The 236,288-nt window shown below is 45.3% G+C and overlaps 6 protein-coding genes across 6 annotated transcripts; 1 reads left to right on the top strand and 5 right to left on the bottom strand.

The window, feature by feature from the left end:
- Nucleotides 1-7,382: 7,382 nt before the first annotated feature.
- LOC146176570 (phospholipid-transporting ATPase ABCA3-like) lies at nucleotides 7,383-67,117 on the top strand. Its single transcript, XM_084581328.1, has 23 exons — nucleotides 7,383-7,631; nucleotides 8,524-8,712; nucleotides 11,423-11,607; nucleotides 13,990-14,115; nucleotides 15,266-15,383; nucleotides 18,774-18,928; nucleotides 21,026-21,181; nucleotides 23,382-23,554; nucleotides 31,315-31,525; nucleotides 35,274-35,445; nucleotides 35,830-36,089; nucleotides 39,555-39,754; nucleotides 41,732-42,026; nucleotides 43,746-43,899; nucleotides 45,377-45,502; nucleotides 47,345-47,602; nucleotides 50,075-50,358; nucleotides 51,663-51,809; nucleotides 55,718-55,876; nucleotides 56,992-57,173; nucleotides 57,993-58,166; nucleotides 62,623-62,845; nucleotides 66,851-67,117. The coding sequence occupies exons 1-23, from the start codon at nucleotides 7,394-7,396 to the stop codon at nucleotides 67,091-67,093; spliced, it is 4,428 nt and encodes a 1,475-aa protein (XP_084437454.1). The 5' UTR covers nucleotides 7,383-7,393; the 3' UTR covers nucleotides 67,094-67,117.
- A 3,290-nt stretch (nucleotides 67,118-70,407) lies between these two features.
- LOC146176569 (sulfotransferase 1B1-like) lies at nucleotides 70,408-76,179 on the bottom strand. The gene is made up of 5 exons (XM_084581327.1): nucleotides 76,141-76,179; nucleotides 74,639-74,643; nucleotides 72,960-73,062; nucleotides 72,249-72,649; nucleotides 70,408-70,966 (listed from the first exon to the last, which is right to left on the bottom strand). The coding sequence occupies exons 1-5, from the start codon at nucleotides 76,177-76,179 to the stop codon at nucleotides 70,408-70,410; spliced, it is 1,107 nt and encodes a 368-aa protein (XP_084437453.1).
- A 3,333-nt stretch (nucleotides 76,180-79,512) lies between these two features.
- Nucleotides 79,513-144,709, bottom strand: LOC146176568 (phospholipid-transporting ATPase ABCA3-like). The gene is made up of 24 exons (XM_084581326.1): nucleotides 144,461-144,709; nucleotides 141,897-142,085; nucleotides 139,405-139,589; nucleotides 137,332-137,457; nucleotides 133,681-133,798; nucleotides 130,190-130,344; nucleotides 125,370-125,525; nucleotides 120,586-120,758; nucleotides 116,675-116,885; nucleotides 115,795-115,966; nucleotides 115,181-115,440; nucleotides 107,863-108,069; nucleotides 106,657-106,763; nucleotides 104,605-104,899; nucleotides 102,632-102,785; nucleotides 101,107-101,232; nucleotides 100,101-100,358; nucleotides 97,093-97,318; nucleotides 93,819-94,017; nucleotides 90,593-90,751; nucleotides 89,326-89,507; nucleotides 88,344-88,517; nucleotides 82,527-82,749; nucleotides 79,513-79,793 (listed from the first exon to the last, which is right to left on the bottom strand). Exons 1-24 carry the CDS (start codon nucleotides 144,696-144,698, stop codon nucleotides 79,551-79,553), a joined length of 4,536 nt encoding a protein of 1,511 aa, XP_084437452.1. The 5' UTR covers nucleotides 144,699-144,709; the 3' UTR covers nucleotides 79,513-79,550.
- A 24,913-nt stretch (nucleotides 144,710-169,622) lies between these two features.
- Nucleotides 169,623-171,539, bottom strand: LOC146176567 (neprilysin-2-like). Its single transcript, XM_084581325.1, has one exon. The coding sequence runs from the start codon at nucleotides 171,537-171,539 to the stop codon at nucleotides 169,623-169,625; it is 1,917 nt and encodes a 638-aa protein (XP_084437451.1).
- Nucleotides 171,540-182,300: 10,761 nt separating this feature from the next.
- On the bottom strand, nucleotides 182,301-184,070 carry LOC146176566 (sulfotransferase ssu-1-like). The gene is made up of 2 exons (XM_084581324.1): nucleotides 183,670-184,070; nucleotides 182,301-182,859 (listed from the first exon to the last, which is right to left on the bottom strand). The coding sequence occupies exons 1-2, from the start codon at nucleotides 184,068-184,070 to the stop codon at nucleotides 182,301-182,303; spliced, it is 960 nt and encodes a 319-aa protein (XP_084437450.1).
- A 13,144-nt stretch (nucleotides 184,071-197,214) lies between these two features.
- On the bottom strand, nucleotides 197,215-199,517 carry LOC146176565 (sulfotransferase ssu-1-like). The gene is made up of 3 exons (XM_084581012.1): nucleotides 199,428-199,517; nucleotides 198,499-198,890; nucleotides 197,215-197,852 (listed from the first exon to the last, which is right to left on the bottom strand). Exons 1-3 carry the CDS (start codon nucleotides 199,479-199,481, stop codon nucleotides 197,294-197,296), a joined length of 1,005 nt encoding a protein of 334 aa, XP_084437138.1. The 5' UTR covers nucleotides 199,482-199,517; the 3' UTR covers nucleotides 197,215-197,293.
- Nucleotides 199,518-236,288: the final 36,771 nt, after the last annotated feature.

Raw genomic sequence — 236,288 nt, 5'->3', positions numbered from 1 at the left:
TTGCGCTCAAAATTATGATTGGAAGGCAACAATCACCGAACTCAACAAAAGCACTTCTTAGTGTTGATCAATTGGAAATTATTCACATAAAATAAAAAATATCAACTGCTATACGACCTCAAGGACAGTCCTCCGGTCTTTGTCTTCGAGTTATTCTCATGGCATCACGATTAATTGCCTCACGCCCCCTATATGACAGATGAAATATGAAAAAGAATTAAAGAGGAAGGGTGTGACAGATAAAGAGGATTTGCCAACCGCTTACATTACTCGCGGCTTCATGACATTGGCGTCATGACGCTCTTTTCACGTTTTGGTGGTGGTGGTGAAAAACGTTATGCAATGTTGGGAGCCTTAAGTGATTACATCCTAATGACGAGCCGGCTCTTGGCTGCGTCTTGTGGCCGGAAGCTAGTGCTTCCCAGCGACTCCCAAAGCCCAGTCCGTCAGCCGCTTTTGAACGGCCGTGTCAGAGCTGGACACCGCAGCCTCCCATCGCTCGAGCTCGGAGAGTTGCCAAGTGCCTGTGTGAGGCACCTAAGGTTGATTTCGAACAAATTATGATCAAATGCTCGGAATTTCCACGCGGTGGACACCTGTCAACGCGAACACGAACCTAAACGAATGTTCGCAAAACTGGAAAGGCGCCGAGCTATCTCTTCCCGGCTAAAACCACACGCCGCCAGAGCAGACAAGTGCAGCCCTACCGCGGTGGCGCAGTGGTTAAGATGCCCGACTATTGTTTCGGAGTACTCACTTTTGAACCCAACCGCCAGTGGCTGCGTTTAGATGCCTATATCGCACCCCCCCTCTCCTTTCTCATAAGAGTTACCTGGTGCAGCCCCAACCAGCCCCGCCGGGGTGGTGCAGTGGTAAGACGCCCGACTACTGTGCCGGAGTTCCCGGGATCGAATCCCGGCCTCGGCGGCTGCGTTTCGATGGAGGCGAAACGAAGAGGCGTCGTGTGCTGTGCGATGTCAGCGCACGTTAAAGATCCCCAGGTGGTCGAAATTACTCCGTAGCCCTCCACTACGGCCCCCTTTCTCTCTATCCACTTTCACTCCCACCTTCATCCCTTCCCTTACGGCGCGGTTCAGGTGTCCACAGAGCAAGTGTGACAGATACTGCGCCTTTCCCTTCCTATGAACCAACCCCAACCAACTCTGCGTGTGCTGTGCGATGTCAGCGCACTTTAAAGATCCCCAGGTGGTCGAAATTACTCCGTAGCCCTCCACTACGTCTCCTCTTTTTCTCTTTCCACTTTCACTCCCACCTTCCTACCTTCTCTTAGGTGTCTACAGTAAACAAGTGAGACAGTTACCGCGCCTTTCTCTTCCTATAAATCAATCAATCAATCAGCAACTCTGCACTTTTATGTGATTTCATGATGTTAAAGAACCCACCGGCCAATCAGCACCCACAATGTACCACTTTCCAACTGCTGTGTACCCGAAGCACGCACGAGGTTTGTCCCCAACAACGCCGCCAATGACGACGCCAATTTTTTGCAGAACACCGATTCATTCATGCGTATGTCAACGTTTTTAGATTGGCGTATCTTCATTCGTCCATTTGTTCATTCGCTTTTCTCCTACTGTCCACTGCAGGTGTACTACTTTCCCTCGAAGAACAAGTACCTGAACCGGCTGACTCATGAAAGTTTCGCCACGCTCGGCGTCAGCAGGCTGGTGCCGGTGCGCACCATGCGCCAGCTGATGCAAATCGAGGAGAAACGCGCCCATCCATCGAAGGAAAAGACGGTACAGCGATCGCTACGGCTCCTGTACCGCGGTGAAGGTCTGAACGACACCGCCTCGCAGCCTGTCAACCTGCACGTCTCGTTCCTGTCGGGACGCCTGCCTTTCGACCTGCAGGTATAGCCCATGCACCTCCCCACCCTTGTCCGCAGCGATTGATGGAGAAACTTCATTTGTCCCAGTAGCCTGGTTGGTTTACGTTCTGAAATGGGCCGCATTGTTTTTCTATGCAGGCAGGCGTTGGGGGTTACAGCTGGTTATTACGTCTTCGAAAGAAAATGTGATTTTAACTGTATTCCATATCTGGAATGGCTCGTTTTGCGTCGTTAACCAGTTAACGAAAAGCAGGACTATGTCAAAAATACAATACACTGTTCTATAGTTCTATTATAATGTCTTAAGTCTTTTCTATAATATCTTTCCTATAATGTTTTTTATATAGTGTTATAACTTTTCTGTAGTCGTGAAGTACTTTTCTGTATAGTGCACGTGTAGTTGTTTTTTCTGTAGTAGCAGTTTTATCTAGTGCCGTAGTTTTTCTGTGGTACTGTAGTTTGTCTGTAAGGCGTTTCTATATTCTGAAGTTTTCTAGTACGTTTCTGTTTACAGAATTTTGATGTTGCTGCAGAAATGTCTGTTGTGACAACAAAATCATTGCCAGAAACCGCACAGAAATTCGGTTGTAACGACAGAAAAGGTTCTCTAGCGTTTTCCGACTTGGTACAGTTATTCGAGTGCGCATTCACAACCGGACCAAACAGTAACAATCGCAGAAGTGAAACTTAACCGCACCAGAATGCACTGGACGCGCGCCGATGTTGCCACGATTGCCTCAGAAGAAACACGCTTTCCTCTCCTCTGCTACTCGCCTCTAATTCTGTCGCTAACGCGCCTTTCTGCGCTTATTTGCTTTTCTTTGGTTCTTTCCTCTTTACACGGTTATCAGAATGAAAGGTTTGCGATACGCCACCTATTAGCAATGCTGCCAAACAATGCATATGGCGAGCACCTGGAAAGGGAGGTGGAAACGTACACCAGGCAGTGTAATTGGGTCACTACGCTAACGCATGCACTGTACCAGTGGTCTCAGCATCCGCTTTCTATACAGGAATGCGGGGTTCGGTACCCACCGCGGCCTCATGCCTATCAGCTTTCGAATATGTACATTATTTCCCTCGGCCTGATGTTCGGCGTTATTGTGACGAAACGCTTGAGAAGGGGTTCTTCGATTAAACTTCTGATAACTGTCCAGGATCAAAACGAAGCACTAGATTGGGTTACTACCATCAGGGTCGTCTCTCATCTCTTATGTTCCCTTATCTGACGGTGAAGGAGTGCAGGATTCCGATTGGTCTTCATTCTTTTTCCGCGTTATCCTTTGACCAGGTGGGCTACCGACAGCGGCTCATCGCTCAGCCTGAAGGTCCCGTGGCAGAGCAGAGCTTCCCAGAGATCCATACCTTGCTCCCAGTGATCGGGGCTCTCCAGCAGCGCCACTTGGAACTGCAGGCCGAACAATATCATTACGAGTATCCGGTGGAGGAGTTGCGGCTGCAGCGATTCCCCTTTCCCGCCTACATCGAGCACCGAGACCTAAAGAACTACGCCCTGGTCCTGACCCGCTTCTGCTTTGGCGTGCTCATCCCCTTCACCGTCCTCGTCGCAAAAATCACCGACGAGAAGGCCACCGGTGAGGACAGAGGATTCACAGATAAGGAGCCAATCGGTCACTGGATATAGGCAAATTGTCATGCGGCCGCACTTTCTTGTTTTTCTAGCGGGACTCACTCCTGTGCCGAGGCGACAGCCACCATGCAGCTAGCTGCCCCTTTGTTAGCGAAGACTGCTGTAACCATTGCTTAGTAATGGTTGTGCGGATACCAAAAGAGCACTAACTTACCCCTCACGCGGACACCCTAGCCATGTCCTAAATATGTCAGTTGCATTTCACTTCAACCCAAATACGGCCGACATGGTTAGGATTCGATCCCCCGACCTCGATCTCAAGATTCGAAAGCCCTACCCAGTGGAAATGTGTGGAGAGTCACGGTGGCAATCTTGTATGGTGTCGCATGCGGCGGCAGCGAGCGGCGATATAGGCGGCGATATAGGCGGCGATAAAAGTATTCGAAATAATCTCGACCATGCAGGTTTCTATACCCTAACGCTTCAAGTTTGCGCAGATTCTTCAAACGTCAGGACTATTTTATGTCCGTTTTTGAAGCATGCGACCAGGTTAGGCGCCCATACTCTTGTTCGTCCTATAGTTGCCAGCGACGCATGTCTAATTTCTTGGTATCAGTTTCTTTTTGAGAACAAGGCATTTTTGCTTTCAACTCAATGAGTGCGATAAATCTATCATTATGAACATGTGTATTGGTTAAAATAATTTATTTCCCTAAGGAATAGTTAGGGCAGAAAGCTTCAAGGACGACTGCGTGGAAACTTGTTTGACATTCGCAACTGACAAGACGAGTTCGTGCTCTACATCGACGTCGTGTGCGATAACAGTAAAAAATAGAAATAAATAAAAATAGCTTAGAACTTTCTTTTAATGGGATTGATCACATTATACTACGGAATTCTGCGCAAAACACGCTTAACTGAAAAGATAAATACTGCGACGCAAATGTGGTGTTCTAAGGCATTCACCTAAAATATATTCTTCGCCATTTGACAATTACCAAAGATTACCGTCACATTCACTCCCGCATGGGGCAGTGTGAAAAGTGGTTCTGAAGATGAAGTCTGAAAAATATTCAGACACATTAAACATTCATCACCGGACGTGTTCGTTTCCAGATACTATTTTCTCCCATCCTAAACACACGTCCGCTTAGAGCGTGCCCACTCCGCAAACAGTTCTAGAAGTGGTTTAAGGAAGTAATAATAACTCGTTCACAGCAAGGGTAAGGCGCAGTATCTGTCACATTTGCTCTGTGGACACCTAACACCTAAGGGAAGGTTTGGTTTGTGGGGTTTAACGTCGCAAACCGACTCAGACTATGAGAGACGCCTTAGTGGAGGACTCCGGAAATTTCGACCACCTGTGGTTCTTTGACGTGCACTGACATCGCACAGCACACGGGCGCCTTGCCTTTCGCCTCCGTCGAAAAGCGGCCGCCGAGGCGGGGATTCGATCTCGCATCCTTGTGAACAGTAGTCGGGCGCCGTAACCACTGCGCCACACCGACGGGTCCATAAGGGAAAGCAGGAAGGTTGGAGTGAAAGTGGAAAAAGAGAAAACCGTAGTAGAGGGCTTTGGAGTAATTTCGACCACCTGGGGATTTTTAACGGACACTGACATCGCACAACACACGGCCTCCCCGTTTCGCCTTCATCGAAACGTAGCCGCCGGTGGTCGGGATCGAAAGCAGGAAGCCTATTTGGGTTTGCTCGGTACGGTGGCTCCGCAAAAGACAAAACGACAGAAGAGACGAAGAAAACGGGCTGGTGTGGGCCGGCAACGTCAACGTAATACACGTGTTGTTGGTGACCATAGTGTCGCTCCAACGCTTCCGCGCGCGCCTGGCGACGACCGCTGTAGTCTTTGGACATGTTGCGGGGAAGGGGTCGGACCCAGAGGGCGCGTCTCCAGGGTTCTGGTACTCTCACCCTTTCCTCAATGTTGTATTCGTGTTTGATATGTAGCCGGTTCAAGAGGCGGCGACCGGACGTGGCCTGTGTAAGACTCGTGTATTGGTTGAATAAGTGGGCTTCTCGAAGCTCCCGAAGGTCGAGAGCCCGCTTGATGACTTTCCGGTGGATAACCTCCAATTGGTCATCATCGTGTTTGCGCAGGTACAAGTAGGGGGTCGAGTAGAGGATTCTACTCGTTATGAAAGCATGGGCAAGCCGCAGTGCATCCTTGCTTCGTAATCCACCCCGCTTGTTGGAGACCCGGCGGACCATATGGCCCACCTGGTCTCCCACCGTGCGAAATTTGACCAGGGTGGTGTCAGCCCTGCGTTGATAGTGTATGAAGAGGCCAAGGACGCGGTTCATTTTGGCCCCTCGGATCCGTCGCAAGTGCAGACTTATGCGAAGCTGAGTTGCGCCTCGAGGGGAGGGACGTACATGTAAAAAATCAGATTTAGCTGGGGCGCACTGCAGTCGGCCGTAGGTTGCGTAGTCGTCGACTACGGTCGCCGCGGCTTGCAGGCAAGACTCTATGTGGCCCATTTGACCGTAACCTTGTCGCACCCGGGTGTAGTTCCGCGCTTCATCTTGCCTAATGCCGCCCGCAGGTCGTGCTGCTGGAACGGTGTGTCCAGCTCCGTGTACTCTTTGCCTGCATACGAGTACATAACCACCTTGGGGTCCTTGGTGGTGCACAGGTATCGGTCCCTTAGCGTGTGTGCTAGCTATGGTGTCGTTCCTGTGAAGTTGCGCATGACCTTATGTAAGTGGCGCTGAGTTTTCGTGCGTGTTTGTGTTGGCAACCCGGATTCAATCCCAGCCCTGGCGGCCGCGTTTCGTTTCTGTGTAGAAGAAAAGGAAGATTCCTCAGTCGCTTTGGTGTGTTAAACCCCATTAACCCTAAGCACACCGAAACACCTTGTATACACTTTGGATGCGAAACCCTTGTGCATCGTATTTTTTTTTTTTCGTAAAAGGTCTCTTGGAGCATATTAACAATAGAAATAAACAGCATAAACTGGAAAACGAATTATTGTCCGTTTTTACTGCCAGCGTTGCTTACCGTCCCTGAGCAACCGCTCCGGGGCGTCGTATATGTAACACTCCGTGACAAGTGTTGGTTGACGACTTAGGCGCGAGTTTCTGTTCCTCGCTCTTAGGTCAGTCCCTGCGCAGCAAGTGATCGCGCAGGCAGGTGTTTACTCAGGTGTTACAATTTGCAGAGGGTGCCTAATTTTTTAAGGAAAGAGGGAGGGGCATGGAAACTACAGAGAAGACGCTCCCGCCAGTTTTGGCAGTCATTACTGTTTAAAAGCAGTTTTCGCAAATTAAGACTGTGCCTTAAAAAAAAAAAAAAAAAGATGCTTGCACACCTCGTACATAGTGTTTGTATGGAAATCACTGCCCTCAGGTTAGATGTCGATGATTTACATATGATCGCAACGACTGCAGAGTAGTGCGCTCCCTTTGGAGGGCACATTATCTCTATTTCCTCTAGAGGCATCGTAGATACCTAGCACATAAAATGCGTGATTCGTCGCGACGTTATTGAACTCGCCAGCACCATGGGTCGGAAACCCTCCATTGGGAAGGACTGCGCCGCTGTAGCTCAGTGGTTAGTGCACTCTACTGCTGATCGTAAGGAAGGGAGTTCAGACCAATCCGAGGCGGACGCATTTGGACAGCAGCGAAAATCAAGGCGCCCTGTACAGTGCGATATCAGCGCGTGTTGAAAAAGAAGACGTGGTCGATGTTTCCGGAGCCCACCACTACGGCTTTAGCCATAGCCTGAGCTGCTTTGAGACGGAAACCTTGTAAAACAAACCGAACCAACACTGCAACGTATTTTATTGCGTTATACAGTTGCATCCGATTACCAATGCTTTCAACTTCTGACATTGGATCTTCAAGTATATAGGAACCAACTGACATGGTGCAGAGTCAGTGCAACACTCCATAGACACGGTCGATGATTTTCTTCCGCAGGCATAAGGGAGATGATGCGTGCATTGGGGGTCAAAGACTGGGTGTACTGGGCGAGCCACTACCTGACCTCTTTCTTCATGCACCTCATCATCGTGACCCTAATGCTGCTCTTCGTGTGCGTGAAGCGGAACAGTGAGGGCCGCGCCTTCATACAGTACAGTGACCCTACACTGGTCTACGTAATACTGATGTTCTTCTGCAGCCAGTGCATGGTGCACGGTATGTTCTTCTCCACCTTCTTCGCCAACCGTGAGTACATGAGTCCTCTTTTTAAGTTCAGCCGCTCATTAATGCTAGTCAGAGCTACCCTCAGAGCATGCAGTTGGGTTAGTTTTTCTTAACTAAAATTCTTCGTAAAATTGCCCGTCCTTAGAGTTAAATATAGTTATGCAAGTTACTTTCTACAAGAAACAAAACTACCGCCACTCACTTGCCGCTGGTCCAGCTTACATGTATGATTGTCCTGAACAATTGTAAACCATTGTCGTGGACATGCTAATTTGAAATGTCATAGCAGCAGTTAACAGATGATGGAGGCGTACGCATTTCTTGAACCTATAGTTGTACGAGCGCAAGCTCTGTTAAACCTGGTGCTGCGTGGTTTATCAAGGTTGATCACGGCTTGGCGGTTTGAATTAGGGAGTGCTCTAGCTTCGGCTTATGAGTACGCCTTTAACGCCACCTTTTCCCGCGATTTTTGGATATTTGTTTGGTTTTGTTTGGTATGGTTTGGTCGGTTTATAGAGGTCAACGTCCTAAACCGACTCAGGCTATTATAGACTTTGCACTACTAGAAGATATAAGGCTACGAAACTTTCGACCAGCTGCGTTTTCTTTTTGCCCTGCATTGGCATCGCACAGCATACGGGCGCCTAGCTCCTCGCCTCCACCGAAAAGCGGCTGCCGTGGCCGGAATTCGATCCCGCATTCTTGGGCAAAAAGGTGCCGCAGGTGCTTTCCAATGACAAAATGAAAAGGTGCTTTCCAATGACAAGTGCATTGTGCGACCACATCACATCTCGCAAGGTTGTGCTCGTGCAAGATCTAACGCACAGTGGGGTGCTTTCGATGCAGATAAGAATAAGATCAGATAGGGATCCAAATCTGCTTGCAACGCCCCCTTCCCGGTGTTTTCTCGCAGCGCATTCAGCAATGGCGGGAGCCATGTTGTACTGGATGTGCAGCTGCGTCATGCCCTTCCTCATGCTCGAGCACGCCGGAGGCCAGGGCTACTACTACATCGAGCGCAAACACAAGCTTATGACCGCCATCTTCCCTGGCATGAGCCTCCACTGGAGCTTCCGCGTACTCGAGCGCTTTGAAAAGTTTGGTGAGTGAGAAAAGAGGCGATATTGAGCGGAGCTGGCATGGCGCAAGCAGGCTTCACAGTGTACATTTTACGTCATTTTTATATTGAAAAACTTTTAGTAAAATGCGACTGTAGCAACATTAGCGCGCACTCATCGACTTAAATTTAGTTGCCCTAATTTTGGTCGCTTACCAATGTAAACATGGCGGAAATTCTGCCAGCGAATCAAGAACGCCAAAATATTAAAGCAAAACGCTCCGCATTCGTGCTTTGTCTATTGCATTCTCCAAAGGGCGTCCTCGCGGTCAAAGTTCACAGCGGTTGGTAGCACTGCGGCCTAACTAAAATTTCGTCATAACTAGATTGTTGCGTTAACCAGCCGAAAGCTGGCTTCCTTTTGAGAAATAGGTTCTTCCTTGCACTTTGAATCACTTAGGAATTTCAGTTTTTATAACCAAACGTTACGTTCCCCTTATCAGCAGAAACGACGTCAGTATTTCTGGAAGCTTTATAAACAATGTATATCCAGGACAGTTTTATTCGATATATATTTACCATTATATGAGTGTTACGCAACGGTCCGCATGTTTGTACCCCGAGTGGTAGAGCTATCGCTTTAGAAGTGGGCTTTTGCGTGGTTTCCTCATATTCAGTTTCGAGTGGCGGCCGAACAAGGGATACTCGACCTTGAATTCGCCACTGCATGCAAATGACATAATATATTTAACCTAGACTTGCACTAACGCGTTTCTGTTGCAACGGTATAACGACATCCAGTACGTGTTTCGCTCGCGCGTTTTCTTTTAATTATTTTTTGAATAATGCTTTAGACGTTATAAAGTAAGGATCACACAGAGGTGTTCTCTTCATGAAACATAAATTTTATAACCGAATTTCTTCCCAATGCTGTCCCAGGCTCGGTTCTCACAATTTAACAATCCTTGTGATTTATAAAATGAAATGTTTTCATTACGTTATGAATGAAAAAGGATGCAGCGTAATTCCTGATACGTTGTTTTTAATTACCTAAACAGCAATTAGTAGCAGCAGTAGCTGTTGTTGTAGTAGTAATCTTTACAGGTAGCACTGTTAAGCGGTCATGCAGGTTCGCGGCTCCCGACTGGGCTAACTTACTCTGCCCAACCTGCGAAAAGGGCTTGAATCTTATCAGATTCGACGATTTAATCGTTCCATGCATCTCATGGGTTCTATTTAAGCTGAGAACAAAGCAGAGGGCTATGGAACGGAAAATCGTGGGTGCACCGTCAAGAGATAGCGTGCGCACAGAGTGGGTCAGGGAAATACCTCGAGTGAACGACATTCTAGTGGAAATCAAGAAGGCTAAATGGGCATGGGTGTGGTATGCACTGCAAAAACTGCATAACTGTGGATCGGTTAAGATAACGAATCGTTTTCCAAGCGATGGCAATTAAGTGTAGCAGGGGGCGGCTGAAAAGTTAGGTGGACGGATGAAGTTAAGTTTTTAGCGGCCAACCGGGTGCAGATAGCACAGGACCCGGTAAATTGGAGGAATATGGGCGAGTCCTTCGCCTTGCAGGAGTGTAATCTGCCTGATGATGATGACGATGATACTACTTCTCGGGAGAGGGAGATGGCGGGAGTTATTAGGGCGGGGGTTTATTATATCGCCGTTTTGTTAACACCTCAAGTGATCTAAACACCTCTTACTTGCGACAGTCAGCGTCCGGCTGATAAAACCGAGGCAGCATAAGTGAATAAGTTTAGTTAAAGCTAATTAGCGGTCGTTGGCTAATACCGGGGATCGTTGCATCCCTGTTTTAAGGCGATAGCTTTGAATGGCTCATGAATGGCTCAGTGGGGGGGGGGGGGGGGGGGGGGGGGGGGAAGGGGTTATATCAAAATCAGCCTGCCAAGACCCTTGCATTCACGTTATCCCTAGGCCACGCAGGCACGTTCATACGGTTCGGTTAAAGCGGGGCTTTATATGCTGGCTGGTAGCTTACGCCATCGCGTCATCGCGAAGGTGGGAGTGAAACCAGAGAAAAAGAGGTGCCGTAGTGGAGGGCTTCGGACCACCTCGCGATAGATGCTTTCGCCTCATCGCACTTTAGTGATCCAAAGTGCCCCCTAGAATTTTCGTTATTACAGAGAACGAAACGTGCAACAAAAATTCAGCGCTTATAGTCCTTCAAAACCTCTATCGAAAAAGTAACAGTAGAATAAAATACCTTACTTTCCATTATACTGTCAGAGTCGGATTAAGATGATAATTTTTCGAATTTTAAATGCATTTCACTCAGCTCCAACATCTTCGCATCACCTTGTCACCTTAGATTCAACTGTAATGACACATTCCATTTTTCTATGTGATTCAATGCATTTGGCGCAGAACAGTTCTGAGAAGAACATCATGCCTTCAAAAACATTACCTGGCTGGTAGCCCTGTACACTTTTATCTCACATTCTGAGCCTTCGTTTGAATTCTTCAGAGGCGTACATCCATAGTTATGGGCCAATATACAAGTTCCCCATGCTACAACTCTAGTTTCACCAGCAGCTTGAAGTTTTGATGTTAGGATCGAGGTTCACATTTAATTAACTTCATAAAAGAAGCCCGCCGTCCGCTTGGCAGATAATACAAATTGGGCTGCATCTCACGGTAGCGTTAATCGGGGAGATTGGTATTGATGGTAATGTTTTCTGTCAATTCTTTCTTTTCTCATTCTTTAATGTGTATGCGCTCCCACAGTGCCACACGGAGCGAACTGGGGCAACTTTTACGACGCTGCCGCAACTCCGGATAACGTCACGCTCGCGGAGATCGTCGGCGTCGCCTTCATGTTCGACTGTGTCCTGGCTGCACTCCTGTGGTACTTGGACAACGTGTTTGCTATGGGACCCGGCATACACAAGCCATTTTATTACCCACTTATGGTACGTGATTATAAAACTTTATGTATACATGGCGACACAGTAGGGGCAGTTGGTCGCTCTACGGAGATATTTCGGGCTAAGATTCCCTTTCTTTGCCCATGATTTCAGCACGGCCATGTGCAAGCCGTATAGGAAGCGGCAATCTCAAAATAGCTAAAGGGATTACGAGCTGAAGTCTAAATATAGTAGAACGTTCTTGCTCAGTGACCTGAAACCGTGGATGCTGAAGTTGACCTCTTTGCGTGTTGGGTTTGAAATGCACTGGTGGCGAGTTTTTTTTTTTTTTTCTTTAGTAACTCCTGCAAATCTCTGTACGGGCGAATACTTGCCCAGAGGCGTGGATGAGCAGAAGTGCCCTCACAAATTTCTGCAGTAAGTCATTCGCTGCACGTTATTTTATGCTAGCGCTAACTGAGACATTTTCTAGTGACCTTTAAATTTTAAATTGTAGTGTTTATTATCCGAAAGTGAAATTTTGCTCGGGCAGTGAGAAGCGCCGCAATCGAGGGCTGCAAATTAATCCAGACCACATGGGGCTTTTAAACATGTTTTGAGGTCACATAGCACATGCGCACTGTTTCTGTACTTCGCCTCCATCGAAATGCAGTCTCCCTGGCTAGCATCTAAACCACAACCTTGGGCCTGCTAGCCGAAAGGCAAAGTAATTGGCCATCGTGGTCGCTAGCTCCACTTCACGTGGTAGTAGTTACGCACACTGAATTAAAATTATGACCTATAAGTATATGTCGCTATTCGTGGTCTCTTTAACGCAGTGCCGTGCAAAAGTGGGAAATTTGTACAGAACAAAATTTCTCCAATATATCTTATACACTCGACAATATATGCAGTTTTTTTTTTGTAGCTTTTGTGGAGGGATGCCCATACACAAAAGAAGCTGGTTTAATTTATTTTTCATCTATAGTTTAGGCATTTGCTCAATTTCTAGCATTCAGCTTGACGTTACCAGGCACCCACTCATGGGGCCCGACGCTTCATCACCGCATTAAATGAAAATATATCCGGCTCCATTCTTGACATAAGAAATCAATTTAGCTTAGCGCACTTAAACTACGATGATCTAGACACTGCGTGGCCGCGAATTCAAAATCGGCATGAAGTGGAGCTAAAGTGATGTTCTTCATATCGACTTCTTGTCAGTAGCATCTCTTTGCCCAGCATTAAGGTCCTCTCGGTGTAAACGCGTCCGAGATCCGTTGCGCAGCAGTCTGGGCTGAATTATCGTACTGACAGCAGCAGGCAACTGTCACGTGAAAGCATCCAGACGCAGCACGCAAAATATTTATATATACGCAAAATGCCGTTGCTCTTCGCAGATTTTATTGCGATAGCAATACTACGCCAGGTTTCGGCCCGTCGCGTCGGCCCGGGATGGGCCACGTTTGACCTTGAACAGCCGAGAAGACGAAGACGAAGAAGACGAAGAAGACAAAGACGAAGACAAAGAAAAAAACGAAAACGAAAAAGACGACGAAGAAGAAGACGAAGAACGCTCGGTCACCTGCAGCTAATGCTTTCTCTCCACATTCGGTTGAGCAGCATTGAACCCTTCTCATTTATATATGAGCTGGTAGCCTACACTCTCGCGTCATACCCTTAAATGATGAGCTTAAGTGTCCCCAATAATGTAGCACTTTACACTGATTGGGCGCGATAGCAGGCAAAAGAAGCTTCCGCCGTTGCTATCGCAATTCAACTAAGGTTAACCAGAGTTAAACCACATCAAATGTTTGTCTTTGTTTTACTGTACCAGCTCTCAAATAGCATACTTCAGTGCATAAGGTAGTTAACGTTAGAATACTTGAATGATCTTGTTCATACGTGGACGATAAAAATCTTTTAGAAACATGAATGATCATTCGGTTAATAACCTGTCATTTTAGAATAAAAAAGGTTTTGCGCTAATCTCCGCTTATGACTATATTTTGTACTCATAAAGAAGCTCAGCAACCTCGTGCTTGGCGCATGATGGCCTTAGTTGCCCATGTGCCAAAAAAAAACCAAACAAACACAACAATTTAACTTTACGGCCTTTCTGCACTTTTAGAAGCTGGCGCGCTGATGCCCGTGTTTTGAAATTTGCTGAAAACAGCCGTTCTTTTATTTGCATTGACAATGCATGTAGCTTTGTAGAAGTAATTCACATGTTCACACTCTGTATTGGAACTGGTGCAGGCACATTGCATATTTTTTTCGGCCTTCTATCATAATGCGCTATTGGTTATTTGTAGTTTAATCTTCGTCAGTCATATTCGTTTCAACCTGCGACGCTTGAAAAAGCACACCTTTTTTTTTCTACTGGCTGTGTAAATTACTCTAATTTTTATCCTTATGCCTCGTTTTTCGTAATTTTTTCCTCCACAGATCCGCTACTGGTTCCCCAGCAAGACTTACGCTCGGGCACCAAAGAGAACCACTGATGAGCTGCCCAACTTCGAAAATGAGCCCGTTGATCAACGGGTGACCGTTGACCTCGTGCATGTTTCTAAGGTACTGTTTTAGATTCGGTACACTAACTTATTGTTACGGTGCTTTCACCTTTTGTGTTCAATATTTACCCTCTTCAGGTTTGTGCTGCGCCAAATATAGTGTCGTTTACGCCAGACACGCTCTTTATGGATCGCTTCAAAAAGCTTAGTTAATTTTTCCTTAACCGATTTGCAGGTCTATGCCGTTTCACTTCCTGCTTTAAGACCAGCAGTATTTTGTTTTGGGACAAACAAGAATGTTTGGTATTTGGAATTTTTGTGAGCTGAGCAGAATTTTGCAAAACGCGGGCGCAAATTTTGTTGGACGAACACATTCCGTTCCTTGCACTTCAAAACTGCTGAATGCAGAGCGTGTTACCGCACTCGCTTCATACTGTACCTTGTATTTTTTGGTCTTGGTTTGAGAACACGTTGAAAAAAAAGTCAGGCGTGGTGAAGACAATGTATTTGACGTTTCGGCCGCGGGACCGGCCCGGGAATATAATAATTATATCTTAGTTTGCCTTGTTTACGGCAAACTATGGTTGCCATAAATACCGCCGCCGCTGACATCATGGCGCATCTTAGCAACAACATGACGTGATGGAATATGGGGGCGACTCAATGACGTCATGGAGAGAGAGTGGTGGTGCGATTAGAAAAATCTAGCAAGTTTGTGAGCGTCGAATTTACTTCAGGTTCTTCCGGTTATGTCATAATGACACGTGGCTATGAGAACGTCGCTCGATAGGACCGACATTGCACCGCCAATCCCACACTTAATGAACCCTGAAACGAACGCGCGCCAAGGAACGCCAAGGCCTTCATAGGTTCATGAGTATGCGTCCTTGTGCAGAAAGTGCTACATGCACGAAAAAACGTTAAAACCTCTAATGTCAAACTTTGCTAAATCAATTAACAAGCTTTTAAGAGTCAGTAAGCAGTCAGCCACAGGTCAATAAAGATCACCGGACTTTATATAAAGGCTTTCCTCCCATCACCTCATTGAACCTGTTTGCCAAATATATGCTCATGATTCTTCGTTCAGCACTGCGACGCCGATGCCAAGCTTTCCGCTGAAGGGAAGCCTTAACACTGCTTCTTTAGTACCACCTCCTCATGATGTTGAGGAATTCTAACGAGCCCTGCTCAAGCTTCTCACACTTGCGCAGGATTATGATGGCGTTGTGGCTGTCGACGACGTCAACCTACGGATCTTCGACAAACAGATTACCGTCCTTCTAGGACACAACGGCGCCGGTAAAACGACGCTGCTCAAAATGATCGCCGGTAAGACGTCAGGTGACAGACTCGACTATTCCTTGTCACTACAGGCGAGAATCTAGGCTCATAAGACGTCTATGTAGAATACAAAGGCTACAACGTTAAGTTCCGCTATTCCGTCTTAGTCGTCGCCATTTCGGCTTCTTAGCTATCTTAAGAGCAGGTTGAAAAGCATCGCATATTTCTAGTTCAGGTACAAGGGTGAGAATGTAGTATATGGAGCCAGTTGAGGCATAATAAGGGACAATGCTTTGGTGGGCGGCGCTGCGAGTACTAGCGAACGACGCCCTCAGTTATACAAGTCAGCATTTTCATTGTGCAACGTTGGAAGCATGACCTTATAAATAACGGTATGCAGTACACCTTCCGACGCCGTTCTTTCTGACCGAGAGACAAGTTAATGCTCTATAAAAACCAAAAGTTCTAAGTGGCAATAACATCATAGAATCTCATCGAATCGCATAGGCTCTCATACGGTTCACATCATTATCATAAAATGTCGTACATAATTTATGATAATGCTTAAAAAGCTATGAGACTGTATGCAATTATATCAGACCTGTATGTGATTTCTTACGTGAATTGCGTGAGATTGTGTGAGAAAATGTGAGGTTATTGCCTCACACAATTTTTCAGTAGGTGTCCCCAGCGGGGACGTAAAAGGCTTGCGAACCTCTGCAGCAATTTCTACGACCCAAACATGCAGAAAGGGGCGGTCGTTTCAGCAGCACTGTTGCTGTAGCACCTATAGGTTGTTGCCAGCTAGCACATTTCTAGTGAATAAATGCGTGGTACATAAAGTGAAAATTCTAATATAAGTGCACATTTCTCGAACGTCTTCACAAACACGAATGTGCTTTGTGGATTTATTTATTTATATTAATGTCGCTCGGCTTCCTTAGTTTTCTTCATGGTCTGTGATATCTCACTTCCCGCGTACTTTCAAAATCTGGAAAAATGCATTTCTCGCGTTCACGAGGTGCGTTCGCGAGATTCCGCGAGATGTGTTCGCCCGACGTCGCACGTAGTTCTGACGTGGACATAATTTCTCTAGTCATGACGTTGCAATAATTTTTGACGTCTACAGGATTTCCCCTTTCGGGTAATTAGGCTTCCTTCCTTGCCAAGCAACGAAAGTGAAGAAACGAAATTATAGCAAGTACAGAAACACGCAAGATATATGTAGAAGGGAAGTGGTACACAGAAGAGGTAGAGCGAAGAGGTAGAAGAGGAGGAGAAGGAAAGGCTTTCGCCAATGAGCTCTTAAGCGGAGCGAAGTGCAATCTTGCAATTTCTGGTTCTTTCCACACCATTTCATCAATTTGGAGTTGGGCCACTGGTCTAAAGGTCGCAGGGTAGAATCTCACAACATTTCGATTTGGAAGACATACGAAATCTCCGTGGCACTGCTGCGCGCAATTCAATCCCGCGTGGTTGAATATCCGGGCACAGGGTTTTTGCATTTCCAGATGGCGTGTATTGCCAATTGTGTAAATTGCCGTTTTGACCACTGAACTGTGCGTGCCTACAGCCGCTACCAGCCTACTGTTACAGTAATCGTAGTTAGGGCGTTTACCACGTGATGTGTTCTCAAATGACCCGGAACTCTGCATTACGGCTTTGCTACCACGACAAAGCTTTACGGCTCTTCGGGGGGTATCGCTGTTCGCCGGCATTCCCGGGGCCTGCAAAAGATTTAGACTACGCAGATACAGCGTGTCGTCACACAAGACACACTGATGTACACTGCGGCGCGTGCAGTATATTACACATGCTTTGAATTTGCATAGTGCCGGTAAGTTCGCCTGTATCAGCACGCTGGCTCTCTCTCTCTCTCTCCTGTCGCTGCAGGAGATGGACCATTCCTGCTGCTCTAATACCTACCGAAGTGCCGTATCTTACATGAACCGCTCGCTATCTCGCCTGCATTACGCGATTCCTGCCACTTGCCTAAGATTTCTATTAACGACACACACGCCGTGAGCCAATGCACTAAGTGAAGTAAGCGCAGGACACAAGTAAGATGCTTCCCCACCTTGATCCACCAGCGGCGTCATTTAGCCATCGCTAAAAGTGATGTCTGATGATCATCGTCGGCAAACGTTAGTGTCTCCGGCCATCTGCTGATGGTCATCGCGCCCATGAGAAAACTAGCCAAGAGGGCGCGATCAGCACGCTGGCAAGGAAGGCGCGAGCAGCATACCAGCCAGGTCAGCCAAGGCACCGCTGCAGCTTCCTGTCCGATGAACACCGAAGGTTTACACTGCTAAAGGGAGAGCACGGCACTGGTTCCACGCAACAAAATATTAGCCTCGCTTTCATGTTTTAAGACGACAGCCTTAGTCGCACCTTCTGTAAAAAGTGCGACGACCTTGTGGTGGTCGCCGTTGCCGGCTTCGGCGTTGTGAGAGAAAATCACTGGTAGTTCTCACGGCTACCACAGCTGTTTTTAGGCACTGGCCACTCAAATTCAGCGTGAGAATTACGAATGTTTGGTACATCCCATATTTACTTTTGATTCCGGGACTGGTTGCTCGCAATGTTTGCATACCATCACTGGGGACGTTCTAGTTTTCCCAAAATTCGTAGCTAAATGTCCCAACTCACCTACGCGATGTTTGCTTCTAGTTGGCAGCAGATGACGTCAGCTGTTTAGTACAGGAGCACAGCTGAAAGGGCTTTGAAGCCTCTTTTGAAGCGGAAGTTTCACTACCATGTGCGTAAGCCAAAACAACCTGGCACGCTGCTTCAGAGGTCATAGTGTGGCTATATAGCTCAACCATGGTAGCCGTTATGGTACACCAGAACTCAACCCTTCGCCTTAAAATTTGACCTGTGATGAGAGATACAGCGTCACATGTTTCCCCTTGTAATGCATGGAGACCTCGACTCCATATGCAAAGCTATGTTTGCCCGTGTCTAAAACTAAGGCTAACAAAGCAAAACCAAACAAAATAGCGCTTTCGCTTCGCCTATTAGCTTTAGCAGGGTTAAGCCTCAACCATTTTATAAAATTATTTCGTTGGACCCTGCTGCTCTGATGGTACTATTTCTACACAGACTGTGAACTAGGAATACACAACAGAAAAAAAGAAAAGGCTTTTGTCTTGAGCACAGGGAAAGCATGGGTTTGGGCGGTGCTCCACTTCGGGCGTTCTGGAACGTCGTTCTAAGCCGAAGCTTGGGAAACTTCAATCTTGCAGTTCGCGCCTTTATTTGCGTCTCCTGCTGTCTGAGCATGCAGGGGGCGGGGGGAGTATATTTGTCACTTTTGCCCCTCCGAAGCTTACATCTTCCAGAGGCTGCCAGAGAGGCCCAATTAAAGCTGAACAAGAAACACCCGCGTTAGCTGGATGTTCGATAAGGGCTGTATTTTTGCGTGTTTTTCCGGTGCAGGCTTCTTAGACCCCAGTTCCGGCGTGGTGTTGATTGGCGGCTACGACATCGGGATCTGCACGCGCGAAGCCCGTCAAAGCATCGGCTACTGTCCCCAGAATAACGTGCTCTTCGATGGCCTTACCGTCGAGGAGCACCTCATGTTCTTCACCATCGTACGAACTCCATGTCACTCTCTTCAAATAACAGCTGCGATGCAGCACAGCTGGCGGAAGTGACCCAAAAACGCAAGCACGTCTTTAACGATTAATGGTATTGTCGCTGTATTAATGTCGCTGTCATGACAGTTATCGCTATATAAATCTGGTTCTCTGTGGACGCCATTATTACCTTTCGTGCTGTGTGTTTCTTTGGCCAGGTGCGTTTACGAAAATGATCATACGCACGTACGTTAAGAATCGCAGCAGAATCCACAGCTACCAATACCTCTATTGTCAACTTTCTCTTAGCGCCATTGTAATGAGTGCACACTCCGCGCTAATTTCTGCTTCGTCATCGCTGATTGTACTACGTCACAAATAATCAGTTTGCTTCAACTCTCCAACATGCTGTATGTACGAAATGCGACCTACAGTACAAACGAAACAAAAGTTTGAGAAGGATCAGCAAGCTATGAGCTGTTTTGAGGCGCTCTGTGCTCGCAGTGGTGTTTTGGGGGTGTCTCCTGCTAGTCCGCTAGAAGCCATTTACGGGCGATGACGAAAATGCGTCTACCCTCTACTCAATTTTACGGTTTCCGGCACTTTGCACTAGAGCAAGTAGCGAAAATATTATGATCGTTATGAACCCTGCTTAAAATGCGTGTGAAACTCACTGCTGCACAAATGGACAATAAGCATTTTACATTAGCCGGCATAATAGTGCAAAAGCATTTATTATCTCCTGAGTGGTGCCATCTGAGCGTGTCACCACGAACTGTGGACAGGATGTGTGTAAAGAGCATGTCCGCATTACGCTGACAATCATAGACAAAAAAACAAACAAACAAGAAAAACCGTCTTCACGCCAGGACTGTAACCGCATTCCTTCCGAGTCCCAACCGACCGTGCTAACCATTACCCTACGCCGATTTGCTGGGAACACATCCGTAATTATCATTGTTAGCGTAAGGACTCTGAAAGCGTTTAGGGAAAGGAAGAAAGATGGCTGCTAATAAACGTAAAGTAAGAACTCAAGTAAAAATTTTAACGAACACACTAAATTTGATATAAAATCAAAGACCGAAAACTAAAATTTTAAAAGAACAAAGAGTAAGCAAAAAAGCAAAAAGAAAAAAAATTAGAAACACTGAGCTAGAAAGTAAAGTAACTAAAGGAAAGAAAAGTAAACTTGCACACGTTGGAAGAGAAATGAAACACCGAAACTCATAACGGAACCTGACCCGTACTCTCAATGCTTTCTCATCTCCACACTAAGGAGAATTAAGTCCACACATGAGCTTTTTAACCATGACAGCACGTATCTATTTCAGGGTTCGCGTACAGGAGATTAGGATTTTCACGTTGAGGTCATCGCTTTGTTGGCGTAAGTAGCTTTACGGCGATAACAGCTTCGTCCCTAATCCCTCGACGTGATATCGTGTCATAAACTGTGGCATTCGCCTTCAATTTTCCCAATCTTACTATCCCGTAAAGGTTGAAGTAACGAAAAGGTTTTTTTTTTTTTTTTTTTTATAAAAGGGCGACTTTGCAGCTGTTAAGCTTGAGGAAGAAGCCTTTGTCGTCGTCGCAATGATCTCGCCAGATCACGCGAGACCAGAGTGGCTGCGGCTGTGTCTGTATCGAACTATACCTACAGGCTAGGAAGGAACCGGTAGGTGACCTGCTTTTGTCCCCATATCATGCAGATTACACTACCTCTTTCAAGTCACCCAACTCTTGACATCAGTCTCCGCGGCATAGTGACAGACGCATGCCTCCTTCCCTTTCCTATGTGTAGCTTCCACTGCAGGGCAACTAAAAGCTGTCCGCTTTTGGCACTGTAGAAGCAATGCGCGGCATGCGTCGCGTACGTCTGACTATAACACTTTCAAACGACATTCGCGTAGGCTACATTGGGATTTTACGTTTGCGCACATGAACTCTCTACGTACGTGAAACAGGCTATTTTTCTATGAAATAATTGCTATGAATTATGAATTGCCTAAATAAGGGTTTGGCGATGACCCAGTTATTATAGCAGCTTTAGAGAGGAAAAGCTTTTGTGTTTCGCATGAACAATACGCCCCGCCCTATTCGCCACACCCCGCGCAGGTCAAAGGCGTGCCGCTCGACAAAGCCCGCTACGAGGTGGTGAACATGCTGCATGAGACCAGCCTCATTGAGCACCGGTCTGTGCTCTCCGAGAACCTCGCGTTGGCTATCCAACGCAGGCTGTGCACGGCAATCGCTATTTTGGCTGCACCCAAGGTAAGATAACACGTTATCTGCCACTGGTGCACTGGTCCTTAAAATACATATTCCTTCTGCACAATCCTATGGAGGTCAAACTGTATCTTAGTTTCCACTTAAAGCAGCCAGGCTCTGGCGCTACAGCTCCAGAACGTGGAGCCGCCGGAGTACCACACCTCACTAATCCTGCTAGGCATTGCGTAGACGTCTGCTATATTGATGTTAATATTTAAGATTGTTTTAACATTTCGTTTACATCTTGTACAATGCCAATGTTATAACACAGTATGAAGTCCATTTCATTTTTATACTTCCTGTTAGGGCTTTTCCATGTCCATTTCCGGTTCTTTAGTTTGCTGAAGAAGGTATTCAAGATTATAATAACTCCTCCCTGTTATTCCTGGTACCAATGCGATAATCACCTACTGCCTGGTCTCCAGCTTGCTTTTTGCCTACCTTAGGATTGAAATCACCCATCAGTATGGTATTCTGCATTTCTACATTGCTCATTGACAGGTGAAAGATGTGATAAAGAGATAACACGCTATTAAAGCCTCCAACCAAACAGACGGGATAGAACGGGCAGCGCTATCAAAGGTAATCAATAGGTGCAAAGAGTTCGACCTGAGGAAGTATAACATGAAGAATATCGAGCATGCTGTAAAGAACGGCGGTAGCCTTAAAGCTGTGAAGAGGAAATTAGACATAGGCAAAAAACGGGCATGCGATAAGGAATAAAGCCGGCAGTGTCGAAACAACCAGACAGTTCTATACTGGCCTATACAGTAGCCGAAGTACTGAGGACAATAATCAGATAGGCAGTCGTGAAGAGCAGGGAGGCGTTCCGCCAGTTACAAAGGATAAGGCTAAAGCTTTAGCAGCTAAGAAAAGCTCACTACAGATTCGTTGAAGAAGACCGCTAACATCATCTTAATTCGTAAGAAAGGGAAGCTAAGGACTTGAAAAATTACAGACCAATCAGCTTACTACCTGTTGCGTACCGCGCATTTACTAAGGTAATCATTAATGTAGTAAGGATAACTTTAGGTCTCAATTAACCAAATGATCAAGCAGCTTTTCGGCAAAGGCAAAGAGAAGTTGAGATTATCGCATATTTATAAACTAATTTTCCGCTGAAGCATAGAACACCCTTCAGCAGAAGGGTGTTCCATGAAAAGTTCGAAAAGTACATTTTACGATGGCCAAGCCAGAATGCAGGGGCATTACAGGTGCCTAAACAACTCAATATTTAGAGCTTTACCCACTCTAATCCCGAGCTCTTCGGCGATGCCGGGACGAACAAGTGGGAAACATCTCTTTATTGAAGCCTTAATCAGCCAAAATCAAATAGCTGAGACCTCGGTCAATCCCCCCATTGGTCGATGACGTCGTGGTGGCCTTGTCACAGCCATTCCTGTCGTCCAGCATCGCGGAGCAAAGTGGTCTCCCACTGCACAGGGTCTCAGTCCCTGAACTTAAAGTCCTGAAGCTACGATTTGGTCTACCAGAGATACAATTTTACGTCCACCATTGTCTCTCGTAGGTTGCGTATTCACCAGCTGCGGATTTAAAGCCACATGAATGGAGGTGATATTAGGTAATCACGCCGGGCCATACGTATCCTAATGTCTGACCAAATATGAATAACGTACCTAAAACAGAATTTATTTTAAATAACCAAGACAAAATTTGAGCTCAAAATCCACAAACATGTTTGAAACTGTGTGTCCAGTTAGTATTGTAAGACTTCAGAAAGCGCTGACATGGAAATTTGCTTGTAGACGTTTCAAAGAATAAAACATTTCGACCTTATCTCTAAACGCAAAAGCACCCGCAAGTGTTCTAGTTAAATGGGAAAAGGAGAGAGCTTCACCGCCAGAAGGAGGACCTAGAATGCCAATGGCTGCACTGAAAACATAGTGTTTCATTATACCAACCTTACGCATTCTTTGTCCTCAGCTCTGACACGAAAGCCTCTCATCTGTTAATATTAACTAAGTTTTTTTTTTTTTTTCTGCGTGCTTTCTGACACTGGGCAGTGCGGTCCGCACTGGTGGTGCCTAACTAGTGCTCACTAGGCGAACACCATTGCCACTGAGACTAACGAAAGGACTAATGCTAATGTTAAATGAAAAAATAGCGTCCAGTCACTGGGTCGTGGCACAGCGTCTAATAACAGCGTGTCGTGAATCCCGCTAACCTCATTCTTTGACTTCAGCTGGTGATATTGGACGAGCCCACGACCAACATGGACCCCGAGGGCCGCCGCGAAATGTGGGATGTCCTGCTGAAGCTAAGGCGCACAACGTGCGTCCTGCTCACAACACAGAACATGGACGAGGCGGATGTTGTGGCAGACCGGATCGCCATTATGGCTAACGGACGCATAAGGTACTCGTTGCTCTCATTCATCTGCCAACAGCTGCCTCCTGCATTGCATGTATCTAGCTCGAGCTGACTCAAAAATGTTGAAAAATGTTTGCTTACCTAAAGGTTCAGTAGCTATTACAATTATATTAACGAACGTTGGATAAGGTATAAACTAGGCGCCCACAGTAAAACCCTGCCCGACTGTAGTCGGAACGGGCGATCCACGTTGGTCTGCCGTCGATCTGTAGAGGCCTCTGACACTCGTTGGTACTATATCTACTCTATCTAACCAATCCGACAAACCATTAGGCCTGCTGGTACCCAACAAAAAGAACCAGTAGGCGAACCCCGTCTGCGGTCGCTTCAAAGGGCTAAAGCTGTTCGGCAACGAATGATACTAGGCGGACGCTGCCTATCATCACTGTGTGAGCAACTTTCGCAGTTAGAGGTGATAGGTTCTGGACACAATATCTTATAAGCGAAAATGCTAATAGTCGTGTGAGCGTGCAGGAACAGAAGCACTGCAACACGTGGCGAGACACTTTAAGCCTGCTTATTCGTGAGGTTGCTTTTCATGGCTTTGTAAAAGTGACGAGTCATGTTTCATTGCATACTGTAAGTTACGCCTACGTGTAATATTAAGGCGAAAGCCTTTAATGGCACATCTTTGTCGTCAGTAAAAGTGTCACGCTTTCGCGTCGCTATGATTGGATGAGGCGGGGATGACGTCATAGAGGTCTCGACCAATCACAGGGCACTATCGTTTAGCAGTCGCTGCCATCTCGGGCCTCTCTTTTCACATGGGAGGATGATATCAGAATCAGCCTGCTAAGGCTCTTGCATTCACGTCATCCCCAGGCCACGCAGACACGCTCATACGGCTTGGTTAAAGCGAGCCTTTATATGTTGGCTGGTAGCTTACGCTATCGCGTCATAGCGATTCAGGCGTCCGTGTGGCGCCTTTCATTTGGCGCTTCCTCGAACGCCGCATCACACAGCCTATAGAAGCAGATGCAGTAAAACCAGGAATCAGCGAAGTTTCAAACAAAGGCTTTCGCCTTATCGCATTTTAGTGGTTCAAAGTGCCACAGAAATTTGGGATACAAGCTATGCACCTTGCAATACTTCTCTTTCTAAAGTGCGACGTCATGCTACGGCCTACCAATCAAAGACTGGACGTTCAAAATGCCAACTACCGCCTGCCAGGAGCATTCTCGTAAATTTCGTGTCATGTGTACGTGTCGCTGTCTTTATGCTTTCAATGGCTTTATGCCATTTGGTACATATGGATCTTTCGCATTAATAACATTGCACCCGGACAGTAGCACGGTTGTTCACCGCGATCACTGGTCGAGGACTACTGGCTGATGTACTGCAGCCGAGCCGCTACTCTGTCGTGTTAAAGCTGCTGATAATGGCCTGTAGCCCGCGCTGTTGAAAGTGTTTCGCATGCGATCACTCTAAACACGGTAATCGTTGGGCAACCTTTGTAAATGTACGCATTTTCAAGTTCATGTGCACCTATAAATTAAGAGTTACAAAATGTACCTTTTGCAATATTAACCTTTGTAAAGGTCACAAATAGTAAAGGTTACTTCTGTTTTATACATAGGTTACATGTATTTGAAGCGGTGTACCCTTTTCAAAAGTATACAGCATCCAAATAGGCATAGATTATTTGCTACAACACGTGTACCCTTGTACGCTGTAATGGTTGGCTTAGAAAGTTCATCTATCAGAAATGTCTTTTGAGCGTGCTAAGAGTTATGAACACGGTGTTTGAAGTATAGAAACTACTTCTAAAATCGTCGTTATGGAATCCAGAACTGCTGGGTATCGATTTCAATGGTAAAAAAAAAAGTGATTAACCAGGTTTATGGGGTAGAAAGGCAACAAACGAGAAAAAATCAGTGTGATGGCCAAATATTCATTGACCCAACAGTGCAGACATAAATGCAAAAAAAAATCTTCTTTTGTGTTGGGTGCATCAAATAAAGCCTAAGTGATTATTATAGCATATTGCGTGCTTCCGAACAGTTATCACAGCAAGAATGTAAAGAAAGGCGCGGAACGGAGCTTGAATATGATCCCATATTGTACCACTAATTGCAAGCTTGAGAAAACCAAGCCAAACATGCAGCAAAATAATTCAACTTTCACATTTCTCCTTTTATAATATAAAGGAAAAATAAGCATATAAGTATGGTTCAATAAAAAGAAATATTAAAATCACTATAATGTAAAACCAAGTCAGCTTGAAGGTTGTATAAGGAACACAAAGAACACAAACTTCAAGTGGCATGGAACACAGCAAACGCAAAATAAAAGCGGTGTAATTTAAGAGAATGAAATATTGTGAACACAAAACTTATCACCTATTTGAAGAGGCATTCAAGTGACCGAAATAGCGGCCTAAAAGAGGTGATATAATAAGCAGCAGAGAGAAGACGGGTACCTTCGAATCATGCCGCAATGCATATTTTAAAACAGCATGCTTATGATGCACATATACCTAGAAGCCTTCAGAGTGTACAAATTTAGAGAACACAGTACAAATCGCCTTGAATATATCAACAAATATCCTTCACTAAAAATTAAGTAGTGATATGATGACACCTCCAAATATTACGATTATATTATAATCGCATTGTGCATCGCATCGCAAAATGCGATGAAGAAGAACTTGTCATTCAAACAACACTCTTAAGGTTGACAACATTCACAGCAATACTTCAAGCGAGTGTGCTACGTTTCAGAAAAAAAAAAATATCAGCGAATTTATCTCAATGAAAGCTACTTCAGCATCCTAGAAAGCGAACTATTTGATCAAAAGATTTCCTTTTATAAAATTTTCTGAAATTTGTCTTTTTCAAGAGGATTATCTGGCTCTTCTGGCGATTCTTAGGAAGTCTTTGAGGCAATGTAGTTCCTGGCAGAGCAATCAAGTTGCAGAATGTGGGACGAGCATCGGTGAAAATGCGGGTGGATACTTTATTTCCTCATGTTGTCAGCAGGCGCATTGTGAAGACTCGCTCTAGGTTTTCGCTGATGATCCAGATCATTAATCGAGTACTTCCCTCATAAACAAAAGTGCGTGCGATGGAGGTATATGCATGAAGCGCCGTCTTTTGTATGTCTTTGTAACTGTGGAATGTCACATTAGAGCATTAGGCAACCTTTCATATACAATGCATAGCTGATATTCTCAGCAAAGTGAAATTTGATTGAATGAGAGAATAACGCTATTGTAATTTAAATTGAAACTGAACCTTGAGTCGAGAAAATCGCGAAATGGGGAATGAGTGGGCCCACAATAGCTTTATACTGCGGAATGGTGGGCAGAGGCCTAGCGGGAATGCAACAGTTAATCAAGCAAAGGTCGGACAGCAGCTGATCGCACAATTTGAGGAAGCTCGCCAAGCTCGTGTATAAGGCTGTTCTGGCATCTGAGCCGTCAGATGTGAAAGAAGAACCTGATACAAACAGTCGACCTCCAAATGCTACATCCACATCTCTCGTGGTTTTTACGAGTTCAATACTTCCAGCGGAGGCTGGTTACACGAAGCGGAACACCTGCGTAGCAACAAAGAACCAGCGAAGTGTACTCGCTGGCATTTTATGCCAGCTCCCAGTCGGAAAAAAACTACAGAAAATTTTTAGACAGAATTTTTGAGCGGTTTTTGATGCGAAACCTGTTGTGACAACAGAACATTCTGTAGTAACATCAGAAATTTCTGCAGTTACAACAGAAAAGTGCTACAGAACTACAGACTGCAAAAATTTACTGCAGAAAAATACAAAACTACAGAAATGTACTACAGAACTACAGAAAAATCTGACATTTACGACAGAACTGTAGAATAGTTTGTCGTATTTTTGACGCGGTTCTGTAGTTTTTTCGAGTGGGGCTGATACGGCCCGATCTTCCGAGCACTATATGCAGCGATTATTGTTTTGGTGTCTTGCTTTTAGCTTTTTACAAGGTAACTGTTGTTGCTTTAGAAATACAACGAATCAGCGTCGAAAGAATGTAAGTGAGCCTTCAGATATCCAGGGACGACCGCTAACGCGAAGTCGAACAAGTGCAGAACAACTACGGTAGAACTGAAAGAAAAAATTATCACTTCTGGGCATGAGTGACAGCGTGCTCTCCGTTGTAACTGGTACCACTTACTTGGCTCTGCCCAAGCTTGCCTCAGGGTATACGCGTGCCTGGTTGCGTTACACTTGCAGCTTTTCTTTTTCTTTTTGGTAACGTTTTGCAGCTTTTTTGTAACGATCTGAGCCTCCGACTCTAACTAATATCACATAACTAGGCTCATAAACACAGTCTCACGTGATAAGTCAGTAGCACTGGTAGAACCCTATTGAACCTGATATAGGCTCCCAGTGCAGTTACAAAACGAACTATAAGAATTTGCAGAGAAAATACATGTTTTGACAAGCAAAGAAAAATGAAGGCTACACCAGTCGTTAGTGTGTTTTAGAGGCAAAAAAAAAAAAAAAAAAAAACAAGCAACAATCACCCAAATCCATCAATCTGCCGTCAACGGCTGCACATTTGCTGTAGCAGTAAAAAAAAAAAATAATCGTGCTTTCTGCGGAGCCGTCCGATGAGCAGGCAATGAGTACGGCCGAAAGTCACATAAAGGTTCGTTGCAGCCGCCGCGATGCACACCTCACCGAAGAGATAGCACCAACTGACATATGCCCTTGAGTCAACACCCCCTAAGTGGCGCCTTGTATTGTATCCTCCTCTCTCTTTTCAAGTGTTTCCTTCTTTCTCTCAAGATATCTTTGTCTGGTTTGCGCCTTGTTTAAAAACTACCAGATGGCGCTGTGTGCCTGACGTCAGTTTCATTATGTCTAGCATCTGTGGGAAGATTTTTCATGCCAGAATAGTAATTTTCCGAAATTTAGCCAGATTTAAGCTAGATTTCACCAAAATAGCTATATTTGTAGCTAGATTTTGCAAAAGGGAGCTAAAACAGCTACTCGTAGCTAAACTAAGTTTCTTGGCAGCTAGTTGAGTCCAAAAGTCGCTAAATCTAGCTACAAAGTAGCTAAATTGGCAACACTGCCCCTGGCGCCGCTAGCGAGTCAAATCAACGTGGCTCTGCTAAAGCACGGAGCGGCCGTGGCTAAAGCTGGGTTGCTCAGGAGCGAGCCGGATCTTTTGATTGGCTCTTTCAAAAGAGCGGATGAGCGGCAGCTCACTAAAAGTGAGCGGCGGTTCTTTTCATAAGTCGGGCTCTCTCGTTCAGTGATCCGATTCGTGCCCCTCGATCCCTTTGGACTTTCTTGGTGCGACTTTAGCGCAATCTATTAGCGATGCGAGAAAGCATATGCTCTTCCGCATAGCCTCCAAGAAACGTGCGGGCGAAGGTAATCTCGGAGGCGATGCCTCCCGTCCTTCCTCACAAGAGACGCAAACATCCCATCGCATCCACTCGCCTTCGGTTGTCTTTTGAACCGCTCTTTCAAGAGAGCGAGAATGAGCGGCGGCTCATTGAGCGGCGGCACTTTTGGAGAGCCGCCTGTTCAGTGAGCTGTTAGGAACTGTTCCGCCAGAGTCGGGTCTTCTGCTTGCTCCGACATCAGCGCATCTCTTAGCAGTGAAAGAAAGCAACTTTAGTGGGCAGGCAGGGGTGGATCGAGCCGGAACAAAGAAAAGAAAAAAGTCTGCCGTCTGCATGATCCTCCGCATGCCGTCGTTCGGCGCACGGTCGGCTGCTTCGCCGCCGTGTCGTCGAGGATGTGCGCCGGCGACCTGGCAGCCGAAATGGCGTGCATGCTGCGTGCATGCGCGTGCATGTGCGTGATTGCAGGGAGGTCACCGCCAGCTGTGTGCGTCTTTCGTTTTGCTTTACATGCTTACTAAGCTTAGTTTTCTCAAGCTTCATTACAAGGCGAATGTCGAATGCATAGCCTTTCCCGCACCCAGCCCCGCAGAAAAAATCATCTGGTTCGGTCACGTACAAACTGCACCGACTACAGCGCGTCGTGTGCTCTAAACGGGAAATAGATGCCTTGAAAAATTAAAACCACCCCTCACAGCATGAATGATGAGACTTCCAAATGAATGAGTCAGTGAACAAAATATGGTCGGTGTGTTTATGTGGCGGCGAAAACATGAAAGTCTATATGTTTGAGGTAGGGGACAGGGAAAAAAACCGGTCGCCAGGTATAAAAGAAACAACTGGAGAAGTCGGGGGGCTCAGAGCCGTGGGCCTTGAGAAAAACTGCCTTAACGTTGAATAAAATGGTTATAATAATATATGAAAAACGAATCAAGAGAGGGCAGGGCCAAAAAAGCGCAATTTAGAGAAGAGAAAAAGGACTAACGCAGACTTGAGCTACAAAGCGAACACTGCTTTAAAAAATGATGCACTTACACTATACTTCAGGCCCACCTGAATTCACTGTCTCCGGAAATATAGGAGCGATTTCAAATCAGTTAATATGCTTTCTCTATCTATTCACTATCTATATCTGTCGATATCATCCCTATCTATATTGATTAATAGTCAGCCCACATGAGATTTTGGGCTATTTTTAGAGATTGATTGCACCAAGTATTTATTAGGGATAATCATCAGTGTGGTGTATGATGCTCAATATTGTTCAGATGATTTTGGAACGATAGGTAAAGAAATGAACGAAATCCTTCATGGGAATAAGTGCACCTTCAGTAAATATGGCGGAAAAAAAGAAAAAGGATCATACTTAAAAAAAAGCGGATATTGCTGTTTGCTGGGATTTTGTAGTCACCATGAAGGTAAATAGAATGGCGACACAATTACTTCCTCATTTTTTTTTTTTTTGAGGACGGGGCTTCTTTTCAGCTTGACTTGAGTAGTCACTCGAGGCCCCCGCCCCCCTCAAGCCAAATATTTCACCCCCCCCCCCCCCCCGCCATATTTTACTCATGCATAACAGAGTTTTAAGAAACATGTATGAATTCCTTATTTACCGTGTTATATGTATTTTCACTGATACCGTTTAACGATCAGTGAAAAGGCTCACTGAACGAGAGGGCGAACCGGCTCTCCAAAGTAAAAAAGAACCACCGCTCACTTTTAGTAAACTTCTGCTCATTCGCTCTTTAATAAGAGCGGTTGAAAAAACAGTTGAAGGTAGGGGGGTACAGTGCTCTAGCGATAGATTGCTTGCGACTCTTAGGGGGAAGGGCAGGAGAGCAGTTGCTTTGTCCACCTCCCATCGCTAACAGAAGCGCGGAAGTCGTGCCCGGCCATCCGGCTATAACGGAATGGTTCGGGAGGTCAAACGGGCTCAGATCAGTGCACGAGAGAGAAAAGAGAGACAGAGCCGGCTTTCTCTTTCCAATAGAACCACTACTCGCTCCTGAGCGACCTATAGTTAAGTGACCGGTGAGCCGTTCAAATGAGCCGGCTCACTTCTGTCTCTAGGCTCTACGTTTCAGCTTGGGATGCACGCACCGGGATCCGCTGATGCCTAGCCGGCGCTTCGGCAAGTGGAGAACACCGTCGCCGTCACGTCACGCAAGAAGAAGAGGGACGGGGGGGGGGGGAGGGGGAGGGGCTACAGGCAACGGCGAACGGTGGCGGCAGGAGCGCGCGCTGTCCCGGCTGCGGAGCTGGTTACGAGGAACTACGGCTACGCCGAAGATGACGGTGACGACAACGCGAAACCCAGGAACGGGCGCCAAAAAGCTGCGCTCTAATTAAAACGGGTCTAAGCGCTCGGTGTAAAATTGACATACAACGGTTATGGGCATATTCATCACTCCGTGCTCGCAGGTGCTGCGGCTCACCGGCATTCCTGAAGCAGCGGTTCGACACTGGCTACCGCATGCGCATCAATAAGCTCAGGCGGACAAACGTGGCAGGCATCCAGACCCTGCTGCGAAAATACTCCCCCAACGCCCGCCTCGAGAACGACTCACACAGAGAGGCTATCTTCCTGTTAGGACAGATCATCGCCACCAACGTGATCATCGACATGTTCAAGGTGAGAATTGGTTGTAACACCCGAATGACTTCCTTTTATACAAACATACACAAAAGACTTGAATCTCCAAAACTTTTCTGTCAGGAAGAAATTCGACAACTCCCTCCGACGCCTGCTGTGAGCTACCCTGCAATAGATGTCATCATCATCCTCATCAGCCTGACTATACCCACTGCAGGGCGAAGGCCTCTCCCATATTTCTCCACTTAACCCGGTTCTGTGCTAGCTGCATCCACTTGACCCCTGCGAACTTCTTAATCTCATCCGCCCACCTAACTTTCTGCCGCCCCCTGCTACGCTTTCCTTCCCTTGGAAGGAAAGCGTAGATGTCACGCAGCACAAAGCAATAGATGTCACGCAGTACAAATGTCTATTCTTCTTGACGCAGCAACTACTTTCCGATCGTGCTTCCCTATAGCTGCCCTTTTCCGGAAATACCGATTGCCCTGGGCCCTTTGCCCACATGGATGCCACGCCCAAACTCTGTTTGAGCGGTTAACGACCTCCACATGACCACTAATGCTGATTTCCCAATTTATCGGTTGTGTAATCTCTAGGGGTGTGCGAATATTCGAAATTTTCGAATATCGAATCGAATATCATAATATTCGATTCGTTAAACGAATCAAATAGTGGAAATTGAAAATTATTCGAAATTGTTCGATAATCTTCGCAAATTTTCGAATAATTTCCGAATAATTTTCGAATAATTCTTTTCGAATAACTGGCACGAATTAACGTCTCGGTTACCTCCGACCATTCTCGCGAAGGCAGCATCAGCTCCGAGCAGGTACAGCTTGCTGCCGCAATAAACCTACGCGAGAAGCAGAGATCACCGTTTTAGGGAGCCTACATGCTTCAGCGTGGCCGCGACACGGTCCATTCGCATGGAAACATTGTTAAAGATTGGACATATCCCGAATCGCGAAGGCAACTTCTCGTAGTCGTGTCATATTTCACACGTCTCTAATCTGCCGAGAAGTAACGCTACATGTTTATTCCCTGAAAATTTAATTCACTTTCATCATCAATAGTTGAGGTTAAGTTTATTATGCGAGTGGCGCATGACATGAGAGTTGCATGAATGTTGTCAGCTCATGCTCATACATCTCTCCACTATATATCTCAGGTCGCGCCAGTTGTGATCGCCTAGCGCCAGCTAGATGGGAGCACGCGAGCTAATTGAGAAAGAACGAAAGCAACGAAAGTCACTGAAAAGAAGAGGACGATGAGGAGATCGCGCGCTCGGCGATAACTAGTTCGAAGAGCCAACAGCAGGGGAAGCGCAACTCTATGGCCTCGGGTTACGCGGACGCAAGTCGGACGAAAGCGTCGCTCAGCCATTCGTAATCTCTGATATATTGTATCATGCAATCTAGTTCACTAAATAAACTCGTTGAAACGTAATTGTTGTAGATAAAAACAACCAGCAACTGACAATGTGCGTAGAGATTATGAGTTGCGCCCCCTAGAGGAGATCACCGTTTTCCCGTCAGATCTATTACTCCACGAGTTATAGCGCTCTACCACAGCGCCGCCGCTACCACCACTACCGCTCCGCTGCTCCTGCGCGCACGCCACAAGAAAAACGGAACTATTATAACGAAACTATACTGCTGATCTGTTTCTGCCTGCTGCTTTCTGCGCGCCGATTGACGCCGCTGCTCCGACGCCTCTTGCTGCCTCGTCATGAATGAAGATGAAACAGCGACTTCGGCATGCCGAAAGAAACGCAGTGGTGTTTGGGCTTTTTACGAACGTGTAGAGGCAGGCTCGTCCAAGTGCGTCTTGTGCGGAGCGGTTCTCAAAACGCCAGCTAACACAACGACGCCTTTGATCAACCACCTCAGACGGCATCCGGGAGCCCGCAAAGAGTATGAGAGCGGAGCATCTGCTGCTCAGCAGGTCCCTCTTGTATTCAGTACTTCAGGAACAGGAAGAGTCAAGGCTGTGACAGTTGGGCTCGCAAGAAACTTCTGCACAGCAGCAGATGGATTGGAGAGGAGAGCAGTCATCCGTTTGGGGAGTGTTTAATACTTTGGTGGTATCATCAAAACACAATGAAAACCCTTGCTCTTTGATGCAAGAAATGTCCAACTATCTTCAGGCCCCTGTGTTGTCTTGTGATAGCAGTCCATTTCAGTGGTGGCAAACAGAAGGAAAAATCAAGTATGGAGCTCTTGCAACCATGGCCAGAAAGTACCTTGCCATTCCGGCTACTCAGGTGGCAAGCGAGAGACTCTTCTCAACTTGCTCCAACACAGTAACATGTCGGCGGGAATCACTTTCATCGGACAGTGTGGAGCACCTTGTTTTCTTGCACAGCAACTCAGTGCGGTCGAAGCTTCCACAACATTTCCCAACAGACCTGCTGTGCAATTTTACAGTCCCGAACCATTTGTGGGTGAATATCCCTAGTTACATTATGATGCACAAGACTGCCTTTATTTTGTTCCCATAGTTAAAACACTTTTTTTTTGCGTATAGTGCTGCCATTGCAACATGCCCAGTGTTCCATATACTCATTTAAATCTTTGTGAAATGCGCTTTGTTTCACTGCATCTGCACTACTTCTAAATGTTCCATCTTTTGGGATATCAAATTTTATCTTTGTGAATGGTCGTTTCTCATAACTGTTGCAACAAGTTTCAGTCCTAGTCATTAAAAGCTCAAATAAAAATAAAAAAATAAAAAATAAAAGCAGATTAATCTAGACATGTATCTGCATTTTCTGTGTGATTTCCCCGCAGTGTTAGAGCCTTAATCTAGTCAAGCATTTTTAAAATTTCTGATGACTAGTATGAGAAAGTCTTATTTTAGTTGATGTGATGTTGGATTGATGCCATGTTGACAGTACTGAATTTCTAGTTGTGCATTCTAGTAGTGCCAGAATGTACTTCTAGCCAAGTTGCATCTAGTAATTTTATTAACTCCTGCCAACTCCACTTGACTTTACTGAGTGCTATTTTCTTTTGCTTATGGCTCTGTGCAATCTTTTTGCTTTTAAATATTTACACTTTATCTCGCCTGTAGTCAAGGTTGACGCAGCTGTACATTGTTGTGAACTATATATCAAACAGCATTTTGAATAAAATTGAATTTCAGACACTTTATAATGTTTTGTAATCAACGTACAAATGATATGAATATAACTTGCAAAGTATTCGATTCGTATTCGATTTGCTGCTTTCACTATTCGATTCGTATTCGATTCGCTGCTTTCACTATTCGATTCGTATTCGATTTGCTGCTTTCACTATTCGATTGGTATTCGATTCGCTTTTTAGCTACATTATTCGTATTCGATTCGATGGCAAGAGTGCACTATTCGTATTCGATTCGGTTTGGAAAAAGTACTATTCGTACACCCCTAATCTCCAATCTTGTAATTCTTTCTTATAATTTTAAATATGCGCCTTTTTTAAAAAAGAAAGAGTTCTCTTTTTCAGCTCTCTGATCATCTTTTTTATTTTTTATTTTTTAAATTCCTAGCATTTAAATACTCCCTTTTTAGTGAAAGAAATTATCCAGTTTGACGTGCCGCACAAGGAGGCATGGAATCATGTTGCGGGACAGGTTAAAAGGATCTCGCTGTCAGGTCTACTGAGAATGTGTTATTGAAGTTCACCGTTACCGTAGAGAAATATTGGGAGATGCTGGCATATCTGAAATATCATGGTGGAGCCACTCAAACCTTCCGTGCGGTTCTATAGTGCTAAATAATACGCTGAACTCTAAAAATACACAGGACCTTGAGGATAAAACCAAGGAGCTGGGCATAGAGTCGGTGGGTCTGACCATCACCTCTCTGGAAGACGTGATGGTCCGGGTCGGTGAGCAATATCACGTCCACCGCGGCCGGAACCAACCGGAGAACGTCAAGGGCGGCCAAGATGATGCCATGGTCATCAACGCCAAGGGTGAGCATAACCTCCCGTTACTGCGCCCACATCAGAGGCTATTTTGTTTTCGGTGTCTGTTCACTTCGCTTCAACTGAGACGACTACGCGCTTCACACACATCTGTATGAAAGGCGCATGCGCGCGCACGCCTGTGTATGCATGAACGTGAAAGGGTGCGCTCACACGTTTGCAGCGCAAAACAAATTGAACGAATCGCACTCGTTTGCTTTCATAGGCCGAGGCCACAGAACAATGTGGGGTGTAGAGTGGGACCGTCAACGCGCCATTGCACTCCCATGATATACGTTTGTATGTTTTGCACGTTGTTACCTCATATATGTTCATATGCCCGTAGATACGTGGTGAGACCCAGTGTTGTGTGCGCTCATGTTTCTGCCGCAGTGCCGGTGGTTAAAATGGTGGCCCAGACTGTGGGCTCGGAGGCGTCGCTGCTTGCCCGCTTCTGGGCCATCCTCGTCAAACGCGCCATTCACGTGTGGCGCGAGCGGAGGATGCCGCTCTTCAGCTGGATCCTGCCTCCAGCCCTGCTCTCCGTGCTCTTCCTGCTCGAGTACGTGGGACTGCGAGGCAGCAGCCCGGATGTGTTACACGCGGGAGACACGCTCAGCTACTCGTTCCCCGAAGTCATCGGATACGCGGAGGTGAGAGAAGTCATTTCTCCCCGTCCTTGCTGTGAACAGTGCAGAGGCTAAGGAGACGTTAATGGACGGGAGAAGCGCTTCTTTTGTTCACTTACGCTTGTCCTCTGTACATCGCGGTGTGGCTGTCTCATAATTTTCAATGGGGTACCAATAGCTTGATTTCCTGTTCGACTTGGACATAGCAGGTAATTTAGACTTTTATTCTGAACAGAAATCGTTGCCCGACTGCTGGTGGCAGCGCTGAAATTTCTCTTGAAGCGAATTTAGGCAGGTTTGTTGATGAAAAGTTGAATTAAGAAATGGCCAATTGTTCTTCAGCATAATATTGGAGCTTGTGACGTCGAGAGCAAAAAAGACTTAAGATCACGTATCGGAGCAAAACGGCGCTTAAAAATTTGGCCTGGTCATATTGCCGCACCTTACCCGCGAGAACGACCGTTGGTAAAAATACCAACGTTTCCTTTATAAACTATGCTTTTAGTTCAGCACTGCCTTGTTTTCTGAAATCACACTGTGTTCTCTACAATTCGCCGATATGCTAAGACAGTAAGACGGCAATTTTTTTTTTTTTCAAGTCCCTCGATGATCCGTATTTGCTGAGCGAGTTATTTTTGAGTGGCAATAGGCACGCGCTGTTGCACTAGTAAGGTTCAAAAAATGCATTTCATCCATGAAACAAGCAACTAATATAGAGTATGTCCTGCTTTATTTCTTATCCGCATAAATCCACTCAGTTACATTGCCAGACCAGTGTGCACATTTGTAGTCATTATTCTTATTTGTCTAGTGGTGGTCTTGCCGCACCTTTCAACATTCAACCTGGAGAGGAAGAAGTGAGTTATAAAATTGTGTACGACATTTATATGCTTCGTGAAGTGGTACTGCATTTTTCCAGAAGAACAGAGAAACTAACCAATTACTATATGTAGGAAACAAAACGAAGAAATAAAGAACGTAACTTGCGAGGTACAAAAAGCACAAGTGTAAACTGGATTAGTTTAAAGGGAAATGAAGCGCACTTTGCACCTATAGAAAAAAAAAAAAATTCTGGAGTCCTCCATTGCGGTGTTTCTCAATCTGATTTACGTTCGGGCATTAAATATCATAAGCCCCGCCGGGGTGGCGCAGTGGTTACGGCGCTCGACTACTGTTCCCAAGGATGCGGGATCGAATCTCGGCCTCGCCGGCCGCATTTCGATGGAGGCAAAAGGCGTGTGATGTCAGCGCACGTTAAAGAACCCCAGGTAGTCGAAATTTCCGGAGTCCTCCACTACGGCGTCTCTCATAGCCTGAGTCGCTTTGGGACGTTAAACCCCACAAACCAAACCAAACGAAACCTGATAAACCAAACCCAGCAAAATTAAAAAGAAGGCTTCTGTGACAACTCAAGTGGCAGAGGCCTCCTCTGTGAAGATACACGAGGATCTCATAGAATGCGAAGACACAAAAAGGAAGGTAACCAAAGAAATCAAATCTATGCACTCTCGGGTATATGCAGAACAACGAAGATTACATATTCTAGAATGTGGCGGTATATATCCATCCAGGTGTCGATGCGTTCACACTCACTGCCACCGAAGCTATCGGGTTTAAAGATAATAAAAGAAAAAGAAGTGACTTAGCAGTAGAAATTAGGAAAGTGCATTTCGAAGATTGCCGGCTAATCGGCAGTATGGGGATGTATGCATAATAAATTATGAATTAAAAGTAATATATATATGTCGCCTTAATATAGCAAGTTAGTGGAAGCTCATAGATTGCTTAAATAAATATAAATAGAAGGGTTGAGCACAGTGGCAACTCATTATCTTGCTTCAAAAGGGACGCTCCTAACATCCATCCATCCCTCGGTGTCGCCTAATACAACCAGTAATAGGATACGTCATTGTAGAAGACAGTTCACCAGCAAATTTCTCACGCCCATGATGACACGTTCACTAAATGCTTGCTCACGCATTGACTTGGGCCGGTTCAAAGGGGAGAAATGGAGTTTCGATTCACATGTGTCCCACAATGCCCTGCGGCGTCCAGAGACTGAATCTTTTCACCGTTGGCGCCATTTTATTGCGTTAGCGTCAAAAGCCCTGTTTGCCTAAATATCCTGGTATACGGTATCGTCGGGGCCGGCATTGTGATAGAAAAATCACAGACATCGCTTTGGTAGCCATATTTAGTTAGCAGGTGATATAGCCGAGGTGAAGTGATGAGATTCCGTGACATGGCCGAACGGGCAGGCGATGCCACCTCGACCTTCGCTTTTGAGATGTACAGGTGAGATCAGAATACAGTCCACCAGGACCCTTGATCCCCTATCCAGACACGCTACCCCTAGGCCACGCCGAGGTGGCACAGTTGTCGGTGTGATGGTCATTCGCTGATCTTATGTTGGCAGGACACTGTCATCACAGCACCAAAATTGTGCCAATGATATGTGCTGCCCAGGACGCAGGCACGTTCGTATGGCTTGGATAACGTGGAGATTCATATCTATGACTAGTAATATTCGTTGTATGTTATGACCTAGGGTACGTCCTGAATAATCGAGACAAAAAAGAAACGATTACTTATAAGGCTGGTAGTAAAGTTCACGTACGTTCTTAGTCAAACGTTTAACCCCTGTAGTGACGCTTCTTAGCATAGATGAAATTCCTTCCTATTTTAGAGGTTAGGTAAAAAATGTCTTGTTTGGATAGAATTTGAAACTCTAAGAATGAATTACAAACCACACGGAGTGGCTGAAAAACAAACACCCTGGGCTGTAACTAGGGTTCTCAAAGGAAGTAGACAAATGGGAACCATAAACGTTCTCACTTCATAACCTTACAGGCGGAGCTTATTCGTCCCTGCAATTTTTAACTTTGCGGCCCGCAGCACATTTTTTTTTTTTTCAATTCTAGGTTAGGAAACTTGGGGAAAAATTTTAATCCGACCTTTTCCCCTGCTTCTAGTTGAATCCACTTCGCAGTCAGTGTGCACTAAACTTCATCGTTTCTGCAATTCCCCCTCAATTTTTTTCAACACTAAATCAAAACTACCTTGGGTTCCTTTTTCTACTGAAACATAGCCAAGTCCCCTTTTGTAAGAGAAAGTTCTGGTTTCGTGGTCTAGCCTTAAAAAAACAAAACATGAAATGTATAGTTACCGGTGTACTGGGTGCAGCCGTTGCTACCTGCTGTTTTTATTCATACATTCATTTGATGTTGAAGTTTATTCTTAGTTTCGTTATACAGAAACTAAAGGACCCCGAACAAAAGGTGCGTACTTGCACCTGACCAGGTTTCAGAGCCCCATACAATTTCTACATTTACTGGGTGCTATCATAGAATACAAACGGCAATATTAAGATGAACGATTCAAACCTTCCGGCGGCGGCTAATACCAGTTAAGTCACACTGCCCGACGCGCTAAGCTACGAAGAGTGGCTCTAGAAATATATTTTTTTTCTGCATTCTTATTTTCTTACAGGGATTCCAGCAGGCCGACACAGAGGAGAGGTTCCTGAACAATTATCTGAAACCGATGTACGCCAACCCGGCCCAGTACAAACTGACACACCTCGCGCCTACTGTCAATCTCTCTGATGTCTTCCTGAAGTTCGCCAGAGAGCATCTATTCGAATACGTCTTCAACTTCCACTTCGGCTACCAACTCACAAAAACGGCAGGGTATGTTGTTCTTATTTTCCAGAATTATTATTATTTTAAATATCCTTACGGTACCTTTCATTTAACCATTCAGGTGCCTTTTTTTTTGCCTAAATACATTTTTCTGCGTAAAAAGAGTATATCCAGACCTAATTTAGTTTTCTGGCGCAGAAGACCAGCGCTTGAGGTTTCCTGCGGTGGGGAAACATTTCGCACTAAGTGGAAAGAAAACGTAAATAGCAGCATTGAAATGCTACGACTTGCCAGCTGTACAGCCCAAAAATAGTAAACATATTGTTATGACCCAAGGAGTCGCAGACATGCGAGTAGGCTTTCGCGGACGTACAGGAACGCCGTAGGCCAACCCACGAAGCCTTCCGCAAGTCTTAGAACCAGGTGTAGCCCGAGTGTTCACCATGCGCCTCGTCGTCGTTGCGGCCCAGCGCGGAGGCCGCGCGGTGCTAGGCATCATCATCATCATCATCATCATCATCATCAACAACAACAACATCAGCCTGATTATACACACTGCAGGGCGAAGGCCTCTCCCATATTTCTCCATTTAACCCGGTTCTGTGCTAGCTGCATCCACTTGACCTTTGCGAACTTCTTAACCTCATCCGCCCACCTAACTTTCTGCCGCCCCTGCTACGCTTTCCTTCCCTTGGAATCTAGCTTGCTGCTCTAAGCGACCATCGGTTATCCTCTCTTCGCACTACATGTCCTGCCCATGCCCATTTCTTCTTATTATTAGGAAGAAATGGTGCTAGGCATGGGACATTATTTTTCATTTTGATGGTGCGCATCATAAGCTTAAAACAGTGAAAACCTCACAAGTATACGGAAAATCCCCCTAAAAACGATGAATCACGTGTTCATCCAGCGTACTGTGCAACCAATTATAGGCTGCGTTCATTACGTGCCATAAAAAGAGCATCTTATTTGCCGAACTAAGCATTCCAAACTCAAATGAAACAATCAACAAAAAACACTGCCCGGTGCACTCGCTCTCAAAATTAAGAAGCTGCGAGTTCGGCCTCTACACAATATTTTTTGCCCAAATATTCCTACAATGCATATAGAGAAATAAACGAATTTGAACTTGAATCATGTATACGCCGTCTTCAAGGGTTAAAACGGCGTTCCATAAAACTGGAGTCTGCGTTACCCATACGACGTAGCTATTTTTTGCTGCGCCATCGAAATCCTCCCTTATATATAGCCACTTGTGGTGGCGAAAAGCGGAAATTTACCCATAGGAAAGACAAACTTGCGCGCCCGGCTGACGGCGTTGATCGGTTTGGTACTCCCGATGTTACTGGGCCGTAGTGAAGCACACTTCAGTGAGATTAAACAAAGCATGGATGCTTGTGCCTCCACTTGCTCCTTGGCATGCACACCAATGATATGTTCTTTCAATGCTGAATATAATTTAAGTCAGCACATTGGAATCAGCATTGTGCCATGCAGTCGTGGCGGCGGACCGGGAGTGAGCGATGCGACAAAAATGAAATTTACCGCACTAGCTTGCTCCTTCAAAGAAAGGAACGTTTCGGCGGCGGAAATAACGGTATTCGTGCTACGCGGTTGTCAAGAAACAAAATGGCCGCTGCTTCTTGACAGCCGTAGACGAGAGCCATTAAACATGTCTCGTCATACCCTAAAGGCGGAGCTTACGTGCGTCCCAATTTTTCAGGCACTTTTTCTGTTTTGTTATTACTCTCATGCTGTTCGTAACATGCAGTTGTTAATGCTGTTATCTGTGCTACCTTTGCGTAGATAGTGCTGAATTTATTATTGCCGCCATTGTTAATGTTGTTTCCTGAGCTACACTTCCTGTGCACATTTTGCTGCATGCTCGCATTATTTCATGTGCTTTTTGTTGTCATCGTTGTACATCGAAAATGTTGCATCTTTTCTACGATAATCTCTAAGGGGAATGGCAATCTTTCTAAATAAGCAGGAATACCGTCTCTTCGCACGCTTCTCGGTTTACAGCAACGTGCTGTGGTACAACGGTCAAATCCAGCACTGTGCCTTGCTGACCGTGACGACCTATAACGACGCCCGACTCCGCAACGTCACCGGGTTGGAGGGCGCCCAGTTCACCTTCGACGTGACGGACAGTGGCCACGGTGCGGGCTCCGCCAAGGAAGAGGGCGATGTGGTGGAGCGCCAGAACACGTACCGAGAGATGTTGCCCAAGGTGTTGCGCTCCATGTTCTTCCCTCTCGTCTCGAGTCTCATGTGCAGCAACTTCATCCTCTTCCCCATCGCAGAGAGGGCGCTGCTGGTGCGTAGTCCGAGTTGGCGTCTGTTTCTGACGTCAGGTCGGGTTGCCATAGAGTTAGGAGTAGCGTAAATATGTAGAGGTAAGAATAGGCAGCAAGCTGATATATACGTATTGGCTTCTTCTGCAGTGCAGACGGAGTTCTAAACATGCTCAGTTAAGTTAGTCTATAATGTTCTACACTCGGATATCAATGACGACACGGTCGGATTCCCTCAAGATCTGTTTTTTGGGATTAGTTGTGCATACTGACAAACTCACGACACAGAAATTAAGGCTGCAGCCCTAGTCGCATAAATTTATAATGCAAAAATTGCATGAGCTGGGACGAAAATTAAAATAATGTAGCGTATAACAAACGGATGAAATAACTTACAATGGGAAATAACTAGAAAACGGTTGCGGTTTAAGAAACACGGAATAAATTACATCAGAAATGGCTCACATCTGTAACAAAAATAGTCTGGGATACGACAAAACTGGGAAACGTTACTCGATGCAGTAAATATATGCTTTGGCGAATATTATGTATAAATTTCGATTTTGTACCTTCTCACACAGACAGAGGCAACTGATTTCGACATTCGGAATTTTAATTCGGCATTCTAGTTTGCCATCAGGGTGGCTTAAATGTGGTCGCCAATTAAAAATTATTCTTGTAATAATACTATCTCTCCATGAAGGCATACAGTTATATAGTTATATAGATTATAGCAGCGACAATCTGTCATCACGTTCCAGCAACTACATTTATTGGATTCGCGATCCAAAAAAGGCCACAGTAATGGCTGGTGGGGCAGTGAATTATTCAATGCTGTTGTGTCCCTTTGCAATGCTACTTATAACAGAAACCTACCAGCTCTTTGTTAAATGAGATGAAAACGAAAATCATGGCTCCAAAACGAAAACTATTTGCACTCGTTTAGAGGAATCCTAGTGTGATGCAAATTCCGGTATAAAACCTATTCCACTTTCTCCGAGCGCCTCCTTACCGCATCATCTTTCCCAATGCTGCTTGCGAGTGCCCACGATAAGCTTCAAAACTTGTTGGTGAGTATACGCCACCAAACAAAGAAAACGTTCTGCGTCTATATTGTAATCAATTGTCTCTTCTTCTTTGCTCTTCTTTTGCTCGTGCTATCTTATTCGTGCTATCTTGCTCGTGCTACCTTGCTCGTGCTATCTCTTCTTTTGCGCGTTATATCTTGTTTTGCTCCTGCTATCGACTGCGTCATTGCCCGTTTTTGTGTTTTCGCTTAAGTCTGAAGAATGACTGAGCCATCGGCACCCTTGTGATGGATCAGATGCTATATTTTCTCCCCCTTAGGTATTTCCCTTAGGGATCAGATGCCATATTTTCTCCCCCTTAGGGCCCCTATTTCAAGGGGCCCTCCTCAGTTCCTGCTTTTCATTAAAACCACATCACTGCATCCTTTTTGAAAAACACGTCACCCTCTTTCACACTCTCACAACGCACATATACATAAGATATGGGACAAAATATAATTGACATCCTTTGTATGTACATCAGACATGGGACAAATTATAGCTGACATCACTGGATGGTTTTAAAGATTTTGTATGAAGGATTAGAATTTAAAACAAACAAAAATACACTGAATGACTATAATGCATTCGTAGCCACCACAATGCCTCGAAAAAGAGCCCTGATCGAAGTGCAAGGGTCAGTTATTAAACCCGAGCTGCGGTCGTTGCCCCCAGGTAAAGCACCTTCAGCTACTGACCGGTCTGAGCCTAGACCTCTACTGGACGCTTAACTATGGGTTCGACTTCCTCTTCTACTTGGGCACTTCTTTGTTTGTGCTTCCACCGCTCGCCCTGTTCCAGTGGGGTACCCTCTCCGCGACTGACATCGGTGAGTCCGTAACTATTGATGTTTTTTTTTTTTTTTTTTTGGGGGGGGGGGGGGGGGAGGGGAGGACATAGATTAGGGATGCACTATAGATTATATCTATATAGGACCAGATGAAGTCAGTCTTGGCAACAGAGCACGATTTGACAAAAATAATTGTCTCGGGTACCAATTGTACAAGCAAGATCCATTTACTTCACGCGCTTCTTCTCCTTAACCGCAATAGCATGTGGCATAACATGTGCATCTATTTCTATTATTTGCCGACGATGCCACTTAACGTCAGTGTTCTTCCGCAAGACATCCACGCATTGGTGTGAAGTGCAAAGCTCGAATGAACGAGGCACGGAGAAAGCTGGACGTCCAGGAGTAACCAAAACTGAACAGGAGGCTTTCCAGTTTCATAAAAGGAAACAGAGCGCTTAAAATTACAACAGGCAAAAAATAACTCAATTTGAAGACTATTTATGATAAGTACTGGGTTTTTTTTCGTTGTTTATCCCGGTGGCGTTGTTGGTGCATGACACACCTTGCGGCAACGCTATCGCTAGAGGTGGGCATATCGTTCAGATTCTTGTGATTCATCTTTGAGGCTGTTGCTTGCTAGGCGCATTCTACCTTTGTATTGCCCTTCCACAGCCTATAGGAACTATTCCTACTCTCCCCCTTTCTCAGCACGAGGGCAGCGTCTAACAAGGCCACTGTGTACCATGCTCACAGAGCTCGAAATTGCGGTAGCGTCGATATATAACGGGAATGAATTAGGGTCCGCCAGCACGCTAGCATTACGACGGTTTAACACGCTGCGGCTGCCGTTTTTGTAGGAAAATAATTCCAGTACCAGAACATTTTTTTGTGGAGATTAAAGACGTAAACAATATTACGAGCTCATGCCAAACATTGATACTACTGGCTGATAGCAGCACTTTGTTTTAGTTCAAGAAAAGCCAGCTTATTGATGTAAGCTTTGAATAGAGAAATGAAATGCTTCACAGACCTTTTAAGACAATATACAGTTGTTGCATAATGGCGGTTTAACAGCGCAACACATACGCAGACGAAGAAAGTGACGAGACACACGAACCAGCTCTAGTTCGTGTTTCTCGCCTCTTTATTGGTCTGTGTATGTTTTGCGCTGTCAAACCGCAATTATTAAACAACTATATATTGTCTTGGAAAACCTGTGAAGCATTTCATTTCTCTATTCAAAGCTTACATCAATATTATGAAGCAACACCAACTAACCCAATCTACAGTTCTTATACAGTTGTTTGTTTCTTCAATGTTTGGTGAAATGCAAAGCAGGAAGTAACAATCTAGTTCCGCATCTTATCTTTGGAATGCTACTACCGATGTTTTCACCGGTTGTTACTTGATAACGGTCCCCGATTTACGTCGTTCAAAACCAACCAAGGCCGAAGTGAAACAACCGCAGAGTCGAATATTTAACTCATGTATCCACTTGTGATCTCCTTCGCAGCCCTCATCTTTTCGCTCAACCTGCTTCACGGATACGCCGCTCTGCCCTGCGTCTACATCATCTCCTTCCTCTTCGACAACCCGGGCCACGGCTTCGCCATGCTCGCTATCCTGACGTTCATCATCTGTACGTTACCTGCTCCCAACACATCTCGGGCGCGCCATTGGCAACATATACTCATGCCCAGCGTGAGACCGCGCGCCACCAGCAGCCCCAGCATGACCGCACGTTTGAAGCAGCGTGTATTTTCAAGCAGAGCACATCCGGACATAGCTGTCCAGATCTGCGCGGATCAAAATGGCACCATTTATGCTACATTTTTACTTGCATACATTCAAAAACTATTAAAAAGACGCAGATACATATAGGATTATGGCTTGCACACATAGAATATAGGCTGCAACTGCAGAGAGGCAACGTTCGCTGAAAACGGGGCTTTTGTATTACTGGAAAGGTAAAAAGGAGCATAAATGCGGGTGCCGCATTTGCTAGCTGTTTTCAAATGCAAGCTTTCGGTACGTCATTAAGGGAAATGCCGCTGATATCTCTGGTTGAACTACGTGGCCATTCACTTTCAAGCAGGGATCACGGTGTCCCTTTGTTATTGCGGCATCACAAGGTTTGATTCAGCTGCTTCAGTTCAGCGGATTCAGGTATAAGTGGATTTTGTTTTCATTGATACACTGATCTTTCGCAGCCGGAAAGCATCACCGTATACACACATCGAACGACTCAAGACAAAGAGCGAAACTTTCATGGGGTTTTTCTGATTGTCCCTGTATGCTTCGCTATATACCTGCTGCCCCATCCACCACAGGTGTAATTTTCTTTTGTGTTACTGGAGAGAATGACAAATTTATGCAGATTATGATGCCATCAAACATGTGCGATATTATTTGGTCTAGCTCCCGGCGGCACAGGTGCAGGTGAACGGAAAAGGGAAATTGAAACATTCCGAAATTACTACTAGATTTCGAGCTGTCAAAGGTAAGAGAATGGGCGACTATAGTTGCGATATACGTGTAAAAGAAGCCGACATCCACGGAAACCAAGGAAAGCACAGTAGAATGATTTTATGCGTGGCGCTGATAATGAAAAATCAGCTGCGTAATATTTTATTTTGCCGGGAAGATGGTTGATTAGAAAGTAGAATACAAGACAACCGCATGCCACTGCTGCATTTTGATGCCCTCATCCTCATTACCTCGATATGTAGCCTTCTATGCTCTACCGACTGAGCCACGTACAGCCACGATGCAGGCCCAACCGCCCACTTTGGTGTTCATGCTGCTGGCATATATACTGCAGTGTTCACCACCGTCACGTTCCTCCATAGAGGCGAGAATAGGGCGTCCCATATTGCCATAAGTGTCGCATGGAACTTGGCCGAAAGGGAGTGCAGTCGGTCGCCCTGCAGGTACCTACTCTCCTATGCTACAAACTATATCCCCGCTTACTGAACCGAGGTCCTCGTTAAGTTAGTATGCCAACAAGGATAAGAAAATGAGGGACTGGTTATTACATACGTACGTAGAAAGCCAACAGTCATCCGAAGCAAGAAAAGCATAAAATTGTTTTTATATCTACTTATGTTATGTGGGGAATACCGTTGAACGTGTTTAACAGACAACCTCAACCATAGGAGTGGGCACATGCATTCTTAGACGGACGCATGTATACGTGGGTCCGGATGTGGTGAACTAGCTTCTATTTTCCAATCAGTTGGCTTTTCAGAAATAAATAACTCCACCACTAATGTCCCCCTGACCAAAACTGAGAACGCTCTCCGTGATTTCCACGATATTCTTGACCCCCTTCATATGCACTTCATGTGATTGGTGAATACACTTTCTGGCCATCATTGAGTCGCGGCTGTAAGAAATTTGCTTTGTACACAGATGGCAGCACAGGGCAAGGCTATGTGATTGTCGCATTTCTTGAGGCGGTATTATCTCTTCTTGGCTGCAGCTACCCTTGGCTGCTTGGGCGAGGTGTTCATGGAGCACTACGCGGCCGACGTGGACAGCGAGATCGTCTCCGCCGTCATCGGCACAGCGCGACAAGTGATGCGACTGCTGCCTTCCTGCTCCTACTCCCGTGCCATGACCAAGGTGCTGCAGCTAGCCGCCGAGAGCACCGTGTGCCGGCTCGGAGGTGTGCAGCTCCAGATCCAGTGCAGGACAAAGGTCACCCAGGCCAAGCTGTCACTGAAGCAGTGTTGCGAGCGTGAGTTATTACCCATTCAATTTTGCCTCAGTGGCTCAGTCGTCGGGGCGCACTCGAGTACTGAAAACATGGATGCTGGATGGAATCTTGGCCACGTCGGCAGCTTTTCGATAGAGGCAAAAAGAAAGGCGCCCATGTGCTATGCGATCTCGGCACACATTAAATAACCCCAGGTGATCAAAATTTCTGGGCTGTGCTCTACGGCGTCCGTCATAGCCTAAGCCGCCTTGGGACGTTAAACCCTTGAAGCAAGCCAAACCTCACCGTTCAAGGTCCAGGGCTGCAGCTAATGTAGCGATGGGAAGCAAGCATAAAATAACGATTAGTTCAGAACTGCGGTGAATGGTCACTACAGGGTGCCATATGGCACACGGTGGCGCTCCCTGTCGACATCGTTCACGTGATGCACTAAGTGGATAACACGCTTACAAAACTGCCGCTGTAAAACTTAGACAAGTCCACTTGTCGAAACGTTGGCTCGACCAACTGAGACTTCCCCCCTCTACCCTTGTTCAGGGCTCTTTTATATCGTGTTATCCATCTTCTTCCTCTCCTTCTACCTTCCCTTTTCTAAGTACTTTAGTTGCGCGTTGTCACTGAATTCATTTACGTGTTTATTTAATGAACAATTCAGTATGGGTCTGTTTTGTAAGCCTAAGTTCAGGTATTAGGCCCATTCACTCGGTAAGAAAGGACTTCACCGAGTCAGCAGGCCGTCGAAGTGCAGCATGGCGAGCTTTAATTCCGACTACTACATGCATCAGCTACAATGTTGTTGTTGCTGTTATGAAAATAACTGAAGCTGACACACATCTAGCGAGAGGTAAGCTGTCACTTATCACAGTGATAAGATGTCTTTGTTAGACAGGCGGTGCTATCTAATGTCAGAGAAATGCGGAGCGCCTTCGGATGCTGCCGCTGCCGGACTGCCCAGTTGTATGTAGCAGAGTATTCAATGTGAATAGTGGGGACGACGCAGGGAAATATTTTAATCAAACTGGGCGAAGCTGAGTTCCAAGTAGCAAATCGTCACTCGGGCTTAGAGTGGGAGTTCGTTATTCTAGCACAGAGGTAGTTCTGTTGACCCTTAATCAGTAGACAGCAACCTGTAATGTTCTTGGTTATGCTTATTTTCATTTCCGTTGATTTGAAATTAGTGCTTCTGTACCGCTGAAGCTGCCTAAGACGACTCATCATGCGTGCCAATGCGCGTGGTGACAGAATTGATTAATTCGTTTTAGCGAAACTTTCATTGATGGGCTTCAACGCCCTCAATGGGAAAAGCTGAGACGTCCGGACTTTCGGAGGAAACTTCATTGCTCATGGGAGCGTAATGTTTTCTGAAGAAGCGAACATATTTCCCATCCTGCCGGCAATTAGTCTTCGGTACCTTTACACCTTCACAAGAGATAAGCTTAAGAAGGTAAACGCAAGTGCCGGGCCTTCGGCCGGCACTCACCGAACTGTTTAGAGCCAACTCCACTGACAATTTTTTACTCGTTGAAATGCTTGCTGCACACATGACGAGGATCACTCTCTTCTTCGCCTATTAGCGTCTTGGCTAATCAAAGTTTTGCTGAGCTCATTGTTCGGGCAGTAACTGGAGCTTACACAGTGTTCTGCCGCTTAACGAACGAGCAGTAACGAACAATAGCAACAAATTAGAGAAACTGCAACAGCCTCAGCAATGACTAAAGATGAAAATGTCCAACGTTGACACTTTCTAACAAGCAAAACTACGGAGCAGTAAAAACTAGAGTAGTAAGGTGACCCAGCTTGCTCCTCTAGCTCGCGCCAAATGTATACGCCATGCTTTCATCACACGTTTATTGCGTTTCGGCCTTAGTTGGCCATTCAAAAATTGTACCCCACGTAAAGAGTGACAATATTCTGCCGAGAAAAAGAAATTCTTTTTTATATCAAGAAGGGCTGATGAACTCGAGTGGAATTCTATGTCTGGCCACTGCATCGCACTTTTTCAATAACATCCACATCCTGCGCAATGCCAGGCGTTAAGCACAATAAGAATTTTATTTCATTTTAGTCTCCCCAGTGGGGCATTTCCATGTCCTTTCCCGGTTACTCCATTTTCTGAAGACCTTATTTATTATTTCTAATTACCTCTGAGAACTCTAGCAATAGCTCCCTCTTTCTAATTCTAGATCATGCGCCATGTCCACTCAATACCTAGTCCTCCCCCTGCTTGCTATTTACTTTGGCATTGAAGTCGCATATCAGATTATACTTTACACCTAGTCATCACGATTAAATGCAGGCGCACAGCATATTTTCTACCTCTACACCACCACACCTCTGTGGCAATATCCACCTTCAAAACCGCATGCAAATGGTTGTGTGTGTACTACCCTCCGAAAATCTGAGATATTTCCGCTTGCCTATTCACACTGAATATTATCCTATGAACGATTTGAGTGTTGGCGTATTACTCAAGTCCTCATCCTTAACTCGAAGACATGGAAAGCCCGGACCCGACGCTCTACCTGATCCAGCCGTTCGACGTGCACCCGTATTCGGCGTTCTACGAGGTCGCGACTCTCTCTGTTGAGGGCGCCGTCGTGTTCCTGATACTCCTCATCCTCGACCGTTGGCTTCGGAGGGCTGATCAGGCGCTCAGCTCGGTTTCAACGGTCTCCTACAGCGACGACGACACGGGAGTTACGTACACCAAGAAACGGGCGTTCGCATCGCGGAGACGCGTCGGGAGCAAGAAGGTAGCGTTTAAGAAAACCAGACATGTGGTTCGATTCAGGTCGTTGGCGCTCTTCTACAGGTAATGATAACCCCATAGGGCAACTCCCATAGTGCCTTTGCTGTTTAGAAAAAAAAAAAAAAGCTCATGTGTATCTATTTCCACTCTATGCAAAGAGGTTACCTCAAGGCTAATCGGCATAGGAATTCCTATCGGCAAAGATCACCTGATTCCACTTCCTCGCTGGCGGTAATTCTATCCACCTGATCAAATCCACCTGATCCGACGAATAGGCGCAATCCTGTTGATGAGGGCAAACGGGAAATTTCTGTTGGTTTTGCTAGCGCGTTTGCCCGGATGTATCGCGCGTGTAGTTGTAACTTGGTTTCTTTTTTTTTTTTCTTTTTTGTCGACGCTAATAAGAAAGAAGTGATGACAAATGGGGTGAAAATGCTTCACATCACCACTGCAAACGCAAGAAAGGGCAGAAACAGCTGGAAACGCACCGCAGAATTCTGCCTTTACTATAACAGTTATTTATACGTATGCAAAGCAGCGCGTAAGCGGAGCACAAGGAAACTTTGACGCTGCTCGCGGCAGCAAGATCGTTCGCGTCAGCATTTTGGGATGTGTTAATATTCGTCCCTTTCCGTTTTTCTGGACCAAGCTGAGGTGATTTAATTATGGCGTTGGTTACCAGTAATGACTGTACTCTCAAGACCTGATGGTTCCTAATTTTCAACAAAAGTGGAGAAACGGCTTTGGCGATCAAATATTTTGGCGTCTGTACTAGCAAAGCTTCGTAAATCAAACTTGAGGATACATACCTCAACGTTACGTATTGCTGCAGTGTACTACCTCGGTGAGTTCTCAATGACGCAGATGTAAGTGAATTCACTCACCGTTCTCTTGAGAATATCTAACAGAGTCCCTAATCCATATTCTATGTTTGCAAAGAAACGTTCGCACGACGCCGATTTCTGGGGGCCCTGACATGGTACCTAAGACTCAAAACTGGCTTAGTAATGCGGCATATCATGATATGCACGCTATAATTGAATCGAGCGGGAATGGTCTGCATGCATTCTACACTGAGCGCATTTCATTCGCGCGTCTAAAATTGTGAATTCTGGGGCACTGTATGCATCATCCTATCTTATTAGAGTGGCCCTTGTGTGCCATTTTTTGGCATTCCGCACAAAAGGCAACGACACCGTATCCACTGAATTATCACACTAAAAGCTGTGCTTTGATGACAGTGCTATGATGCATTCACTATGCTGTGAATATGAAGCAAAACCACGAGGGCAAACAAAGAATCTGTTGACTGCGCAGCGCTCCAATTGGGAGGATACAGACGTCATGTCGGAGGCCGAGCTCGTGAAGGGCCTGGTAAGCGGACAGTTGGGCATCACGGATGCAACCTCCAGGCCCGTTATGATCGTGCACCGCCTGCACAAAGCGTACGGCTACATCCAAAGCAACGTCGTCCTCAAGGCAAGTCGATATACACCACAGCTGTAGCTGTGTATATCAGAATACCTACAGAGGGCAGCACCGTCGCCGTAAATGTAATATGCAGCAAAACTAAATTTCTACCTTCCGTTGTAGACTTAAAAGAAAGCTTCAGCATAGCGGAGACGAATTAGCGTGGATGTATACTACCGGATTACCGGACACCCACTACGCACGCACGGAATAGCCCACTGACCCCAGCGTGTGCCATTAGGTGAGTGCAGGTAGCATCCGCTAATTTAAATATGTTTGCGCTAATACGTATACTCTATGCCATTATAATCGCATCCAGCACAATGAAACGTACCGCATGATAATTCCTATAATATCATATCTATTCCGCATGGAGTATGGAAGCCTCATGGAGTAAGCCGACTTCTTGCGGGCACCACGGACAAGAAGAAATTCATAGCGAGTTCGTATGGCAGCCTACATATGCAGAACATGGGGAGTACTGAAATAAACGAATTTGTGGATACGTGGAAAACAGAAGATGAAAAGGTTGTTTCCATACATGTGTTATGAGCACAGTGTTTCCTTAGTTTTGTGGGAACCAGCCCAACCGTGGTGGATCAGTAATTAGTACGCTTGACTGCTAATTCTGAGAACATTGGGTGCAATCTCTGCTCTACCTACCACGTTCTGCCGCAGGTGAAGCGCAAGGCGCCCATGTACTGGGCCATATCAGTGCACATTAAAGAGCCCTATAGTTTGGCTCAATCTATTCTGAATTGTTACAATTTGACGACCTCCATGGCTGTGGTGTATTTCCTACCTTCAGCGCCATACACCCGATATCTTCCATGTAATCCTACAAGCGGAAAAATTTCGGACAAAAGTGTACCGGCTATTGAGATTTCGATGTGGATAATTAGCTTTTTTTTTTGCAGGCACCAGTTATCTATTTGGCCATTAGGGAGGCTAATTACCTGTAGATTTTTTTCTGGAAGGCTGCATTTAGCCTTGAAAAAAGTCGCAATAATCAGCTCATTTGTGTAGACTCTTGTTTTACCGTTCTTATGACGATGCATGTCTGAAATTTCATTTGCTGTAGTTAACCCTCCAACTATCAGAACGCCTTATTAACATCTGCAAATATTTCATCGAAACTAACAGAGGTGCCTAATTTTATTGAGTGTTGCTTACTCCATATCATTAGGAGCTTTTGACACTTTTTACAAATGGAGCTTTGTGTCATGCTTTCATGCCTTTGTTAGCGACAGGTCCCCAATGCATGATGATGATAATACTTGAGGCCAAACCGTCTTGACAGGCGATCTACCACAGTGATAGTCAGGTACTCGGTTTCCTTCGAATTGGGAGTTGCGTGCGCCGCCAGAACTCTAGCTGCCGCTTCGCAGCCTCAATGGCATCCACCGTGGCGGTTTTTTGTCCGACTGGAAGCCCAGTGCTTTTGGCGGAGGTCGGCAACGGAGAAGTCCACCACAGCTTAAGGGGACGGTTCCAGGGCTGGGCATACCAAAATAACGTGGCGGATGGCTTCCGAATCGGATTTGCATCGCGGACAGGTTACGTCCAGTCTGTCCATGTACTTGGCTCGGAACATTCGTGTCCGGAGCACTCCACTACGATATTCGCACAGTAGGCTGCTACCTCTCGAGGGTTCGTAGAAACTCTCTTGGTCAATGATGGTTCGGTTGGACGCGTATGAAACCGTTGCCGTCTTCCCCTGGCCAGCAATCTTCCACCGGTCGATCTCCCTCTTCTTGGCGAGTTCGGGTACCTTTCGGCGATGGTCATGTTGAGGTGGGGCATAAAAGCTGACAGCGGGGACACTACCTCTCGCCGAGGCATCTTGTCCTCATAACAAATTTGGTTTTAGTGAGCGAAGGTGTATGTACCCGTACACCTCCCGATCCTAGCGACCATCCGGCATCTCGCTTAGTCGCCAATCGAAAGTAGGAGGCATTTATTGGGGGCGGAGCCGTGGACCCCCAAGAGGAACGCACCCAGTTGGTCTTTGTCATGCGTCGGGCGCCAGCCGAGTAGATGATGACAGGTGCACCACAGCGTTTCTGAAAGTAGAGCTTAGAACTGCTACGCACTTTCACAACGCCCGATTCGCTTCATATCGACTGAAGGACCATATAGCACGGGATTCGAGGAAAGCCCGGCGTCTTCTCGCCTTTGCCCAGAGCCCTTCCTCGTACTTTGTACATAGTTGGGTGATGTCGTTATTACCACTCCCAGATATATATAGGTCGATGACAACATTATCAGCTTGCTTTGTAGTGTGGGGTTTGGGTTGTCCCCTACGTCGGTTCCAGCTCCAAAATACAAGGCTGCAGATTTCCCCGCATTGAAGGGCAGCCCAAGAGCATAGCCCTCGGCGGAGCATATGTCTAGTAGGGTTTAGAGCTCTGCCAGGCTGCCTGCTAGCAAGGCAGTATCATCAGCATAGAACAGCGCTGGTAGTCGCCGATCTCTAATGCCTCATTCTGTGATATAGCTAAGATCAAACCCGATTTGGCTCCCAGTGAGTTTTTATATGCTCCAGACTTGCAATGTACAGCATGAAGAGTAGCGGGGACATTGAGCAGCCCTCTCGCAAGGCCCTAGAGACTTCAAAAGGGTCAGCATTTCCCCAATGCAAAAACTGCCCTTGTTCCTGTACAAATAGTCTTTAGAAGGTATAGCATGTTTCCGTGAAGGCCAAGTGTGTCGAATACTTTCCACAGGCTAGCATGCTACACAGAATCGTAAGCCATGACAATGTCCAGGAAAGCAAACAGTAGCGGGCGATGTTCCTTTGCTGCAATCTCCATAGCTTGGGTGGTTATGAAATGTTGTCCTCTAGGCAGCGGCGTTGCCTAAAATCATTTTGTAGCTCGCCGAGAACATTGCCCTCTGCCCACCTCTGTAGTATCATCCTTAGGGTATGCGCAAACAGCTGGCACGAGGTAGATGGTCACTGTGATGGGTCGGTAACTTTCAGGAAGACATTTGTCAGCACCTATCTTTGGTACCATTCTGATCCGATTCTGTCTCCAATACATGTCCGGATGTGTCCTGATGTCATGACCGCATTCAAGGCAACCACCAGGAGATATCTTCCGGCTTTGAATTCTCTTTAGTAGGAGCGGTGGCACACCATCTAGCCCTGCTGCCGACTGCCCTGACATTTTTTGTGTTACTTCCAGTTCCCCGCCTGTAATCGAGTCACAGGGCATTGAGGATGTGGTAATGGTGGTTGTGTCGTCTGCGGATCGGAACGCAGTTTGCAGACCATATATTCATCTATGAACTAGACGCAGTTTTCCTCTTCATATTCTATACCGTGTATTTCGTCACATAATTAAGGAGGTGGAGGTGATAGTCAGCTGTTCTCCTTTTATATGTCTCCAAAATTTCTTTCCTGCATTTCTTCCAGCCTGCTTGATTTTGTTTGAGAAAGTTTTGATTCACGGTCCGATTGCGTTTCTTGAGCCATAGTCGTTTTCGCATCCAGACATAGATCCTAGCTCTTTTTGAGGGTTCTTTCATCCGCGCATTGGCTAAACACTCGTCGGTTCCCACTGTCTGCACACAAGATGGCAACACGGACGCAGTGCAGATACATTGAAGCGTATAGTTGTCGCAACCGGTTTGGTGGTGTCAGTTCCAGTCTTGGGAATTACGTGACCGACGCTGCATTTTCCTTTGCGATGTGGCTTATAACTTTGGGGAATTAACCATGTCACGTTAGGAACGCGTTGCAGCTGTGAGACTGTAAGAACATAGTTTTTTTTCCGGCGTGGCAGCTGAGGTGCCACTGTGTGTTTCTCCCCACTTTAGGCTGACTCAGAAAGGTGAAAAATACTTCTTGCACCTCATGGAAGTTGGTTGCCCTTTATGCTCCGCCATTGTATCTGGTATCTGCTGTAATGCAGGGCTTAAGCTTCACGCTTCGAGCGGGTGAGTGCTTCGGGCTGCTCGGTGCCAACGGCGTCGGCAAGACCACGACTTTTCGAATCCTCACTGGAGAGATACTGCCACACACCGGCGATGCCTACATTCGGCCGTTCTCGGTCGTAAAGGACACGCGGCAGGTGAGCGCGTTTTCTAAATTGGCCATCACATAGTGTAGGCTGCTAAGTCTTGCAAATGTGCGCATCTGTACTTTTACTGGCGAAAAAAAAAAAACGCCTGCGGAAGCAGCTGCACAAATGAGCCATAAACAACCTAATCGCTCTTTGCTTCAACCAGTACAATGTTTTTGAAATGTTGGCTGGACTAAGGGAGCGCGTGAATACTGCTAAGTTTAGTCCAACGGCTAGCTGTTTCTCTTACCAGCGAGGCTGCGCTTGCGAGCTACAACTGAGGCCCATGGGAAAAGGAACGCTGAGCCTCAAGCGCATCCACATCTCGGAGACCAGCCGCGGCGTCTCTGTAACCAGGGCGCCGTCCAAATACTGAGCCAGACGATCCATATTCGATCCAAATAACAGTGGTCACATTCCGATGGAGGCAAAAAACAAGGCTTCTGTGTACTGTGTGATGTCATTGCACGTTAAGGAACTTGGTCGAAATATGGCGCCCGCCACAGCAGTGCCCATTGCAGAGCCCATTGACCAGTCATGTGTCCATAACACTGCTGAACAAGTGTGGATACAGGCATCTGCGTAAACCACTCACCTTCTCGCATAAACCATTGAGAACTTAAGAGAAAAGAACACTAGAAAACTTAACCTTTGGATCCACATCATTGGGGGCGCACTGCGGGACAAGTCTTTGGAACAACAAAGAATGGTGGCATGTTAATGGAGGAGGATCGCTTTCGCACTTAAAACAACATTTGCATTTCTAATAGCTAAAATCACTAGGCAAACTGCTTTCTTGGTATTATGGGGCAGTCTTGTTGCTAGCAGTTGAACGCTGTTTGTGGAAAAGTTATGGGAATTGCTGATGTCACAAATAAATAGTTGGCTGAGGAACGCATCGTTCCAACGTGTGTTCGAAAATGTTGTTTCTTTTCGATTAGGCCAAAAACGTTTGCTTAAAATTTGATACTCACAAGACAGGGTGGGTTTATGAGAATGCGGCTTGCACTGTCCCGTATTTTGGTTGCCTTACTTGTTTTACTTTTCTAATTGAAGACTAACTTCGCTGTCTATTCCGACAACTCAACTTGCTGAGATATCCTTGTGCCGCCTTTCCACAACAGTTCCAGCGATACCTGGGCTATTGTCCCCAGAAGGATGGCCTCTTGGACATGCTCACCGGAGTAGAGACGCTGTTGCTGTTCATGCGCCTCAGGGGCGTCCCGGTGACGCAACAATACCTGGACGCGCTACTCGACATTTTCCTCCTCGAGGAGATCGCGGACCAACTCGTTAGCACGTACAGGTAGGAAAAAATCTGTGAGCATTACGGACAATACAGAACCTGCGCTAGAGAACTGCGAAGGCATGTAGAGTTGCCGCTGTAGGTGCTGCAAATGTATACGTGGCGTGAGTTTATTTTTTTACTCATTATTCTTTCTGTCTTTTATATCATTTAGGCTTAAACTTCTTTAGTTTTATTTTTAATGTTTTATTTGTTTATTTGCCTCAATGCTGCCCAGATTCTTTGCACTAAACAAGGACGATTATGGACACGTTCGCAGGAAGTCAGTGTAGAGTAGTGGTTAGCGCACTATACTGGTACGTGGAAGGATGGTGGTTGATTTCGGCCGTTGCCACGATTTTGTTTCTTAGTCAGTTCATGAGAACACGCTCTGGTGACACGCTTTGGTGGCAGGCTCTTGTGACGCTATCTATGAGACAAGAAACACTTTCCCAGTAAAACACATGCCGACCAATGGGGAAGAGAGCTTTCCTCGGAGTTGCATTGAGGCAGACTAAATCTTATGCACAAATAATCATCGCGCAGTGCACTAAGCTGCTGTTTCTTTTATGATAATGCAGTTCTAAAATCTTGAGTTGAGTCTCGTTTCTAATAACCAACGGCCCGCGCTTGTGATGTAATTGTTATTATCGATAGCATATCTGCCTTCATCAATTGCGTAACTTTATTTGTACTTCTATTATTACACAAACACCGCAAATTTAGTGATATGAATGGTGCGCTTTGGTTCGAACGTCGCCGCAACTCAAATTATTTATAAGGAACACCCACTCTACGCCTGCGCCTGGTTCGAGATGAGCCTGCTTCTGCGGTGCGCAGTGCTGGCAATCGCCGCAAGCTGTCGCTGTGTGTGTCCATGCTGGGGATGCCACGGGTGCTACTTCTGGACGAGCCCTACGTAGGCGTTGGTGCCGCGGGTCGCCGACGCGTCGTCAAATACATCAGTGCTCTGCAACACATCGCGAAAATGTCTATTGTGCTGACGTCTCACAGGTACGTAACCGAGGACAATAACGATACACCTCAGTCACAAGTCATTATATCTGTAAAGGGATAAAGTTCGCCACCTGTACGAAATCGCTGCAAGTGTCACATTCTCACTCCGTCACCTCTGTGTCCTTTCTGGGGTAAGAGAAGGACGCCCACTCCAGCTCTCATCTATGTATTCTACCCACATGGACAATGCTGCCTTGGCATCTGGCATCCAGCTTCTGCTCTCCTCTTCCTTTCGATTCGAGTTTTGAAATACATCCCTTGGCTCGTCTGTGGCATCTTTCGCTGCCCTTCTTACAGAAAAATCTAGGTCGATAAACCACCTCTCGACATTGCTTCTGAATGAAATTCATCTGAGAACGCCTTCAAGAAAAGCGGGAATATTGTACCAGGGCCTCTGATAAAGTCATGGCGACCCCTACGGCAAAGCTTCATTCCATGAAGCAGTACTTCGAGTGCTGTTAAGAATAGTGTACGCTCTCCTGTTTCCTTTAGTGTATTCCTAGGGAACACCTTGTGAACACTGTCACGCGGGTGCAAGTGGGAGCAGTAGTAAAAATTGAGGGGATACTCAAGCTTCGTCCTTACGTATGCGCTGCGGCATGGACGGATATCGTGGCCAATCCACATATCAGATTCTAGTTCATGTAGATTCATGCTATTCGTGCGTCAACAAGTTTTCAAGTTTTCAGTATTGCCCCACACATCCTGCATACAGGCGCAATCTACAAAACTCGATCAGACACCTCGACGTAGATATATGTCCGCACTTAATTCGAGTCGTCCAAACCTCTCTGCATGCTTAGCGGCAGTGTGTGCAGCTTGAGATTCAAGGGTCTTGGAAGTCTGCCTTCCCATCTAGCCTTCCTGTCTCAAAAGCTAAGCCAGGGAGGGCAGTGTCAGCAGAGTCAGTAGAGTCAGCCATGTCATGTCTCATAACGTCACATAACCCAATGACATTTCTGTGCCCGAATCTTTTACCTGGCGTCTGCCACCTGTCAAGGCCATGCCTTTGATCATTCGCTCACATTGTCGATGCCGGATGGTGTGGAGAACGAGGCATAGAAAGCATTGAATGGTGTTTTATTAGTTGACGTTATGAACGAAAAATCATAATATGCATAGCCCTGGCAAGTGATAATTGGCATGTGATATCGCCGCACGTATATTGGTTGGTTGTAGCGTGATGTCAAGACCACACGTGACATTGCTGAGTTAATATTAGTTGGCAAAATATGAGAATTAAACTCTGAACCCTTGGATCTTACTGGTAGACCGCCCTGATATGAAGGTGCGGCATGATACTTTATTTCGCATAAGGGAATATAACTTAAAGCGGCAAACTAAAAGTATTTGTAAGCTTAGGGGAATAGTAATTAAGCGAGTTCCCAACTGAATTTTTGCTCACCAAAATCCGCTAGGAGAGTCAGACGCAAGCCATTTGGGAGCTAAGGGGAGCCATGTCGAGCCTTACACCTTAAGGTTTCGATTAGTTTTGTTCCAGACTTATTGCATAACTAACTATAGCCTTTTGAAGAGACGAAATGTTTAGTCGCAAAAACAGTTTTCGAAGGCACTTGCAGACTGTCAGTCGGTGCCGCTCTGAAAGACAATGGCGACAAACTGAAGTTGGTCAGTTTACACGCATTACCTCCTTATGGAGGCTAAAGGGTTGCTTAACTATTTAAAGCCAGAGAAGAGGAAGGAACAGTAAGGTATCGCCCAATATTGGATTTCACAAACTTCGCCTATGCTAAGGGCCTAAGGCACCTCTTTGCGGGCAGAAGTTTGAAGCTAGGCAACACCATCGTTTACTTTCAAGCGATATCATTGAGCTTTGACGCCACGAATTTGGTTCCCGTAGCGGAATATTATTTTCATATGTAATACAATTTTATAAGAATTAAATATATGTACTGATGTCGAACCAAAACAATTGAGCCTGATAATATGGCAGAAGTTACTTTTGTCAAGACAAAAACTGAAACGTGCTGTCATTTATTGTGCCCCTTTCAACACAGAAAGACACCCATGCATATAGCCACAGGTTTAGACCAGGTACTTCGCTATAATCACAAGCAAGTGTCACCTCAAAAGAGGTGCTTTTATAAGCCACAGAAAAAGAACTGGCTGTCTAATCAGCGCTAGGCTACCCACATGAAGTCACTGCCTAAAGTGCATATGGTATTGATTACATCTTTTCACTTTACGTCGATGTAACCAGCATGAACAATGAGGGGCATTTCGTTATCGCATGTCGCTGCTCGCTGGCCTGCGCGACAGCACAGGAGCACACACGAGACTATAAAGCTAAGTTTCTTCACAAGCTGTGCTTTGTTTATGCCAATAGAAGGGCCAGCACACATGCATTCCTGCAGTGGCCACTGCAGGAATGCATGCGTGCTGGCCCTTCTTCTATATGGCCACTGCAGGAATGCATGCGTGCTGGCCTTTCTTCTATCGTCATAAACAAAGCACAGCTTGTGAAGAAACGTAGCTTTAGCCACGTGTGTACTCCTGTGCTGTCGGGACAATTGGACCTGACAAGCGTAGTATATGGCTACTTTCAGAACATATACCGCCATCTAGGCCTTTGTAATGCCATTCCAGTAAAACTGCAGTGCAGTTCAGCTGCGCCAGACGGCGCAACAAGTCCAATAAATGGCGCAAGTGCACACCAGCAGCCATCCTTAGCACCGGGGTGGAATTTAGCATTCTTGTACCTTCGAAATCTTGTCATTGGATGTGGTAAATTGAAAATGATATTCACAGTAAGTACTTCTTCACGTGACAATATTTTGAACGAACACTTGCTACAAAAACATGCGAAAACTCATCTATAGTAGCTGCTCATTGTCGGGATGGCTATGAGTATCGGTGGACGGAACAATGACGGATAATAGGTGATGAAAATGTGTTAAATGCATTCTTGCAATAAAGATAAACGAAATATGGGGTTTGACATAAACCGGCTAATTTTGCGAGTGAAATGCAAGCGCCGCCACGATAGGCTACTGCGGCTTTAATTCTTTAATTTTTTTCGAATGATTACATCGTGTTGGGCGCTTAGAAACTAAATTAATGTACACATCCTTATCTATTCCCAGCATATCATGATATAGTAGGTACATATATTTCAGTCTGCCCCTATACCGTCTCAATTTTAATGGCTCTAAGTTTGCGTTCTTTAGAAGAACCGTCGGAGATACTTGCCAGCTATAACAGTTGAATATAAATCTAACCGATTTGCTTTGAATGCTTTCTAACTGTGTTATGTTTTTCTGGGTATACGGGTCCCATACTACTGAGGCGTACTCAAGAATTGGTCTAATGTACGTTTTGTACGCTAAAAGACAGATTTCTTGTGTTGATTGTCGAAGCGACCTCCTCAAGTAACCAAGCTTGCGCATTGCTTTTTTTTTTGAAATATATGACATATGCTCGTTCCATCTGAGGTCAGATGTAATTACGAGACCCAAGTATTTGTAGCTGCTGACCGTGGAGAGAATATTACCGCCAGTGCTGTAAGAAAATTTTAAAGGGTTTCGTTTTCGCGTGATTGACATAGCGACCGTTTTCTTTGCATTCATAGTCATTTGCCATGTGGCGCACCATGCTTCTACACTGGCCAATGATGAATTCAAACAAACAAGTTCATAACGATGACAGCCGCCCCAGTGGTAAGGATGCAACGAGTATAAACTTTCGCGAATGTTTAGTATCCGATTGATTGGAGATAAATAGTTCTTTAGCTCCCCCCCCCCCCCCCCCCCCCTCCCAAAAACGTTTTCATCAATTGCTGACATTCTAAATCTAATTTTCGCCTCTTTTTTTTTTTTTTCGGACAACTTGCAGATAATTCCTCAATATTACCTGCGGGGAAAGTTAGCACCACACAGTACCGTCTACGCAGAATTCAGCGAAAATTAGGTTTCATGCAAGGGTAGGCTGGTGGTGGGCCAAAAGCGTTGATTTTGCACCGAAATCGGCTGCTTCGCGGGGAGTGCTGTCCTCCGTTTGCTAATTTCATTATTTATTGCAATTCGGTAAATCTAATGTAAGCGTTAGGCTGGCATTAAAGCTTTCACAGCATTTCGCCGAGGCTTTCAGTGAGGAAAGTCGCATCGTTACTGCTGAATCCACGTGTTATGCTTAACAGCAGACAATCCAACTATCGTTCCTTGTCTTCCAGGCATGCTTGTACATCTCCGTGATTTATAGGGTGCCTCGATGTGCGCGCCCTCGACATATGCGCGCGGAGTAGTGGAGAGGGGCGCGCGCATCTAGGCACCCTAATGATGAACGAAGCGCAGCGCCTTTATTAGTATTTAAAGACTTCATGGGATAAACATCAACACACACAGAAGAAGCTAGAGAATCAGGTCTTAGCAGAGGGCGCTAACTGGCTCGAGTTGTATACGCAGTTAAGTTCCCGCTGTGTATTAACCACTCGCAGTCTGTCGGATGTCGAGTTTCTGTGCAACCGCATCGCCATCCTCGCTGATGGCACGCTGCAGTGCCTCGGCTCGCTGCCTCATCTCAAGGAGAAGTTCGGCAAGGGTTTCACCATCACGGTGAAGACGTACGCGGACCGCAAGGACGATGTGCACTACCAGCGCGAGGTGGCCATCGCCGTCTGCGCGCATTTCCCGCAGGCAGAGCTGGTGCACTCTTACGAGGTGCGTTGATTGCGTGCATGCCTCTTTAAATGAGACTTATACCCCGCTGAAATTTTTGTCAGCCAATCATAGGGAGTTATAAAAATTTGGAGCTAATCTGATATGGAAAACATATATGCAAAAATCCTTGTTGCCATATCTTCTCCATATATTTTCCTATATAATTTGTGCAAAATTTTTATTTGGCAATACGGAGTCCGTATATTTTCATAGGCATAGTCCATATATTACGTCTAATTACATTTGTTCCATATGCTGTTCATAGAACCCATATTAAAAATGTGTAAATTATGGGACTCATCATATGAAAAGTATTCCAGGTAGGCGCGCCAATAGTCCCAGGGGCCATATATGTAACGATTCACTTTGTTTTGATGTCATTTTGATTAATAGTCGCTATAGTGGTAAAGAGATTAAAAGCAGTCAAGTAATCTCAACTACTGCACGGTATAGTACTGTAAATCTGGTCGCAGCGTCGCCGCAGTTCACACTGCTGCCGCTAAATGCCGATGCCGCTGGGCGGCATCGGGCGCCCAGTGTGGCATGGTGATGACCGTGTTTACGAAACAAAAGGGGTGTCACAAGCATGTTTCTGTCATCAGGAGCTTTATTGAGGAGTTACCAATGGGAGAGGGTAAAATGGAATGAAAACGAAATTAGTTGTTGTGCGGTTACCCAAAGATCATAAAAACGTCATGGCCGTGCATATAGCTATCTGGTCAGCCATATAGAACGGCGCGAGGACAGCCACGACACGAGAAGGTCACGTGATATGTTTGCAGCGGATAGGTGCAACGCGGCTTTCGAACTGGTTGATGAATGGTAAACATTTTCTTGCCGAAAGCGACGAAGATAATCGCATTTTGTAATTCCATAAGCGAATATTATAAGCGCTGAACTAAAAGTTTCTATCGCAAATAGGCATCCGTTCGTAAAGGCATAAATGTCTGCATTAAAATTTAGGCAACCATCTTAGTAGCTGACGTGATTCGCTTGTTTTGGGATGAACGTCAACACTGGTAGATTATTTTTCCTAAACGCCTGCATCCACTTGACCCCTGCGAACTTCTTAACCTCATCCGCCCACCTAACTTTCTGCCGTCCCCTGCTACGCTTTCCTTCCCTTGGAATTCAGTTTTCAATGGAAAGAAAACGTAGCAGGGGGAACGAGTCTTACATATATATATATATATATATATATATATATATATATATATATATATATATATATATATATATATATATATATATATATATATATATATATATATATATATATATATATATATATATATATATATACATACGGTGAAAGTTCTCGCAACGCGCGAAATTTCACCTCCTTCATCTGTTTAGATCCATGATCATCATCATCGCTGACTGCTGCTAGGAGCGTCGCGCGCGGTGTGCTAACTGGTTCTAGAAAAGAACAGACGTTCGTGCAAGTGCTTGCTACCTTACAATATATTTGTGTATGTATACATATAGCTGGAAACTGGTCGCAATATTACTCCTCAAAAGTGACAATTGTTTGCATTGGGTAGAGTTCTACTCATGCATAACCATAATAGAGCGCAACTAATGCCATACAGTGTAGAAGTGACAGAATCGTATAAAGGAATTAAGTTAACTGAAATTCAAGATTCCACCGCATCACTCTACTACATGTCTCATTCTAATTCATTCCTGTGACTAGCTCGACGACTGCCTTCTTTCAACTTCTGCATGCAAAAGAAGGGTGAGAATAGCAGGCACTATGCAAATTTAGAAAAACACTTATATTCTTCCACAGAAGTGCCCCTGAGAACTAAGTTATTCTTACACATGCTCGTTCCAAGACTAATTTGTTTGCAAAGTGATTTTATTTATGATTGGAGCGGCGCTACTTCGTTGGAGCGGCGCTACATAGTGGCCTAATACATATCTCGCCCTATCGGGTTCCGTGCCGCAACCGAAACTTCTCTTCCCTTTATTCAAAAAGCCCATTATAAGCACTTTTTGGCGCTTTGAAAAGAAACTCTACCTTCATTGCCTCTTTACTTTACCGGTAATTCTTTTCATTATACCTACTTCTTGAACGAATTACTGAAGAGCATTGTGCAAGTTTTTTTTCGAGTAGTTCTTGTCACACCTGTTCGTCTTTGCTTTTCCGTGTTTCACCACGGATCTCAAGCAAGCACGACTGATCAGAAAGAAAACCACTCATCATCAACTCTTAAGACGTGCTAACGCACTTCAAATTTCTTGAAATGATTGTCTTCACTAGAATGTGTGGAAGAAAAGTTTCAATTCGCAAATACTTGCCCCCTAAAATTAAAAGTTAGAAAAGGCATGAAACTTTCATGAAAATTTTGCATCCTTTCTTCTAGACCCTATATAGTCCCAAGGCTAAAATAAATCTAAAGGAATTTATCTTTCGTTTTAAATTTTCGTGGCCTGTAAAATAACGCTCAACCTGTATATATTTCAAGGAACGTTCGTAGTGGAATAACACTGGCCGAGTCGAAAGTTCTGAACCTGGACCCACTTATCTGGGCCATCACTCTCCCAGCCAAGAAATCTAGAACAGATCGCGCCTGCTAGAGCGAAGCGAAGCCCATTAGAATAGATAACAAAAATAGCAGGGGTTCACGTCTTTAAGTGGCCCGATGCGAAAGCATTACTCTTCTGCAGAATATGCTGCGGCAACTTCGTTTCTTTAGGCGTTGGCCGGTTGACCATTTGATTCAATTGAGCAGTGTTTGTGTGGACAGAGCCTATCATCAAAGCGTGTCCGCGAGAACTCTCAATCATCCATTACATGACTAATTGTTATCATGGTTAATTCAGCAATGATACATCTAGCAAGAATAATTAATAAAACCCACACAGAATTGCAATTTCTTATGAGTAATTTTATTATTGAGGCATATTAGCCAAATAGCCACGCTTCTGAATTATATTGAATTAGTGCGTTATTAGAAAGTGGTGGGTCACTCTGCTTAACAAATAAGAACACATTCTCAATTAAAATTAGTAATTATTTGGTAAGCATAGTGACCCACCACTTTCTAATAGCGCACTAATTCAAATATAATTGAAATGCGCGGCTATTTAGCTAATGTCTAATGAAATGACCCAAAACAAATTGAACTTTTGTGTGGTTTGATTAAATTTTCTTCCTATATGTACCCTTGTTGAATTAACCATTATAATAATTATTCATGTAATGGATGATTGACAGTTCTCGCGCACTCGTTTGATGACAGCCTCTGTTCACACACGCACTGCTGACACATTCAGGTGACAGTACTCATGAAAGAAGAAACGCTTTCTCATTATTACTGCAAATACAGATAACGAAGGGCCAGTGTTTTGAGCAGTAATAGGGAGTGCAATTCTTGGCGAATAATTTTGTTCCCGCCTCTAAGGCTTCGCTACTGCTTATTTTGATTTCCTACAAGAGAAAATCGAAAGGTCAATCAATAAATTTGGCATGTTTTTCTGAATTGTTTGAAGACGACTACAAAGACACAATGAGCAAATATTAATGCATTTTTATTTTGCAAAACCATCTATCGTAGGTCTCGTTTCTTTATTTGGTTTGTTTCGCGTGAAATTTAGATTAGGCGCAGCAATTTTATATAATTTGAATATTTTTCTCACTTTTCAAAAACAAAACTCGTAACGTCACGACAGCAATGGCTGTGCGATGCAGTTATCGCAGTGTGAGCTGATCTTAGGAATGTTCGCCAGGGAACTACAATTACTTGATATATTGTTTTCCGCAAATGGAGGGAGTGGCCTTCATCACTCTTACACTTCTGACCTTTTCTTGAGGAAAGGTTTCCTCTTGAGTGAAAGTGACACCGCTGCATTTGGAACACGGTAAACTATTACTACAGGTCCCCTATCAATCTATGCTGAAGGTCCTCAATCATGTTTAGAATGATTTGAATGACTAGCGAAATGTTCACCTCTTTTACATCGGTCATCGCTTAACGCTACACAATTCCTTTCTTGCAGGGCGTGCTGGAGTTCCGTATGTCTAGGGTGCGCATGCCGTGGAGCCATATGTTCGCCCGCATGGCGCGCATCAAGCGGAACTTCAAGCTGCAGGAGTTCTTCATCGCGGACACCTCTCTGGAGCAGATATTCCGCAGCGTGACGCAAAAAGAGGCCAGCGAGGCAGCAGCCGCGGCCGCGAAGAAGCAACAGGAACAGCCTGTTGCGCCGGGACGCCTCATGGCCTCCACGCTGGGCTTCTAGAAGACTCATTTGGCTAGGATATGTCCCCCTTAGGACCAATACACCATGCTTGGAATCCAGTGTCTGTATATGTGTCGTTTCTGTGCTTCAGATATATATTTATTAGTCCCGCCTTTACTCTGCCGACTTGCCTCTGTTTACAATGGTAACGTTCCTTATGTAACTTTTACTTGATGCAAAGTCTTTGCCCGATGCTTTTTTTTTCAGCCCTAATTAGTTCAGTCCTGATGCAGTCAGTCATTGCCAGTGGTACAAGCAGCCTGCCTTTAGGGATGAAATCGCTAAGCCACGATTTGTACCCAGAACCCCCGCCCTACTTTATCGGTAAGGCTTGTGTTTAGCAGGGTTCCTGTGAGTGCAAGTTTTTTAATTGTATTTGTCCCCTTTCACTGATTTCAAATTCCTCATTCACGAAACCACTATGAAGCCTTCTGCAGAACGACTACTCAAAACATTACGATCTCTGCGTTAAGTGCACGCCATTAGGTATTTTGGCGAAGCTCTCCTTACGTTATTAAACTTTTACACTATGCCGAGAAGAAGCAATGAGCGCGATGCGATACTTCCTACAAGAGTGTCGTTGCCATGTTGTCAACAGCCGACCCCACTAGTGTCGAAGCTGTCACGTCAAGCTCGCACATTTCATTCAGCTACCATTTGAAGTAAGCTTGCGCACCATAGTGTGCGAAGCCAGCACGCGGCGCGAAGTCCATGCTCTGACCTCCAAGCCGTAGCGGCCCATGAGCATTCCTGACAAGTCACCACTCGACGGCGTGACTAAACTCCGTGAAGCGGCGTGAAGAGACGCGCTCTCCGCTCTACTACGCCAGAAATTGACTAATTTTATTCTTGCATTTACTGTAGATTACGCATTGTTTGGTTTGTATGAATGAATTCCTCGTACTTTCGCACAAGAGCTGCGTTTGTATAGACCAACACCATGTTTACAAAGAAAGCGCTCGCGACGCCGCAGCAGACTGGAGGTGATAGCGTCTAAAGGAATACGCGGGAGAGAAAGTCTTCAAAGCAGTTTTCATATATCATAGTACACCTATGATGTCGTATTTTGGCGCAGATTAATTGATAAACTTTACTGGGAAAATGGGGAATTTTGAATAGTGGGTTAGCAAAGAGCAATGGTCGGCAGTCCTTGCTAAAGGCATCCGTTGGCCTCAGCAGCGGCTCTGGCTCGCTGCATCAGCATGAGCTGATGCTGAGCGTCCGAGTCTACTAGAAGATCCTCCCACTGCTCATGACTAGAGCAGACTATTTTAGGCATTATGGGTCTAGCCCTACATCCCCATGTTGTGTGGTAAAGTGGAGCAGTGTCTCCGCAACAGATATTCGCTTTTGCATCGTGTTGCCTATATCTTGGGGTACATGGTTATGTTTGGAAATATATTTGTTTATAGGCACCTCTCGGCTTAGTGTGTCATGTGGAAGTGCGTACTTCCTACGCCTCTCCATACATGCTCATATTGTTTCCCCGTATGTTTTATGCTGTTGTGAAAGGCTCTACCAATGGCTTCGCCGCCCGGCAAGGGACACCTCAGACGACGGCATATACCCTTTACTCCAGCGTCGGGGACCCAAACAATCGTGCGTTGCCTGCCAGGGCCTGTTCAGCCGGCCGGCTAGGAACTTGTTTGCTATGCGACTAATCATGGTGTTTTGGAAGGCTCAACAGACGGCTTGTGAGTCCGAGATTATCCAATAATTGTGTTGTCTTCAGTTTGCTTCCGAGATTGCTAGGGCTATTGTCACCTCTTCTGACCTCCAAATGCATTTGGTTATAGTTATTCATATTTGAATATATTCGTAGTATTCGCGAGTCAGTGACTGCGGCTGCTTTTGCCTCTGTGGCTCTGTACCTCACTGCGTTGACGTGCATCACAAAATGTTTTTCGTTCAGGTGCTTGTCAAGGGTTTGACTGGCGTTCCTTCTGCCATGCTGGGTCCATATTCCTGGGCAGCGGTTTAACAATGAACGTCTCCCTGATTTCCGGCGCAATGTTGATTTTGAGCAACCATGAACGCCCTAGAACAGATCGTGAAAATATAAAACGCCATTTCAAAGACGCCGTACATTTATAACACTGCGAGAGGCTTGTTGGGGTGCAAGTCTGGAGGGCGACCATTAGAATCACATGTAAACATAACATACAGCAATATTTTCCTCGTTCCGCAGAGCACCAACTGAGGCGGTCGGATATTAAGCATTGGCGAGCGCCATGACCTGGCGGAAGCTATCCAGTTAAAGCTGGGAAAGGTGGTTGCAGCAATGCTTACGGCGTATCCTTTCCTACTGACTGTCAGAAATGCTGTCGCATGAAGGCTTGAGTACCATGCCTCGTTCTCATTAGAATGGATAATAAAGGTTGCCGGAATGTTCACCTGTTACGTTATTCAAAGACTAGGTTGAGATGTATCCACTCTAGTAGAACACGTCTCCCGGCAGTGTACCGCAACATGGGCCGACAACAGCTTATGGACCGCTTTGTCAACCTGTTTTATAACCATCCATAAACCTTTCCACTGTATTTGCTCTAAAAGGGCCCACCAAACTCGCACTAGTTTTTACTATAGTAAGAACTAGTGCGAGTTTGGTGGGCACTGTCTATGAAAAAAATGGTTACATATAGTCTCAGTTCCCCTTTAATTATAATGGATAAAGAGGAAAATGTCGCCTTCAAGTACTCCGAAATCCCGTAATACGTACGATCCTTTCACGAACGAACCTATAAGGTAGTAGGTATCCGGTTATCGATACTGAAAACCAGCGAGTATCTACTACTACTTGCGCACACATGGTAAGCACATGCTTATAGATATAATTACCTATAGTACATAAAATCCAGCTATAGAGTACCAGGTGCGGAGCCCAACAGTCTGGCGTTTCTCGAAGCACATGTCGCTTCTGGACTTAAACCACACAATCCGCAGTTAGAACGCGGGAGCTGGATGCGTAACAGAAAGACGTATTAATACCGGTGAAACTGGCCCATAGTTGCGATCCTCACATAAGCAGCCTCCCGGACGGTTTACATGGTCACATTTAGTTCGCATGATGCAATCACGGGAACTAAAAGACAGGTTTTACTTCCTCAACTGCACAAAGGTTTTAGAACTTATTCGTGTGTATTTTTTATGTCGGTAAATAAACAATAACAGTCATGCTTAGACTTCTCACTCAGCCCCACGTGTAAAGCAGTTGGGTGCCTTCTTCCTCAAGCTTACCAGATGAGTGATACAACTGTAGGAATGGCAAAAAGTGCAACTTTTATTTCAACGAAAATACTGGCAGGAGTACAGTATCAAGGAAGGCCCACGTCCTTCCACAAGTGCATGACGTCGCTCCCACGTGTTTTAAGCCCAATCAAGGCCTTCATTATATCTATCTGCTTCGGCGTAAAGTGACTTTTCCAGTCCCCCACCACGCCTTTGCGCACGAATTCTCCCTTTCCCTTTTTCTCCCAGACGTCGCCAAAGTTTTCCTTCGCCGACTTGATGTACCGCTCCTTGACCTCCGCGGGAACGTGTTGCATGACCTCCGTCCAGTTCATCAACTTCGAATTTATGGACTTCATGCTGTTTAAGCTGGTCGCTAGCAGTATCCTTTCCAGCCGCTCGGGGTGCTTACGAAGGTTGTCACCGTACTCCTCCTTTCCAAAGAAGTCGGCTAACTTGAGAATCCAACCAGCAGTGTCCTTTTTGAGCTCCTCGTAGGTGACAAAAAGCACATTCGGGTCGTCGCGGTGCGCGTACCAGGACAGCAGGTGGTCGAAGTAGTCCCCGAAGTCGACCTTGCCTTCCACAAACATATCGAAGAACTGATCGAACGTGCCATCTTCAAAATGATACGTCGGAAGCCGGCTGCAAAATAAAAACGATCAATCAAGTATGCTGCAGATGTGCTTATACTCTCTGCTTTGTTGCTCAAAATCTCGATGTCTCTAGATGGAGGCTTCCACCTCCCAGTGTACACGTAGAAGCCTATCGCTCTATATCTCACTGCAGTAATTGTCACAGTACTTACACGCTGTCACAAGTATCGTCAAAAATATATATGAACATGTTTCAGGCTGAGTACGTACTAGCCCATTCTATCCTGTCTCCATTTTCTGTTTTGTTATACCCACCCGAACTAGAGCACATTCGCTCAATTGCTTCAGAAGCACGTTGTCGATCAGAAGTTTTCGTGACAAAGCAACACACCGAGAATTGGTTATGTTCGTGGCCGAATGGTCGCAGTAACTCAAATAGGCTTCTGGGTAGCAAACGTTTAAGTATCTGACTACAAAATCTATCAATGAAAGCTTACAACAGCTGATTGCCTAGCAGGTGTGGGCCAGCCGTGAGAGGCAAGAAATCAAAAGCGCAAGCAGCCTCTAATGAGAATCCAAATGTGCATGCTCCTTATCGGCTCTTTGCTTATTCGTTGCAGGAGCTTACCTGAAACTACGCTTCCTGAAAATACTGGGAGAATCTTTTTTATTGGTGCACCATTATTGTTCGACCGCCTCTGCTTGTGCAGCACTTCCAACAGAAAACCACTGGGCTTAGATAAGCCAGCCAGTGCGTTTTTATTTAAACTTTTAGAGATTTTAATGCGCGAAACTTTGCCATAAAGCCAGGTCCCAACAAATTATACCTGTCGGCCTGTCTCACGGCAACGCAAATGGGATGGCGTCGTGTAGCTAATAAGGGACTTGAAGATGTCGGGCAGAAAATGTTTTTTCTCAAAGAAACTGCGCCTGCGGTAATCGAGCTGTATTATTTATGATAGCCGACAATGCAGAGATCAGCAGCCATAATGATATATTGTCAATTATAGGTGAATAAGGTTTTCTTGAATATGCATATCCGAGGGCTTCAAAACACAAGCAAACTGTCATGTGCAGTCTTTTCTCAAAACATCCAGCAGACAGTGTTCCGTCATTGAAAGGGTTAGGGAGATGCTCGTGTCTCCGTCGTTGAACGGTGCATGATAATACCCGTTTCTCACGAACCCGGCTGCTTTACAGAGATGAGAACTAAGAGCAGTCCTTTAAAATGTTCTAGGCGCCTTTAGCAAAGGCTATGCTCCCATCTCAGTTAATTTATTGACACTAAAACTGCACTGCACTGAAAATTAAAGCAGTGGGGTGTCGCCTACCTGGTGTGGTAGTAGAAGGACACGCAGCAGTCGTACGGGTTGCGTGCCACGTACACGTACTTGGCTTTGGCTGAATATGGCTGCTTGTCGAATGGCAGGTGCGTTTTGATGACCCCCGGTCGGGCCATGGCCCGAGCTCCTTCGGCGCCCGAGATTTCGAGGAACGGCATGGCTTTCCACCGCTCCTCGCCCATGGTGTCTTGCTCGGCTCCGCTCGTCAGCACTGCATAGGCGATGTGGTGCATCCACGTGCTGCCGCACTTCGGGTAGCTGTTGACGAAGACGTCACCGTCCGGTGGTTGGTACGAGAGCGCCGACTGAATGACCCACTCATTGAAGACGCGGTTCAAGTGGAGGCCTTTGACCTCGTGATAGACTGAATGGGGGTCTCCAGCCACCACCTGCAAATAACATTTTTGTGCAGTAATATACTCTCGGAATCAAAAGTATACATCTAGATCATGCGTGCTCCACTTCAAAGGTGCGCGTATCACTGTTTTCATAATGACATGTTACAGTCTTGTATATTGAAGAGAGCATCTTGGCGGGCAAGTTGGTGCATAATAGAGGTGAAGAAAAACAGCGCGAAAACCAAAACGAGACCACACAACACAGGCGCAGTGTTGTGTGGTCTCGTCTTCGTTTCCGCGCTGTTTTTCTTCACCTCTTGTATATTACTTAGTACCTATTTGACAATGAACTTATGCTTACGATTCTGAGGATCTTGGCTGCGAGAGATTCTTTGGAAATTCCGATCACCGAAACAGGCTTGATGCTAACGTTCTCGCTTAAGTCGCACACTTTGCATCGCTGCCTGATGAAGATAAAACAAAAACATAGTAAAAAAAAAGTACAACTTGGTACAAAGTGCTTAGTAACTCAAGGAATGATACAACATGGCGTTGCACAGACACGCGCCTATCTGCTTTCCTAACACACATAATATTCATCCAGGCGTACGTCTGCACTCATGCTGGTGTTAATCAAGTTGTCGTTTTAAGTTGCCTTGGTAGCAAGGGGCCAGTAGTAGGCTTTGGTCGACTCTTCGCGGATTCAGGTTGACTTGTCAATGACTGCGGCTGAAGGGTGTTTTACATACGCTCTCAGGCTTCAGCAGGCTTCACAAGGCCAATGGGCTACCCTCTAATGCTGTTCGCAGTGCAATTGTTCAAGCATAATCCTCTATCTCTAACACGCACTATCTGGCAGTGGTCTCTGTCGAGCAGAGACCGAACCCACCAGCTAACCAAATTCCCAGTTCCCATTATTCTTCCTTCTCTTGGGAGGCAGCCCGGTCTGGCTCAGACACGAGCTCTTAGTAATCGCTGATTCAGCGAACGAATCAGATCGCGTCACCCATCAGGATCCTGAAACCTAGGATTCTGTCTATAATTTGGACAGCCATAACTCGACCTCCATTTTAGGCTAAATAAATGTTTTACTGCTACTACTATACCTATTACAAACGCGGGTATGCGTCGAAGCTGTGGTCGCTGTCTTTACCCAGATTTTATTGAAACAGCCGGGGAAAATTAATGCAAATGACTTCGGTATAGCTTGAACAATACCGCTGTAACAGAACATGTACAATTGTCTTTCTGTTTTCGATTACTATACAGCTTTTATTGCGCGTAAAGACAGCAGATACCTGCATCGTCGAAATTTACCTCCTACCACACTCCAGAAATAATAGGTTGAAATGTTAAGTTGCACAACATACTGCCGCAGAAGCCTGTAGAACTAAGTAGGCATGTGTACTAGTACCAACACACAAGCACCGGCGAAAGAAGGCATGGCTGGCTAATCGCTCGGAGAACTCGCTCGCTCTCCGAGCGATGAAGGCGGGCGCGTGCCAGTCTCCCGAGCTCCACCACATGATGGCGCCAGTAAGTGACTTTGCGGCAGTATACTGCATCCTAGTCGCAATACTTCTACAGCTGTACGTAAAGATGCATGCAGTTAAACAGAGAACGGCACATATTCACTGCGATGTTATAAAGTAAATTTGCGCCCGCGGCCAGGCGCACTGGCAGCGGTGCCGAGAATATTCATTGTGAATGTGTATCAGGCGCTCTGGAGATATTAACGCGAAACGATTTTGTAGGCTCATGAGTGTGGACAGTATTCGTGCGTCCGTGGAGGATGTCACATTGTGATTGCCGAAAAATGGATTGATTGATGAGGAAAACAATGGTTGCATGGGTTTTGAGGGTGGAAAAATGTGTGTGTGCAAATTTTCGTTGATGTGGAGGAATCGGCCATTTAGGTAAAGCCAAAAACGTCAATTAGACGTCGAAATAGCCAAGGACACCGATATAGCGTGCAGACGTTAAAACAGTCACGGACGTCGGAATTGCGAAAAATGCGTCAAAATCGAGTAAATAACATACCCGCACTTGGCAAAAGAAAGTAAAAAAAAGAAAGAAAAAAGAGCAAAAAAAATGCAAATTAAAAGAACGAAATGATTGACGCATCGCCAAATGAGTGTAAAGAGTCTCAGGAAACGATTCCTTCTTACTAAGCATTATCTAAGCATTCCTTGCCATGTACCAGTAACCAAACAACGCTTTCTATTTGGAGTTGTGACAATGTCAATTTGTATGTAGCAACTTGAGTAGAATGAAATGCTCCTTCCTGCTTTTGGCTGAACCAGTCATTTTTTCATTGATTATGCAGCGTGTTTCACGTAACATGAATCAAGGCTTTGAAAAAAGCAGAACACTGCAGCTGGTTGAAGCCAAGGACATATTATTTGCCTTTTTTTTATATTTTCATATAGTTGACAGTTTTTCATACCTGGCAGCCTTTCTTCAAACGCCAGAAAAAGTGCCACGTTGCAGGTACGTTGCTAAAATAAACTGGATAGGTTGCTTTTAACCCCCTTCCCAACTTGATGATACCCACTTGGTCCCATACTGGAAAATAAAGATTCTGCTGAAATTATCTCAGTTATTTAACTAATTGAGCGGAATGTATAAATACCCTGAGAATCACTACTTGACAAAAAAAAAAAAAAAAAACGATATGCTGTTGGTTTCACCATTCTTTATTGCCCCGATTTTTTTCAATCCTTGTTTTAGGTTATGCTAAACATATGGTTAACACTTACCGCGTGTCTTGAAGCCGACCATCCAGCGTGGTAGAGTGGATGCTTTGTGAACTTCAAGACACATCAATGTGAAGTCAGTCCTGTGATGTTGGTTACATCCATGTACATGAATGAGCACTTATAGACCCCACCATGCCTCAGAACACCTGCTCAAGAAGCTCAAAATTTTAAAAGGACCAGTGGAAAGAGAGGCTGCTCTCTTTAAAACAATGAACCGCGAGGAATTGAATGAAGGGAGGAATTAATAATTGGAATCCAAGTGAACACAGCCTCACAACTACACAAGCAAGAAGTCTAGATCCATCTGGAAAACAAGCATATATTTTCTCTCCTTTGAACCTGTATTGCATTTATCCATAAGCGGCAATTATTGTATGGTGTATATACTTCCATTAAGGAAGAAGTCCTTCAATAGCTATTCACTCGGTGCACTTTCGCAGAGTCAGAAGACGGCCAGCCCTATATAACAGCGTAATAATAGCTCGAATACTGAAGCAGCAGTTTCGGTATCCAGAGGTCGTAAAATAGGAAACGGCTAAAATATGATTATGAACGCTGAATTCCATTTCAATTCAATTAGAAGCAATGGTCGAAATTGGCCGTTGGACGTGGAATAGAAGGCTGACTGAATGATCCGACAACTACTGATCGTTCAGGTCAGATTATCATTCCATTTGTATTAGACAGCTAATTGTCACGTGTCGCTTGCACAAGACGGACTCCGTCACCTTTTTTTTTTTTTTTAACTTCCCTATTAACTCCCAGAAAGAGTTTTCTACTCACTTGACCAGCCCGCTTGGTGTTTTCTCCTGATGAAGTCATGTTGCACGCCTGATGAGGCACTCTTCAACCCTGTGAATAATAGTCACAAATATACACTTCGTTAAAATTACGAGCCTTCTTTGTGTAATATTTAAACAGCGTGTACCCTGGTTTTTAGAAAGCATAACACCAAATATTTGCAACCTAAAATGATGCATTTTCTTCTTGGACTCGAACTTCAATGCCAACCATTTCGGTTTAGACTGACTGGTAGATCTCTTTTTTTTTTTCTCGCAAGGATGTTGTAAACTACAGTATAAGGAATGTTCCACACACTAGCATTGCTTTCAAACATTTACTTCGGCGTAAAGCAGTGACTAAATTTGTGCAGTAAGAAGCGGCAGCATAGCGCCTGCCCATAGGATAATCATACTACCTGAATATATAAATTGTATTAAGAAAAAAACAACGGACGCAGTGACACACGCACATCCAGCCACAGCCCTTTTTTTTTTTCTGCTTTCACATTATATAGATAACCGCGAAGCTTGCTCCCTCAACACAGCCCCTTTTAGAGCATAAATTGACGCAAGGGCGATCTGTATTGAAAGCCGAAGAAATTAGCCATCTGTTTCTTTGCGTTATTTCAATGCACGGATGGTCATTTAGGCACCCTTTTAGGCACTTTTTACAAACATTGGCATAGGCAGCTTGTACAAAGGTGCACTTGCTTTCTATCCCTCTCTAGCAACGCTTGCCCTTGCCCTGCCACAATTATTTTGACCCAAACGGTACAAAGAAAAGGGGGGGTTCAGAAGAAACGAAGAGGCTTTTGCTCTTAAAAAAAAAAAAAAAAAAAAAAAAAAAAAAAAAAAAAAACTGACTATTGTGAATGGCTGCGAACGATTCTCTTGAATAAACTTCTCGGACATGCTAAAGGTACTACGCAGGGTGTGGCGGATAAAAGAAGGTAGGTCAAGCCTTAACGTAAAATAAAAGCGGCGTGATGAGGGATATCACATAGCAAACACATTCATTCGCAGGAGGTAACTGCACAGTACAGACTACAATGTGTTCATTGCTTACCCCAATATTGAAAAGGCGTTTTCTACTAGAAAGCTTGAAACACCTTCCCTTGAAAACGGAATCAGAGGAACCTAAACATACATGCGCGTGGAACAGGACACCTAGCTGTTCATAATTGCCTCAATATTTCCAGACAACAACCTCGTATTCAACAGGAAGAGCCTTTTCGGAGCACGTTCTCAAAACAAAAAGGAAACACAAACGCATCTACAGAACAAAGTGAAACGACTTCCCTCCTTACCGGATGCAGCAGGTCCACTTCCTTCACCTGTCCTGGTCTTTGTGCTCAGCACAGTCACAGTGAACCGAAGGTAATCACATGTACAAAGTGAAGCACTTCCTGTTGCGCGCAGCACACGCGTGGGAAGGGCAGACCTTTTATTACCCGATGGTGAGGTAAAAGCAAAAATAAACTAAGAATTACAGGAAATCGGTGTCATCAAAAGGTCGACAACCACCGTGTAATTGGAGTATTTGCTGTCACATGCTGACCTTCGGTGCTGCCTAGTCGTCGCTCATTTCGATGAGCGGGCACAGTCAGGCACACGTGGTCTTCATAACTTCTGAATCTGGACCACTCTATATAATTATAGACGGAATGAATCAGAAAAAGATGGGAAGACGCAGCCCTTGTCATATTTTCTGCATGTACAGTAACATCCATATAAGACTTTTATTAGATGATAACTCCGCTGCAGCTTTTCGCTGCTCCAGAAAAGCGGGATAGCGAATTGATTTTGCTGTGCACATTTTTAGTGAACGGCTGCACACACACAAAAAAAAGAAAACGACGAAAAACACGCAATGACGATGAAAAATCTTAATTCCGCAGTTAGTGCACTTCTTCAACGAATGCGCCTCTGAACGTGCTCTCTACCATGCTCGTAAGGATTTGATGTTTTCTCATTTTGAAAAATGAAACAATGTGGGCTTTCGGAACGTTTGTTGCACGAGATACATAGCACAGCGCTGCATGAAGCGTTTTCTCAGTGCGGTCATATTCTAACACGAGTAGGAGTTGCTAGGAGAACAGATAAAATACGCTTTTTACATTGCTGCGCCGAAAAAAAATCACGATGTAATGCGAGTTATTGTCTCAATGCCAATTAGGACGTAGATGCGAATGTAGAGGCAGCCTTCTGGAGCACTTGAGGGTGAGAACAATGGGGTACACATCGACGAAGTGTGAGGCCTAGCGCCCACAGAGTAACCGGCCTGATGAGAGTGAGTATACTGTCAAGCGAACTAGAAAATAATCAACTTGCAATATTGAATTGTGCCGCAGCACCGCTCCACGCACCGCACCCCAATGCACATTCTGAAACGCGCGCGCCCTCCATGCTCCCCTTTTGCCAACGTTGCCAAATTTCTTGAACGTAATTTGCGCTAGGTCTGGCCAAAACGTTACATGGAAAGTGCTGGCTACCATGCGCGGAGTACCATTACGCCCGCGAACTATTATCAAAGGCGGGGACAGGGTTTACAAGAGCCGCCGCCGCTTTCGCTGTAGTCTTTGTTGTATTAACTCCATGGGCGTGCGATATTTGACAGCGTGTTCAATGCCTCTTGCTGCGTTCCTTTTAGCGATTCCATCGAGCAGTGACATGTCATGCCGATGAATGGCGCCATAAGTAGTAATGCACATAAATACATTCGGTCAACGCGCGCATAATGTGATGGCGAGTAACGTGGCGCTCTCGCCTCGCTCATCACGTGGCATCATGAATGCGCAAGCGCCGCGCGACGATTTCGCGCCCTACGGGACACGATGAAATTTGCGGGCTTGGCGTGAAAGCTTCCACGCTTGTGGAATCTGCTGTCGAGAACGTAGCAATGACACTTTTCTTGGAGTTGTGGCCTCGCGCTCTTTGCTTCCCCTCGTCATCAGTGTCAGTGTAATAAAGCGCATTGAGAGCTATGGCTGAAATACCTGATGGAGTGCACTTTATGCGCAATGTCGTGAGTAGTCGTTGTGCAGAAGGCTTCGTACTGGTCTGGTACATGAGGTAAGGAGTTGAAAACAATGAAAGTGGACAGATACAAGTAAGATAATTTGCACTCACAGCAACCCTGCTGAACACAAGCCTTACCGGTAAAGTAGGATGGAGGCTTAGCGCTATTTTAGTCGTTGCAGGCAGGCTACGTCTGCCACTGGCAATGGCACGTCGCACAAGGAAAGGAGTGATTAACGATGGTAAGAAACATCGAATAACAAACTGTGCTTAAACAAAAATCATATAATCTAGCCGTTATCTCTGGCGCAAGAAACGACACATATAGAGACACCGGATTCCAAGGGTGGTGTATTGGTCCTAAGGGGCACAGATCCGAGCCAAATGAGTCTTCTAGAAGCCCAGCGTAGAAGCCATGAGGCGTCCCGGCGCGACAGGCTGTTCCTGTTGCTTCTTGGCGGCCGCGGCTGCCGCTTCGCTGGCTTCCTTTTGCGTCACGCTCCGGAATATCTGCTCCAGGGAGGTGTCCGCGATGAAGAACTCCTGCAGCTTGAAGTTCCGCTTGATGCGCGCCATGCGGGCGAACATATGACTCCATGGCATGCGCACCCTAGACATTCGGAACTCCAGCACGCCCTGCAAGAAGGGAATTGCGGAGCGTTAAGCGATGACCGATGTCAAAAGAGATGAACATTTTGCTAGTCATTCAAATAATGATTGATTACCTTCAACACAGATTGAAAGGTCACCTGTATTCATGGTTTACCGTGTTCCAAAGGCAGCGGCGTTACTTTAAGTAAAGAACACACTATTGCTCTAGGAAAGTCGGAAATGTAATACAGGCATGACGGCCGCTAGCCCCATTCACAATCAACAGGATGATGTCACGTAATGGCAGTTCTCTAGCGGGCATTCCTAAGATTAGCCAACATTAAGACAAGACCATCATTCAGCAATTTGCTCTCGTGACGTGACGAGTTTGTTTTTATATGTAAAGGCAGAAAAATATTCAAAGTAAACAAAATCGCCTCTAATAGATCTACATTTCACGCGAATAAAAAAAAGAAAGATGTTTTTAGATAACAAAAATGCATTAATTTTTGCTCATTTGTCTGTCTCTATAGTCATCTTGAAATAATTCAAAGAAAACATGCCAAATTTATTGATGTCAAAACCTGTCGATTCTCTATTGTTGGAAATCGAAACAACCCGCAGTGACATCTTGGAGGCAGGAACAAAATATTCCCCGAGAATTTCACTTCCTATTATTTCTCATGAGCTCCGTCACCAGAATGTGTCAGCAGTGTGCGTGTGTGTGAACAGAACCTGTCATCAAAGCGTGTCCACAAGAACTGTCAATCATGCATTACAGGAATGCATGAAGTTCCTTGAAATTTATGTTTTTACATATTACTGAACATTTCATACCTTTTTTCATTTTTTATTTTAGTGGTCAAGTATTTGCCGAATTTGTGAACTTTTCTTCCACACATTGTAGTGAAAAAAACAATTTCAAAAGTTTTGAAGTAGGTTAGCACGTCTTAAGAGTAGAGGTAGAGAAGGTAGAGTCGTGCTTTTTTGAGGTCCGTGGTAAAGGGCGGAAAAGCAAACGTGAACAGATACAACTAGTAGCACCAGAAAAAATCCTGCAATCTTCTCTTGAGTAATTCCTTCCAAAAGCATTTCTAACAAAAACATTACTGACAAATGAAAGAGACAATGAAGGTAGAGTTGTTTTTCAAACAGGAAAAAAGTGCTTATAATGGGCATTTTAGACATCAGGAATAGAAGCTTTTGTTGCGGCATGGAACATCAAGGGGCGAGATGTGTTAGGTTACTAGGAAATGAAGTAGTGCAGCTCCAATGATAAATCGAATCATTTTACAAATAAATGTTAGAACGAGCATATGAGAGACCTAAAGAGCACTTTAGTGCAAGAATGTAAGGGTGTTTTTCTTGATTTGCTTAATGTTAGTATTTCCACCCCTTTATGCATGCAGAAATTAGAAACAGGAAGTCGTCGGGTTGGTCCCAGGAATGATTTGAATTGATTTGGTTTGATTTGGGGAGTTTAACGTCCCAAAGCGACTCAACCTGCCAGAGACGCCGATCACAGGAATGAATTAGAATGAGAGATATAGAACAGTCATGCGGTGAGATGTCGTTACGTTCGCTTAATTCTCTGGTACACTTATTTCATGTCTACATGGCTGTGTACGAAATCGGTGCACATTTTTATTTTCGGAATCTCTAGAGTATATATACACCAGGTATCTCTGGTAAGCCTGCTAGAAACAAAAAATATAAAGGCTTTTAGGCAAAGTAATATGCCCCTGTTGACGTTCGTCTCAAAACAAGCGAATCACGTCAGCTACTAAGATGGTCGCCTAAATTTTAATGCATACATTTTTGCCTTTACGAACGGATGCCTATTTCCGATTAGAGACTTGTATTCCACCTCTTATAACATTCATGTTTATGGAATTTCAAGTACCATTTCTCACCCAGTTTGAAAGCCACGCTCCGCCTACTAGTGAATGTAATTCCGCAGCGTACAAATCACGTGACCTTCTCTTGCCGTGACTGCCCTCGTGCCGTACAATATCACTGACCAGATAGCCTATGCACACGACCAACAAGTTTCTATAATCTTTGGGGAATCGTGCAACAATTCATTTCTTTTTCATTTCATTTGACCCTCTGCCATTGGCGGCTGCTCAATAAAGCTGCTGATGGCAGAAACATGGTTGTGACCCCCCTTTTGTTTCCTAAACACACTCACGACCATTCCACCCTGGTCGGCCGATGCCGACAGGAAACTAAACATGACACGCTTTACACGCCCGACATTCGGAAGCAGCAGTGAGAACTACGGCGAAGCTGCGGCCAGACCTACTCTACTTTACTGTGAAGTAGTTCAGATTACTTGTCAGCTCTTCCCCCCACCTGCTCCCCGTGTCCTCTTGCTTGTTTCATAGCGACTATAGCTCTAAATGGCATCAAAACGAAGTGAATCGTTGCATAACATGACCCCTGAAGTATTGGGGCGCCTACCTGGAATACTTTCCATGTGATGAGTCACAAAATTTCACATGTTGTTAATAAGAGTTCTATGAGCAGCATATGAAACAAATGGAATATACGCAGTATATGGACTATGCTTATTAAAATATACGGAATCCGTATTACCAAATAAAAGTTCTACATACACTATATGGAAAAATATATGGTGAAGATATGGCAACAAGGATTTCGCATATATGTTTTCCATATCAGATTGGTTCCAAATTTTTATAACTCTGTATCATTGGCTGATAATTTCAGCGGGGTATAAGTCTCATTTAAAGAGGCATGCACGCAATTACGCACCTCGTAAGAGTGCACCAGCTCTGCCTGCGGGAAATGCGCGCAGACTGCGATGGCCACCTCGCGCTGGTAGCGCACATCGTCCTTGCGGTCCGCGTACGTCTTCACCGTGATGGTGAAACCCTTGCCGAACTTCTCCTTGAGATGAGGCAGCGAGCCGAGGCACTGCAGCGTGCCATCAGCGAGGATGGCGATGCGGTTGCACAGAAACTCGACATCCGACAGACTGCGAGTGGTTAATACACAGCGGGAACTTAACTGCGTACAACTCCACCCAGTTAGAGCCCTCTGATAAGACCTGATTCTCTAGCTTCCTCTGTGTGTGTTGATGTTTGTCTCATAAAGCCTTTAAATACTAATAAAGGCGCTGCGCTTCGTTCATCATTAGGGTGCCTAGATGCACGCGCCCCTCTCCACTACTCCGCGCGCATGTCGAGGGCGCGCACATCGAGGCACCCTATAAATCACGGAGATGTGTACAAGCAGGCCGAGAAGACAAGGCACGATAGTTGGATTGGCTGCTGTTAAGCATAAGACGTGGATTCAGCAGTAACGATGCGACTTTCCTCACTGAAAGCCTCGGAGAAATGCTGTGAAAGCTTTAATGCCGGCTGAACGCTTACATTAGACTTACAGAAGTGGATAACGTATAGATGCAATAAATAATGAAATTCGCAAACGGAGGACAGGACTTCTGGAGAAGCAGCCGATTTCGATGCAAAATCAACGCTTTTGGCCCACCACCAGCCAATCCTTGCATGAAACCTGATTTTCGCGGAACTTCTGTGGTTCATGAAGTGCACTTTAGAAATTTTGCGTAGACGGTGTGGTGCTAGCTTTCCCCGCAGGTAATATCGAGGAATTCTCTGCAAGTTGCCGAAAAGAAACGAAGACAAAATTGGATGTAGAATCTTGGAGGAAATTGATGAAAATGCTTTGTTTTTGAAGCCAAAGAACTATTTATCTCCAAACAACCGGATACTAAATATTCGCGAAAGTTTATATTGCAACTCGTTGCATCCTTGACGTACTGGGGTGATTGTGTGACTGCAGGTGTAGCGTTGGCTTTAAGATCCGCGACGCAAAAAGGTGGCAGCCTATATATGGGTTTATGTCGAAACCCATATTTCGTTTATATTTAATGCAAGAATGCTTTTAACACCTAAATTTTCAGCACCCATTGTCCGTCGTGGTTCCGTGCGCCAATGCTCATAGCCATCCCGTCAATGAACAGCTACTATCATAGGATATTCAGAAATTCTCTCGTGTTTCTGTAGCAAGTGTTCCCTCGAAGTAATGTCGCGTGAAGGAGTACTTACTGTGCATAGCCTTTTATTTACTATATCCAGTAACGACATTTCGAAGACACAAGATTGCTAACTTCTACCCCGGTGTCAAGGACGGCCACTACTGTGCACTTGCGGCTACCTATTTATAAATTTTCTAAGTACCGCGAAGCTCCCATTACGTACTGGCAACCACGAGTGGTGCGGCCAGAAAGCTTCCAACTGCTCGAGGCGCGCCTCTAGCGCGGGTACATTCAAGCCAAATTCAGAGGACATTTTAAAAGCATCATGGGCATTGCCTTGATGGCAGCTACTTTTGTGACCAGTAGAATTTGCGAACTGTGAAAGGTAAGCTTGTATGGAAGGCTGAGCTGAGGTCTGTATGTGGATCATTCTAGTCCTGCCAAAGAGCTCTATCGATTGATCAAAAACCTTTCTATTCTGTTGTAATTTTCGTGGTATTATGATATCTCGCACTTTCTTGCCTACCTCGTTTACCACCGTAAATGATCACATTGAGTGATTCTCTATGGCGATGCAGGTGCCAACTAACTGTACGTCGTCGGACATGCCCTCGCACACTTTGACGCAAGCTCACTCGTGCTTGCTTGTTAAACATCTTTGTTGACGCAATCAAAATCATCATCATTATTAATTTTCACTCATCGCAAAGCATTCTTGTTTTCACTCAGTCGTGGTCATTCAAGTCGTCGTTTGACGCTTGGTCGTTTCGTAGTCATGATGAGTAATGCCTAGTCACTGTAGTCATTACCACTTATAGCTAAGCATTTTACTCATTTCCAATCAGTTGGGATCATTAAATGTTGTCGTTTAACATACTGGACGTTTTGTAGTCATTAGCAGTCGTGACCAGTCACACCTGGTCATTGTAGTCATTACGACTGATCGCTAATCATTTTTACTCATTTCCAATCAGTTGAGGCCAATACAAGTCGTAGTTTGATGGTGATTACAAGTCATTAGTAATCATTAATATTAGTCATCAGCATTAGTCATTAATTATATCAGTGTCTATTTATAACTATTATTCATTACCTGTCACCATCAATCGCTTACATTCTTTATTTCCCTCCTCACACGTCCGCTATTTGAGAGCGGCCTAGCGCACAGATCACGCGCACACATTTTCGATAATTGAATTAGTTTAGGAATCTTTCGCCTTAAAGCTTTTCGGACTCATGCAAGTTGCTGCAGCCGAAGGCACTGAGCCCGGCATTCTGCCGCTAAGTACGTCTTACCAGAAAAAAAGAGCAGAAAATCCAGACACAAAATACAGCAATCTCCGCACACGCACTGCGGTGAAAGGCGTCCACACTGTGACTGTGTGGAAGTTTGACAGCGAAATCACCGTGGTCGAAAGCGTGCTGGGGCGAACCACGTGACCCATGCTGACCAATCGTTGGCGCAGCGGCCCGGGGAGAAGAATCGCGCAACTCTTAACAATTAGTGAGTGTCTACACCACACACTTATTGGACTGGTGGCGTCATCTAGCAAAGCCAAAGTGCACTACAATTTTTGTGAAATCGTGTTAGAGACTGTAGATGGCAGCACATGTCTAAAACGTAGCCATATACTCTGCTAATCAAGTCCTTGTGCTTGAACTACCTTTTCTTTTTCCTTTTGCATATCCCGCTCATCGACTGCCATGCATGTAGCCACGACGATATGATCAACCGTTATGGTTATTGTAAAAAATCCACATCAAGTCATTACCGCAGGTGGATCTTGCATTGATTACATATTTGCACTACTCTTCGATGCAACCAGCATCAACTATAAGTGGTATTTCGCTATCGCATGTCGCTACTCGCTGCCCTGGCGACAACACAGGAGCACACACGCGACTAAAGCTAAGTTTCTTCACAAGCTGTGCTTTGTTTATGTCAGCAGAACATGGGCCAGCACAAATGCATTCCTGCAGTGGAGTAATCTGGGCAAGTGCGGATTAGACAGCCAGTTCTTTTTCTGTGGCTTATAAAAGCACCTCTTTTGAGGTGGCACTGGCTTGTGATTATAGCGCAGTGCCTGGTCTAAGCCTGTGGCTATACGCATGGGTGTCCTTCTGCGTTCAAAGGGGCACAATAAATGACAGCACCTTTCAGTTTATCTCGAGTAAAGTAACTCTGCCATACTTCGAGGCTAAATGTTTGTTTCGGCATAAGTACATATATATTTAATGCTAATAAAATTGTATTGAATATGAAAATGATTTTCAGCTTCGGGAATCAAATTCGTGGCGTGAAACCTCAAAGGGCTCAAGATCATCGCTTGAAAATAAATGGTACGTGGGGCTGCCTAGCTTCAAATTTCTGCCCGCAAAGAAGTGCCTTAGCATAAGTAAAGTTTGTGAAATCCAATATTGAGGCGATACCTTACTGTTCTTTCACATTCTCTGGCTTTAAATAGTTCAGCAACTCTTCAACCTCATAAGGAAGTAATAATTGTAAACTGCTGTTTCAGTTTGTCGCCATTATCTTTCAGAGCAGCACTACTGACAGTCTACCAGTGCCTTCAAAAACAATGTTTTTGCGACTAGACACTTCGTCTCTTCACAAGACTAGTTAATCATGCAATAATTCTTGAACACAACTACTTGAAACCTTTAGGTGTATGGCTCGACATGGCTCCCCTTGGCTCCCAAATGGCTTGCATCTGACTCTCCTTGCGGATTCTGGTACGCACGAATTAAGTTGGCAACTCGCTTAATTATTATTCTCCTAATTTTACAAATACATTTTAGCATGCCGCTTTAATTTATCTTACTTTACGAAACATAAAGTATCGACTTTACATGACGCACGATCATGTCAGGGTGGATTCAGCGCAGCCAGGCTGAATTGAGAAAGTGCCTTGTCGTTTTCAATGGTCCAGCGAGCAAACGCGCGGCTTTTCGTGCTCTGCTCTTACGTGCATGCAATTTCGGCCGATTCCCGAGGAACATACGCGTCATCGCTGTGCCCGAAAAATCGGGAGCGCTACGGAGAAATGAAAAGCAGTGCGACGCGGACCTGTTCAAGCTACGCTTCTTCAAGCGCGAACGACTGACTGCATTATGCGTCTGGATCTGGCCGCCCGTCGACATCGCCGAGATTCATGATTTCAGTTCAGGCGAGTAGTTTGATACTTGCCTGGATTGGCGTCGATCTCGCGTGTGCTAACCTCTGCGCGCCATTCGCATCGGAATTCATTTGCCTTCTCGACCTCGAGCAGATGGATTCTTGAAATCGTGAAGAACCCGCAGTTAGCCTGTTCGATCGCGCCAGCATCGTCTGCGCCCTCTACGCGACCATGTAGACGAGGCTCTGTGGCAGTACCGTGTTGTGTCGTCTGCTGCCAACGACAACATCATGGCGGATTACCCAGCATGCATCGCTTCATTCAAGCTCCCTATGTACGTGCGGCGATATCACATGCCGATTTCCAGTTGCAAGAGCTATGCTTATGAGTTTTCGTTCGCAACATCAACACAATACCATTAATTGCTTTGTATGCTTCGTTAACCACACTGTCCAGTGGTAGACGGCAGGTGAAAGAATAGGGCACAGAAATAGCCATCGGGTTATGTGACGTCATGAGAATACGTGACATGGCTGACTCTGCTGACGGTGCCCTCTAGGGCTTAGCTTTTTAGACGGGAAGGCTAGATGGGAAGCCAGTCTTCCAAGGTCCTTGAATCTTAAGCTCCACACGCTGCCGTTAGGGCAAGCAGAGAGGTTCGCACGACTCGAATAAACTGCAGACATGCATCTACGTCGAGCTGTCTTATATATAATTTTGTAGATTGCGCCTGTATGCAGGATGTGTGGGGCAATAAAAGTACATACTGAAAAGCTTGTTGACGCACGACTAGCATGAATGTACTACATGAACCAAGATCTCCAATTTGAATTGACCAGAGAGCCGTCCATGCTGTAGTGCATACTTAAGGACGGAGCTTCTGTATCGCCCAAATTTGTACTCCTGCTTCCACCTGCGTCCGCACGACAATGTTCGCGAGGTGTTTGCGAGGAATACAGTAAAGCTATTAGGAGAGTGCACACTATTCTTAACAGCGCTTGAAATGCTTCATAGAATGAAGCTTTGTCGTGGAGGGCGCCGTGACTTTAATCAGAGGCCCTGGTACAACCTTCACGCTTTTCTTGAAGGCGTTCTCAGCTTCGTTTAGAATCAATATCGAGAGATAGTTCATCGACCTAGTTTTGTCTATAAGAAGGGCCGCGAAAGATGTCTAGCACGAGCGAAGGCCCCCATTTATAAACGCGAAAAAAAAAAAAAAGGGAGATGAGAGCAGAAGGTGGACGCCAGATCCAAAGGCGGCATCGTAGATGTGCTTAGAATACATGGATGAGTGCTGGAGTGGCCGTTCTTCTACTTTTACTGCACAAGGGACACAGAGGTGACGGAGTGAAAATGCGCCACTTGCAGCGATTTCGTAGTGGCGAATTTTATCCCTTTAGAGATCCAACGAGGACTTGTGACTGAGGTGTATCGTTATTGTCCACGGTTACGTACCTGTGAGACGTCAGCACAATGGACATTTTGGCCATGTGCTGCAGAGCACTGATGTATTTGACGACGCGTCTACGGCCCGCGGCGCCAACGCCTACGTAGGGCTCGTCCAGGAGTAGCACCCGTGGCATCCCCAGCATGGACACACACAGCGACAGCTTGCGGCGATTGCCAGCACTGCACACCGGAGAAGCAGGGTCATCTCGAACCAGGTGCAGGCCGTAGAGTGTGTGGTCCTTTTAAATCATTTGAGTTGCCGCAGCGTTCGAACCGAAGCGAACCACTCATATTGCTATGTTTGTGGTGTTTGTATAATATTTTCAAGTTAAAATGTCACCCAATTGATGCAGGTAGATAAGCTATCGATCATTGAAATTACATCACAAACGCGGGCCGTTGGGTATTAGAAACGAGACAGAACACATCAAGATTTTAGAACTGCATTAAACTCATAAAAGAAACAGCAGCTTAGCTGCACTGCGCAATGATTATTTCTGCATGGTTTGGTCTGTGTGCCTCAGTGCAACTCCGAGGAAAGCTGTCTTTCCCGTTGGTCGGCATGTGGTTTTACTGGGAAAGTGTCTCATAAGTTGCGTCACAAGAGCCTGTCACCAAAGCGTGTCACCAGAGCGTATTATTAAGAAAAACAATTGTCCCCACGCTAGAAATCGAACCACACTTCCGCGTACCAGTCGAGTGCAGTAACCACCACTCGACGCGGACTTCCTGCGAACGTGTCCATAATTCGCCTTGTCTAGCGTAAAGGCGCTGGGCGGCATTGTGGCAAATAAAGAAATAAATATAAAAAATAAAAATAAAAAGGTTTTATAATAAAGGATATACAAGACTAGAATAATAAAGAGTAAAAAAAATAAACATGAGGCCACGTCTACTGTCGCAGAACCTGCAGCAGCATCTCTAATGCTTTCGCAGTTCTCCAGCGCATGTTCTGCAGTGTCCGTAGTGCTCACGGATGCATTCCTACCTGTACGTGCTAACGAGTTGGTCCGCGATCTCCTCGAGGAGGAAGATGTCGAGCAGCGCGTCCAGGTATTGTTGCGTCATCGGGACGCCCCTGAGGCGCATGAACAGCAATAGCGTCTCTACTCCGGTGAGCATGTCCAAGAGGCCATCTTTCTGGGGACAATAGCCCAGGTAGCGCTGGAACTGTTGCGGAAAAACAGCACGCGTTTTTCTCAGCAAGTTGAGTTGTCGGATTAGACGACGAAGTTAGTCTTCAATTATAAAAGTAAAACAAGTAAGGCAACCAAAATACGAGACAGTGCAAGCCCCATTCTCATAAACCTGCCCTGTCTTGTGACTATATAAGTTTAAACAAACGTTTTTGGCCTAATCGAAAAGAAGCGACATTTTGAACACACGTTGGAACAATGAGTTGCTCTGCCAACTACTTATCAGTGACGTCAGCAATTCCCATCAACTTTCCACTAACAGCGTGAACTGCTACCAACAAGACTTCCCTTTGCAATCAAGATGGCGGTTTGCTCAGTGATTTTGGCTATTACAAATGCAAATGTTGCTATAAGTGCGAAAGTGATCCTCCTCCAATAACATGCCAGCATTCATTGTTGTTCCAAAGGTTATCCCGCAGCGCTCCCGTGGATCCAAAGGATAAGTTTTCTAATGTTTTTTCCTCTTATTTTTTCAATGGTTTAGGCGAGAAGGTGAGTGGATTACGCAGATGCCTGTATCCAGACTTGTCCAGCAGTGTTATGGACACATGACTGGTCAATGGGCTCTGCAGTGCACACTGCTGTGGATGGCCCCATAATTCTAGCACTCGAAGTTCTTTAACGTGCAATGACATCACACAGTTCACAGAAGCCTAGCAGTTTGCCTCCGTCGGAATGCGGCCGCTGTTATTTGGATTGTGCTTGGATCGTCCGGCTCAGTATTCGGACGCCACTGCTGGCCTCTGAGATGTGGATGCGCTTGAGGCTCAGCCTTCCTTTTCCCATGGGTCTCACTTGTAGCTCGCAAGCGCAGCCTCGCTGGTAAGCGAAAAAGCTAGCCATTAAATTGGCCTAAACTTGGCAGAATTAACTAGCTCTCTTAGTCCTATCAGCGTTTCAATAACATTGTACTGGTTCAAGAAAAGAGCGATATGGTTGTTTATGGCTCAGTTACGGTGATGCTTCCGCAGGCCCTTTTTTGCGCCAATAAAATGACCATTGTGCACTTTTGCAAGACTGCCGACCCTGCGTGACGGGCAATTGAGGAAACAGGCTAACCTGACGCGTTTCCTGTACGACCGAGAACGGCCGAATGTAGGCGTCGCCGGCGTGTGGTAGTATCTCTCCGGTGAGGATCCGAAACGTCGTGGTCTTGCCGACTCCGTTGGCACCAAGCAGCCCGAAGCACTCACCCGCTCGAAGCGTGAAGCTTAAGTCCTGCATGAAAGCAAATGCCAGATTAAACGACGGACCTCTAAGGCTAACCAACTTCCATGTGGTGGAAGAAGTGTTTGTCACCTTGCTGTGTCAGCCTAAAGCGTAGGGAAGCACACAGTGGCTGCGCAGCTGTCACGCAGGAGAAAAATCAGACCTTACAGTCTCGCAGCTGCAGTGCGTTCCTAACGCGACATGTTTAATTCCCCAACGTTATAAGCCAGATTGAAAACGAAAATGCATCATCGGTCACGTAATTCCCAAGACGTAAATTGACACCACCAAACCGGAAGGGACAATGTACGCTTCGATGTATCTGCGCTGCGTACGTGTCGCCACCTTGTGCACAGACAGTGGGCACCGAGCAGCTTTAAGCCAATGCGCGGAAGAAAAGCCCTCAAAAAGAGCTGGGATCTATGTCTAAATTGCAAAAGGACTATGGCTGGTCTTGTCCAGAAAGGCATGAGGCCCGTGAATCAAATATTAAAAAAAAATTCAAGGAGGCTGGCAGAAATGCAGGCAAGAAATTTTGAAGGAAAGAGAACAGCTGACAATTGGTCCCCCCTCCTGGCGTTTCCAAATTAATGGGATAGAATAGCTGCGTCCAGTTCATAGCATAATATATGGCCTGCAAACTGCGTTCCGAATATCCCCGAGCCGCAGACGACACAACCACTGTCACCTCCTCAATACCCTTGGACTCGATTACAGGCGAGGAACTGGAGTGAGCACTAAAAAATGTCAGGGAAGTCAGCAGCAGGGCTAGATGGTGTGCCACCGCTCCTACTAAAGAGAGTCAAACCCGGTACGAGATATCTTCTGGTGGTTGCCTTGAATGCGGTCATGACATCCGCCGACATCCTTCAGGATTGGAGGCACACTTGGATCAGTATGGTTCCTAAGAGAAGAGTTACCGACCCATCACAGTGATGTCTGCCTCGTACAGGTTGTTGGCCCATACCCTACAGATGAGACTGCAGAGGTGGGCAGAGGGCAATGTCTTGGTGAGCTGCAAAATGGTTTTAGGACACGCTGCTACCTGGAGGACAATTTTTTGCAATCACCCAAGCTTGGAGATCGCAGCAAAGGAACATCGCCCACTACTGGTTGCCCTCCTGGACATTGCCATGGCTTACGAATCTGTGCAGCATGCTAGCCTGTGGAAGATATTGGACGTCTTCAGGGAAACATGCTATACCTCCTAAAGGCTATTTATACTTCAACAGGGGCAGTTGTGCATTGGGGAAATCGTACATCTGACCTTTCTGAAGTCTCTAGGTGCTTGCGACAGGGCTTCCCAATGTCTCCACTGCTCTTCATGTGTACTTTACAAGTCTTGAGCCGAAACTCACTGAGATCCAATCTGCTTGATCTGACCTAACAGAATCAGGAATTAGAGAGCGGCGACTGCCAGCGCTGCTCTATGCTGATGAAATTGCCCTTCTAGGAGGTAGCCTGGCAAAGCTCCAAGCCCTACTTAGACATATGCTTCGAGGGCTCTTCTCTGGTGCTGACCTTCAGTGCAGGGAAATCTGCAGCCTTGCACTTTGGAGCTGGGACCGACATAGGGGACGATCGAAACCCCATACTACAAGTCCAGCTGATAATGTGGTCATCGACCTATAAATATCTGGGAGTGGTAATGACGACATCACCCAACTATGTAAAAGAAGAGCTTCGGTCAAAAACGAAAAGACGCCAGGCTTTCCTCGGATCCCGTGCGCTATGGTCCTTCAGTCGATTTTAGGTCACCTCGGCGCTTTGGAAGTACGTGGCAGTTCAAAGCCTCACCTTCGGAAACACTGTACCTGTCATTATCTACATGGCTGGCGCTCGAGGCACAACAAAGACAAGCTAGGCGCGTTGCTCTAGGGGTCCACGGCTGCACCCCGAACGAATGCTTCCATCGAGGCAAGCGAAGCAGTGGCGAAACTGGCTTTCAACTGGCGATTAATCGGGATTCCAGATGGTCGCTGGGTCCGGGAGGTGTACAATACCTAATTCGCTCACTAAAGACCAAATGTGTTCCGAGGACAAGATGCCTCGGCAAGAGGTACGGCGTGCCCACTGTCCTTTTATGCTCCACCTCAACGTGAATGGCGCCTAAAAGTACGCGAATTCGTCAAGAAGATGAAGCTCGACCGGTGGAGGATTGCTGGCCAGGGGAAGACGGAAATTGCCACATTCGTGGCCAACAAAACCACCATCGGCCGACAGGCTATCTACGACAACTCGAGAGGTAGCTGCCTACTGTGCGAAGCTCGTAATGAAATGCTCTGAACGAGAATGTTCCGAGCCAAGTACACGGGCGGCCTGGACGTAACCTGTCCACAATGCAAATCCGATGCCGAATCCATCCTCCACATTGTCCTAGAATGCACCGCCCTTGAACCGCCCCCTCAAGATGTGAATTACTCCGTTGCCGACCCACTGCCGGTAGCACCGTGCTTCCAGTCGGACAACAAACCGCCGCGGTAGGATGCCATTGAGGCTACGTAGCGGCGGCTGGTGTGCTGGTGGCGCAAGTGACTCCCAATTTGAAGCCATCCAAGCACCTGGCTATCATTATAGTAGATCACCCGTCAAAAGGGTTTTGGAGTCAAGGATAATCATCATCATCATGCATGACGACAACAAAGCTAACAAAAGCCATGAGGCTACCATACGAACTAATTGATGTGTACTTGTCCGTGCTGCCCGCAATAAGTCCGCTTACTCGATGAGGCTTCCATACTTCATGCGAAATACTTATGCATTATAAGAATACAGTACGTTTCTATGTGATGGATACGATTATAATAGCATAGGTTAGACGTATTAGCGCAAGCTACCTGCACTCGCCTAGTGGCACAGGCGGGCCTCAGTGGGCTATTCCGTGTACGCGTAGTGGGTGTCCTGTAATCTGGTACACATCCACGCTAATTCGTCTCCGCTATACTGAACCTTTCTTTTAAGCCCTCAAGGGAAGGTAGAAATTTAGTTTTGCTGCATATTACATTTATGGCGGCAGTGCTGTTCTCTGTAGGCACTCCGATACACACAGCTACAGCTGTGCTGTTGTTCGACTTGCCTTGAGGACGACGTTGCTTTCGAAGTAGCCGTACGCTTTGTGCAGGCGGTGCACGATCATAACGGGCCTGGAGGTTGCCTCCGTGACGCACAACTGTCCGCTTACCAAGCCTTTCACGAGCTCGGCCTCCGACATGACGTCTGTATCCTCCCAGTTGGAGCGCTGCGCAGTCAACAGATTGTTTTTCCTCGTGGTTTTGCTTTATATTCAGCGCATAGTGAATGCGTCATAGCACTCTCATCAAAGTGCAGCTCTTAGTGTGAGAATTCAGTAGATACGGTGTCGGTGCCTTTTGTGCGGAATGCCAAAACATGGCACACAAGGACCACTCCAATGAGATAGGATGATGCATACAGTGCACCAGAAGTGATAATTTTTGACGCGCGAATGAAATGCGCTCAGTGTGGAATGCATGCAGACCATTCCCGCTCGATTCAATTATAGCGTGCATATATATATATATATATATATACCGGGTGTCCCAACTAACTTGAACCAAGGGATACAAAATAATGCATTTGAGGTAGGTCAGTGAAACCAATTGCATTCAAATGTCATCCTCCTTGCGCACTACAGGCGATTTTTTGTTTTGCAATTACTTAATTAGCTAATTATGTTAATTTTTCTAATTTAATAAATATCGGCTTTAGACCAAACATGTGAATTGGAAAGTTGTAGAGCACCTTCAGAAACCCCCATTCCATTAATTGCGATAAAGAAAGTCTCACGTGCATCTTATTTTCTGGGCTCAAAAGAAAGCCCGCGAAATACAAATAATACCACGTGACTAGTGCATTTGTGCGCCGCGATTGTGGTGCTCTCAGTCGTGGCCTGAGCGAACGAAATTAGCTGCGGCCGTGTCTCCTTTGCCCCGTTAAAGCGGCAGGCCGATATGCCTGCGATGGCTTCTTCGCCCGCGTCCGGCAGCCGGACCACGTGATGGTGCAGTAGCACCGAGAGCGGCGAGCCGACACCACCGGGATTCTAACAAACCCTCCTTCTCTCCCATCAGCGAACTTTACGGCAAACGGATCAGCGATAAGGTATCAGCCACTGAATGTGCGCATACAGGCTTGGGTAAAGGGGCGAGATGACATGTGACTCGACTAAAATTAGCGCTGCACCTTCATTTGCCGGTTCTTTATCGTCATCCGCCTGTCGTGATGTAGGCTGCTGCGGTGCACAGGCCTGGCCAAGATCGCGGTGACGACGGGCGAGCTCGAGCTCGCTCCAACCATCGTTAACATTTCTGCCTGCCGCTGCAACGGGACCATCGGGTCACGGCCGCAGCTGATTTCGTTCGCTCAAACCACGACTGAGAGCACCACGATCGCTGCGCTCAAATGCGCTAGTCACGTGGTATTATTTGTATTTCGCGGGCTTTCTTTTGAGCCCGGAAAAAAAGATACACGTGAGACTTTCTTTATCGCAATTAATGGAATGGGGGTTTCTGAAGGTGCTCTACAACTTTCCAATTCACATTTTTGGTCTAAGGTGAATATTTATTAAATAGCCAATTAACTAATTGCAAAACAAAAAATTGCCTGTAGTGCGCAAGCAGGCTGGTAGTTGTATGCAACTGGTTTCACTGACCTACCTCAAATATATTATTTTATAACCCTTGGTTGAAGTTAGCTGGGACACCCGGTATATATATATATTGACCTACCTCAAATATATTATTTTATAACCCTTGGTTCAAGTTAGCTGGGACACCCGGTATATATATATATATATATATATATATATATATATACCGGGTGTCCCAGCTAACTTGAACCAAGGGTTATAAAATAATATATTTGAGGTAGGTCAGTGAAACCAGTTGCATACAACTATATATATATATATATATATATATATATATATATATATATATATATATATATATATATATATACCGGGTGTCCCAGCTAACTTGAACCAAGGGTTATAAAATAATATATTTGAGGTAGGTCAGTGAAACCAGTTGCATACAACTACCAGCCTGCTTGCGCACTACAGGCAATTTTTTGTTTTGCAATTAGTTAATTGGCTATTTAATAAATATTCACCTTAGACCAAAAATGTGAATTGGAAAGTTGTAGAGCACCTTCAGAAACCCCCATTCCATTAATTGCGATAAAGAAATATATATATATATATATATATATATATATATATATATATATATATATATATATATATCGTGATATTCTGCACTAATAAGGCAGTTTTGAGTTTTAGGTACCACGCCAGGGCCCCGAGTAATCGCCGTCGTGCAAATGTTTCTTTGCAAACATAGAATATGGGTTAGGGACTGTGTTAGATATTCTCAAGAGAACGGTGAATGAATTCACTTACATCTGCGTCATTGAGAATTCACCGAGGTAGTACACTGCAGCAATACGTGACGTTGAGGTATGTATCCTCAAGTTTGATTTGTGAAGCTTTGCTAGTACAGACGCCAAAATATTTGATCGCCAAAGCCTCTTCTCCACTTTTGTTGAAAATTAGGAACCATCAGGTCTTGAGCGTACAGTCATTACTGGTAATCAACGCCATAATTAAATCGCCTCAGCTTGGTCCAGAAAAACGGAAAGGGACGAATATTAACACATCCCAAAATGCTGACTCGAACGATCTTTCTGCCGTGAGCAGCGTCAGTTTCCTTGTGCTCCACTTACGCGCTGCTTTGCATACATATAAGTAACTTGTATAGTAAAAGCAGAATTTTATTGCGCGTTTCGAGCAGGTTCTGCCCTTTGTTGCGTTTGCAGTGGAAGTGAAGCATGCTCAAATAAACCTAGCAGGTTGCCTTGAGTCAAGTTTCTTCAGACCAACTGCTTTATCGACGAACCTCTCGTTTACCTCATTTATCATCCCTGCTTGCTCATTAGCACAGACAAAAAAGGGCACCAAAGTTACAAATGTAAGTGCGATACATCCGAGTAAATACGCTAGCAAAAACTACAGCAATGTCACGTTTGCCAACATAAACAGGACTGCGCCTATTCGTCGGACAAAATGGACAGAATTACCGCCGGCGAGAAAGTGGAAGCAAGGTGCTCTTTGCTGACAGGGTTTCCTACACCGATTAGCCTTGAGGTAACCTCTTTGCATTGAGTGTAAATAGATACACAAGAGCTTTGTTTTTCGAAACTGCAAAGGTACAATGGAAGTTGCCCTATATGGTTATTAGCTGTAGAAGACTGCCCAAGGCCAGAATGGAACCACACGTCTGGTTTTCTTAAACGCTACCTTCTTGCTCCCGACGCGTCTCCGCGGTGCGAACGCCCGTTTCTTGGTGTACGTAACTCCTGTGTCGTCTTCGTTGTAGGAGACCGTTGGAACCGAGCTGAGCGCCTGATCTGCCCTCCGTAGCCAACGGTCGAGGATGAGGAGTATCAGGAACACGACAGCGCCTTCGACGGAGAGGGTTGCGACCTCGTAGAACGCCGAATACGGGTGCACGTCGAACGGCTGGATCAGGTAGAGCGTCGGGTCCGGGCTTTCCATGTCTGCGAGTTCAGGATGAGGACTTGAGTAATACGCCAACACTCAAATCGTTCATAGGATAATATTCAGTGTGAATAGGCAAGCGGAAAAATCTCAGATTTTCGGAGCGTAGTACACACGCACATTTGCATGCGGTTTTGAAGGTGGATATTGCCTCAGAGGTGCACGTGGTGTAGGGGTAGAAAATACGCTGCGCGCCTGCCTTTAATCGCAATCACTAGGTAGTCGGAAACTTCAATAGAAACTCAAAGCAGTCAGCCCAGGGTGCCGTAAAAACAAAGTATAATCTGATACGCGACTTAAATACCAAAGTAAATAGCAAGCCGGGGGAAGGGGGCATTAAGTGAACATGGCCCACGATCTAGGAACATCATAAGGTCTTCAGAAAATGGAAGAACCGGGAATGAACACGGAAATGCCCCACTGGGGAGACTAAAATGATTTAAAAATCTTATTGTGCTTGTACCCTGGCATTGCGCAGAATGTGGATGTCATGGAAATAGTGCGAAGCAGTGACTCAGATATATAATTCCCCGCGAGTTCTTCTGCCCTTCCTGATATACAAAGGAATTTTTTTTTCGCGGGCGCAATCTTACCACTCTTCCTGCGGGGTACTATTTTCCACTTTATTTAGAGTTTTAGGCCAATCTAATAAAATATAATTGTGAAGTTCAATTTTTGTGACATACCAACATCGCAGGTGAGACAGCGCCAGCCACACGTGATTTGCCAACTCAGGCCGAAACGCAATAAACGTGCGACTAAACGCGTGATGAAAGCATGACGTACACATTGGGCGCGAGCTCCACCCTTGGAGCGTATTGCGCTAGCGTTGACCGAGAGGAGCAAGCGGGGTCACCTTACTACTCTAGCTTTCACTGCTCCGTAGTTTTGCTTGTTAGAAAGTGTCAACGTTGGACATTTTGATTTTGCGTCATTCTGAGGCTGCTGCAGTCTCTCAAAGCTGTTGCTATTGTTCGTTACTGTTCCTTATTTTATTTTATTTATTTATTTATTCGATACTGTTAATCCCATCAGGGATTTTAATGTCGAGCGTACGCGGCAGAACACGGTGTAAGCTCCCGCTACTGCCCGAACAATAAGCTCAGTAAAGCTTTGGTTAGCGAAGACCTTAATAGGCGAAGAAGAGTGCGATACTCCTCATGTGTGCAGCAAGCATTTCAACCAGTAAAATATTGTCAGTGAAGTTGGCGCTAAACAGTTCGGTGAGTAGCGGCCGAAGGCCCGGCACGCGCGTTTACGTTCTTGCGCTTACTATCTTGTGTAGGTAACGAAGACTAATTGCCGGCAGAATGAAAAATATGCTAGCTCCTACAAAAAGCATTATGCTCCCACAGCAAGCAACGTTCCTCCGAAAGCCAGGACGTCTCAGGCTTTTTTTCCCCCATTGAAGGCGTTGAAGTCCGCCAATGAAAGTTTCACTGAAACGAACTAAAATATTTTGCCCCAACGCACATCGATAAGCATGACGAGTCGTCTTAGGCAACTTCAGCGGTATAGAAGAAGTAATTTTAAATCAGCGGGAATGAAAATAAACATAAAGAAGAACATTAGAAGTTGCTGTCTACTGAGTAATGGTCAACAAAGCTATCCTTCGTGCGGGGAAAATAAGCACCCACTCGAAGCCCGAGCAACGCTGCTTGGAACTCACCTCCGCAAAGTTGCATTAAAATATTTCTCTGATTCATCTCCACCATCCCCATTGAATAATCTGCTATATACAAGTGAGCAGTCCAACGGCGGCAGTATCCGAAGGCGCTCCGCATTTGTCTGACATCAGATAACACCGCCTGTCTAGCAAAGAGATCTTATCCCTGTGATAATTGTAACAGCTTACCTCTCCCTATATGTGTGCCAACTTCAGTTATTTTCATATCAGTAATAATAACGTTGTAGCTGATGTGTGTAGTCGTCGCAATTAAAGCTCGCCATGCTACATTTTGACAGCCTGTTGACTCGGTGAAGTGCTTTGTTACCGAATGATTGGGCCTAATACCTGAACTTAGGCTTACAAAACAGACCAATGCCGAAATGTACATTAAATAAATAAATAAATAAATAAGTAAATAAATAAATAAATTCAGTGACAACGCGCAACTAAAGTGCTTAGGAAAGGGAAATAAGGAGGAGAGGAATTTGATGAATAACACGGTATGATGGAGCACTGAGCGAGGGTAGAGGGGGGAAGCCTCAATTCGCAGGTCCCAGACTAAGACAAGTCCACTTGTCAAAACGTTGGCTCGACCTACGAACTGAGTCTTCCCCCCTCTATCCTTGTTCAGTGCTCTTTCATACCTAGAAAAGGGAAGCATCACTCAGCGGCAGCTGTAAGCGTGTTGTCCACCTAGTGCATCACGTGGGCGCTGTCGAGAGCGGGCGCCACCGTATGCCCTGGCGCCCAGTATCCATCCCCGCAGTTCTGAATTAATCGTTATTTTATGCTCCCATCGCTACATTAATTTTAGCCCTGTATCGTGAACGGTGAGGTTTGGTTTGCTTTAAAGGTTTAACGTCAAAAAGCGGCTTTAGCTACGACGGACGCCGTAGGGGAGAGCCCAGAAATTTCGATCGTCTATAGGGTTATTTAATGCAGGCCGAAATCGCATAGCATATAGCGCCTTTCTTTTCGCCTCGATCTAGAAGCTGTCGACGTGGCCAAGAATATATTCCGCGTCCTTGAGTTCGGTATTCGAGTGCCCCGATTGCTGAGCCACCCCGGCGGGACTTAACTGGTGAGGGGAAGTTGAATGGGTAATAACTCACGCTCGCAACACTGCTTCAGTGACAGCTTGGCCTGGGTGACCTTTGTCCTGCACTGGATCTGGAGCTGCACACCTCCGAGCCGGCACACGGTGCTCTCGGCGGCTAGCTGCAGCACCTTGGTCATGGCACGGGAGTAGGAGCAAGAAGGCAGCAGTCTCATCACTTGTCGCGCTGTGCCGATGACGGCTGAGACGATCGCGCTGTCCACGTCGTCCGCGTAGTGCTCCATGAACACCTCGCCCAAGCAGCCAAGGGTAGCTGCAGCCAAGAAGAGATAACACCGCCTCAATAAATGCGACTATGACATAGCCTTGCCTTGTGCAGCCATCTGTGTACAACGCAATATTTTAACAGCCGCGGCTCAACAATGGCCGGAGAGCTTATTCACCAATCACATGAAGCGCATATGAAGGGGGCCAAGAATCTCGTGGAAATCACGGAGAGCGTCCTCAGTGTTGGTCAGAGGGACATTAGTGGTGGGGTTATTTATTTCTGAAAAGCCAACTGATTGGAAAATAGAAGCTAGTTCACCACATCCGGATTCAAGTATACATGCGTGCGTCTGAGATTGCAAGTGCCCACTCTTATGGCTGAGGTTGTCTGTTAAACACGCTCAATGGTATTCTCCACATAACATAAGTAGACATAAAAACAGTTTTGCTATGCTTTTCTTCCTTAGGATGACTGCTGGCTTTCTATGTAGGTATGTAATAACCAGTCCCTTATTTTCTTATCCTTGCTTGCATACTAAATTAAAGAGGACCTCGGTTCAGTAGCGGTGATATAATTTGTAGCAGAGTTTCTGAATGTATGTTGCATAAATGGCGCCATTTTGATGTGCGCAGATCTGGAAAGCGATGTCCGGATATGTGCTCTGCTTTAAAATACGCGATGCTTGAAAATGTGCGGTAATGCGGGAGCTGCTCGTGGCGCGCGTTCTCAGGCTGGGCATGACTATATGTGTTACCGATGCACGCCCGAAAAGGGTTGGGAGCTGGTAACGTACAGATGATGAACGTCAGGATGGCGAGCATGGAGAAGCCGTGGCCCGGGTTGTCGAAGAGGAAGGAGATGATGTAGACGCAGGGCAGAGCGGCATATCCGTGCAGCAGGTTGAGCGAAAAGATGAGGGCTGCGAGGGGGATCGCAAGTGGATACATGAGTTAAACATTCGACTCTGCGTTTAGTTCACATCGGCCTTGGTTGGCACATAAATCGGGGACCGTTATCAAGTAACAACCGGTGAAAACATCGGTAGTGGCATTCCAAAGAGAACATGCGGAGCTCGATTGTTACTTCCTGTTTTGCATTTCATCCAAAATAAAAGAAACAAACAATAACTGCATAAGAAATGCAGATTGAGCTATCTTGTGTTGCTTCATAAAAGTGATTTAACAGCGCAAAACATAAACAGACCAAGAAAGGAACGAGTCAGACGAACCAGCGCTGGTTTGTGTGTCTCGTCTCTTTCTTGGTCATTTCTTTCTTTCTTGACCTGAGTCAGTGTTACGCTGTTAAACCGCGATTATGAAACAACTGTGTATTGTCTTAAAAGATCTGTGAAGCATTTCATTTCTCTATTCAAAGCTTACATCAATAAGCTGGCCTTTTCTGAACTGAACACAAAGTGCTGCTATCAGCCAGTGGTATCAATGTTTGGCATAAGCTCGTAATATTGTTTACGCCTTCAATCCCCACAAAAAAATTAAAATATGCTGCTGGAATTATTTTGCTGCAAAAAACAGCAGCCGTAAACGTGATAAGCCGTCCTAATACCAGCGTGCTAGTTGACCTTATTTTATTCCCGTTACATCTCGACGCTGCCACAATTTCGAGCTGTGTTAGTATGGTACACAGTGGCCTTGTTAGGCACTGTCCTCTTGCCGACGGAGGGAGAGAGAGAGTAGGAATAGTTCCTATATGATGAGGGAGAGTAAGAGTAAGAGTAATACAAAGCTAGAATGCGCCTAGCAAACAACAGCCTCAAAAATGAGTCACAAACATCTAAACGATATGCTCGGCCTCTAGCGACAGCGTGGCGTCAAGGTGTGTCATGCACCACCACCGCTACCGGGATAAACAACGAAAAAAAACTGAGCACTTAGTATAAATAGTCTTCAAAGTGAGTGTTATTTTTTGCCTGTTGTAATTTTAGGCGCTGTGTTTCTTTTTATGAAACTGAAAAGCCTTCTGTTCAGTTTTTGGTTACTCCTGGTCGTCCAGCTTTCTCCGTGCCTCGTTCATTCGAGCTTTGCACTTCACACCAATGCGTGGAAGTCTTGGCAGAAGAACAATGACGTTAAGTGGCATCGTCGGCAAATAATAGAAATAGGTGCACGCATTATACTACGAAGAAGCGTGTGAAGTTAATGGATCTTCCTTCTAGAATGGGTACCAGAGACAATTATTTTTGTCAAATCGGGCTCAGTTGCTAAGGCTGATCGCATCAGGTCCTATATAGATATAGTACGTCCCTTGTCCCCCCCCCCCCCCCCCCTCAAAAAAAGAAAACGCGATAGTGATGGACTCACCGATGTCAGTTGCGGAGAGGGTACCCCACTGGAACAGGGCGAGCGGTGGAAGCACAAACAAAGAAGTGCCCAAGTAGAAGAGGAAGTCGAACCCATAGTTCAGCGTCCAGTAGAGGTCTAGGCTCAGACCGGTCAGCAGCTGAAGATGCTTTACCTGGGGGCGACGGCCACAGTTCGGGTTTAATAACTGACCCTTGCACTTCGATCAGGGCTCTTTTTCGAGGCATTGTGTAGGCTACGAATGCATTATAGTCATTCAGTGTATTTTTTGTTTGTTTTAAATTCTAATCGGTTGGTTGGTTGGTTTGTGGGGTTTAACGTCCTAAAGCGACTAAGGCTATGAGAGACGCCGTAGGGGAGGACTCCGGAAATTTCGACCATCTGGGGTTCTTTAACGTGCACTGACATCGCACAGCACACGGGCGCGTCGCTTCTCGCCTCCAGCGAAAAGCGGCCGCCGAGGCCGGGATTTGATCCGGCGTCCTTGGGAACAGTAGTCGAGCGCCGTAACCACTGCGCCACCCCGGTGGGGTAAAATTCTAATCCTTCATACAAAATCTTTAGAACCATCCAGTGATGTCAGCTATGATTTGTCCCATGTCTGATGTACATACAAAGGATGTCAATTGTATTTTGTTCCATTTTTCTGCATGTATGTTGTGATGGTGTGAGAAAGGTGGTACTATTTCAAAAAGGATAGCGCAGAGTGTTTTAATGACAAGCAGAATGTGAGGGGGGCCTCCTGAAATGGGGAGATATACCATAAGGCGGAGAAAATATGGTATGTGATGCATCACTGCGGTAGCGATGGCTTTAGTCATTGTTCGGACTTAGCGAAAACACAAAAGGGGCAGCGACGCAGTCGATATCACAAGCAAAAGAAGAGATAGCGCGAGCAAGACAGCACGAGAAAAAGAAGAGCAAAGAAGTGGAAATCGATTACAATCAAGACGCCGAACGTCTTCCTTGTTTGGGGGCGTATACTGGCCGACACGTTCTGATTTACATCACACTAGGATACCTCTAAACGAGTGCAAATAGTTTTCATTTTGGAGCCATAAATTTTTTTTCAGGAATTGCTTAAGCCTCTGGTTTAACAAAAAAACTGGTAGGCTTCTGTTATAAGTAACATTGCTAAGAGACACAACATTATTCAAAAAATCACGGCTCCACCAACCATTATTGTGGCCTTTTTTGTAAAATTTCGTGGCTCTAATAATTGTATCTGGTGGAACGTGATGGCTTCTTTGTCACTGCTATAAGCGATAAAGCTGTGCATCGATGACTTCATGGAGATATAGTATTATTACCAGCATCCTTTTTAATTGGTGGTCAGAGATTAAAATCACCATGATGGCAAACTAGAATGCCGAATTAAAATGCCGAATGTCGAAATCAGTTGCCTGTGTCTGTGTGAGAAGGCACAAAACCAAAATTCATACATAACATTCGCCAAAACAATATATTTACAGCGTCGAGTAACGATTCCCAGTTTTGTCGTATCCCAGACTATTTTTGTTACAGATCTGAGCCTTTTCTGAAGTAATTTATTTCGTGTTTCTTAAACCGCAATCGTCTTCTAGTTCTTTCCCATTGTAAGCTATTTCATCCGTTTGTTATACGCTACATTATTTTAATTTTTATCTCAGCTCTTGCAATTTTTGCATTATAAATTTATGCGACTAGTTCTGCAGCCTTAATTTTTGTATCGTTGTGATTTTGTCGCTATGCACAACTAATTCCAAAATACAGATCTTGAGGAAGGACGACCGTATCGTCATTGATTTCCGAGTGTAGAACATTGTAGACTAACTTAACTGAGCATGTTTAGAATTCCGTCTGCACTGCAGAAAAAGCCGATACGTATATATCAGCTTGCTGCCTATTCTTACCTGTATATATGCTTACGCTACTAGTGATTCTATGGCAACCCGACCTGACGTCAGAAATAGACGCCAACTCGGACTACGCACCAGCAGAGCCCTCTCGGCAATGGGGAAGAGGATAAAGTTGCTGCACATGAGGCTCGAGACGAGAGGGAAGAACATGGAGCGCAGCACCTTGGGCAACATCTCTCGGTACGTGTTCTGGCTCTCCACCACATCGCCCTCTTCCTTGGCGGAGCCCGCACCGTGGCCACTGTCCGTCACGTCGAAGGTGAACTGGGCGCCCTCCAATCCGGTGACGTTGCGGAGTCGGGCGTCGTTATAGGTCGTCACTGTCAGCAACGCACAGTGCTGGATTTGACCGTTGTACCACAGCACGTTCCTGTAAACCAAGAAGCGTGCGCAGAGATGATACTCGCGTTTATTTAGAAAGATTGCCAATCGCCTTAGAGATTATCATAGGAAGGACGCAACATTTTCAAAGTACAACGATGACAACAAAAAGCATATGAAGAACTGCGAGCATGCAGCACAATACGTACAGGAAGTGTATCTCAGGAAACAACATTAACTATGGCGACAACAATCAATTCAGCAGTATCTACACAAAGGTAGCTCAGATAACAGCATTAACAATTGCATGTTACGAACAACATAAGAGTAATAACAAAACAGAAAAAGTGCGAAAAAATTGGGGCGCACATAAGCTCCGCCTCTAAAGGTAGGACGAGACATGTTTAAATGGCTCTCGTCTACGGCTGCCCAGAAGCAGCGGCCATTTTGTTACTTGACAACCGCGTAGCACGAATGCCGCTACTATTGCCGCCGCTGAAACGTTCCTTTCTTTAAATGCGCAAGTTAGCGCAGAAATTTTCTTTTTTGTCGCATCGTTCACTCCCGGCCCGTCGTCATGACTGCGTGGCACAATGCCGATTCCAAAGTGGTGGCATAAATACATTCAACATTGAAAGAACTTATCATTGGTTTCCATGTCAAGGAGCAAGTGGACGCACGAGCGTCCGGGGTGTGTTGAATCTCACTGAAGTGTGCATCACTACGGCCCAGTAACCTCGAGCGTACCAAACCGATCAACGCCGTCAGCCGGGCTACAGTGCCTAGAATATACTGGCTAGTGGCCGTGTGGCGGCAGTTCCCCATGGAAAGGTATGGCGCCATTTGCAATGAGTGCCACCAGTCGCCAATTGAGGACGCTGCGCAATGTACGTGTGCTGAGGCATCATTAAAACAACACGTTTGGGATAATATGTTTTAAATTTTATTTTATTGCTAAAGCAATACTACTCTTAAGTTTCGAGCCTTCAGCGTAGCGCGGTGGTAGCTACGTACTTCTTACCCACGTGACGCTGTGACATCACACCCCTCGTGACACAAAAGGGAGAGATGGGCTTCCAACTCAAGCGGTCGGCGTGGCGCGGTTGCCAACTTCGGTCTCTCGTTTCACATGGAAGTGTTATGTCAGAATCAGCCTGCTAGGACCCTTGCATTCACGTTACCCCTATAGGCTGCTAAAACACCTTGGTTAAAGCGGGGTTTATATGTGGGCTGAGGAAGAAGAAAAAGAGAAGAAGAACGTTCGGTCACCCGCAGCTAATGCTTTCGCTCAGTATTTGGTTCAGCAGCGTTGAACTCTTGTAATTTTTTTTCTTCAATGTTTTCCATGCTTTAAATTAGAGCTTCATGATTCCTCGCTATAAAAAGGAACGACCATTATCTGCGTCAGCCATCGGCAGAAGATCTCACTTAGCAGACACCTTTTGCAGACGGTATCGCTTGTGCTGCTGGCATTGCCATGCGCATGCGTGCGTAATTTCTCTGGCGCATGTCATTTCTTTGGTGCATGTCTTATGTAAAATGCGTTCATTTTGTGAGAGTGATTATTCATCAAATTCCCACATCGCCCGAATGTCCAGGTATAGTGGTCTTCCAAAGAATCGGCATGTTTAAATGTGGATCTCTTTCATGCAGTAGAAATGTATTCATGTTCACGGCTCGGTTGACGGTGCACGAATTGCGGATTCTGTAATCCATTAAGCGGGCACATCGAAGACGCACACGTCCCGAAGGAGTACCTCCCAATTTTATTAAAGTATCTCGGCCGATTTCTTGGCGGACACGAACACTCCTAAAGCCACTTTAAAAACCTTCCACATACTAACGGTCAGCAGTGTCCCCTTGCGGCAGCTGCTGGCAGTCATTGCTTTCGGTGCCACCTCGGCGCCCTCGGTCTGCACACTAGGTGATATATTCTAGACACTATAGCCGGGAGCACAAGTTTGTCTTTACTATGGGCAAATTTGCGCTTTTCGCCGCCACAGGTGGCTATTAAAGAGTAGTTTACGATGGCGCAGCAGAACAATAGCCACGTTGTTTGGGTAACGCAGACTCTTGTTTTCTGGACCGCCATTTTAACCCTTGAAGACGGCGTGTACACGATTAAAGTTCAAATTCGTTTATTTCTTTATATACATTGTGGGAACTCTTGAGCAAAATATTGTGTACCGGTCGAACTCGCAGCTTCCTAATGCCGAGAGAGAGTGCATCGGGGAGTGTTTTTTGTTCTTTGTTTTAGGACACTTTGGAATGCTCCCCCTAGCGAGAAAACCGTATGAGCCATAATAACCTCATACGGGTCTCTCAGACTAAACTCACACTAAACTCATACAAATCTCATACCGTCTCATATATTTCTCATAATTTGAATGATGCTATTATGAGATTATATGAGAACTTAACGAGCTTAGTATGAGTTTAGTATGAGAAAATTGTATGAGGTTAATGTGACTCATAGGGTGTTTTCAAAAGCATATTTGCCGCATCGCCGTGCAGCAAATAAAATGTTTTTTTATGGCACGTAGTGAACGCAGCTAATATTTGGTGAAACAGTGCGCTGGATGGGCACGTGATCCGTCAATGTTAGGGAGATTTTCCTTTTAATTGTGAGACAAGGCGCGTGGAGAACGCTCGGGCTGGACCTGGTTCTAAGACACTCAGAACGCTTCGTGGGTTGGCCTATAGACGTCCCTGTACGTCCGCGCAAAGCCTACTCGTACGTCTAGGGCTCTTCGGATCATGACAATATGTTTACAATTTTTCGGCTGTACAACTGGCAAGTTGTAGCATTTCGATGCTGCTATTTACGTCAATCTTTCCACTTACTGCGATATGTTTGCACACCGCAGCAAAAATCAAGAGCTGGTCTTCTGCGCCAGAAAACTAAATTAGGCCTAGATATACTCATTTAAGGCAAAAAAAGGGCACCTCAATGGGTAAATGAAAGATACTGTCGGGACGCACAAAATAAGAATAATTATATAAATGATGAACAACATACCCTGCCGTTTTCGTGAGTTGGTAACCGAAGTGGAAGCTGAAGACGTATTCGTATAGTTGCTCTGTGGCGAACTTCAGAAAGACATCAGAGAGATTGACGGTCGGCGCGAGGTGTGTCAGTTTGTACTGGGCCGGGTTGGCGTACATCGGTTCCAGATAATTTTTCAGGAACCTCTCCTCTGTGTCGGCCTGCTGAAATCCCTGTAAAAAAAATAGCGGAAAAAATAAAAAATATTGCTGGAGCCAATCTTCATGGCTTAGCGCGTCGGGCAGCGTGAGGTAAGTGGTATTTGCCACAGCCGGAAGGTTTGAATCGTTCATCTTAATATTGCCGCTTGTATTCTACGATAGCAACCAGTAAATGAATGAATGGATGTATAAAATCGCTGGTAGCAACGGCTGCGTCCAGTACACCAGTGCCTATTTATTTCATGTTTTGTTTCTTTCTAAGGATAGATCCACGAAACCACAACTTTCTATTACAAAAGGAGACATGCCTATGTTTCAATAGAAAAAGGAAAAAGAGGTAGTGAAAGAGTTTTGATTCAGTGTTGCAAAAAATTGAGGAGGAAATGCAAAAGAGATGAAGTTTACTGCACACTAACTTCGAAGCGGATTTAACTAAAGCAGGAGAAAAGGTCGAATTAAAGTTTTTTTCTCACGTTTCATGAGCTAGCAGTGAAAAAGCAATTATGCTGCGGGCCACAGAGTTAAAAATGGCAGTTGCGCTTAAACTCCGCCGTTAAGGTTATGAAGCGAAAGCATTTATGGTTCCCGTTTGTCTACCCCCTTTAAGAACCCTAGTTAGAGCCCGAGGTGTTTGCCTTCCAGCCACATATTGTGGCTTGCAATTCATTCCCAGAGTTTCAAATTCTATCCAGGCAAGACATTTTTTTTTACTAATCTTTGAAATAGGAAGGACTTCCATCATTGCTAAGAAGCGCCACTACAGGGGATAGCAGCAGACACTCGTTGCTCTAAACATTTAGCAAAGAGTGTACGTGAGCTTTACTGTAATCTTAATTGTTTCTTTTTTGTCTCGATTATTCCGGACATGCGCTTCGGTCTTAACATACAACGTTGTGGTAAATATTATTAGGAATATATGAATATCCACCTCTCCACGTTATCCAAGCCGTACGAAGGTGCCTGTGTACTGGGTAGCACATATCATTGGCGCAATATTCGTGCTGTGGTGGCAATGTCCTGACGATGTAGGATCAGCGAATGGCCATCACTACGACAACTGTGCCACCTCGGCGTGGCCTAGGGGTAGCGTGTCTAGCTAGGGGCTCAAGTGTCCTGGTGTACTGTATTTCAATCTCACCAGTCCATCTCAAAAGCAAAGGTCGGGGTGGCAGCGCCTGCCAGCCTGGCCATGTCGCGGAGTCTCATGATCACCCGCCAACTGCGAACTGTAGCTACCAGACATATGTCCGTGATATTTCAATCGCAATGCCGGCCCCGACGATGAAGGAGCAGGATTTTTATGCGAACAGAGTGTTTGAGGCTAACGCAATAAAATGGTGTCAACGGCCAAAAGATACAGCCTCTGGGTGCCGCAGGGCATTGTGGGACATGTGTGAACCGAAACTGCAATTCTCCTCTTTAAACCGGCCGAAGTATATGCGCGAGCAAGGATTTAGTGAACGTGGCATCACAGGTGTGAGAAATTTGCTGGTGAACTGTCTTCTACGATGACGTATCCTATTACTAGTTGTATTAAGCGACACAGAGGGATGGATGGATGGATGTTAGGAGCGTCCCTTTTGAAGCTGGATAATGAGTTGCCACTGTGCGCAACCTTTCTCCTTATATTTCTTTAGGCAATAAATGGAGCAAGTCGCTATGTTAGGTTTACATGATACGAGCGTATTTTTTCAGTTCAAAATTTTCATGAACTTATCAAGCAATGTAATCCCACAATGAAAGCTCGTGAGGTCTGGTCTGCAGTTAACCCGCAAATAAACGAGAGTAAGAACAAAGCTGTCATATTTAAACCGAAAAACATTATTATCCGACCGCACGATAATGCTATAATAAATTCGCGGTCTGTAGAAATAGTCGCACAGTTTGAATGGCTCGGGTTTATATTTTCTGCCAGTATATGTCGTGGGATTATCATGTCAATTATATCTCGAACTAAACATAACTCAAATCACCGGAGTTATAAGTCGTCTAAAATATACTTCCCACAACAATTAAGATGCTGGTATAAAATTCAATATTCAACTCGCATTTAAACTACTGCCAGTTAGTGTGGGGTACTACAACATTTACTAACCTTACACGTATTCATTTAATACAAAAAATGATATCTCCAAAATACATATAATTTACCGTTCCGACAACCAAGTGCAGATTTCTTAACTTGTATTACAGCGCGAACCACAAGAAGGGACGACGACAGCAGAGTGAAAAGAGCGCTGACTTCCCACTGTTTATTATTCTGATATGCCACGCATTTATACACATTTGAAGCTTCAGCACGAAAGAGCAGGAAAAGCAATCAGCATGAAAGGCATAGGCGATAGGACAAGGCCCTAATCACCATCGATCCAGAAACTTCAGCTCTTTCTCGGTTAGTGCGACTGATGGCATGCTTACACACCTTTCCTCTGTGCGAGCAATGTTCACCGCCTCAATTATCTCCCTGACACACTGATCATTGTGTCGAGCAACGATTGTGCTTTTTTGGAACTCGGGCACGCAAGGTTTTCTGCGGCGACGTGTAGACTCATCGCCACAATTACGACAGTGCGTGCTAAGATGGCCCTGGTCACCATCATTTACATTCTTGTTGTGTTCTTTCAATCTGGTATTTATACACCTGCCGGTATGTCTAATGTATTCGCGTCCGCAGGACAACGGAACGCGATATACAACACCTTCGTCGCAAGTGACAAACTGATTCTGGTGTCTAATCATGCACGATTTTTTTCTTTTTGCTATAGCACGGGTTAGTTTTCTTGCAAAGAACTGATAGTTTGAGTGGGGCCGAGAGCACAACGTCAACGCCTGCGCGCTTTCCAATCTTCTTCAGGTTGTGGGAAGTCTGGTGGATATACGGAATGACTGCTACTCTTTTGCGTGCATCTGGGCCTGCCACGGCATTCTTTTCAGATTGCCAGACTTGTTTCATTTTCCGGAGCAGGCCCTCGGCCACAGAAACTATAAGGGCATCCGGGAACCCCGCGTCAGACAGGCGTCTATTTTGCAGGGCTAGACTTTCTTTAAGCATATGGTCACAGGATTTAGTCGGGGCATTTCCAAAACAACATTTGACAACGCTGCGATTTACAAGCTTCGAGTGAGCAGATACAGCGGGTAATAAACTTTTTTTCCCCTTGGTTCATACCCCCAACAAGCATGATTATTATAAAACTTTAGCCTTAGCTCCAAAAATCGAATGGAATGGTTATTGGGCATTTCATGCGTCAAAATTAAAGGTGATAAGTTTCGCTTGAGTGTGTCAAGCACGTCTTCAGTTGTTACATGAAAATCCGCATTGGCATTGTCAATTATGATTAAAAAGTCATCTACAAATCTAAAGACTTGAACAACACTTGTACCTTCGAGACGTCTTTCAATTATTCTGTCGTGCATGGCTAAAAACAAGTGGCTAAGGACCGGGGCAATACATGATCCAATGCATACTCCGCGTTTTTGCAGGTAAAAACCTTTGTCCCAGGTGGCAAACGTAGATCGCAGGTACACATCAAGCAATTCTAGAAAGCCACTAACATGTAAACCACAACTGTTCTGGAACAAAACGGCACCCATCCTATCAATGGCCTGTTCAACACATGATAGCAGTGCATCATGAGGCAAAGAGTAAAAAAGGTCCTTTATGTCTATGGAAAAGGCCGATACATTTGCAGTCTCATGCTGGCGCAAGTATTCAACTACCTGTTCAGAGTTCCTAACAAGGAATGGGTCTTCAATTGTTAGCATGGCCAACTTATCCTGCAGAAAAAGAGCTAAACATTTCTGCCACGTTTCTTTTTCTGAAATAATCACACGAAGTGGACAGCCATCCTAATGAGCTTTTGCGGAAAAGAACATGTCTAAACAATGTTTTTCCTTGTCCTGAACTAAATCATGTGACCATACCCTACTGAAAAACCAAAAGTTCTAAGGGGCAATAACCCCATAAAATTTCATCTAATCGCATAGACTCTCATACGGTGCAACTCATTATCATAAAATATTGTACATAATTTATGATAATGTACAAGAAACTATGAGACCTTGTGCAATTATATGCGACTTGTATGTGATTTTTTATGTGAATTGAGTGAGATTGTGTGAGAAAATGTGAGGTTATTGCCTCATACAATTTTTTCAGTAGGGTATGCTTAAAGAAAGTCTAGTCCTGCAAAATAGACGCCTGTCTGACGCGGGGTTCCCGGAGGCCCTTATAGTTTCTGTGGCCGAGGGCCTGCTCCAGAAAATGAAACAAGTCCGGCAATCTGAAAAGAATGCCGTGACAGGCCCATATGCACGCAAAAGAGTAGCAGTCATTTCGTATATCCACCAGACTTCCCACAACCTGAAGAAGATTGGAAAGCGCGCAGGCGTTGACGTTGTGTTTTCGGCCCCACTCAAACTATCAGTTCTTTGAAAGAAAACTAACCCGTGCTATAGCAAAAAGAAAAAATCGTGCATGATTAGACACCAGAACCAGTTTGTCACTTGCGACGAAGGTGTTGTATATCGCGTTCTGTTGTCCTGCGGACGCGAATACATTGGACAAACCGGCAGGTGTATAAATACCAGATTGAAAGATCACAACAAGAATGTAAATGGTGGTGACCAGGGCCATCTTAGCACACACTGTCGTAATTGTGGTGATGAGTCTACACGTCGCCGCAGAAAACCTTGCGTGCCCGAGTTCCAAAAAAGCACAATCGTTGCTCGACACAATGATCAGTGTGTCAGGGATATAATTGAGGCGGTGAACATTGCTCGTGAGAGGAAAGGTGTGTAAGCATGCCATCAGTCGCACTAACCAAGAAAGAGCTGAAGTTTCTGGATCGATGGTGATTAGGGCCTTGTCCTATCGCCTATGCCTTTCATGCTGATTGCTTTTCCTGCTCTTTCCAGCTGAAGCTTCAAATGTGTATAAATGCGTGGCATATCAGAATAATAAACAGTTGAAAGTCAGCGCTCTTTTCACTCTGTCGTCGTCCCTTCTTGTGGTTCGCGCTGTAATACAAGTTAGATATGAACCAACTAGCCCACCAAGCAACCATTCCAGATTTCTTATTTCGTTCCAGAGTGATTAAAGCAAATGATCTTTATAAATATTGTCTTAGAGTTACTTTTAAAACAGAAATTAGGAATAATGAACAAATCTTAAGAATTTAGCAGAACTAAGGAAAAAGAATCAGTCTATCCAACAAGACGTGGCGAAGAATGGACAGTGCCAACACCTACATTAAACATTGGTTGGGAATGCCTTCAATATACTTTTCCATCTCTTCTAAATAGGTATCTCCACATTAACCTTGATTTGTTTTCTTTTTCACGTCGAGAAGTACATAATTTGTTTTTGAATAACGTGGTTTAATTTTCATTTTGTATACATATTGCTGTTTCGTGTATTCTCGTATTTCCTTGATGTACTTGCTTTTAAATTTGTATAAACTCTTGTGTTGCCTCCCTGCCATTTAATAGGATTGTAGACTCCTCAAGCTGCCCAGGGCAGCTTTTTTCTACGATTCCTCCATCTGTGTTGTTCGATGGGAAATAAACTGATTTGATTTTATTTCATTAATTATATTACGTTTCAATCATAAATTAATATACTTAGTCCCCATACTGCCGATTAGCCAGAAATCTAACTTCTACTGCAAACTCATTCCTATTTCCTTTCTTATCTGTAAGCCCAATGGCTTCAGTGAATGTGAGTATGAATGCATCGAGACCAGAATGGATATATAATGCCACGTTCTAGATATATGTAATCTTTGTTTTTCTCCATATACCCGAGAGTACATAGATTTTATCTCCTTGGTCACATTCTTTTTGTGTCTTTGCATTCTATGAAATTCTGGTGTAGCTACTTGATCTGGCATAGTAGAGTACGTTTTAATTTTGTTTGGTTTTGTTTATGAGGTTTAACGTAAGAAAGCAACTCAGATTGAGAAACGGCGCAGTGGAGGGCTCAGGAATTTTAAATTTTTATTTTTCTATAGGTGCAAAGTGCGCTTCATTTCCCTTTGAACTAATTCAGTTTACACTTGTGTTTTTTATACCTCTCGTGTTACGTTCTTTATTTCTTCGTCCTGTTTCCTACATATAATAAATGGTTAATTTCTTTGTTCTCCTGGAAAAATGCAGCACCACTTCGCGAAACGTATAAATGATTTTACAATTACACAATTTTATAACGCATAATTTTATAACAATTTTATAACGCATAATTTTATAACGTTATAATTTTATAACGCGCCCACCCTCCCTCAGCACATGCTTCTAATGCTCTCCAGGATGAATGATGAGAGATGCGGCAAGACCACCGCTAGACAATGAAGACAAATATGTACATTGGTCCGACAATGTAACTGAGGGGATTTATGCGGATAAGAAATAAAACAGGGAATACTCTACGTTGGTGGCTTGTCTCATGGACGAAATGCATTGTTTGAGCGTTACTAGTGCAACAGCGCGTATCTATTGCCACTTAAAAATAACTCATTCAGCAAATACAGCTCATCAAGGGACATGAAAAAAAAATCGCCGTCGGCCTCCGTTAGCATATCGGCGAACTGTAAAAGAAACAGTGTGGTTTCACTGAAAACAAAGCTTTACTATAATAAAGCATAGTTTAAAAAGGAAACGTGGGTATTAATTGTTACCAACGGTCGTTCTCGCGGGTAAGGTGCGGCAATATGACCAGGCCAAATACTTAAGCGCAGTTTCGTTCCGATCGGCGATCTTAAGTCCTTTTTGCTCTCGACGTCGCAAGCTCCGATATTATACAGAAAATCAATTGGCCATTTCTTAATTAAACGTTTCATCAACAAACCTGCCTAAATTCGCTTTAAGAGAAATGTCAGCACTGCCGACAGGAGTCAGGCAGCGAGTTCTGTTCACAATAGAAGACTGAATTGCCTTCTGTGTCCAAAGCGAAGAGGAAATCAAGGTATTGGTAACTCATTTGAAAATTATGAGAAAGTCACGCAGCGAGATGTGCAGAGAAGGGCAAGAGTAAGTGAACAAAAAAAAAGCGCTTCTCCCATCCATTACCTTCTCCTCAGCCTTTGCACTGTTCACTGCAAGGGCGGGGAGAAATGACGTCTCTCACCTCTGCGTATCCGATGACTTCGGGGAACGAGTAGCTGAGCGTGTCTCCCGCGTGTAACACATCAGGACTGCTGCCTCGCAGTCCCACGTACTCGAGCAGGAAGAGCACGGAGAGCAGGGCTGGAGGCAGGATCCAGCTGAAGAGCGGCATCCTCCGCTCGCGCCACACGTGAATGGCGCGTTTGACGAGGATGGCCCAGACGCGGGCAAGCAGCGACGCCTCCGAGCCCACAGTCTGGGCCACCATTTTAACCACCGGCACTGCGGCAGAAACATGAGCGCACACAACACTGGGTCTCACCACTTATCTACGGGCATATGAATATATATCAGGTAACAACGAGCAAAACATGCAAACGTATACCATGTGACTGCAGTGGCACGTTAACGGTCCCACTCCACGCTTCACATCGTTTTGTGGTCGCAGCCTATGAAAGCAAGTGACTGTGATTCTTTCAATTGGTTCCCACACACACAGGCACGCGCATGCGCCTTTCATCCTGATGAGTGTGAAGCGCGTAGTCGTCTCAGTTGAAGTGAAGAGACACCGAAAAAAAAATACCCTATGATGTGGGCACCTGTGATGTAGGCGCAGTAACGGGAGGTTATACTCACCCTTGGCGTTGATGACCATGGCATCATCACGGCCGCCCTTGACGTTCTCTGGCTGGTTCCGGCCGCGGTGGACGTGGTATTGCTCACCGACCCGGACCATCACGTCTTCCAGAGACGTGATGGTCAGACCCACCGACTCGATGCCCAGCTCCTTGGTTTTATCCTCAAGGTCCTGGGTTTTTTAGAGTGCAGCATTATTTTTTAACACTATAGAGCCGCACGGAGGGTCTGAGTGGCACTACCATGACGTCTCGGATACGCCAACCTCTCCTAATATTTCTCTACAGTAACGGTCCACTTCAAGAACACATTTTTAGTAGACCTGATGGCGAGATTCTTTTAACCTGCTTCGCACCATGCTTCCTTGTCTTATTGTGCGGCACGTCAAACCGGATAATTTCTTTCACTAGAGAGGGGGTATTTAAATGCAAGGAAATTGAAAAAAAAGCATAAAAAAGGTGATCAAAGAGCTGAGAAACCGAACTTTTCGTTTTTAAAGGCGCGCATATTTAAAGGCATAAGTAAGAAAGAATTGCACGATTGGATATTACGCAACCGATAAATTGGGAAATCAGCATTAGTGGTCATGTGTAGGTAGTTAACCGCTGCCCGTGCCTGATATCCATGTGGGCAAAGGCCCCAGGGCAATCCTTCAGACTGGCGTATTTTCGGAAGAGGGCAGCTATAAGGAAGGACGTACTGAAAGTAGTTAATGCGCCAATACATTTGTACCGCATTACATCTATTACAGGGTAAGCTCCCAGAAGACGTCGGATGGAGTTGTCGAATTTCTTCCAGAGAGGAAAGTTATGGAGAATCAAGTCTTTTGTGTATGTTTGTAGAAAAGGAAGTCATTCGGGTGTAACAACCAATTCAGTACCTTGAACATGTCAATGATCACGTTGGTGGCGATGATCTGCCCTAACAGGAAGATAGCCTCGTTGTGCGAGTCGCTCTCGAGGCGGGCATTGGGGGAGTACTTTTGCAGCAGGGTCTGAATGCCTGCCACGTTTGTCCGCCTGAGCTTATTGATGCGCATGCGGTAGCCAGTGTCGAACCGCTGCTTCAGGAAAGCCGGCGAGCCGCAGCACCTGCGAGCACGGAATAGTGAATTGGATGTCAATTTTCCAGGTAGCGCTGAGCCCAGTTTTGGTTTTACCTCAAGGAAAGTTCAAATGATTTCTAAAGAATAGCATGCGTTAGTCGGTCGACAGCCACCTTAATCAGAAAGGTCTAAGGTTCGGAGCTTTCTATCGTGAGCTCAGCCAAGGGTGGCTGTCTCTCCCGTGCAGACAGTTCATGTATTAACGCGTTAATTCAGTAAAGTGCCGATATGACCATCTACATCTCCGATGAAGACGATCTGTTGCCTGGTAGAGAGGCTTCGTCAGCCTGCTGCCGCCATTTTATAAGAACCAATAGCCTTACTTACTTCCCTCAATTTTGGACTGTTATAAATACTTCTGTGCAGTCGTGGAAAACGTACGTTGAGCTTGCTAAGGCATATGTGGAAAAAGGTGACAAAATTTTCATGGTAGTGTTGCAGTATATGGTCGATTGCTCCACGCTAGACTGCATCGCTCCCATCTTCTCTCACCTGCCCCCTCCCTCGGAAAAAGAAAGAAAATGCTACCTAAAAGAGGAATTGCCATGGGGAATGTAGTGAGAACTCTCGCTGTTAATGAGGTTTATTAGGGATATGGAATATTCGAATTCGTTTAGTTCAAACCTCTGTTTTATTCTAACGAATGCCTCGGTCCCGTCAGAACTGCGTGTGCTAAGATAAGCCAATCGGTTGTCAGAACCTACTCTAATCATAGTAACCTATAATGTAACTTTTAGACATCAGTAACCAAGAATTACAAGCCGCCACTTTTTATATCCTTTCGTCATGTTTTCTTTATTTTTGCCCATACTAAAGGTTAAAACGGCCAATATTCAAGCCTTTCAAAGGTTACCATCGAGGTATTGCCAAGTAACCTTTGCACAATAACCTATGAGCGTCATGGTAACCTATGTTCTCCTTCTCCCAAGCGCGCACCCCTAGAAAAGCCGAGCGCCAGGCCGGGGGACGCTTGTACCCATTTTTACCGGTGGGTGTCCAGCGGCGGGTACGCACAGTGCTTTTTCCCAACAGTTGGCTGCATCGCGCGTGGTGTTCTGGACGGCGCGAAAGCCAGAAGGTTACAGTGCTGCGGCGGTGGTGGCGTTAGCGCTGTCAGTTCGAGTGATTCAAAGTTGCAGCGTTTCTTACGTGCATTGTTTAGGGTGATACAGAAGTCTTTGGGCCTGTGTGCGTACTGCAACACCAACGCTGCTAAGCAATAGAAGGGATTTGTGAGGTGTGCATCGTGGCGGCATGCAACGAACCATTATGTGACTTTCGCCCATACGCCATTGCCTGCTCGTCGGACGGTTCCGCAGATAGCACGAATAGTTTTTTCACTGCTGTAGTAACTGTCCAGTCGTTCACGACAGAATGATGGATTTTGTGCGTGGCCTGTTTTGCAAACGACTGCTATATTTTATTAGTTGCTTATCAAAACGTTCAAATCAAAAGGTTCAATATCTTTCTACAAGTACAGCCTGTCAATTTTTTAACAGTAACGCGCGAGCGTCGACTGCCCGGCGCTGCTGCACCAGAAGACGCAGGGGATGACAAGGCAAGCGAGCGCAAGGGCATGCCCACAATTCCTACTGCTGCAGTGAGCCTCGCCTGCTAGGCTGTTCTGATTACTACGAAGCAACCTCTACCACAATCGGCTGGTAGGCATCAGTGACCGAAGAAGCTATCACTGCTTGTTTTCATCCGCCATATGTGCATATAGTGTGAATAATATCTTGAAAGTATATAAATATTCAATAAAAACCTAACATGCCCAATAATTCTCGTATTGTATCACCTCTCGTAGGCCGCTATTTAGGAAACGCCTCTTCAAATGTGTGATAAATTCTGTGTTCACAATATTTCATTCTCTTATTTCATACAGCTTGTATTTTGTGCTCGCTTTGTTCCTCCTACAACCTTCAAGCTTCTAGAACCATCAAACTGACTTGGTTTTACATTATAGCAAACGTATTTATTTCGTTTTATCGAACCATCATAATGTGCCTATTCTTTCTTTATACTGCAATAGAAGAAACGTGAACGTTGAATTATTTTGCTGCATGTTCGGCTTAGTTTCCGCTGGCTTGTAAACAGTGGTAAAATATGGGGTCATATTTCAAACTTCGTTCCTGGCCTTTTTTTCCACTTTCCTGCGGTGATACTTGTTCGGAAACATGCATAATACTTTTTATTTGATGTAGACAAAAATACAAGAAGATATGTTTTGTATTTGTGTTGACGCTCTTGAGGCAATGAATGTTTCGGCCATGACACTGAATTTTCTCGTTTGTTGCCTTTCAATACTGGTCAATAAATTTTCATACCGTTGAAATCGATACCGAGAAGCTTTGGATTTATTAACCCCGGTTTTAGGAGTAGGTCGTAGTTATTACACCGTCTTAACGTTTACCACGCTCAAATGACATCTTTAATAACTGAACTTTTTTTTTCAATCATTACAGCTTACAAATTACGGCAAATAATCTATGCCATTTTGAATGATGTATACCTTTGTAAGGGTTACACCACTTCAAATACATATAATCTTTGCATAAAACAGAAGTGACCTTTATGATTTGTAACTTTTACAAAGGTTAATAGGGTAAAGGCTACATTTTGTAACTTTTAAATTATAAGTGCACATGAATTTGAAAATGTGCACCTTTACAAAGGTTACCCAAAGGTTACCGTGTTTGGAGTGGCACGCATGTGAAACACTTTCAACAGGGCGGGCTTTTTATAGCCCATTGTTTATAGCCCATTGTCAGCAGCTGTAGCGCAAAAGGAGCAGCGCTTGGCTGTAGCTCATCAGCCAGCAGTCCTCGACCAGTAATCATGGTGAACAACCGTCCGGCTACGATGTTATCGATATGAAAGAGTTATATGCCCCAATGTCATAAAACCGATAGCGACGCGAACATGACACAAAAAACACGAGCATGTCCCTTGCAGACGGGCATTTTGAACGCCCAGTCATTGATTGGTAGGCCGTAGCATGACTTCTCACTTTAGAAAGAGACGTACGGTAAGGTGGATACTCACAATATGCAATGAAACATGACTAAGCACTTTTACAAAGTCATGGAGAGCAACCTCATACATAAGCAGGCTTAAAGTGTCTCGCCGCGTTTTGCAGTGCTCCTGTTCGTGCATGCTCCCACTACTATAAACAATTTCGCTTATGAGATATTGTATCCAGAGCTTTATTAACTCCAACTGCACAAGTTGCTCACACAGTCATGGTAGGTAGCGTCCGGCTTATTATCGTCGCTGGACAGCTTTAGCTCCTTGAAACGGCCGCAGCCGGAGTTCGTCTACTGGTTCTGTTTGTTGGGTCCGAGCAGTTCTAATGGTTTGTCGAATTGCTTACATAGAGTAGATACAGTCTCCACGAGTGTCAGAGGTCTCGAGAGATCAACGGCAGATCATCAATGCGGATGGCCCGCTCCGGCTACGGTGACGCTGGGTTTACTGTCCACAAGGACTTCACTGTAGGGACAAGCTTGTAGAGACCGGGCGAAACACAATGTGGGCGCCTAGCGTATAGTTTATCCAACGGTCGTTAATGAAGTGTTAGTTAATGAAAATTTATATAAGCAAACGTTTTTCCATCTCCTTGAGTTAACTCGAGCTAGGTACATGCGGTTCAGAAGGAAGGTGTTGGTACATGAATGAATACTCACCTTATGCGTCCATTAGCCATAATGGCGATCCGGTCTGCCACAACGTCCGCCTCGTCCATGTTCTGTGTTGTGAGCAGGACGCACGTTGTGCGCCTTAGCTTCAGTAGGACATCCCACATTTCGCGCCGACCCTCGGGGTCCATGTTGGTCGTGGGCTCGTCCAATATCACCAGCTGTAGCCAAATGAAAAGGTTAGCGGGATTCACGACACGCAGTTATTAGACGCTGTGCCACACCCAGTGATTGGACGTTATTCTCAATTTAACATTAGTCCCTCTGTTAGTCTCAGTGGCAATGGCGTTCTCTATAGTGAGCACTAGTTAGGCACTACCAGTACGGACCGCACGGTCCAGTGGCAGAAAGCACGCAGAAAAAAAAAACTCGGTTAATATTAGTAGATAACAGGCTTTCACGTCAGCGCTGTGGACAAAATGCGTACGGTTGCGAAACACTGCAGTGTTTTCAGTGCAGCCAGATACATTTCGGCTCCCCTTTCTGGCGGTAGAATTCTTTCTTTTTTTTTAACGTAGAACACTCGCGGGTGCTTTTACGTTTTAGAGATCAGGTTGAACTTATTTGTTCTTTGAAACGTCTATAAGCAAATTTTGATGCCAGTATTTTCTGTAGTCTTAAAATACTAATTGGAAACTTAGTTCAACACATGTTTCTGGATGTTAAACTCAAAATTCGTATAGTTTATTTAATGTAACTTCTGTTTTAGGTAAGTTATTCTTTTCAGATCAGGCAGTGGGGATACGTATGGCCCGGCATGATTACCTAATATCACCTCCATTCATGTGACTTTAAATCCGTGGTTGGCAAATACGCAACCTACTAGAGACAATGGTGAACGCGAAATTGTGTCTATTGCAGACCAAGGCGCAGCTTCAGGACTTTAAGCTACTGAAACCATAGTTGTTCATTCTCTTCCTTCATCAAGACTGTGACTTGACGTTGATCGATATATTGACGTCATGTTGTGCCTTCTAATGAGAATCAGCGTTCCGTCTTAAAGCTGTAGCTATAAATTCGCAAGTAAAAGTAATAGTACTGTACTACAGCGTGGCCACCTGGTTGTATTTCACATCACTGCTTGTTTAATATTCGCACTATTAAAGCATAGTCGCAATAATGTGTTGTTTATATTGAATTCTGTTCTCTCATTAATCGATTCCTATTCGACTGGGTTTCAGCAAAACTGTTCGTAATCTGTTCGGTAGCAAAGGAACACTAGCCGCGAAAGTTCTTCGGACAAGTTTGGAAAAGCTAAGAGGATGCTTAAGGGTCTCTTTAAAAGTTCACGCGAAAGCGCGGTTAAGGTTTCCTCTTATTATAAGAAGAGTGAATGTACTCCAACCAAGAACCGGGGTGAGAGCCGGCAGACAGAAACCATTAACGCTGTATGGTCAAACACTTAAAGGCGGAGTTTAGAGGAACCGTCTAACGTCAGAGACGAGTATAAAATATTGGCATACGCTGGTAGATCTAGCCACTTGATGGCAGTATAGAGGAGAGAACTCGTGGCCTGATCACAAATTTATATCTTAAATTGAGCAGGAAGGTCAGGTTCCAGCAGCTAGTTAGATGAAGATTTCTAATAAACCTATAAAAAATTGTTGAAAAAGTCAGTAGACCGTCCCTTTAGCTGTCTACAAAATTTTTCTGCCCGCAATCTACGGCTGCAGCGGCTTTTCGGCGGAAAGAGCTGTATAGGCTATTGCACGAAAGTACTTTTTTTTCTACGGCGTACTATCTGTGCTTAGCACTGTTTTCCGGTTTCTCTTCTTTTTCAGATTATCAGGGGCTAAAAGCTGGCACTACATATTTTGTTCGAAATCCAGAACGAATTAAGTCATTCTCCGAAAGTCTCGTAATTATGAATTTCTGGAGTTATTTTTCCACTGCATCCATGTTTCTCCAGTGCGTCATATGATTAATTTTTAGTAATAGTTTTGTTGAAAAGAGATGTTAAATTGCATCAAAAACTGCCTACCAAATGAATTGTCTTTTTGTGCCGGTGCACTGCGAAAGCGAAAACATTCAAACCAAAGCAGGTTTTCTAAACATATTGCAGCCTTAGGAAACCTTCCTGCCTTTTTCTCATGATCTTTCGTCCTAATGGTAATAACCAAAGCACTTGATGTTACGAGTCGCGAAACGTCCTACACAGTACAAATACGAAAAAAAGAAATCCGGTAAGGTACCCGCAATTTTTCCCACTTGCTGGTCCCGGTATCGTCCAAGAGCTCGGGATTAGAGTGAGTAGCTCTCAAAATATGGAGTTTAGACGCCTGTAATGTTCCTGCGTTCTGGCTTGACCACCATAAAATGTACTTTTCGACCTTTTCTTTAAGCTAACAAAAGACATGGGTGTTCTATGCTGCAGCCGAAAATTTAAATATGCGCATTAATATCTGCTTCTGTTTTTTTTTCTGCACAAGATTCGAACCTCTAGCAATAAAAAAAAAATCAAACAAAACCTTGTTCCCTATGAATAGTTCACGTTCGCCCAAATATACGCACCTGCAACATTCCCCGTGGAGAACATCACTATCACCATCACCATCAGCCAGATTATACCCACTGCAGGGTGAAGGCTTCTCCAATTCCTCTAACTAACCCGGTCCTGTGCCAGCTACATCCACTGACCCTTGCGAACTCCTTGACCTTATTGGCCTGCCTCACTTTCTGCTAACCCCTGCTATGCTTTCCTTCCCATGGTATCCAATTTGTTACCCTTTTCGATCATTAGTTATCCGCTCATTGCACTACATGTCCTACTCGCACCGATTTCTCCTTGATTTCCACTAGAATGTCATTAACTAGATTTATTTCTCTGACACACTCACGCTTCCTATCTCTTAACGATACACCCACCCTTTTCCGTTCCATAGCTCTCTGCATAGTAGGCCTCTTTTCAGTGACCTCCGCGTATTACCCCCGTAGGGGAGGTACGGGTAAAATGCAACTGTTGTATATTTTCCTCTTGAGGGATACCGTTAAAATGCTAGTCATAACCTTTGAGAACATGTCAAATGCGCTCCATGCTAATCTTATTCTCCGAGTTATTTCTCTTTCATGGTCTGGATCTGCGGTTACTACCTAAATTGGACATATTCGCTTACAAATCCGGTGTTTCGCTACTCATTGTAAACTGCTGTTTGTACCCGAGGTGCGGAAAATTATCGTTTTCCTCTGCATATTGATTTTAGGCCTACCATTCTGCTTTTCCTGTCTACGTAATCAACCATTCTCTGCAGTTAATTGTACTACTGAGTTATCATCTATCAACCCAAGTTGCTCAACTCTTCCTCTAAGCAAACTTTGAATAGTCCTAGGGAGATCATGCCTCCTCGCCTAACACCTTTTTGAAAATGTTATTACTTTCTTCAGGCAGAACCTCAATGATTCCTGCGCTGCCACTATAGATATGTTCCAGTACCTCACATACAGCACATCTACATCTTGATTTCGCAATTCCTGCATGATTGTCCTGGCTTCGTCTGAGTCATAGGTTTTGTCGTAATCAATGAATGCTATGTATAATGATGGTTATATTCCGAGCATTTTTGCATAACCTGGTTGATAGTATGGGTGTTGTTAATAGTACAGTACCTTTTCCGAAAAGTTGCTTGATCATTGGGTTGATTGAGATCTAAAGTTCTCCTGGCTCCATTAGCGATTACCTTAGTAAATGCTTTGTACGCAACAGGTAGTAAGCTGATGGGCCTAATTTTCCGTGTCCTTTGCTTCCCCTTTCTTACGAATTAAGATAATGTTAGCGGTCGTAAAGGATTCCGGTACTGTCGGTGACTCCAGATATTTCGCAATCGAGGTGGAAGGTTTTCCAGCACGGTACCCCCCCCCCCCCCCCCCCTTCCCTTCTTCAACGAATCTGTAGTGAGCTTTTCTTAGCTGCTAAAGGTTTAGCCTTATCCTTTGTAACTGGCGGAACGTTTCCCTGCTCTTCACGACTGCGTATCTGATTACTGTCCTGAGTACTTCGGCTAGTGTATAGGTCTGTATAGAACTCTTCGGTTGTTTTGACACTGCCGGCTTTATTCCTTATCGCATACACTTGATTTTTGCCTATGTCTAATGTCCTCTTCGCCGCTTTAAGACTATCGCCATTCTTTACAGCATGCTCGATATTCTTCATGTTATACTTCCTCAGGTCGAACACTTTGCACCTATTGATTACCTTTGATAGCACTGCCAGTTCTATCCTGTCTGTTGGGTTGGAGGCTTTAATAGCTTGGTGTCTCTTAATCAGATCTTTCGTCTGGCAATGAGCAATGTAGAAATGCAGTATACTATACCGATGGGTGATTTCAATTCTAAGGTAGGAAAAAAAAAAACCAAGCTGGAGAAAAGGCAGTAGGTGATTATCGCATTGGTACTAGGAATAGCAGGGAGGAGTTATTATAATCTTGAATACCTTCTTCAGCAAACTAAAGAACCGGAAGTGGAGATGGAAAAGCCCTAACAGGGAGTATACAAATGAAATGAACTTCATACTGTGTTATAACATTGGCATTGTACAAGATGTAAACGAAATGTTAAAGCAATCTTAAATATAACATCAATATAGCGGACGTCTACGCAATGCTTAGCAGGATTAGTGAGGTGTAACGCTCTGGCAGATCCACGTCCTGAAGGTGTAACGCCAGAGCCTGGCTGCTTTATGTGCAAGCTAAGGTACACTTTGATCTCTATCGGAGTAGGCACAATGAATATGTATTTTAACTACCAGTGCACCAGTGGCAGATAACGTGTTATCTTACCTTGGGTGCAGCCAAAATAGCGATTGCCGTGCACAGCCTGCGTTGGATAGCCAACGCGAGGTTCTCGGAGAGCACAGACCGGTGCTCAATGAGGCTGGTCTCGTGCAGCATGTTCACCACCTCGTAGCGGGCTTTATCGAGCGGCACGCCTTTGACCTGGGCGGGTGGGGTGAATAGTGCGGAGTGCATTGGGCATGCGAAAAACAAACTGTTCCCCTTTAATGCTGCCGTAATAACTGGGTCATCGCCAAACCCTTATTTAGGCAATTCATAATTCATAGCAAATAATTCATAGCAATTATTTCATAAAAAAATAGTCTGTTTCACGTACGTAGAGAGTTCATGTGCACAAATGTAAAATCCAAATGTAGCCGCAAACGTCGTTTGAAAGTGTTATAGTCAGACGTACGCGACGCATGCCGCGCATTGTTTCTACACTGACAAACGCGGACAGCTTTTACTTGCTCTGCAATGGAAGCTACTGGCAGGAAACGGAAGGAGGCATGCATCTGTGACTACTCCGTGGAGACTGACGTCAAGAGGTGGGTGACTTAAATGAGCTAGTCTACCCTCCATGGTATGGGGCCAAAGCAAGTCACCTACCGGTTCCCTCCTATAGCCTTAGCTTAGAGCGAGGCAGACACTGCTGCAGCCACTCTGGTCTCGCGTGATCTCGCGAGATCATTGCGATGGGGACAAACGCCTTTTCGTGAGGCTTAACAGCTGCAAAGTCACTATTCTATTAAAAATCAAAAGCTTTTCGAGACTTCAAACTTTACGCGAGGGTAAGATTGGGCAAATTGAAGACAAATGCAACAGTTTAGGACACGATATCGCGTCGAGGGATTAGCGACGAACCTGTTATCGCTGTGAAGCTAGCGGGCAGGGCGCCGCCATGTTGTCGACTCTACATACGACTGGAACGCGAAGAACTAATCGTGAAAATCCGAATCTCCTGTACGTCCACGAGACTCATGCAGACCCTTCCCGTTTTGCACATGTTTAGTGGTCACCCGTACGAGCTCTACCTACAAGAAGCTTCTACGTAAGTACGACAAAGTGTATATTCTATTGAAAGTTGCACCGAAAAAAAAAAGGCAGAGGAGACAGATTACCTTTTGCTAACAGGTTTTTCCGAGTTTTGCCAACCCTAAGATCAGAGAACAACCGTGCTTTAGTAAAAGGTTCGAGAACACGAAGGTAACAAGTTCGGAAGGACAAGGAAGATTGCGCCGATACGGAACAGGAAATTGCTATCTCTACCGTGATATGCAGTGCGAATGGAGATTTTGCAATGCGATTGCCAAACAATCTTTTCATAACGGCGACTGACAGTGACATAGTGACAACACAAGCAGCGGATTTCGCAGATTGTGAAACAATGTTTTATGAATTTTGCGAGTAAAGTAACATCCTGTGATTAACGCGGTAACTTCAGACCAGAAAAGGGCGTATTTTCTAGCTCCTTATTTTACTTATTTGGTTGCCGATCCATGGCTCCACCCGATTAATTTCAGGTGCCTCAATATTGGGCCATGACTCTGGATATTACGGCAGAAGTGACAGCCATGTCCATAGGAAACTTGTATATCTTGTTCTGCTGATTGGTTTATGATTGTGAGTTGCTTCCATTGCGCGTAATGAATGAACACAGAGAAAAGTGAGAACTTTCAATTTTATTTCCAGACGGAAAATAGAGCGAACTCTAGCGTTCTTGCGATAGCAGCAAAAATCTCAAAATATCATCGTAGTGTAAAGCAGCATTAGGGATCAAGGATGAGGAATGCACAGAAATAAGTAAAAATAAACCGTAAAGAAGGAATTCAGGTGAGAGTATGTTTTAGCCCGTTCGCAATAGAATATAAAGGAACAAAATAATCACACTGCTAACCCAAATAAGGGTCTCACAAGGTGTACAAAGGAACCTGCAACAGAGGGCCATTGAACAATATTTAAAACGTCGTTAGAAGCAACCTTGCGAACTGGTAGCATTCTTGAGACTGAAACCCATCCCTAGAAAGTAGTGGTGCGAAGCTATCAAAAGTACTATCGACACCATTCTCATCTAAATAGCAACGATGGCGTTTTTCGCCCACTTTGGTGTTTACTTTCATTGTACGTTCTGCTCAGTTCGCTGGTAATTTGTAACAGATTTCGCAGTGGTTCTTTGCTTCAATGCACCGCAAATAAATTTTGAACTTTTTCTCTTCATGGTCTCAGTTGGGGCGATTTCTACAGACGACCCTGTGTGCGTGAAGTCACTGGACACATGGCCTTTTATATTTGCTCTGCTTTTTGCCGCAGGGCTAAAGTTTTGAGCTTCCTTTTAGTTATTTCAATGAAGTAGTAACCGCTGCAGTAAGTTACAGTCGCCAGTTCACCTAAAAATGCACTATACAGGGGTAACTGTACGCCCCTGAGGGTAAAATAAATAATAAAATGAAAGTTCGCACAATAAGATTTGTCCTCATCACGTTCTATGAGACACTCGCGGTAACAGAGGATAAGAGCATGAACCTATTAGGCTTAGCTAAGCCTAATAGGCCTAGATAAGCCTAAAGCTCAAAGATCGCATCACAGTAGTACGCTGCTGTCTGAACACACACTAACAGTACTTTCATCTTCATAAATTCGTTTAAGCTTGATAAGGATAAGCTAATCCAAATATGCATAAGCCTGTTAGTGCGAAAGCACTTCTAGCGTTCTCATTCAGGTGAGAGTATTTTGCTTATTATGGCTTAACCAACGTTATTTTTCCTGCAGCACACGTCCCGTTAGTTTGTTTATTTATTTATGCATTGTCTCGATCACATCGACTGTTGAGCAGCATGGGTCGGGCCGTGGCTAACTGTGAAGTGACTTAACTTTAGGTAGCTTAGTGGCCCGATTTTGATGCGCTGAAGATACGCCAGGCATCTGAACTGTCACACAGGCTCCATATCTTTGACACAATGCATTAGTTGATGATCTGATCGATTATATCTGGTTATTTAGGTCTAAGCACTAATGGACGACTTTCTCAGCCAAAGCGTTCAACCTAAGTGAAGGTCGCACAATTAGTACTGACAAGAGACTACTAGTCCATCATGCGCATGAAAAACCACAGATAATACTTCTGATATACGGGCTTTATTTTAAGAACATTTCCTTTCGTCTTTGGTGAGAATATTACGACGCTAAGCGCACTTCATCGAGCCTGTACTAACTGCTCGAAAGAAAAAAAACTTACAAAAACAGGCTGTACCTAACAATTAGCATATAAATGGCAAGGAGCATTCATCGTGGCACACTGAGTATCAGAGATAGCTGTACACAAGGGAAGGTGGCTTTCCGAGGTGAACGCAATGGATCATCGGGAATCTTCTGTTACCGCTACTTCCAGTTGCATATTTGTCTCCTTGTTGCATTGCAGTCTCTTTAAGTGTTCACTCTGTAATGATGCTTCTGTGTGGATGGCACTTATTCTGCAAATTTTTATTCGTACTTCGACAATGTTGATTGTACCACTTCTTCAATAAACCAGCGCACGATGTGTATGTGCATCACGCGAACGCTGAAATGAATACATACTGTCATTATTAAAAAGCAGAGGTGAGGGATTAATTCTCCTTACGTGCGGAGATACGAAACCATTGCGAGTTACGGGTCAGGTTCCACTATGGCCTTGTTCTGTGTTTTTCTTTTCCGATGTGTGCAAGTTTATCTTTGCTTTACTTTAATTTCCTTACTTCCTTGGTCTGGGGTTCTGACTTTTGCTTTTTGCTTACTTTTTGTTCTTTTGAAACTTTAGTTTTCGTTTTTTTAATTTTATTTCAAATTTATGTTTTTATTTAGATTTCCTACTTTCTTACTTTACGTTTATTAGCAACCATCTTTCTTCTTTTCCCTAAACGCCTTGCGAATTCTTACGCTAACGATGAGAATTACGCATGAGTTCGCAAGAAATCGGCGTATAGTAATGGTTAGCCCGCTCGGTTGGGACTCAGAACGATGGCGGTTAGAGCCCTGGCGTGGAGACGATTTGTTTTTTTTTTTGGTCTATGATTGTCAGCGTACTGCGGACATGCTCTTTACACGCATCCTGTCCACAGTTCGTGGTGACACGCTCAGATGGCGCCACTGATGAGACAAGAAATGCTTTCGCACTCTCATGTCGGCTAATGTAAGATGCTTGTCCATTTGTGCCGCAGTCAGTTACACATGCATTTGAAGCAGATCTCATAACGATCATAATATTTTCGCTATTTGCTCTAGTGCAAAGTGCCGAACCCCGTAAATCTGAATAGAGGGTGGAGGCATTTTCGTCATTGCCCGTAAATGGCTCCCAGCGGATAGCGACCCCCCAAAACGCCATTGCGCGCACGGGGCGCGTATAGCAGGCTGACCCTTCTCAAATTTTTGTTTTGTTTGCGCTGCAGGTCCCGTTTCATACATAGAGCATGTTGGAGAGTTGAAGCGCACTGATCATTCGTGATGTTGTGAAATCAGCGATGACGAAGCACGATCGCAGAAAGCGCACTCATCGCAATGGTGCTAAGAGAAAGTCGGGAATAGAAGTATTGGTAGTTGACGATTCTCCTGCGATTCTAGCGTATTTTCGTATGATCCTTTTCGTAAGTGCACCTGGCCCGAGAAACATACATTACAGAAGGTAATAATGGCGTCCACAGAGAAGAATTATATGGCGGTAACTGATACGACAGCGACATTAATAAGCAAGAATAGCATTCATTGTTAAGATTTGTGCTCGTAATTCTGAGTCACTTCTGCCAGCTGTACTACAGCAGCAATTATTTGAAGAGAGTGGCGTGAGTGCGTACAATGGTGAAGAACATGAGGTGCTCCTCGACGGTAAGGCCATCGAAGAGCACGTTATTTTGGGGACAGTAGCCAATGCTCTGGCGGGCGTCGCGCGTGCAGATCCTGATGTCGTAGCCGCCAATCAACACCACGCCGGAACTGGGGTCTAAGAAGCCTGCATTGGAAAAGCACGCCAAAATACAGCCGTTATCAAACATGCATAAGAGCAAAAAAGGAGCAATACCGCTTGCAGTTCCTGCCCTGTATTGTCACTGAAACATGTCTTAGGCGAACTTTACGTCTGAGCCAAGCTTTCTGTGTCTCTTAAGCATTAGGTTCCGTTTCGTGCAGAAACAAAAAAATTGTTGAAAGCACTTAGATCTGTATAAAAGGATACAGCCATCAAATTTGTTTGTGTTTGTGTTTCAGCCGCTGCAATGACGTGTAAGATATTACTGCACAGGGATAACCGTGTGATATTAGGCATGCAATGTAGTGTCATGACGGCCCTAAATCCGACTATTAATCACTGCCTGACCATATCGCCTGACCCCTACAACTTGCCATAGGCATTCCCTTGATTTCGGAGCGAAACCTTCTCTACTTCATGTATCAGCCAAGGTTAACCTGTCTGGCCGCTCAAACTTGAACGAGTCAAAGGTCACAGTGCGGCTATGTAGCTTAATCATGTGACTATTTTTACCACCACTTGATCTCTGACGGCATATCAGCATGACATGCTCACGCTTGTAGTCCATAGTCTAGGTAATTCAATCGCTTCAAAAACCATGTCTGTCATTCTCTAAACCTAAGCCTAACTAAAGCTTTTTAAACGCAATCAAAAAGACGTTTTTGCTCCGCCTTACTATTGTTCTAGCAGAGCTAAACCTAAGCCATCTTTTTTCGCTCCAAAGATCTACGCCGGCTACGGCAACAACCACGAGACCGGATTCTATATGGAAGACGGAGGATTAGGACTGGAGTCTTAAAATAAAAAGGCGAGGCTGAAGTTTCATAGCGCGTCAGCAGCGCCGTGCTCCTCCCCTAGCGATGTAATCCTGCTGCGTTCATCGGGCAGGGAGGCGCCGCAGCGCTTTGATTAACGAGTGTTGACGTGCTGCACAGGCCTTCTTTCTCCGCGTGCCGATAGCGCCCGCTGCGACAGTTTCGTAGCAGGCGTGGTGAGCATGAGCAGATGCCCGACGACTCCAGCGATCGCCGAAGGTGTTCATCGGATAGCACTTTTAGCCACGGCTAAACGCGCTGGTGCATCAAGGTGGGGAAGCATCTTGCTTATTTCGTGAGCTTTCTGGACTTAGCACATTGGCTCACAGGCTTTTTGCCATCAATAGAAACCTTAAAGAAAGTGGCAGGAATCGTAGTTGCTCGCTGGCACATGTAAACTCAGAGTCTGCAATTTTGGTGCGAAGGTGACAGACGTCGTTCCGCATATTAACTATAGCCTCGTCTTACACACGTGCTGTATCTGCGTAGTCCATCCTCTGCGCAGGCTGCGACATGGCAGCGGAATAATGGTACCCGTTTGAAGAGCAGAATGGCCGTGTCTCAATGACGTCGTAATGCTGTGCTCAGGATGAATAGAAAATGCGCTAGTGCGTGGTGTGGCAAATGCGCTAGTGAATAGTGCGTACCAACATTACGAAGTGCGTTTTAGTATTGCGCCCAAATGAAATGCGGCGATGTTACATACCACGAGCTTAACGACAAAGCCAATGAAATAGCTACAAAAGAGCACAAAAAAAGCAACAGGAAGATGTGGATATTACATAAGAAGAGATGAAAGCCGTAGTTCGAAGCACATTTATGCAAGCGAAGGCACTCGACAAAGATTTCTCTTTATTCGAGCTCTCAGTTCGTACAGTAAGGGTTATACTCACAATAAAACTAGTGCTCGATGTCAACACCGAGCATGTGGAAAATACCTTTAACGCAAAGCAAATGACCTGCCTTTTCTCTCGGCTTTGGGTCGCGAAAACTGCTGCATAGCTTAGAAGGATTTTTGAGTTCTCAAGAGGATGGGAACATGAACTTTGCGCTCCGTCCATTTTACAATCTCACCCGCGATGACGTCAGAACTACCACAAGGAAGCAGAGATCATACCCTGGAGATTTCTTCTCGTACTGACATGTGTGCACAGACTGTTTCACACTTAGGGGAAGTTGCTGCCGCCCGTGTGCGTGTGTGCGTGTGCGTGTGCGTGTGTGTGTGTGTGTGTGTGTGTGTGTGTGTGTGTGTGTGTGTGTGTGTGTGTGTGTGTGTGTGTGTGTGTGTGTGTGTGTGTGTGTGTGTGTGTGTGTGTGTGTGTGTGTGTGTGTGTGTGTGTGTGTGTGCGCGCGTGAAAAACAACTTTATTCGCAGGAAGCTTGAGTTAGCCGGGGCAACCTCGCGCAATCACTAAGTGGGCTCCTCATTACAGGAGCACATTAGCGACCGCCGCGGCTCGGGCTCGGTGGACCACACCAAGGGAGAATCCGCGGCAAATGTGATGGTTTGGTTTATAAAGTTTAACGTCCCAAAGCGACTCAGGCTATGAGAGACGCCGTAGTGGAGGGCACCTGAAATTTTAACCACCTGGAGTTCTTACTCGCACTGACAATGCACAGCACACGTACGCTTTGTTTCTCGCCTCCATCGAAAAGCTGCCGCCGCGGCCGGGATCAGATCCCGCATCTTTGGGCACAGTAGTCGAGCGCCCTAACCACTGCCCCACCATGGCGGGGCGCAAATGTGAATGAGCGAACAGCATGGTCGGCTGCATTTTCTGGCCATGCGCCTGGTTTAACCCCCTCTCCTCGGCTTTCAGCGGCAGCACTTCATAAATCGAGGCGGCGACTTGCCCCCTGTTTTCGCTAAAGTGTGAAAACACCTTACGTCGTCTACCTTCAACCGCTTGCAACATCGAAAATGCAGGTGGCCTCAAAGAGAACGCTCTTCATTTGCACCTTCAGCGCCACCTTGCGATGGCGTTGTCCCTTAGTACGTATGAACTGGTCGCATACGCTCTGGTAACTTTCCACCCAAGGCACTGAACACATGGGCGGTCAAAATAATGCTGCTCCTCTCCCCCTCAACGCAACGCACGCCGGCGCGCAAGTGAGAAAGGAAACAAGTCGCGACGAGGCCCCACGATCTTCGTCCCGCCCGCATAGCCCACCAACGTCCAGTGAGCGGGCGCGCCCAGTAGCCCCACTTACATCAGTGGGGAGGTTTGCGCGCTCGGCTGTGTCGCCCAAATAGCGTGCGAGCTTTCGCCAGGAGCACGTTTTGAAAACTATTTGAAGATTAACAGCTGGACGCAAAGTTTTAAAACTTGACTCGAATATTCACAAACACCGTCTCTGTGGATATTGTTCATTAGAAGTTTACCGCAAATAGCATTTAAGGAGGCATTTACGTCGTAGTCTTTGTATTCTAGGTGTCTTATAACCTAGATTCTTCCCTCCAGAGACAAGAACGAACAAGCCGCAAACGTGTCGTCTGACGTCTTACCGGCTATCATATTAAGCAGCGTTGTTTTGCCTGCTCCGTTGTGTCCTAGAAGAACTGTAATCTGCTTGTCGAAGATCCGTAGGTTGACGTCGTCGACAGCGACGACGCCATCATAATCCTGCGAAAGTGTGAGAGGTTTGAACCAATGCTTGTTAGAACCCTTCAACTTCCTTCGTAACAATAGTAACGCCACATCGCTCAGGCTCCCGTTCAATGAAAGGTCCGGCGTGTGCTTTGGAGTATAGTTATCGACCTCAGCGAAGGATCCTGATGATGCTTCTGTCAGACAGGTGGCAGTTGTCAAGTGACATGACTGGCCAGCGATTGCTCGGCGGGTTGTCTGACATCACGAGATGCGAGGACCGAGTCGACAGGAGGGCGAGATGGGAATATAAACCGGAATGCTTATTTGTATTCCGAGTCTAATAGGTTACTCCAAGGGGACGCAACACGTTCGCACGGCTCTTTTAAAGCACTGGCTTTTATAACTGTATCGGATAGCTTTTCAAATAATATAACAGCTTGCAACTGTGTGCTGACGAATATTTGTGGGATAATGAGGGAATGCATTCGGAGATAATTGAATAAGCAGGTAGCAAAGTACACTCGCGGACAAAAGTGGTATATTTCACGTGAATCGCAACGATTGTATTTTTTGAGTGTAAAAAAAAAAAAAATGTGCCACACAAAATTGCTTGGACTAAATGGAAATTATATCAAGGAGGGTACGTTATGCATATATCAGAAATAACTGCTTCTCTGTCGAAAACATCTGGCGGGCATTTTTCTCTCAGCGCGTGGAATATACCACTTTTGTCCGCGGGGGTACATGTATGTCATTGAGTATCTGCAAGGGGATCCGCTGATGGGAACCATCAACATTGTCACGTCATACCCTTCAAGGCAGTGCTGAAGTGTCCTGTCAAGTTTATACAGCTCGACTAATTCAGCAGAGCAGCCCGAAAAATACAGTTCTTTCAAATCTATATGCAGGTCTTCTGGTTTTAGAAGATTGGCTTTGCTTTGTAATCTCAAGGCTCGGAAAACACCGGCGATTTCATCTGATGCTGGCAAATGTGTCAAAGTTCGCCGAATTGAACTACAAGTCTCTTGGAGGTAAAAGAACGACGAGCGCGTATTTTTCTGTGACTTCGAACCGCGCCAAAGTAGCGTGCGAATTGGCTGGGTAGAGCAAGGAGCTCAAGCTGAAGCAGAAACTTGACCTAGTTGGTGATTCATTGCGTTGAAAACGTGAGAATTAAGACAACCTTCTTTGTACCATCCTCGAATAGCTGTTTCTACGCAAGCTACACCAATGTGCCTGCGTTTTCCCTACGGTTTGTCGCTCACGCTGACTTTTCCCCTTTTGCATGAAGTTACATGTCCATAACTAGTTCAACCTGTTACGTACCGAAGCGTTTCTTTACTGCTTACCATTGCGCTTCATTGAGTGGTTGCCTTGGAAGCGTTGTCCATGACCGTTTTCAAATTATGATTACACAATGTGCGAAATACGGGAAACGTACAAAAAAAAAACATTTATACGACCGCCAAGCGGTAGAGCTCACAGTTCTTTCTGCAAGCTCAGAGAGCTGCAGATGAATGAGGCGTCGGGGAAGCGAGGTGAATTAGTTCGGCATTTCGTGTATAACGTTAAGTGGAAAACAAACGCACCGGGCAAACTGAATTGGTTGATACAACGCTTAGCTCGTGCAGAAGCTCCTGCAGTGACGTCACACAAATGCTTGCACACTTCGTCCCACAAGACAATGTACGTTTGTTGCTTTTTAGCAGGACAGTTTTCGCAGCAGCTTCACTTGCAGCGTTGACGCTTTAAGGCTCATATATACGTGATACGCGAACACACTCCTCGAAACAAAGGTATCCACGCAGCATAAATATATCGCCTAAGCGCTAACAGTGGTAACAAATCTATCTTTAGTATAAGTAATAGATTGCGTCACATGAAGTGCAAATTTCACTTTGTTTTTTCAAGGCATCACACAGCTTCCAGAATTATGTTAAAGTTTTGCTTACTTAACAAGACCAATCGATTGTCTCTGCTGTCTTCGGCTGGTCTGCTGTCATGTGGACACAGAGCGCTAAATATGCGTTGAAAACGAAGTCAGCACCAACACGTTCCTATTACATCTACTGGTTGCCCTGTGGTATGCATTGTATCTGGCTTTTCAGCCCGAACATTTTCTAGCATAGTATGCACACGTCCCCCGAAATTGCTACTTTGCGCCGCATTATTGACAATCCTTCAATACGCCCACCGGTACCAATGACCAAAATAGCTCCCCCCCCCCCCCCCCCCCCCTCGCCGATCTGGTGCCAGACTTTCTTTAGACGTTTTCGCTTGGGGAACGTTCCGTGAACATGCAGCTCCATCGCACACCTCGCCCGCACATTCGACTTCCGCATCAGTTCTCATACATTTTGGTTCAAGATCAGTTTTTGAAGTATTTCACCCAAGCGAAGGCAATGAGCATGGCGGGATAAATCTTGTACACTTTATAAAAACTTTGGGTAACCTGCAGCATTGGGGATTTAACCCAGGACGTCCCGAATGTGAGGCAAGTGATCTAGCTACTAAGAAACGGAAGAATATGTAGTTTGAGTAAACGAATTCAAATTCCTTTTTGTGTGTGTGTGTGTGTGTGTGTGTGTGTGTGTGTGTGTGTGTGTGTGTGTGTGTGTGTGTGTGTGTGTGTGTGTGTGTGTGTGTGTGTGTGTGTGTGTGTGTGTGTGTGTGTGTGTGTGTGTGTGTGTGTGTGTGTGTGTGTGTGTGTGTGTGTGTGTGTGTGTGTGTGTGTGTGTGTGTGTGTGTGTGTGTGTGTGTGTGTGTGTGTGTGTGTGTGTGTGTGTGTGTGTGTGTGTGTGTGTGTGTGTGTGTGTGTGTGTGTGTGTGTGTGTGTGTGTGTGTGTGTGTGTGTGTGTGTGTGTGTGTGTGTGTGTGTGTGTGTGTGTGTGTGTGTGTGTGTGTGTGTGTGTGTGTGTGTGTGTGTGTGTGTGTGTGTGTGTGTGTGTGTGTGTGTGTGTGTGTGTGTGTGTGTTGAAAAACACTTCACAATATAAATGGCCGCTTTTACTTGTACGATGACTTGTTCTAATAAATATTCTTCCGTAAGATATCACCAGAGAAGTTGTGCTATCATCATTGGTGGTACAGTATTGTTTAGAGGTATAGTATGTAGCTAGTGCAGTAAGACGTTTGACAATCAACAGTTTTGAAGTGTGAGAAACGAAAGTGCTGCTCATCGTACATAAAGTCCCGCTCAACTGAAGCAAAGTTCTGCTCTACGCGCACATCCCTCACTTTAAATAATGCTGTGCTTACCTAACAAAAAGTTTACTGTCCACTTGCAAAATTTTGTTCATCTCATCAGAATTCCTAAAGCTCAAAGCTTCCTGTTCGTCCCGAACAAAGTACTACTGGTTCTAAAGCAGCCCGCCTTAAAACAGTAAACTTTAGAAAATGCAAGGAAACCGGTTATGCAGAAGTGAACTGTAATCATTTACAAGCGACCCATAAAGAGCATATCTCAGTTTATATTTGACACAGGACAAGCCTGGCAGGTTGTATGGCGGACCCAAAAAGTGAAGGCACTATAGCAATAAGAAACTGTAGCGCATTTAAAATAGTACCTTAGAAACATGCACGAGATCAACGGTCACCCGTTGATCAACGGGCTCATTTTCGAAATTGGGCAGCTCATCAATGGTCCTCTTCGGTGCCCGAGCGTAGGTCTTGCTGGGGAACCAGTAGCGGATCTGTGGAGGAAAACATTTTGGAAAACGGGGCATAAGGATAGAAATTAGAGTAGTTTTAGGAGCTAATGGAGAAAAAGGTGCTCTTCTACGTTCCCGCAGGTTTAAAATAATGGATGTGATGAATAATAAACTACAAATAACCAATAAGCGCATTATGGTGGAAGGTTAGACAAAGTGTGCAACGTGCCTACCCTAGCTGTTTGCCCCAAATATAGTGGAAAATTTAACCAACAAAATCCCCCTTTTCGTGTATGAACACTACTGCTCGAGACATTGCGATAAAAGAAAAAGAAAAAACGAACGCCTTATTCGAATGTATAGATCATATTTTGGAAATTTTATCATAATTTCCCAGTTTTTCCCATCTCAGTACTGAAGGGAACGTAAATAATGATATGCTTGCTGCTCATAATTTTTATTCTGTATACCTAAATATTACAGGGTGAACAGAAACTAGCCAGTTCAGCGGCCAATAACTTTGCCTTTCGGATAAGAGCCCCAAGGTAAAGATTACGACGCTGGCCTTGGCGACCACATTTTTGATTTTGGAGAAATACAAAAACGGCATTGTTTTGTGTATTTTTCCCGCATTTTTAAGAATAAGAGACGAGGAGGCCCTCATAACTCGGGGCACATGTCATTTTGAAAAGGTGAACTCCAAAATGTAAAATTTAAACCCTACGATAGCGGTGCTCCAATTCGAGTATATAAACTGGAATTTATCTCGTAAAAACAGCGTGCAGCGAACGAGTTAGTGCAGATATTCGTGAATGAAGTTCTGCTCTCCCACGTCTCCGGGGAATTGATCTCTTCAAAACGGATATGGCAGCACCCACTCAAAAAAAAAAAAAAAAAATTCCGAGAGCACTGCATAGTCTGCACTGGAGAAATGCGAAAGCCTGAGAATTTCTTCAGCACACAGCACAACGCGTGCTCCTTGTCGGACATAACCAGCGTTCCATTGAATGTATAAGAGTTCACTGGCGTCCTTTTTACAGGAAAGGAAAAGCACAGTAACTGTTACTGTTTGGAATCTCGCTGACTCATTTCGCGGACAACACAGCAACGCTCAGGCTTACGCATTTTGCTAGTGAATATTCTGCAGTGATCTCGGAAAACGTTTTTGATTAACTGATACTCATCACACAATTCTGATCACTATCACGCATTTATTTGTCTCATTAATACAGAAACATGTCCACTTCCAGTTGAAGTGACGTCACACCCCTTAGACGCGTACATTAATCGGCTACTTCGGCTCTGATCATTTTTTGGCTCTAATTAATTAACTAATCATCTTATACGCATAATTTTTTCTGTGGCACCCGCACATCATTCCTATCAATAACAGCCATTCGTTTGATGTTATAGTTCTTATAAGAACTACATAACGGCTGCGGACACGTTCTGTACGCACGCTCTGTACACGCGACTTTGCTGACGCAGCCAAATAATGATTTCACATTAAAAAAAATTACGGCACCAGTGCGTTTAAAACTCAGGACTAGGCAAAGAGACCGGCTTCCTCGTGCACTACGCTAGTCCGGAATATTCTCCTACATTTCGTTTTCTGCTCGTAGTTTCTTTATTGTCTGCTTTGACATAAATGTAGTACACCCATCATGACAAAACATCCACTTGAAAATAGCAATAAAGCCTCTTCAATCGAGTCAATTTGTCAAACAGGCTCAGCCATTCGGGAAAATCGGTTTGAGCTATGAAAATACCCTGTACATATGTGACACTGGAAATGAAAAATGTAGTCCCCATAGTTGGTTGGGCTCCGTGAGGTCTGTGCGGTTTACACGTGCGCCAGGCAGAAATCGTATAGTTAACACAAATCTTTACACGGATTGTCTGTGCAGAGTTGCCACGTGCCCCGACTAAGGCGATGGGTGGTCTCACCAGACGTACAGCAATCGTATATTAGGCTTGATATGCACGTACCATAAGTGGGTAATAAAATGGCTTATGTATGCCGGGCCCAAAAGAAAACACATTGTCCAGGTACCACAGGAGTACAGCCAGGACACAGTCGAACATGAAGGCGACGCCGACGATCTCCGCAAGCGTGACGTTATCCGGAGTTGCGGCAGCGTCGTAAAAGTTGCCCCAATTTGCTCCGTGTGGCACTGTGGGCGCGCATACACATACAAACATGAGGAAAATAAAGAATTGACAGGGAACATTATCATCAATACCTATCCTCGAATAACGCTGCCGTAAGGTGTACCACTTTTGTATAATTTGTCAAGCGGAAGGCGAGCTTCTTTGATGAAGTTAATTAAATGCTAACCTCTCCTAGCTTCAAAACTTGATTGGTTTATAGGAAGGGAAAGGCGTGGTAACTGTCTCACTTGTTTTCTGTGGACACCTCAACCGTGCCGTAAGGGAGGGGAGGAAGGTGGTAGTGAAGGTGGAAAGAAAGAGGAGCCGTAGTGGAGGGCTACGGAGTAATTTCGACCACCTGAGAATCTTTAACGTGTGCTGACATCGCACAGCACATGAGACCTCTTGGTTTCGCCTCCATCGAAACGCAGCCGCCGAGGTCGGGTTCGAGCCCGGGTACTCCGGCACAGTAGTCGGGCGTCTTACCACTGCACTACCCCGGCGGGGCTCAAAACTTGAAGCTGGTGGTGCAGCGAAAGTTGTAGTGCCTTGAACCTGTATATTTGCTCACAACTACGGTTATCAGCCGCTGGAAAATTCACGCTAAGGCGCAATATGCGAGATAAATATGTACAGGGCTACAGCCAGGAAATATGTTCTTGAAGCCATTATGTTCTCACAACTGCTTCGCGCCGAATCCACTAAATCACCCAGACAACTGAAATATGTCATTACAGTTGAAATTTCCGGAGACCTCCACTACGGCGTCTCTCATAGCCTGAGTTGTTTTGCAACGTTGAACCCCACAAACCAAACCAAACATTTGAATCTCTGGTGACAAGTTGATAGAACTACATTGCAGCGGAGTAAAATGCGTTGAAAATGCGAAAAACGCGCATCTCATTAAGACTCTGAGGATAGTTGTTTAACGGAAAACAGAGGTTCCTATTCTAATGCCGCTTTTTTCGATATATGTTTTGAAGGCCTGTAAGCGCTGAATTTTGGTTGCGCGTTTTGTTCTCTGTAATGATCAGTAACACATAGTTATGTTCTCTTTTGGTTCAATTTTGGTTGCGCGTTTTGTTCTCTGTAATGATCAGTAACACATAGTTATACAACAATCCCCACTTAGTTATTTGCCAACGGCCGCTAATATAACTACTGCTTCTCTTATACTGCCTCAATTTTATCAGCCGGATGCTTACTGTAGCAGTTAAGAGATGTTTAGTTCACTTGAGGCGTGAACAAAATTGACAAATAATAAATCCCCGCACTAATAACCCCCTCTAGCTCCCTCATGACAAGTAGCATCATCATCATCAGCCAGATTACAACTATGCAGGGCGAAGACGTCTCCCATATCCTTCAAATTCACTCGGTGCTAGTTGCATCTAGGTGCCGCCTACAAACAACCTCCTCCGCCCACTTCAGATTCTGCCACCATTTGTTTGGGTTTCCTTGCCTTCGAATAGAATTTGTTACTCCTAACGACCATCGGTTATCCCCTCTACACACTATATGTCTGGCCCATGCCCATTTCTTCTCGATTTCCACTCGGTTAGGATGCAGCTTTTCTGGCAGGCTTACATTTGTAAGCGACAAAAATTAGGGCAACTAAATTTAAATCTATGAGTGCGGACTAATGTTGCACTCGCCTTTAACTTTGTCGGGGACAAAAAAAGGAAAAAGCCGGGGTGCTGCAGTGGTAAGACGCACGACTAATGCTCCGGAGTTCCCGGGTTCGAACCTGACCACGGCGGCTACGTTTCTATGAAGGTGAAACGAAGTGGCATCCATGTGCTGTGCGGTGTGTGAGCACGTTAAAGATCCAGAAGTGGTCGAAATTACTGCGTAGCCCTCCACTACGGCTCACCTTCCTCCATTCCCTAACGGCGCGGTTCAGGTGTACAAGAGCAAGTGTGACAGATACTGCACCTTTCCCTTCCGGTGAACCAACCCAACCAACCGAGCGGCCACTCGCGCGTGTGTGTGCGTATGTGTGCGCGCCGCGGTGCGCTTCAGCGGCTGGTGTATCCTTTCTGGGACGACAGCTGCTTACTACTGCCGGCCGGTGGACCAGTGGCTTGCAAGACACCGAGCGAAACGGTCGCCGGAGTAAATTCCTGTAGTTGCTTCTTTCATGTAGCCGTTAAATCAGTTAAGTTTCACCGGAGCTTTTATTCTGTGACCAAAATACTCCAACGCAGACACGCGACAGCAACGACAACGACAAACTTAACATTTTCAACATAGAAATGAAGGAAAATGCACACTGTGGAGCCGCTTGCGTTATGCGAGCTCCGCTTAATATTGCTTTTTTTCTCACTCACCAAACTTTTCAAAGCGTTCGAGTACACGGAAGCTCCAGTGGAGGCTCATGCCAGGGAAGATGGCGGTCATAAGCTTGTGCCTGCGCTCGATGTAGTAGTAGCCCTGGCCTCCGGCGTGCTCGAGCATGAGGAAGGGCATGACGCAGCTGCACATCCAGTACAACATGCCTCCCGCCATTGCTGAATGCGCTGCGAGAAAACACCGATAAGGGGGCGTCGTGAACAGATTTGGATCGCTATCTGATCTTATTTTTATCTTCATCGACAGCACCCCACTCCGTGGTGGGTCTAGCACGAGCTTGCGAGATGCGATGTGGCCGCAATCCGCCGCTTATCATTGGAAAGCAAATGGAAAAGCAACTATTCGAGGTGCGATGCCACTTGTTAGGACGAAAAACATAATGCCCATGAGACGAACTCTTCTCCTCGGAAGCTAACCAAGTTAAGGGTCCCGCCATAATAATAGTAGTAATGTAATTGGTTCACAGGAAGAAAAAGGCGCAGTAACTGTGGGAGTGAAAGTGGAAAGAGAGAAAGGGGAGCCGTAGTGGAGGGCTACGGAGTAATTTCGACCACCTGGGGATCTTTAACGTGCGCTGACATCGCACAGCACACGGACACCACTTCCTTTCGCCTCCATCGAAACGCAGCCGCCGCGGTCGGGTTCGAACCCGGGAACTCCGGCACAGTAGTCGGGCGTCTTACCACAGCACCACCGCGGCGGGGCAAGCCTTAATAATATATAGCCAAAGTCGCATTCTCGGTTGCGAATATCATTCTACGCTCGCTGGAGTTCCCTATGGACTAGCCGATATACTCTCATCCCTCAACCCTCATCAGGAGTAGTATGTTAGGCTCACCACCAAGCAGACATCTCCGGTTGCCATTAAAATATCTTTCTTTCTCTCTCTCTCTCTCTCTCTCTCTCTCTCGTGGACAAACCCGACCTCGGCGGCTGCGTTTCGATGGAGGCGAAACGAAGTGGCGTCCGTGTGCTGTGCGATGTCAGCGCGCGTTAAAGATCCCCAGGTGGTCGAAATTACTCCGTAGCCCTCCACTACGGCTCCTCTTTCTCTTTCCACTTTCACTCCCACCTTAATCTCTTCCCTTACAGCGCGGTTCAGGTGTCCACAGAGTAAGTGTGACAGATACTGTGCCTTTCCCTTCCTGTGAACCAATTATTATTATTATTATTTGGCAGTAAAGATAAAATGTAGAATCCTTCCCACGGCGAGGATACTACAGTACAAACGCCGGCACGAGTGTGGTGCGTGCATCTGCCTTCGGCTGTAATAAGGCTCTGTGATAATGCTTGCGAAGACATTTGACAGCTATGCGACAGAAGCAGAAACACGAAATTTTATGTCAGTAAAAGGCACTCGGTGTTGGTTGGCAGACACCGCAACTTTTACTACTGGGGGTACAAGTTAGATTTCATCTCGCTGCAACCGCGTGACCTTAGCCTAATTAAGTGTAGGTGTCTACCGAAAAGCGAGACAGATGCGGCGCCTTCCTTTCACCAAAACTATTCTAATTTAATCCGCTGCAAATATTGTGCCGGAGTACCGGGGTTCGATCCCAACCGTGACGGCTGCGTTTCGATGGAGGAGAAACGAAGAGGGGTCCGTGTGCTGTGCGATGTCAGCGCACGGTAAAATTCGTATGGGGGTCGAAATTACTCCGTAGCCCTTCACTACGGCTCCTCTTACTTTTTTTAGACTTTCACATCCACCTACCTCCATTCCCATATGGCGCGGGGCAGGTGTCCACAGAAACAAGTGTGAGGGATACTGCGCCTTTCCCTTCCTGTGAACCAATCATTATTACTATATTTATTCAGCTGCGTTGGTGCAGTAGTTAGGGCATTTGGCTTCTGTGCCCAAGGATGCAGGATCGAATCCGGGCCCTCGGAAGCTGCTTTTCGGTGAAGGCGAAAGGCTAGGCGCCCGTGCGCTGTACGATGTCAGTGCACGGCAAAAACCCCAGGTGGTCGAAATTTCCTAGGCCTTCCGTTTTCCACTACGACGTCTCTCAGCCAGAGTCGCTTTGGGTCGTTAAACTCCATATACACCATACGAAAAAAACAAAAAAAAAAAAAAAACAAAACAAAATTTAATCGTGGAATGAAAAAGTGGTTTTAAATGCGTACTCATAAGGTGAAGCAAGAGTTCCCCCTAATTGAAACCGCCAAACCATGTAAAACCTTGTTAAGCCACTCAAAACAATATTTAACAGAGCTTGCACTCGTAGAAATATATGTTCAAGCCAAGGCCGCTGCTCAGCGCGTAGCCTAAGCTATCCTTAGCATAGTCATGCAGCTGTTGCTTTCGCAACTCACCTAGGTTTAACCGGAGCTGAACCGCAAGCAATTTTTATTTCTTGAAGAAAGTAGCTTGCATAGAATTAGCGCCAAGGACGGGGAACAAGAGATCATATGCCGTCTCCCTTTCCACATTTTCCACCAAATATTAGTTAAGGAAATCTAACTACCCCAACTCCATGCTCGGAGGGTAGTTCTAACATTTATGCGCTGCTTAACTTAAAAAGAGGACTAAGGTACTCACGGTTGGCAAAGAAGGTGGAGAAGAACATACCGTGCACCATGCACTGGCTGCAGAAGAACATCAGTATGACGTAGACCAGTGTAGGGTCACTGTACTGTATGAAGGCGCGGCCCTCACTGTTCCGCTTCACGCACACGAAGAGCAGCATCAGGGTCACGATGATGAGGTGCATGAAGAAAGAGGTCAGGTAGTGGCTCGCCCAGTACACCCAGTCTTTGACCCCCGATGCTCGCATCATCTCCCTTATGCCTGCGGAAGAAAATATGGACCGTATATATGCAGTGTTGCACTGACTCTGCACCATGCCAGTTGGTTCCTATACGCATGCAGATTCAATGCAAGATGTTAAATATATGTATTCAGGCGCAACTGTACAACGCAATGAAAATACGTTGCAGTGCTGTTTCAGTTTGTGTTATAAGGTTTGCGACTCAAAACAGCTCAGGCGATGGCTGATGCCACAGTGGCGGGCTCCGGAAACATCGAGCACGTGTTTCTTTTTAACGCGCGCTGATATCGCACTGTACATGGCGCCTTGCTTTTCACTGCTGGCGAAAAGCGTCTGCCTCGGATTGATTTGAACTCACTTCCTTACGATCAGTAGTAGAGTGCACTAACCACTGAGTCACAGCGGCGCGGTCCTTCCCAATGGAGGCTTTCCAACCAATGGTGCTTGCGAGTGCAATAAGGTCGCGACGAATCACGCATTGTATTTGCTAGGGATCTACGATGCCAATGTAGAGGAGATAGAGAGAATCTGCCAATCAAAGGGAGCGCACTACGCTGCAGTCGTTGGGAGCATATGTAAATAATCGACGACATCGAACCTGAGAGCAGTGAGTTTCATACAAACACTGGACACAGGGTGTGCAAGTACCTATTTTATTTTTGGAAAGCACTGGGTTAATTTGCGAAAAATATTATTAAACAGTGATGACTGCCAAAACAGACTGCAGCCACGCTATAGTCTCCATGCTCACTCCCCCCCCCCCTCTTTCCTTTAAATATTAGGCCCCCTCTGTCGATTGCAACAGCTGAGGAAACCCCTGCCTGAGGGATCATTTGCTGCGCTGGGACCTATCTAAGAGTGAGGAACAGAGAGTGCGTAAGTCGTCTCCCGAAAGTGTGGCGGATTGGACTAGTTGTAGCGTCCGACGAACGCTACAGTGCCTTCCGACGCCCAGCACCGGTCGCTCGGTGACGGTAAGCAACGCTGGCGGCAAAACCTGACATTTATTCGGTTCCCAGTTTGTGACTTATTGCTACTATTAATATGCCTCAAGAGACCTTTTAAGACACAAAATACCGTTCCAATGTAACTAGGTGTTTTGGTGTGCTTAGGGTTTTGGGATTTTACATCACAAAGTGACTGAGGTACCTTCAGTTTCTTCTACACTGAAACGAAACGCGGCCCCTAAGGCCGGTGATTGAACCAGAGTTGCCCTGTCAGTAGAGAGCGTCTAAACCACCGAGCCAACACGGTGGGGCTGGGGCGACTGAATGCAAAGCCCCGACTAATATTTTTAAAAATTGGCAGTGGCTTAGCTCAGCTATGCCAGGATATACGTAGCGAAAGGTAGTACGTTTCCCTGGCTGAGCTTGTTGTGGTCACTCATGTTAAGCAATGAGAGACACATATATTTATGCCATAGGGGGAACTTTGGGCTACTAAAGCATAGAGAAAGGATTGGGTAAAGAGCGGACACTCGATGAAATCTGGCCCCAGGAAATAACGCATGACTGATAACGTTAGTTCAGCTCCTGCAAATAGATTGCGCCACCAGCATTCGTTGCGCGCGCGGGTGCCGCCGGCGCACACCGAAGCAGACATACGGAACGGCAGGGCCATCTGCGCGGGCTGCGTGTTAGTGAGGAAAGACTGAATAGTTTTACGGCTTCCGTGGCCTTCAAAGCGTAACTACTACAGCTTGTCAGGACGGCAAAGTGAAGAACGTCATTTTGCCTTACAACGTTGCATTTCGAGCAGTTTAGACTGACCGCGCCGGCCGGTTTCTTGAATTGCGCAGCTCGTGAACAGGCGCCGGTCAGCCTGTTCGTGACACCCGGCAGCTTCCGGCAAATGCAAGGTGAGAAATGTTTTCTGTTTGCAAACTACGGTGCATTTCAAGCAGTGTAGCTCAGCACTCTGGCTGGCGCGGTTTTGAATGGAAGGCCTATGTGCTGGGTTATGACGCAACAAGGGTTCGCCTGGTGGTGCGCAGTTAAATAAGAGCGAACCCACGCCTGAGGCTCTTTGCTTGGTTTGCCTAGTGGTTAGTACTGCGTGGCTTCTCATTGAGTTTTATGCGTTGGGGTGTTTTCTGTGGCCTTCACCAGTGCACAATCTCTTTTAGGTGATATGTGTTGGCTGGGTGAAATCTGAACATTGAAAGACTAGGCTAAAGTGTTAAAGAGGAGCGTTCTGGCGTAGTAGGTCCGGGACCGTTATTGTTGATAGCGAAAAAAGGGTAACACACAAAAAACTGGAAAACAAGAAAATTGTGTCGACTGTCATCTGCGACGAAAAACCAGCATTGCAAACGCGCATCAAGAGAAGGTGCTTTAAAAGACAATAGAAAAGGAAACGCCGAGGTGTTTCGAAACAGCTTGATACTAAAAAAGTGGCGCGTTGATAATTCCGTCCTCAGTTTCTGAAAGCATGCATTCCACCCGCGCATTTATTTTCAATGCTCCTAACGCACACTATGGACGTCTAGCTGGCCGCCCCTTGTTGCCGCGCGCGTATCATATAGATTTATCGAATGAAACGCGTAGGCGGCTCTCCATGCAGCTTTTAAAACCAAAGACTAACCTTGGGAAATAGATCAATGCTTGGAATTTACTGGTAGGGATCTTCATCGTGTAGTTTGATATGCGTATTTTATGTACATGGGTACGCATGCAAGGTCCAATAAATCATATTGACCATGTTCGGAATTCCATTCCTTTACAGTTTTCTTACGTGTCATCTGTTAATACAGTTTCGGCAAATGATGTATCACGATGACAAATACTTCTACTGTAAATTTTCCAGATGATGCCAGGATGCGGCTGTCTCTGCTGTGTGCCCTGGCGAAACAATTGCAGTATACGTACAAGAGGGCCGGATGAATCTTCCGCAACCCACGAGTCAATATGTTTCAGTTTTCACTTTCGGCTTGCCATTTCGCGTGACTTAATGTGCACAACAGGTATTCTTGTAGCGATATAATTCTTAATCAATATAAAAAATGTGTTAATGAGCATGAAATAAATGTCCGTAATGTTTTCTGAGATATTAATATCATTGTATATTTTCACATTCCAACAAATCGACCATGCGATAACGCTGCATGGTAAGCTTGGTTGGGTCATATTGTTTACCGTTACAAAGAGACTCAGGCTATACGACACGCATGATAGACGAACCATTTTTATATTGAAACTGTTGTGCGTTGTGGCTGTGAATTTAACGAGTGCTAGTTACATTATCATCGTAAAATGAATGCAAGGCACTTTGTAACATGTGCCTGAATGTTTACAGCTTATGTCGGGCTTACAGCATATTTTTGTAATGAAACTTTGCAAACTTTCTGAAAAGGTCTTGCTGAGGATGAAAGACGTAGCCGTCTGCTGGAATTTTCATGCCAAGGTCGTACCCTAAAGCACATGATGGTACGGGGAAGGGGTGTGCATTTAAGCTCAACGCAATGGCATAATACCTGTGGCATAATACCGAGGACAACTTGAAGTATATTTGCTTGAAATCTGTGGTTAAAATAGAATACAGGGTACTCTGAGGGAGCCGCAAGTGTATTGTGAGCATAGTGTATGTCTATTTTCTTATGTATAATTCTCCATTCTTTGCATATCTGCATGTCATGCTACATTTACCTACCTATAGATCGTTTCTTGCCTTGTGCAATATTTTGTTACTTTTTTTTTTATAGCGCACATCGGCTGATGTATCCTACGTTTTGTCTGTCTTCCTGGTTACATTTATGCACCAAATTGTGACAGAATTGTATCTGTTTTGTTTCTGTATGAAGCAAAATAAATGTTCATTTCACACAGCTCCTGGCATCTTTCCTGCAATACTGCACGCTGTTTGGCAAGGGCTTTGACGCAGCTGCGTTGATGGACAGTCAGCAGTAATTCTGACCAAATTTTATATTTCATTGCTGAAAATATAGAGAAATAGTACCACGCCGTACAGACCACAAATAAGGCGGTAAAGGTGCGTGACACAACGGCAGCGCTTGATAGCATTCAAACTGCAAGCCATGACCCAGCGCCTTTCAGCATTTAAGCTGCGCGCTTTTAACCGAAAGCGGATGTGCCTCAAGCTCCGACCACTTGGTGCTCTACAGTCAGTTGGGCCGCCAGGCCCTATGGTAGTATCCGCTGTTTACCAAATCCCTTATCTTGGCGGACGTATCGGTGGCGCCAGCCGCCGAATCCTCGCCGCTAACCATCCGAAAACGATCAGTCTGATCTGGATTCCGCGACACCAGTCGATGCCCGCATTGAAGCTGCCCATCGATACGCTCGCACGCTCCTTCCCCGAATCTCTCCTCTCCCAGATCGCACGTATGCCTCCCTGATCCTTACATGCACAGTGGCTGTCACTGGCCCTTATGGGGCTGGGATAGGTAGGTCACCGCCGCTTGCGGCGGGGGCTATCCTGCCACCAAATTTTTAACTGTTGTAGGTCGTCATTGCAACAGCTTTGGTGGTGGACGACGGCTGTTTCGGCGCGCGTCTTTCTCTCCCTCTACTTTTTCTTCGCTATTTTTTCTTCGGTCCGCACGAGGCAGCGGAGGTGGCTCAGCTACATAGCCAGTAGCAGGCCCGTGCATTTTCTTTTCCTTCTTCCTACAGCCACAACTACATTCACAGAACTGCTTGAACGCTACAGGCTGTCTCGCCGTACATTACCACCCCCTTCTCCCACCCTGTCTACACAAAAAGCAGCAACTTACCGCCACCTGCATACTAATGCCTTTGTTAAACCATTTCTACTAAACCTCTGGTACCCCTGCTTTTATTCCCCTGACTGCCCACAATACAGTGAGCGGGCAACGCTCTACCACATGGATTGAGTGTGCCAATTTACCCCTTCTTAAAGCTCACTCCCCAATCCCTGCATGGAAGATGGGGAGGCCGCCCTACAGGACCCTTACTCGAAGCGCCAGCAATGGCTGGTTCGCCGCGCTGTTACTGCAGCCAGCTTCTAGTCACCATAGCCACGGCAAACGGGTCCCTGGACCGAGGGTCCTCCCCCCCCCACCCCCCCCCCCCCGCTGAATAAAAAGTTAGAGGGTCTCTTAGATGTCTCTTAAGAGGAAAATGGTGAAAGCCTATCCTTCTTATCCTATAATTTGCCTCCCATCGTTAGCCTATTGTCGGTATTCGTTGCAGTGCTACATATAATTGGTTTGCAGGAAAGGAAAGGAACAGTATTACACTTTCTCTGGCATGTGTGTTTGGATGGTACACCATCGCCCCTGTCGTGTGGCGTTCCTTGGCGCGCGTTCAGGTGTGGCATTGCAGATGGTAGGGACGCACCCCGCCTCGGCCAATCAGAACGCCGTAAAAGTGGGACACTCTTTCCTAACCTGGTCACACTGCTTCAAAAAAGCGCACGTTAAAGATCCTCAGGTGGTCGAAATTACTCCGTAGCCCTCCACTACGGCTCCTCTTTCTCTCTTTCCACTTTCACTCCCATATTCTTCCCTTTCCTTACGGCGCGGTGGCGGTGTCCACAGAAAAACAAGTGAGGCAGTTAAATCAGGACTTCACATAGTCATTACGTTTAAAGAGGCTGCACAAAATTGAAGCGTTAGGCTATAGGAAGGTGGTCGAGATTCCATTTCGAATTCTTTTATCGCCGCCTATATATATCGCCACTCGCTGCCAACCCATGCGAAGTCATACCTGATGGCCGCCATGACTCGCCACACGTTTTCACCGGCTACGGCTTCCGGTTATTGAGATCGAGGTCGGGGGATCTAATCCTAACCTGGTCGGCCCCATTTAGATTGAAGGGAAATGCAACTCACACCAGCCTGCTGTGCGATGTCATATCACTCTAAAGAAGCTTTTGGGTGAAAATCATTCCAGAGCCATTTCTCAAGCATTATTCAGGACATGTCTAAGGCGTCAGCACGAGTTACTGCTCTTGGAATCCTCAAAATCATCTGCTAAGCAATGGTTACAACGCTCGTCACTACCAAAGGGACAGCTGCATGGTGTAGCTGTGGTCTCGGCACGAGAGTGAGTTCCATTAGAATAATAAAATGCGGCTGCATAATCCTTTGCCCACTTTGCAGTGAGCGATTGGCTCCTTATCTGAAGCGTCCTCTTTCCTCACCGGTGGCTTTCTCGTCGGTGATTTTTGCGACGAGGACGGTGAAGGGGATGAGCACGCCAAAGCAGAAGCGAGTCAGGACCAGGGCGTAGTTCTTCAGGTCCCGGTGCTCGATGTAGGCAGGGAAGGGGAATCGCTGCAGCCGCAACTCTTCCACCGGATACTCATAATGAAAGCGATCGGCCTGCAGTTCCAAATGGCGCTGCTGGAGAGCCCCGATCACTGGCAGCAGGGTATGGATCTCTGGGAAGCTCTGTTCTGCCACGGGACCTTCGGGCTGAGCGATGAGCCGCTGTCGGTAGCCCACCTGCCAAAGGAGAACGCGGAAAAAGAATGGAGAAAAATTGGAATCCAGCGCTCCTTCACCGTCAGGTAAGGGAACACAAGAGATGAGACACGACCCAGATAGTAGTAGCCCAGTCTAGTGCTGCGTGTGATCCAGGACTGTTATCAGAAGTTTTGTCTAAGAACCCTTTGTCAAGGATTTCGTCACAATAACGCCGAGCATCAGGCCGAGGGAAATAATGTACGTATTCGAAAACTTATAAGCATGATGCGGCTCTGGGTATCGAACCCCGCACTTCTGCATACAAAGCGGACGCTGAAACCACTGGTTCAGTGCATGCGGTAGCTTAGCGACACAATTATAGTGCCTGGTGCGCGTTTCCACTGCCCCTTCCAGGCACTCACCAAAGACATTTTGTTTGGCAACATTAGAGAGTTTTAGCTTAGCGTGATCCGCGATCCGCTACTGGGATCCGCCACCACGCGTTCCACTGCGCATGCCCAGACCCCCCTTTACGCCGACAGATGGCGCCACATACTGGATGTCGACACACAGACCAGCCGCGTCGGGACCAATCAGCTTGACCGCCCCGCCCACGCGCGGTAGAGAGCCACGGTGGCGGATCGCGGATCACGGTAAGCTAAATCTCTCTATTACTGACAGGTGGCGCATTGCACACCTTTCATTTTGAGAAGCGTGTAAAGAGGAAAGAACAAAAAAAGCAAACTAGCATAAAAATGCGCACAGAAGAGAGTAGCTGTGGACAGGACAGCACGTTTCTTTTCAGGCAATCGTGGCAACATCTGCGTGCGTTCAGTGCATTCTGGTGGTTTAAAATTCAACTCATGCAAATTTACTGTTTGGTCCGGTTGAGAATGCGCACTCGAATAACTATACCAAGTCGATAAACCGTAGAGAAACTTTTCTGCCTTTACAACGCAACAAAATATCTGTGCGGTATCTGGCAATAATTCTATTGTCACAAAAGAAATTTCTATAGCAACATCAAAATTCTGTGAACAGAAAACTACTACATAACTATAGAATATAGAAACGCAGTACAAAGAAACTACAGTACCACGAAAAACTACGGCACTAGATAAAACTACTACAGAAAAAAAAGTACACCGTTATATAAAAAAGTACTTCAGGACAACAGAAAAGTTATTATAACAATATAGAAAAGACATAGGAAAGATATTATAGAAAATACCAAAGCCGTTATAACAGAACTATAAAACACTTTTTTGTAGTTTTGATATAGTACTGCTTTTCGTTAAATGGTTAACGACGTAAAACGAGCCATTCCAGATATGGATGACAGTTAAAATCATCATTTCTTTCGAAGACGTGATAATCAGCTGTAACCCCCAACGCCGGCTTGGATAGAATATGCATCGCTTTGGACAACGCGACAAAACAATGCGGCCCCTTTCAGAATGTAAAACGAGCAGGCTACTAGGACAAATGAAGTTTCTCCATCAATCGCTGCGGACAAGGGTGGGGAGGTGTATGGGCTATACCTGCAGGTCGAAAGGCAGGCGTCCCGACAGGAACGAGACGTGCAGGTTGACGGGCTGCGAGGCGGTGTCGTTCAGACCTTCACCGCGGTACAGGAGCAGTAGCGATCGCTGTACCGTCTTTTCCTTTGATGGATGGTCGCGTTTCTCCTCGATTTGCATTAGCTGGCGCATGGTGCGCACCGGTACCAGCCTGCTGACGCCTAGCCTGGCGAAAGTCTCATGAGTCAGCCGGTTCAGGTACTTGTTCTTCGAGGGAAAGTAGTACACCTGCAGTGGACAGTAGGAGAAAAGCGAATAAACAAATGGACGAATGAAGATATGCATGAAAGAATCGCTGTTAAGAGCAGGCCAGTGTTTTAACGAGACATCATTGAAAGAACCGTTCTACGAAAAATTGCCGTCGTCGTTGGCGGCGTTGTTGGGGACAAATCTCGTGCGTGCTTCGGGTGCACGGCAGTTGGAAAGTGGTACATTGTGAGTGTTGATTGGCCGGTGGGTTCTTTAACGTCATGAGATCACATGACATTGAAGAGTTGGCTGGAGCTGCAACCCAGGTAGCTCTTATGAGAAAGGAGAGGAGGGGGGGGGGGGGCGAAGGGCATCTAAACGCAGCCACTGGCGGTTGGGTTTAAAACTGAGTACTCCGAAACAGTAGTTGGGCATCTTAACCACTGCGCCACCGCGGTAGGGCTGCACTTGTCTGCTCAGGCGGCGTGTTGTCTTCGCCGGGAAGAGATAGCTCGGCGCCTTTCCAGTTTTCCGAACATATGTTTAGGTTCGTCTTCGCGTTGGCAGGTGTCCACCGCGTGAGAATTCCGCACATTTCATCATAACGTGTTCAAAATCAGCTTTAGGTGCCCACGCAGGCACTTGGCAACTCTCCGAGCTCGAGCGATGGGAGGCTGCGGTCTCCAGCTCTGACCCGGCCATTCAAAAACGGCTGACAGACTGGGCTTTGGGAGTCGCTGGGAAGCACCAGCTTCTGGTCACAAGACGCAGCCAAGAGCCCACTCGTCATTAGGATGTAATCACTTAAGACTCCCAACATTGCATAACGTTTTTCACCACCACCACCAACGCGTGGGAAGAGCATCATGACGCCAATGTTATGACGCCGCGAGTAATCTAAGCGGTTGGCTAATCATCTTTCATCAGTCACACCCCTCCTCTTAAATCCTCCTTCACATGTCATCTGTAATAGAGGCGGTGCCAGGCAATTAACCATGATGTCATGAAAATAACTCGAAGACAAAGACTAGAGGACAATCTTTGATGTAGTATGGCAGTTGATTTTTTTTATTTTGATCTGAATAATTTCTAATTGATCAACACTAAAAATTACTTTCATTGATTTCGGTGATTTTTGCCGTCCATTCCTAATTTTGAGCGCAACGTTAACCCAAACCTTATAACATCGCTTTTTTTTTTAGTGATGCTCCAGCATGGGGATTAATAATCCCAGGCGACAATATTAGCTTAAGAATTTCAGTTCACGTTTAACTTTGCATCACACGAGGCGACATACCGTCAAATTTCCTCACCTCCCGTATGTAGGCCTGGTCACGCTGCGTGTTCCAGAAGGTGTCCGTTTTCGAAGTGTTGTAGATGGTGTCCCCTACCCGCACCAGTGGTTCCCTGACCACTGCTTCTTCTTGGATGCCCAGCAGCATAATGACAATCAGGGCGACCTCTGCCAGAGTCAAGGTGTAGTGGCGTGCCAGCTTCTTGATGTACACGTTCTTCCAGAGAATGATATACAGATGCTTCAGCGACATCCTGACGCGGTTGGCGGGAGTGCGGTGAGCGTCGGGGCCACCGGTTAAGTCTGCGACGATAAGCGATGAGAGCAATATCTGATTCGATGCACTGTATAGAGAAAATGCAGGTAGCCCTAGGTTTCTCCTAATTGCGTTTTTCTAATTGCTTTTGCAAATCCTGGTATTGGCGGCCGCTTTTCCATGAAGGCGAAAAATATGGCCGATTAAACATAATTAGGTGGAGTTAAAGCGTGATGTTGCTTGGTTTCGCTTTTATTGGGTTTTATGGGCAGACACGTCTTTGCGGCGATTGTGGAACCAAGGAAGTCTTCAACTACGAGACGGAACATATCATGCTCTGTCTGCTGTCAAAGGTCAAGTGGTGGTACACCATAGATAAGAGGTAGCATGGTCAAGCTGTATAAACACACTGTGACCTGTGGCTCGTGTAAGGTTAAGCAGCCGGATAGGTTGACCTTGGTTGGGACATGGCGTACTGAAGCTTCCACTTCAAAAGCAGGCACCTGTTCACTGTGCGATGTCAGTGCAGAAACCGATGTGCTTGACATTTCAAGAGACCTCCACTGTGACCTCTTTCATAGCCTCAGTCGTTTTGTGACGTTAAACCACACAAACAAAACAAACTAACTATTTGCTTTGCAATGCTATGACTAAAAGAGAATTCCTCGGAGTAAAGAAACTCTCTGGTGGATCAGACTAGGCCTCCATTCGTTTGCACTGGATTACTGCGATTTTCACTTTACTTTTTAATGCGCGAGTGGGAATATCTAAATTTAGGCCAGTCGGCGCATTAGCTGGAGCAGGCGCATGTATTCAGAGGATTAGAATTATTCAATCGACGAACACAATGAATTATGATGCTTAGTTGTGGTTGGCTTCCCCATTGCAGTATGCTATACTTACTTTGTGTTCCTGAATTAACCCCGCTTTGGTTTTGTTGTCTTCCTAACTTTTGCTAGCTATATTACGCGCTTTCTTCACCACAAACACACGTTTATGATATTTACTGTATAATTAGGCTAAAATAAATGAGTAAAAACGCTTTCGTGTTCTGCTAGTAATTGGCAAGCGGCCATGGACACAATGGCTGTTAATTGAGGACATATATATCTGGAAGGGGACATCCTACAGCGTATCCTCACATCTGACCAGATGACCTAATGGTGTGCAGGCTAACAATAAAAGAAAATGCTATATATGTCCTTAAACAAACAGCGCTTAATTAGTCTTGCAAACAGTGCTCAAAACATACCTTTCGTGATTTTTTCTTAAAGCAAACGGTTTTTGTTTTTGGTTTCGGGGTTCTCAAATCCCAAATCGACTCAGGATAAGAGACGACGTGGTGGAGGACTCCGAAAATTCCGACCACCAGGTCACTTTAACGTGCGTTGACATTGATGGGCGTCTCTTCCTTCTACCTCCATCGTAAAGCGGCAACCGTGGCCGGTATTCGATCCCACATCCTAGGGAACCAGAGTCGAGCACCGGAACTACTGCGCCAAAGATCAGCATCACAGGAAAGCAGTTTTTAAACGTCAGTCGCATACAAGTAATCATCGGTGTCTATCTCCCAGTTGTCCGCAGATATTGTTTTTATTTATTGGGGTCAATGTGAGTGTTTATACTCGCAGATTAAAAGTCATTGTGTTTCTGGATCGTTACATTTTATAAAGATCCTCTTCATATGCAAGTGTTCCGATGTATTAGCCTGTAAACTTTTAACATAATATGCGCAAGCAAAGCGGCGACGATCGGCCTGAATATCGTTTCTGGTGTGGCGGAGTTGTTGTGCAAGGGGTTAATTTTGTTTGGTTTATGTTAGGTGTACGGGGATGTAACGTCTCAAAGCGAGAAACGCTGCAGTGGAGGGCTCCGGAAACTTCGACCACCTGGGAATCTTTACCGTGCAGTGACATCGCACAGCACACGGGCGCCTTGCATTTAGTGGTCGCCGATTCTATCCCGCACCACCATGGCGGGACATCATCATCATCATCATCAGCCTGACTATACCCACTGCAGGGCGAAGGCCTCTCCCATATTTCTCCATTTAACCCGGTTCTGTGCTGGCTGCATCCACTTGACCCTTGCGAACTTCTTAATCTGATCCGCCCACCTAACTTTCTGCCGCCCCCTGCTACGCTTTCCTTCCCTTGGAATCCAGTTTGTTACCCTCAGCGACCATCGGTTATCCTCTCTTCTCACTACATGTCCCTCCCATCTCCATTTCTTCTTAATTTCCACTAGAATGTCGGTAACTTGAGTTATTTCTCTGACCCACTCAGCATGCTTCCTATCTCTTAATGTTACCCCTACCATTTTTCGTTCCATAGCCCTCTGGGTTATCCTCAAATTAAGTAGAACACTCTTGGCTAGCCTCCACGTTTCAGCCCCATAGGTGAGTACAGGTAAGATGCAACTGTTGTAGACTTTCCTCTTGAGCGATACCAGTAAGCTGCTATTCATAATCTGAGTTCTTGCCAAATGCGCTCCATACCAATCTTATTCTGCTTGTTATTTCCTTTTCATGGCCCGGATCTGCGGTTACTACCTGTCCTAAGTAGACATATTCGCCGACTACTTCCAGTACTTCGCTACCTAATGTAAACTGCTGTTCCTTCCCGAGGCTGTTAAACATTACCTTAGTCTTCTGGATATTGATTTTCAAGCCTACCTTTCTACTTTTGCTGTCTAGGTCATCAATCATTATTTGCAGTTCATCCCTCGAGTGGCTTAGCAACACAGCAACAACAGCAACAACAGCAACAACAACTGACATCGCACAGCACACGGACGCCACTTCGTTTCGCCTCCATCGAAACGCAGCCGCCGTGGTCGGATTCGAACCCGGGAACTCCGGCATTGTAGTCGGGCGTCTTACCACTGCACCACCCCGGCGGGACGTGGTTAAAACGCTCGATCACTGATTTGGAGTACCCTGGGTCGAACCCGAGCGTCGGCGGCTGCGTTTGAGTGGAGGCGAAACGAAGAGGCGTCCGTGTGCTATGCGATGCTAGTGCACGTTAAAGATCCCCAGGAGGACAAAATTACTCTAAAACCTTTCACTACAGTGCCTCTTTCCTTCTGCTTTAACTCCCACCTTCCCCGCTTCCCTTACGGTGCGGTTCAGGTGTCCACGGAGAAAGTGTTACACATGCAGCGCCTTTCAATTCCTCTAGTCTAATTTACTCACCCTATTTACTCGAAAAGATGACCCTCTGTTCAGAATATGAACAATCACACTAGTTGCAGTGATGTAAGGCTTAAAGCCAAGAGTCTGACAAAAACCCAATGATCGGGATGGAAGTTGAAAAATAAACGGTGCCCATTATTTTTGTCGGTGCCCTTTATTTTTATCAGGCTTAAGGCTTACTCCTTTTAATAGGACGCATGCCCAGAAGAATACCCCTTAGTTTGAATCTTCGTAACTAAAAAGGAGAGTATGATATATTGTTGACCGTGCTGAAGCACGATATAGATAAACACAGATTGGGCATATGTCTAAATTGAAGTGTTGAAGATTAGTAATGTTTATTGGCTCAAAGCCATCTGAGGCCGAAGAGCGCCAGAGACTGACATTGGATGGCTACTATTGCAAAAAGTCATGGAATGCTGAGTATGTAAAAAAAGAGAAAAGAAATCTTGAAATGGCTAAAAATACAATGGACATCTAAATATGATTGATATAAAACGATGCTATCACCCGGTGAATTAGGATGCGTGGATTTCGCGACATTCTCACTTTCCCGGCTAAGGCTGCCTTACCCTGCTTGCTCAGAAAAGCTGCTCACCGGCATACCTCGGAGTGAAGAAACACAGGCTTATCGAAGCCCTCGCTATTGCAGTAAGCGCGGATGGACCTCGGATGAGATTAGGGTTAGCTCGAAAGAATTGTCTATACGGGGTTAAGCCTTACCGCTGTTATCGCACAGGCCTACATACATAACATTCTACAGGGTTAGGCCTTACCGCTCTTATCGCACAGGCCTACATACATAACATTCTACGGGGTTAGGCCTTACCGCTCTTATCGCACAGGCCTACATACATAACATTCTATGGGGTTAGGTTTTACCGCTCTTATCGCACAGGCCCACATCCATAAAAATCTCAATAACGAGAGTGGGCGAGCCTCCAGTTTTCGGCTACGACATACTACGGCCAGGCGAGGCATGTGCCTTTTATTTCGGAGAGCACCCATTGAGAAATAAGGCTGAGCCGTTGAAGTACGACACTCGGTCAAGACAGGACGGAGCAAGTTTCTGGAGCTGAGCTGCTGTGCAGAATAGAACTGGCCACTTACCCTGGTCTACGGTCATGGCTGTTGGTGCAAATATCTCCTGGCTCGTCAGGGAGTGAAAGAGACGTCGGCGATAGCGAAATGCGCTGAACGGTTTTTCTCTGGGCGTGGTCGCTCGAGGAGGGCTGGGGCCTTGTGCTCACGAGAGGACAGGTCTTCTTTCTCTTCTCTTAGAAACACGCACGGGCCTGCTGCGGAAAACAAGCAAGGTTGGATTTAACTTGACTTGCGATTGCATTTGATACCAACAATAAGACTGTATCCTTTGAATCGAGTCACCGACGCACAAACTGCGAGGAGAAAAAACAACTAAACGAGGAATCTCTAAGGTAAATATATTTCCCAATCGTCTTTCTGTTTTTACAGTGCTCGAAAAATCGAGAGATACTCCGCTCAGCCAGTTCATTAAATTTTTTTATTACACCTTATATTACAGAAGTACGCTTTCTCTGGGTCGCTAGGTACTGTGGCATTACATCCAATGAGAGAGAGAGAGAGAGAGAGAGAGTAAACTTTAATTATTTAACGGAATAGCGTGAGTGGGTTCCTCAGTTCAGGATACCATTGGCCTGGGCAGATTCCCCTGTGTGGGCATACTGTCCCTTTCATCCCGAATAATGTCTACTTAACTGTTGCACGCCTGCAACAATTTCAACTTCTCCACTACTTGAGCCCTAAGGCTCTACTTGTTGTAGCGGATTACAAACACCCGAAATTTCCTTGGAGGTTGCGGTTTCAATGCGTAGCAAAACTTTCGCTCTGAAAGTTTTTTTCTGCATTTTTATCCAGTAGGTAAATTTGTCATTGAAAATACTACCTGCGTTTGTACCAAATAGTTCAATCGGCCATAGCAAGTGTTACTTGTATTTCCATCTGGTAGTTGAAGCTGTAATAGAAAACTAGTTCCTTGCGTTTATGTAAACCGTTATGATGTAACTGCGGAATATTGCAAGCACTTTTTTGAACATATTGACAAAATGGTGGAAGCATCTTGTGGGTTGCAGAGAGACCAGAAAAAAAGGGAATAAAAAGGCAGGGAGGTTAACCAGGCGATGCCCAGTAGGCTACCCTACACGCCAGGAGCGGAACAAAGGAAGAAAAAGGAAAGAAATAGCGCCAAGGAAAGGAGTCTGTCACAGGCCCAGAGATCTATAGTGAAAGGTGGTAGAGAGCGTACGCTTAAAGTCTTGAGCTCAACCCCGAGTCCTTTAAAATCTTAAAGAGTGCCTTCACTGATTTCCTTTGTGATGAAGGAGTCACCCAAGGGCCCAGAATCTTAGCTTCAGTAAGAGCGCGATAGTCCAAGCGGCGGAGTGTAGCAGCTCGGAAGGCATGCTCACGCTCAAACAGAGCGCACTCACAAAGTATGTGAGCAATAGTTCCAACACACCCACACTGCTCACACGCTGTAGAATCAGCCATTCCGATGAGATGGGAGAGGAGGAGGAGAAAGACATTTCATAACTCGAAATGAGTATGCACATGAGGTTTGATTGGATCAACCCTTAAGGGGTTGGTCCTCACCAGCACTAGGTAGAGTCCCTAGTACGGACCCCAGTGTCGTCGGCCGCTGCCCGGGCGCGCTCGACCAAGGCCTTTTGGGCCTGTAGGTCAGAGCAGCCAAGCAGGGTCGCCTTCCAGACCTCCCGGGTGGGGTGGGGTTAGGAGAGACAGCAGGATTGGATGGGCAGGCCCACACCATGTGGTAGATGTGTGAAGACTTCTCCCCACAGTGCGGACAGCTCCCCGAGAAAGAAGAGTTAAAGTGTTTTAGAGCTGCCGTGCTCAGCAAAATATTAGTATAAAGACGAAGCAGACGCCGCTCCTCCGCCTTTGAGAGGACTAAGGCTTTGAGAGGTAAGGACTAGGATAAAGACTATGACCAGATTGGTAGTGAAGAACGATATCTTTGAGAGTAGGCAGGAGTGAATTGTAATTCTTGATTGTCGGGGTTGGAGGGGAATGCCCGGTATGTGTTTGTAAACGCCACTCCCAGCCACAGGCGACACAACAGAGGTACACCCACCGTACCCTAACCTCCACCGCCTGTTGGAGTGAACGCTAACATTGGTCGCCACCACCGGCGGCCCATATGTGATCCACCGTTTCTGGTGCGTTGCAGAATTTCTATTCTGGAATACGTACTGCGGTCAAAATGAGTAATTAAGATAGCAACGAAATGATGGGGCGCGTCTCGGCAAACAGAGAGCAAAAAGAAGAATCTTTGCCCGCTGAAGATCAGACGATATATTGACGGTAAATGCGCAGATATGCAGCACCTGAAAAAAAAAGCCAGAACGTTTTGTCCAGCGTTTGCACTATATTTCCGGCTACAGATATCTCGTCTCTCTTTTCCTGTAAACTAATCTACTTATTATTTATATTTTTTTTTTGAAGAATATGGAAGGTCCTCAGAAGGCTGCGGAAAAAAAACGCATTGCCAAAATATGGAACACGGCCTTTATGCCGATAATGAAGAGCATTCGGTATATTAGGCCATCAGGAGGAAAGCAAACGGCGAGCAGGTGCTGGATGCCAGCTTCCTGTTTAGTGCAAAACGCCTGTGCAAGATGTGAGTTGAGCCCGGGCAGAAATGTGTAACATCTGTTTTTAGCGCCAAATTGTTTTTTACGTTCTGAGTTCTTTTTTTTTTTTCGAAAATTGCAACAGCACTGAGGCCTCAGTTTGTGCTCCGTCAGCAGCTGCACAGAGAGCACAAATATTTTCACTGGAAATTGTTCATGGTGCTTCACGCAGCTTTAGAATTAGACAGGTGTTTTTATTTTTTTTGTGCACATATTTCACCATCTTTCAGTGCATCATCAGTAGTGTTTGGCTTTTATTTTTTTTTTCTCTAAATTCAGAGAGTGGAAACCAGGAGCGTATTTTAAGCTCTATTTTGTGTTCTAACATATGGCTGTTAACAAAATCCCATGAAGTTGTTATATATCTTCTTGGCAAAAAAGGTTTAGTGTTTTCGAATTTTACACCCGCTTATGAAATGCTGATGTCATGTTTGTTACTTTGATTTGTTATCTCAAATTGCTAAATCACATCAAGAAACTACTCATAAGAGATGATATTCTCGTATTGTCTGCAATTGTTCCTGAGAGTAAAAATATAACCCAGCGTGCAATACTTCCTCGTCTGTCCTCTTTGAGTTTGAGTTACTATTCATTCAATGTCACTACAGAACATGCTTTTGTAACTTTTTTTCTTGAGTGAGACAGGCGAAACTCTTGGTTGCACGTGGAGTAGGCAAGCTTTCGCCCTTACGAGATATTTATGCACCGCCAAATTTTAAAAGGCTCCTTACCTCAGTTAGGATGCTTATGGTGATACTGATGATGCGATGGTGGTAGGCTCCTTTACGACGGGGGGACAGAAATGCCCAGAATGAATAAATAAACATTATTAAAAATAAAAAAAAACAAAGGGAAAAGAATGCAACAGAAGGAAAGTAAAAAAAGCGAGTGCTGTGTCACTGTCATGGATGGATGGATGCGTGGATGGGTGGGTAGATAGGTGGACGGACGGACGGATGGATGAATGGATGGATGGATGGATGGATGGATGGATGGATGGATGGATGGATGGATGGATGGATGGATGGATGGATGGATGGATGGATGGATGGATGGATGGATGGATGCATGCATGGATGCATGGATGCATGGATGCATGGATGGATGGATGGATGGATGGATGGATGGATGGATGGATGGATGGATGGATGGATGGATGGATGGATGGATGGATGGATGGATGGATGGATGGATGGATGGATGGATGGACGGACGGACGGACGGACGGACGGACGGACGGATGGATGGATGGATGGATGGATGGATGGATGGATGGATGGATGGATGGATGGATGGATGGATGGATGGATGGATGGATGGATGGATGGATGGATGGATGGATGGATGGATGGATGGATGGATGGACGGATGGATGGGTGGATGGAATATAGGAGCGTCCCCTTTTAAATGGGGGGGTAGCAGTTACTATCATACTCGTTTTTCCCCCTATATCTTACTTATTGTTTTAGATTAGTTAACTATACCATCATTCCACTTACTGAATTTGTTTTTCTACATTACTACCAATATGTTACTTTTCTGCTTTTAAGCCATCAATCTCTCAATCGTTTTTTGCTAGTTTCCACCGCAGGCTCATTCACCCGGCCTATGGTATCTCTAAACCCCAGGGCCTCAGGAAGGGTGACTGCGCCTGCAACGACTTCCGGATGGATACCATATACATTCGAGTATAAGATGGCTAGTTGTTTCTGTGTGTTTTCCCCATACTCCATATGTGTCATCTTCATGGTTAAATTTCTTTTTGTAACTGCGTGTTTAAGGCACCCTGATCTAGCTTCAAAAATTAGGGCACTGCGTCTTGAGTTATCAAAGAAAGCTTCCTTCCTGATCTGCCTTTCCCCCTTTCGGTATAGTTCCACACTCTGTTTCTTTTCCATCGACTTTATTCAATTTTTACATTCTGTGTTTGTCACCTGTTGCGTAACACACTTTATTTCTTCGTCCTTGTGACTAGCATACTTACTAGTTAGTTTCTATAGTTCTTTTCCTGCATTGTGAGTCAACGCTTTTTAGTTATAGGTATTTAAATATAGCTGCCTACCAGTTACTGTCTAATTTCCTAAGGCGTTTCTCATATAATATTTTACTCTGAGCTTCTCGTACTTCGAAAGATGTCCAGCACATATCTCCCTGTACCGCGTCATTTGTGGTTTTTGCCGTGGGCACTCAGTGCGAATCGTCCAACGGCTCTCTGATTTATTTCTAATTTCGATTGTATCTCTGCTTTTAGGCACAAAACTTCAATTCCGAAAGTAAGCCCGGGCACCATAACTACTCAACACCTCATACCTGTTGTATCCCCACAATGCCCTATGCTTCAATCCTCCGGCATTTCTTCGCCCTCTTGCCCTAAGGGATTGCTCATGCTTTTCAATGTATGTCAGTCCTTCGTTAACCATACCCCGAGATATTTATATTCTGCCACTCTGGGCATTTCATGGCCTTGTATTGTAAGACCCTGATCATTTGAGCCGTTGAAAATCATCTAACCCGACTTAACTACGCTAAAATAGAGCCTAGAGCGTCCCCATCGTATCCGCAATACTTAATTAGAGTGTGCAATTCTTCCTGGGTATCTGCTAACGGCACAATATTGTCTGCATATATTAAACCGGGGAGGAACTGCTCTACCACCTTTCCGCCTAATCTATATGATAGGTTAAAACCTAGGTTACTTTCTTGTATCCTCCGTTCCATATTTATCATATAAAGCATGAACAGTAGCGGTGACAGAGGACAACCTTGTCTTAATCCTTTGCATGCCTTGACAGCTTCCGTGCTTCTTATCCCTTCCAATGTAATTTCTACTTTGTTATCCCGGTATATTTCCGGCAGGAAATCTGTTATCTCACGATCGATACCTTCTTCTTTGAATATGACCCACAGAAGTTCCCTGTTTACGTTCCTTGTTCCTTGTTCCTAGTTCCCTGTTTACGTTCCAAAAGACGAATACAAAGGTCTATTTTCCACTCTAGATATTTCGAGGCTTTGGGTAAGCACGAACAGGCTATTATCCAAGCGCCTACAATTTCTAAAGCCGTTCTAAAGTTCTCCGGGTATCTTCTCTACCCATGGTTACACCTTTATTTTAACGCTTGCATGACCAACCTGTAATAACAGATGCTATGGTAATCGGCCTGTAGGATTTTATGCGCATCCTATCTCCTTTCCCTTCATGAATCAAATTCAGTTTAATCTGCCTCCAGCTGTCCGGAATTTGCTTATTCGTCATGACTGATTCCAGAGTTTACCAACGTTTCCTTACTTCTTGGACCAAGTTCATTTATCAGCTTCATCGGCATGTTATTTATTTATTTATTTATTTATTTATTTATTTATTTATTTATTTATTTATTTATTTATTTATTTATTTATTTATTTATTTATTTATTTATTTATTTATTTATTTATTTATTTATTTATTTATTTATTTATTTATTTATTTATTTATTTATTTATTTATTTATTCATACGCAGTACCTACAGCGCCCTCACAGGGGCATTATTGTAGGGGGGAAACTTCATAAATAAGAACAAACATCTAGTACACAATAAATTAGGCAAATGATGCGGTCCTAGAGATATGCTTCTAGAAATATTTTTTTCTGCCTTTTTCCAGCTTAGATTGGTCAGTTCTAAGCTGCTTTGTATTCGACTATCTTGTGTTGCTTCCTGATTTGCGGAGATTACCCTATCGTCGCTCCTAACTGACTCGGCTATAACTGATGTAATGTGTTCACTGCGTTGTCTCCCTTTAAACAATTTCCCTGGTTATCTTGAATCCGGTCCTGCTTTCTTTGATTCTTTTTACCTAGCCCGCTTATATGGTTCCAGAATTTTCTCGGTCCGGCTCTAGTGGCATCGTGTATTCCAGCCATCGAGTGATCGGTGGACTGCTTTATTTTACTTTGGAAAAGGGCCTGTACATAAAGTTTATTTTGTCGATATGATTGTTATTTTTGGTCCATTTCCTCCTGAGAAACCTGTGCTTTCTTTGCCTCTCGACGTTCTTTTGTAGCTGCCCGTCGTTGTTCAATGGCTTCCTGATTTCCTTATTTTACCAGCTCAGTGGCTTCCTCTTTCCATTCCTGCGGTTTGCTACTTTAACCGCCTTAATTTTTTTCCTTATGAGTAGTTCTACCTGTTCACAATCCCAGACTTCCATGAGGCTTTTCTCTATTCATGTATATCGTCGTTTAATTTTTCGTTTACGTTTTGTCTAAGTTCCATTTCTGCTTTCATCAAGACATCTGCAGACTAATACGTTTATGATCACTTCTCGTACTACAATCCCCTTCTTCGTCTGCATTTTTTTTGAGAGCTTGCTATAAATTCCCTACGACATTAGACAGTAGTCAATGGTCGTCCGCCCGTTCTGGAAATCCCACGTGATTTGTCCCTCACTATTTTGTTTCTTTATTTACAATAACTAGGTTGTGTCACTCACAAAAATCTAGCATTAGCTTCGCTTTACAATCCGTGTATCCATCCAGATCGTCGATGTTGCTGTTCATGTCTCCGAGTAGAATAATATCGGCCCGGTCTCCAAACTGGCTTATATCGTCACTGAGACATTCAGCAAGATCCTTGTTTTACTGCCTGCATTGGTGTCCTGTTCCTAAATAAACTACCCCTAGCCATGTCCTTATGCCGGCAATTGTTCCTGATACCTAGATATGTTCTTTGAAGATAATTTTATCTTTGCCAATTTGTTCCATGGTGTATCAAAATACATGCCCCTCCACCCTTCTTTCCGCTCTCGTTCTGCTGCATCCTGCCCAGACGTAGCCTTCTATAAACGGCGGATCTTCTAGATCACTGAGATGAAGTCTCGCATGGAGCATACACAACTATTTCGTCATCCTTAAATTTCTGTTCTATCTCTAGCCATTTCGCTCTCTCTCTCTCTCTCTCTCTCTCTCTCTCTCTCTCTCTCTCTATCCCCTTGCATGCTTATGTAGCTGATCCTAGTGTTAAATCTCTCTGTACTTTTCTTTCTCGGCCTCATGTTTCCCATTTTGTTGGGGTCAGTCTCCGTTATTACGATTTCTTCTGCCTCAGTTCCAACTACCCTTAGGCCCGAAGCCCTATGGACCCCCTAAAAAAGCTACAGCCCTGCTATTGTTGGTCTTTTTCAGCACTGCGCTCATTGTCACCCCTGGAAAGGTTCCAACTAATACTCGCTTATCACCATTCACACGTTCCATGATATCTCGATGGCAGCTGCTCATGTTGTAATCATCGGCGATAAGCACCTGGGCATTCTCTCTCTCCCTTACAACTGCTGGCTCCTGCTTTCGGTTATCTGTGGCCTTCTCTCTGGGATTTTCGTTTTTTCTTACTTCTTCCTTCTTTCCCGACTTCTTAGTAGTTACTTCTAAATAACTATGTCGGCTCTGCTCCGCCTGACCTACTTTGATTTTGCCGTCCATGCCAGTGCTGGTCCCAGCCACATGGCCCGCACTAAAATGTCCATCCTCGTTGCTTCCAAGGACTACGTTGGTCATTTTTTTATATTTGAGGAAGCTGTCCCAGTAGTTTCTGATTTTTTTTCCTTTAATAAACCTAATTCATTTTCTAAGGCTTCCACACGCGACATTAGACCGACCTTTTCTAGTTGAAACCTCTAGAATGAATGAACATTATTAAAAATAAAGAACAAGAAGAAAAGACTGAAGCATAGAAGGAAAGTAAAACAAAATAGCTAGTGTTGTGCCACTGTTTCAGCGCATATCGTCACCCTTACGTGGAGCGCCCCCTTTCGGTGACTTTTTAAATACCCCTTAAATAAAGACTGCTCAGAGGCGTATTTACAAACTCACCGATGGAGGGCGCCACTTATACGGCATCTTTAAAGGAAGCTTTTTTTGATAACGCAAGAGGCAGTGCCCTACTTTTTGAAGCTAGCTCAGGGTGCCTTAGAACACGCAGCTACAAAAAGGAATTTAGCAATGAAGATGACGCATGTGCTGTATGTGGTAACTCTAGTGAAACAATTGACCATATTATACTCGAATGTAATGGTATCCATCCGGAAGTTGATGCAGGCACAGTCACTGTTCCTGAAGCTCTGGGGTTTAGAGATACCAGTGGCCGGGTGAATAAACCGGTGGTTGAAACTAGCAAAAAACGGCTGGAAGATTGGTGGCTTAAAAGCAGAGAAGTGACATAAAGTTAGTAATGTAGAAACAAAAATTTAATAAATAGAATAATGGTTTAGTTAACGAATCTAAATCAATAATTAAGATATAGGGAGAAAAATCAGCATGATAGCTATTGCTACCACCCCATTTCAAAGGGGACGCTCCTATATTCCATCCATCACACTGAGGTGAAGAATCTTCTAAAATTTGGCCCTATGCACGCAATAGCACAGATGATTCCTTTTCTATTTCTTATTTTGTTTCTATTTTATTTTATTTTCATTTTTACTGTTTGTTCACCTCTTTTTTGTTTGCACGCCCCGCAGCGCGTTCAACGCGTTCGATACCAACGGCGCTTCGTGGTGCATGCGTTAGCTGCCCGCTTGGCATACAGAAAAGCCAGGTTCAAACTTCAACGGCGGGAACTTTTATAGAATTACTTCGATATTCTGAAGTTCCCCCATTATAGAAACCTCCTCGCTAATCCTGGCACCATCTGAGCCCTCTCCAAATTAATTGGCTTTATTCGAATGTGGGGTGTTTGAATTCTCGTGCCAGGTCATGTGCGGTTGTGATGTCATGACCTTGTTGGCCAACCACGAAGTTTGAAGCCAAAGTCTCAGTACGCCATGTACCAGCTAAAGTGAACCTGTGCGGCTGCTTGACCTTCCAGAGGGTGGATCGAGCTTCAGATGATTAAGTGTAGCCTTCCACCATTTTGTGGTGTTTTAGTGTCCACCCAAAAATATACTGCGCCTGTCTGTCTTCAAAAAGAAACTTACAACATACAAAAAAAATCTAGGATTGAAAAGACGGTGTGAGAAGGTGTGCCTCCAGAAAAAGTGACTCCTGATGTTGCAATGCTTTCGGAATTTTTTCATCTGCTCGGAATTCACACCTTGAAACTACTGTGAGAGTTTAGCTAAGACAAAGTTTTTTCGAGAGTTGTTTGTTGTTCACTTTGCGGATCCATAACGACCTACTAGTTGACCGTTGTAATATTTATAAACGTAGAACAGACGCCGCCCGCGGGATTTTACGCGGCCGCTGTCGTTCACCAGGAAAAACACTATGATGGACTCTCCCTCCGAGCCCAGAATTTTAGCATCAGCCGAGGAAGTAGCAATAGCGCTTGCAGCCGCGGACCCCAATTCAAGATGCATGTGTTCATTACTTGGCAGTGGAGATTTCTCCTTAGCTAGTAGAAATATATTACGGGCTGGAGTCATTTGGGCTTCTGGCCATTAAGGATTACGAAGTAATCATGCCATTCAAGCCGCTGTCCGAGCGCTTACACAGAGGGCTGCTCACAATAGCTCATCTCGCTCGGAGACAAACCAGCCGCTTCTGCCGTTTAGTGAAATCAACTATTTAGCGACGACCGCCGCCCTTTCCCGGCTCCTAAGATAGAGCTGAAGAAGACATATGACCGAACTTAAGGCGCCTGCAAACAGGTACTCTACTCTCTCATGCAATCTAAAATATTACGATCTAACACGGATGGGTGATGCCCGCCTCTGGCGAGATCTGTGATCTCTTCCACATGGTGCAAGTATGCACTCAATGTCCTCACCTCCCCCTTCCTTTAAGCCTTCGCGAGGACGTGGGAGACAGCCCTCATGAATAATTACTCTTCGCTGAAGTCTCAACGGGCTCTGGTAAAAAGTGTGTGGACAGGTCCTCGACATGCGGTACCCAGAACTGTGGACATCATGTAGCGGGGCCACTCTCTGACTCCCAAACTCTCACCAATAATGGTTTTCAACACCACCACCACCACCAGCACCTGCAAATTAGGCTGCTAAAAGTGTTCATATGGTACGCCTGTGATCTTACAAGGAAATGGAGGTGGTCAAGTTATTAAGAAAGAGCAGACGATGTGCTTATGTTCGGTCTTTGAACATATTTGTAGACGCCTTACAGGAAAGGAAAGTCAGCTTGGCGTTGTACGTACAAGGGGCACAATGGAACTAAGATTAAAACACAACTCTCCGCCAAGTAAAATTCTGCGCAAGTGTGGGCAGGACCTAAGTAGTTGATTTTGCAAACGTGCCCATAAGCAAAATGTACTCGTATGCAAGAAAGAAAACAGTTACATAAGATACTCTTCATGATTGTATGTGGTGCCTATACAACGGTAAAATATTACACCGCAGTATTTCTTCGCCCTTTCATGTTTAAGGGTTCATACGCGAGCCCTTGTCGCAATGGAAAGCAAATACAAAGTCTGCAGCACCTCGGAGCTCCTTGTTGCAGTCAAAGGCAGCCCACATCCTTGTCTGTGTGTAGCAGTAACTGATGAAGAAAAGCTGCTCCGGAGAAAAGCCGCCCAACGCCAGCGATCCCTGCCTGTGCGCTTGAAGGGCGCGGAAGGACGGAAGGAATCCTGTGACTGGTAGCGACATTACGGTGGTTTCGTTGCTTTTCGCTAGCAGGTGACTGTTCCCGGCAGGCACATCTACTGGACCAAAGTTCTTGGCATCAAGTTCGGTGGCAATTCCTTCCACGATAGTCCTCGAGAAAGCAGCTCCCAAGCCTCCATAGTTGACGGCTGCGTCGCCATTCGGAAAGTAGAAGGGATCATGCGCTGCGAGCATGGACATGCTTACGGTGTTCAGGAGTGTGTCATAGTACACAGAGTCTTTAGAGAAGGAGTGGGGCAGCCTCTTGTCTTCAAAATAGGCATCAGTACCGATGAGATCGGCGTTCGCTTTGCGTTCGGTAATCCAGTGGTCAAGGGTTGTCTTCTTGCTGGTGGAGTGGGTGATGTAAATTTTCTGCAGCACCTCCATCGATCCGTACTCCGGTTTTGGCCACAGGTCGACTCGCATTCCTCTTATCTTCTGAGCCAAACCTGAACTTACTGTTGGCGCCATGTTGGATTCTTCGTAAATCTTGGCGGTAAGTTCCTGGACATTGTGGAGGATGCCATCTATGTCTTGTCTGACACTGTCAGGAAAATTCAATTTCGCATGTTTGGAGAGAAGCAGTATTTTGAAAGAACTCTCCATTTGGGTTTCGCAGAAGAGTGGTCGCAGAAGGTCAGCCAATTCGTTACTGCCGTACTTCTGAACGAAGAATTTGGCGTCCGCAATCGGTGCATATATCTGAAGGACCCACCAACCCAAATGACTTAGGATCAGCGCAGGGTCGTGGTTTGCGAGAATGTTCCGAACAACCTCAGTTGTTCCTTTTTTCTTCACGATGGCCACGTCTTCTCGAGCAAATGCATGTTCAGGGTGAAAATACCGGTTCATCAGCGAGACAAAACGATTTGGATTCTGGCCGAGGGCAGCCGCCAATGTCTTGAACGTGAAGAATTCGGGACCTTTGTTCCTGTGCACCTCTTCGAGCTTGAACACCACCCGTTGCGTAAATTTGAAAACTCTCTTGTAGTCAACTATCTGTGATGAGTGCTCTGCATTGCTGTCATCGAGGAAGTTCGCCAGGTATTGATTGAGATACCGACTCACTACGGAGTCGCTGTTCATGGATGTGTACTGGCTCCTCCAGAACTTTGCGTACACACTGGGGCTGATGTAAACTGTATGTCGTACGGCGGCGGTGCGACCTGGGAGGAGCGTTACGTCAAACCAGAGCGGTATATTCCACCGGACACACAAGTCCAGGTGGGCTTCGAAGGGGTCTGCGTCTTGTGGTGGAATCTCGGGCCACGGTACGCTCAGATTTCGCAACAGTTGCTTGAACAGTCTGCGCGTATCATCAGATTTCTCTGCTGACCGATCTTCACAGACCCTGAAGGACGTGGCCACCATAGCGCCCAACGGTGTCAAGGAGAAGGGACGGCTACGTATTTCGTCAGCCAGGATACGCAGCCAGCCGTACTTGACGTTCCACTGATAATTCCATTGCTCCGACACTTGATTGCGAGGGTCAGGCAGCCAGGGCGACGTCACGTAAGCCTTGAAGTCCTCACATGGGTTGATGCTAACATTCAGAGAGGAGCGAAGCATGCCTTCGATCTTGAAGCAATCAGTGGTGTTGCAGCTAGAGGTCGCACGGCGAGGTCCACCGAACGCTGGTGCCACCATGTACAGAATGCAGAAGAAAATGGCAATCGCTTTGACTGCCATTGATGCCACGACAGATGATGTCCAATAACTGTGGAGACAAGCACGAGGTTTCTAGGCGTTTCTTAGTTGCGAGGAAAACCGCTGCAAGGAAAAGAAGAAATCGTTTAACAATCACACGCCCAATGTGCAGTGTGAACATAACATGTAATACAGGAAACAATTCGGGTCATTTCCTTCCGTAGCCCGTATGCATCGAGAGGAAGCAATGTACATAGTACTTCAAAGTGGTAGAATACGAGCTACATCGCATGCATAATCTAGTGTCTACGAGTCTCTGTCGCACAGTTGGTTTCGGCATTCTTATTATCTGGATAGCTTCAACTATGATGCTGTTGTCGTTCACATTACGTTCATATAAAAGTGTCGTTAAACTGAAATTGGGAAATTACCGAACTCTGCTACGATTTGAAGCTTTAGGATTTCTAACAGTCTGTCGGTGGCTTAACTGGCCCTAATAGACTTACCTCGCCTATTACATCTCACATATGACGTGGTAAAAGATCCCGGTGCCCAAGCCATGAAGCATGCATTTGGCTGCCGGGAATGAAATTCAGTAAATTCTCGATGTTCCAGTTTATTTGACATAAGTAGAGCTAAGCTGGAGAAAAACTACTTATTTCTTGTCAAATGCTGAGTTTATGGAAATCAAGCAGCTATATGTTCGCCGTTGTGACTCTTAGCAGGTGTCTGAAAGTCAGGCTGTTTTTTCCTGCGCTCTCAAGGGAGTAAAGTCTTCTGCTGCGATTTCGACGGTTTCACCTGCTTCTGTTCCTTCGGAAATTGGTGATCTGCATATATGGAAGATTATTAAACAATTCCTTGAAAACCAAAAACAAGTCTTTGCGAACAGTTTTGAATACGTAAAAAGCTCATTAGCCTGTCTGTGAAGATATCAACCTCGTGAGCTTGGTTCGAAGTATGAGGGGCTGAGGTTGCACATTAGCGATGTTCGCAGCAAACAGCACCCTCACGAATTGTCTATCACGAAGGACCTCAAGCGCGATATCTTCGCGCAGAACACCAATAGCGCGTCATATTTGTAAAGCCTTAAACAGTTATAATGATTAAAGGATGTAAAATTCCCAGCAATCCCAACCTTTATTTCCCTCACCGAAACCTCGCTGTCGAGCTGTAGTCTGGTTTCAGTGAGCTTCTCTTTCGATATTACGGATTAGATTGTGAATGTCAAAAGTGATGTGTTCCTAAGAATAAAGATTCTGCGTTCGCCCTCATCTACAAGCCTCGTATATGTTTCTTCAGGGTCCGCCCCAGGCTCCACACTGCACATGTCGCTGTACAATTCGAGCGCAATCTCCTCAATACAAAATTTCGCACTTGGCGGGCGCATAGAAACTTTCCAGTGAATATATCGGTGTCCAATTAGATGCGATAATGAAATGTCTGAAAACAACTTCGTGGAATATTGCACGCGGAGCATCTCGCGCATGTGTTCTACATGTTAGCTGAAGAATACGCAGAGATCAGGAATTGCTGCCGCAGAAGTACCCGATTGTTTCTGCGAATCAATGCCTCAATGATAGCAACATCTTAATCTTCTCAAGGCTCAGACATATCGATGCAGGAAACAGCTCCACTGAATGCCAAATACCGTAATGTCTTCTTGTATTCCTTGTCTGCAACAGCTTAAATTAGGCGTATATGGTTTGTCACTCAAGAAGGTCATGTGAATAGAAAATACCTTCCTGTCGTCGGACGAGTCCAACATTTTCGTTCATTGATGTAAATGCAACAGAAACGTAGGCATTATTCACAGTGCCCTGCTGTGTTCTTATCAATAAGGTCAGTAAAGGCACGGACATCGTAGCTACAGAGCTCCTAGCCACAAATGAACTGAATGGCAAAAGATGGGATGCAAGAACAGCACAAGAGCGAGACATATGGTTTGCGTTGTGGGGTTTAACGTCCCAAAGCGACTCAGGATATGAGAGATGCTCAGTCGCTTGAAGCCGATCGGAAACGCCGTCCATCGCGCACTGTTATAATGGTCCAAGTCGCCTGAATAAGATTCCTCACTGGCTGAAGAAGCTGAAAGCTGAACTACAGTGAAAGCAGATTTAGAGAAACAATGCATCCATCTCACCGATGTTGTCGAGGACCTCTAAGCCAGAGCTCACAACAGGAACCTTCTCAATGGCGAACGTAGGTAGCCCGAACCTTGTAGCTTCAGTTTCTTCTTCCACCACTACACAGTAGTAGGTCTTTCTTGCTTCGGCTTCAGTAAATATTAAATATTTAGGGAAATATCGGAATGAACTTTCGGTGAAGACACTGGCACAGAAATTGACTTTTAAGCTGTAACGCCCCCAGAACCAAAAAAATGCCTGAGAGCAGGGGCGGCACTGTAACGACGTTCTGTGCCCAGAAGGAAGTCGAGGTATTAAAACGTTTATTTCGTCAAAATGCAGAATTAAGATTGAGGTTGTTGCTAGCTACAGGCAGGGTTAGCCTTTCGGGGCTTTCAATTACTCCACTATAGCACCATTTAAATATTAATTAGCGTCCGCAAGTGAGGTGCATACAACTTATTTCACGTATTAGTCACCACGTAAAGACCTGATCTGAGTCCTTTATGAACAAAAGAAAGCGTGTGACCTCCTTTCTAACGTCTGGATTCTGCACGGATAGACAATGTCCTGAGGTGTACTATGGGGACTCCTGTTTTGTTGCGGGAAGCGAAGAACACACTCCTGTCCTGACTGTACCCTGGACCGCACATAATGTAGTTGTCTATATACCCGCACACAGCATATGGGGAACAAAGTGGAGACGTTGCCAGGTCCGTCTTGTAAGTCCACGCAAGGATACGAGCAGAGTGGATTGATATCTTTTTAGTCCTTTTGTCACGCATGGCTTGTCGGGTGAAATTCAAAAGGAATTTATATTCCATAAGACTGATTCTCTGAAGAGCATTTTAGTCTCTTGAGGAACACTTCTTTACGGATGCTTTGAGAGCGCTTTACGGGCTAGGCTGTGCGCCACCTCTTTTCCTATGACCCCTATATGTGAAGGCAGCCATTGGAAACCTATATAAAAGCCCTGCTTTTCAGAGTATGCACCAAGCACAGAGAGGTAAGGTACAAACCATCAGCTGGGAACCAGCGCACTAACCTTTGAAGGGCGGATTTGTAATCCCTCCGGATCGCAACAGATTGCGCATTTGAAAACAGAATACGCTTGCCATCTAAACATTTTCACTGATGGTTCTGTAGGCACGGTCAGATGAGCTAGCGAAGCGGCTGTTCAAATTCTATCATTCAATAATTCATGGCTGTGCACTTTACTGACGTCGTGTCCTCCACAACGAGCGAAAGCGCAGCCTTTGAGGCGGCTTTACGGAAGCTACCGTCATGTCCGGCTCAAGATGCAGATACAGATGACGCTGCATTTGCATTACAACATATCTGTTTATGCTTTGATGCAATAAAGAACGCTAATAATAATAATAATAATAATAATAATAATAATAATAATAATAATAATAATAATAATAATAATAATAATAATAATAATAATAATAATAATAATAATAATAATAATAATAATAATAATAATAATAATAATAATAATAATAATATGAAAACACATCTGCCCCCCCCCCCCCCCCCCCCGTGAGAAATGCGGAGGGAGTTGAAAGAAGGCAGAAAGATAGAAGCGGTGTTAACACTTAATTTAAAAATATTTATTCTCAGAATTGAGCCCTATGTGGGCACTGTACTAGGTGGCGCCGAGCCCGTGGCTCTCGGCGACCTTTTGATCTCACTTAGTGGCGTGGACTTGTAGGCCTCGGTGGATAGGTGTAACGCTTTGGGCCGAAGCCGCAGTATAGCAACGCAATATGTGCCTACAAATAACAGATGTACTAAATATAGAAGGGGTGGAGGCATGTGCAGGTTCGTTATTACCCAGTGTTCTATGTAATGAGTCTGCCCGTTAAGGAGATGAGTCAACCCAGAACAGCAGGTAATATTATGCGTATGTTTATAGGAATTCGGAAGCCTTTAATCTTGTCAGTTATCAGGGCATTTTGGCGGGATCGCGAAGAAACCTGCTTCGCGCTATGCACGTCAGGCATACACACTGCAGAACAGGTTACCCGCAGTGCTGCTAGAATGCAGTCAAACATGCGCGCTCTCTCAGCTTCGTGTTACTCCTACTGATGCTTCTGAAATTGTAGAAACGATGGACCAACATGCATATATCATCTATTAAGTGACATGTTTATTTTCCTTTTACCTGTGTATTGAAGTCGAGACTTGGAGCTGACAGCTGACTTATTGTGCCTCATCCATAATTTCTTTTGGTTACACTCGGTTAAAATGGCCCTGTCCATCGCATTCATAATCGCATAATGAAAGTTACTGTTGCATACTGTGAACTACACGCAGGTTCTGGTGATTTTGTTAAGGAGCTAAAAGAAAGAACCGACGCCATTATTTGACGTAAACCAGTTGAGGATTTTGACGCCAACAACGCTACGCGACACAGCGACGACATTGTTTGGAGTAAGAGAGACCGTTCGTTTTAAGGCTGAATATTACTGTTAACTGGGATGTATTTTCATCATCACCATCCGCTTGACTATATCACTGCAGGACGAAGGCCTCTTCTATATTCCTTCATTTAACGCGTTCCTGTGCTAGCTGCATCCACTTGACCGCTGCGACCTTCTTAACTTCACCAGCCCAACTAACTTTCTGCCGCCCCGTGCTAGGCATTCCAATTCCCTTGTAATCCAGTTTGTTACCCTGAGCAACCATCGGTTATCCCATGCCCATTTCTTCTTCTTGATTTCCACTAGAATCTCAGTAACGTGAGTTATTCCTCTGACCTACTCTGCGCGCTTATCTCTTAACGTTACCCCTACCACTTTTCGGTCAATAGACCTCTGCGTTGTCCTCCACTTAAGTAGAACCGTCCTCGTTAGCCTCAAAGTTTCAGCCCTATAGGTGAATACAGCTAAGTTGCAACTGTTGTATACTTTCCTCTTGAACGATACCGGTAAGCGGCTAGTCATAATCTGCGAGTGCTTGCCAAATGCGCTCCATCCCAATCTTATTCTCCTTGTTATTTTCCTTTCATGGTCCGGATCTGTGGTTACTACCTGTCCTATAAGTAGACATATTCCCCTATTACTTCTAGTGCTTCGCTACCTAACGTAAATTGCTGTTTCTTCCCGAGGTTGTTGAACATTATCTTAGCTTTCTACTTATTGATTTCAGGCCTACCTTTCTACTCTTCCTGTCTAGTTTATCAATCATTCATTGCAGTGCATACCCTACGTTACTTAGCAAAGCAATGTCATCAGCAAATTGCAGGTTACTGAGGTATTCTCCATCAAGCTTTCTTTCTAACTGCTCTCACTCCAAGTCTCTGAATATTTCCTCTAAGCAAGCTGTGAATAGCACTGGGAAGATCGTGTCTCCTTGCTAACGCCTTTTTTTATAGGAATTTTGTTACTTTCCTTATGCAGAATTATGGTTGCTGTGGAGCCATTGTATTTACCTTCCAGTACTTTCACGTACGGCTCGTCTACGCCCTGATTTGGCAATGCCTGCATCACCGCCGAGGTTTCAACTGAGTCAAATGCTTTTTCGTAATCATTGAATGCTATGTATAAGGACTGGTTATATTCCGAGCATTTTTCTATCACCTGGTTGATGGTATGGATATGATTGATTGCAGAGTACCCTTTCCAAAAACCTGCTTGATCCTTTGCTTGATTGCAGTCTAAGGTTGCCCTGATTCTATTAGCGAATACCTTAGTAAATAGCTTATACGTGACAGACAGTGAGCTGATTAGTCTGTAATTATTCAAGTGCTTAGCGTCCCCTTTCTCATGAATTAAAATAATGTTTGCGCTCTTTCATGGTTCCGGTACCGTCGATGGCACCAGGCACTGCGTATACAGGGTGGCCAGTTTTACTAACACGATATCCCCCTAGTATTTCAACAAATCTACAGTTATCGGATATTCTCCAGCTGCTTTCTCCCTTTCCATAGTTTGTAACGCTTTCTTAACCTGTTTCTTTGTCACTGGCGGAACGTCTGACTGCTTTTCCTTACTACCATTCTTATTATTGTCCTGGCTACTTTGGCTACTGTAGAGATATAGTATACGCCTCAGTTACTGTGACTATCTTGTTCATATTCGTGATAGCGTTGCCTGACTTGTCCTTTAGCGCATAAATTTGATTTTTCCCTATGCCCGATTTCTTCAACACCGTTTTAAGGCTTCCCCGTTTATTAAAGCAAGCTCAATTTTCTCCATGTTATACTTCCCTACATCGGCCACTTTGCGCTTATTGATCAGCTCTGATACATCTGACAATTCTATCCGGCCTGTTGGATTGGAAGCTTTTATATTTTGGCGTTTCGTAAAAAAATATTCCGTCTGCTTAGGCAGCTTACCGGTATCCTCTCTAACTGTCCTATTGTCTACTTACACCGCGCACTCAGTAATGATATCTCTGAACCCTTTAACAGCATTGCTAAACTAGCTTCACTATCTAGGGCTCTAGCCTTAAACATTGCCTGGGTCAGTTTCCTGAATCTACACACTTCTGAAATACGAGTCGTAAAAAATGTGTGACCTGTAGTTGTCGGCTCACGCGGACTTGAGAGGGACTACCTTAGTAACGGTAATAATGGAACGTTTTTAAGTTGAACCACTGACAAAGAGTGTTTTCACTTTTGTTCAATAGATCGCTATTTCTTCGGTTTCAATGACCAATAACTAAAGGGGATAATACAGTGGAGAAGAAAGTACGAGAAATCTTATTCTCTCTCTTCGGAGTATACTGTAGTGGCACATAGTAGTAAATTTTGACTATGGCCTCTTTATGCGCACCCTATGACATGCGTAAATGGGGTCCCATTTTGGCAGGTTTTGTTTAAGGCAGCTACATTTACTTGATGGAAACAAGTCGTTTACTTAAAGAGAGAGTGGTTCGTCTAATCTAGTTGGTCTAATCTACTCAGACTCGCCGTTTTCTTTTCGCTTACATTTATGCCTTGGGTGCGGTGATGTACCTAACTTGCGCTACCCGTAATCGCATAAATGCAGCCGCATTCCGTGCATTCCCTGTCCGGCAAAACATGCACCGTATACGGTCCAGGTGATCGCGTTCATTCTCGGATTCTACACAGTGGTGAACTGCTAGAGAAAGCTCATAAACAAGGGCATAACCTAACGCAGGCAAGGCTTTCGCACTAGGCGTCATCCCCATTCCTCTTATTCGTTTATTTTAAGGTTGTATTCGCCGGCCTCTTTGTGAATAGCACGTTGTAGTAGATTTTGAAAGAATGCGCTTTGCGAACTACCTACCATGACTACGCGACTTCTTCACATATAGGCTTACTGGTATTTGAGACGCCAAACTCAGTATATATTCCTGTGCTTGCAACCACGACTGTTACTCGGAAGTCGTGAGGCGTTTAGGCGGCAATCATCACCCCTTAAAATGCCTGAATTAGGACCTCTGCAGAGGAGTCATTGTTACTGAATACTCTCCTCTTGTTCTCTGGTGTGACTTCCTTTGGCTCCTTGTCATCGAGGGCAAGCCAAGTCACCCCGTTGTGTTATGATCAACAACAGAGATGAAAACCTTTTCTGGTTTGCTCTTCTGCAGATGCACCAAGATTCTAGCGTGTACAGCTTTAAAACCACTATGTATAATCTGCGGAATATTAAGTTTACGTATTCAGTGTAAATATGCCAATAATTCTACGAGAGACCTTCCTGAAAACTTGCTTTTCCAAACTGTCAGTACCTTTCGGCGAGACCAATCAAATAGAATCGCGGTCTGTTAACTACTCCGTCCCATATGAAATTGAGGTTGCGAAACTGCCGTCTAATGTTTTTTCGGGACTAGTTGATTGCTCCAAAGTGGGTGTATTGCACTGGTTATTTTTTTTTTGTAATTTCCATGAATTTCTCTGCAGTGTGTGCCTTTGTTAGGCGGGTATTCGCTGTCATTTAAGGGCCTCAGTAACTTGAATATAATTTATTCTGTGTTATTCCCATCTGCTAAGTATACAACTGCCTAGTCTCAATTTTATTCCTGTTGGTGCTGCCAACCTGGCTCAATTCTTCAAATTCTTCAAATTATTCGGCTTACCTCAGGACAGATGAACAAAACTTCGCTGGCCCAAAGAAGTAACTTACGGCTTAAAGGAAGCACGTTTCAATGTTGGTGGCCAGTTCCCCTTTATTCCGACCAAAATAACAAGTAAAACAGATGACAGCTTTCATCGAAGTGTGAGTTAATTCCCAGCACAGAAATATTCAAAAGCTAGATTTTGAAGCATAACAAAATAAAAGAAGTGTATGATACACTAGGCTTCATAATCACTCATTTCAAGTACTGCCTTTTTGATCAGAAGCGCCCAAATTGCTCTAGAAGCTGAAGTTACCACTATATTTTTCCCCGTGAAGCCGCGTCCTAAATAGAAGTCGTCGACTTCATGGTATAAGTTTCGGATTGCGCGGCTGGCATCGAATCCCTGCTAATAAAATAACATGAATTGCAGAATTTTAGTAAGGCTATAACATACAAGTACGGATGCACACGAACGTCGTGTGTGTGTGTGTGTGTGTGTGTGTGTGTGTGTGTGTGTGTGTGTGTGTGTGTGTGTGTGTGTGTGTGTGTGTGTGTGTGTGTGTGTGTGTGTGTGTGTGTGTGTGTGTGTGTGTGTGTGTGTGTGTGTGTGTGTGTGTGTGTGTGTGTGTGTGTGTGTGTGTGTGTGTGTGTGTGTGTGTGTGTGTGTGTGTGTGTGTGTGTGTGTGTGTGTGTGTGTGTGTGTGTGTGTGTGTGTGTGTGTGTGTGTGTGTGTGTGTGTGTGTGTGTGTGTGTGTGTGTGTGTGTGCGTGCGTGCGTGCGTGCGTGTGCACGTGTGTGTGTGCGTGCGTGCGTGCATGCGTGAACGACAGCTGTAGCGACGCTCGTCTTTTTCACTCTTTCTTCTTTTTCTTTAGTTCTTTTTTATTTTCTCCTCTGTCCGCACGAGGCAGCAGATGTGGCTCAGTTGCAGAGCCGGATGCAGGCTCGTGCGTTTTCTCTTCCTTCTTTCTACATTGGGTAAGATAGAGTCCAAAAACAGACCCCTCCCGCACCACTCCCGGGAGGAGTCTGCGGGTCCTTCTTCGGGTCCTTCTTCCTATCGCGGGTTCTTCCTACATATATTATGGTTAGGCTACCCAGAAGTAATATAAAATAATAGGCCTCTGCTTAACTACGCCGCCCTGAGCCTCGTTACTTCACATTTTACGCCTACCTTTTTGCGTCCCTGTTTTGGCATCGCCAACAGGTCCTAGTAAGTTTTTCGCCTCAATAATCGGAATATGGGCGTCGAAGAAGCCACGATAATTCTGTGAGCGTCCACAGTGTGTATGGTTAGTGTAAGTGGTTACTTAATGTTATTGAACGAGTCCATTGAAAGACTACACCGTGCGACGTGGAAGCAACTGCCCATACCTTATCACGGAAAGCGTATTATTGCCCTGAACTTCGTTTCAACACGGCCGAAAACATGTCGCAGTTTTGCTACAGCATAGCTCAGTCTGATGTTTCCTACAGGACGGCCGGCTTCTAAAACCTTGCAAATAGACAATGACACGACAACTTTTCTCAATCATGGTTTTATTATTGTTCTTAAAAGAGTCTTTTCTTACAAGCTGTGTAAAGTCAATGGTGGTATAATTAAGCAATATTATGGTAAAGTGAAACAATTTTCACAGTGATACATCACAGCGTAACAAAATTTGAGCATCTAAAGATTAACAGGAATGCTATTCACAGGTAACATTAATGCATAGAAAGCGAGTAAATAATGCTTCGAGTAAATGAACGTATTCAATAAAAGCAACGATATATTACACACGAAAACATAGCGCAGGAGAAAACACTGAGTCTTAATAGGCGACCTTGAGACAAAAAATAAAGGAAAAAATTAGTAAGTTCTCATACCCCTCTGCACAAAAAAAAAATGTCGTTTAAATACATAGGCAATATATAATGTCCAATATTTGATTACAGTGAAAAGGTCCTAATTTCCGATAGCCGATGTAGAATTCTGGAAGAAGTACCCTATCGCCAACACATGTACCGCTATTCATTGGTCGAATAATGAGCTTACAACGCAACTGTGGGAGGTCTAGAAATATCTAGGACATAATACAACAAGACTAGTGTAGAAGACGATATTAAAACCTTAAGCTACTGTTATGCTTTAAAGAGCTCGCAAGCCTATGGACAGCCAGGTGATAATAAGGTGCTTTAGTAATGTTGGCGCACTGAGCGCGACTGCTGTCATCCTACTTTCTGCAGAGGTAGCAATATAATAACTTAATCTTTTTATTTGAGAACAAAAAGTATATCTTCATTTCGGTATTCAACAAGTTTTGTCGGTTTACATTCAGAACCCGAGTTTTTCTCTCTAAGGTACTATCTTCAGAAGAATTTCACAAGCCTAAACTTCCCGTACTTGCGAACGTTCGATGTACTTTGCTGAATGCTCGTTGTCAGCAGTGGTCCTCATGTCGTGCAAGCGTAAAGAGGCAACACAGATATGATCAACCAAATCCTGAAGACATACTTGAGTATCTTGATGTTTGATAATAAATCTTGAAAACCATTTAGAGTCGAGAAGAAGCAGTACTTAGCACAGCATCGTGTTAAACTCTTATGCAAGCATATATCTGTATTACAAGAAGTAAGGTAGAATTCTAACAGCTGATGGGACTCAAGGGAGATCAACATTTTTCCACAGGCTCATCACATCACTGCCTTCTGTTTTTAGTTGGATCCGAGCCTTCAATCGGGCTATTTGCTCTGCGCTAAAGTAGTTTCTCCAGTCGCCGACGGTGCCTTTTCGTACAAACTCCCCATTTCCCTTCTTACTCCACACATCACTGAAAATTTCATTCACCGTCTTCATTAGGTCCTCCCTAGCGTCGGCGGGCATTATGTTGTATGTGTCTGTCCAGTTTGTAAGCTTGAAATTGAGGGCCTTCATTTTTTCGAATTTAGTGGAGTCGAGAACCGTAGTTACAAGCGCCGGGTTCTTCCTCATCTTTTTGCCGAACTTCTCCTTTCCGAAGAAGTCTGCCAGCCTGAGAATCCAGCCGGCAGTGTCTTTCTTCAGCTCCTCGTAAGTTATGAAGAGCACGTTTGTATCATTACGATGTCCGTACCAAGAAAGCAGGTTGTCGAAGTAGTCCCCGAAGTCCACCTCTCCTTCCACAAACATTTCGAAGAACTGGTCGAATGTGCCATCTTGAAATCGGTACGTCGGAAGACGCCTGCACAAGGTGTCAGGAGACAATATGCACAAGTTAGACGCCATTGGCAGAGATATATTCTCATACTTGTTATTCTTCACAATTTCTATACTCTTACACAGAGATATCTTCACGAAACAACACCAGTGAACGGCATGCCCCTTAAAATTGGTCTGGCATTAACGATGACCCGCCGTCAATGGTCCTCTTTCCGAATGGCTTTGCAGTTACAAACTCGCTGAATGATTTGAACTCGTGAGCGAACTATGCAACTTAACGAACGTCAAGCCATGCCAGCTGTGAAGTAGAATCACCAAGTGTCAACACAGGAAGAAAGGGGTGAAAATAAACAGAATGGGGAGATCGTGGCATTCGCCGTATGGGTTTACTGAGAAGCTACTGTTATCAACTACCCTTTGTTTAACATTTTTACGTGTTGGCATTCGTAGCGGCTCATGCGTTTATTTGGTTGGCAGAGTGTCCGCCAAATTAGGGATAACTTAACAAAAACTCAGCGGGGGAGGCTACCTGTAGCAAACCCTGCTTTCAAAGTCAGGAAAACCATGGGGTCGCTTCTTCGGCGTCAGTCCGGTTACAGTCCGTGGCTCGACTACTCACTTCGGGTATGTGCCCCTGGCGGTACAAAGAGACAAACCACGACTCCAAAGATGCGTTGCTTTTGTGTTTTTGATCATTAGCGCCGTTGCATAGGTGTTAGTGCCCGCGCACAAGAAAAAACTAGAATGAAGGACGGAATGAAGGCTGTTGCGGGACTGTTTCGTGTTTCATTAAACACTTCGCGTAAAGTGAGAAGAGGAGGACATTGCTCACTTTGTGTGGTGATAGAAGGACACGCAGCAGTCGTACGGATTCCGTGCTATGTAGACATACTTGGCCTTCTCCGAGTACGGGTGCTTGCTGAACGGCAGGTGGGTCTTGATGGCGCCTGGCCGAGGCATGGCTCGGGCTCCTTCGGCACCTACCAGCTCGAGGAAGGTCAAAACCTTGATGCTATGCTCCGTGCTGGCTTCGATGCTCTCGTCGATGTTCAGCACGGCCTGTGCAATGTTCTGCAGCCACGTGCTTCCACACTTGGGGTAGCTGACGATGAAGACGTCATCGTCCTGAGGCTCGTAGGAGAGTGCAGATCGAATGTTCCGCTCAGTGAAGATACGGTTTAGATGCAGACCGAAGACTTCGTGGTAGACTTCCCGGAAGGGCTCCTGCGACATCCGTGAAGCAAAGTTGTATCTAATTTAAACGGCTAGGGTTGATATGTTTATAAATGGGACGCTTTTAAGAAACCAACCCGTAAGTTTAAAATTAGAATTTTATAGTAAAAAGTTTTCTTGACATAGCACAACAATTACGTTCGGAGATCGTAATGCTAGTAACTTTTGCTTATGATTAAGGAACCTAGCGACTGCAATATTTAATATTTACCTCGGTTATAGTTGGGGTTGTAATTTGATAATTGTCGCTGGCCTTTAAAGAAACAGTATCTGTTTTTATATTCTCGCAATTGTGATTACATTGGGCTCTGTGGGGTACGAAGTCTGGCCCTCCTTCGTATCATTCCAAAGCAGCGTGACTGTGAAGAGAAAAGGGAATGCCTACCAACGCGTATCACTCAGTGGCGCCCATGTCACATGACCGTGCCTCTCCCGCTTGGCCTCGTCAGTCACGGTTTGCACATGAGCGCTGCGACACGAGTGGGAGAGAATAGATCACGTGGGACATGAAAGCCTTGTGAATTTTTTAAAGATGACGAAAGCGGCAGCATTGCTATGATCAAGGTAAAAGCAGATCTGTACTCTGGGCAACTTTTGTCAGACGCGCACGTAGATATTGATTAGAAAGAAATATAGTGCTGCTGCAATAAAAAGATGCCCTATGACTCCTTCGCCTGAGAAGGCAAAGGGCAAAGGCATTGCGAATAACGTTCTTAACAAATAGAATTTGCAAACCCCGGTCTGGTTTAAGAGATTTCAGCACTCTACCTAGAGCCCGAAGAGAATATTGGTGCACAAATTATTATCTCGAACTATTGCTGGCTTGTGAGCATCGGCAGGACGAGTATTTCAAACTTAAGAGGAAGTAAAAATATGTCATGTAAGGTTGTAGTAGACTAAGCAAGTTTCTTAAGAGCGCGTAAACAAAAAATATTTCCAACTGATGCCGCTTACGCGTTTTCGAAGTTGAGCGCTTTCGCAGCTTTGTACTCCAACAGAAGTCATCTTAAGCAACTAGGGGTGCATCCACTTGAGCTAGAAGAGCTGTAACGAGAAAGACAGAAAGTCTTTGAAAATACCAGCCTCGGTAGAAACGTAACACGCACAAGCGAATAAATAAAAATGAAAGGTGATTTAGCGTGATCAGACCAAGCCCAGAATATTTGCTCAGCACATAGATTCTCACTTCGATCTATAGTGTCGCACATAATGATTGGCATACAGTCGCAATCTCCCGCAATAGGTTAAAGCCCACCTGACCTAGATATGATGCTCCTCCTTGATCAATTCGTTCGAGCGGTCCTGCATATCTTTGGTGTAGCCTAGTGCGTCTCGGAATCAAAGGGTCCCGATGGGTTCGACTCCCATCGCAAATAAACGTGCTTTCCAAAGTTGGCGCTCCTGCCAATGGGCCATGAGATATGGTCTCGTCACGGCACAAACCGCTCGCACACACACAAGCCTGTCACATGAGCCTGAAGGCCTCAGTCTTCACACAACGTCTTAATGGGTCTGTCGAAGCTTCATTGGTAGCGCCCTAAACTTCGCGTGACACTCAAGCTCCACCATTAAGGTTATGACACGACAGAATTAATGGATCGCGTCTGGTGTGCCCCTTGCGCATCCTATTTCATGTACGTGCACGTTGTTGCTCACCTAACCACTCAACCCTTAACCGGAAGTAGTCAGCTGTCACATTATATGAGAGAGCAACTGGGATATACAGAAAGCCTCACATAGAGAGAAAGCTAACATATGTAGGATGAGCATCTGAGATGTCCAAACATAGAAAGAGCTGGCCTATGCAACTTAAATACAACTTTCTTATAGTGGGGTCTTGAGGTGTGCGTCTAGATGTCAAAAGAAACATCACGCTATGTAGCCGATTCGTTTTATCCCTCCTTCCCAATTTGACATAACGTCCCCCGCTGATTTGGGGAAGGGAAGATCGCAGACACACAAACATCTGAGAAGTATATACAAGGAAGCTGATGCGGCGGGGGCCCACAGAATGGGTCGGCAACAGAGACCTTACAGTGGAAGAAACTTTACAGGAATCAGCAGGCTAGTCTAGAGCGCTGAAACTGGCGTCGGTGATGATAGTATTAAATGTTCTAAACCAGATATTGGTTTTCAGAAGTACTGTTTGTAGTCAAGCTCTGCCGCATAGATTTGTACTTGCACATAAATCCCTCTCCTTCTGTGTGTGGGTCCCATTCGCCCTAGTGACAGTTTCTGGATATTTAACAAAGACCTCCTAGAGGGGACGGGATAAAAGGCCAAAGACGAAATTGTTTCATTGACATAGGTTTAACCCCGGGCTTAATGGGACAACTTTAAAGGCTGCGTTCACACGAATATTCCCTGACGTCGTCATTGACGTCGGAATTCTGAGCAAAAAAACACAGCCATAGTACGAAAGGGGGAAGTTGAATGGTGACATCTCAGGACACAGATTCCGTTCGGGTTGTGTGATATCTGGAAACACAACGCAGTTGTCGAGTTGCAAGGAGCTGCCCACTCGAAGAGTTGTTCAGTGTTACAAAGGGTCTACGAGGATCGAAGCCTCCGGGTCTCTTGGCTCCTCTGTCAACCAAGCTAACCCCAGGCCATGCAACTACTTTAATATGGGTTGGTTAATTTATTACTTTGTATCTACCTCAGGCAGTTTTCCAATAATGTGGTAGCTTAACGAATGTATGCTTACGTGTAAGCGAGTAGTGATAAAGGCAGACATAAATGAAAGGATTATTGATTGAACGAATAGAAAACGATGAAGATCCGGAACAGGGAGCTGCAAATGGGAGCCATTAACGCCGCCACGTGCTTTCCATAAAACCGCATATTGCCCCAGTTCCTATCAGTCTTATGAAACAAATTGCAACCGCGTGTTTCAGGAACGCTGGCTCATAGTTTCCGGGGTAGAAAATATTTGTGGTACATGCAGGAGCCATAAAAGGTACACGGACAAAGAAATGGAACCGGACGAGCGCAAACCAATACGCCCAGCTCAAAATACTTCACAAAAAGTACTTCCCAGCAAATGGCGCTCACTGGCCTTTCAGAAAACGATAAAGTGACCAAATGATTATTTTGCCATCATATAATTTATTGGCTCATGAGTGCCGTTAGCAGAGTGCGTCGACAAAGTTTGTCGACAGAGCCTGTCTTCACAGCATGTCCTCACCAAATGTGAATAGTACACTGCAAAGGTAATTATTATAACACTGCCAAATTTGGAATTTGCCCGATTTATAAAATGGCCAGCTCGATGGTGACCTCCAAATTTGGATCGGCCACCAACAAAAAGTGTCCCTGTTTATTCTAAAAAATTGACCTCCACAGCAGTGGGCTCAATTTAATTTCTACCCTGATTATTAAATGGCCACTTAAATTGTGACCTTCAAATTTCGATGACCCGCACCCAAAATTTGGCGCCTTAAGAAATTTGATGTTGTCACTTGATCTTTGCTCTTTATCTTTTATATTATCTTTAGCAGGATTTTCCTCCCAGTAGCATGTCGGAGCTTAGAGTAAGTGGCGGTAACCCTGGCACTTGGTGAAGCGGCCACTAGTACACCTTAGAAAATCTCAGCGAATGTAAGTTCTACGGGTCATGGCTGAAATTTCGCCCATATGAGTCAAAATTTTTCACCTCGGTCGAGACTCACGTGGTTTTCACCACGACTATGCAGAGCAAATCTTGTTTGGACGCCACATTTTGTGTGTCGCAGTTCACCTACTGCTCGTTACACATCTTCTGAAACATATAGCTGGGCCGCTGCCCTTATTTTGCTTATGCCTCAAGCATAAAGTCGACATGTCATTTTGTGCAAACATAGACCAACGCAACAGTCGCAACAGGCACGCGTTAACCAGCCTGCCACTGATCACGCGGACTGTTCTGATCATAAGACGAACTTTTACCTCAGAGTGGTTGCTTGAACTCCACTATATGGTAACGGGATCAGATATTGACTGTTCAAGATGTGAACTCGCCGGGGAGGCCTCCGTGACACAGCTTTCGTTGTAGATCACTGTCACGTTCGCGAATAGGGTCGCTACCATCGGCACTGAAAACCAAGGATATTTTCTTCCCCACACTTTAGTACACTCGGACACCTGACCAGCCTCTCGCACTAACATGTGACCTTATTTAATCTTATAATGTTATACATTCCGAAATACATTTTTTAGGACAGCCAGGTCAAATTCATAGAGCAATGGCAAGAAAAAACAAATACTTTACGAAACATTCCTGCAGTATATTTTTTATGTTTCAGCGCTGCAATTCAAATAGCTTGTTGCTAAAATGCAGAAATATAAAAATCTCCTGCATCTGACAACACAACTCTCTGCCGTAAAAGTATTTTGCGAATGTTGATAATTTATGGTTTTGCACAATCTTCAAACTTAAAGAGATCTCATTGATAATGCATCTCATTAAAGAGATGCATTATCAATGTTTACCCTTCTTTGGGCACGGGCAAATGCGGCACAACCAGAAAAGTGTCGGATTGTTTCATTTAACTGTATCATGAGTTATTTTACAGCACATCACCTGCATATATAGCGGCTGTAAAAAAGAATGTCTGATAAATATTTTGCAAACAATATTGTTTCTTCGGTGGTGTAATTTCGAGCGATGAGCAGAAACTTTCGCAGATGACTATACAGCAGTGCCATTAGTCCGTATGTCTTGTACTGTGTCCAAAGGTACACAAAAATTCACAAGATAAGTTGCTTCTCCCTGTTTGCAGGTACGCACGCCACCGAGAATATTATTTTTATGATGTGAACTGTACGCGATAGGAGCAATATGTGTTCCAAATTTACTAGCTTGAAATTTGTGGCATAAAAACTAGCAACAGAACAGTAGACTTCCTATTAAGCCTTCCTTCATAATCTGACGCATTATGTAGATCAGGTGTCTATTAATATATATATATATATATATATATATATATATATATATATATATATACACTAAGACTGCGTGTTTCCCTTCATAGTGGACTAGTCGTTGAAATTAATCCTTACAGTGGTGCGGAGCTATCCCGCAGGCTTTTGAAAGTACTGATAACGTACCGGTTCGCTGTAGAGCCACAAGTCGAATGATGTAAAATTATAAAAGAACAGAACATGAATAGATTTGTTCCGATGCCATCACAGTACTCTTTGCCTAAGGGCTTTTCGCGACAGAAGAAACGATGAAGACATACTATTTCTGTTATTTTCTGGGTTGTAATAAGCAATTGAAGGTATTATAAATTTCCGTTCATCAGGTTTACCCGTTACTTGAAATCTCCAGCGAAGGCACATGAGAGACAGATGCACCCGCACATCATGTACAACCCTATAATATGATAAGAAAATGTCTATTTCACAGTCGGTGCTCTTCCTTTAACTCAGTAAACGCTGGTCTATGTTTTTCAAGTCATAGTATGGTGGAGTACAGTATATCATACCTGGATTCCTGGTGTAAACTGCCCTTTGAAATAGGTTACTGAACGATGTTTCTCTTGGCTGGGCCAATGTTGACTCTCGACTAAATATTCGCATGCCCGCCCACGTTTCCGTTCTGTGCCTCCTTTACGCGCATATGGAGTGAAAAATACGCATATCCGGGAGTGCGTTCTAGATATTTATTTTAGTTGGCGCTTGGAGAGGAAGAGCGTAAGCAGAAAGCATTATTTACAAAGCAGGCTGCACGGGAACTCCCTCAAGGTCACGTGCAGTATGGCAGGAGCAGCCCGTGTCCTTGCTTACGATGAGGGCGAAACCATTAGAGTGAGCACACTTGTTGAAGTGTGGCAGTAATGAGTGAATTTTTTCATATGCTCTGTTTTTCGTCCTTGACACCTTTATCATTCGCCTGTGTTGCCGTTTGCTCATATTGGAACTGTGCACTTGGAGTAATCTTTCATTTGTATTTTTCAGCTTCCAGCGCTGTCGTCGTTCGCTGCTTCTTTTTCGAGCATAGTGTCCCCGAAGTTGTACACTTTGCCGCGCTCATACCCCATAATTGCAGGGAAATTATAGGAATAAACTTATTTGAAGGAAATATTTTTCACATGTGTGATTTTAGAGCAATCAACATATCGGCAGATCCACCTCCGGCAGGCTTGTAGACTTTCGTCATTTAGTTTTCAAGACACGGTATTTTAGTGTGTTATGGCAGGCTATATATCTACTCGTTTTGGGCGCAGAACAAACATCAGATTTACATTTTTATGCGCATTGAAAGCTTAGATCATTTGCATGAAGATATGCATAATTATATCTTGGAATATCCCATAGCTGCTCCCAGAGACAGGATATCCCACAAGGCTGGACTTTGTTCTGGCCTATCTCAATACAAGTTCAAAGGAAGCAGTATAAATCCTTATCGCCTCAGTACGCCTTCAGTGTACCATCCTACTAGCGGTTCTATCGAAATTGAGTCATATGAGCTGAAGCAGAAATATTCGAATCTGTATGCTATAAGTATAAAGCTTCCATCATCTGTGATAATAGTGTGCTTTGTTTTGTGTCGTCTTGTAGGTCAGCATATATACTGCCCGCAGAATTTGCTCCTACCCGTGAGTGTCGGGTCCAAGTGTTTTAGTATGGCGGGATTTAGAAAACACCCGGTTTGGAGCCGTCTAAGGTGGCACTCCTCAAATCTGTCGAGACCTTTGGCGGCTCCAGGGAGTGCCCTTCTGCAGAGGCGTAAATGATTTGTAGTCTCCGGATCAGTTATGAACGGGAATTGTCATGGCAGCCGCGGTAGAACGGGAGGATTGAGCGGAACCCCGGGGGAGGAACGCTCGGGCAACCGCGTTAACGGTCTCGTTTTCCTCCCCCCCCCCCCCCCCCCCGGGGATCGGGCACCCATATAATGTGTTTTTTACCAGTAGTCGAATCTGAATTGCTCGTATGAGCCAATATTATTCTGCGGGCGAGTGGCGCTAACCTACCCCTTATGTAATTTCGGCAGGCCTGTTGCGAGTCCGACATTGTGTACGCCGCGTCGGAGTGGGTGGTGGCCAGTGCAATCGCCCCTTCCTCCAGCATTAGCACGTCGCTAGTTTTTACCGAGAGCCCGTTCACCTGCCTTTCTTGGTGCATCAACAGCAATGGGGCAGATGCCATCCTCGTTGGGACCCGCTGCATCCACGTTGATATGTGCCTGTCTTACTGCCACATTTATTTTGTATAAATTTTGCCCTGGCTTCGCGCCTCCCCTGATTATACTCTAAATTCTTGTTTTTGGGCAGCGACTTAACCGTCAAAGTATATTTTCGCCCTTCCGGGATCTCCACTCTGTTTTCTGTGGTAGGGAGAAGCCCGAGATTGAGATCTCGGAGGACTTGCCTGCCGGTGCTGGTAACCGACAGCCTAGCAATTTGGCTTGATCTGTGGGCCTCAATCAGCTCGCCTATTATATTATGGATCCCAAGTTGGAGTAGGCGCTCCGTAAAATCTCTGGCCGGGAGTCCTAGAGCATTTTTAACCACCACCCGAATCATAGCATCGAGCGTCACACGGTCGCTGTTCCTCAGCCTAGGGTAGGACGCCACGTACATGACACGACTGACGACAAACGCCTGAACCAGGCGAACGTTTCTTGTTCAAGAAGTCAAGCGTTCTTGCCGGATATCTTGCCAATCATTGTACTAATTTTTTTGCAGGCGGACTAATATTTCGGGGCCATAGAATTGTAACCCCGTTTATCAATTTGTATACCAAACACGCGAAGTATGTCCACCTCTAGTATCGGAATACAGTTAACGGAAGTGTGTATGTTTTGTCCTACGTCTTTATGCTTTGCTTTGCAATGTGTAAAAGTTCTGACGATTGTTCGGAGCGCACTCCAGGCCATACTCCCGAGCGTAGTTTTCTACTACCGAGGAGGCCTCTTGGAGGGCCCGCTCCATCTGCCCTAAGTTGCCCCGGGATGATCATATGGTATTGTCGCCCGCGTAGATGGCGTGGCTTACGCTATCCACGGCGTTGAGCCTCTCTGGGAGACCTATGAGGGAACGTCAAAGAGCAGCGGAGAGAAAACAGCTCCTTGAGGCGTTCCTCGGGTTCCCATATCTAAAGGTGCGAATTTTTTTTATGTAGCTAAATGTTTTTTGCCGCAATTGCTGGCGTGCGAGTGTTTCAGAATTTTACTGTGTTTAACGTTGTCAAAGGCCCCCTTCAAATCCAGGGCCAAAATATCTCTGTCTCCTGAATTCTCGAAAAGGGGATCAATGATTTCCCTGTGTATTTGGAGCAGTACACCCTTCGCTGATAAATGTGGACGGAAGACTACCGGAGGGCGGCAGCAGCTCGTGCTGTTTCAAACAGTCGGACAGCCGTTGCCTCGCTACCGTTTCCATGAGCTTACCGGCGCAGGACGTGAGAGAGATAGGTCTTAAATTGTCTGTGTTTATCTTTTTGCCGGGCTTGGGTATGAACTTTACTATGGATGTTTTTCTGTTATTCAGTAGCTCTCCCGAGTCCTAGCAGTTACTAAGGCAGGTCGTAAAATCTTCTAGAGTTTATTAATGGTGGTAGGCTAGAAGACCTACCGTTATCTGGTCGTCACCCGCTGTCGTTCATTGCCTCATACTCATTAAAACAATTTTGATTTTCCCGATGGTGAATTCTGCATCTAATTGTGGGTTTTTCTCTCCAGTTTATGTTCTAAATTCCTCATCTTCGTCTACGGTAGTACATATGTTTCTCTCTTTTAGTTTTTCGGCGAGCTATTCGTCCGTGCTTTTGAAGTCATTAAGTGCCTTCCTCAAGTTCCTGCTCGGTTTGCCTTTGAATTTATTAGCATTTATTAGCTTCACAAAGCTCCTCGTTGAGCTTCCGTCCCACTGATAAGCATGTCTGTTTCAAAGTAAGACCACGCAGGCATTTGCACGTCCATACAAGTTTGAATATCCCGCGACATCCGCATAGTCAGCCGGCCCAAGGCACAAAAGCTAGTGGCTCTTCGGAGTGGTCTACGTCGCTTTTGAGGAAATGAGTGGAGGTAGAGCATGATGGTATGCGCCGCAGCCACCATCATTCCAAACATTTCGGTGGAAAGGGCCAATCAGTTCGCGCTGGTCGATCCACTAAGCAGCTAAAATTCACTACTACCAATTATCTTTGAAGAAGAGCCAGCTGTATTCTTGAGTCTCGTGCTAAGAAGTACAACTACGGTGACAACGGTTGCACACCTGCAGTAATATAGTAATGTAGCCAAGAGATTGCTATTTTTATCCTCTGTGCAGTTTTCTATCACCATCGTTCAACGTACATTCAAACCTTCATACATAACTCTTTACCATTTGGCTATAATAGGTTCTACAGTATGTCGCTAGGATTTCAATTTTTTATTTGGGTTTAAGTACCAAATCCTTACCGATTATCGTCATGAGTAGCTATCAACTAAAGGCTGAACTTAAGGGGCACTTAAGTTCCTGTTCGAAAGGCACGACGCGACAGCTTAAGTGGTACCCACCTTCAGCTCCCCTTGCGGGCCTTCGTTCGTGCAGGTAAATTTTGATATTTGATTGATCACAAACCCCTTCATATGTCTCCCTATTATCTCACGCATACTAATGGTGAATTCCAATCGCAAGGCTGGAGCACTTCCAGAGCAACATTTCCTGCTCTTTTCGAAGCAATTGTATTTCAAACGCAGATCTGGAACACAGATCGCGTCTTCCAAAAACAGATGGGGAGCAATCGTCGAGTCAAGGTCGCTCTATGGAGCAGTCAAAAGTGCTGCGCCGAAATCAGCGGAACCAGCCAGAAGTTTGCGAGACGTAATCCTTCAGCGGCCCTCTCCATTTCTGCTCGCTTGTCGTCTCGGCCGCGCAGGGTCTGCCCTCTGTGCTTTTAGCAGACGATCAGTACTTGCCGCCGCTTTCAACGCAAATTGCCGTCGCGAACTCTCTCTTGGGAACAGCCCGTTGGACAGCAGCCTCATTTAAAAGGGCGACAGCAAAACTGTCTGTATATGCTTCAGTTTCGTAAACTCCAAGCCATTCAATTACTGCTATGCTTTGGGCGGATCAAAACCGCGCACCGCGACTGTTTTATTCGAAAAACTGCCGAGGAACCCTTACCGTGTGCGCCCGCGTTTGACTGTGCGACCATGAATGAAAGTATCGCGTAGACTATTGAGATGTCAACATCTCAAGAACCAGCGGGAGAAAGTGAGATACGTTACCGGTTTCAAAACAGACGATACTACCCGTACATGAAGCGCAGACAAAGCGCAAGGAATGACGGGTTTTTCCTGGATGGAATGGTTCGAATATAGGAGCGTCCCCTTTGAAACGGAGTGGTAGCAGTAGCTATTATGTTCAGTTCGCGAGCGCCACCTACTTGCTCCGGCCGGAGCACGAGAGTTCGAAACGCAGAGTCGGAACGTATATACTCTCCTCCGGACTCGGGCGCTCTGTCGCGGAGTAGGCGGGCCGCTCTGGTTCTGTGATTAGGATTCACCATAAATGGGCATGCAGTCCTAAGGTCCCGCATTTTGTGACCACAGACATGTTGAGAAATGGTCCCGTTCTACCCGAGCCGAATACGAACGTGCCTGCGAGGCCTAGAGGTAGCGTGCCTGGATGGAGGTTCAAGCGCTCTGGGTAATGCCTTCGCACTAAAAATTAGAAGCAACTGCAGAATCGGCATTAAGAGTAAGCGAATAGTGTTGCCGGGAAATTTTTCTAACTTTTACTTTTTTTTCATTATCTTACTTTTTCTCCATTTCTGTGTTCATTTTAATGTCATCTTTATTTATAATCTTTATTTCTGCTTCGCTTTCTCTATTTAGTTACAACCGTCATTCATTATATTCGTCATTTTTATAAGTAATAATTTGTTATTATTATTTCAACCTAAACTCCTATTTATGGTATTTGGATCATTTGTCTTCTATTCCTGTATGTGAAGTTTTCCCTCTGCAATCTTTATTCATATTTGCGCTCCACTACCAAACCACATGGTTGTCCCTGCACACTTCAAATTAAAAAATAGTGATTGATTGATTAATCGTCATCATGACTAATCCTCAATAATTGTTACACAACCCAATACTTTAGTGAATGTTTACAGGAAAGGAAAGGTGCAGTATCTGTTAGAATTTCCTTGCGGACCCCTGAACCACGCCGTAAGAGAAACTCATATAACTAAGCTGCGTTAAGCCTCGTGATCATGTTTTGCGTCTACAATTTTGCGTCTCAATTTTGGCCTCACTAAAACACGCTGTTAAGTTTTTCGCCTTCATAATCGGAGTATGGGCTTCGAAGAAGCCACGAAGCTATTGTGAGTATCTACAATTGCATGGTTAGTGTAACTGGTTCCTTAAAGTTATTGAATCAATCCACTCGAAGTCTACATCGTGCGCACATGGATGCAGCCTCACATAGCTTGTCGGCGAAAGTGTAAGAGTTGTCCTGAACTTTATCTCAGCACAGCCACAGCCGACACGTCGCAATTTTTTACAGTACAGCGCAGTTCGGTGCACCATGCAAGACGCCCGCATCTGACACTTCACCAGTAGACAATGCCACGACAACTTTTCTCAATCATGCTTTTATTAGCGCTCTTAAAATAGTCATTTCTTACAAGTTATGTTAAGTCAAGGGTGCTATATTCAAGGAATGCGAGGAGATACCAGAAATAATGCAAAAATGAAATGGTATTCACAGCGATACATCACAGCGTAACAACATTTCATCATCTGAATATTACCAGGCATTCTATACACATGTTACATCAATTCACAGAAAGCGAGTAACGAACGCTCAGTATAATTGTACATATTTGATAAAAGCAACGGTACATTACGCACGAGATCCCTGCACAGGATAAAGCACTGAATCTCACTAGGAGACTTTGAGACCCAAAATTTAGAAAAAATTAATCAGTTCTCATTTTTCTGTGCACAAACATGCTCTTTAAGGCATGGGTTATATTCTACCTAATATTTGATCACACTGAACAAAGTATTAATTGTCGATAGCCGGTGTAGTATACTGAAAGAAGTACTCAATCGCCAACACATGCACCGCCATTCACCGGTCGAATAATGGGTGAACAACGACCATATGAAAGCTTTAGAAATATCGAGTTGATAATCTAGCAAAGCTAGTGTGGACGACTAAGCTAACACGTTATTGTTTACTTCTCGTTGATATTTACCTTTTGCGAAGCTAACTGGCGCAAGAGGGGAGAAAGGGCTATGAGCGACGAAATGGGTCAGCCCGTTTCTTTTTTGCGTGCGATAAATCGCTTCTGAAGGATAGATTGCACAGTGTGCAGCAATGTTATAAATGGCATGCCTATACATTATCAAACGGAAAACATTGATATGTGCTAGTGCGTCAGAAGTCATCTTCTACATAAGCAACAAGTTACTGTTATGCTTTTACGAGGTGCCAAGCCTAAGAATATGACAGGTGGCCATAAGGTGCTATAAGCAGCCTGCAGTGAGGTTTGCTGTATCGATCGCCGTGCCGTAACACTCATCCCAGCGAGAACAGTAAATACTTCAAAGCACTTTCGTAGGGTTTTTGACGCCACCTGCATGAGCTTAGAGGGCGCAGATTGCACGCTCTGTAGAAGCTTTGCATGGCATGTTAGATAACTGGGCTAAATCGATAGCGCCTAGGCAAGGATGTTATCTGTCACATGCGTATCTATAATAGTGATGAATATGCTCGCTTGTTTATCGCGAACAAAGCGGCTACCAGCAACATTTTTTTAGGCGCGCTGCGGAACAAATGCAGCACCGCCTAGTCAGTGCATGTTGCCTATAATAATGTTGGCGGACCTATCGCGAGCTCTGTCAAGCTACTCCCATTAGTATACGATGCACTAGTTTATTATTTGAGGAGGAAAAAATAAGCTTTGTTACAGTATTCAACAAGTTTTGTTGGTGTACATTTATACTCTAAACTTTTCTCTTTCATCTACTTCAAATTCAAGAGCCTAACTGCCCTTACTTGCGAATGTTGGTCATGCTTTTCCCAATGATTGCTGTCAGCAGTGCTGGCTGACATTGTGCCGTCGTATATGCCTTTACGAGACACCAAAGACAACCCAGATATACGCGACAAAACGTTGGAGGCATACGTAAGCGCATAAACATCAGAAAAAGCACAGCACAGCATCATGTTAAACGCGCAAGCAAATAGATAACAACACTACATTGATAAAGGTAGAAATCTTATGGCTAATAGGACTCAAGGGAGATCTATATTTTTCCACAGGCTCATCACGTCACTGCCTCCTGTCTTTAGTTCGATCCGAGCCTTCAGTCTGGCTATGTGCTCTGCGCTGAAGTAGTTCCTCCAGTCGCCGACTGTGCCTTTGCGTACAAATTCTCCGTTTCCTTCCTTATTCCACACATCACTGAAAATGCCATTCACCGTCTTCATTAGGTCCGCCCTAGCGTCGGCGGGCATGAGACTTACGGTCTCCGTCCAGGTCCTAAGCTTAGAATTGATAGCCTTCATTTTCTCGAGTTTCGTGGACTCGAGCACCTTAGTCACAAGCGCCGGGTTCTTCCTCATCTTTTCGCCGTACTGTTCCTTTCCGAAGAAGTCTGCCAGCTTGAGAATCCAGCCGGCAGTGTCTTTCTTGAGTTCCTCGTAGGTGAGGAAGAGCACGTTGGTATCATTCCGATGTTCATACCAAGAGAGCAGGTTGTCGAAGTAGTCCCCGAAGTCGACCTCTCCCTCCACAAACATGTCGAAAAACTGGTCGAATGTGCCGTCTAGAAACCGGTACGTCGGAAGACGCCTGCGTGATGCACAAGGTTCCAGGAAGACAATGGGCACACATTAGAAGGACATTGCAGAGATAACATCTTATATTTCTTACTCTTGCACAAAGATAACATCTCGAACGTCAGTGGACGTAATGTGCCTTAAAATTGTTTTGGTTGTTGTGGTTCGTTGAATTTATTGAAGTCGTAGGTGAAACCTGCAACTCCAGGAACGGCAAGCCATGCCAGCCGTGAAGGAGAATCAAAGTAGGATGAAGAAAGGAAGACAGGGACAAGAAGAGAAAAAGAAAGAAGGAGGGAAGGATTGCGGAGAGAACGGAGTGATCATGGCTTTAACCATATGAGCCTGCAAAGAGGCTGCCCTATTTTTAGCCAGCATTTTTGTTTCTTTAAAAACATCCGTACGAGTGTTGGCATTCGCAGCTGCTCCATACTTATTTGGTTGGTGCAATGTCCGCCACATTACAGGAACATAACATAACAAGAACTCAGCGGACGAGGCTACTTGTATCAAACCCTGCTTTCGAAGTCATAAAAACCATGGGAGCGCTCCTTAGGCGTCAGTGCCGTGACAGCCCATCGCCCCGCTGCTCACTCCTTGCGGTACTGTTGCCTGTTTCACGAAACAATTCTCTACAGTGGAAAGAGGACATTGCTTACTTTGTGTGGTGATAGAAGGACACGCAGCAGTCGTACGGATTCCGTGCTATGTAGACGTATTTGGCCTTCTCCGAGTACGGGTGCTTGCTGAACGGCAGGTGGGTCTTGATGGCGCCTGGCCGAGGCATGGCTCGGGCTCCTTCGGCACCTACCAGCTCGAGGAAGGTCAAGACCTTGAAGCTCTGCTCGGTGCTGACTTCACTGTGCTCGTCGACGTTCAGCAGGGCCTGCGCGACGTTCTGCAACCAGGTACTTCCGCACTTGGGGTAGCTGACAACAAAGATGTCACCGTCCTGTGGCTCATAAGAGAGCGCTGATTGGATGTTTCGCTGGGTGAAAATACGATTCAAGTGAAGACCGAAGACTTCGTGGTAGACTTCCCGGAAGGGCTCCTGCGACACCCGTGAACCAACAGTTGTCTCTGTTTTAAACGTTTGCGTTTATGTTATTAAACATGGCGATTTAAAATAGCTATGGGTGTCCTCTGGTTCTCAGTCGCTCATCTTGTGGGCGCTATAGCTTGGAAGTATGAACCACCAAGCCCAAATTTCGACATTATTGAAACTTACCAGTAAGTTTAAAATTGGCATTTATACGGTTAAAGGCTTTGGTGACATACCACTACAATCCCTGACGGACATCTTAAACTGGTGATGTTTTTAAATGTGGCGAACACAGCACCGGTGCTACGATCAAGATAATGCAGGTCTGTACTCATCTGTACTCCGAAAAACCTTCGCCAGATACGCATGTAGACATTAATGCTATAAAGCTGCAGCTATTACAAACCATTGTAGCTGCAATGGGAAAATTACATGCCTGCCCGTAGAGCTGTACAGCTATATAGGACAAAATCAGTGTAGAGCTATATAGGACACATGCTTCCTTGAGAATCGCTAACTAAACGATTTGCAACTGACGCCGCTTACGCGTTTGGAAGGTTGACCATCTTTGCGGTCCCGCACTTCAACAGAAGTCCCCATAATAAACAGGCTGTTTTGATCCTCGTGATCTGGTACGGCTGCAATGAAAAACCATGAACACCTTTACAAATGGCAGCGTCTGCAGCAAATAAAGAATGCACAAGCTCGCGAATAAAAATGACGGGTGATTTTGCGTGCTGATAAATTGCCTAAGCACTTTGGTTTTTCAGTAGGCTTGGAGTCGCGCATACTCAATAACATACGGTCACAATCTCCCACATATTACATTAGAATCCGCCCTATTATAGGTGCAAATCCCCCCTTTAACCAATTCGTTCTAATTCGTTCTAACGGACTTGCATGACCTAGGAGAAGCTTTTCGTTTCGGAATCCAATTATTCCGATGGGTTCGACTCCCATCGTAAATACACGTGCTGACCAAAGTTGGACGCTCCTGGTCTCGCCATGGCACGAACACACAACGCCATGGCCTGTCACACAAGCCTGGAGGCTTCAGACATCTCACAACGGTTTAATGGGTAAATCGAAGCTCCACTGGTAACGCACTAAACTTCGCGAGTCCCTTAAGCTCCACCTTTAGGGTTATGGCGCGACAGCATTCATGGCTCCCTCCTGCGGTGCCCCTTGCGGATCGTAGTTCACGTACGTGCACGCTGTTGCTCGCCAAATCCTGAACTCTTAACTGGCACTTCAGTAGCAATACATACTCAATAGCATTACATGGGCCATTTGTAACCTATACGAGCTACAATACCTGCAATGGTGTCTTGTTAAGCTACGGTCGCTGTTGCAGGTTAAATAATGGTCCTACAGTCATCAGCTACTTCTTTATGAGAAAGGCCAAAATTTAACCAAGCCTTACGCCACTGTCTGGGTGGCCTAAGGGCAGAGTGTCTGACACACCTCCTGCGAACTCAGTCATGTCACGTGGTTTTCGGATGTCGCATAACCAATCGACCAATCAGCGCTCGGTTATGTCACTTGCCGACTACTAAGTGTCAGAGGACTGGTCGTCCTTTTTGACTCACCACACCGATCCCGGAATGAAGGAGAACGAGGACCATAAATGTGTCATGACAGGCAACATTTGAGCAAAAAATGATTATTACATTTTATTCCTCACACGTGAAATCATAATTCCTCCAAGTTTGAGCTCATGCTATGGCATAGATATATTTAAAATGATTTATTTATTATTTTGAAAGCCGCCTACTATTCTGGAAACCATTGGCCGCTGATGTCACAACGGCATATCTCCATCCCCATGTCATCTGCTATTCGCGGTGTCGGCTGCAGTCCTGCATGCACGCAGGGGCTGATAATCGGAGTGCTTTTTTTTCTTCAGCAAAAATATTTTATTTGCATATTCTATTTTTATTTCAGAAGCCTTCGCTGTAATATGCAACTCTAATGATCCTCGGGGAACTGGATTTGTTTGTAGTTTCTGTCTACAGAGATTGTAGAAGGGACCGAAATCGATGAGCTCATGCTCTAATATTTAGGCATACAATAAGAATCATATAATTCATATGAGAGTTCGCTTATTTTAACAACAAGCGCTCCCGCATATAAAAAGCAGTGTGTCCACCGTTGCCTTCCGCCGTGTGCGCCACGAAATATGGGACAGGTTGGCGTTGTGTTGCTGATTGTTGGGGCCGTCGCTCTTTCGGTTCAAAACTAAGAGAAAAACTCTCAAAGAAAACAAATGTTGATGCGAGAGCACACCTTGCAATCTTAAAGGAGCAAAAGAAAAACTTTTTGTTTGAAGAGCTAACTTTTGAGATGCTGTTATATGTTATAAACTTCACTAATTTCGGTTAGTAAATCCTTTTTGCAAAACTATATGTTTAGTGTGACCGTCTATAACCGTAGCTCATTACCCGCTGCCGTTACCGGAAGATGTGCTTGCGTCATTGGCAGGGGGAACTTGTTTCAGTGTACGAGATTTATCGAAAGCATACTTGCAACTTAAAATGGATAGCCCTTCGCAAGACTTGCTAACCATAAACACGCACCTCGGCCTTTTTCGCTTCACGCGGTTACCCTTTGGTGTCGCAAGCGCCCCTGCCATTTTCCAATCGGTAATTAATCGGATATTGCTTGACTTGAATGATACAGTGTGCTATCTCAATGATGTTTTCATAACAGAAAAACCGAACACGAGTACCCGAAACGTACTGAACAGGTGCTACAGAGACAATGATCGCATGGCATATGTGCCAACACCGATAAATGTCAGTTTATGAAACACCGTGTCGGCTACCTAGGTGAAGAAATCTATGCAGCCGGCATTCATCCCACGAAAGATAAAGTAGAAGCCATATTGAAGGCCCAACCCCGACTAGCGTCTTCGAGCTAAAGGCTTTCCTAGGAGTGGTGAATTTTTACCCTAGGTTCTTTTCTCAAACAGCAACAATCTTAGAACCACTCGACAAGCTGCCCAGAAGAGATAGCACGTGGAAGTGGACAAAAGAGTGCGACAGCCGCTTTCAGAAATGCAAGTTACTTCTAAGCGAGAAGTCAGTGCTAGCTTTGTACGATGAAAACAAACCGCTCTGCCTGACGTGTGACGCATCGGCCTATATGGCCTCGGAGAGGTGCTCGCACATACTAAGGGTCACGCCGAAAAACCGATCACTTTCGCACCCCACACGCTTACAGCGATTGAAAGAAACTATGCAGAAATTGAGCGCGAAGCTTTACCCATAATATTTGGCATTAAAACGTTGCACAAGTACTTTTGCTCGGTAGGCAGTTCGAAATAGTGACTGATCATCAGCCGCTGCGCAGTTGTTTGATCCGAGCAGATACGGCAGTCGAGTAGCGATTGCAAAAGTGCAGCGATGGAAGAATTTCTTGGCCTCATATCAGTACAATAAAGGTCAACAAGTAGGCCACGCAGACGGTTTATCAGGGCTTCCGTTAGAAACAACTGCTGCCGACGAACAAGAAATAAATTCTTTCCAGTCCCTATCGGAAGTTCCCTTCACAGCCGAGAACGTAGCTAAGGAAACAAGCAAGGGTGAGGTTTTGAGAGCAGTAGTCGACATGACGTGGTGGGCTTGGCCGCAAGAAACAGAACAGCAATGCCGCCTTCATTTTAATCGTCGACATGAGCTGCTGATAGAGCAGGGTTGTTTGTTGTGGAACAATTGGGTTATCTCGACAACCCTCAGGCCACATGTTTTGTCTTTAGTGCATGAGAGCCACCCAGGAATGACAAAAATAAATATGCTGACCCGAAGTTGGCTTTGGTGGCCAAATATTGATGCAGACTTGGAGGACATAATACGAACATGTGAGGTCTGTCAAAGTGTGCGGAATTCTGCGCAGTCAGTACCGATTCAACATTGACCAAGAGCTGCAAATCCTTGGGAAAGGGTTCATTTGGATTTTGGGCAAGTAGAAGGGAAATTATTGCTGCTGTTGATAGACGCCTACTCTAAATGGCTCGAAATAAAATTAATGCATGGCACATCAGCCTTGGCCACGGTGGAAGCGGTAGGGGGCATTTTTGCGGCGTACAGCCTACCCACTGCTATAACAGACAACAGCCCGCAATTCAGACCCAGTGAATTTCAACACTTCTTCGAGCAAAATGCTGTAAAATCAATTTTCTCGCCACCATATAACCATAAACCTAACGGTGCACTGGAAATACTTGTGCACATCACAAAGAGGGGTATCTTGAAATTGCAGCTCGAAGATTGAGATCCGGATGAAGGCGGTTCTTCCGCATTGATAATTTTCTGTTTTCATACAGGACAACGCCTTATTCATTCACAGTATCAGCGCCCTGCGAATTGTTTCTCGGACGAAACATTCGAACAAGTTTGTTCATGCTGAAACCATGGATAATGACAGTGTGGGAAAGCAGAAGTGAGAAAACTAAGCTCACGGCAAATGCGAGAAGGGGAAACAGCCACGAGTTTAGGCCAGCCGAAGAGGTATATGTCCGCACCATTCGCAACGAAAGAGTTAACTGGTGGCTTGTAAAAATTGTTACGGTGGTGTCAAACGTGACTCTCCTGGTACGGGTAGGCGAAGATCTTTGGTTTTGTGGTGCAGATCACATAAGACGTAAAGTGGAATCGTCGATGGTTTCCTGGTCCGAGATCCAGCTGTCTGTGAACTCAGAGCCTCAAAGCGAGACGGTACCCGAAATTTCACCGTGCGAAGGTACATTAGACACCGGCACGTCCCTGCAGTCGTCGGTGCCATCCGGAGAGAGATCAGTAAACGAACAGACTTCCACACACCAGCCAGTAGTACCAGGGCCCCTGCGGCGATCCTCTAGCACCCGTTGAGTTCACGAAAGGTATGGGTATGGGTACCAATTATCACTTGGTAGCGATCCAAAATAAGGGGAGGAAAAGTGTTGCATATTATAACCAGCAGGGGGCCACGGGCATCTGTACCTCAGCGCCACCACAATGCTATAAATAGCCTGCCCAAGTAGGGAGACGCGTATTTTAGTGTACCGTGCGTGTACCGACAAACCGCAGAAAATAAACCCGTTCCCACCGGCGTCTCAACTCTAACAAGTCCCAAACCCAACGTTCCATCTCGTACAAGTGCTCGATGAGGACAAGCCTGGCTGGTCTACGCCCGTAATCATGTGACGGCCTATCCAGATTTAATTGGTTCTCTTCTTGTCCTTGTTCTGATGTTAGCACTACACGTGCGTATCTTTTACTTCGGTGACAGATAAGTTTTCGTTTGTTCCAGCACAAAAGCTCTTGTCTGCATTTAACCACCTGCTTCTTGCACCGATGCCTTCGAAATGCCCGAAAATAGACTGGTTCAACGCTGCTGAAGCACCGTGAAAGCTTTGACTGTGGGCGACCGAGAGCTTCATCAAACACAATTAGCACTCCGTTGAACGTATACAAGTTCCTCGGTGTTTTATGCACAACCCACTTTGACTCCCGGAGCACGTGAGGCTGGCAGATGCTTTCCTGCTCAACTCGGGCAGCTCTCCGCGGCGACGAGCGTATGCGGAGTGCGGAAACTACCCTTCTCTCTTCGCCAGCGCGCGCATCTGCTGGGATGCCGATACCTTCCTCCTCCCTGTGGCCAGCACCACGTACGATAGCTAGCGGGAGCCTCTGGTTGGGGCGACGTTCGGCGCTGCAGCGGCGGTTACTGCCAAGCTCATTGTTGTGGCGGCAGTGCGCCTCCTGTTAGAGATCCTTTTCGAGCCTGATGCAAGATGTGGAGGTTCACTCCGAAAGTATGACAATGTATTCCACATGCCCCGCTGCGGTAGTTTCGTGGCTAAGACGCTGCACTACTGGATCGGAGTACCGGGTTCGAACCGGACCACCGGCGGTGGAGTTTAGATGGAGGCGAAACTGAGAGTCACCCGTGTACATTGCTAGGTCAGCCAGGTGATCAAATTTACTCTGCAGCCCTCTACTACGGCACCTCTATCTGGTTTCACTGCCGCTTTGCTACTGTGCGGTTGAGATGTCCGGTGGTGGTGGTGAAAACGTTTAATAAAATATGGAGTTACATGAAGGTTGCTCTGGGGTCAGGCTTAGTGTCCTTCCTTTCACAAACACTAGGTGGAGCCCCTAGTACGGGACCCCAGCGGCTTCCGCTGCCGCCATTGCTCTTTTGACCAAGACCTTTTGGGCTTTCAGGTCGGAGCAGGCGAGAAGGGTCGCCTCCCAGTCCTCCCGGGTGGTGTTTTGGTTAGGTGCAAAGACAGGGTTGGAGGGGCACGCCCACACCATGTGGAAAAGGTCCGAGGACATTTCCCCGCAGTGCGGACATTCCCCGGAGAAGGCACTGTCAAAATGTTTAAGTGACGCAGGGCACATCATGGTATTCGTAAGGAGGCGAAGAAACACGCGTTCCTCCGCTCTTGTTAACCCTTTACACGACGGGGGGGGGGGGGGGGGGGATATTGTGTCTGTTTTGGTACAGCTGCGTAATTTCTACTACGATACTACTAAGATACTACGCATTTCCTCCCTATAAGCAATTTCCAAACAGAGCTGAAGGTCGAATCAGACTTGAAAAGCTAACAGAATAGTTTATAGGAGAGAAAGGAGAGAAGCCTGATTAAACCTTCAGTGATAAGAGCGAGGTGTGGAAAATCATCTCTAACGGAATGGTTGGTAGGGAGGAAAGGCGTACCATCTGTCACTCTTTCTCTGTGCACATATACACTGCTACGTAGAGGTTATTTCTTAGCTTGATTTGACCTTCAAGGTGTAAGGTGGTTGCTCCTGGCACTACTGGGCTGAGAATGGTGCGCAGTGGGGTAGAGACAGGGGGGTGGCCGCCCCTGTAGTCCTTTATGGGTGCGCAAAGTTCGCCCCCCATAACTTCATTCCGTTGGATGTGTGCTGTCGTTTTTAAAAGTGCAGGGTTATGGCTATGCAGAGTTTAGTCGTGCTGTTGCATTCCATGCCACTTTTTCCTCCGCAAAGCCGGAAATTAAACTGAGTAACCGTTGTGAAAAGCGCATCGTTGAGATATTTTAAATTCTCCATCCATGCCAAAGCTTCTGTTTATTAGCGCAAAATATTTTGCATGCATTGCTATTCCATCCCACCAATACTAAATGTTTTATAGCCACTCCTCATCCTCGCGCTGTGTATTGGCTGTAAGTGCCTTGAGAATTGGGGGGGGGGGGGGGGGGAGCGGGCGCTGCGGCAAATCTTGGAATCTTGGCTCCCTCTACACAGAACCCTTCGCACGCCTATGGTGCAGGCCGTCATTGCACCCGCCACCGTTTCGGTGGCGGACGACGGCCGTTGTGACGCGCGTCTTTTTCTCTCCTTCTTTTGTAGCGAACGCTACCCTGCGGTATAGTTTTCAAAACCTCGGGAGGCCACAGCTACGTCGCGAAGAGATGTAGCTATGGTCTCCTCATAAAAAAATCTGCCTGCCTTGACATATGAATTCACGTTACCCCTATACCACGGGCAGGAGCTGCCAACTCGGGTCACTGCTTTCATATCGGAGGGTGATATCAGTCTCAACAGAAGCATTTGCATTCTCGTTATGCCTAGGACCCGCAGGTACATCCATATGGCTTGGTTAAAGCGGGACTTTAAATGTAGGCCGGTAACTTACGCTCTCGCGTTACAACCTTAAAGGCCGAGTTCGACCACAGCTGTAGTCAGGCAAAAGAAGCTTCCCTTCCACCCAGTTTTAACCAGAGCTAAACCACAGCTAATTTTTTTTGCACTGACGACATTCAAACACACTTCAACTGAGAATATTGAACATATAGAAACCGAATAACACTTTTGAGCCCATTTTTCCCACTGCGTATATTTACGAACAACTTTGTAGGTGCTGCAGCATCGTGATTAAAGGAAAAGAAGCTACACGCTAACACCGAACAGACGAGAAGCATCAATAGTCACTACACTAGGGCCCACCATCACTGCTACTGCATATGCATGCCAGATATCACTTACAGCTGATCACGAAATGCTCCGTCGGACAACATTAAGCGTATTTTAGCTTATGCAGTGTACAATTACTGGACTCTCAGCATCGCGGGGCACTCACGCCGCGCCACCTCCTGCATCCTCCTTGTTTCCAGGCTTGTTCCCGCAGGCCGCCAGATGTGCGCACGGATCCGTTTCCCCTGCCAGAAACGGTTGGGATAGCTGAAGCGGACAGCCGAAGTCCCTTAGTTTGCTTGCTCTGCAGCTCGCTGCTCTCCAAGCGCTATCAAGTTGAACTAGCAGGCAGTAAGCAGCTTTTTTATCTAGCGCGCACGTTATCGTAGCCTCGGTCAAACGGTCATCACTATTTGGGAACGCTGCATTCTGAGCATACGCAGTGGTGTCAAGCTGGAGTAAACTAACTTTCAGCAGAACGACTGCATACTAGCACGAGGCCACGCACACAGCCGTCGTACAGTGCTACGCAAATTGGGTTTCTCCAATAAGTCGCCCCGCGATAACCGCTTCTCGCTCCAGGTTGCGCGTGGTGCACGGCAGCGTTCGGTGTCTAAGAAGGAGGTCGCAGTCAAAATCCTGGCCTCGGCTATTGCATGTTCTTGTAAACGATGCGTAGCAGAAATAATGCGGTGTGTATTGTCAGTCGATTTAGAAAACAAACTGTAGCGCTCCTACAATATGAAGTTCTAACTACGTCTATTAACTATTTTCAACCCCACCAGCCATTTCCACTAGGCGTTAATCGAATGCCCACCTGAGTGAGAACGGCCTATCGCAGAAGGTATTTACTGAAACCAAGTTCATAGGCGCACCGATGCAAAACTAGCCCCTTCGTAAATTTCTACTCGTATTGGCTAAGAAATTTAAACTAAATGTGACATTTATAAATAATTACCTAAATAACAAATAAATGTAAACCTGAGAACCATGTCATGTCTAAGTCGCAAATAAAACAACAGAGCTGCGGCAAAAACACGACAAAGTATTCTGTAGTTCTGTAGTAAAGTTTTGTGTAGTTCTATAGTAATTACCCGTTGTAAATACAGGAAATTCTCATGTTACTGCAGAAAGTTCTGTCTTCGCAACAGGTTTCCTGTCAAAAATCGCAAAGAAATTTTGTCGGAACAACATAAAATTTTCTGTAAATTTTCTGATTGGGGTCGAGGCTGCTAATGGGCACTTCTCTTATTTCACGAAACCATACGTGCTTCATCATATCGCTCATAGAACAGATGAGGGCGCTGTATGAAAAGAGGAGCGGACTATATTTACTATAAACCAAATATGTGCATTTAAGTTCAACTTATTTGTTTTTGTTCTCGTCTTTCGACCTCTTTCATTCACCTGTGTTGAAGGTGGAAATCTCATAATTGGTATTCGACCGTCTCTAGCATGAACATATCAACGATTTATTGTTTCTCTCTCTCTCTCTCTACACACACACACACACACACACACACACACACACACACACACACACACACACACACACACACACACACACACACACACACACACACACACACACACACACACACACACACACACACACACACACACACGGCAGCTTTTCGGTGGAGGCGAAAAGCAAGGCGTCCGTGTGCTGTGCGATGTCAGTGCACGTTAAAGAACCCCAGGTGGTCGAAATTTCCGGAGTCCCTCCACTACGGCGTCTCTCATAGCCTGAGTTGCTTTGGGACGTTAAACCCCACAAACCAACCAACCAACCAACACACACACACACACACACACACACACACACATACATACATACATACATACATACATACATACATACATACATACATACACATTTTATATATATATATATATATATATATATATATATATATATATATATATATATATATATATATATATATATATATATATATATATATATATAGAGAGAGAGAGAGAGAGAGAGAGAGAGAGAGAGAGAGAGAGAGAGAGAGAGAGAGAGAGAGAGAGAGAGAGAGAGAGAGAGAGAGAGAACCACAATGAACCGTTTCTAACTTCATCAGAAAACACCCATATAATAGACGCTCTGCGACAAATCTATTATCCACTTAGCCACACCAGCTACTGACGAACATTACAGATCGTTGTCGTTAACACTTTTAACGTAGCGGGGCATAATAATAATAATAAATAATAATTGGTTCACAGGAAGGGAAAGGCGCAGTAACTGTCACACTTGCTCTGTGGACACCCGAACCGTGCCGTAAGGGAAGGGATGATGGTGGGAGTGAAAATGGAAAGAGAGAAAGAGGGGCCGTAGTGGAGGGCTACGGAGTAGTTTCGACCACCTGGGTATCTTTAACGTGCGCTGACATCGCACAGCACACGGACGCCACTTCGTTTCGCCTCCATCGAAACGCAGCTGCCGCGTTCGGGTTTGAACCCGGGAACTCCGGCACAGTAGTCGGGCGTCTTACCACTTCACCCCTCCGGCGGGGCACGTAGCGGTGCATTTAACACGAAATTTTCACCTCTTCGTTCAGATATTTGTGTCCAGAAAATAACTATCCTATTGGTGCGCTATCACTGTCCCGTGCAGATGAAAGGAATTGGAAATAAATTGGTTTGGTTTACGGGGTTTAACGTTACAAAGCGACTCAGGCTATGAGGGACGCCGTAGTGAAGCGCCCAGGAAATTTCGACCCTCTGGGGTTCTTTAGCTTGCGCTGACATCGAACGACATTGAATCGTCTGGCTTTTCGCCTGTATAGAAAAGTGGCTACCGCAAGCATAATTCGATCTCGCTTTCTGGGAAGAGCAGGCGACGGATGGATGGATGGATGGAATATAGGAGCGTCCCCTTTGAAACGGGGTGGTAGCAGTAGCTATCATGCTCATTTTTCTCCCTATATCTTAATTATTGATTTAGAATGGTTAACTAAACCATCATTCTATTTATTAAATTTTGTTCCTACATTACTAACATTATGTCACTTCTCTGCTTTTAAGCCACCAATCTTCCAGTCGTTTTTTGCTAGTTTCCACCGCCGGTTTATTCACCCGGCCACTGTTATCTCTAAACCCCAGAGCTTCAGGAACAGTGATTGCACCTGCACCAACTTCCGGATGGATACCATTACATTCGAGTATAATATGGGCAATTGTTTCACTGGAGTTTCCACATATAGCACATGCGTCATCTCCATTGTTAAATTTCTTTTTGTAGCTGCGTGTTCTAGGGCATCTAGCTTCAAAAAGTAGGGCACTGCCTCTTGAGTTATCAAAGAAATCTTCCTTCCTGATCTGCATTTTTCACTTTCGGTATAATTCCACACTCTGTTTCTTTTCCATCGAATTTATCCAATTTCTACCTTCTATGTTTTTCACCTGTTGCTTAATGCTCTTTATTTCTCCGTCCTTGTTACTACCATTTCTCCGTCCTTGTTACTAGTCAGGCGAGAGCCCCCACCACGGCGCCGCCACAACGGGGCACGTCATATGTAAGTACCTAAAAGACCCAGTTGAAGAATGCTGGAGAACCTTGTCAAGATTATGAAAAGATACTCTGTAGTTATGGCATAATTTAAGGCTTTCCTGAAGTTCCCCTGCAGGCTATTGAGGTTTTGCAGTCTCAAGCCATGCAGTATTTTTTTATTGTTAGCAAATAAAATTCTGGTATTGATGCAGAAATTTTGGTTGTCACATCAGGCTCAGTGCAAGATGACATAAAATTTGCTGTGAGGATATAAAGTTTTCTGCAGCCTTTTCGATCATGCGAGAGATAACGAGTACATTACGATATCTTAATTGAGACCCTGGGCAATCAGCAAGCAAATGTAGGAAAGATGCGGGGATTCGTTACAAAATACAAATGCAGCCAACCACTGATACTACGTAGAACATAATGAATACATTGCAGTGTTTATTAACGTGAAATAGCAGTTTAATCATGGAGATAACTAATTAAAAAGTAGAAAAAACAATCACATGCCGCCGGCAGAATCCAAACCCGTGACCTTCATGTTTCACATCCACTGCTTTATCGACTGAGCTGACTTATAAAACCTTGAACCAGAAATATGAATTATAAAGCCTTTACCCACATTTTTTTTTTATTGGAGGGGTCATATAAGCTCCGCCTCTAAGGGTGTCACGGAGCAACGTTAGTGACTCCCATCTGCGGCTTCGCTCGCGGATCCGCGATCGCGCATCGCGGATCGCGCATACACGCACTTCCCAAATTTCTTAGTCACTAATCGTCTAATTTACGCGCCTCTTCTACTTACCATATATTATTCAGCGCACAGTACATGCTGCCCCAAATGTGAAATACCTTCCGGCATAGATATAAAACGCCGTTTAACCAAACCCTACGAATGCGACTGCTCAACGGTGGGTTGACTCGGAGCAGAACACTCGAGGGTTGATACCCTGCCCCCTCACGTCTGTAATGACAAGCTCCAGTTAGCAACTCCGGAGAAATTATGCGGTCGCCTGGCGTTGCACGACTCTACTAGTAACGAGGCCCTACTAGTAACCATGGCCGCGAAAGCTGTGGCCACAGAAGTGCAAGAAACACACCACACACCGCAGGAACGCATCTATGCTGGGCATGTTGTTTTCTGCCCCCAAACCAAGCGTTCAGTCAGCCCAGCTTGACATATTAGAGAGATTTAGCTTACCGCGATCCGCTACCGTGATCCGCCACCGGGCGTTCCACTGCTCATGCCCAGATCCCCTTGACGTCGATAGATGGCGCCACATGGTGTCGGCACATAGACCTGCTGCGTCGGGACCAATCAGCTTGTGCGCCCCGCCCACGGGCGGTAGAGGGTCACGGTGGCGGATCGCGGATCACGGTAAGCTAAATCTATTTCTTAACGCCATATCTTTAAGGGCGCCATCTGCAGAAAAGCCGACGTTGTTTTGTGCGATGCGGCGGCACAGAGAAAAGTAGCGTCTCTTGCATGAGATGGAAAAGCAACAACCAGGGACCTTAGGAGCCCAAGTCAAACATGTTACTCTTAGATCTCGCAGGCAAGGTAGCACGCCTTAGGTGAAGGGGATTTTAAGGAGTGTGTTGTTGACTTTCATGGCGGTGAGCAGTGCATCCATAAACATTTGTTTGCAGCTATGGGGTTTGGAAAGGGGGTAAAAAAGAAGAAATTAAAAATAACGACCCATAAGCACACTTTTACCGTGGTGCGCACTCGATAATGATGTATCTAACAAGAATGGCCTGTAACAAAATATTTTTTCTCCATGACGACAGGCCAAATTTGACCCATCAATCATTTTTTTTTCCTCGCCGGTCTCACTGTGCTTCGTGTCTGCTACCATCGACGAATCGGACTTTCATCCGTGTTGATGATGTCCTAAGCACAAGTCGCACATACTGGCACTGGGAAAACAGATCTTGTTTATTTTTATTGGAATAGTCAAAACCCATTATAAGGCATTCGGCAGCGTACGTTCTAATCTTAGATATGAGAGAAACGGTTACGTGGTTATTATAGGCGGAGGCGTTAAGTAGGGGTTTAAAAAGGTTTGAAATACATAACCATCAAAGGAATGTTCATGAAGTTATGATAAAATCACCGAGAGATTGTTGTGTTCAAGACCTTAGGCAACCAGAATAAAATTAGTAAGCCTTAATCGAGCTAGGGAGACTTCCAAACATCGTCTTCTTGGAAGAAACAAACCGCCTTAAAGGGCAACTTAGCAGAATCTCGGAATTCTAGACTAACGACCCCAGTGTTTAGATCACTATTCGAAGAAATGTCAGAATAACGAACTAATTCGTGCTTGAAAATCGCTAACAATTCGAACCAAAGCCCTGCCTAGTTGCCTTTCGGCAAACCAACCATCATCATCCTGTACTCTGGTATGCTAACCTCTGTGTATATTTTAACGCAAGGAAGGCGTGCTTTGGTTCATATGTCGGCTGACGGACGACTGGCGGGCGTAGCCCACGCATTGTGTTATCCTCTCGACGCACGCACTTCTCCTTCGCCCATCATTGAATTGAAGGCGAATGACTTGAGGCGTGGTCTCATATTCTTGACCCAATGTGCAGAGGCGGCGTGTTGCTGTACTGGTACCTCTCTGTCCTAATTTTTCCAAATGAATACGAACGGTGGAGTCCATTTTAATGCAAGAATTATCGCGAATTTTCCTATCCCAACAACAACCAAGGTGTCAAGGCAACCCAACAAGGAATTTGCTTCACGAAACTAATGCTTGTTTTCATTCCCAGCGCTCATATACGGCCCTACATAAAAGCGAGGGCAAAAGGGACTACCTCCCATTTTGGCACAAAGCTGTTGGATTAGGGCAGTCCTTATGTTCGGGCTCGCAGCTCCTATTCGATCGGACCCGAGAAATAAAAACCTCATACAGGGGACGGAATAAGTGAACGACGACGAAATCGGTTCATTGACATTGGTTTAACCCTGCTCCTTAGGGGACAGCTTTAAAGACTACGTTCATCCGAATATTCGATGACGTCGTCGTCGAAGTCGGCATTCTGAGTAGAAAAAAAAACATCTATACCACGAAAGGTGCAAATTGAGTGGTGACATTTCAAGACAGCGATCCCGCTCGGGTTGTGTGATATCTCAGAACCACAAGACAGTTATAGAGTTGAAAGGAGCTGCCAACTTGAGGAGTTGTTGAGTGATACAAAGGGTAGACGGAAGCCTCCGGGTCTCTCGGCTCTTCAGTCAACCAAGTTAACCACAGGCCACGCAGGTACTTTACAATGAATTAGTTAATTTATGACTTTATATCTACTTCCGGCAGTCTTCCAATAAGGTGGTAGCTTAACGAATGTATGCTTATATGTATGCGACAAGTAATAAAGGCAGACATAAATAAAAGGATTAGTGATTGAACGAAAAGAAAATTATGAACATCCGAAAGGAGGAGCTGCAAATGGGAGTCATTAATGCTGCCACGTGCTGTACATAAAACCGGATATCCTACAGTTGTTATTAGTATTTTTAAACAAATTGCAATCATGTGTTCCAAGAAGAGTGGCTCACAGTTTCCGGGGTACAAATTATTTGCGATAGATGAAGGAGCCCAAAAAGGTACACTGACGTAGGAATGGGACAGGACGAGCGTCAACCAATACGCCCGGCTACAAATACTTTATAATATATATATACATCCCAGCAAATGGAGATCACTGGCCTTCCAGGAAACGATAAAGTGATCAAATGATTCATTTAGAAGTGAAATAATTTATTGGCTCATGAGTGGCGTTAGCAGAGTGCGTCGACAAAGCGCATCGCAAAGAGTGTCGTAGAGCCTGTCTTCCGAGCATGTCCGCACAAGATGTGAATAGTGCACTGCACGATTAATTACTATAATAGGGCCAAGTTTGGTATTTAACCGAATTATAAAATGGCCAACTCGATGGTGACCTCCAAAGTTGGATCGTCCATCCACAAAACTTGCCCCCGTTGACTCTAAAAATTTGACCTCTGCAGCATTGAACTCCGTTTGATTTCCATCCCGATTATTAAACGGCCAACTCAATGGTGACTTTCAAATTTCGATGAACCGCAGCCAAAATGTTGCTTCTAGATTTCAGAAATTTGACCTTGTCAAAATGTAACAAATATCAATGTCCAACCTAATTGCAGTATGGTTGATTCAGTGGAGTCCTCCAATGTAGGTGGGCCACCCTTAAATTTGGACTTCCGAACCCCCGAAACATGATCTCGAAATTTGACCAAACTTAGTGTCTACAGATGAAGTTATCTGATGTTAGGAAGATAGTGAGAGACCGGAAAGCGTGGCGTGACATGGTCAATAGGGTAACGAAGAGTCGGACACGACTGAACGACTGAACTGAGTGTCTAATCTAATCAGTGCACGGCCAACTTAGTGACTATTTCCGATTTTGTTTATTGCACTATCAAACTTTGGTCCCTCGACATCCAAAATTTGATATCGTGTAAATTTTATTAAGAAACAGCAACTAAGCAACAGCACTGAGCAACAAAAGACAGGACTTCGAATGGAACTAAGCACACTACCCGCAAGGATCTCGCTTTTCTGCACGTAAGGAGTCTAAACTGAGTGCCTCTGCAATGTTTTTTTTTTTTTTTTTTTTGCCATATGCCTCACAAAGCTTTCAAGGAGAGAATCCTGACCGATAAAGATGTCATTTTGCTATTGTGCTGTGCCCCAGAGTATTGGACACATCGCCATGCTGTTGGCAGTATCAAGGTACACTTCAAGGTATGGGGGTTAATCTCGCAAGAATGCGCCACGGGGGGACTAGACGCTACAGTCGCCTTCTAGCCCCGACGTGCAGCCCTAACAGACAGAGCTGTGACCCCCAACCCGCGGTGCGAGAAGTCGCTACAGCGGCGGGTTTGAGCCAGAGGGGACAGACACCGAGTTACGTACTCGAACAGTTTATCGTGCTCGAGTACACGGCAAAGGAAAATACACTAAAGAACAACCACCGTGTAGCGAGCGAACGCCGCGTACGGGGGTGAAATAGAACCACCTAAGGGAGAAGCACGCACGAGGAGTGAGAGGTAGTCTGCTCACCTGCGTGCGGCTTCGTGCTCACAGCAGTCAGTGCGCGCTGGACCGGGAGCAGAGGGTGAAGGCGGCGGTCTCCCTACGGGAATGCTGATCCGTGCGCGTGCACGCCCAACCGTCAAAAGACACCGAGGGAGCTGCCAGACGCGCATCTCATCTCGGCTCGGGGAGAGGAGGTTTCCTGGGTATGCCGGTAGGAAAGAAGGAAACCCATGCGGTGTCGCCGCGGGAGCCTGGGAGGATGGGAGGGGGGCCAGTGTGCCCTCTCCTCGCGGTCCTCCCCAAGAGCGCACGTAATCACGCGTGTTAACTACGCGCGGCCCTTTATAATGGGGGCAGGGGATTATGAATCCCCACAAAGGGAATGCGAAATGTTCAAAATCCGCGGTTCCAAGGAGGGTTCATGTTTCAAGAAGTTACCATGCTAGAAATGCGTAAAATGTGTGATTCTCAAGGGCGCATTCCTTAGAATAAAGAAGTCAACGAGTCCTCAAACGTTGTACTGGACTCAAACAATCAATGATGTCGTGGCGTACAATTTCACAACACCGAGCTAGCCAGTGAAATTTCCCTTCCTTGGCACATGGTGGAATGAAAAATTGAGAGAACTGTCCAGAGCGCTTCTCAGTCTTCGAGCAGTGTCCATACAAAAATGCGGGGAGCAAGCGAAATGAGAAGGCAATTATTGAAGGCAATCTTTCGCAGTGTGATATCGTTGTTAAGAAACTTAGCAATTAATTTAGAGGCATTGGACCTGACCTAGAATGATTACTCCGATCGAGAGCCTTAGGCCCTCCTCTTTGTTTTGCTGTAAGGCATCAGGGAAAATTCGAGTATGGATAGCAGTTTTGGACAAATTCTCTTCTACATGCATGCATTTTAGGCCCATTCTTCACAGTCACAGGGAAGGTTGGTCAAAGTAAGGTATAAAGTTAGTTAGCCCGCACACTGCAAGCGAGTACCGAACAAACTAACTGTAAGTGAAGCCTTTTACAGTGAACAATTGGTCAACGCAATCTGTGGGTGCTTACAAGTACTGTGCGTATAAATATTGGCGTGTTAGAGGTCACAGTCTGCGTTCCGTGTTTGCGTCGATTTCAAAAGTGTCGCTTTGTCCGCAATCGCCCTCATCTTATTGATGGACACGTCTTAACTGTAAGTGCCGGAAACCAAACTGGCACCGGTTGCGATGTTGCCACTAATCAAATAACTGAAGGTCCCTTAGAAAAGGATAAACAGGAAATGACGTAAACTGATAATACGGTCCAATGTTTTGCTTCAGGTACGGGACTCGCCAATTCAGGAACCAAATGTTATTGAACTTAAGAGTTCGCGTAGTTGTAACCTGAAACGGAGAGTTTGAGCTAGGTATTCCGAAGACCAAATTCAGTAGAGCGTGGTCCCTTTGAATTTTGCACTCTAAGGCAATGGCGCAGACCACGTTTCTTCAGAAAAGTGACGGAAGCTTACCACTTTGGACAACAAAGAACAAAAACCAAAAACAAATTCAGACACCGGTATTAAATCAGCATTACAAACATGGACCAAAGTGTCACGATGAGTACCGAAATTTTAGTAGCAGATTTTTTCTAGCTTCCAAAAGGAGGCTCTCATTTCAATACGCAGCTCTTGGTTTGTGGCCAATAGCCAAGTTAGGAACCGCCGGCGTTACCTTAAGACTTTATCGAGCAAATCTCTGATATCGGACTGCAGCAGTGCAAAATACGCATTACGAGATAATGCCGACGGAAAACAAGGAGAGGGTCTTGCTTAATCTGAAAATATAACATAGCCTCTATAACTCCTGAGCGCTGAGATACGCCTCTTGTAGTAGTAGTATAAGACATTTGTTTGGGAAAATGGAATATGGTATAAAGGCGGGGTTGGTCTGCTCCTCACCAGGACACCGTTCGCTGGAACTGCTGAGAAAGCTCTCGCAAGTAATTAAGGTTCTTTGTCCCAAGGCCGGAGCTAGACAGGGCCACCTCCCAATCAGCCCACGTTAGGTTTTTTTTTTACTAGGGATCCCTTTGGGTTTGTTGTCAAGCCCGCACCATATCGTAAAGGTCTTCTTTGTGGCCTCAAAACGTGCAATCAGCGGAAAACGTACCCGGTCTATATTGCGTGCAGTCTAAATTGGGCTGTTGTAGGACAATGTTTGTAACCGCCTGAGTCGACACCTTTCTGATATATCGAGTCCTTTAGCAGGTGCTGGGAAAGTTTGTTTCGCTAAGCGGACGTGTTGTATTATCTCGCGATAAGTAGTGAGGGGCAGGGAGTGGTCATGTGAGTGAAGTGACGAAGGATCCCGAGAGAGGAATGCTCGCCTGGTGTCGGGCCTGGGATACGATTTTACAGGCCAAAAGAAAAACCCAGCCGCGCATGTTATTTCTGTAGGCAGCTTAGGAGTCGACAACTATATATATGTGGAATATGTGCCTCTTGCCGCTAATGACATCGCTGCTTCCTTCATTTGTACGAAGTCTGAATGCTCTTGACTTCTAACACAAAGATGAAAGCCCTGAGAATAAACGGGGAAAGCAATTTCGTCCATGAACACGTAGATTTTTCAGCTTGCTGAAGAGAGATCGTGAAAAAAGTACATGAAAATTGCAGAGGTTCAACTGTGCTTGAACCAAGTTTTACGAACGTTAGGCATCGGCTGCCGCCGCTACTGCCACTTCGATCTTGGCTCGCTTCCGCGCTTGGTAAGCTTCTAGGTTACGGGCTAGTCTGACTTCTTCTTGTTCGGTAATTTGGCAGCCTGTGTGACACGGCTGCGGTGTCTGTCTTTAGTCATAGTGGCTTCCTCTACGCCACGCAGTCTCTTTTTTCCACTCCACTTTATGGATTTGCCCGGCACTACACTCGTGGACCTCCCGCAATCGCTAAGAGGCATATGTGTAGGACGTATTTACCTAGGCTGTCTGAAGATTAGCTTAAAAATAAACTTCATGAAGATGACGATGTTCACTGCACAGTGCGAGAGCTGTTGCAGTTGGAACAACACTACAGCACAACGCGAGAGTGTGTTGCAGTTTTACACGCAGCGTGGCCGGCGACAGCGATAGCATAGTGCTTACATTCCTTGTGAAAAATAAATACTAGCATGTTTGCCACTCAGCTCGAAAGTTCAAGGTCGCATTTTCGCAGCCACATTGCCCTAACTGTTGGCGTTGGAACAGTATACATAACAGCTTACGCTCTAAAAATAATGGCGTGAAAACGAAACCCTCAGGAACACCTGTTATCGGTCTTATCTGTGTTCAATATCTGTCTTCAACGAACTCCGTTTTTCAATATAAAAATGTACGCACCAGGTTCGAAGTGTGCTAGCTTGTGAAGGTAAATTCTTAACTGGGTGGTATTGTAAGCTTTTCAGTGCGCAATGGGAGAGAAATTAATACATATCTGTTTCATTATATTGCCCTAATTAGGTTGTACAGGCTTATATGCGCGGATCAAATAGAACAAAAGCTCGCTATGTATTACTGCAGCAGCTTATTCAGGCAGCTCATGTTTATTAATTCAGCTGTGTACGACTCGTTCGACAGATTTTTCAGAGTATGAAGTAAGGTCCACCGGCTCAATATTGTCGATACCAAACCTTTGTCTTGCACCTTTTAGCTGTAATATAATTTTTGCTACTTTGCAGCCAAGTGGAATTGTTATTTGTTTACAGGAACCAATTAACAATATCCTAAATAAACACTACAGACAATAAATTTATAATTTGCTGGAAAAACTCAGATTTTAAGGAAACTCTGCGGGAGGAGCCTAAAGAAATAGAAGGTGCTATCTGGCAGGCTCAAAACCCTCGGCCCACATACATTTGATGAGAAGGGCCAGAGGTAAAGCGTGCTTGGAGTCTTTGACAAAAGAAAGCGAACTCCATAACTGAACAAGGTGATAATTTATTTTCTCTATTTATCTTAAACCTACGAAGTGTTATTCCGTCGCTGCTAAAGACCTTCACTTTCAGCGGGAACGGAATGAAAGTTGTCCCCGTAGCGGATAAGGTCTGGGAGTGACAACTGGCCATACTAGGCATTGCTTGTGACCGCAGAGATACCTCAGTCCCAATTACTGAACACAAACGTGCCATGATAAGCTATGACATTGATACAGTAGCAGTGGACATCGTTTTACAGGCATCTAAGACCAAAGTTTTTTTTCCAAACTGTACGGAAACTCCACAGAGCATAAAGCTTATTATATGAAATGAACGGTGGATATTAGAGGCGCCATGACTGCGCTCTTATCATAGATGTTTATCGGCTGGGGTTATTCAAAGAGCACCGACATTGCTCAACATACAGTAGGCATGCATTTTGCCTCCATAGAAACGCGGCCGCCACGGTCAGGGTCGAACCACAGTCCTCAGGCTCAGTGACCCGCGCCGAAGACACCGCGGCGCGGCAGCGCACGATATCAATTGAAGTCTTCTCCAAACTTCACGTGCTTATAGCGGAATAAGGCCTAGAACAACCCGTCCTTCGGTCAAATGACCAGAAGTTAACATTCATTGCGATAAAGGAGGCACACTGTAAGAGCCTCAGTAACCGGTCGCCTAACGTCTCGCGCTACGTTCGCACGATGAAAATGTTTTGTTGAAATCATAGGTAACGAGTCGTGTGCCGTTAGAGCTAGCTGTAAGATTTTAACACACGTGTACGGTTACGTGAGGAGGACTGATTATGAGAAATACAAATTTCCTGTTGTAAAACTGTGTTTGCATTGTGTGGGGGGACAAGCTGCTGGAAGTCATGGAGAGGGGCCGTTCAGCAACACTTCAGTTGAACAACCTTCATCCCCCCCCCCTCCCAAATTATCTCACTTTTCTCGGCCTTCACGTGCCCATCGTGGCAGAGTTCTGTTTTATTGTTCTTTGTTTGTACAGCTCTTAACCTGGCCTTCTACAGAGGTATCGAACCTAAACGGAACCTAAACGTGAAACCTTAACTGAATATGAATTTTAGATCTCGACCAAGCCAGTAATGTGGTGGCACACGAGTCCGCTGCGAAAATTACTCTCGTTTGCTGGCGTTCATTGAAGAAGCAAACCCTGAACTGCTCTAGAAGATTGAAGATTGAGCGGCCTCTTAGGCTAACATGAGATCTGATTTAAACTCATAATGGTATAATTTACCGAAATAAATTTTGTAGGACAGCCAGCTAGAATTCATAGAGCAATGGCAAGGAAAAACAAGTACTTTACGAAACATTCCTGCTGTGCATTTGTTTGCATTTTTGCGCAGCAATTCAAATAGCTTGTTGCTGAAATGCAGAAATATAAGAATCTCGTGCATCTGACAACACAACTCTCTGCTGTAAAATTATTTTGCGAAGATCGATACTTTATGGTTTTGTAATAATATTGAAACTTAAACAGATGTCAAGCACATATATGAATGCAATATCGATCTTTACACTTCTCTGACCACGTGCAAATACGGCACAAGCAGAAAATAGTGTCGGATTGTTTCATTTAGCTGTACATGCATTATTTTACAGCACATCACCTGCGTATATAGCGGTTGTCAAAAAGAATGTCTGATAATTATTTTGCTAAAATTTTGTTTCTGGAATATCGTAGAAGAACCATCTATATCTGCCGCAATAAAAAAGAAGCATTCTTGATTTAGCGCTCTGTAATGCATGCAATCGCTGTTAATCTGGTTCAAAACAACTAGATGATGTCATTTACGCAGAAAGATGTTTTCTTTGAATGGGTTCTCGCACGATTTGTCCATATCCCACTTTAGAGGACTAAAAATTCTCACAGGTTTCACAACGGCCACCTTTTTATTTTGAGAGACAGTACAAAAAGAGACAAGGGACCAATGACAGAGGAAACGACGCGAGCGCTGTCTAACAATTGAAGAATTCTTGCAGAAAAAAAAAAAAACAGGAAATGTGTAAGGTGAAAACGCGCGGTACCAAAACCAAAGCGTAAAAACTTCCAGGTCATATTTTTCTTGTGATTGTTGCTGCCCTTTCCAACTCCAAGAACTCCAAGAACCATAAGAAAAGCTGCGTAAGGACACGCGCGGAAACGGAAGAGTGTTTATGCGATATTATGTTGTGAAATGTTATTAAACGGCATTTCAGTATGTGACTCGACATCAAAGCAACGTTGATTTCATCTTAACACCTGTTGCTCTATAATACAGTCGCTGGAAAGCTTTCATACTGCCACATTTTATTCTTCGTGCCAAAAGGCATGCGTGGCCGCTGTGAAGCAGTTTTGCGACGAAAAGTGTCCTCGAATGACAACATGTTGCAACTATATGCAACATCTCGTTATCCTGTGAGCGCCTAAACACTCCGAGACTTGCCATGGCTGGCGTAAAGTGCTGCGTAGGCAGATGACGCAACCATACTATTCCGTGAGCCTCCCTGACGCTGTCCCCCTGCAGCCTCGAAGCAGGCTTGTGTTATTCGGCAGCCTCAAGTGAGCAATACCGACCGATGGTCGGGCATCTAAGGATGCCGATCGGGGAAGAGGACAAAGAACCAGCGGGAAAGTTTCATCAATCGTAAGGCTATTATCAGCATCATCATCGTAACGGTCGAGCCCCGCTTTCGGATGTCGTAATTTTGTCGGGTCCTGTGGCTGCCGCACTTCAGTGGTGGAATTCCGAGCGGTGAGCACGAACTATCGCAGACAATTTTACAGCAGTGCCATTAGTCCGAATGTCTTCTGCTGTGTCCAAAGGTACACATAAATGCACAAGATAAATTCTGTGCAATTTGAGAAAATCCCTTTTTCCCCTTTGCAGGTACGCGTGGAATCAAGCATATTATTGTTATGCTGTGAACGCTACTCGGTGGGAGCGATATGTGCTCCAAACTTACTGGCGTGAAATTTGTGGCATAAAAACCAGCAACGGAACAGTAGACTTCCTACGAAACCTTCCTTCATCATCCTACGCACGACGTAGATCGAGTGTCTACACTGACTAAGACTGCACGTTTCCCTTCCTAGTAGAGTAGTTGAAATTATTCCTTAGAGTGGTGCGGAGCTGTCCCGCTGGCATTTGAAATCACTGATAACGTACCAGGTCACTGCAGAGCAACAAAAAAATTTTAAAAGAACAGAACATAAATAGATTTGTTCCGGTGCTATAAGAGTACTCCTTGGCTAAGGGCTTTTCGCGTCATAATGAAAGCTGAAGACATAATATTTCTGTTTTTTTTTTCCGGGTTGTAATAAGCAGTTGAAGGTATTAAAGATTTGCGTTAATCAGGTTCACCAGTTACATGAAATCTCCAGCAAGGGCACATGAGTGGCAGATGCCCCCACAAATTATGTACAACTTTATAATAGGATAAGAAAATGTCGATTTCACTGTCGCTGCTATTCCTTTAACTCAGCAAATGCTGGTCTACGTTTCTGAAGTCATAGTATGGTAGAGTACCGTATATCATACCTGGATATCTGGTGACAAATTTTCCTGTGGAATAAAGAACTAGACGACGTTCCTTTTGTCTGGGCCTATGCTGACTGTGGACTAAATATTCTCATGCCCGCCCATTTGTAGGAATTGCCATTTGCACAGATCCGGATGTGCGTTCTAGGTATTTACTTTAATTCGCTCTTGGAGAGGAAGAGCGTAAAATGTAAGCATTATTCCCAAAGCAGGCTGCACAGGAACTCTCTTAACGTCACGTGCAGTATGGCGGAAGCCAATGGGAATGGAACTGGTTTTGTTTGTGTTCGTGTAGTGTAGAGGATTCGCACCAGTCGATAAAAAGCAGTTGGTGGTGTAGAAGGGACAAGCCAGTGTGCTCAATTCAACAGTGAGCACACTTGTTTTAGTGTGGCACTAGCGCGTGATTTTTGTCATGTGCTCTGATTTTCATCCTTGACACCTTTATCGCTCTCCGGTGTTGCTGTTTGCCCATTTTAGAACTGTGCACTTGGAATAAGCATTCGATCGTTAGTATTTTTCAGCTTCATTTCAGCGCTATCGTCTTTCGCTGCTTTTCTTTTTTCTGACCTGCATAGTGTCTCCGAAGCTCTGCATATTGCCGCGTGGATACCCAGTAATTTCAGGGAAATTATAGGGATAAACTAATTTTAAAGAAATAATTTTCAAATTGTGATTTTAGCGCAATCAACATATCGGCATATCCACTTCCGGCAGGCTTGTAGTTTTTCGTCATTTAGTTTTGAAGACACGGTCCTTGAGTTTGTTATAGCAGGCTATATAACTACTCGTTTTGGGCGCATGACAAACATCAGAAGCTTATTTTGTTGCGCATCGAAAGCTTTGACCATCTGCATGAACATATGCATAACTATATCATAGAATATCCCACAGTTACTCAAAGGTAAATGATATCCCGGAAGGCTGGACTTTGTTCTGGCCTATCTCAACACACGTTCAAAGGCAGTAATATATCATTATCGCCTCTGTACACCTTCAGTGTACCATCCTTCTGGCGGCTATATCAAAATTGAGTCATATGAGCTGAAGCAGCAATATTCGACTCAGTATGCTTTTATGTAAAGCTTTCATCCTTTGTGGTAATGGTACATTGGTTTTGTATCGCCTTTCCCTGCTTGCGTCTGAATTACAATGTAGCTATTTAATACCGAACTCCAATATCAAGCGGTTGTATCGATAAACGGAGCCGAGTCTACTCTGTTCAACTAAAAACGAATCTTCTTTAGAAAGGTCCAACGCTGCTGAACCGAATATGCAGCGAAAGCATTAGCTGCGGGGGACCTAGCGTTCTCCTTCTTCTCCTCCTTCTTATTCTTCTTCTTCTTCTTCTTCAACAGCCCACATATAAATCCCCTCTGTAACCAAACCTTATGAACGTGCCTCAGTGGCCTAGAGGGGTAAAGTGAATGCCAGGGTCCTGGCAGGCTACTTCTGACATAACCATCCCATGTCAAAGGAGAGACACAAGTTTGCAAGCTCCTGCCAGGGAATCAAAGACACGGACAGGGCACACAGCAACGAGCGCTTAGACCTGGCGTAGTATTTCTTTCGCAACAAAATGAATCTTCTGCTTTTGTCTGATATCAAGATAATCTTATAGCTCTTGTGGGCTGACCAAGAGTTTTAATATTCACTCTGATGCAGCATTTATTAGAACCACAACCAGAACCGTGTTTGGTTCGTTAAGGAAGTATTCGATAGAAGACGAAGAAGTGACCTTGCTGAGTTGGCTGCTCATCGCTTGAGTGAAAATCTTACCTTTCGCATAAATACAATCCTTATACATGTCTTGGAACCAAAGGTTTCAGTGGCTTCACGGCCAGGACGAAGTCAAATACCAATGCTGTGTGGCTCCCGAGTTTGGCTGCTGTGGAGTGTCTGCAACCACTTGAGTGTATTTCAGCCACAGGCGAAGTCTCGGTTCCGATCCAGGTTTCTTTGTTGATGGTTCCGAATTACAACGCTGTACTGTATACAACGTAGACGTTGACGAGGTCCAGGCTGCACTTCAGCGTGAGCTCTACTGAGCTCTTTTGAGGGGCGTTTGCCACTTTATGAATTGCTTCTACTTATTGTGAGGTATAACTGTAATGCTTACCTTTGCTTTCAAATTTTTTACTCCTTTTTTCACACAGTGCACTTTGAGTGTAATTTGTCACATCTTGTCAAGCTAAAGCAGTAAAGGGGCGAATTGGGCTGGTTGGTTTGCCATTGATTGTGGAGCAGCGCACCACTAAAATACACAAAAAGAAATCGAGACGGTGTGCTTTCCTAGTGCACGTCTTCAAATTCAAGCAATACTGAAGCATGCTTACTAAGTGTAAACAAAGTAAGGCAAACTAGTGGACTGTTTGAAACTGCTAGCTCCTTCTTTTTCGTTTTCAGAAGTTACAGCTGGACCTTCACGTTCAACCGTGTATAGACTAGAGCACAGTTCGAGCTTAAACCTGCATGCCCAATTGTAAGACAGGTACCTTAAAATGTCAGGTATATATAAATAAAGAGGCAAGTTTGAATAATGGCTCAAGCAACGGCCTTACTCCAGGAGCAAACCGCCACACTAAGGCACCGCCACTGCCTGCACTATGGGGCTACCAAGTTATTGCTGGGTGTTTAGAGAATGTTAACTATTACGCAGAGCTACCCAGTGAGGGAGTATTGCATTGGGTAGTAGGCCTCTTAAAGAATGTGTAACACGCATGCGTGTGGGAAAGAGGAAAAGCGCTTTATTACGAAATGCGCCAGTATTTATACCGACAACTCTTGAGCTGAGGCTTGCGCACTGGGTGTCTTGTGCGCACGTGTTGCTGACGGTACACTGCTACATTTTCTTTTCAGCGAAAAAAAAAAGTTATGTTCGACGTTCCAGCAAAGGAAACCGTTGTGGCTCCCTGCGCTGTCGAGTGCTTCTAGGAAGCCCGGCTTCAGGCATTGCCTGCTGAGTCGAAGTATCGCCTCTCAGTTTCATTTCACGAAGATGCATTTCTGCTTTTCTAGTTCTTAGATTCTCTCTTCGCAGTTGTCCGCTGCCATCATCCATTATGTAGGATCGCGGCCTGTTTGGCTTGCCTACCACCACTGCTGGCGCCAAGGTTTTCTGCAAAGTATCGTAGATGGATACTGGGCCCCCTGTGCGTAGGTCTGTGATATGTTGGGCAGACTTGTAGTACTTCTCTTGCCTACTTCTAATGGCTTGTAGACAGCTTCAGACGGTTTCAGTGGGAACAGTCTTTCGCTTGAGATGGCAGTCCAGTACTGGCAGCCTCGTTCTGGTGCGGCAGGCCATCAGTCTTTCGACTGGGGACTGCAGAACATCGTCTCTCGGTGAATTTCTCCATTCTAGGAGGGCGCTGCAAAATTCAGGGGTGCCAAACGAGCATTTTAAGCATCTTTTTTGCCTCTTGAACAGCACGCTCTGCCACGCCGTTGCAACATGAATAGTAGGGACTGGAAGTGACATGGGTGATGTGGAAATGAGAGGTGAATGACCTGAACTTCGCACTCATGAACAGGGGCCTGTTATCATTGCAAATGTTGGCAGTCATTCCGTGTGTTGCAAAAATTTCTAAGCATTCTTAGATAACCGTTTGCGGTATTGTGTGGTGCAGCTTTCGTATCTCGAAAAAAAAGAGTAAAAATCTACTATAATCAAATACTCGCTGCCTCCATTGTAGAACAGATCCATACCAACAGACTGCCAGCGTAAACTGGGCACCGGATGACTAAGCATTGGAAGCTTTGCATTTCTGCTTTTGTATTTTTGGCATGCAGGGCGAGAATTCACTAGTGTCCGAATGTCAGAATTCGTGTTGGGCCAGAGCATCACCTTTCGAGCCCTTGCGTTCATTGTCTCCTCTCCCCCGTGTGCAGCGTGCAGTAAGTGGAGGACTTCCGGGCGCTTAGCTGGCGGAATGACCAGCTTGTTGCTCCGAAGCAGCTGTTCATCACGGTAAGGCCAAAACGGTCGCAGGGTATCCGGTGCTTGTAGCCTCGTCTCGCGCCACTCTCTGCTGGAATAACAAAGCAATTACGACATAAATGCATCTTTCCCGGTTTCCTCCCGGATGCTTCGCAGCTGCTTGTCTCTGATAAGCAGGGAAGAAAGGACATTAATGTCAAACTGCTCAGCTTCTTCTCGCAGTTCCATTTTACCCGGAAAACGTGAGAGAGTGTCAGCAACGAGAAGTTCTTTTCCCGACTAGTACTTAAGGATGATTGGGAACTTTTGAAGTACAAGCCTCATGCTTTGGAGGCGGATCGAGTATTCACACAAAGGCTTCTTAATATCATTTCTAGTGGTCGGCGATCTGATTCGACCGTTACTTGTGGGTATTCAAATATGTAATCTTGATATTTTGTACAGCCTTGAACGATTGCCAAAGTCTCGTTTACGATTTGCGCGTACCGTTGTTGGACTGCGGTTAGCGAACGGGATGAGTAAGCGACAGGCTGTACATTTTGCAAAAGTACGACCCCTACACCATACTGGCTAGCATCAACGGATAGTACAACGGGTTGGCCTTGCTGAAAATATGCCAGGACTGGTGCTTGCATGATACTGGCACGGAGCAGGTGAAAACCTATATCTTGCTACTCTGAGCAAACCCATGCTGTGTCTTTCTTTAAACGTTCTCTAAGGGGAGCAGAGAGGGAGGACATATTTGGGACGACATACGCCACAAAGTTCACCATGCCGAGAAGCACTTATAGCTCCTTACTATTTTTCGGTGGTGTATATTGTAGGATGTCGGCTACTTTTTCTGGGTCCAGGGAGGGTCCTTCTTTGGTGAGTACATGGCCCATGTAGCGTTCTCGGGACTGCAAGAAGCGAAACTCTTTTCTGTTAAGCTTCAAGTTGTGTTCTCTGCAACGCGTCACCAACTTTGTGAGGTTGCTATCGAGCTCCTCACAATTTTTCCCCAGACTAAAATGTCGTCCATACCCACGGCTACACCAGCAAGCCCCTCTACTACTCCGTGCATGTGCTCGTTGAAAAACTTCTGGAGCCGACTCTATGCCGAACGGCATCCTCGGAAACCTATATCTGCCGTACGAGGTGCTCATTGTACACATAAGTGAGCTCGGTCCATTTAACGTTACTTGCCAGAACCCGGATGACGCATCCAAGATAGAAAAGTACCTCGCTCCAGACAGACGCGGTACTATGCCTTGTAATGTTGACATATTATAATGCTCCCTGAGAATTGCTTTGGTCAAATCTGATGGGTCTATAGGCATATGCGCTCTTTTTTTACCACCATGTGACTTGGCCAAGAAGTCGGTTCAGTTACCTTTGCGATGACACCACCACTTTCCATTTTTTGGAGCACTGCTTTCACATTGTCTTAAAGGGCAAGCGCGACTCTTCTTGATGGTTTAACGGTGCCTTGGGCACCACTTGATGTGGTACGCGACACCCTTAAGTTCTCATAGGCCTCGAAAGACGTCTTCAAATTCCCGAATACCATTGAAGTTGGCCGCATCTTCAAATCAATTCAATTCAATTTATTTTCAACTCAAGGTTGAAGGCCCTCAGGCGAAAAAAGCTGTTCTAGAACAGCTTGAAGAGTGCCTGAGGGCCCATACACGGCAGCAGTTGTCCCACTGTAAATTACAGTGTAGACTCACATCAATTTAACATCCGTTCAAACAAACTCTAACAAAAATTCAAAGTACAGTAGTTAACAAAACAGTAGTTATTCAGAAAGTATAAGAAATTTGCGTTAGGCCTCAATTCACAATGAAACTTATAGAGCCCTACAGAATTCTAACACGTCAGTACAACTCTAATCACAAAGTGAGCATGGTTATTGAAACATAAGTAGTTCATTTGGTTACAAAATAATGTCTCAATCTTTTTTTATTGAAAGTCTCGAAATATATTGCCCTCTTTTCATAGTCATTGAGAAGAAGCGGAAGTTGGTATTGTAAGGATTGACAGAGATATTCGGTACGCCGATGCGGAACAAACCACTTGTCACAGCTGCGGGTGCGGTCGTCGCTTTTTTGTTTGCTTAAACTTGTGGAGCTCTTTAAAAACGTTTGAAGATCATTGCTTGCAAAAAAGAAAGTATATATTAAGCGATATTGTAGGTAATATTGTGCTTTTATTATATGATACTTGAGAAACAGTGCTTCTGTCGGATGGTAATACGATACATTAGCAATATTACGAAGAGCTTTTTTCTGTAAAAGAAAAATTGCGTTAATGTTGCCGATCGTTGTTGTTCCCCAAACAAGCGAACAATAGTTTAAATGTGATGTGAATAATGCGTGGTAAATTTGAACTTTTATTTTTTCAGGCAGATAATAACGACATCTGGCAAGTGCTCCCACAGCTGATGACAGTGACTTGTTCAAACAATCAATGTGGTGCGACCATGTCAGGTCAGCTGAAAATGTCACTCCTAAAATCCTATGTTGGTTAACAACTTCAATAGTAGCTGTACCGTGCGTTAAAGGACGATCTATTGCAGCCTGTTTGTTTCTTGGTTTAAAAATTATGGCTTTAGATTTATTTGCGTTGATCTTAAGACCATTGGCGTTGGACCAATTGATTATCTTAGACATCTCAGTTTCCGCTTTTGCAACTACTTCGTGTATATCATGACCAGAAACAAACATGCTGGTATCATCGGCATAAAGAACATAACAGGCATCAGAATTCGGTTGAACAATATCGTTTACATATACATTGAAAAGCAGTGGCCCCAGTAGACTGCCTTGTGGCACGCCAGAAGAAATACTCTTAAAAGATGAGGAGTGGTTCCCAATACTGACACACTGTTTCCGATCACTCAAGTATGATTCAAACAACACATGCGATGCACCGCGGATACCGTAAGCACTCAGCTTTTGCAACAAAAGCTTGTGGTTCAGGAAATCAAAGGCTTTGCTAAAATCCACAAAAATACCCAAAGTAAGCATTTTGCATTCAATGTTTTTGATGATAAGTTCTTTCATCGTTAACAGTGCTGTTTCAGTCGATTTTCCTCGACGGAAACCATGCTGATGCTCTCGTAGTATATTATGTTTAGTGAAGAATTTTTCTATGCGTACCAACAAGATTTTTTCTAAGCCCTTTGAAAATACTGGCAGTATAGACACCGGCCTGTAGTTCGTAACGTCATTTTCTTTGCCGCCTTTAAAGATGACCGATACTTTTGCTTCTTTCATGCGACTTGGGAAGCAGCCAGTTGTGAGCACCAGGTTGAAAATATATACTAGGTGAGGTGAGATAACGTCAATTACGAACTTGACAGGCTTGATCTGAATATCGTCGACATCAGTTGAGCTGGTATTTTTGAGGTTAAGGAACGTGCTACAAATTTCCGTTTCGTTCGTTGGCTCGAGGAATACGGTATCGTATCAGTGCGGGTTATTAGGCCAAGACGTTCAGCAATGCAACCACTCAGTGTCAATGGTACTTCGGGCTTACAATAAAAATTCTGCTTTCGTGCACTGCGCTTTGTAGCTAATGCAGAGCTTAATCTTTTTGATGCACTTCCCTTGTGACCGAAGAGCATGCGCAGTGTAGCGGAGCGTGGCTCTGCCGGCTGGAATGTTATGCGTCTCAGAATTGCCTGCAACCCGTGTCAATCTAGTGCACAACAGTTTGCACCCGTGTCAATCTTGCACCTTGCGTACATGCTTGCGATAACGACACCTGACGACCAGCGATCATCCTGATCTAGAGAACTGATTTCGAGCTTTTGAAGAAATAGTTCTTGTGTTATCTGAACCTCTTGTATGCTGCGTTCTTTGTTGCCCGTTCGTGGCAGGGGTCTTTGACAGGCGTGAGCGAAATGGTTGCGGCCTCCGTATTTGTGGCATTGCTTACCCAGAGCGGGACAGTTTCCACTCTTGTGTCCATCGAAATCACATCTAAAGTAAGCGTCCGCGTTTGATTTCACTGAATCTATTCTAGCACACACGACATGCGTCTTCTATTTCATTAAAACGCTATTTGCCTTGTTCGCTAGCACGGCAGATTTCGACAGATTTGCTGTAAGACGGATTTTCCAGCACAAGCCTCTGTATCTGATTCCAAGAATAACTCTGCTGCACAGCATGCTCTCTTCTAAAGCGCCAAATTCGCATTCCTGTGCAAGCGTCCGATGTTATGTGAGCCAATCGTTGAACGACTGTTCCTCTTGTTGGTTTCTAGAGTCAAAGCGAAATTCGTTGAATGTCAAGTTGGTTGTTGGCTTGAAGTGGTCCTCAAACTTTTGCGCGAGAATCTTCATGTCATGCTTGTTGTCGTCCCTCCCAAAACGTGAAGGTGTAGAACAGTCGCCTGGCTTCTTCGCCGGTTGTCATAAGGAAAGTGACAGATTGAATCTCCTTTGGTTGCTCTCTTAGCTTCGTTGCTGTTGCATACAACTCCTTTCTTCCATACGGTCCAGCTGTGAAAGGCGCCACGCGTTGTGTCCAGCAGCTTCGGCGGGGAAGCATCGATGATGCCATGTTTCGCGGCCGCTGCTAGGGCGATTTTAACCTGCAAGACTAAGTTGTCGACACGGGCGGCGGTACACGGACGACACGGGCGACGCATCCCACTTCTGACACCATGTAACACGCAAGCATGTGGGAAAGAGGAAAGGCGCTTTTTTTTGCGAAATGCGCCAGTATTTATACCGGTAACTCTTGGGTTGAGGCATGCGCACTGGGCGTCTCGTGCGCACTGTGCTGCTGACGGTGTACCTGCCACATAAGGCAGCCCAGGGGTTAATAAATTAACCTATTACCCCAGAAGACCATTTGCTGCTCGTACTCATTAAAATTAGATTAACACCTCTTCTTTCCCGCAGATTTTTTGGGGATTGGCAAAATGCTATTTCCAAACTGTTTTAGGTTGGAGTAACAGTATTGGTGCCCGAGCTCAGGGGTCTCGTTGTGTGGCCTGACGAAGAGTCCTTTCACACGTGGAAGCCAACGTTCTTTATACAGAAAGCATTCCGACATGTCAGAATAATAATAGACAGCACGGAGATTCGCCTTGAAAAGAGAAGTGCCACAAGTGCTCAAAATGCCACATGGTTTCCGTACAAACCCTCAAATGCTTTGAATTTACTTGTTTTTAATGGATTGATCTGCTAGGTGTCTGACGGCGGGGGTTGGAAGATAAGCGATAAACAACTCACTCTCTGATCCGATTTCATGGCAACGTTAGACTGTGGGATGATGTGGTGGCAGATCGAGACTTCAACGTTGGTCAGGAGCTAGCAGTTCTTGGTATAGGACTAGTTGTGCCAGCCTACACGAAAGGAAACCGGCAGCAGGCAGTACGCGAAGTGACAAATTCACGTGAGATATCTCGCTGCCACATAAGACTCGAACAGGTTATCGGCCGAACGAAACAATTTCAAATCTTAAGAAATGTTGCACTTTATTTTATGAAAGACTACCTTGATGACATCGTTGTCCTCACTACTTCACTCACAAATTTATAGCCAAGTTTCACCTAGCACAAGGTTGTGAGGCACTACATGAAAACATTTCTTAGCACTATGTCCCAACTTCCTACAGAACTGCGGTCCATTTTTTCCTCGCCCATTGCAGCGACTAGAAGAGCTGTAATCTGTAATATCTGTAAATAAATAAACTAATACATTTACAAGTGTGCATGTAGTGGAAAGAATAAATTGGTTTCAATACACAACAATGTACTATCTGTACATCGTATCACTGGTGAGCAAATATACCGTTCATTATAATCTAACCTTAAAAACAGCACAACTACAGGCATCAAGATATGCCAAATTGCCAATCTGAGCTAAGCAACTGCACACACATCAAGTCAATGCCGCAAAACTCAAACTACAGAAAAACAATTTGTAAACCATGTGGAGCTCTGTACGGGGCTGCGGCTCCGCTATCAGAGCCAACCGCCACTCCGCTTGCTCACAGCACGCTGGTGGCCCCAATAAACAACATGAACACCGAAGACCAAAGACAATAACCGTTTATTGGAGGGGTTCTTCATCCGTCTTTCTCGGCCGCGCGCTATTATGCAAGGTGCAGAGTTCAAAGGAAGGAGACACCTCAGTCCGTAGAGCCGTGGATGCATTCGCCAGCTCCGCTCGTCCTGTCCGCACTCACTCCCCGGTGCACAATCGCTCACTCACTCACTGCCGTACGCCATCGCCACAACCAGCTTGCGCCGCCGCCGGAGTACCTCCATGACCGGAGTAGACCAGAGAGGAAGGAAAGAGGCTGACCATGTGATCCTTAGCAAAAGGCATTGCGCTTCGCCGCCGCAGCTGCAGCATAGCCAGGAGGGGAAGGCCCCGACGACGTTTCCGGAGTGGGCCGGCGATGTTGTTTGCCTTCCCACACGCTCTCTTCCTCAATCGAGGCGTCCGCCTGGGTGAAAGTGAGCGTCGCTTCGACCCTTTGGATCGGTGTGTCTGGTTGTTCGGCAGTTTCCTGCCGCTGGACATTAGACTGTGCCCCGGAGAGGCAGGCTCTGCATCTGGAGCAGCGGTTAGGGCGAGGCTGGTCGTGTCCGTTAGCCGTCCACTACACTGTTCGGATCAGTGCTCTGGAACGGCTGCCGTTGCTGCTGGGGCGACGGCGCGAAATTCGAAGGCTGGAATCGTGGTTTGCCGCTCGCTTTAGGCAGCGTCGACGCCCTTGGGATTGTCAAGAAGGGCTGTAGGCAGGGCTCATTCATCTTCACCCATCTTCTCCAGCCAGAGTTGAACCGACGTGCTCGATTCCGCGAAATCCCGCACGTCAGCGGGAGAGGTCAGAGTGCACTGCTTTCTCCTCGAACCTTCCGTTCGTGAGTTATTCGCTCAGCCTCGAATGCGAGCTGCACCAAGAACCCTTGTACGCTGCCGCAGCCGCCGGGCGCACTGTCTAAGCATCGCCTTCGCTGCTCTCGCCGCCTGAACGCAAACGACGTGGCCCGTAGGTGCGCCTGGAATGCCGGTGTCGTAAATAAGGCCAGCCGGCGGGTTCAGTCCATCTAAATGTACTCAGCACGGGCTTCACTTTAAGGAACGTCACCGGCTTGTGTACGGATACGTGCAGGATAACTTCACACAAGACACCTCGTGTCTTTGCGGTTGACATTCGGTGACTTCACCTACCTTCAGCACTGTAACGTCGCCGAAAGAACTGCCTTCCCTTATATCCGCGCGCAAAATCGCGCGTCTGGAATTCCTACCTCAAAGCTCGTATTGGAAACGTGCAGGCAAGTACTGCGTTTTGGACTTGCATGTGCGCTCTCACGTATGCGGCCTCTAGCAATTTCGCTGGCTTCTGGTATCTAGCGATACCGGTCAAAGCTGATCTCAGCGTGGCCCGCCTCTGCCCTCTCCTGAACGAGGGGCAGTTCGGCTTCCACAGCACCTTCCCTCTGGAAATACTTCTTCAGCTCTCCTACGTGAATAGGCCCGCTGATTCGGCCCGATTTAGTGTCTTTCAGTCGGTACATTAACCACAAATGTTTCTCTGCAATCACAAAGGGAGACGACACCCATCTGGGCCCTAGGCCGGTCGCGCATCCCGCGGAAGCATCTCTGAGGATATGATTTCTCCTCAGAACCGTATCTCCCAGCTGGAACTCAAGGTCCCTGTGAACTTGGTCGTATCTTGCCTTCTGGCTTACCTGGGCCTTTTCACGGCTATGCTGGCATCCTTAACGGCACTGGCACTGGCCACACGCTATCACAATCACCGTGGGCAGTCGTCGACTTTGCGGTATCGTCCAACCTCTGGGTCAGGATTGTGTCCGTTGGCGTGTTCAGCTCCCTGCCAAACATGAGAAAAGTCGGCGTAAAGCCGAACGAACGATTTGCACTCGTGCGCAGAGCGAAGGATATAGCACGTATCATCGAAGTTTTCATCTCACTCATTATACCACCGCGCATTCCCCATCTACCCTTATCCCTAACTGCTCTCATTCCAAGACTCTGAATACTTCCTCTAAACAAGCTGTCAATAGTACTGGGGAAATTGTGTCTCTGCCTAACACCTTTATTTATGGGGATTTTGTTGCTTTCTTTATACAGAACAATGGTTGCTGTGCAGCCACTATGTATATATATATATATTCCAACACTTTTACGTGCAGCTTGTCTACCTCCTAGTTTCCAATGCCTGCATCACTGCCGAGGTTTCTACTGAGTCAAATGCTTTTTCGTAATCAATGAATGCTATATATACGAGCTGGTTATATTCCGAACATTTTTCTATCATCTGGTTGATGGTATGAATATGATCGATAGTAGAGTACCGTTTCCGAAACCCTGCTAGATTCCTTGCTTGATTGCAGTCTAAGCTTTCAGTATCCCACCGCAATGTCCGCAGACCGAGGACGCTTCCCTTTGGTCTTCTTGGAAAGAGTGTCTTTTTTTTACGGCACAATTCCTCGTGGCCACCTCCCACCCCCGCTACCCCTACCTTGTTTGTGCAGATGCTTACCGCCGACTGAAACACCCAGGAGCGCGCAAAGCACATACATCATGGTGACCCGCGGTGCCTTTGTCGAATGCCGCAAACAAACAAGCAAACAAAAGCCAAAGAAAATCGTCTTTGTGCAGACGGCGCGAAGAAGTACTGTTTGTCGTGTGTATGCCCGTTTCTAGGCGCTGACGTCACGGTTGCTGCATTGCATTCGATGAAGGATCCCGCTGTACTTGACTCGGAAACGTTACAGAAACTGGTGCAGCGAAATTGTTAGAGAAAGTGATACTGACACATTAAAAAAAAAGAACACGAACAAACCAGGAAAACCGACGCAAGGTCGTCTGAGCATTTTATCGAGGTCCTCTCTTTCGAATCGTACATTGTCTTTCTATATACCGGTGCTGCAAATGTATATTCTTGTACCAGAAGAACCTCGCTTTGGTCTTGTGCGGCTTGTTCCATCTCATATATTCACAAGTGGCCCCTAACAAGTGCAACGCCAAATCTTTGCAGTATGGGAAGAACTTACTAGCATTCCTTACATAACCAATATAGCGGAAAATATGCACGTTGATGAGATAGACGGTACAGCTTGTAAGACGCAGCTGGTATACAAGAAAGAAACCTGCGCAGGTTAACCGTTACCAAGCATTTACCTAGAAGGAAGAAATAACAAATTATTTGGGGCTTGTATACAGTAAAGCCCAATGAAGAAAAAAACAACCTTTGCTCCGCTAAGACCCATTGTTCATCTCTCGAATTCGAGTGAAACCAAGCAATGCAGGAGGAAGGAGGATGGTAAGGAATTCTTAACTTTACAATATCAGGTCCCTCTTAAAATCTCTTATTTAGGTGCAGAGAAAAACAAAGTGTTCTTGTACATATCTTTATGAGTTAAAATGTATTGAGACGGTTTCTTGCTCGACATTTTGGTGCCTAAACCTAATGTGGTAAATAGAGCAGAGACAGACAAATAAATCGGACGATGCTTTTCGTGATCAGATGTCGGAGTACTATATTCA

This window comes from Amblyomma maculatum, chromosome 10 (assembly GCF_055883805.1).
Source record: "Amblyomma maculatum isolate TAMU_Amacu chromosome 10, ASM5588380v1, whole genome shotgun sequence".
Taxonomy (NCBI): Eukaryota; Metazoa; Arthropoda; class Arachnida; order Ixodida; family Ixodidae; genus Amblyomma; species Amblyomma maculatum.
Note: the sequence above shows the minus strand (reverse complement) of the source record. Positions and strands in the feature narration are given on the sequence as shown.

Coding starts and splice junctions, on each gene's coding strand:
- LOC146176570 (XM_084581328.1), top strand. CDS start 7,394: ATGATGCGTGCATTGGGGGTCAAAGACTGGGTGTACTGGGCGAGCCAC. Junction 7,632..8,523: donor CTCCACCTTCTTCGCCAACC/GTGAGTACATGA, acceptor GTTTTCTCGCAG/CGCATTCAGCAATGGCGGGA. Junction 45,503..47,344: donor TATCCTGACGTTCATCATCT/GTACGTTACCTG, acceptor TCTTGGCTGCAG/CTACCCTTGGCTGCTTGGGC.
- LOC146176569 (XM_084581327.1), bottom strand. CDS start 76,179: ATGACTTCATCAGGAGAAAACACCAAGCGGGCTGGTCAA. Junction 72,650..72,959: donor CAGCCAAGATCCTCAGAATC/GTAAGCATAAGT, acceptor TGTTATTTGCAG/GTGGTGGCTGGAGACCCCCA. Junction 70,967..72,248: donor TCCTTCTACTACCACACCAG/GTAGGCGACACC, acceptor TTTATTTTGCAG/CCGGCTTCCGACGTATCATT.
- LOC146176568 (XM_084581326.1), bottom strand. CDS start 144,698: ATGATGCGAGCATCGGGGGTCAAAGACTGGGTGTACTGGGCGAGCCAC. Junction 125,526..130,189: donor ACCTCATGTTCTTCACCATT/GTACGCACTCAC, acceptor CCACCCGCCCAG/GTCAAAGGCGTGCCGCTCGA. Junction 79,794..82,526: donor AGCTGGTGCACTCTTACGAG/GTGCGTAATTGC, acceptor CCCTTCTTGCAG/GGCGTGCTGGAGTTCCGAAT.
- LOC146176567 (XM_084581325.1), bottom strand. CDS start 171,539: ATGGCAGTCAAAGCGATTGCCATTTTCTTCTGCATTCTGTACATGGTG.
- LOC146176566 (XM_084581324.1), bottom strand. CDS start 184,070: ATGTCGCAGGAGCCCTTCCGGGAAGTCTACCACGAAGTCTTCGGTCTG. Junction 182,860..183,669: donor TCCTTCTATCACCACACAAA/GTGAGCAATGTC, acceptor CACCTTGTGCAG/GCGTCTTCCGACGTACCGAT.
- LOC146176565 (XM_084581012.1), bottom strand. CDS start 199,481: ATGGGGACTTCTGTTGAAGTGCGGGACCGCAAAGATGGTCAACCTTCC. Junction 198,891..199,427: donor ATGGTCAACCTTCCAAACGC/GTAAGCGGCGTC, acceptor CGGGTGTCGCAG/GAGCCCTTCCGGGAAGTCTA. Junction 197,853..198,498: donor TCCTTCTATCACCACACAAA/GTAAGCAATGTC, acceptor TGCATCACGCAG/GCGTCTTCCGACGTACCGGT.